The 205,628-nt window shown below is 41.8% G+C and overlaps 22 protein-coding genes across 30 annotated transcripts; 13 read left to right on the top strand and 9 right to left on the bottom strand.

The window, feature by feature from the left end:
- Positions 1–7,245: 7,245 nt before the first annotated feature.
- On the bottom strand, positions 7,246–15,533 carry LOC108243376 (histamine H3 receptor). The gene is made up of 3 exons (XM_017428752.3): positions 12,958–15,533; positions 12,410–12,576; positions 7,246–10,157 (listed from the first exon to the last, which is right to left on the bottom strand). Exons 1-3 carry the CDS (start codon positions 13,193–13,195, stop codon positions 9,300–9,302), a joined length of 1,263 nt encoding a protein of 420 aa, XP_017284241.1. The 5' UTR covers positions 13,196–15,533; the 3' UTR covers positions 7,246–9,299.
- Positions 15,534–18,533: 3,000 nt separating this feature from the next.
- On the bottom strand, positions 18,534–40,910 carry impact (impact RWD domain protein). The gene is made up of 11 exons (XM_017428728.2): positions 40,736–40,910; positions 39,210–39,338; positions 39,066–39,118; positions 38,878–38,940; positions 38,632–38,717; positions 34,139–34,264; positions 33,951–34,045; positions 31,875–31,948; positions 30,131–30,221; positions 21,325–21,459; positions 18,534–18,811 (listed from the first exon to the last, which is right to left on the bottom strand). Exons 1-11 carry the CDS (start codon positions 40,781–40,783, stop codon positions 18,752–18,754), a joined length of 960 nt encoding a protein of 319 aa, XP_017284217.1. The 5' UTR covers positions 40,784–40,910; the 3' UTR covers positions 18,534–18,751.
- A 270-nt stretch (positions 40,911–41,180) lies between these two features.
- Positions 41,181–70,602, top strand: osbpl1a (oxysterol binding protein-like 1A). Of its 3 annotated transcripts, none has more exons than XM_017428828.3 (29): positions 41,181–41,487; positions 43,291–43,420; positions 43,935–44,020; positions 44,120–44,194; positions 44,356–44,467; positions 44,618–44,703; positions 45,278–45,422; positions 45,984–46,051; positions 46,153–46,197; positions 48,395–48,468; positions 48,649–48,712; positions 48,791–48,892; positions 51,374–51,508; positions 51,653–51,734; positions 52,441–52,550; positions 57,635–57,797; positions 59,998–60,187; positions 61,434–61,509; positions 62,206–62,340; positions 62,475–62,572; positions 62,772–62,954; positions 64,070–64,177; positions 65,499–65,588; positions 66,645–66,771; positions 68,477–68,590; positions 68,679–68,802; positions 68,883–68,973; positions 69,208–69,228; positions 69,661–70,602. In XM_017428828.3, exons 2-29 carry the CDS (start codon positions 43,297–43,299, stop codon positions 69,761–69,763), a joined length of 2,931 nt encoding a protein of 976 aa, XP_017284317.1. In that variant the 5' UTR covers positions 41,181–41,487; positions 43,291–43,296; the 3' UTR covers positions 69,764–70,602. The 3 variants fall into 3 exon arrangements, with proteins under 3 accessions (XP_017284317.1, XP_017284318.1, XP_017284319.1); XM_017428829.3 differs by having other exon boundaries at positions 41,182–41,487; positions 52,444–52,550; XM_017428830.3 differs by lacking the exon at positions 69,208–69,228 and having other exon boundaries at positions 41,183–41,487.
- Positions 70,603–78,627: 8,025 nt separating this feature from the next.
- Positions 78,628–81,972, bottom strand: cts12 (cathepsin 12). The gene is made up of 8 exons (XM_017428738.2): positions 81,904–81,972; positions 80,876–81,021; positions 80,658–80,777; positions 80,386–80,550; positions 80,094–80,315; positions 79,830–79,998; positions 79,597–79,702; positions 78,628–79,522 (listed from the first exon to the last, which is right to left on the bottom strand). The coding sequence occupies exons 1-8, from the start codon at positions 81,932–81,934 to the stop codon at positions 79,423–79,425; spliced, it is 1,059 nt and encodes a 352-aa protein (XP_017284227.1). The 5' UTR covers positions 81,935–81,972; the 3' UTR covers positions 78,628–79,422.
- A 958-nt stretch (positions 81,973–82,930) lies between these two features.
- On the top strand, positions 82,931–89,278 carry ankrd29 (ankyrin repeat domain 29). 2 transcript variants are annotated; one of them, XM_017428823.2, is made up of 10 exons: positions 82,935–83,142; positions 84,111–84,221; positions 84,824–84,922; positions 85,419–85,517; positions 86,307–86,405; positions 86,737–86,835; positions 87,669–87,767; positions 88,505–88,600; positions 88,679–88,777; positions 88,863–89,278. In XM_017428823.2, exons 1-10 carry the CDS (start codon positions 83,131–83,133, stop codon positions 88,944–88,946), a joined length of 897 nt encoding a protein of 298 aa, XP_017284312.1. In that variant the 5' UTR covers positions 82,935–83,130; the 3' UTR covers positions 88,947–89,278. The 2 variants fall into 2 exon arrangements, with proteins under 2 accessions (XP_017284313.1, XP_017284312.1); XM_017428824.2 differs by lacking the exon at positions 84,111–84,221 and having other exon boundaries at positions 82,931–83,142.
- A 316-nt stretch (positions 89,279–89,594) lies between these two features.
- LOC108243410 (vacuolar protein sorting-associated protein 4B-like) lies at positions 89,595–93,762 on the top strand. The gene is made up of 11 exons (XM_017428821.3): positions 89,595–89,798; positions 90,433–90,544; positions 90,640–90,784; positions 90,952–91,010; positions 91,099–91,218; positions 91,321–91,477; positions 91,571–91,719; positions 91,966–92,047; positions 92,176–92,395; positions 92,666–92,806; positions 92,881–93,762. The coding sequence occupies exons 1-11, from the start codon at positions 89,778–89,780 to the stop codon at positions 92,980–92,982; spliced, it is 1,308 nt and encodes a 435-aa protein (XP_017284310.1). The 5' UTR covers positions 89,595–89,777; the 3' UTR covers positions 92,983–93,762.
- A 1-nt stretch (position 93,763) lies between these two features.
- plekhb2 (pleckstrin homology domain containing, family B (evectins) member 2) lies at positions 93,764–96,721 on the bottom strand. 2 transcript variants are annotated; one of them, XM_017428827.3, is made up of 8 exons: positions 96,637–96,721; positions 96,004–96,054; positions 95,747–95,899; positions 95,517–95,619; positions 95,386–95,425; positions 95,186–95,269; positions 94,806–94,920; positions 93,764–94,713 (listed from the first exon to the last, which is right to left on the bottom strand). In XM_017428827.3, exons 2-8 carry the CDS (start codon positions 96,038–96,040, stop codon positions 94,577–94,579), a joined length of 669 nt encoding a protein of 222 aa, XP_017284316.1. In that variant the 5' UTR covers positions 96,041–96,054; positions 96,637–96,721; the 3' UTR covers positions 93,764–94,576. The 2 variants fall into 2 exon arrangements, with proteins under 2 accessions (XP_017284316.1, XP_017284315.1); XM_017428826.3 differs by having other exon boundaries at positions 96,545–96,696.
- Positions 96,722–97,066: 345 nt separating this feature from the next.
- On the top strand, positions 97,067–100,825 carry ing5a (inhibitor of growth family, member 5a). Its single transcript, XM_017428843.3, has 8 exons — positions 97,067–97,214; positions 98,130–98,201; positions 98,308–98,474; positions 98,628–98,739; positions 99,127–99,226; positions 99,331–99,466; positions 99,558–99,619; positions 99,707–100,825. Exons 1-8 carry the CDS (start codon positions 97,178–97,180, stop codon positions 99,744–99,746), a joined length of 726 nt encoding a protein of 241 aa, XP_017284332.1. The 5' UTR covers positions 97,067–97,177; the 3' UTR covers positions 99,747–100,825.
- On the bottom strand, positions 100,409–102,153 carry cep19 (centrosomal protein 19). Of its 2 annotated transcripts, none has more exons than XM_017428844.3 (2): positions 101,793–102,088; positions 100,409–101,335 (listed from the first exon to the last, which is right to left on the bottom strand). In XM_017428844.3, exons 1-2 carry the CDS (start codon positions 101,920–101,922, stop codon positions 100,989–100,991), a joined length of 477 nt encoding a protein of 158 aa, XP_017284333.1. In that variant the 5' UTR covers positions 101,923–102,088; the 3' UTR covers positions 100,409–100,988. The 2 variants fall into 2 exon arrangements, with proteins under 2 accessions (XP_017284333.1, XP_037830041.1); XM_037974113.1 differs by having other exon boundaries at positions 100,568–101,335; positions 102,057–102,153.
- A 125-nt stretch (positions 102,154–102,278) lies between these two features.
- Positions 102,279–104,200, top strand: pigx (phosphatidylinositol glycan anchor biosynthesis, class X). Its single transcript, XM_017428842.3, has 6 exons — positions 102,279–102,471; positions 102,713–102,800; positions 102,870–103,005; positions 103,093–103,306; positions 103,596–103,696; positions 103,784–104,200. The coding sequence occupies exons 1-6, from the start codon at positions 102,408–102,410 to the stop codon at positions 103,919–103,921; spliced, it is 741 nt and encodes a 246-aa protein (XP_017284331.1). The 5' UTR covers positions 102,279–102,407; the 3' UTR covers positions 103,922–104,200.
- Positions 104,201–104,476: 276 nt separating this feature from the next.
- On the top strand, positions 104,477–111,977 carry pak2b (p21 protein (Cdc42/Rac)-activated kinase 2b). The gene is made up of 14 exons (XM_017428860.3): positions 104,477–104,740; positions 106,410–106,743; positions 106,862–106,968; positions 107,079–107,225; positions 107,320–107,436; positions 107,589–107,718; positions 107,843–107,906; positions 109,784–109,832; positions 109,923–110,035; positions 110,128–110,245; positions 110,341–110,440; positions 110,528–110,724; positions 110,811–110,948; positions 111,070–111,977. Exons 2-14 carry the CDS (start codon positions 106,563–106,565, stop codon positions 111,154–111,156), a joined length of 1,548 nt encoding a protein of 515 aa, XP_017284349.1. The 5' UTR covers positions 104,477–104,740; positions 106,410–106,562; the 3' UTR covers positions 111,157–111,977.
- Positions 111,978–112,175: 198 nt separating this feature from the next.
- rpp21 (ribonuclease P 21 subunit) lies at positions 112,176–115,064 on the top strand. Its single transcript, XM_017428838.3, has 5 exons — positions 112,176–112,349; positions 112,455–112,555; positions 114,279–114,361; positions 114,473–114,616; positions 114,761–115,064. Exons 1-5 carry the CDS (start codon positions 112,293–112,295, stop codon positions 114,856–114,858), a joined length of 483 nt encoding a protein of 160 aa, XP_017284327.1. The 5' UTR covers positions 112,176–112,292; the 3' UTR covers positions 114,859–115,064.
- Positions 114,908–118,908, bottom strand: aqp12 (aquaporin 12). The gene is made up of 3 exons (XM_017428836.3): positions 115,610–118,908; positions 115,332–115,448; positions 114,908–115,234 (listed from the first exon to the last, which is right to left on the bottom strand). The coding sequence occupies exons 1-3, from the start codon at positions 116,202–116,204 to the stop codon at positions 115,107–115,109; spliced, it is 840 nt and encodes a 279-aa protein (XP_017284325.1). The 5' UTR covers positions 116,205–118,908; the 3' UTR covers positions 114,908–115,106.
- On the top strand, positions 118,901–124,754 carry LOC108243418 (UDP-N-acetylglucosamine/UDP-glucose/GDP-mannose transporter). The gene is made up of 12 exons (XM_017428837.3): positions 118,901–119,010; positions 119,218–119,251; positions 119,341–119,427; positions 119,504–119,571; positions 119,673–119,744; positions 119,896–119,964; positions 120,155–120,257; positions 120,845–120,937; positions 121,835–121,902; positions 122,131–122,209; positions 122,296–122,378; positions 123,563–124,754. The coding sequence occupies exons 1-12, from the start codon at positions 118,901–118,903 to the stop codon at positions 123,666–123,668; spliced, it is 972 nt and encodes a 323-aa protein (XP_017284326.1). The 3' UTR covers positions 123,669–124,754.
- A 2,149-nt stretch (positions 124,755–126,903) lies between these two features.
- On the bottom strand, positions 126,904–129,948 carry si:ch211-121a2.4 (transmembrane protein 205). Its single transcript, XM_017428749.3, has 4 exons — positions 129,849–129,948; positions 129,001–129,178; positions 127,654–127,817; positions 126,904–127,537 (listed from the first exon to the last, which is right to left on the bottom strand). The coding sequence occupies exons 2-4, from the start codon at positions 129,098–129,100 to the stop codon at positions 127,235–127,237; spliced, it is 567 nt and encodes a 188-aa protein (XP_017284238.1). The 5' UTR covers positions 129,101–129,178; positions 129,849–129,948; the 3' UTR covers positions 126,904–127,234.
- A 626-nt stretch (positions 129,949–130,574) lies between these two features.
- dhcr24 (24-dehydrocholesterol reductase) lies at positions 130,575–139,768 on the bottom strand. The gene is made up of 9 exons (XM_017428751.3): positions 139,538–139,768; positions 139,303–139,458; positions 137,855–137,960; positions 137,289–137,407; positions 135,966–136,229; positions 135,752–135,895; positions 132,984–133,181; positions 132,729–132,907; positions 130,575–131,227 (listed from the first exon to the last, which is right to left on the bottom strand). Exons 1-9 carry the CDS (start codon positions 139,766–139,768, stop codon positions 131,074–131,076), a joined length of 1,551 nt encoding a protein of 516 aa, XP_017284240.1. The 3' UTR covers positions 130,575–131,073.
- A 2,280-nt stretch (positions 139,769–142,048) lies between these two features.
- Positions 142,049–146,738, top strand: si:dkeyp-51f12.2 (uncharacterized protein LOC100151460 homolog). Its single transcript, XM_017428756.3, has 2 exons — positions 142,049–142,783; positions 143,773–146,738. The coding sequence occupies exons 1-2, from the start codon at positions 142,398–142,400 to the stop codon at positions 144,008–144,010; spliced, it is 624 nt and encodes a 207-aa protein (XP_017284245.1). The 5' UTR covers positions 142,049–142,397; the 3' UTR covers positions 144,011–146,738.
- Positions 146,739–149,518: 2,780 nt separating this feature from the next.
- On the top strand, positions 149,519–155,308 carry si:dkeyp-51f12.3 (uncharacterized protein LOC107988041 homolog). Of its 2 annotated transcripts, XM_037974334.1 has the most exons (3): positions 149,520–149,904; positions 150,070–150,378; positions 154,436–155,308. In XM_037974334.1, the coding sequence occupies exons 2-3, from the start codon at positions 150,122–150,124 to the stop codon at positions 154,590–154,592; spliced, it is 414 nt and encodes a 137-aa protein (XP_037830262.1). In that variant the 5' UTR covers positions 149,520–149,904; positions 150,070–150,121; the 3' UTR covers positions 154,593–155,308. The 2 variants fall into 2 exon arrangements, with proteins under 2 accessions (XP_037830263.1, XP_037830262.1); XM_037974335.1 differs by having other exon boundaries at positions 149,519–150,378.
- A 1,495-nt stretch (positions 155,309–156,803) lies between these two features.
- Positions 156,804–158,763, top strand: bsnd (barttin CLCNK type accessory subunit beta). Its single transcript, XM_017428770.3, has 3 exons — positions 156,804–157,225; positions 157,296–157,372; positions 157,938–158,763. The coding sequence occupies exons 1-3, from the start codon at positions 156,935–156,937 to the stop codon at positions 158,047–158,049; spliced, it is 480 nt and encodes a 159-aa protein (XP_017284259.2). The 5' UTR covers positions 156,804–156,934; the 3' UTR covers positions 158,050–158,763.
- A 374-nt stretch (positions 158,764–159,137) lies between these two features.
- Positions 159,138–167,769, top strand: pcsk9 (proprotein convertase subtilisin/kexin type 9). The gene is made up of 13 exons (XM_017428747.3): positions 159,138–159,224; positions 159,316–159,681; positions 160,017–160,208; positions 161,697–161,829; positions 162,341–162,474; positions 162,575–162,716; positions 163,657–163,853; positions 163,995–164,178; positions 164,987–165,163; positions 165,249–165,397; positions 165,494–165,659; positions 166,712–166,878; positions 166,975–167,769. Exons 2-13 carry the CDS (start codon positions 159,505–159,507, stop codon positions 167,164–167,166), a joined length of 2,010 nt encoding a protein of 669 aa, XP_017284236.1. The 5' UTR covers positions 159,138–159,224; positions 159,316–159,504; the 3' UTR covers positions 167,167–167,769.
- Positions 167,770–170,202: 2,433 nt separating this feature from the next.
- usp24 (ubiquitin specific peptidase 24) lies at positions 170,203–198,101 on the bottom strand. Of its 3 annotated transcripts, none has more exons than XM_017428817.3 (67): positions 197,706–198,101; positions 194,982–195,150; positions 194,713–194,780; positions 193,892–194,035; positions 193,660–193,785; positions 193,284–193,319; positions 193,114–193,179; positions 192,216–192,281; positions 191,709–191,783; positions 191,248–191,406; positions 191,038–191,152; positions 190,854–190,957; positions 190,584–190,691; positions 190,383–190,478; positions 190,073–190,234; positions 188,243–188,335; positions 187,548–187,655; positions 187,313–187,462; positions 187,045–187,176; positions 186,328–186,439; positions 186,169–186,245; positions 185,941–186,081; positions 185,786–185,839; positions 185,566–185,699; positions 185,365–185,431; positions 185,117–185,227; positions 184,925–185,023; positions 184,624–184,797; positions 184,444–184,529; positions 184,144–184,252; positions 183,803–183,958; positions 183,582–183,679; positions 183,327–183,422; positions 182,609–182,831; positions 182,349–182,511; positions 182,034–182,195; positions 181,867–181,937; positions 181,617–181,777; positions 181,476–181,537; positions 181,136–181,327; positions 180,927–181,041; positions 180,678–180,822; positions 180,472–180,591; positions 180,249–180,374; positions 180,015–180,113; positions 179,836–179,918; positions 179,605–179,746; positions 179,399–179,518; positions 179,098–179,312; positions 177,679–177,803; positions 177,429–177,570; positions 177,072–177,222; positions 176,855–176,950; positions 176,528–176,631; positions 176,315–176,428; positions 175,493–175,700; positions 175,312–175,401; positions 175,076–175,178; positions 174,677–174,795; positions 174,467–174,580; positions 174,319–174,384; positions 174,170–174,236; positions 173,996–174,074; positions 173,825–173,900; positions 173,426–173,512; positions 173,180–173,290; positions 170,203–172,806 (listed from the first exon to the last, which is right to left on the bottom strand). In XM_017428817.3, exons 1-67 carry the CDS (start codon positions 197,982–197,984, stop codon positions 172,744–172,746), a joined length of 7,884 nt encoding a protein of 2,627 aa, XP_017284306.1. In that variant the 5' UTR covers positions 197,985–198,101; the 3' UTR covers positions 170,203–172,743. The 3 variants fall into 3 exon arrangements, with proteins under 3 accessions (XP_017284306.1, XP_017284307.1, XP_017284308.1); XM_017428818.3 differs by having other exon boundaries at positions 185,584–185,699; positions 197,706–197,984; XM_017428819.3 differs by lacking the exon at positions 188,243–188,335 and having other exon boundaries at positions 197,706–197,984.
- A 947-nt stretch (positions 198,102–199,048) lies between these two features.
- bloc1s2 (biogenesis of lysosomal organelles complex-1, subunit 2) lies at positions 199,049–201,304 on the top strand. Its single transcript, XM_017428759.2, has 5 exons — positions 199,049–199,248; positions 199,458–199,574; positions 199,887–200,006; positions 200,150–200,254; positions 200,714–201,304. Exons 1-5 carry the CDS (start codon positions 199,083–199,085, stop codon positions 200,743–200,745), a joined length of 540 nt encoding a protein of 179 aa, XP_017284248.1. The 5' UTR covers positions 199,049–199,082; the 3' UTR covers positions 200,746–201,304.
- Positions 201,305–205,628: the final 4,324 nt, after the last annotated feature.

Raw genomic sequence — 205,628 nt, 5'->3', positions numbered from 1 at the left:
CATCACTACTCCCAGGTTTCGGGCCTGATCACTGGTTTTTAGCTGTAATAACTGGAGCTGTGCATTGATTGTAGTTCGCTCCTCTTTAGGTCCAAAGATAATAACTTCAGTTTTGTTTCTGTTCAGCTGGAGAAAGTTTTGACACATCCACACATTTATCTGTTCTAAGCATCTATTCAGTGATTGGATGGGTTCAGAGTCACCTGGAGTCACCTGGTGACAAATGATCTGTACCTTAAGCTTTGCATCTGAGAACGTCCAAACAGAGCTGGGTTGTGGATCTCAGAGCTCTGGCCAGAGTGTAATGATGCAGAAGTTCCATCAGATAAGGTGGTGCCAGACCATTAGGACTTTTAAAAAACAAGCAGTAAAGTCTTAAACTGGATCCTGAAATGGACAGGAAGCCAGTGCCGGTGTGATGTGGTCATTCCATATATTCCTGCCAGAATACAAGCTGCCGCATTTTGTACGGTTTGTAGTGTTGACTGATTGACACTAATAGATGGTGAATTACAATAACCCAAGCAAGATGTAACAAAGCAGCAAAATACTGGATTAAACTGACCTGATGAAATGCAGGCCTTAATTTGATTGAGGAGTGATAGCAGGAAAAAGCTGATCTGTGTCTCAAAAGGCAGAGTCAAAAATCACACCAAGGTTTCTGGCGGAGAAGTGATAATGAGATTCTAATGAGATGATCGCACATTAGGTTTTCTTGTTGGATGTAACCAACAAGGAGATTAGATCGTCTGAATACAATGATTTCTGTTTTGGTTATGTTCACGTTGCGAAAGTTTATCTCCGTATTTGTTTGTACATCTCTGAACCTATTGCTGGAATAGGCAGATAAATTTGAAGATCATCTGTGAATCAGAGAAAGGAGATGCATTTCCTGAAGATGGATCCTCATTGGAAGCATATATATAAAGAGAACAGAATAGAACCTAAGATGGAGTTTTGAGGAACCCCACAATCAAGAGCTGCTGTGGTGTGTTTTAACACCAGACTGAAACATGTGTTTCTTTTGTTTCCTACAAATGACTTGCTTGTACATGTAGTGTATCATCTTCCAAACATATGTGGTTTTGTCTGAGCAGCAGCTACAATTTGTGCTCCCTGGCCGCACATCACTTTCAAGCAATCATCAAAAATAGCCTGAGGTCTGTGGATTCACACTTCAGTGCTCTATGATCTCTTCTGTGTTATACATTCACAGGATTTTGTAGTTGTTGTTTTACTAACAATTATACACGGACTCCATATTTGAATCAGAAAAATTGGAATATCAAGCAGAACGATGTGAGCTGTGTCTAATTTTCTTCCTGAAAGGCTGTGAGGATTGCTTCTCGGGGCTCTGTGCACAGAAACAACGTCAACACTTTTGCTGAGCAATTTGTTTTCTATTTGCAAGTCCACCTGCGTCTCTGCACAGGTCACCTACTATTCTCATTCTCTATTGACCTCTGATGAAATGCCTCCAAATTGACTTTGTCACCCATTTTTTGTTGATGGACTTACTTGTACTCCTCGACTAGTCCACTCCCTCCTTCCAGCTGATAAATTTTCGAGGTGCATAGGCAGTCATGTCTCCCGCGTCTTTGTTTTGCTGGGCAGTGTATTGGGAAAACATTTTCACTTTTCACACAGGTTTTCACAAGCACAAAATGTGTAACCAAGCCCTGCAAGCTCTGCATTTAAATCTTTGTTATTAAATGGGGTCAGTAGGAGAAGAACACCACCACAACATGTTTATCCTGAAGAGTTCCTGTCAAAGATGATGGTAAAAACTTTTTTTTTTCCTGCATGCTGTTTTAAATTGGAAAAAATGTTCAAAATACATATTAAAAATACTAAAGTTTAAAGGGGTATTACAGACATTTTGGAAAGGGGTCTAACTGTCAGTTTTTTATTACACAACTATTTATGGTAAATGATAAATGGACTGTACTTGTATAGTGCCTTTCTAGCCAACCAGGCTACTCAAAGTGCTTTACAACACATTTACCCATTCATACAGCACTCTATTCCATCTCTGCAGTGTAAATAAATCATTCAATATAGTGTAAGCAGTGCTTCAGATCACATAATTTTTTCTTGTTATTATGTTTTTATATTGAAAAGTGGTTATTTGCAAGCATAAATAGTGGCAGCAGCAGCTAGCTGTAGTACTTTTTGTACAGCCTAGTTCATGTGGAACAGAAATTTTATAATCCAATGTATTCCTGCTAAAATAGATGTGCAGTACAAAAAGATTCCCAAAGTTAGGGTCAAAACATTAAATGCAAAATGGTTGCTAATGGCATATTTACTCCATAATCTTTACACAATAAAAAATGCAGTCATAAGTTAAAGAAAAAGTGAAACTGTTGTTCTGGTTTTAACAATTGTGCTGAACCACTATGAAATTGTAAGGATTGGAGTTGTTTTTAAAGGACAGTCATCTGCTTTGGTGTGAAGTAGGTTCCTCTCAGACAAGCTGTGATTACCTCGTCAATACGGTCCAGTGGACCCACTTCCAAAGTGGGTTTGGCTGTCCTGAAATCTAGTCTTTAACCCTTGTTTGCCCTCAAAAGAGAGAGAACGAGAGATAGAAAGAGGTAGAAAACCCCTTGTAACTTTGGGTCAATTTGACCCGAAGGCCATGGAAGGGTTAAAAATTAATAGCCGTTCATGCAAACAGTATTGCTTAGATCAGTAGTTTCTGAATGTTTCAGCTTCTAACATAGTCGTGGGAACATGTTTCAGTTCAGTTACTATGAGCACGTGTGTGTGTGTGTGTGTGTGTGTATGTAGGTGTGTGTGGGTGTGTGTGTGTGTGTGTGTGTGTGTGTGTGTGTGTGTGTGTGTGTGTGTGTGTGTGTGTGTGTGTGTGTGTGTGTGTTGGTTTATCAGATATCCAAAAATCTTTAATATCACAATTAAGGGGACTTACAGTAAAAATATGAAGCACTAAGAAAACCTGTTTTTATTCTCTTTTTTTTTCCACAGTCACTTTTTAAACTGCATGGTTGAATACACTTTTCCCGTGGCATCAACCATGGGTCCTTTAGCACCCTCAGCGCCCCCACGTTCCATGGTCTTGGCTTCTTGACCCACAAAATCACAGCAGCAGAGGCTTGTGAACCCAGATATTGTCAATTTATATATAATACACCAGTATTTTCTTTACACTGCCATCAGTTTCCCACTGCACAGTTATTCTTACAGTAACAATATGATAATCTTGTCTGAAGCACAGGAAGAGCTAAAGCTAGCTGCTGCTGCCGCTGTTTGTGCTTGAAAATAACCTTAGAGTTCTGTGTGAATCACTGCGTAAAGAGAAAATGACACATTCCTGTTTTTGTCCAAGGAGTTTCCATTTCGGATATTAGGTTGAATCTGTTGCAAAGATCAAGGTGAGATAAAAGCCAGCACCAGCAGGATTTTTTTTTTTAACACAATGAATTGTTTCCATCCTGTGAGTCAACAATCCCTGAGGGTTTTTTTTCTCCCCTGAGCAAAATATCCCACTTAATTCCCACCAGGAAACCAACACACTGTGGTTTTCTGGCTGTCTTACAAAATCCCAAGGAGGGTTTTGCAGAGATTCTTTAGTTTCTGCCAAATCGTGACAGAAATATGAAACAAAGGTCAAAGCCCCAGAGATCTGTCCAACCTGACATCTTTCAGTCATGATAGTAGATAATAAAAGTTTCACAATGTGCTTCAGAACAAAAAAGACAACAACAAAACAGCAGTGACTTGGGCATCTTTCCTTTATGCTTGAATTCTTTGTTAGGAATATAGCATGAAGAAACAGAGGAAGGATGTTCTCCTCACGCTCAGCTTCCGTATGTCTTTTCTTATAAGAGGAAGCAGGGAATAAAAGCTTTAATCTATAATAAAAGATAAAGGAGCCTGATCTAGAAATGTGCTTGTTCAGAACTAAATGAATATAAGGACTCCACTGTGGCGTTTATGGAGTCATGTTTGGCAGCAGGTTGAATTTGTTCGACATATTTAGCCACACTGGTGCAAACAACTCGCTGTGCTGTGTCTGAAAATGTACAGATCCAAGAAAAACTCACTTATCACTTCCTGTTCCTTTTTATGTAAACTCAGTCGACCCTCTTAATTAATATCAGAGGGTTTCTTGGAAGAAAAAAAATTGGATTCACTTTATTCGTCAAACTCCCAACACCCTTTTCTTTGAATTTTGGTTCACCAGTTTACTCTTTCCTGCAGCAAAGGTGATTTTTGTTTGTTTTGCATTATGTAGGTTTGTGGTTTACCAAAGTATTAACTTTGCTTCAGAGCATTAGCCTTACTATTCCGTTGTCATGATTTTTTTTGTTCATTTTCACCTCCTGCAGCTTTGGAAAAAAACGTGCAAAATGTGCAGCTCAATTGAGACTTTTAGGAACAGTAAATTGTACGATGTGGACAAAAATGGCAAAAACGGTGAAAATTTCCCCACAGACAACAATGGATTTTGGTGAAACGTGTGAAAACCCAGCCCTTTTTGAGCTCTATAGCTCAAGCAGATCTCGTAGAAGAAACATCACTCAAAATATAAACAAGTCACAGAAAAGTAGACTTTACATGTTTGAATTTTGATATCTTTAATGGGTTTTACACAGTTGCAGATTAGGACTTTGGGAGATTTCTTCCACAGAATGATCAACTTAGAGTGTGATGAAGTCACACTAACTTTTAAATTGTCTAAAAACAAACTCTTCTTACTCCCACGACTGTTTCTGTTCATATACAAATCATACATCAAGATGTAGGCATGTTTGCCTCCTTTCACCCAGTGTCTGTTACTGACTCACTGTATGTTTTTTTTTTTCTCAGATCCCTCAGGGTGCAGAGTGCAAACTCAAGCTTTCATAGACTATTTTTTAGCTCAAAATATTCACTTCAAATCTAAAACTGAAAGGAGGTGTTTTTAACTTGTCTTATCTCCTTAATAAAACCCAGTAGAAACATAAGAATGTATATGAGTGACGATCTGAGTCTAAGCCTCGGTGTGCATACAGTTTTCACACGGAGGCTTCCTTTTCAGTCTGATTCTGTCTAACTCTCTTAGAAGTGCTGTCAGGGAGTGAGAGACACAAGGGTGTGGTTACCATGGTGACCTTAATGAGCCTAGCATGATCTTTAGTAGCTATTTTGACCTTACAGTTCAAGCACTGCAACATCTGCATCTTTTCTTAGCTTAGGCGTTCACAAAGTTAATATTAAAAATCTGAACCGTAGTCACACTGATACCCCCTTAAAATGTCTTCAGAAATATTTTAGTTGTTTTAAAAAATTCCTTCATTTTGATAAATAGTATTTTTGCAACAATCAGTGCAGATACTTAATGATATATGACTGAAAAAGCTAATTAAATGTACTTTTTGACTGTTGTATTAGGGTGATTTTTATTCCATACAGATGGTGGGTACATGAATATATTTAGCCTCTTTTCAGTTTAAAATGTAAAGCATTTAAAAAGAAAATTCAGATACATTTTGCAAATGATCCTCATTTTGTTTCTGAAAGTGTCAGAAAAGTAACTATTTTGTTTTATGACTGAGGCCAGTCAAATAAACCCATAACCAACATTCGATCTGAAGATGAAGTTGGAATAAAGTTTAGCGATTTAAGGAGTTTTCCTATAACTCTAGACTAAAAGCAAAAGATTACCGGCGGTTTTGAGGTTCTTTATTGTGCCTTCTGTGCTTCTGCATTCAAATCCGTCGACTGAGCAGAAGTTAAGCTGTAGCTGCATTGTGTGCTCGCTGGCGTTCCTGTGTTTACCTGTTTGTTTCAGCTCTGACTGAACTCAGAATCAACCTGGAAAATGTTTACTTTGTACGAGTTATGGCAACAGCTGTAGCACAAATATGCTGTCCTCGTTTGTGCTGCCTTTCAAATGTGCATCCTATTGTTTCATTCCATTTTGTTGTTTTTGCTTCCTTTTCCCAGAAATGACACGGAACTGATTTTTTTTCTCTCTCATCATAAAGAACCAGCTGTTACTATCATGTTAACTGTGTGGAGGATGTAGCTGTTATTCAAAATCAAAAGTGCATTTCCAAAACCCGAACCATTCCTGCATCACTTTTTTGTGCTCCAAATGTAACCGTTATAGTGATGCAAAGACAGCACAAGCAGTTGTCTTTTTTTATTCCTTTCATGGCTATTTACACTCACACAATTTATGACCTCGATACAAAGCATTTTAAAAATCACTTTAAGGATGTAAACAAGCTGGATGACTTATTGGCTACTGATCAGCTCCGACCATCCATGTACTTTTGATCAATTTTTCTTTTTGCTGCATAAATAGTTTTGTGATCAATCTGGCACGTGCAAAAAATACTGATTGTGATGAAAATAACAATCTGAATGTGTCCTGGAGCTTTTGTGGTATTAATAATAAATCCTTGGTCTCTGTGAAGTTTAGACATGTTTTTACACAGATGTCATCAGGAACATCAAAATGATATCTGGGGAGTTTGAAACCTTTCTCACTCGTTTCTGTGGCTCGACTGCCGTCCTGCTCAGTGAAGTGTGCTGCTGTCATGTCGCCCTGTGGGGGGTGAGACTGGTCTGCAAACATTTTTAGGTGAGTGACAAGTGTGAAAGTGTTTTTTTGTTTTGTTTTGTTTTTCTGCAAAGCATTGTGTTTCATCAAGACCAGCAGCAGTGTTGCTCCCTTTAACTGACAGTGGTCATAATGTTTTGTCTGTTTGGTGGCTGCTCTGGATCTGTGTCTGACATCAATGAGGAAGGGAGGGGGTGTCAAGATCTGCTCCTAACAGAGTTTTTGTGGAAAAGGTGGGAGATAATGTTTTTGTCGCCGTCTACATTTGTTTGTTGGTTGTGTTAGCAAAATATCTCTGGTCTGATTTTATTTAAACTCTTAGAAAGTAATCACTGAATGTCCATCTACAACATACTGACTTTTGGAGTTGACCCAATTCAAGATGGCCACTACAGTCAACTGTCTGTAATTAACATTAAAATGGCTATAAGTTATTCTTTTAGATATTGAGCTAAAACCAGGCATGGTAGTAGCTGAGCGTCATCTCCATCTCTTACTTTAGGCACTACATTATATTGTTTATTATATTAACTGATGGAGTCAAATCTGTTTGTCTGTTAGCAAAATGTCTCATGAACCACAGGACGGATTTTAATGAAACTCCCTAAAAATAATCATTGGATGTACATCTAGAGCCAATTAACTTTTGAAGTAATTCCAATTCAAGATGATCGCCACAGCTAATAAAACTCAGTAAACACTAAAAAAGCCATAACTCTGTCAGTTATAGATAATGAGCTAAAATCTGGTGTGGTAGTAGCTGAGAGTTATCCCCCATAATCTGAGAACTAACTGACCGAATACTATTTTGTTACACATTTCTTTCAACATTTGACCCAAACAGCTATAACTATCATTTACTGCCTACTTTTTAAAAAAACAAATAAACTGGGTTATATTTGGATTTAATTGGGCTTTTATATAACTAGGTTCAGTTTTAATAAATTTATTTTAATCCTGTTTTTCAAAATGATTGAAACATTTTCAGTTTCCACTGGTTTGGTCTTGAACTGAAGTTGTTTATCTTCTCTGGAAATGGTCCTAGGATGACTTCAGTGGGAAGTTTGAGCTAAAAAAAAAAAAAAAAAGCTAATTAAACTGAAGTTATTACAGGCAAGTTGTTCAAATTTGTGGGGTTCAGATCTGATCTAATAACTATGTTTGTAATAAATTTCAGTTTTTCTGAATTTATCCAAATATATATATATATTAGTGCCACTCTGTTGCATGTTATTGCTTCAGTGATTAATTGTAATCAGCAGAACCCTGCACCTGATTAGGGCCACTTCAGCAGACTGGACAGATCCACTTTTATAAATACAATTTGTCTTGAATATTATTTTAGACACTTACACATAAAATAACAGAAATTTTATTTGAGTAATAACACAGCAAAATGCAATGAGGTGGCTTTTTTTTTTCTTTTGCTGTAAAAAACAAAACAAATTTAGGGTAATTTTCAACCAATGTGAATAACAATCAGATTGATTATTTATAAAGTTACTTGTAGGTGAGAGAACTGAAAAAAATTCTCATTAGTAGCCTCATTTAAAACCAATACAATACTGTTTAATTTTCCAAACCTGCATAACAGACCAAATTTTATTTAATTTCCTTCAACATTTCTGGCACGAAGAAACCAAAGTTTTAGAAGAAATCTTCAAATCTTGAACACAATAATCCCCTGGCCTGAGATTTGACTGAACGACACCTTGACTCTTGTTTCCATTTCACAGACGACATCAACATCAACATGAGCATTTTAAATATAAACTACATGTAGGCAGCGCAAGACCATAAAATGTCAGTGTGAAAAAGCAAAACGACAGCCGGCAGTCACTTCCTCTTCTCTTGTGCTTTGAAGTTTGAGGACTCAGCATTAGTAATTCTATTGCCGCATGATGAAAAGCCTGAATTGGCTTTCTGAAGGCAGACGCAAAAGGTCTTCCTTTTCAAATTAGCAGCTCTGTTTTTGAAAGGATTTCATGGAGCTTTTTTGTGGTGCGCGTGTGTTTGCGTGTGTGTGGGGTGGAGGGGGGCTGAAAACATTAAAGGACATTAAGTCCTTATTTTATATCAGCGTCACGCAAATGGGACTTAAAAGGTTTTTCGTCACAGCGGCTTTTATAAAAAAAAAATTTTAAATCAAGAAAAGAAAAAAAAAAGCAAACTTGATGTTGGCGACATTCATTTCTCTCTGCGCTCCCATTCAGACAGACAATAATGTAGCTTTTTTCCCCCTTCTGTGCTGTACAGCAGGCCTAATACAATAACTTGGACTAAATTATGGTAATCAATGACAATTTAGCTACATAAGTCATCACCTTACAGCTTGAGCACATTAAGATCTGAAAGCCTAAACCACATCATTGTCCTACTTAAAGTAAAAGTTTACATACATTTTTAAACCAACATTTACAGCGTTTGAAGATCTGACACCAGCTCCTGGGGCCACTTTAACCAAGGCCAGTTGTTTTACTAACACTGATGCAGTGGGAGTCTGCTTCCCTACTCTATTGATATCAACATTAAAGAACATTTCCATGTTTTGCATCGTTGTATTGCTGTCGTATATGTTCGGACATTTCTCACTTAAAAACAAACATTTCTTCTATTATTTAACTCATGGAAGAACATTATGTAGATTTTTTTTTTCCTTTTTTTTACAGTGTAAGACCATTAACGTTTACTGCATTTATAAATTATGGCTGTGCAACTGAGCTGCTTAGCAGGACTGAGCCTCAATTTGAGGCTGCACCGACTGTCTTTTAGGACAGAGTATCTTTGAGAAAGCCCTTCGAAAGCTGCTGTGGCACAGCGGGTACAAGAAAGGGTTGATGGCCGAGTTCAGCCACAGGAGCCAAAAGGTGATCTCGTACCAGTAGTCCGCCACGCATTCACCACCACAGGCCGCACGGATGATCATCAGCAGAGTGTACGGAGCCCAGCATATTCCAAAGATGCAGACTATGATGGCCAAAGATTTGGCAATCTTTTTGTCTCGGGAAAGGCGGGATCCCGGAGTTCTCCGGCCGGGCGCCATGCAGGAGGCCGTGGGCTGAAACAGCCTGGAGTTCTTTCTGTGCGGAGAGAATTTCTCCCTCTGTACAAAGATCTGACTGGTGTCAGGGCAGCCGCTGGAGGAGGGTGACAGGATGTCCTCGTCCTCTATAACCGCGGAGATAGCGGCGGGCTCGCTGGACATCACCTTCCGGGTCTTGACGAAAAACACGGACCAGCCCGCTCCGTCCTTGTGCTTCTTTGACTTCCTTCTCGGCTTGAGGTCGTCCTCGGCGCACATGTTCCCGTTCTTGTTCCGCCGGTGGATGTTCAGGTAGATGCTGAGGTTAAAGAAGGCCACCGACACGAACGGGGTGAAGAACTCAAAGGTAGAAGCGCTGAGCAGGAAGTACCAAGTGAAATAAAACTCTGCATAGCATTCGTGGGCCGGGACAATGCTCTGGCCCACAATCGCCTCCCAGAAGATGATTGCCGGACCGTAGAGGAGGAAGGCCAACACCCAGACAGCCCCCATCTTCAACACAGCCTGCTGGGTGATGTTTCTTTGAGCTCTGTATTTCACCTGAAACGAAAAAGAGAGGCACAGATGAGAGCCGCGCCGGCGCTCTTTGAACATAAACCCCGTGCAGCTTCTCGAACACAACACGCTGGCATCTGCTCAGAGCCTCTCCTTCAAATGAAGCCCTCATTGTGTCGTATCAGAGCTGCAGAGGGATGCTGCGAATAAAACCCACTCATGACGCACTTACTCCACGGTGTGTCACTGAAGCCAAAAGGAGCACGGGAATGTTGGGCTGAGAGCCACATTCACTGCTGCAACATGGCTCTGAAAGAGACATCTGGTTTCCAATCGCTCTTTCTTTTTACACTCGCTGCGTTTTAACTGCACCTCCTCTCAGACTCAACTGTCACTTAGAAGGGTTCCTCCAGTTGCCGCTTTTCCTTTTGTTCTTCTTCTTATGTTCATTCTTTTTGTTAATTAAACCCTCAAACTGCCTCTTTATGGTTGCAGCAGCTGGGTATTTCACTGATGCTGCTCATGTGGGTAAAGACCAAATTAAGAAGAAGAAGAAAAACCCTGACTAACAATGATAATGACATGGCGCCTCTTTATGATAATTGGAGCTGGCCTCAATCTTGAGTGTTCGCGACAAAAGCAAAGACACTTGGGCTGTAAATGAAAGAGATAGGCTGCTCTCTGCAGATCTGAAATGAAGACTAAAGAGATAAGATTTCATCTCAGACCATTGAAAAACCGTCAGTCAAAACAAGCTCAAGAAGGCGGCACCAAGATGTTATTGCCGAGCGCATCTTAGGAAGCAGCAAAATGAAATGGTTTATCTGGAACGTAGGAGTCTAAGTCTAAAGTAAATTAAAAATAACAGATTGTGAGAGAGCAAAAAATACTCACATGGAAGAATTGCAGCTGTTTCAGACAAACATGCCAAGAAAATACTTTTTTGTGACCAAGACGCGAGGAACTTTTCTTGAATTAGAGAGCGTCTTTTTAAATGGTTTTCTGCTTCAAATCCTTTAGGCAACTCGTAAAAAGCATGGTTTTCAAAAATGCTCAAGACAAAACAAGCAGAATAAAGAGAGGAATATCTCTCAGCGCACCCTCTAGTTTGTATCAGATCCAGAAAATCTTTACTCCAACACATGCTGGCTGATTCTGACTGCTTCCTCCACGCACTCTCTAAATTCTACACCCACAAAAAAGGTTGTAAAAAAAAAAACCTTCCTAAAATGAGAATGAAAATGAGAATGAACCATGTTACATAACTATGGCATCATCTGAGTTTTTGATGGTGCAACTCACCTAAAAGATTGAAGCTCATTTTCAAGCCACATGGTTTCATTGAGCACAAAAAGTGTCCTACAATTAAAAAAATACTCATAAGCAGACATATTATTGTACTGAAAAAGGAAAAGCACTACAAACATGTTGTGAGCATCATCTAAAGTTTTATTAGACCAAAAATGGTCTAATATGTGGTAAACTTCATCAAATCTGACTTTTGGTGTCATTTTCTTGGACTTTTCCTGATCCCATACAAGTTTCCACTTCCTGTTAAATGCAGCATAACTTCCTGTTGATTCAAAGACAAAAAAACAAAACAAAAACAAAACAGCTATAGTAATTACTCTTAATGAGTAGATAAAGGTACACCAAACTGCACTGGCAAATAACATATTTTGTGCATGTTTTTGTGTGAATGTTGAACATGTGAAAATACATGATCAAATGCGAAAAACATAGTAAATTTATGTGTTCTTTTTTCCCCCTGGAAAGGAACAGAACCACGGCTCTCCTTCATGCTTTTGTTTTATGTACAGTTGTTTAAAATGCAGTCAATTTGATTATTAAGAAAATGTTAAAGATTTAGCACTTTTGTTTCAGATCTATTTAAAGAAATTACTTTGGTACATGTCCACAAGTGATTAGGAATTCTTTCACATAGCCTTTTTTCTCACTAGAAATGTCTGTGCATTCAGTTTTTGGTTGCAAATATTGACTGATGCCAAGTATCAGGAAAAAGAAAAGCCTTCTGCACAATTACTTAGTCGTCTGATAAATTAGAGGATTTTTAAAAAGCCTTTTTACACCAGAATTTTGATTCCAATGCTGAAGTTTGCATTAATAACACTTATAACCAGCAACATATTTGACCTGCATGGACATAATTAAAGCAAACAGCCTTGTGAAAGCCGAGTCAGTGACCTCTGTGCTCTTTGCAGCACTGACTGAGCTCATATGTGAATTTGGTGTGGTTGTCTGTGTAGTTAGTAGAACGCAGCCAGAGGTCCACTTACCGCCCTTGTGACTGACAGGAAGCGGTCATAACTAATGAGGACGATGTTGAAGACGGAGGCGGAGCACAGCAGGTAGTCCATGACCAGCCACACTTTGCAGAGCCCCTTCCCCAGCATCCACCTGCCTGTCAGGTTGTAGGGGATGTACACCGGGATGCAGAACGCACCTGGAACACAGAGTGCGCGTGCACGCGCACACACAAACACACCGCATGATGATTCAACACCTTCTATCATTACCATTCACACCTCCTCACAGTCTGGATGTAAGACCTGTTACATGTGACAACATTACATTGCAAAAAACACATTTCAGGACGCGTAAACACTAGTTCTTAAAAAAAGGCTCCAAGTTACCTTTATAGTAGCAGCATATCAGATGTAAAAGATGTACGCACAATACAATGAATAAAGCAAAAATATACTCTGCTCACCAAACAACACCACGGATCATTAGCGGTTTGACCGTGCGTAAAAAGCGCACGTGGATGTAAATTACAGACCCAAAAGTGCCCAATTTCACAAGGAAAGGGGGAGCACCAACTTACCCACAAGGAAATCCGAAATGGCAAGGTTCAGAAAGAAGTAGTTGCTTTGAGTTCTCAGGGTTTTATCCACGATAAAAGCCATGATGACCAGTGCGTTCCCGGCCACCACGACGATCACCAGAGTCACCATGAGCACCGACAGGATCACCACCAGGTAGCCCGGGAGCACCGCCCCAGCCTCGGACACGGCAGGCGTCAGGTTGCCGCTGGAGTTGGACTCCAGTATGTGCGCGCCCATAGTTTCCCGTTGAAGCCTAAATCATTGTAGACTCGTGTCGGAGCGCGCGCTCAAACAGCGGACAGGTCCGGCGGGCGACGCGTCCGAATATCCCGCTCCACTTTAAAGTGGAGCTGATGGAAGACCAGAGGCTGGATGAAGACACCTTTCCCATTTTTTTATCACCCGGAATATAAATTAAAATATTACTATTTTTTTTCTACCTAAACAATATTAATAATTATAACCACAGGTCCCCCTTCTGGACTGTCAGGATGAGCAGCTGCTGCTGGATGTGCGGCGCCAGCGGAGCGCACGGAGGATTTTGTCACAAGAGTCAATATGATAGGGTTAACAAGAAGGATCCGGCCCCATTTTCTAAATAAAACTCTCAATAGAAAGTTTACACCAATAAAAGACAAAAAGAAAGAAAAAAACCCGACCACATCATTTTTCTAATTGTTTAAATAGACGTTTGAATCACCACCTTTAATCTGATTTGATGAATCCAATATTCTGCTACAAGAAAATATAAAACACACACAGCCGGAATGGCTAAGATGAGCAGTCTTGCTTTATTATAATCAGTTGTTTTTAAATGAGATGAAACTCGTGAATTCTGCCCGAAAGAGCCCAAGAAGAGCGCATCTCTAAAAGACACCGTGGGGGACACATTTGGCGCTTTTATTTTGAAGGCAAAACTGATTCCGGTTTTTCTCAGCTTCTCTCTGCTCACACAAATATCTAATTAGTTATCGCCTCTCCCCGTTTTGCTCATTACTGGGTTTACTCATTGCCTACATAAACAAGCAAATCTTAAACAATATTTCGACCAAGTGTCTTAAAATTACATTTTGTAAAAGTCGGATTATAGATGCAGACTGGCTGTTAGAATCAGTCTCTTAATCCTTGGACTACACTGTTCATAGATGCTTTCTTATGAGCGTGTTCAGTATTGGATTAATAAATATAATAAATATTGTAAAGTAAGAACAGGAATAGATTGTGCCAAAAAATATCAGAATCATTCCTAACCATAAAAAAACATTAAAACGTGTTGCAGTTTAATGTTTGCCAAATGCATAATTGGTATTTTATTTTATCTTCACTCTTCAAAACGTTGGATTTTATATTGCTCAGAACCCAGGTGGCAAAACCTGATTGTTCATGTGACAGTCCTCGCCTATCATAAAGAAATAAAGAGTATATTGTTTTATTTGAGGTAGGAGTGTATAGTGACTGCTCAGTGATGTCTAAAGTCCTGCACACACCAGTACACTCAGTTAGCTGTTGGCAGATAGTTAAAAAAAATGGCAGCCATTTGTGATGTGGCTTGCAGAATGTAAAACACGGTCACCTCATCTGTGTGCCAGAATAATATCATTTACAAATCTAAAAACACAGATCACAGAGTTCATCCTTGTTGTTTGCCTCAGCTGACCAGAAGTGAGCTCGGTATGTGCATACAGTCATGGGAAAAAGAAGGTCCACCCTCTTTTAGTTCTAAGGTTTTATGTATCATCATCAGTCTGATCATTGATATAAAATCAGGAGTTTTGTCAGTTTGAAGGTGTGTGTTAACAGAATGCCAAGACGGAAAGACATCAGCAATGACCTTAAAGAATAAACTGACGCTAAATAAATCTGGAAAAGGTTAAAGGCCATCTCCAAACTCCTTGGAGTTCATAATTTCACAATGAGAAAGATTATTCATATGTGTGAATCATTTAAGACAAAAGGTAGTCTTCTCAGGAGTGGCCATCCCAGCAAAATCACCCCAAGGTCAGACAGTGTAAAGCTTAGAGAAATGGCAAAAAAAAAAAAAAGAAAACTCAACAGCTTCATGTCAAACTTTGCAGGTTAAAGACTAAAAAGGTCTGACTTATTTAGAAGGGATGCCAGGTGAGAGTAGAGGTGTTTACCCATAATGCACAGTTCAGTGATTCACAAAACCCAAACACAGCATATCAGCACAAACACTGCATACCAACTGTCAGCACGGTGGTGGAGGAGTGATGATTTGGGCTTGTTCTGCAGTCTCTGAGTCGACCATGAGCTCCTCTAGACCAAAAGATTCTGGAGTCAAATGTGAGGCCATCTGTCTGACAGCTGAAGCTTGGACCAAACTGGGTCATAAAACAGAAAAATGATCCAAAAAACACAGCAGCTGATCTACAACAGAGTGGCTAAAAAAGAGAAGAATAAAGATGTTCTAATGGTCCAGTTATAGTCCAGATCTCAGCCTGACTGAAATGCTGCAGGACCTTCAGAGAGCTGAGCAGAAACAAATGTCTGCAAACATCAATGAACTGAAGCAACGCTGGAAAGAAGAGTGGGCCGAATTACCTCCACAACCATGTGAGAGAAGCAGCAAGTGTGTATTTAGTTTTTTCACACACAGCTTTTCAATTTTGGCTTCAGTTTTGCTTAGTAAACAAAGACACTGCTGTGTTTTTGTTCACTCGAGGTTATATTTGAATAATTTTAGAACCTGGTAAAAACCAGATCATTTTGTATTCTGTCCTGATGTGTAAAACCTGAGAACTGAAATGGGGTAGACAACTCCACAAAATCCATCTTATCCTATTTAATCTTATTTGACAAAGTTTAGCAAATTCATCCTGAATCACTGGTTCATCGGCACGTTTAAGAGGCGACAAACACTAAAAAGTAAAGGATTGTCGCACACTGTGCCTCTCTGCAAGAGGGGGACATTTTACAGGAAGCGTTCTGGTTCAACAGTGACAAGGTTTTCAGGTTCCACGTTAATGTAAGGTGCTCCTACTTACCCCGCTGTCATAAATCATTAGTGAAATAAAAGAACACGTTTAATGAGGGAGATCAAGACCGTGATATAAACTCGGACTTTTGAAGAGAAAAAAAAAAGTCCATTAAAATTAAAATTCACTTCCAAAAACTTAAAACTGATATGAAAATGACAGAATAACATGTCAGAATAATAACAACAATAACAATAATAACAGTTTTAATAATCAACTCCTTTTATTTTTCTCTGTGCGTTGTACTTGTGAGGATTTGTTTTAGTTGCTATTGCCCGCTACTGAAGGCGAAAGGGCAATGATGATTTTGCCCGTGTCTCTACCGTTAACAAAGTACCTAATGAACAAGTGAACAGATTTTAATGAAACTCTTAGAAAGTAATCATTGGATGTACATCTACAGCTGATTATCTTTTGGAGTCAACTTGATTTAAGAAGGTCCCCACGACTAAGCGACTTTAGCAAACACAAAAACAGCTTTATCGCAGCCAGTTTTACAGATATTGAGCTAAAATTTGGTGTGGCATTAGCTGAGAGCCGTGTCTAATATATACGCTGAGCACAAACTGATGGCCCAAGATCTGTTCTTAAAACTTTTCCTTTAACGATTACAGTCAATTTTGTCTGTCTATTAACAAAATACCTCATGAACCACTGAACAAATTTCAATAAAACTTTCAGAAAACAATCACTGGGTGTACATCTGCAGCTGATTAACTTTCGGAGTCAGCCTAATTCAAGATGGCTGCTACAGCCAACTGACATTAGGAGACACAAAAATGCCTGTAATTCAGTTACTTTTAAAGATACTGAGCTAAAATTTGGTGTGAAAGTAGCTGAGCTTTATCTCCAATAAATACTTTGAGTGCTACACATTGCACACATCTAGCTTAAACACAGGTGTCTGTTAGCAAAACATCTCATGAACCAGTGCGCAGATTTTAGCAAAACTCTCAGAAAATAATCATTGGATATACATCTACTTATTAACATTTGGAGCTTTGGATTAATTCATTTGGATTAACAGCTAATCAGTGTTAGTCAACATAAAAATAGCTATAACTTAGTCAGATTGTCAAATTTTGAGCTAAAAGTGGTGTGGTAATAGCAGATAGTTATCCCCAATATACAGTATATTCTTAGCGCTAACACATTTCCCTACATCTAAAAATAAAACCAGATTGTGCATAATATCATTTACAATATGACCAAATTAGCTGTAACTCTTGATAGGATTTAAAACTCTGGCATGAAAGGAAGTTGATGATATGCATTTCTTTAAGGAATGCTAGGCCTTTAACTTTTTATTTAAAGGTTTTAAATGTTGGGCACAATGGTCCTCCATACTTGTACGCTTTATGTTTTAAGAACTTACTGTACATGTCCTCCCAAAGTGTGACAGTTCTGCTGCAGAAGGAAACCTAGCACTTCTCCAGGATGTCAAAGATCTCCCAATAAGTCTCACCCCAATCAGCAGCCGGAAGTGTACGGGGGAAAGTTGTCACCATAAGACGGCTAATTATTCTCTTCAGCCCAGAATATGAGCTCCTTACGAGCCAAAAAGATTATGATCAGGGGCTGAAATGATTGGCTTCAGTGTGATGACAGCTCATAAGGGAAAACAAAATATCTGCTAACTGAATTAGCTGCTATTATTTTACCAGATAATAAAAAATCTGTGGCTGCTATCTGTCACATACAGTGTCTATAAAAAGTATTCACCCCCTTGGATGTTTTATGCTTTTATAAATCAGTTGTGGTCGACATAAAGTGGCATTTTTTTCCGCAAAAAAATAAATTAAAAACCCTTCTTCAGAGTGTATACATTTTATAGGCACTGTAAATGAAATGTCTACATTAAAAAAAAAAAAATCCCCAGAATGCTGAGCACAGATTAAAGTGTTGGATTGTAGTTGTTGGGTCATTTCAGTGGACGCCCAACTGTAAAATGAAACCCCAGGTGTTTCTCAGAAAGCTGCTCGGCACTGCTTTATATGCAGGCTGAGGCTCGGCTGGAACGGAGCGTCACCAAAACGGAGAGCTGAGGCGAACAGGAGGTGAGCAGAAACCCCGAAGGAACCAAATGTGAGGCAATCGTTTCGAGGGAAAAGGCAACTGGGAAAAAAAAAAAAAAAAAAAAAACAACTCATTCTTACACGTGGACTCCTGGAAAAGAATAATTTCCTTGATATAATTTCTGAACAGCAGTAATTTTGAATTTTATGGCAGGAAAAAAAAAAAAAAAAAAAAAAAAAGTTGAACATTTAGCAGGCTTCAAGTGGACGTCAAGCGCTTTGGGGAAATTGGACATGCGAATAATGCGAGCGTGTTCGTGCGCCTGAAATCCTGTGAACTTCATTTCGTCGAGCACTGATGTGTGCGGGCGCGTTTTCCAGAGAGCGGCGGCCGAATCGTGGGTAAATTTGGTTCAAGCTCGAAGATCTGGCCGGTAGATGAATTATCAGCTGCACGGGCGAGGGACTCTGTGTGCAGAACGAGAGTGCAAACGTTTTTGTTTTGAAGTCACGGATCAATAATCCTAATGTAAGGCTGTCGGGGTGGAAAGAAACGCCACATGCTCTTAATGACAAAGTTTGCTTTAATTCAGCCGTTTTTGCATTTCACAGAAGGCTTCACAAACAAACAGCAGACAAAAGAGTTCAAGAAATTATCCAATACATGATTTTTGACTGCAGGAGATAAGTGATGCATCTAAACTGCCTAAAAAAGAAGCTTTTCAATTAATTAAACAGCGCAGACACAAGTTTAACTAAAATTATCTTTCTTCTTTTGAAGCTCATTTAGTCTTCTTGCTTTTGTTCCTTTTGGTCTTTGCGCCTGATTTAGTGGCTTCATCCTGTGAAATAAGAGGAAAGGATTAGAGAATGAACAGACTAATGATTATTTTGTCTTAGTGCTCCATTAAATGGTGCCAAAGCTTTTTTTTTCTTCCCCCCCCCTCTTGAAAAATATTTGAGTGCTGCTTTATAGCTCATGACAGACTCTTTTGCCTAACGTCCCGCTGTGTGTGCAAATGTACAAATTACAATGTACTGATTGACATGCACCATACTGTTCTAATGTATTCCAATAATTACATCAAACCAAACACCGCATTCCTGAGTACTCTTATCAAACATCCCCCGCTAGCTATTTCGCTGACAAACCAGGCTGCCAACATGTGGATGTCGGAAAGCTCTGTTACTTACGGCAAGGAGACGAATATTTTCTAAACCAAAAAAGTGCAAGTCTTTAGGATTTAAGTGCTCTGTCATAACTCGCAAACAGTTTCGACCCCTTCCTTTTGCTAAACCAATTTAGCATTGGGTGCCCTCTGGGTTTTGGCGAACAGGAAGTAGCCTTCTTACTGTTTTTAAGTCGCTCTCAAATCCTGCAAAACAGCTCGCAGCGACCTTTCGCTCCTCAGCTGTAAGACATGGCGGTTCCGCTTGTTTTCCTTTAGTTTAATTTTCCTCCAAGATCCCATCCAGGTGCAAAAGACATTTTATCCAATTTTGAATCCCACCTTTTGCCAAAGCTGTTCTCACCGTCTCCGGCAATGAGAGAGTGAAGACGAAACACTGGTAATGGGTTTTCCATCAACATCTCTTTAGAGACTTAATTGGTGTAGCTCAAAGGGTAGATCTGTGCCCCGATTTCTCTCTTTTTATAGATTTCTTGCTATACCAAAACTCTCAGTGGGCAGCATTGATTCTTTCTCTGTAACTAGTATTCTCCCAGCTACTATACGTTGCTCCAAATTGATAAATCTTGACAACTACTGGACTAGGAGCTGATGGGGTTAGATTGCAGAAACGTGTGTTCATGGCGTTTCCTCCACTTTGTCTCTCCCGTAAGCTTTTGCCATCAATTAAAAGCACGAAAGTATCAAAAACGACCACATATTGCAGAAATTGAGCGTTTAATTTTGTGTAACCATTAGCAAGGGGAAGCGGTGACACTTCTCCACATCCACTGTAAAGATTGCAATTTAAATTAGATTTATGTTTCTCTGTAGGATCATTTCTAATCACTTAAATAATCATGCAACATTTTCCACTAATGCCATCATTAAATCCCTTTTAAGTACTGCTGGGGACTAAATGCTACCAAAAACTAAAAGCACAATCTAATCAGCCTCATCTTAGATGAGATGAAAATCAGCATTGTCAGCCAGCACTTTTATAGACTCATCGTGTTAGCAAAAATAAACATGGACCTTTGAAAATTTGGCTAACTGCAGGACAAAATCCCTCAATGTTACTGTCCTCCAAATTAAAGATACTAACTACTGATAACTATCTGACAGAACATCCAGACTCCACCTTAAGTGATCTGTGCAGCTAAATGCCATTTAGAGATTATTAGTGTTGGGTGATTATCTATGACCCTGTAAGAAAAATAGGTTTAGTCGCCTGTCTTGCCAGAATAGCTGCTGTTCTTAATTATCATAAAGATCAAAAACATATTTTTCTTCCAGCCAGAAACTGAACCAAATCTACTTAAGCAAAGCCACGACAAAGTTATCAATCAAAATGTGTGATTGCGTTGTTATTATTCACCTTCAGTTTCATTGTAGCTTGGCTACGTTTTGCAATATTCATCTGCTCACACATACAGAAAAAAATTGTTATTCCATCAGCGTCTCATTCAGAAAGTGTCCTTAATGCTTTTTGCTTCTTTTATCAAGATGTGAATCTGGATAATTGAACTGCTCCGTTGACCTCTTTAGACAGTGTTAGATGGGCTTTTGGTGACAAGGGCTAGCTTTAATCAGGATTTGTATTGGATAAAAACATTCTCTTATAATAATTTATAGAGCAGTCCATGACCTGGAAACAAGTTATTCTGCACAGATTTTAAGTTCCCACCCCAGAGCCAGCGAGAGTGAAGAAAGTTGTCTCGGAGTTTGGGTTTGGTATCCAAAGGTGACGAAACCTTCGGCTGTCGGGGCGGGATTGAAGACGAGCCCTCATTTCAACAATGAGATAAAGGGGTTCTGAAAAAGGGGACTTTTTAAGAGCTGGTTTGGCTGCCAGTCAACAATCAATCATGTTATCTGTGAAATAACTTTACAAAATATAGGACTGACTTCAAAGCGATACAGAGCTATTTTCAGGCATGACTGATTTAAAAACAGCTGGAAAGATGACACCATACCAACATCTGAAATATGGCAGTGATTCAATTTTTCCTGTGGCAAACCCTCCGAAAGTTTTTGAAGTACTGTCTGACAGTACAATGTTCTGCTTTGCAACAGGCAAAAAGGCTAAATTAGAAAAAGAAAAGCTATATTTATTCTACTGTAATCGAAATTAAAGTCTGATTTGCACCAGATATGACAGTGCGTGATGCAGATATGTGTCTCACCGTGGAGGCAGTGCACCCCTCCTCCACCAGGATGTTTCTGGCGCAGTTGTTAATGTGTTTAAAGCGGTCAGGACCCAACAAAATCCCTCCGTACCACCGAGACACGACCACCATCACGTTACGCACGTCCAGAATCTGCGGTTGGAGAAAAACATGTGAAATAAGTGTGAATTTGGAGAGCTGAACAGGGGACAAATATGCTAAACTGACACATCACCTTTCCCTGGAGGCTGAATATTTCACAGTAGATGTGTTAAAGCGGATAGGTTGTAATAAAATGTTTCCGTCTCGACGGCCAATCTTAAGCTGCCGGTCTGACAGTGACTAATTTAAGGGGAGTTTCCCTGCTCTGCTGTCATAAATCACACTCACCTTTGTGGGTTTTACACAAGGCAGGATAAATATTTCTTTTAAATAAGAAAGAAATAAAATAAATCAAAAGGTTTTCATTTGTAAAATTACAAAAATGCAAATACTGTTACAAAAACACATACACCAACCTGTCACAAGCTGTAAAACCATATTGTATACTGTATGACACACACACCCCATGGATGTCACCGACGTAGCACTTTGTCACCAGGATTCCACAAATCACGACCAGAGGTAACCTGAAGTCATACCCTATAAGGCTCCCCACACCAGGATGTGAGGAGTAGGGTCGGTGTGTCTCTCCAGAACATTGGCGGGATTGATCCTTTCCTGCCGTTCGGACACGACGGTCAATCGTGGTAACGCAGATTTATCGCTCGACACGATATAACACCTCCATCATCAGACCACGCTTCCCAGTTACAACAACACTCCAAATGCAGCTGTCTCTGCTCTGGTATTTATGGCAGCCCACGAAAGAGGCAGCAGACCTGTAATCTGGCTGACACCATATGAGACATGTTGAGGGTGTTGTAAAGAGCCCAGTATCTATGTCTGGATATCAATCCCAGATGCCATAAGGTTCTCTATGCTCGATGCACACTACAACAATCCTCCCTTGGTGTGGTCTGCCTTGGCCGATCGGATCCTTCTCGACATGTGTGGGTGCCCTCATGTACCCACCGGCTCCATATCAGGCCTAGAAACATCTGAATGCTCCACATGCCAGACAGCTTCATGATGCAACCACCCCGCCTCATGCAAACCCACATTGTCTGCTGACCTTCACTCACCGTTTTGACTGATTGTCAGACACTTTGGCAACTGCATGGCAACACTATCACTCTATTCATGATGACACCACCTATGCCTTGTGGTGTCCGTTCTATCTTCCTGCAAATCAAATCACTTACATTCCCATCACTGGTCTGCACGTGGGTCAAAAATACATCGAAATCAGAACATTCGTTCTGGGTGCTTAACTTTTTTTTTGTTTTTGGTCAAGGAGTGTGTATCTAACTTGTTGAGACATGAACACCATAAGACCTCAGAGAGTGTTCTATGGTATCAGCACCACTTTCCGCCTTGTTCCTTAAGAGCAACTGTTCCTGAACGATTTTCCTCAAACTGGCAAGACGTATTATCTTGCTGAAAGAGGACACTGCCATCAGGGAACACTGCTGACATAATGGGCTGCAACAATGTTGCCCTCTGAATAGCAAACAAGCGCATTTTCCAAAATGCCAGTCTGAATTTTCCCCTAATACAAAGAGGAAATTTTGGCTCAGCTCTGCAACACACACAAACAAAAAGTGCAATCTGTGACTTCAGGGGACCCATTCGCATGTGGCTGAAAGCGTGCTTGCCTGAATCAGATCCATCTTTATTCATTACTGAACACTTCCACATTCACTGGCAGGAGGCACAAATCTAAATGAGGAAACGGGTGGAAAGATTCAAAGGAGGGAATGAGACTGTAGAAAACAAGCTTAGGGAGAGAGCTCTTCATGTAAATGGCTCAGTTGCTTGAGAGGGTGACAAGTAGAAGATTAATCAGTGTGTCGCTAAAGATGAGCGAGAAGACCTGATATTATCAGTCCGGTTACAGCAGACAGGTCAGCCACAGAAACTGGCAAGATAGTCAAGCTTTATGCATTTGACAAAGTCAGGCTGTAAATAAATCATATATAGAGCCACTTTTTTGTGAATGGTTGCTTCAAAAGCTTCAAGTTAGAGCAATAGTTCCTAACCTTTAAAGTAGGTTTCTGTGGAACTCTATTTCTCCAAACAGAGGCTTTTCAAAGAGCTATCTAGAACAGGTAAAATATTCATTGTTTATTAGCACTCCACAGAACCCCACTTTAGAAGATCTGACTTATTAGACTATTGCTAGATTGTGTTTTTTTGTTAGTTTCTTTTTTACCAGAAATGACTATATTTGGACAAACAGGTGAAGCTTTCTGATACCTGAAAGCTGACTGGACAATCATGTGTTTCAAGACATTTTCTGATTAGCACATTCAAGGGGAAAATGAGGTTCTGCATGTTTGTCTTGTCTTGTAAGAGAAATAGAAACAATAATTAAAACATTTTGTCAGCTCCTTGTAATCAGGTCCAGTTTCTTGACTGGGTGGGCACCATCCATCATTAACCATTAGGTCAGCTGGTGGTTTTTTTTTTTGTTCAGTCTTGAGAGAAGCTCTACTTTACTGGAGACCAACATTTTGGCTGTTGCAAGTCCGAGATGAATCATCAACACTTTTATTAAAAAGCAAACTTTAAAATGCCATTCTCTATACCTTAAATACTTCATACCTCCAACCCTTGTTTTGTAAATTTGTAGATGGAATGTGGCCGACGTACTCCCTACAACATATATTAGAAAAACCTAAATGGTTTAATAATTGATTGAAGAAATAAAGATTTTATGCCCAAAACATATACCTGCAATATGTGATTTTTAGTGCATTGGAGGCAGTTCAACAAAATGGACGTATCACTACATAAAGCTTATTTAGTAAATGCTTTAGGAAGCATCAGCGTCCCTCTAGACTACTTGAGTCAAACTCAAGGCCCACGGGCCAGATCCGGCAGCTGGGGTGTAAGCCAACCAACAAGTGGTCTTCAGATGTTCTTCAGAAATCAAATTATAATCAAAGATGATTGCTAATAGTGCATTTTGCTATAACTGTTAAAACAGTAGTCGTAAATGAATAAAACAAGCTGTTTGTGCTGTCATTATATCCTTGTTTGTTCAGCTGATTAGTAATGTTTGTGCACTTAACCCAGACATATTTAGGGGGCGTGAATCCCTGCTGCTTTTTTATGCGTCAGAAGAGGAAATGTCTGGGAAACCCTTTATACAGAACCACAATAATCTCCTTCTCTTTGCTTTATTTTTGGCCGTCACCAACCTGTCCTTATGATTCTTAAAACGCGCCACAGTGTTTGTTACCTCGTGTCTGACTTTGCTTGGCAACCTGCTCAGCGGCTGGCAGGAGGAAGAGTGCAGCTGGTTTTCAGAGCTTGTGTTTCATAAGCAGGCGTATGACAGAGGTGAGTGCGAAATCAAAACACTGAGTTTAAAGATGCTGAATTACTCTGTAAAACCACACGACGTGTGGGTGTATCGGTATGTGACTTTTCTAACATCCTACATTGTTCTTTGACTCATCTATTTTACAATATGCTGAACACAGCATTTGCAGCCTAATTTCTGAGCTGTGATAAAAGCATTCAAATACCAATGTACACAGTACAGAGTAATGTTTTTAATAGTCCAACACAATTCTGGAGCTTTTTTCTTTTATTAAGTTATGTAAAAGTTCATTTATAACTACTAGAGGAAGATTGGCTGGATTATTTAATAAATATATATTTTAAAAGCCTGACTGTTTTGGAAGGGAGCACTCAAACGCATCATGATTCATCTGAATTCAGTGCAGCCGATCACAGATTCTGACATGTCTGCACCAAGAATCCAATGCATTATTTCACAGGGATTTATATCTGTAACAGGCTCCCACTGGCACAGATGGCTGCCGTCACCTTATAAATGAGTATGAACTTTAACACGAGTCATGGATCTCATCTGGGGAAGCTCTGACACGACGCAGCACCTGCTGGTAATGAGTATGACAGAACTACTCCGAGTCACCGCTGAGCTCTTATTACGGCAAACTTTTTTGTTTTTGTCACAAACCTCACACTGGCTTTCATTCAAAATTACAGGGAAACAAAAAGTGTGAGGACAATTGCACATTTTAGTGTGATGTGGGTGTGTGTGTGTGAATCATTGTGCCATCTGACAGCACAGCCCTGTGACAAGTGCCTCTTTGATATCTGAAATAAAAGGATTGATAACAGAATAAAATTAGGGGGCTAAAGTTCGCTGTAGAAGAAAATTATGTAAACACTATTTCAGTTCACTAAAGAAGAACTAGTTTATTTTTAAATAAGTAGACTAATCTAAAAGAAAAAACAAACCCCATAATGCTAAAAGTTTCATTAATCTATTAAGATATAATTACATAAATCTATTTTTATTATATGTAAGATGAAGCTTTATTAACGCTTAACATCAAGGCGTAACTTAATGTTGTGGTCAGAAGTTTAAGAGTCATTGGCTTGAATGATCTAATAATTTCAGGCTTAAAATGATTTATCTGAACCATTTTTTCAGGTTGGAATGAATATACCACATGCACATTCAATGATATTCAAAAAACAAGAATTGAGAGGGAAAGTTTAAGTTTATTGTGGATTTTCTCTAATCCAGACATGGTCTACATTATACAATCAGACTCACCCATATATTCAGCTAAATGTGGTGTTGAAGGTTCTAGGACATCTCAACTTGACAAAAGCGAGGCGTCTTAATTTCTCATTAGTGATCCTGATTGACTATAGTTAGTTGTTTCGCTTTACCGGCATAAAAAGACCTTGTTTGACAGCACTCAATAGCTTGCTCGATACTCAGAACAATGGGAACTCAGTGAAAATCTTGGAAGAAGTTAGTAACGTCTTTTGAGGCCATATCTAAACAACGTCAAGTTCCAAGACACCCAGTTCAAACTACTGAATGTAGAGAAAATACAAATTATTCAGACGTGTCATCGCTTTGCCACGGTATGGAAGAAGAGCCGAACTGTTACCCTCAGATGAAACAAAATCAAGCCTTCCTCGAATTGGCAATCATCAAAACATCAGTGTGAGAGTCCACAGAGAAGTGAGTTTTACATCGCCAACGACTAGCGAATCGCACGAACACCTTCAAGCTCGATGGACAAACCAAGTGCCTTCCTCTGGAGGAAATGTTTATGGTCAGGCAAGACCTCAATGACAAGATGTTTAGAGGAGTCAAGCTCAAGTTTTTAACCTGAGAACACTGTAACAACGGTCAAGCATGGTGGTGGTACCATAATGCTGTGGTACTGGTGCACTGCACAAAGTGGATGAAATATTAATGAAGGAGGTCTAGCTCCAAATTTTTCAACCACCTCAGTGGGGAGTTCCAACAGGACAGGGACCCCAAACCCATCAAAACTGGTTTCTGATCCATAATAAATAATAATTTGTGCACCCAGTTCTTGTTTTTCATCATCGTTAAAGTTTTATGCTGCATAACCATTCCACCAAGAAAGATTTAAATAAATGATTTAACACCTGTAATTAATAAGACATTCGTGCCTGTGGTGAGCGGACGTAGATTTCTGACCGTAGCTGGAGTTTTGAAAACTATTCTCACACACACTTGCATGTTTTCTTAAATAAAAGTCATTTTTCAATTTTATGCATTTTTTAAGATTTAGGCCAGGGGCAAGAAGACCAGAAAAGGTGGGTTTTTCTGCAGCTGATGTAACATCATGCTAGCAAGATTCAAGGGCAATATATACTCTGAGAGCATTTCAAGGCATGATTGAGTATAAAAATAAAATCCCAGCTAAATTCAGTCTTCTGGTTGTAAAAATGAGAAAAGGAATTACTACTCTGTGAAAGAATACATGGGGGGGAAAAAAAGAACAATGTGTCAAAAATGATGTTCCTAAATGTGAAACTTCAAAAAATCTGGTGATTTCATCATCTTTAGTATGAAACATCATCAAACAATTCAGAATTTAAAGATTTCTCTGCATGAGAAGGAAAACCAAGACCGAATTGCTTTGATATCTGGGCCCTCGGGCAGCTCTGCTTTGTGCAATAAAATACTTTATGTACTAAAAAAAAAATGTACGAACTGAGAAAGAATAAGCCTTCCAATAGCAAGGTGCAGGTCTGCTGTAAATAGGTGTATTTTAGTCCAATTCACAGCCAATCAACAAGAGGTGATGGCAACTTAACAAGAGTGCATCAGAGTTTGCCAACGTGCTTAAACTCCTAACAATAGCAGACTTTCTTTTTAGAAAAACTTGTGAGAGCAACACATCTGAAGGGAGCACTTCAGGGTTTTTTAACACCATCATAACATTCTTACTCCAGAACATCATCAGACAGCAGAAACTCAGATGGTTCACAATAAAAGCACAAAAATTGTATATAACTACATTTTTTCTACTACAAAACTGATAAATACCTACGTTTGACTATAGAAATTCTGACATATCTATGTTTTGCTGTCACAAATCCATGTTTGACACTTTTAACATCAACCTAATGTACAAGAAGTAGATGGGTGGTGGCATTAATCTGCCGACTTTCACATACTAGACATGAGCTGGAACCTCTTACAAAACACTTCAAAAGTACAGTGCAGCCACCTTATACAACCAAAAAATATATAATACAGGATACGTGGAGCACTGGTTAGAGCTGTCGCCTCACAGCAAGAAGGTTACAGGTTTGATTTCCGGCCTGGGGCCTTTCTGAGTGAAGTTTGCATGTTCTCCCTGTGCTCCTGTGGGTTTACTCCGGGTACTCCAGTTTCCTGGAATGTTAGGTTAATTGGTAACTCTTGAATTGTCCCTAGGTATGAGTGAGAGCATGAATGGTTGTTTGTCTCTATCTGTCTTTATCTCTATGTGTCCCTGTGATGGACTGGAGACCTGTCCAGGGTGTCCCCCGCCTCTCACAGAGTCACTGCTGGAGACAGGCTCCAGCTCCCTATGACCCGGAAAGAAGTGGGTAATGAAAATGAACGGATGAATGGATGGATGGAGGATACTATTTTAAGTTCTTTGTCAAACTGAAACCTTTAATCTCATGAATAATCTACCCATCTTACACATAAAGCATGGTGCTACACAAACAACATATTTCTAATGAAATACTTTTTAATTACCCAGACCAATCCAATACATACTGTATGAACATGTCTCCATATAATCAGAGAGCTAAACTGGCCTGTCCGCAGCCTAGATCTCCTTTCCATCAGGGCTGTCACACAATCAGATGAATTTAGTTCACAATTGACACGTTTTAGTCTTTTTGTTCATTTGCTCCATCCATCGAAAAAACAAAAAGATTAATTAATTAAATACAGTATTTAATTAAATCCAAGGCCATGAATCTCAAAGAGGTGGGATGCTCCCTCTAGGTAGGGGCTGCTCAAGCAGAGTAGTTCGAGTATCTGGAAGCTTTGATGGTCGGATGGAGGCCTTGTCAACAGTAATGAAAGCATTGTTTCAGTCTGACGTGATGAAGAAGGAGCTGAGCCAAAAGGCCAAGCTCTCGATTAACTGTTCTATGTTCCAACCCTCACCAAAGATAAAGATCGTGATCGAAAGAACGAGATCCCGGATGAAAGCGGCTGAAACAACTTCCACCATAGGGTGGCCGGGCTCAGCCTTAGATATAAGGAGAGACCCTCCAAAATTCAGGGGGGGGGGACTTAAAGTAGAGCTGTTGCTCCTTCACATCGAAAGGAGTCAGCTGAGGTGGTTCTGGCATCTAATTAGGATGGCTCCTGGGTCCCCCGTGTAGACCCAGAACCCACAGGAGGTATTATATAGTCTCTCTGGCTGGGAATGCCTTAGGAACCCCAGGAGGAGAAGGAGCGTGTTTCTGGGAAGAGAAATGTCTGTGTTTTCTTCCTGGTTCTGATGCCTCTGCAACCTGACCGAGGATAGACGGCAATATGTAGAAAGCTGATGGATGGATCTGACACCACCATGTAAAACTTGTAATAGTATATTAATACACATACATCTTTTAAAAAGTGGGTGTGTTGTGTCTCTTTATAGATTAGTAGCAGGATTAACTTTACCCGCAAGTTTTTTAATGCAAAGTTGCTAACCGGCTCCTTTGTTTTTGGGGCTCTTTTTTTATTTTTTGACCTCAAACCCAAAACATGCCAATTTGTCCCTTTAGCTGTAGAATAGAGCTATGCTTTCTAAAATCAGAGGACCTGAAACTGGAGCAGCTAAATGTGATTTAGCTCTTAATAAATATAATATTTACACCTGGACCCTGTCCTGCTGTGGCATAACTACTAATGTGAAAAATGTCCTGATCTACTTTGTTGAAAAACAAACTCAGAAAACTGTTTGTAATGTAAAATTGATGCACTCTTTGTGAACTCGTGTACACAACCGCGTGTATATATATCATTGAATGGCATCATCACATGCCATGTGATGTGTCAAACGGGCAGAATAAAAAGCCAAAACCCAAAGCATTTGGTTTTATATTGTGAAGGTCTTTGGAGAGCTGCTTACCGATAACAATCCCAGAGCAAAAGTCACAGCAGATGCCAAATTATGCAGGCTGTGAAAATTAACAGGGCAGCTCAGAACAGACACCAATTAAACATGCAAAAGCCCACAGAAAGCTAAATTCGGCCAGCAGATTTAACAATGTGAATGTGATATCAATACTGAAGCAAAAAGCTTTGTGCCGTTTGCAGTGAATAATTTGTCAGCTCTTCGGGGATTTTTCTCCAAAGAACACACAGTTTAGTATGCAGCTGAAAGGGGCATCTATTCAATGAAATGATAACCTGCAGTAAATGGAGCAGCCTCCCCCCCGCGGCTGTCTCGCCGTCGTCCTCGCAGTCCTGCAGGAAGCTGTGCTTGTCCTCGCGGTAGATTCTGCAATAGACAGAGCGCCGGCAGCTCGGCATTAGGCGGCAGGGCAGCAAGACATTTCGGTCAGAGCATGACGCTGTGACACCCGGCAACCTCTTCGCAGGAAAAGTTTGTTACGCAGTCTAAATGTCAACATCCCCCCCCCATGAGTAATGACCACCCAGGCAGTGGCTCGGCAGCTCGACATTGACCTCATTAGACCGTGCTGAAAACACATGCACACAGGAACAGAAAGACGCATACTGAGGGACAAAAATTCATTCACAAAATGCCAAAAACCAGAAAAATGGCTTTCATTTTCTCTGGTCCTTTATTGACCTTTCACTGCAGTAATGCTCCCCTTTAGAAAATTTGAAGGGATCTGAACTGGTTTACTTTACTCATTTTCATCTCCACTAGTTGACCACATCATGACACAAACTCAAAGATAGCAGTCTGCTTTGCATTATAGAGTCGCAACAAATGTATATACCGTATATATATATGCAGATAGGAAGAAGTTCATTGTTGTTTCATGGTTGCCATGGGTGCACCGGTCTGCATGCAGGAGCAGCAGTGACAGAGAAAATATCGTATGATTGATAACATCAGACAGACTGTACACGAACGATATCAAAATCTGGTTTTTGCTGACAGCTTTCTGCTGTGTAAAAACCAACAAAACCTTTCTGTTAGTGCTCACATCAGTAGTTCCAACAGCTACATTAGAGGGACATTCAGTAGTTATATTGCATTCACAAGGAATAAACATATTTGGGCAGTCTACGTTGGCTTAGCTCAAATTTATTGCAACTGCTGTGTCAGTTTCTGAAGTTTTTTTTCCAGCATGGCTGTCAATAGGAGAGGGATTGGCTGACAAGATGGATTTGGGGGAAATCAGTCAACTATAAACCACCTTCACACTGGATGACGACCCCACTACGGCCTAAAAAATAAAAATTTAAAAAATCTGCCAGAATGGGGCTCCCCATTACATGTAACAATATATGACAGGTCCACAATGATTTTGAGCACGCACGAAACATCTGTAGCGAGGCTGAGGTGAGTAATCGTAGTCACAGTGTTTCAGCCTCATGCATAGGCTATGACCATGACCATTATATCGCCATGGAAGTGATGTCCGTGGCAGTAGAGTTGTGCAAGCCTGGCATGATCTTCTGGCTGCATCTTGACGCAGTCCGAGAGAGTTTTGCCAGGGCAGCACAGAGCATGGTGAAGGACAAAGAACAGCTTCTCAGGGACACAAAAAATAACAAGGAAAATCTGTTTGGCAAGTACTAAGATCATAGTGGTGCCATAATTGCCAAATAATTTGCCACAATAAGCGGCGTTCTAATGGGCGAGCGAAACGGGGTGGTCATCCAGTGTGAAGGAAGCCGAATTGATGGAAAGAAAGCTAATTATCCAATATTTTAATGGTGCTGCATTTAATATACTAAAAACTTGCAGACATTGTTAAAACTAGCTGAGAATATCAGGGAAGTACTTGTAACGTTTATGGAAGAAACTATCACTGCTCTCAATAACCTACGCAGCCAAAACAGACTTTGAGAGGCCATTATGAATGTGAAGCGAATAAAAAGATTGAGCTGCTGGCAGCTCAGTTTCATTTCACCTTTCTGTGCCTATTGTTTATGTATATTACATATCACCAACCTGTAGGCGTAAATATTATGGGTGGCACTGGCAATCTTCTTGTTTTCATAAAGTTTCTCCAGAACCGTTTTAACCTGCAACAAAAAAAAAAAAAGAAAAAACATAGACCATAAGGACTGCAGGCATACAGATGGTGCCATATGCACAGCTTTAACTGAGGTATAATGCAACAGACTAAAACCAGCAGCTGATGTTCTTGAAAACTGAACTCCAGCAGCATGTTAAAATAAATATTATGCTGCATGAATGACAAGTTCTGAGGTCAGTATGTTGTCTGACGCTGCTGACTAATGCGGATTAGTCAGCATTAGTCAAGTATTTAGAAGGCCTAATTACTTCTCCCATAAATAAAACTGAGATTTCGAGGATGGAATCTCATTTTGAATGCAACGCATGGTTCGCAAATAAACATTGATTCTTTCTTTGTAATATATCAGACTTTAGATGACACAACCGATCATCCTTAAAGTACACTATGACCCACGAGTTTCTTAAAACGGCACTGATATCTTTACGAAAATGGGTAAGGTAAATAGAGTGCATTTTTGTTTGACACTTGTCTCTGATGCATTTTATTCACATCTTTGATTAGTGCGCTCAGTGTTGTTTTACCTGTCAGTCAATATCGCACCACGCATCTCTTACGATACTTTGTTTTCTCACAGAAAGTGACGTTTCAATGTTTCCAGACAAAAAAAAAAATTAAAAATCAACTACAACATATTTTAAAGTAAGATTTCTGACTTGCAAAGTCACAAAATAAAACCTCCAACCCTGACCTGTAAAATCCAACATGGCTGTCCCACATAGATAGACGTTACGACGCTTGTAAGCACAAAATATAACAAAATGCGGTATCAACTTGTCATCAGTGAGCACAACAGCAGCTGGAGCATGGTCATTTTGGGTGTTACATCATTTATATTTCTCAGGGCTGACCTTTAAGTCAATAAAACTGATATGTGTTTGACAACTGCGACATAATTTGGCAAGTTAGCTTTAACCTCAGGACTACTGCTTTGAATAATGTAGTACGCAGACAAAGAACTGCTAAAATTATTCTATGTATGTTAGTCACAATTAACCAGAAAAACTAAAGGTGGAGATTTATGACCAGTGGCATTCATTACTTTCAAAGACAGTGAAAAGAGTCTCTTTGAGTCGTTTAGGAGAGGTTCATTTTAACAAGCTCCAGAACTACATGTTCCTTTATCAGCTGTTATAAGTCCACACATAGTATTTAATTAAACTGCTGCTTTTTCTCCCGTCATCCTTTTTTTTTTTTGTTCCCTCTTTTTTTGTGTGTCTTTACTTCAACCGTTCGAGGCAGACTCTGCCCTCTTAGAGACTGGTTCGGCCTGTTTTTGTGATAAAAAGGAGTTTGTTCAATCGATGCAACAGTCACAAAACAAAGCGAAACAAAGCCAAGTGGCTGGCTTTTCTCTGTATGTCGAGTGTCCCTGGAAGACTATTATGAACTAGTTTCAATAGAACTGAAATGAATGGAACTGAGAAAAAAGGTACTTCTTTTATCTAATACTTGAGATTTGGGGCTTTAGTGCTGTGTATAAACAGTTCATTAAGACTGCAATAAAAGGCTTAAAACTACATAAAGCACCATTTTGATTTTGCTGAAAGCACTGTTATTTTTCTTGATAACATCTTAAAGAGCAGCAGATGAAAATATTTAGTCTGCCCAGGTCTCCATCATTTCGGTTCGAGCTTTCTCTGCAGGACAGCTGCATTTGTAAATATTTTTTTGTGCAAATATCACTTCGCGGCAGGTGGAAGCTTTTAAGACGAGCCAGAGTGTGAGATTAGCATGCAGAAAGGAGCAGGGATATTTGGCTTTTTTCAAGCTGCCGCATAAATTTGCCGATTGATATCCTCCTTATCCTTCCCCTCTACGCAGCGCTCATAAAGTCATTTCTCCTAAAACTCTTATCAATCACCGTCAGGCAGTCTTATTTGTGGTTAAACAAACGGGTCACTGTTGAGTTTTAATTCAGAAATTAGAGCTTTTCTGCGCGCACTATACAGGAGAGTTCGAACAACCAAACATTTTCCATGTTGTACCTGTCTGGGAGTAACCACAGGCGCCAAATGAGCCTGGAAGGTGCTGCGTCTGTCTGTGACAGTATTTCCATGTTTGATTGGCGGGATCTCTTCATCTACAAGATCACAATGTTACACCTAATAAGACATGACTTTATGAGGCAAAAAGAAAGACAATTGAAGCAGGGGCAGATTATAACGAGCTGTACCGTTTGCCAGATCCAGGAACAGAGGCGCTTTCTCTGTGCTCCCTCTGAGAGCGATGAAATCAGGTGCGTCTTCATCATCCTCCATTTCCTCCTCGGCTGTCATGTTCACTTTGCCTGGCGGATCCACTGAAGCAGGCGAGAAGAAAAGCAAGGCAGCATTGTAAGATAAATGGCATTTTTGTTCAATCCAAGAACTGCTGCCTGCAAATGTCTATACTGCGTTCTCTGCAGAGCATACGTCAAGAGCTACACATTGCACAACATTTAAAAAAAAATAAACTGTTAGCAAAATGTTTGATGAGCCACTGGACAGATTTTAATTGAAGCATTTATAAAATAATCATTGGATGTTCATCTACAACTGATTAACTTCTCGGAGCTAATCCAATTTAAGCTGGCCGACACAGCTAATAGACCTTAGTGAACACAAAAAGTGGCTATAATTTAGTAAAATTTACCAATTTTGAGCCGAAATTCAAATTGTGGTAGCAGCTGATTCTCATCCTCAATACATTCAGTAACGCAGTATCGAATGAGACTACGCTCATCATTTACAAGAGTTGACCAAAGCTGCTAGAGCTCCATCACTTCCCTAATAAGACGATCTCAGTCTAAAAAGCGACATGCATTCCTCCAAGGAATGAAAAGTGTTTAATCATGCTTGCAACAGAAAAACAAAACCAACAATAAACTCTACTTACTTTCAAGATTATCAGAAGCTTTTAGCCTTTGACCAGCTGGTGAAAACTAAAGCATGATCCAAATATAAACTTTATTTATCGCAGAATGTATTTTTTTTAGGACTTTAAAACATAGAAACATCACTGTTCATGAGTCAATTAGACACGAGCAAAAATGTGGCTCCCTGACATATTATGAATGGTTTTTTGGAAGACAATCAAGGGCACAGAGAAGAGATGCAAAGACATTATCATAAAAAGCGTGTACCTTTCAAGAGAACTAAAACAAACAGACAAAAACAACCACAAAACTTTGCACTTGACAACAGCGGAGGTCAGAGAAGGTTGTGTTCAGTTTTGCATACATAATAGGATAAATGAAACCATTATTAGGATTTGAAAAAAAAAAAAATAAACAGAAAACACCAACATATGCCTTCATATTCACAAGTCTTTTTTTCTTCTTTCTTTTAAAATCAAAGCTGCTAGAGCTTATTTGACCACAAGAAACACAGGAAATGACAAAGCCGGAATGGAGATCTTTTATGCTGGCTTTAATAATGCAAACCTGAGTATTTCTTACACTTTTTATCCCGTGCGAGCGTGTATACACGCGCAACTCATTAGAATCACACATGCTGTCAAAGTCCATTAAAAGTAAGTGGCTTTCACATTTAGGTGAACAAATATTTGGTTTCGTAATGGGTTTCTCAGATCCTTTTCACTTCGGTGTGGTCTCATTCACTCAAACCCTTTTTTCTTTCTCCTCACTTTTTTGCCCCCCCCCCCCAAACGCCATTGCCTTCTCCCTTTTTCATTTCCTTTTTTTCTCTGTGAAATGTGCATCTTCAGCCTTATCACCTTTCCTTCCTCTCTCCCGCCACGTGGCTGTCCTTGAACGAACAAGCCGTCAGTCCCACTCCGGGTGGCTGAAGTGCCGTGACCAGTTACACTTATTACCACATGAATCGCAGAGAGGGGACTTGCGGCACACTACGATGGCGAGGACGGTTAATATTTTTTTAGGCCCGTTGCTAAAAAAAGAAAAAAAAAAAAAAAAGAGAGAGAGACAATCTTCTTTGAGAGCGCCTTGACGGATAGTGAAGCAGTGAGGCAGAGGAGACGCCGTCCCACCCTCAGACACAAATAACACCTGATGCATCACGACATTTTGAAAATTTGTAATTGAGTAAAACTTTTTTTTTTTAACTCTTCAAGAGTCTACCAAGGTAACAGGAGGCATTATAAAGATATTGATCTTAATTCAGTGCAGTCACTCACACTGAAGTATTTTTTTTAAAGCCTTTTGTGCTCATCTTATCGCAGCGTCAGATCACAGCGAACAGTTGCGCAGCTGACGGAGGAGCATCTCAGCAGAACGTGGATGGCAGATGAATTTAGATGAGGTTTCTGGCACTCTGGCGTTGGCTTTAATTTGATCCACGGTAATCATTTCAACAGCCCAGAAACGACGGGCTTTCTAATGGCCAGGATGTGGATCACAGCGTGTACTCTAAGCTGTCAGAAAGTGCAGGCCTGGGACTTTGAGGAAACCCGGACAAATGCGGCAACTGTAATTGGGCATACCGGCGCAGTTTTAGATTTATTTTCAAATTTCTAGTAAGTGTGGGAATGCCTTCAAGTGCAACATCAGTGGGAGTCGCTAGGAGCTGGATGTTAAATTCACAACTTTAATGGAAAGCAGCAAAAATAAGCACCAATTTCTCAAATGAAATGTGAGAAAAACAATCATTACCATGCCAAAAGCTCTTGTCGATCCTTCAGATCAACGTGCTGGCTGTTCTTTTAAAAATCCCGGCACAGATAAGCAGATATTAGACCTAAAAGATGGATATTTTTGGAGGTGTGAGCAGCCTGACTGGCATGTCTGGCAGGTAATGGGAGTAACTGTCAAGCTGTTTGCGGGAAACAGGCCAGGAGGTCAATTCACCAGGAAATTGGAGTGGCATATACATTGTTTTGATCCAGTTGTGACATAATGACTGTTATTTTGTTGTCTTTTGTCAGGAGAGCAGGAAATATGCATACAGCAAACAATTCTGCTGCTCTTTCTGGCTTGTTTTAAAAGGTAAATAGGTGGCATTTATATAGCACTTTTCCAACACTTCACAGCCAACGTCCCACACAGATTCCTATAGTGCTTTTATATTATACACAAAACACCCATGTTCATTCATACACCCACACAGCAATTCAGATTCAACATCTTGACCAAAACCGCTGGAGACAGGCACCAGCTGCCCCGCGACCCTGAAAAGAGAAAAATGGATAAAGAAAATGGATGGATGACTGAAACTTAACAAAAGACATCTCAATATCTGAACTAGAGAGGGCAGATTTGACCCATCAACCTGCAACATGCTGAGCACAGCCAAATCGACGACAAATCACTGCCATCATCTGTTAATAGGATTGACTCTTTGGTTAATAATTAATGTAATAATAGGAATCAAAAGGCCTAGCATTCCTTACAGGAATCATGGATTGGATTGACCCCGAAAGTTAATCAGCTGTAGCTGTGCATCCAGTAATTATTTTGAGAAAGTTTCAATAAAGTCCATCTTGTGGTTCATGTGATATTTTGCGAACGGACAGACAGGCAAACAAGCACACAATCCGCACACAGACACAGGCAATTACATGCTTGCCTGCCTTTAATGGCAGCAGCCATAATGATAATAACAGATCCTGCAGAAATTATTACTTGCTAAATAATCACTAGAACATTTTACGACATTAAGCTTTATATATTATTTAAACAAACTGTGTACAATGCTTAGTTATGCTTACGTATATGCACTGCTTTTAATAAGCCAGACATTTTGTAATCTTTTAAAGAGGTCTGAATGATACTTCTCCAGGCTTTCTGAAATTCTCTCTTAAGCTGCTGTTTCTTTCATTGTCAGACCAGCACATTACCAGTTTTAGAGGAATATCCTTGTTTTTTAGGCCACTTAACCGATCATCACTTAAGCATAAAAAGGATCCTAAACTTAAAGAATGAACCAGCATTGAGGGTGACACATTGCCCAGTCTGACCTTGGGGTGAATTTGCTGGGATGTCAGCTCTTGGGAAGACCGGCGGCTGTCTTAAATGTTTCCCACTTGTGAATAGACTTTCTCCGCGTAAAAAGATGGACTCCAAATTGTTTGAGAATTACCTTCAACCCTTCTCAGATTGATAGGCAGCAGTTGTTTTTCTGAGGTCATTGCCGATGTCTTTCCTCTTTGGAATTGTGGTAACACAGTCTGTATGCTCCAAAGCAGCAAACTGACAAGACCCCTGCTTCTATAGAGGTGTGTTCCAGTTTAATTTAGTTGAATCTAAGAATTTAGCAAACAAGGTGACTCCCAAAGAGCTATCATCTGAAAACTTGGCCTACAATAAATGATCAGCTGAAGGATGATGCATCTCTCAGGTCCTGTGTTAGATCTACTGTTCATCTGCTGCAAGCACTTTTTCTGTTGCCCTCCACTTTCCTCCTTTTATTCAAAGGCAGACTGCACAACAAGCTGGTCGGGTGCAAGAACTGGACAGATGAGTGAAAAAGCAGCCAAAGTTCAAAGAAAAAAAAAATTAAAGATTGCATGAAAGGCTGGCTCCTTGGAAGCAAAGTATAAAGACGTTAGAGGGGCTCTGAACTCTTTGCACCTGGTGGACCTTGAGAAAACCATCTACTGAAACTAATGAATGCAATGAAAATGAGGAGTAGAAAGATGAGCATCATTTCAAGTGAGCTGCTCCTGCAAGTGTGGCCTCGAGCCTGAATTTCGTTTTTTCCCGCACCTCACCTGCTTCTGAGCTGCAGGACTTCTCCACAAGAAAGTCTCGGATTTTTTCCACCCACAGGTAGAGGAGGCTCTCCCCGGCGTGCTCCCTGTTGAAAATTAAATAGCCGCATGTGAGGGCGGGAGCTCAGTGAGTCACACACTCTGCGGCGACACCGCACTGTGGAAAGAATAATGAAAGCTTTTGTTGTGGCTAATATCTCCCCGCGGCATCTCCTCGCGAAGTCAGAAATTATGAAAAGCACTCACACATAGATGTCTTCCAGGCTGTTTGCCAATTTTGCCCTCTCGGAGCCTCGCAACCACGCCGCACTACAAAAGCCGAGAACAAACACAGGGTTATTGAGTGGGACGAAGAGTGGGTTTCTGAGTGGGATGCTGTTCTTTCAAATCAGCGGACCCCCCCAATATTAAATCTGAAAGGCAAATAAACTTACTTGATCTGATAGATGGGTGGAGCTGCGCTTGGATAATCAGGTGGGAGAATTATCTGATCAATGAGGGGACAAAAAAATGATAAAGTGCTTTCCAACAAACTGAAAGGATGGGCACTTGAGATTGATTTTTTTTTTCCCCTGCACCTGCAAACATGCTGTCAGTTTTGGCTCCTCGATGTCGTTGGATATTTTGATGCAAAATATTCTGGACGCTTCATCTATCACGCACCATTCATCGCCGTAGATGGAAGACAAAGCCTCCACCTCTTCAATCTAAATGAGAAGAAAAAGACAACAAAGCAAAACCATAAATTATAAAAGTTTTTCATATTTATTATGGACAAAGTGATTACAGAAAATGGACAAACAACCGGGCTTTGAAATATCATATTTTATTTGTAAAAACACAAAGTGTAAAAAAAACAAAACAAAAAAAAGGAATATATTCATTTCACTTTACTACAAATGAGTGAATGACTCTTGCTTTTTGAGTTATTCTTTTTTTTATTTCTTAAATAAAGCCTAAGTACATAATAAACACACTCTCAGACAAGAACCAACCAGATGGAATGGTCCAATTTGGTCATAATTTGGTCCACGTGCAGACCAGACCAGACCAGCAATGAGTATGTAAATGATTCAGTTTTACAAAGAGCTGGCTGATTTAAAACTGGCACCAGAGAGCCCAAGTGGTGGCAGCACGAGTGATGTCAACATCCAGGTCTAAAATCAAGCAGATAAAAGTAAGCAATAATAATTTAAAAAAGCTGTTTTACGTTTGCTTATTTTATGTCAAAAGTAGATTAAATGAGGCCGCAGTAGATCAGTGGTTAGTGGCATGGTCTCACAATCCTGAGGCAGCAGGTTTGAGCCCAGGCTGTGTCAGGAAAGGCATCTGATGTTAAAAAAAAACAAAACCCAATTTGCCAATCTCTCGTGCGAGTTTGCTCGCTGTGGCAACCCTGCTGAGGGGGGCAGTTGCAACTGCTATGGACCAATACAACAGCTATATGACTTTGACTTTATGACTTTATCAGGGCTTGCGGGGCGTCATACCCTACTGACACAGTTATCCAGTGGATCTGATATTGTAATCCTTCCAATGCAGTCACATAATCTTTCATGGGTATTTGTAGGTATCTGAAATGTCACTTTCTCTTGGTAAGAATTTTAGTTCAGATATCCACATTGATCTGTTTGAATAGGAAGAATGTTGTGGATATGTGGTGCTGAAAGTCCCACACACAAATGAGAAAAGTGACGTAATTTGTTCAAGAAAGAATGACGTTTAAAAAAATCTGCAATGCTTTATGTGGAGAAGATGAATGGTATTTTGGATAGCTGAAAAGATCTTTTGGAACAGAAAGAATTAAATGGATACCTGCTTTGAACAGCTTAACTATTAAATGATAAATCGTCTTGCCATACAGGCTGCAGCCCTAATCATGAGCACCAAGCTTGACAGGAATGAATAAACTCAGAAACCTAACTTTCTGCTCCTTCATTTAACACTGTGCTTCAAAGCTGCCTGCTGTGCCCATTAACTTACACGCTCTCTGCAGGCCACTTCCAAATACTACAGCAAACAGGGACTGAAACGCATCTCACGTGTAAAAAAAAAAAAAAATGAAAACAAAATGTCAGAGCAAAGTTTATTTTTAAAAGCTTACCTGAGTCTGAAGATCGCCTTCATTCCCCGGATTCACAGTATCCGCCATTTAATCATCTTATTAGGTGTCGTTAATTAAAAATTCAAAACAAATAGTGTATAATAATAATAAGGCACGTTTGTAAATGAAGTACTACACGAAGACAGTCTAAGTAAAGAAAACTTGTTGACGATGGTGAAACTACTTCCGGGTCAAAGCTGATAGCGTTGTTTTTCGTCTTCCGAGTTCTAAAAATAGTATTTGAACATCGACCAATGAAAGAAAAATAAAAGCGACACGACATTTTTTTTATTAAAGATAACTTGCAGGCAACGTCTAGCTTTAATAAATTACTTTAATTTTCCGTCGTTCGACACGTCACGGACTTTTATTTTGAAAGCACAGCACCAGTTCCGCTGAGCTGAGATCAGCTGATCTGAGTGTAAACAGTCAGCAGTGACAGGGAGGGACGTGAGAGGGAGAGTCGGTGTGGGACGGAATAGTCCGTGTGTGAGTCGGCATTAAACGGGAAGTGAGTGTGAGAGAGAGAGTGTGTGAGTGTGTGAGTGTGTGTGTGTGTGTGTGTGTGTGTGTGTGTGTGTGTTTGGTGAGTCAGTGGACTGACGGCGCGGTGTTTGCGCCGCGGCCGTAGAGCAGCAGGAAGCGGCTCCGACGGGCTTCAAACATCCCATGCAGCTTCCCGTGGGACCCCTGTGAGAACCGAGCAGCTCCGACTGGACCCCCGCATCCTCACCTCGCAGAACCGGAAAGCTGTAAGTCTCACTTTTTGCGCGGTGAAGTTAGTTACAACCTCAGATAACGCTGTCCCATCTGGTCCCAGCTGTTTCACACAGTCACATTGTGCTCTATGTAGGTGAGCTGAAAATAAAATCCTCCCCTTCGAGAGCTGCCTAAAAATCAAAAGCCACTTGATCTCATCAGCCAGAAATGCAAACATCACTTTTTATAGACACCAGGCTTTCACTGCTGCAGAGTTGAAAGTACTTTCCATAAAGTTAATCAGATTAACCCAACACAGGGGGAAACCACCCCTTTACAGGGCCACAAGATCAAATTAGGGGGTTATAAGATAACTAACAAAAAAACAAAATATACATTTTCAAAGTTGGTACTGATTTGTTGATTTTAGTCATAAAAGTCAGAAAGTCTAATTAAATATGCACAAATAAATCTGCTTAAAAATGTTGCTTTATTGTTAAACTAATTTGTTCTTTACAAATAAATTTATTTTCTATCATGTGGCAGTAAGTTTGAATTTTGACACTGAAATGTAGTGGTGCTGGCTTTAAAAGTAGCACGAAATTGTAGAAAATGGGCTCCTTTAGTAGGGTAAATCCGAACCAGAGGGAATCATAGGAATAAATCTTGTGCCTCTGAATTTATTTGTTGCTGTTTGAGTTATAATGTCAGGACATAATAAAATGTCTATGCTTCAAGTTCCTGGAGCAAGGTGTGATATATTTCATGTGTTGTGTAATACTGGTTTCCATTTCTGCATAAACAACATTAATTCCTACCAAGAGCTGTGATTGCAAAGTAGCCGTGTTTGATACTTTTAAGGTGTTTTTTCCTGCTCACTGAAGAAAAACAAGTGTTCAAGCGTCACATGCTCTGCAGGTAAACCTGTTTCTGTGCCACGAGATTCCCTCCCTGTCAAACTGAAGCATCCGAATTTCTCTGTCAGTGTGATTTATCGATCCTTCCCTGCAGTCACGTCACGTGATATACCATCTTGTGAGCGTTTTTGTTTTTCTCCTCTTCTCTTCTTCTTTAAGCACCAATGATTTGATTGCAGATGCAGAATGTCTCGTGCTCGTGCTTTAAGTCTGGTTAAAGGGAAAGGAGAGGGCTCGTTTCCTTCCTGTAAGGCTGGTCTAGTGACTGTCATCTTCAAATAATCCAGATTTCCTTCTCCTTACTGTCAGCAGCTTCTCTTTTAATGTCTGGGGGAAAAAAACAACATACCCTTGTGACTTATTTTCCACACGCCTTTATGGTTAAGAAATTGTGACTTATTAAGCAATACCAACAATTTAGAAGGCCTGAGCAGTAGTTTTGAAGGTGCAGTCGGCTGATTTTACACCTGAATATTTTAATGTCATGTTAAAATCACCAGCAGTGTCTCTGCTTGCAATGAACACCATCCTTTGAAACACTGATGACTGGTTTATAATAAGCATAAATCTCAGCTGCTTGTTTTTTTTTGTTGTTGTTGTTGTTGTTTATTAACTTAATGAATCATCTCTCCCTAAGAGTGGTTGTTTGTTTGTACAGTCATGTGGCAGTGAGCTGTGCAGAAACAAATGCCTGCTGCGTTCGGTGAACCGAAGCAAAGCTAGAAGGAAGAATGAGTCAAAATTCCTCCACCAAAGCAGACAATTAAAGTGGTTCTACAAGTTACTGAACCACAGGATGGACTTAGCTCTTCACGCGCCGTTTCTGCGTTCCGGCTTCACTTTTGCCAAAATTAGTCAGGACACAGTGAAATATGCAACGTGCTGGATCAGGAATGTGAAAAATAAAAAAAAATGCTTCTTTTCTGTTTTGCCCTGCAGGGGTCGATGGAGGAGCTGAAGCCAGAGGAGCAGTTCCTGCGATGTGCTCGGAACGGAGATCTGCCTGGGGTTCAACAGCTTCTCGAATCCAAGACGAGGGCGGAGGCACAGATTGATATTAACTGCAAAGGTATGCCTTTAACTCTTAGGTAACACACCTGGGTTATATGAGTCAAAGCACTCATGGGTCCAAGTGACAGAGGTGGGACTTGGATGATCTACATCCAATCCAAGTTTAAAATAAGTTCATCAAAGCCAGCATTTCACTAATGAGAACAAAGTCCAAATTAAACATCCTGGATATTTACATCTCAAAAAAAGCACATGACCTAAAGCAGATCAAAACTTTGTCTTTGTTTGTGGCTCCAGAACCAGACTGAACATAAATGCTTATGAAAAAAAAAAAAGTACCTCCATTTTGCAAACTGTTAGATCTTCTATGAGAGCATCGGGAAGACATTTTCTGATTGAGTGTGTTAACTGTGCTAGAACTTGTCTGAATAGGAAATGAAAGAAAAAGCCTGGAAATGTCTCCCAAATGATCTGTATGGAGTTCTGTTTTGATGAGCATGGCCCTCTGGATCTAAAATGTAGAAACATGAAGTGTGCTGTTGTAATGCAGTGCAGCATGTCTGTTCTGTCAGGTAAGAGTAAGTCAAACTTGGGATGGACGCCTCTTCACCTGGCCTGCTATTTTGGTCACAAAGACGTCGTGGAAGTGCTGCTCAAGGTAGTGGGTTTTTTTTTTTGTTTTGTTTTGTTTTTTCATTAGAAAGTGGAAATCCTAACAAGAATGGGCAGGTAACGTGTGTCACCTTACATTCTGCAGGCGGGTGCAAATGTCAACTTGCCCAATAATATCGGAGATACGCCGCTGCATAAAGCTGCCTTCACGGGAAGAAAGGTGTGTTCGCATGCAAAATGCTTTCAGAATTTCAAATGTCCTTACGATCTTTACGCCTACGATGTAAGGTTTTGTTTTTTTTTGTGCATGCATTTGTTCGTCCGCTGAGTCACTAAATCAACCAACCAATCAATCAATCAATCCCATCACATATTGATCAGGAGGTTGTCATGCTGCTGCTGCACTACGATGCATGCGCTACTGTCATCAATGGGACAGCTCAAACTCCCAAAGATGTCACTCAAAACGCAGAGATCAGAAGCATGCTGGAAGGTGAGGGATCCAGCCTGTCGTCTTACAGGTTACCATGGAAACGTGGGCTCAATCAGTTCCCACGTTAATTCATTTAACATCCATTCATACAAGGTATTTATGTTATGCATATGGCAAATTATCTTTCTGTGAATGACGTCTTGATGCCAGCGGCTGAGAGAACGGAAGAGAGGAAGCTGGAGGAGAAACTTTTGGAAGCTGCACGCGAAGGAGACCTGTCAGCGCTCAGTCTGTTGGTTAGTGCCACTGCTTAATGCTTGATGTAAAGCTCCGACAGATACAAAACTGAAGTCTGAGTCCTAACGCTGGAGTACAGCCCAGTTTCAAAAGCGTTGTTGCGCTTTTAAGTACGTAAATAAATCTGAATCTCTTGATTTACCAATCATTCACACCCAATGTTTACTTTTAAATATCATGAATACATTATTCCAAAAGCTTTGACAAAATTCTCCTGGTAAAATTTCTAATAGTCTATTCTCATATTCTTGGTAAATGCTTTGTAACTGTGTGATAAAAAGGTGATTTTAATGCATATTGTGTTTACATAAAGGATACGCCTCACTGGGACCATTTTGTTTGAGTACTTTACCCTTTAATGCTTTAAAGTACATTTACATATGGACAGTGCACGTACCTTTATCCAAACAGATTTAATATCCTTTCTTCTGCCACAGTTAAATAAAAGGAACACCATAATCCTGCTTCTTTCAGGGTGTAAGAAATCAGAGTCGAGCTTCATCTCACTGCAGAATAATAAAGAAGCAAAGGCTCAGATCTCATATCTGTTCCTGTTGTGTGTGTTTGCTGTAGCTGAGCAAGAAGAAGCCTCCCGATATCAACTGCACAGATCTGCTGGGTAACACGCCGCTGCACTGTGCCGCCTATCGAGGGCAGAGACTGTGTGCCCTGAAGCTGCTCAAGAGCGGAGCCAACCCGAACGCCGAGAACAAAAACGGTGAGACGCATCACCTGCTGCTGGCAGCTATGAATGCAGGTTGGGGTTTCAGGTTTTTTAGTTTCTTTATCAGCAAATACAATGGGGGGAGAAGCAAGAACTATGAACTGACCCGAACATTTGTCTTCCCTGTGAAACAAAGTCTTTAAAATGATTTAACTACATTTTATGTCGATAGCAGAAACACAGAATCCTACCAGTGTCTCCCCTTTTAAAAGCTCCTCATCTTTCTAGCAGCAAAACATTTTTTCTTCAGGTGTTTAGTGACAGCTTTACATTCCTGCATTTGTCTCTGTATCTGCATCCAGATAATTAAAAAAAAAAACTGCTTTGGCATGCAGGGAGCATTTCTGCAAGTTTACACCTTAATTATCTTTCGCAAACACACACAGAGGCTGTTTCTGTCACTCAAACAGGATCAACATTACAAAAAGACGTCTGTGATTCCATCTGAAGCACAAGTTTCAGTGGAGTCCTTAATAAATCTAACTGCTGTCATCAACATGTATGTCTGGTTGTGATAAAACTCCCCCTGTGTTGTGTTATGTGTGTGATTCACAGGCCAGACTGTGTTTGACCTGGTCACGGATTCAGCGATGAAGCTGTGTCTTGAAGGCAACAATCATCGCGTGAGTGCTCAGCGGATAGTCGGCTTGGCAAAGTTAGAGCTGATTTGGTCTTTGATTTGTTTTGTACACTGCTGATGTTCCTTCATCTGTGGCTCCTGCAGGGTTTGACCCATCATGTCAAGAAGTTTGAAGGGCCTCTATGGAAGGTAAAAGTGTGGTCGCTGAGAGAAACCGATCCATTAAAGACTGAGAAATTACAAGTAAAATGGAGAAATTGCTCTCCAAAGTTTGAGATGTTTTTTGGGTTGTTTTTTTTTCACAGACAGCCTGCTGTTGCAGAGAGCTTAAACTGATGATTCGTATCTTTTAAAGCAGGGCTCTGTGGAAAGGCTATGAAAAATCAATACCTTACCTGTTCTAGATAGGCCTTTGAACACCCTCAGTTTGGAAAAATAAACTTTAAAGGGATAGCTTGGTCATTTTTGAAGTGATGTTCTGTCAAACAGTTCTGTCAAACAGTCAAGCAGTAATTTCAGGCGAGTATTAGTAGTTCTTGATAGGGCTTTCGTACATGGCCTTTCGCCTCTCCACAGATGTCTCTGCACATCTACCTACCAGGCATCTATATAGTGTGGAAATTAAGCCCCCGCCCCTGCTCTGGAGATTCCTCGTTCAGTTCTCCAGAAATCCGTGCTGACACAAACTAAGACGTCCATTCCCCTTTAAAATATTAAAGTGGAGTAATCACACAGCTTTCTAAACTCTGTATAAAATCCGTATATACGAAATTCCGGACAGATATAAATATGTCATTTTGCAGGGGTTGCTACTAGGTGAGCCGACTCCCACTCTGTCCAGTGATTTTTTTTTTGTGTGTGTGTGGTGCAAAATGATTTTTGAGCCTTTGTGTTGTACCTAATGAACACTGAAATAGCTATGTATTTCAAATAGGCTGAAACTGTCTCAATCCTGCATTGTTCCCAGCGGTTTGGGGGGACACAGCGTAATAGGATAAATCATTGTTCTTTTGGCTTTGTTTTTCTCCGCACACTTTTGCTACGTCTGCACCACTGTGTTAACAGCTAATTGCTGTGTTGTTAGTTGCTGCACGGCTGGTGTCTGACACACTTTGGAGTTTCCTGCTAAACAAAAAGAAGAAAAGGCGGGGGGGGATATCAAATAATGAAACTGGCATTCCTCGAGGAGACGCATGCTGCCTGCTGCCTAGGATGCCAAAGTTTAAACAAAGATCTCATGTGATCAGTTAGTGCCTGGGCTACGTGTGGGTGATGACCACCAGGTACCACCAAATGTTAGCTCCGTATCTGTAAAGCTGACTGAGTTAGAGCCATTTTTGTGTCCACTAAGTTAATTAAGAGTGGTAGCCATCTTAACTCCAGAAGTTAATTAGTTGTAGATGTACATCCAATTATTACTTTTTAATGTAATCTGTCAAGTGGTTCATGCGATATTTTTGCTAACAGACAAACAGACACACACAGGCAGTTACATAATAATTTCTTTTTCATGGCGGCAGGCGATAATAAGCCTAAACGCTCCATAGAGCTGAAGGAAACTACAGATCCACATGTTTATTCTGTCACGCCTCATTACTTGTAACAAACCTGTACACATGCAAGTCCTCATGAGAGCCAAATATATTAATTACAGCAGCTTTAGGGACACAAAACCAACAGGAAATTAATCTGGCTAACAAGATAAATGCCAACATAAATGGAGGACATCCATCTCACGTTGTTTCACAGGATGACAGACCTTCATTACTGTCAGCACAGCCCTGTTGTTTTGCTCCAGTCATTTCCATACGCGCATACCAAGTGTGTGTTATCGCACGGCTGAAAATAAGTCCCGTTCGAGTTCCCACCAAGATGCTTTTATAAAGGCTGCTGGGAGCCAACACAGTTCAAGATTATCACCACTGCCAAATGAGTGCACAACGTCCAAACATGGCTCTAATTCAGTCATTTTTACAGATATTGAGGTAAAAATTTGGTGCGGTTGTAGCTGAGAGTCATTTCCAACACATAGTCTGAGCTACTTTCAAGGTTTGATCAAAATAACGACAAAATTGGCACTTTTCAACATAAGCTATTAATCTAAAACTCGAGCATGGAAGGTGGTAGGGAATGCTAGGTCTATATTTTAGTCAGAAAAGAAATATGTATGGTATTCACTTCTTTGTGTGCCTTTCAGGTCATATTTTTTAACACTCACAGCACGTTTCCTAGTGGAGCAGTAACAGTAGCGCCTGTGTCTTTTCATTTTGATTTAAGTGTTTTGTTTTGTTTTTTTTAAGTACCCACACTGACAGATAATTTCATACAATCAATTGAAAACACAACTAATGGCACTTCTCTGATGTCCCCTTCCCCCCTTCAACAGAGCTCCAGGTTCTTTGGCTGGCGCTCCTACTGGGTCGTTCTGCAGGACGGGGTTATAAACTGGTACTCCAAACAGTAGGTGCAGCTTTGGTTGTGTGCCTTAAATGTGGTATTCAACGACGGGGAAATAGCTAGATCTGATAGAAGGTCCTCAATGTGTCAGATAGATGTGATAAGGGATTAAGCATTCTGTCTCTTCTTCTGAAAACTGTGTTCTCGTCGAAAAGAGCTCATTTGTGTCTCTGTCACATGAAGGTCGGATGCCGCTACAAACGACAGACGGCAGGGCTGTAAGTCCCTGACAAACTCTCACTGCTCGGTAAGACAGGAAACTGCACCTATTTGATGCTTTGTTGCGCTTATTTATCTATACATTTATTCTCCTACCCTTTTCCAGGTACGAGCCAAAGATAACCGCCTCTTCACCCTGAAGTGCTTCGATGACAGTGTCCATCACTTCAAAGTTTCACCGGAGCCTGACCCGGAAACAGCAAGAAAAGTGAGTTGAATTTCTCTCTTTTTTTTTTTTTTTTTTTTTATTCTAAGGGAAAATGTATCTTTCAAATACTCCTTTTTTCTGTTTTAAAAGATCCTTCGGTTATTTCCATATATATTCAGACACTTTCTAATCAACTACTGATAAGTTAATTTCTGAAAAGTTCCTCATGTGAAGGACTTCTTTCATTTTTTTCTTTACATACATCAGCATAAAACCCTGATTGTAGATTTAAAGTCTGAAAAATGAAGCAAATCCAACCAAGAAGTCAGATTGAACATCAATCTGGAAAGGTCACTCCAAGTCCTGCTTTAGCATTTCTTTTAAACAAACCCAAACATGCCACTTTTGCGATTTGCCACAAAAATAAAGATATTTAAATGCCTTGGCTTATGAACCTCCACCTTTACTTCATTCTGTGATATGCAGATGTGGCTCTGCCTTCATCTCTGCCACCCAGCTGATGAAACAGGCCTGCCTCGATGTTGTTGTTCTGCTTTAACTCCTTTTGAAATAAAACGGGATTTTGAAATAGAGAGCAAATGTCAAGAAGAGGAAGCTAAAGTAAACGGTCACTTTTAGGTGGAAATTTGAGTATATAATGAAACTAATAATATTAGGTTATTATTAAATATTCTATATTATCTTAAAATGAACTATATTCCATTTTATATTCTTTTAACTGTCAAATAAATCTGATGCCCACCAATTTATGGATTATTGTGGAAATGGTTTTCACCATCACCTCCATTTTGTTCAAATTTTAGATTTATTTTCAGTTATTTATAATTGTCATTTGAAGTGTTTTTAAGGTAACAGCAATTTCTTGTGCTTTTCTTAATGCGTTTATTTAATTAAACATTGCTTTAAATTGACTGACTGGGGGGAACAAAAGCAGAGTTTATGAAATATCTTGCAGTAGTGTTACATACTAGGCTGGTAAATGTACAATACAGTAAAAGTAAGAATTGTAAGATTCAAATTGTTTTGAATCCAGCCCATTTGTTTAAATTTAGTGCCAACTTAACATAAGCTCAACAGATGTTTTTTTAAGTTATCATCTTCAGTCATAACCTCAACAGGAAAGCTCCAAATCAGAGTGCTGCTCTTTGCAATCCGTCGTGAAACGAGCTTTTAAAGTGGGAGCTTAAAGAAAACAGCAAGCAGCGGCTAGCTGCCATTTCTGTTAGGACTCGATCATTTCCTTTCACTGGGAATCGTGTAAAGCTGCTTGAGTGTAGTTCCACGATGACAATACAAAGATGACAATGAGGATAATAAGACCCTTTTGTTTTCCCTGTGTGGGACAGTTGTGGTCCAACGTTTACACTCATCATGGACATGAATGTCAGGCTGATTTTCACAGTTTCTTTGAGCTGTGCTTTTTTTCCAGGGTGGAATGACATCATACCACCTCAGCGTTTTTTAAAAGCAAGAAATTTTCTGGATTTCACACAGAGTCAGAACCATACGTACAAGCTGAAGTCTGTTCAAAGCACCCACTAATATTTGGTGAAATGTCCTTTAACAAGCTGCACCTCAATGAATTTCTATATCCATCAACAAGCTTCTGGTATAATCCTGGCTGGATATTTGACCACTCTTCTAGGCAGAATTGGTAGAGTTTCTTTAAATTGGTTGGTTTCCTGGAATGGGCTCGGCTTTAAAGCATAATCCACAAGTTTTCTATCGGGCTGAGGCTTTGGGACGGTCAATCAGGAAGCTGATTGTCAGCCTGATATATCCGGTCAGAAACCAGTTCGGATGTGTTTCAGATCCTTGAATCCTCAGCAGTGTCCAAGTTTCACCCATATAGCTCTCCATTTAAGCTGAAGCTGAAGAATTTGGATAGTCCTCTTTCTTCATTATTCATCTTTGCTCTGTTGTTCATTCTTATGTGGCTGTTTAACACACCTTCAGGGCGGCCCTTCATTTTGATTTATTTGTTACAATGACAGTAAAAAGATATTCTATTCTGTTCTATTTCATCCACAATAAATTCAAACTTGTTGTTTTCAACAACCATAGAAGTTGTATGTTGTATAATCAATCATTCCACGCCGAAAAAGAACAAGTCAAATAAATACAGACGTGCAGACTGCAAGTCAATTTCAAATAAAAATTGTTTTATGGAAACAGTTTTGAGTTTGGCTTTGCAGAAACGCTGCAACGAGGACACATTTATTTTGCCTGCAATTAAAAGTTCGGCCATTTTAACAAAAATTTGTTGTCAGTCAAGATAATTCACACTTCTGTGAAAGATAAGTCGTCACACTTCTGCCTTTTGCTTTATAGATGAGATTGGTTTCAATTTTCTGACTATTTAAAAAAATAAAAACCAGTAACATTTGCCATGTTTCTTATTATGTGTTAAATGCATAACCTGCGTATTGATTTGTCCATTAAAAAAAAAAAAAAAATCGAACGAAAACAAAAAAAGCAATTTCAGCGTTCTGTTTTCTTTCTTTTTTTTTTTCTTCCCAGGCATGGCTGGACGCGCTGGAGGAGCACTCGGCTTACAGCACACACTACTGCTCCCCCGAGCAGGGCAGCGTGGGGGAGGAGGAGGAGGAGGAGGGGGGAGGGATGTCACTCGAGGAGCTGACTGACTCCCTGCAGGTGGCTGTAAACACACAAAAAATAAATAAAATAATAATATATACATAATGAGCATCCTGGCACAGTGGTCTGCGGTGTTGTTCTCCGTCTCAGACGCTCTTTTAGTTTCATCTGCATTTCTCTCACGTGTCTCTGAATCACCAGGCAGCGGAGGTCAGCCAGAAGAAGCTGGAGAAGGAGGTGGCAGCTTTCCTGTCCATGCTGAAAAATGATGGGCTGTCAGAACGTAAAAAAAACCTGCTATTTTACTGTCATTTAAGTTTATTTTTTCCACTGGCAGGTGACAAATTAAAGAAAAATGCTGAGTAACAGCGAGGAGAAACCCCTTCAGTGTTATGTTTGTTTTGTTTTTTTTTCTTATGTCATTAATTCTTAAAGCTTTGTTGATTAGATTAGGCATAGCTTTCGTTTTAGTGTTTTATTTGAGTGCTGCCTGAAATACCAGGCCAAACTCTTCCAGAGGTATTAAACTGTGTTAAGAGGGGTGACTGCAAAGGTCAGATCCTATAATTCCCATCATTTTTATTTTTCTGAAACCGTTCAGCGACCTCTTATGTATGGGGGCAGTTTCATTCCAGAAACGACCACTCTCTCCAGAATAAAACTGGATGCAACTCTTCGTTTCTCCACCCATTTAATCGTGTTCCTTTTTTTTTTTTTTAGTTTTTTGTGTATAAAAATAATAATAATTATAAGCCATTTAAGAGTGGTTTCAGTTTTATGCATCGCTAAACAAAATGAACATTATGAAGTACTCCTAATTAAGGCTGAGCCATCTGTTTTTGGCGTTAGAGATTTCACAACTGTGTGTAATGTTTGCAATCTTTCTGGCAGGCTGGTTTAAACAATAAAATGAAGTTTACTTTTGGCAGCTTTTTCTTTTCACTCAGTGCTGTTTTTTTTGGTTTTTTTGTGTGTGTTTTACTCGCCAGCAGGGTTTCCATTACCCGTAGTGCAGAAAATGGAGGAAATCTGTGAGCTGTCCAACGAGACCACCTCCAATCTCAGCATTTGTCTCGGCCTCTTCTCCAGACAGGAAGGGGTAAGTGTCCCAGATGAACTTTATGTGCTGGACTCCTGTGTGGGTTTTGTCTCTTCTGCAGCCTTTTAGTCTTTTTAAACCTTGGTGTTTTATATATATATATAAAAGTGGCTCACAAAAAGACACCATTACATGCTAATATCTGGACATGCTCAGCTCCGACAGAAGCAAATTGCGTTTCCTGTGACACTCTGAAAACTGTAAGGCCTCTGCAGGCCGGTAGCACCCGGGCTGAGAAGGATGACGCGTTTATTTTCTGATTTATGTGACATAAACCTTTTAAAAGAAACTGCAGACTCTGAGTGCTGCAATCCGCAGGATTATTCTTGTTTCTATGTGGTATATTTTTTTTTCTTAAGGCTGAGCTGTAAGAACATGATGTGTTTCATGAGGACCTGTCAAAACAGTTCACACCTTCTTCTGCAACGAGCTACGAGGAGTGCAGTGATTATAAACTGAGAGACACATTTTCTCGTGTGTGTGATTCAATAGTTTTGATTATAATGGCAGGATGCGGCACGTGTATTACACACACACACACACACACTGCGGGGGGGGGCATTGCCTTTAGTGCACAAGAAGTACCAACACAACTTTGTGGTGCAAATGTTGATTCGCAAGAAACGGTTTAATTCTGGTGTTTAGTTGAGGAGGTTTGTTGATTCTTCGAGATGCCTTTTACACCTCAAGCTCATGTTGCTGCGGTAAACTGAAGGCAGCGTGTTGGGAAATTACATCAGAAGCACAGAGACGAGTGCCGCTGATCCGGTTTGCTGCGCCGGGCCGTGAGCCCAGCACCAGTGAGACCCTGGCTGTTATCAGCAGACCCTCAGTGCTCAGTAAAGCTGGGCAACATTTGAAATGATTTATCACGGCACATTTATAACGTTATTGTGTAAAACTGAAATGTAATTATTAAAATTAAATTAGCTTTTCGTGACGAAATGCATATCACCCACCCCATAGCAAGTTTTAAACTAACATCTTCAGTGATCTGTCAGCGCTCAGAGTAGGTGTCGGGAATGACTCTCAGCTACTACCATACAAAATTTTAGCTAAATAGCTGCATAAATAACTTGACTTGTGGCCATTTTTGTGTTAGCTGTAGTTGATCAGCTCCAAAATTTAATCAGCTGTTGATGCACATCCAGCGATTACTTTCAGAGATTTTCACAAAAATCCATCCACTGGTTCATTAGATATTTTGCTAACAGACAGACAAGACTGACTTATTCATGGCCAGCTTGACTCATCAGATGTAGGATGTTGTTATAAACCTGTCACTGACCTGAACAGCATTCTCCTCCCGTTCTGTTTCTCTCAGCTTGTTACCATTTTTAGCCTCCCCTTTTCACTTAGAGTAGCTCTATGAAAACTTGGCCAAAAGCTGCACAAGATTAAAACAAGTTTAGACACTGCTGTAATCGTACGAGAACATCGACCTGCTCGCGTCTTTCATAACAAAGAACATGTTTACAACACTTCCTGTGTTGCCAAAAAAAAACTTAACTGTTTTTTACTTTGTGGCTTTTTAGTACACACAAAGACAAATGGTGTTGGATTTTTTTTTTTTTTCAGAAATATAAGAAACATCAAGTTTGTTTTTTGTTTTATTGGACGAGAAATGAAGTTAAAGGCGTGTCACTCTTCAGGTCTGACTATGTTAGAAGTGTTTTTGCAGCATACCGAAAAATTATCTCACATAAACAATGCAGCCAATCTGCTGGCAGCAGGCTGGATGGCATTGTCCCTCCACAGTCACAAGACATTCTCCACAGGACATTGCTCAACGTTGCTTACGCAGAACAACAAAGCAATTTAGTGTGCGTGTGTATTTGTGTATGCACATGCGTTAGTGTTGAGCAAGAGTTTGTGCTTTATATTTGTTTTAGCAAAAGGAAACACTGACATAAATACAACGTGTGGAGATTAATCAGGGAGCAATGGATTAAAAGGCAGTCTGTGCAGAAACATTGTTCACTTAGAAACAGAACGAGATTAAATCTCTGTGTTAATTTCTACCAGTGATAAGTATGATGTAAGAAATCAAAGAGCGCAGATCTGCTTCACGTTATAATTAAAATTTCGTCACTTTTGCACATTGTGAAGTTGACTTTATTATGATCTGCCAGCTCTGAAGGGCTGAGATTATTTCAGTGTTTCTTTTTTTCTCTCTCTCTCTCTCTCTCTCTCTCTCTCTACTCCGTGTTATTGCCGGTTGCAGTTCGAGATAATTTCTGGCACTTTCTGAAGCAGATCATAATCTGAACGTCTCGTCGGAATGAGAATTAGTCGCTGCTGACGCCTTTCTGATGGTGTGCTTTATTTGTGCTGCTGCTTTGGATGCACTGTAGTAATGAATGTGCTTTATGGGCTGTTGGATATTTAAACCAGAGCATACATAGATTTTATGTGAAAATGCCCGGATTTCGTCCTAAAAAGCAAAAGAAAATCTAGGGTTTTACAATTAAAATGACCAGGTCTTTGCCAGGTTTCTAAAATTATTCAAATCTAACCTCAAGTGTACAAAGCCACTTAACAGATTCTACTGTGTCATTTACTAAATAAAAACAACGCCAAAATGGAAAAACTTGTATATGAAAAACCATATCCACTCCTGCTGATTTCACAGGATTTAGGAAGGCAAGTTTCAGCCGGGAGCTGCTGATCAAATGGATCATCTGATCACCTCTATAAAAGCAGGAGTTTTGCCAGTTTGCCGCTCTGGAACAAACAGGTGTGTGTTAACACAACGTCAAGGGGGAAAGACATCAGCAATGACCTTAGAGGAACTGTTGCTGCCAGCAATCTGGGAAGGATCAAAGGTAATTTCCAAAACGATCTGACACCCATTATTCTACAATGAGAAAGATTAACACCAAGTGGAAAACATTTAGGACCGCTGCCAATCTTCCGAGGAGTAGATGGTCCAGCAAATTCACCCCAAGGTCAGACTGTGCAATACTCAGAGTCAAACAAAAGGAAAAACCCATTTGCTCCGTGTCAGACTCCACTGGCCTCAGCTAGCAGGTTAGAGGTTGAAGCTCAGTGGAGGACAATTAGAAAAAGACTGAACAAGTATGGCTTGTTTGAAAGGGTTGCAGGAGAAAATCTTTTCTCTCTAAAAACAACATGGCAGCACAACTCGGGTTTCCAAAGTTGTATTTGAACGAAGCACAGGACTTCTGGAACAATGTCCTTTAGACAGATTGGACCAAAGTAGAGATGTTTACCCACAGTGCACAGCTCATACCTAATAACCAGCTGACAGCACGGTGGTGGAGGAGTGATGATTTGGGCTTGTTCTGCAGTCTCTGAGTCGACCATGAGCTCCTCTGTAGAGCAAAAGATTCTGGAGTCAAATGTGAGGCCATCTGTCTGACAGCTGAAGCTGGGACCAAACTGGGTCATAAAACAGAACAATGATCCAAAACACAGCAGCTGATCTACAACAGAATGGCTGAAAAAGAGAAGAATAAAGATGTTCTAATGGTCCAGTTATAGTCCAGACGTCAGCCTGACTGAAATGCTGTGGGATCTTCAGAGAGCTGAGCAGAAACAAATGTCTGCAAACATCAATGAACTGAAGCGACGCTGGAAAGAAGAGTGGGCCGAATTACCTCCACAACCATGTGAAACACTGATAAATTCAGTCAGAAAATGACTACTGAGAGTCACTGCTGTGGAAGATTGTTCTGAATCATAGGGCGACACACAACTTTTATATTTTAGCCTCAGTTTTGTTTAGTAAATAATGGCACAGTGGAATACTTTGTGTGTTTTGGTCCACTAGAGGTGTGGATGTGAAGTCATATAATTAAAAGAGAGTGACCTTTCTTTTTACCCATGACTGGGTTTTGTTGTTGTTGTTGTTGTTTTTTTACATATCGTCCCAGTTGCTCTGCTAAACACGGACAAAGCCATGAAAAGCTTTATCACCATCTTCAGAAATAAGGAGGGAAAAATCACCTGCCCTTTGTCATGCGCGACTGACAGGGCTTCATCTCTAAAACACAAGATGGTTGAACTCCTGCGGCATCTTCAGAGGAGAAGCGGTGGCTGCCACGAGCCGACTGAATGCTCCGCTCAGTCAGGTCGCTGCTGCCTTTCCGAGTTTACACACGACCCCAGGCCTCCTTCGCTCAGCTGTGCTGCCTTTTGAACTCCAGCTGCAGACCGCACTACAAAAGGCCCGACAGAATCTCAGAGCTCTGCCCTCTCAATAGAGCCGATATCAGTGGAAGGAACTGAAAAACGTAGCATATAGGACAGCTTGCACATGACGGGTTACAGTCTGAAAGAAGCAGCAAGCCCCCTCCTGCAAAGGAATGACGCTGAACCACATCCGGCTCCTGCAGCTCTGCGTTTTCAGCGGTCCGGTCAGCGGACGCAAGCTCCTCTATGAAATTGAAATTCATCTGTCTGTCATTGCCTCCGACATTTGGCGGGTATTTAACCAGCATTCCTTTTGTCTCTCTGTCAGGGACCTCCAGCTGGATGAACGTGCTTCCAGTGTGTCTGTAGGGGCAGGGAAACAAGATTTATTTAGCAAAAGGTGGAGGCAAAACTAAGCTCCTATTACCAAAACTAATATTTAGTGTGAAAAAAATAAATAAAGGTTCAGCTTATGGTTTATTCAGAGTCCCATTACCCGTCATTCGATACTCTCTCCTGCACAGGAATCATGTTCTCCAGCAGAACATTTGAGACGATAAGGCAGCCGTTCTCGGTTACAGGGGGTGAAAAAAAAATAAATAAATAAAACAGAAAAAACATGGCTCGTCCAGCTCAGCTCCTTCTCAGCCTCTGTCACTGTGGGTCAGCCAAAGAACGGAGGATCAGTCAGCTCACATTCTGATTATTTGCAGAGCTGCTGCCATCCCAGAATGTCTGATAGGCATGAACATTTGTTTGCAGAATCAAATTTTGGTCACCATGAGAACGCCATATCTACAGTCCTTGGAACACAGTGTAGAACTCGTGTTGGCTTCTGTGAGTGATTAGTCTGTTCCCTTCTGTCTGTGTGTGTGTGTGTGTGTGTGTGTGTGTGTGTGTGTGTGTGTGTGTGTGTGTGGTGAGCTCAGGTGTGCAGTCTGAAATTGGAGCAGGAGGTAGACAAGAATAAGATCCTCTCCGAGGCGCTGCAGACTCTTGCCACGGAGCACCACAAACTTGAGCAATCCTTCATCAAGGGATCGTCACCGCGCAGCGCCCTCAGCGAGGATGAGTTCTACGACGCCGTCTCTGGTGAGTTGACAAGTTGTCGAGCGCCCGTGCGCCTCGGAGCATCCGTGACGGGCTCCCCTTCACGCTCGGCGCACTCTCGTTCACCTGCAGGACGCCGGGAAAGTTTCTCGAGGCCGCTCTTGGTAGGTTCGCCCCCTCCTTGAGACTCGGGCGCTGGCCCGTTTGTGTTGAGACAACCGCCTGAGCCCAGTGCCTGATGCTTGATGGAGCTTTCCAAAATGGAAACTGTGGAACGTTTGGGAGTTTGTGAAACCTGGACGCTTTGCAGATATTTAACTAAATCAGTTTTGTGGATGGGAAGGAGCATGAACACTAGTGTAAACCTGCATGGGAGATTTCTATAAACTATTGTTGAGCATGTTCATTTTTCAACCCACTGCCAATGCAAATGAAGCTGAGAACAAAAGTAAATTGATTTCTGTTGATAAATGTAGGTTTTTCCATTCACGAGGCCTGTTGTAATTACAACATAGCTGCCTGATTCTGTCACTTAAGCTGACAGCAATAATTTTCTAAAGCTCTAGCAATCCTTCACTTGTGTACCAGCAGCTGAGTGAAACTAACAGAAGTTTAACATTTTCATCAATATTTCATGACGGTTGATTAATGTTTTGCTCCGGTTGCGACGCGCTGTTTCGCTTGAGGTTGATTAGACTAACTCTTTATTATTACCAGACGTCTAATCTCTGAATTTAAACCAAATTAATTTTGATGAGCTTTATGTGCCGCATTATTGGCAAAGACTTCAGTGCCAGTCAAGAGAGCAGCGACAACATCAAAAGCAGGTACTTGAAGAGAGTGACTCAGATCTTTGTATAATTAGTAAAAAGACGGAATTCGTAAAACTAAAATCAGCTTAAAATCAACCTGAAAAGATCAAATTCCTGACCGGAAGTGGTACTGAACACATCTTGGTGCTTTTTTAACATAAACACTTAATGTAGAAGATTTATAAGAACAGTGTGACATTTATCTGTCGAAGTTGTGTGAGTAAGCTCATAAGAGCACAGTCTCCAGACAACATTTACCAGTTTTTACATTAGTGGCATTTCTTGTTCAAAGGAAAGTAGCGTTCCTTTAGGGAACGTTGATCTCCCACCGCTTTGCGAACAAAAGTTTTAAACGAAGATGTTGCACAATCTGTTAGTTCTTGGAGTATGTGTTTTAGAATGGTGTTAACAACTACCACATCAAATTTTAGCTCATTCTGTATATTCAAAAAAAAAAGTTAAAAAACAAAAACATTCTGTATAGAAATGACCGAGTTATTACCACTTTTGTGTTTGCTCAATTCAGTTAGCTGTAGCAGCCATTTTGAATTGGGTTGACTCCAAAAGGTAGTCAGTTGTAAATGTACACCCACTTGATTATTTTCTGAGAGTTTTATTAAAAGCGGTCCAGTAGTTCATGATATATTTTGCTAACAGACAGACAGAGTTGACTCCAATAGTGAACAGCAGAGTTTTAAACTCGGATCTCATGAGATCAGTGTGTGCTTTGAGTATGTGTTGGGGCTGGCTTCTGGCTACTACCACACAAAACTTAAGCTCAGTTCCTCTAAAATTGACTGAGTTATTGGCATTTTTATGTTCACTAAAGGCCTTTACTGTGGCAGCCATCTTGAATTGGCTTGACTCCAAAAGTTCATCCGTTGTAGATGTCCATCTACTGATTACTATCTGAGCTATCCAACTATTAATTCCTTTTTTCCTAAGAAACGGACAAACACAAAACACAGACACAGGCAGTTACATGATTGCCCACCTGTCATGGCGGCGGGTGATACTAAGAACCTAAATGTTGACTGATATGATCCTCGCTAGTATCGTTCTGTAAAACTGGAAGCGGTTAAGGTTGTGGTGGAAAAGCTGATTGAGGTGCGTTTGAAATTGAAAAGCAAAAATGGTTTAAAGATAAAATCTAAATTATAAATTAAATTTAAAAAAAATTCAAACTCATAAAAAGCGCAAGTTTCCTTTAATACATGGGCTATTTAATATTAAAACAGGTTTTCAAAGAGCTGCTCGTAATTTTTGAACAACTTTATTGATACAGACTTGTCAGTCAGGCTTAAAAAAAAAATCTTTCCTTTTTAATTAAAGGAGTTTCCTTTTGTGCTCTTCAGCAGCTCTCGTGTAATCAGCCTTTGAAACCGCCCTGCTAACGCACTTCATTATCTCCACGTGTTGGTCTCTGTCAGAATCAGGCTCTGAGCTCTCCCTGAGCGGCTTCGAGACGGTGGACGACCATTCCTTTGAAGAGGACGAGGAGGAGGACGAAGGCTCTGTCATGCTAAGCAGCCCTTCCAGCAGCCCCGCCAGCAGCATGCTGCAGGAGGATCACCATGGAGACGGGGACGAGACTCAACCCAACGGGATAACAAAGCATAGGTCAGCAGTGCAATATGCCCCCACAGTTTTGTAAATTGGCCTCACACCCCCCCGAGGCTTTTATCTCTGCTTTAAGGATGAACAAACTCTACAAAGGGAGCTGTGTTCCCATATCGGTCTGCCATTGTTGCAGGTATTTCGGCTGCTCGGAGAGTTTTGGTTCGTTCGGGGATCATTTATTTCCTCCCGTCCTCCCTCAGGTCTTTCCACTTCATGGTGTGAATAATTTAGAGCGAAGGCCCGCCTGGTGAAGGCATGGGAAAGGGTTGTATTGAACAGACTGAGCTCTGTGTCGCGCTGTTAAATATTGATAAGGTCACAGTGTAATGCAACAATCAGTTAGCAGCGTGAGCCCTTGTTGGCTGATGCCTCGGCAGCTTTGGAGTCCGGCGCAGCTCACGTGATTCAGGTGTATTTTAACCTCTCATTTTACACATACCTCAGGGTACTCTTATGAAAGCCCACGTTCACACTGATGTTTTCCTCTTGTCATTTTTATTTTATTTTTCCGTAAGTTCTCTGCACTCTCATTACTTGTGCAACCTTTGCCCTGTTTTAATCATTCCTCTATCAAAAGATTCAGCTCATTCATTCCTTCGTTTTATACTTTTAAAACTAATTAACTTTATTTGCAAATACTTTTCCAAAGAAAATGCATTGAAAAGTTTTCAGTTCCGCTGTTCTCTTTGAAATCTGCTTCAGCATAGATGCTATATTTTTGTCTTCTTATGCTACTGTTAAGTTTTAGCTACTGTTCTGCTACTTTAGGGCTTTAGCTAGCCTTTAGCTACTTTTAACTTCTACCTACCATTTCACTCCCTTCATATAGGCTTTGGCAACATTTAGCTTTTAGCCAGTTTTTTTGCTACTATTAATTTTTAGCAAGTATTTTGCTACTTTTAGCTTGTGTTTTGACTTTTTTTTTTAACCTTTTAGCTAGTGTTCTGCTTCTTTAAGGGTTCACAACACAGCACTATTACCTGCATTTTAGCAGGAAGTAGAATTTCTCTGAGTAGTTTCCAAACTGTGGAGCTTTCCCAGCCTGTTTGGTCAAGCGTGCTGCAGGAAATAGGTTTTGCTGCTGATGTTCGTCTGCCTGGACTTCTTGTCTAATGTGTCACCAGCTGCAGCTACTGTTTGTCTGCTACATCGGCTGTAATGAAATGTGGCTGCTTTCAGAGCACCGGCACAAAGTGACTCCATTATGCACGCCTTGCGGTGGATGTATAATTATGTGTTATTTCAGGACAAGCTTACCTGCGCCGATGTTTTCGAGGAACGACTTCAGCATTTGGAGCATCTTGAGAAACTGCATTGGGATGGTAAGAACAATGTTATTTGTTTTCTTTTTTTTTACCGGTATTGCTGTCATGTGTGGATCATTGGGACATTTTCAGCTTGAATCAGTTACCAGCATCAGATCTGTGAGGCTAAAAGATTCCTTTTCCTTAAAAGAACTATCTTCATTGGGATGCTAAAAACCTTACCAGATGAAGACCAGCTGCTCAGTTCAACACGTTCTTCCTATCAGAATTTCGCAGCTTTCCCGTCACCGCTGGCGGTAAATAGCGAATATGTATATGAAACCTGCTGAGCAGCACCATGTTAACCTTGTTTTTGAGACTTCTGGGTTGCTATGGGAGGAGAACACACTCTGTACGTCCTAACAGAGCCGCTGGCATGGCACGTGGCAGCAGCATTCTCCAATTTACTAACATTTCCTCTGACAATAAATCATGTAATGCCCAGAGACTGTGTGTACTTTTACTGTAGTAACCACAGACTAGGCTCAGAAAGAGTTCAAGGCATCATGGAATGGGGTAATGAGCTTGTACTTAAGATTGTGTTTTGATCCAGAGCGACGTGCGTATTATTGCATCGTCGACGAAATTTGACTAAAGTCTTTTAAAAGCTCTGCCTGGATATTTGACTTTCAAGGGCGTGCTTTGTGAAAGGACTCTGCTGTCTTTTTCACGATGAAACCTTGTCCTCCTCCCTCCTCCCCACGTCTCTTCCAGGAGCTTTCCAAGATTACAATGCCAGTGATTTTCAATGAGCCGCTCAGCTTCCTGCAGCGTCTGACCGAGTACATGGAGCACACGTACCTCATTCATCAGGCCAACTCGTCCACAGATTCTATTGAGAGGATGAAGGTAGGATGCATTTTAACTTCAGTGATTTAGCTTGACCAAATTACTTCAGCCGCCTTGCTGTGGGCCCAGTTTAATGGGCTTTGCTTTCGAGCTCAGCACGTTTGATTTCGTGTGTGTGTGTTTGCCTTCGGCAGTGTGTGGCTGCGTTTGCGGTGTCGGCCGTGGCCTCCCAGTGGGAGCGGACAGGTAAACCATTCAACCCTCTGCTCGGAGAAACCTACGAACTGGTCAGGTGGGTGGTTTTGACTTTGACTTTTATTGTTTGCTGAGCATATTACCGCTACTGCCAACAACGTGTTCACTTCCTTTACCTCAAAATTCAGTGTGTGTATCATAAAGCTTTGAAGTTGTCTGAACTTTAGCAAACCGTGTGGCAAACAGTCTCGAACAGTCTCACTGTTTTTGTTTTTTTTTGTTTGTTTTTCCTCCAGAGAGGATCTGGGTTTCAGGCTCATATCGGAGCAGGTGAGCCATCACCCTCCAGTCAGCGCCTTCCACGCTGAGGGCGTGAAGCAAGACTTTGTGTTTCATGGATCCATCTACCCCAAGCTCAAGTTCTGGGGAAAGAGTGTAGAGGCCGAGCCAAAAGGTGTCATCACCCTGGAGCTGGCCAAGTAAGAACCTCTGGGTGATTTAAAAAAATATATACAACCCCAATTCTGGAAAAGTTGGGACGTTGTGTAAAATGGTTTGCAAACCTCATGAACCCAAATTTTATTCACAATGGAACACAGTAAACACATCAGATGTTTAAACTAAGAAATTGGTCCATTTTTAGGCTAAAATAAGTTGACCTTGAAGTTTAGGGCAGCAACACATCTAAAAAAAAGTTGGAACAGGACCATGTTTAGCTCTTTGAAGCATCTCTTCTTCTTTTAACATCAGTCTGTAAACATCTAGCATTTGAGGAAAGCAGCTGCTGGAGGTTTTGGAGGGAATTCTGTCCCGTTCTTGTCTAATGGAGGATTCTGGCTGTTCTACAGTTCTGAGTCGTCTTTGCTGGATTTTCCATTTCAGGATGTGTCAAATGTTTTCAATTGGTGAGAGGTCTGGACTGCAGGCGGGTCAGTTCAGCTCCTGGACTCTTCTACAATGAAGCCAAGCTGCTGGAATGATGCAGACTGAGGTTTATTATTGTCTTGCTGAAATATGCAAGGCCTTCCCAGAAAAAGACATAATCTAAATGGGAGCATGTTGATCTAAATCCTGTAGATACTTTTCTTCATTGTGCCTTTCCAGATGTGAAAGCTGACCACACCATGCACACTAATAAACCCCCATACCATCAGAGAGGCAGGCTTTTCAACTGTGTGCTGATAACAAGGTGGATGGTTCCTTTCCTCTTTAGTACGGAGAATGTGGTGTTCATGGTTTCTAAAAGGAATTTCAAATTTTGATTGGTCTGACCACAGAACAGTTTCCCGCTCTGCCTCAGTCCATTTTAAATGAGCTTTGGCCCAGAGAAGATGGCAGCATTTCTGGATGCTGTTCACATCTGGCTTCTTCTTTGCATGATTGAGCGTCAAATGGTTCAGTTTCTCACTTAAAGCATTTTCTGTTTCTTATGTTCCGTTGTGAATAAAATATGAGATTTGAAGAACATTTCATTCTGGTATTTACATTTTACACAATGTCCCAACTTTGTCAGAATTGGGATTGTAAAATAAAATTTTAATAATACTAATAATAACAATGACGATTTATCTTTTTTATAATATTGTTCCTCCAGGCACAATGAAGCCTACACATGGACAAACCCGACATGTTGTGTTCACAACATCATTGTGGGTCAACTATGGATTGAGCAGTATGGAAACGTGGAGCTGATCAACCACAGGTCTGAGGGCAAAACAATCCATGTACAGTACTGTGCAAAAGTTTAAAACCACCCCATTTAGTTATTTATTATTTATTTATACACACAGATAGGTAGATGGATAGATTGTGTATTGCTTCTAAGCAGCCAGACATTCCTGCAGTCTTTTTTTTGTGGTCATGATGAATAGTTTTTTTTTTTTAGACTTTCTGAAGGTCTTTCAAAGTTTTTCTTTGAACTTTGATCATAACAGCATACTGTGTGGTGTGTGTGCTTAAAAATAAAAATAAGTGCAACAGATGAAAGGTATTTGAAAGTCATGTCTTTAAGCAACAAAAAAACCCATTAACAACCTGAGAGATGCATCGTCCTTCAGTTGATCGTCTATCCTGTGGGTTTTCAGCTAATAGCTCTTTGAAAATCAACTTCTTAGTGGTAAAATATTATTTTATGTGTCAAATCATGTTAACTTTGATGTTTTTTGAAGATTCAGCTGAAGAAATGGGAACAAATTGTGTCTTTACGACAGGCTGCTGGTAACAAAGTGCCCGAATATCCAATTTATATTTGGTTTTTCGTTAAGTTGTCTGCTTTGTGTCGACACAACAGACATTCGTCCCATGAGCTTAAGAGCCTTTTATGGCTGTCTGATTCATAAGTCAGAGCTAAGTGGCTTAACAAACCAATAAAACACTCCCCACTCCCACTGTTGCAAGACATCAGTGGGCCACATGAAATGGTTCAGGAAAAGACTTAAAGATCATGACAAACGTCTGAACTCCCCAGATGTAAAACAAGTCTAATCCACAAGCCCCATTCAGTACCAGGGAGGCGGTCGTAATGTTACGGCCGATTGGTTTATGTGCATTTACAGAGTCACAATTGGATGGAAAACAGCTTCTTGTTCTTAAGAACTGAGGGATTTTTCATTATGCCACAGCACAGTGAAATTTGAACAACAAGGTGAGGAGGGGTGTTGCATTTTTCATCACCGCCTTGCAGAGAGTTTCCAATACAATACATCCAGCCACGGTCAGTGATGTTTCAGGGGAAGCTGTACATCAGCTGCTTCTTCTGTAAGATCAAGAATTTAATAATGCTTAGTTAATTAGGAAAAAAAAACAAGTCTCCAGTCACTGTAGAAGCTTTACCATCGCTAGAGCCGTGGCAAATACATTTAATATCAAACAAAATTCCACACATGTATTTTATTTCTCTGTGACACAGTAAAGGCTGTCAATTTAGATAACTTAAATCTTTTACTAATGAACAGCTGTGCACGTTTTCTTAGACTCAGCCACAGAAAAGTGAAAGAATTACGCTCCTCCTTTTTGTTTCCCAGAACCGGTGAAAAGTGCTGTCTGAACTTCAAACCATGTGGACTTTTTGGAAAGGAGCTGCACAAAGTTGAAGGTTATATTCTCGATAAAAGGTACAGCGTGATGTTGAGAAAATGTTTTTGTTTCGCTTTTTTTTTTCTTGAATACTGGTGAAATTTAGACATGAAGGTGATGCTAAAATAACTTCAGGCACTGCAGTTTAGTCCTTTGCTTTCGATTTTTTTGAACTCATGTCACACGCTGGATTATTCATCTCTGTTTTTGTATGTTTGCAGCATATTCTGGGATGCCGTGAGTGCCAGGCAAAAATTAGTTTTGCTTCAGTATCAGATGGAATGACAGTCATTTTCAAACTGTGAATCCATCTGCCTGAGGGTTTCCAAATCATGTTCTACCAAACATTAGTGCCGATATAATTCAATAAGCTGCTTACAGCCATTTAAGCTTCATCTGTAAATCAGGACGCTCAAAGTGAAGTACCACTCATGGCCAAAAGGTCTTGTCGGGGAGTTTGAGCAAAAAGTGATCCAGATCTGCTCCAACGTTTAATCCTATAGCCATCCTTTGCATTTTCTTTAGGTTTTATAAAACGTCCACCTGGTAGTTTATTCTGTAATCTTGTCAGACAAATTAAAGCGCCGTCAGTTTAAAAAAAAAAGAGAAAAGAAAATCGTCCGCAGCTGCATTGCCTCCCTGGCAGAGGAACAATTGGCACTGTTTATAGGTTATTACGAAGAGAAAACAGCTCTCGAGGCACACATGCACTGATGCAACAAATGAAAGTCGGGATCCACAAGTGTGAGAAAGGCATGAAAGAAGCAAAAACAGCAGAGACAAAGAGGAACAGATGGTTCAGTCAAAGCGAGGGGACAAGCAGAGCTGGTGACTCAACAAAAATGACTGGACACAACTAGGTGCTCCAGCTCAAGCAAAGGCTTTAATATGCAAACACACCAGTACGGACAAACAACACAACTCTCAAAGTGAATTCTCCGGAAATTTCCCACAGATAAAAGTGCTTTTATTTTATTGAATTTTGAGGCTTTGTCAGGTAGAAGGTTTTCATTTGTTAAAGCTCAAAACCGACTGAAGTCATCACAAGCAATTGTGCCTGAGGATATATGTGTGTGTGTGTGTGTGTTTGACAGTAAAAAGAAGCTGTGTGCGCTCTATGGCAAGTGGACCGAGTGCCTGTACGTTGTTGACCCGGCTGCCTTTGAAGCACACAAGAAAAACGACAAAAAGGGGGGAGACGAGAAGAAAGCCAGCAAAGCGGTATGAATTACCCTACAGGAGTCTGCAGCAAAGTAGAGTTAGTTGCAAAGTAAAAGAGAGAGCTCCGACTTCCCACTTGCATGAGGTACAAAGAATGCAGCATGATTAGAAGTTGGAGTTTGGTACAGATAAAGATAGGGAGACTGAATACATCTACATTTTGCTAATTCTGGAGCAATCTATTGCAGATCTGAACCGCTGTTTTTTTTTTTTTCACATGTAGTCATTTCAGACACCCAAATTCATTCACTGACAAAAAATGTTACACACACAGATGGAATGGTTTAATTTGGATGTGCTTGGTCCGCATGCAGACCGGCAATGACAATGTAAATGTTTGGATTTGCAAGGTTGGCACATCTAGAATGGACACCAAAGGATCTACACCTACCAGCCTCTATATCAGATACATTTGTTCAATTGCTTGTTAACACTAAAAGCTAATCAGCCAATCACACGGCAGCAACTCAGTGACATGTAGACGTTGTGAAGACGACTTGCTGAAGCTCAAACTGGGCGTCAGAATGAGGAAGAAAGCAGACTGAAGTGGCTTTGAATGTGGCTGTGGTTATTGGTGCCAGACGGGCTGGTTTGAGTGTTTCAGAAAGGGCTGATCTCCTGGGATTTTCACACTCAATCTCTAGGGTTTATAGAGAACGGTCCAAAAAACGAGAACCTATCCAGTGAGCGGCATTTGTGTGGACAAAAAAAGCCTCGTTAATGTCAGAGGTCAGAGGAGAATGGATAGACTGGTTCAAGATGACAGAAAGGTAACGGTAGCTCAAATAACCACTGGTTCCAACAAAAGTCTACAGAAAACCATCTCTGAACACACAACATGTTCAACAAGACAACAGGACAGACCACAAGGGCTGATTATTGTATTTTACCCCAAATGTTACAGAACCCCGTAACATTTTAGCCTTCCAGCCGGACGCAGGTATTGTTCTCTGTACAACACCTTGTGTCGTCCCGCGCCATGTCTCAACAGCTGGAATCAGTCGGACTCCAAGTTCACCACCAAATGCATAGGCTGCCATTAACACCAGTGCAGCGACAGCTGCTTTTGACGTTGTGCCATAACCCAGAGATGTGAACTAATGACGAGTGAAATCCTATCAAGTTCAGTGAGGAATCTCAGTTCTGCACAGTTATTGGATGGAGAGTGGAGGGAACCAAACCTATCAACGTTCTGCAGTGACACATCAGTGTTATTCTTTGTATCGTGGTGTGGGGAGCTGGTAGTGATTTAAGGGACCCTGGTGGCACAGAGATTCTTCACGTCTGATCAGCTCGGGCGTCTATTCTGACCCAGTGCCAGTCTGCTTGCTCCTGAGTTAGAACAGCTGTGGGCTGACTTGGCGCAGGTGAAGATTCAGCTGTATGACTCTGTTCTGCTGCAAATCATCGCTTGTATCTACACTCCAAGGGCTACAGCGTCTTACCGTCTCAGGACCACCAGGTTCTAACACGGTTATCCATTTGATCTGATATTGTAACCTTTGCAATACAGTCACATGACCTCTCAAGATGTACAGTTTTCATTTCGACCATTCCATCTTCCATCTTTCTGTTTTTGTCACCAAATATATAGGCTCCCCTGCACAGTAGAAGGTATATACTATAATAGTTGTCAGGAGATGTTATCAGATCTAGGCTGCGTATGCTAAAAAGCTCAAGTGTTATATTTTTGTTGCTTGTTAAGGGTTGTACTGGGGCTCAGGAGGCGGTTCCCTCTCCAGCTGCAGACACCGTGGAGGTGATTCCTGGCAGCCAGCTGCTGTGGAAAATCGCGCCCAGACCAGCCAACTCCGTCCAGGTCTTACTGAGCCTCTCATGATCAGGCCATCAGTAGACCTAAAATAATCCTTGCATTTTTAACAAACCTTCTTACTCGTTAACATCAGATGTACAGCTTCACGTCCTTTGCAATGCAGCTGAACGAGCTGCGCAAGGAGATGGAGGGAGTCATTCCCCAGACCGACTGCAGGCTCAGACCGGACATAAGAGCCATGGAGAATGGCGACATCGGTAAGGATTGTTAGCAAGCTGATTGTTAGTAAATCACATCCACCTCGCTCCGATGCTCAACTGTGTCATGCCTCGAACAGACCACGCCAGTGAGGAGAAGAAAAGGCTTGAGGAAAAGCAGAGAGCTGCTCGAAAAAACCGCTCGAAGGCCGACGAGGAGTGGAAGACCAGGTGAAGACTCCCTAAATCTCCCAGCAGGCTTTTTTTACTGTTAGCTAATGTGTGTCGTGGTAGGTTTTTTAGTTTCCAAATGGACAGGTCTACCTTTAATACCGCAGTTTGTCACTACTATCTTTGCTTTTTCACATTTTGCTGCTCGGAGTTGTTTGAGCCTAATTCCATTTTATCTCTACTTGTTTTTGTTTGTTTGTTTTTTTTCTGCTGCATCCTTGCTTTGGTGCTAAGGAATCCTCCACTGGGCCCGAGGTTAGAGCTGCTCACTGTTTGACTGACGTGTTTTGATGTGATCACGTGACCCTCTGCGCTTTCAGACACTCCTTGCTTTCTGAATGGGAAACCTCATCTGTAACCGTGTCACATTTTCAAGAACGACTCACAGATTTTAGTCTCACAGCTGCTTAAAAAAATAAAATAATAAAAAAAAAGATCTGCTCTTTCTTTCACCAGCATGACAGCTCCCCTCACTGGCACTAAATGCAATTACTCGAGCACTACAGGTGTCTTCCCTCAGAATCCGTCCTTCCCCACTTAATCCCAGTTAATGTTAGCTCCAAGCAAACAACCAGATCAGCCGCCCGACGACTGAGATGAAGCAGGCTTTCTCTTGATTCCTCTGTTCCTCTGGTTTTGTTTGACTTTCAGCAGCTGAATGTTGATGCGCCTCCTCTCTGTTTTCAGGTGGTTCCAGCAAGGACAAAACCCTTACACTCGCTCTCAGGACTGGCTCTTCTCTGGCGGATACTGGGACAGGAAGTACAGCCAACTGCCAGATATTTATTAATACACAGAAAAGTACTATAAAGAGCATTGTTAACTTGTTTTTTTTTTATGTAGTACCTACAGTGATTAAAGCACTACAAGAAATGTGTATCTAAATAGTGTGACCTAAATCTAGATCATAACGGGAAAATTGTTGATAAAAAGATATCATTAATCAGTTGTTGTTTGACGATTCTTTGACTTGTAGCATTTGGTTTCACACTGAGAAGCTTTGTTTCTGGACCTTAGGAGCCAGTGGACTGTGGTTTTTGATTTTTACTGTATAATCTTCTTTTAAATGTTCAAAATTGTAAATTGGGTATTGGTATATATATATATATATATATATATATATATATATAATGTATGTATGTATATATCAGAATCTACAGTCTTCATTGACCAAATGATTCACCACTAATCTGGGCTTCAGTTAAAAACTAGTCTGTTTTATATAAGGCTGATGTAGATGTTTCTCTGTTTTTTTTTCTTTCCTTGTGAAGTAAAAAAAAAAAAGAAGAAGAAAATGCTTTCAAACACACTTACAACCAACACTGTATTTTTCTGTCCGTCCCGTCCTTTGTAACGAACTACGAGCTGCCCGGCAGCAGTTTCTGCTTTTCAGATCATCTCTGTTGTGCTCTGCACCCAATAAAGCAGCTAAAAAGAGCTTTGTAAAAAGGTAAAATCGGATCATATTTTTACTGAAAATTCAAATTGTGAATATTGTACAAAGAACATCAAAAGAAATGGTTAGGATTTATGAAGTTATAGAAACTATCTTTTATTTTAAGTTATTTTGCATTCATATAAAGCATTGAAAGTATTTTATTGCAATTCTAAATAAAAGATTTCAATGTATTTGTGCATGTTTTTACTTTTGATGCCACATATGAGCCCTATTGAGCAGGGAGAAAATTTATAACTCATATATTAAGAATTAGGTTGATAAAATATCTGCATATATTAGTCAGATGTCAGTAATTAACTACTTTACTCAATATAGCATGTTTTACAGTAATACTCTGTCTAGTAATTAAAACTTATCTATTATCAATTTATAGGCATATAATAGACATTAAAATGATTTAAACCAGTTTAGTTGTAGTTCACTCATTTAAGGTAATCTAAATTTTATCAATGAGGCGATAGTTTGCAATTATAATTTATTAAGCTATTGCTGTATACAAGGTGAAGTGATGAACACATTTTATATAAGAAATCTAAGACAGCATGAACTAAAATGTAAATGCAGAGACTGAAGTTGATTTGTAAGATTGAATCAGGTATATTTTCCTGTTAATGTGCAGTCATGGGTTCAATACTAGTGTTTTCAGAACATAACAAAAATGATCTGGTGTTTATCAGGTCCTAAAGTAATTCTAATCTAATCTCAAGTGTACAAAAGGACACAACAGATTCCACTATGTCATTATTTATTAAACACAAAGCCGAGAAATCTTATCTTATCATCTTATATATATCATCTTTATAAAAGCTGGAGGTTTTTTCCATTTGCTGCTCTGGTGCAGACAAGGTGTGTGTTAACACAACACCAAGAGGGAAAGACATCAGCAATGATTTTAGAGACAACTGTTGCTGCCAGCAATCTGCAGGGGATTAAAGGTCATTTCCAAACTTTAGAGTCCATTGTTTTACAAAAAAAAAAAAAACAGATTATTCACAAGTGGAAAACATTTAATATAGCAGCAAATCTTCCCAAGGTCAAAACATGCAATGCTTACTGAAAATGCAAAAAACCCAAGAGCTCCATCTCTGACTCTACAGGCCTCAGTTAGCAGGTTATAAGTTAAGGTTCATGACAGGATGATGAGAAAAAAGACTGGGGAAAAATGGGCTTTGTATGGAAGAAAAAAAAACATAGCAGCACAGCTCAGGTTTCTAAAGTTGTACCTGAATGAACCACAGGACTTCTGAAAAACTATTTCCTTTGGCTAAATGAGACCAAAGTAGAGATGTTTACCCACCGTGCACAGTACCAAGTATGGAGAAAACCAAGCACAGCATATCAGCACGGACATCTCATATCAGCTGTTAAGCACAGTAGAGGAGGGTTGATGATTTGGGCTTGTTCTGCAGTCTCTGAGTCGACCATGAGCTACTCTGTAGACCAAAGGTATCTGGAGTCAAGAGTGAGGCCATCTGTCTGACAGCTGAAGCTTGGACCAAACTGGGTCATAAAACAGAACAATGATCCAAAACACAGCAGCTGATCTACAACAGAATGGCTGAAAAAGAGAAGAATAAAGATGTTCTAATGGTCCAGTTATAGTCCAGACGTCAGCCTGACTGAAATGCTGTGGGATCTTCAGAGAGCTGAGCAGAAACAAATGTCTGCAAACATCAATGAACTGAAGCGACGCTGGAAAGAAGAGTGGGCCGAATTACCTCCACAACCATGTGAGAGACTGGTAAAGTCAGAGAGAAAACAACTGCTTAAACATATCGCTGCTACAAGGAGCATCTACAAACAAAACCTTGAAATTGAAAGTGGACATTCTGTCGTAACGTTGCACGTAATCTGGGATAAACGTGTGTGAAGTGAGGCACTCCATCTCATGGCCAAACCTGGGGCTGCAGATGGACTTTTTGCTTGTTGGAAGAGAAGAAGAATGCCCACTGCTTGTGACAGGCTGCTAATATCAGACTGATGTGTAAACCTCTGACTGCTGACTTCAACTAAAAACATATTTGTAGTATTTTGAAAATATACTACTATGCTATAATCCTATTCTGAACAAAAAGCAGCTTGACTTCTTGTGTTAATTTTCACCCACTGCCAAATAGCAGAAATAATAAGCTTCGACTGAGTGCCAACAGACTGTATGAGACCTCGCAGCGCTTTCAAGGTCTGTCCAAAACAGCTATAACTCTGTCCTTTCTCAGCATAATCAGATCTCTATCAGTCGTACAAGACTGTCTGATGATTATTTTGTGGGAGTATCAATACCTTCCGTAAAGTGGTTTAGGAGATATTTCAAAGAGCGTTAGGTTTTGACAGGATTTCAGGCATTTCCCATTCATTTCCATTGAGGCATTTTTTGGGGTTGGTTTTTGGTGAACTGCATCACTATGGTAATTCACCAATAAAAGTAATAGCACACATGTCGTGACCGATTGATGAATGGGTGCACTTTTCTGTTGGGCCGCATTAAAGTTGATGGAAGAATAAAAATAAATAGATCAATAAAATTAAGAAACTCTTTCAGAGGTGAATAACAAAAGGTGCAGCTGCTGAAAATGGCAGGGCCCTGTTAGACAAAGAGATGATAAAGCTAACCTCAACAAAACAGTAGCTTAAGGTGGCACAACTTTAGCATCCTGAGCAGTACATTGGCGACAGTGGAAAGGAAAAACGCCCTTTTGACAGGAAGACAACTCCAGCAGAACTAGAACCAGAACCAGGATGGGCGGCCATCTGCCTCAACCTGTTGGGGTTTGAGAGGACAGGAAAGTGACACAGACAAACACAAAACGATGGGTCCAGGTGGAGTTTCTGTTGGAAGAAAGACATGTTAATGATAGAAATAATTACAGCAGAGCACGTAAAGACAGCAGCAGAGAGCGGAAATGTGGTCAGCTTGTCCTCCCGCAGTCTGAGCCTATAGCAGCAGAGCTAAGGGAGAGCTCAGGAAACCCAAGCCCACCCTAACGCTCATCAGAACCCTGGCAGCAGATTTTTGGATCAGCTGAATACTTTTTAAAGAAGTTTTTGGACACCCAGATATAAAGAATTACAATAAGCCAACCTAGACGTGATAAATGCATGGACCAGTTTTTCTGCATCATTTTGAGACAAGATGTTTCTAATTTTAGTGATACTTTGTTGGTGGGGAAAGCAGACCTGTTAACATTTTTAATGTGGGGGTTAAAAGACATCCTGATCAAAAATAACACCAGAACTGGAGGCCAGATTAATGCCACCCAGAGGACGTGAATGGCTGCAAAGTTTTTCCTTAAGATGCTCAGGTACAAAATCAAGAACCTCTGTTTTGTTTGAGTTTTAAAAGCTGAAAATTAAGAGTCATCCAGGTTTTTATGACTTTAGGACATGTTTGCAGTCTAAGCAATTAATTGGATTCATCAGGTTTCACTGCTAAATAAAACTGAGTATTATCCGCATAACAATGAAAATTTATCCTATGCTGTCTAATAACTTTACCTCATGGAAGCAAATATAAAATAAAGGGTATAGGTCCAAGCACTGAACCCTGAAGAACTCTAAAATAAACTTTGGTGTATGAAGAAGATTCATTGTAAACATTTAAAAAACTGAAGGGCCAGGTGACGGTCTACAAACTCCCGAACCTCAGGGTTGGACGCACAAGGGAGGTAAAGTCGCTCTGCAGTAAAAACACCTGCAAACACACAGACGCAAACCATAAAACAAATCAATTTATCTTTTTTTAGCTGGCGTGTTTCTTTTTGTACAAATAGTGACTCGGTTCTGTCAGGGTGGCTTTGCCGAGACCCCTTAAAATAAGTTGAAATAAGATTTGAGAATGTGTGCCTGAAAAGAGGAAATAATCAGCTCTTTCTTTCAGGTGAAGAGTCTGGACGACATCATCCAGTCCGTTTCCAGCCAAAGTTGCTGTAACTGCAGTAGTTATGTTTCCCCACTAGATGGAGCTGTGGTGTTGTTAATCTCATAGAGATGTGTCAGAAAGGATTCAGCCTCTCCAAAATATTCTTTTTATACCCTTCCTCTTCCTGACTTGTAGTCAAACAACCTAATTCGTTGTAAAATGCTCCACCAGCTGTTTCTTATTAGAATAGAATAGAAATAGCCTTTATTGTCCTGTCGAGGGGAGATTCAGGTGTCACAGCAGCATCAGTACAGAGGTTCACACACTAGTTACTTTATAAACTATGGATAGTACACAAGAAAACAAAATTAACATTGACTAGCCATGATACGACGAATAATAGAAGGTGCAAAATGAATATAAGAATTGTGCGAGAATAGAAAAACAATGTTTTGTTTTAGAAACAGTAGACCATTAAAAATCCTGTCTGTCTTGTGCAGAAACACATTTTTCTATTAAAACTGTACAACTTCAACATTTATTATGTTTACTATGTCCCATTGTGAATAAAACATGGGTTTATGAGATGTGCAAATTACTGCATTCTGCTTTTACGTACATTTTTCGCAGCGTTCCAGTTTTTTTCGGAATTGGGGGCGTCATAATAATAATAATTCTTATGAGCTCGGTCTGCCTCAGTGAGCACATCATTTCTATCCACACTGATGTTGATTACGGGTGTCGTCTCCAGTTCAAGGCTGACATTACTCAACCCGCTCCTTCGCTTCCCTGACTCTGGAAGCAGCTGTTTTCACCGGCTCTGTGAGGACTTCTGTATCATCCGCGACCAGGGGGGAAAAAAAGGCTGAAGATTCAAGATATAACGTGCCTTTTGTTTGACACATTTTCCACAACCCTCTTTTGAACCATTTGATGTCGTCTCTAACAGTCGAGATTTTCCCGTTTTAATGATTTCCCCCTTTTTTTTTAAATATTCACACCATCCAGGAGTGCGTTGACCGTATTTGAACTCTCTGCTCAGGAGAGACGAAAAGGACTTTAATTCATGCCGACTGAGGCCCCACGATACGCTTGTCATAAACGATGCTTTTCACCAACGTTTTAAGTAGGCCTGAGTGCCATCGCCCTCTGCCTGGAAATGAGCCAAGCTGCCCCGCATGTCTCCGGCTCTGATGTCTCCACGTCCTAACTCAGCGTCGCAGAATCACACGAGGAATCCTCACGGACATTCAGAAATTCATCAGGAATCAGCAGCAGCACTTAGGTGACCCTTAAGGCCCGATCAGCGGCCCCTCTGGACTGATTTGCCTCCAGCTGGGCCGCCTTGATGGGCCTAACGATGCTGCTCTGAGCTCCTGAGACGTGCCTGATCCTCAGCAGCTCAGTGATGTTGGCTGTAATATGAAACACTCTGGAGTGGTGTGCTATTAGCAACAACAAACAGAACTATTGTCATCCTTTATCTAATCTGTATGAGGTCCATGATTATCGCCTGCCGCAGAACGAAGAGTGTTTTTGTCCGTGTCCGTGTTCACATGTTCGTTTTTGGCTGTCTGTTAGCAAAATATCTCATGAACGACTCCACAGATTTAAATGAAACTCTCACAAAGTAATCAATGGATGTACATCTACAACTGATTAGCTTTTGGATTCAAGCCAGTTCAAGATGGCCGTAACAGCCAACTGACCTTAGAAAACACATTATTGTCTACAACTCTGTCAACTTTACAGATATTGAGTTAAGATGTGGTGTGGTAGTAGCTGAATGTCATCTAACTAACAGCACTAACAGATTGCACAAAGTCTTTATTTAAAATTTTGCTATTAACTAATGAAGTCAAGGTTGTTTGTCTTTTTGCAAAATGTCTCATGAGCCAGAGGACGGATTTAAATGAAACGCCCAGAAATGAATTATTGGATGTACGTCTGCAACTAATTAATCTTTGTAGTCAATCTAATTTAAGATGGCTGCCACAGCTACTTCACCTTAGAAAATACAAAAATGCTTTTAACTGGGTCACTTTTAAAGACATTGGGCTAACATTTGATGAGGTGGTAGCTGAGAGTCATCCCCGACACAAAGTGTGGCTCGGGGTTCTTTTCTTTTAACAGCAGCGCAGCTACGTCTGTCAGAGAAGAGTTTGTTTCAGGACACCCTGGAGGGTTTCAGCGTTAAATGGCATCATGAGTCACTACGAGGTGGAAGGCTCAGTTTCACAAATCAAAGTTTTCTTTCTAAACTCCTGCTTTCACTTTGTTTTAATTATTGACGAGAATTTCACTCCAGCTACCTCATCGCTCTGTCGACTCAGGCTGACGAGGTCTTCGTGGCAAATGTTTTAGACTGCAGATCTGCATGAGCCCGTACCTTGATTTCAGCGACGTCAGCCCCCCAGGTGGTTCGGCCTGTGTCGCAACTTTCATCCTGCGGCTGCTGCTTCAGCCAAGCCAGGCCAACATCCGCGTCCTCCAACTCCACCAGCAGAGCGTAGCCACGGCTGTCACGTTCTGTCAGGCACACACACACACAAAGAGCATCATCTTCGTAAGGCTTCACGTCAAAATTCGGTGATACATGTTCAACACTAACTCACCGTGGCAGGGATCACAGCTGCTGTTCCCACATGTGATGCGAACTGTCAGCAGAAACAGATGTTACAGCGGGTCGAATCACATCACCTCAGCCAGTGAAAACGTTTAAATATGGAGTTAATATGGGTTTTTACCAGGCAGAACACGCTTTAGTACATTGTTGTGTTGGAAATGTATGTAAGAAGTGTTTTATTCAAGCTTGGAACCAATCGTCACTAATTCCTATCATTTCTAAAGTTGTAATTACTTAAACAGGCAAAGAAGAAATCCCCTCCCGTGTGAGCAACACAAACGTCCAAGTTAATGTCTGTACAGCTGCAGAGTTTGCAGATCGCTCAGTGCACCGACGGATTGCCGAAGTGACCAAATGAGCATCTTAAGAGAGAAGAATAAAGACTGCTGGTGTGAAGGTGCAACATTTTGCGCAGGTGTGTTTGTGAACGTCCAAAGAAACTGGGTTTGGGTGTCGCCTCAGTGCAGCCTCTTTTACACAAACGTTCAACCACTCCTGTGCCGGCGTCCAGACAGGCCAAGGCAAAACTCGAAAATGTCAAGAAATGGGTTTTTTTGAGCTCATATGAAGTGAAGGCAGGGTAAGAGATCAACCGATGCTGACTTGTTCTGCCTACAGGGACGCGGACTGGCATGGCAGGTCCCGTTGGCTGCGTTTCCATGGTAACCCTGTTTGCACCGCTCACAGTGGTCCCTGGTAGCGTTAAACTGACAGTTCTGTGGGTCAGACAGATCAAACACAACAACAGCAACATGATATTATTGTGGCTCAGTAACGTAGACAAGAAAATGCCACAGTATAGCAATCTGAAGCAAATTATGCCACTGTGTGTGTGTGTGTGTGTGTCAGAACACTGACTCTGCAGCTGCCTGTTTGTTCATCACACACACTGGAGAGTCCGTTGCAGCGATACAAGACACACTGACCCTCGTTTGGTCCTGCCCGCTCTCTGTAGAAGCCTGACCTGCACTTCTGTACAGAAACGGGGAACCAAAGAGTCAGCTTGAAGAGAATTACCACAAGCAAACACTCCAACACTGACTCTGAGCTGGTCAGAAACAGTGGCTCGTTTGTGTTAAGGGATTAGTCAGTCTGTTTTATCACAAAGCCTATATTGTACATTACATTCAAGGCGGGACAGAGAAACCCTGAGGAACACATGTACATGAACTGCACACACGATCTCATTACATGCCCTGGTTAGGACACATAGTGCTGAAATTAAAGAATATTCAGTACACATTAGTGTTCAAGGCTAATAGTAGCCTACTTAACTGATTTAATATAAACTTTGTAGACTAAAAGCCAAACACAAGAAGCTTTTTTGAGTCCTAATTTCAGAAAAGTCAGCAAATTGCGGCACCACCTGGTTGATGGTCGGCTTGTAGAACTTTTTCATGCCGTTTTCCTCCCAGTGACGTTGACCATTACAGTCATTCCAGTTTTTTGATCGACAATTTGGTGCAAAGCAGAAAAATGGGCACATCGCAATGCAAAACAAAAGCTGTATTCCACCTCCTTCAGCACTTTGTGTCCTTTTGCAGATTCAGTCCTGCAGCAGGTGAAGCTTAGAGCTATTTGTCAGGAAATACGTGCAGGCTCAAATTTCGTCGAGGTGCGGTTTACAGTTATGAGCACATATTTCTTTGAAAGCAGTGGATCATATAGAAAATATCATTTAAGGTGTTGAGACAAAATGAAGAAACACAAATATTAAGAAGAAAATGATTTATTGCCAACCGGTCAGCTGATGGAATTATTGTGGTAACTAAAAATGACCAACTTAAAAACAAATCTGAGGTACAATGTTTATTTGCAACTACATTTCAAAGAAGCATGTCATTTGCTGTTTTTCTATCAAATTCAAAATTCAGACTTTATTTGCATCCCTCTCATTTCGTGTGTTAGCAGAACAAAAATTACAGCTGTCTGGAGACGTTGCGTGAAAGGTGAAAATAAACAGTGGCGAAAATTTCTCTTTTTTTCCATTTATTTTTTTTTATTTAGCACCATTTTAAAAAAAATCTGTAGTAGTGAACAGTATATGTTTGCTAAAGCAAGACTTTGTAACTTGTTGAATTCGTCTGTTATGAACGTCCTGATTCTCTACAAGCTAAATGTTGCTTTATGATGAAACGCTGCTCAAACAGGTCAAATTTCTGGCCGAAATGGTTTTAAATGACTGGATGATCTCTATTAAACCCCTGTCAACTCATTGTTTCAACCTTGAAATGAATGATTTTAATCAGTCGTGAATGTGTCATTACCTCAATCCAAAGTTACAAAGTCTAACTTTAATGATCAAACGATGCTCAAAGTTTTACAAATATATAAAACCCTGAGCATCGACCCCTTAAAACGTGTGTGTTTTACATCCCTGAGAGAGTTCACTGTAAAAGGCTGATGCAAATCTTTGCACAAACATGTATCTACCCTGACAGATAGGTTCAGAAACTAAGATAAAAGATGACTTGCGTTGTATGAGCGCTGACTAAAAAGCTCTCAACTCTATAGGATTGGGTACAAGGCGTAGCTGGCGATCCCACAAGAGTTCCTGCCATCCCGGATCATTCTCATGTAGCCGCCTTCACCCCAGCTGCTCCCCCAGCTACGAGAAGAGAGCAGAAATTCAGAAATACACATGTTCAGCAAGGATAAAGGGTGTTTCGAGTGTTGTCTTACCTGTTTTTGATTAACCAGTAGTCCTGGCCTTCTTCTGAGCCGTAGCCAACCAGCAGCACCGCGTGGCTCAGATGGTTCGGGTTGCAGTTGGGCTCGTCGTAAATCCCTGCGGAGAAATTTCAAGGCGACACTGCGGGTCAGCAAGGTCAACATTTGACCGAACGGATCATTTTGTGCTTGAAAACGCTCGGATGGTAACATCTTGTTATCAGAGCTCGGTTCGGACGGCTAACCTGAGCTGTAGAACAGGAAGCTTGAGTGGTCTGCATCTACAGCGACGGTGATTGGGCCGATGGTTGCCACGGCATCAGCCAGCGCCTGCTCGTCTCCCTGGGGAATGAACCTGTAGTCTCTGATGTGCGCCACTGCCAGCCTGCTGTCATAAAAACAAGGCTGCGTGTCCTGGAGGGGCAGGGGGGGAAATAACAGTTACTGGCTGGCTGGGATTTAGAATCGTTCTTCCTTCATCTCGATGGCGCCTGCAGAGTCAGCCTCACCACGGAGGTGTACGGGTAGCTGTCTGTCGCCTGCAGCCCGTTGTTGACCACGTAGTCGTAGGCGTTGGCCATCCAGGCACCATTGCACCCGTGAGTACCATACGGTTTGGAGCAGTCCACCAGGTTTTGCTCACTCAAGGACACAAGCTGACCTGTTTTCTTGTACAGCTGCCCCTCTATTGCTCCTGTGGTGCTGAAAGCCCAGCATGAGCCGCAGTAACCCTGTAAACACACACCTCGTTCAAATCCACTCTGAGTTCGATCTAATCACAGGACTCTCGGGACGTCTTACCTGATCTTTAACCTCGGTGACATAACCCTGGTTCCTGTAGTCAACGGACCAAGCATCCGACTTCTTTGCATTGTAACGCAGTCTTCGAGCAGAAACTTCCCTTCCTCTTTGGACAAACTGGGCGTTGATCATGGCTCCTTGCAAAACCTGGTACTCCTGTCTTGTCTATAAGTAAAAAGCAGATTGTGCACTAGTTATTCATCATATCAGTGGTTCAACTTTGGCAAAAGTTGTGGCTGATGAATCAGTAACAGAGCAAAACCACTCCTTACAAGGTCTCCGTATTTATTCATGGCCATGGTGAATGACCTCCTGCCCATGAGAAAGCCTTGATTGTGGTCTTCAATTATCTGGTTATTGTCCTCCCAGATTGCCCTCCTCTGCATGTCGTCCTGCATTTAAAAAAAAAAGAAAACAGTGAGCCCATCAAAGGGAAAGCTCAAGTACACATGCGTTTTATGGTGCTGTTTAACTGCAGGGTCCGTCTCACTAATTCATTGTAGCTTATGCCGTGGCTGCTTTTCCAGATCTCCCACTCGGTCAGAACCACCTCGTCCGACTCTGACAGCACATGCTGCGGGCTGCACAGCAGGACAGAGAGCAGGGCCGCTCTCAGCAGAAAGCAGGCCTGCTGAGCTGCAAGAACAGGAGCATCAAAGAGCGGGCACACATTTCTAGCTTTTATTATGAAGGTTTCTAGCATTTCTCTGACCCAAGCTGTAATTTTGACAACACTTCTAGCATGTTTTGTTACGATTACCAGTAGTTACATTTCTCCCCAAATCTGTCAGGGAAGTTTTATTGCATTGGGTTTTATTGAACAAATCTATAGGTACCGTTTTTGTCATAGCCAAATCAAAACGCTTGGCTTGACTGGAAGTTTTCTTTGACTTATTTCATTTCTGTATAAACAACAATGGGGTTCTGGCTAAATCCCACTGTTTGGAACCCTCTTTGGAGCTCTAAATACTTTACAGGAGAAACATCATTTGGAGTTTAAACGGGTCTCAGGAAGTTGGATTTTACATGACTGAACTGGCTTTTTCATATTTTTAATGCTTTTGATACAACCCCAGTTTAGGTTTCAGCATTTTACTACAGCATACTCAGCTTAGAGTGTGATGATGTCACGCTGTTTGAACTTTTCCAAAATCTTTGCACAAAAACTCTTCTTACTCACACAAATTTTCCACTTCTTCTTATAGTTTGTATATCAAAACGTATGCATTTTAATCTTCTTTCACCCAGTGTGTCTCTCACTGCTTTAGGACGTATGGTTTGCTCTTGAATTTCCCCAGAATGCAGAGCTTTCACACCCAAACTCCCGTAGTTCTCCATCGTTTCTGATCTTTACATTTCTTTTTAAAACTTGAAGCGAAGAGTCTTTTTAACTTGTCGTATATTCTGCATAAAACACTGCAACCTTTAAACTTCTTATACAGTTTCTCTATCGTATTTTTCATTAAATGCACAATGACAGTAAAACCAATATAAAATAACGCATTCTTGCAAGCTTACCTGCACAGATCTGAGCCTGTTTTGTTCCCATTTTCTGAGAGCCACTCCAACAGTGACACTGTATCAGACTATCAGCCTTCCTTATAAAGCTTTCCGGTAAGTACATGTTTCAAATGTACTTTTACTCAAACCCCAAATCATCACCTTTGCCAGCACCTGAGAGGGGCATTAGTCAACAAAAATAAGTTGCTTTCCCAGCTCCAACTCTGCAATCCAGCAGTTATCTCTTAGAAACAGCTAAAGCTGCAATATCGTAAATCCTTCAAACACCGGTTTATAACTGAGCACAACACCTGACACAAACAGCCGTGACAGAAGAACTTTACTTAAGGGCCAATACATTTATGTGAAGTTATACTTTTTGTGTGTAAAATTTGGCGTTCAAAGTACCTCAGGAATCAAAAAAAATTACCACACAGCACCTGTTGTGAAAACAGCATAAACTGCTGACGCACTGATTTATAGACAACAATTCGCTGCTGTAGCCCTCAAAGTTTTATTATTTTATTTTTTGTTGCACAGTATCCTAACTTGGAGGTGGAAGTCTGTGAGAAATGTGAAAAATTGTTCAATGATTCGTCAAACGATCAAGTTTTTTTTTTTATTGTTTTTGGTGCAGAATTTGAAATCAAACTTTTTGATGTTTGATTATATAAATAAGAGGAGAATCTGACACAGCAGTTATGTTTTTCTAAAAAGGCAGAAACAAAAGAGGTAATTACCACTGCTGTTTAATAGAGGGTTGAGTTGTATGACCATATCTACTGGATTAGTATTATTATTATTACTCATTGCTTTATTTCATTTAAGCCACATGATGATTTGTATTGTTTGTTATATAATTAAAGGATATGAAAGAAGGAGAATTACAGCAGAAAAGCTCACACCTTGTAATCTACACAATACAGTCGAACAAAATAAATGAATTCCCTAAACTGGTGTCTTTCTTTGCATGAAATGAATCTAAAGTTGTGTCTGTGGGAGGATGCCGCTTTAAATGCGGGATTCTGGGGGTGACAGGGGCTCGCCTGCGCCCCCTGGTGGCCAGGAGACCTCTGTGCAGGACTCACTGCGGAGGATGAGCTCAGCCGACTCTCCAGTCTGTTATTATGAAGAGGCAACACCCAGACGGAGTGCGGCAAAAAACGGGCAAACTGCGCTCGGCTGAGCGTCTAATGACCGAGAGCGCGGGAAGGACGACGATGAGTCACGAGTGAGGTCTGCAGGATGTCTTTCAAGGTGAGCCAGCTGCTCTCCGACCATCCCGCGGCCTGACAGAGGAGGAGGAGGAGGAGGAGGAGGAGGAGGAGGAGGAGGAGGGCCCTCCGTCACCATCACGGTCGCACCTGCATCCTCCTACAGTGAGGAGCAGCTCGTGTCAGGGTCTGTCTAAAGATGCATTTAACTGTAAAAACAGAAACATCTTGTTTCTTGACTTGGGAGCTGTGCCTGTGCCTCTTCTCAAGCGGGTTAACTAATGAGCAGTTCCTATCTTACCTGTTGTAGATAAAGAGCTCTTTTGGAGAATTCGCGTTTAATTCTGACTGCACTGACCGTCCACGGGTAATAAATAAATAAAACCTAGACGTTGCGTCCCGGCCGCGAGTTTCTGCTTTACAGGAGCTGCCGCGTTGTATTTTTGGAACCAGGGTCCGTGCACTAGAGGGTGTGGGGCTTTAGGGGCCAAGACCGAAACGGATCGGTGCCTTCAAAAATTCCCACGACTTCCTGCAAACGCTGTTTTATTAGGAAGCTTTAGACATTTCATGATATTCCCGTAGGAGGTTTTCCAGGCTGCACGTGGAGTGCTACAGCTAGCTGCTGCTGATTGCACTCGCACATATCTGCAGGAATCTGTGTAAATAACCCGGTGAACTCTTGTTTCTTCAAACTGAGGTCGTTCAAAGAGCTATCTGCAGCAGGTAAGATGTTTATTACTTTCTTCGAAAACCTCACTTGGAAACAACTGAACTGTCACTTTAAAGTCCATCGAAATCATCAGATTTGAGGAAGAATAGTTTTCCTTTAACAGTGTGTAAGGTTCCCTATTGATCATGTTTACCCGAACACAACACCCTGTGTAACCTCGCCGCACACCAAGGGACACCCCGACACACTCGGCTGCTGTCGGTGTCCTCTGTCAGACCCGTGTAATGCTTTATTTGTGGCTTCAGTGTCGTCGTTTGCTCTGCGTCTCTACCCTGCAGAAAGAAACGCCTCTGGCCAACGCCGTGTTCTGGGCGGCGAGGAAGGGAAACTTGGCTCTGCTTCAGCTGCTGCTCAACAGCGGCCGAGTGGACGCAGACTGCAGGGACAATGTACGGACGCCGCATGTCCTGGCTGCTCAACTGCACGCTTTAACCCTAACCCACCTGCGGGAGGGGACATGGAGCATCACCTGTGTGAAGCATGTGTGTGTGTGTGATATTGCATGAGCAAATGATGAGAACTAGGATGAGATTGAAAATAACACAAACCAATCAAAACTCATGCAGCTTTTGCTTCCTCTCCAGTAATTTTACACTTTTTTGCGTCTTTTTTGCTTGCTCACAAGTCCCTTTAACCCCTCTCTGTGCCTTCAAAGGTATTTCTGTCACATTTTAAGGATTGCTCACCTCCTTATAGCCATTTCTCTTATTTTTAACCTCTTGACAATAGTTTTATGTCCCATCCTCAGTATTTTTTGTTTCTCCTCATATAAACTATTTTGGGGCCCAGGGGTTCGATAGGCGCGTTTAGTGCTCTGTCCGTGGCCAGCATGCGCACTTTTTACATCCATATGTTTTGCTTTTATTATAATTTCACATGCTGCAGACCAGCAGGATTTAGTGAACGCTTTTTTAAAATCTTTTAACTGCTTTTAAGAAATTCATATAATTAAAAAGGTTGCCGGTTTACTGTTGGCGTGTTTTGTTTCCAGTACGGCACAACAGCACTGATGGTGGCGTCATACAGCGGCCATTATGACTGTGTCAAAGAGCTTATTATGCAAGGAGCGGACATTAACTACCAGAGAGAGGTAAAATGGACTTTTAGAAGGGTTTGTCCTAAACAAACAGCCTGGTATAAACCCTCAAACATATTGAATATTTGTTTTAATTTTTGTTGTTGGTGTTAATTAGTGGTCTTCTTTAATATTTCTTTTTATTTCTCATGCAGCAGCATCATAGCTCTAACCCCCTTTTCCCAGCCTTAGTGCTGAGCTAAAATAAGCCCATTGTTTGCCGTTGATGTCACAAGGGAACTTGTTATCAGTCTCCAGGAAATACATGTTTATGTCGTTCTCTAACATCTCAAACTATTCCTGTAACATCAAAGCACCTCCAGTTATAGCTTCATGTCTGAAAGGTTCAGTTTTAAAGTTATTGACAAGCCTTAAAAATAATCCTAGTGAATTAAATGGTAAAAAAAAAGAAAAGAAAATCTGCTTCAGACTGTTTGTTTCTCATTTTGAATATCAAAGGTCATGTTCAGCATCGGGAAAACAGCCGTATCTATTTTTATCCCCGTTCCAGACAGGTTCGACAGCTTTGTTCTTCGCCTCGCAGCAGGGACACCATGACGTCGTGAAGCTCCTTTTTGAGTTTGGCGCCTCCACTGAATTCCGCACAAAGGTAGGGTAGCAGTGATGTTTATCTGGCACTTCAGCTGCTAGATAAGAGAACGCTCGAATGGGATCATCTCAGACCTCAGACTGCAGGAGGGACTATTTTAGACATTTTTTTTTACACCCGTCCTAAGACGGGACGTATTATGTTATGGTGCCGTCCGTCCTTGTACGAGATCTAAATTGATAACCCTTTAACACAGGGATGTCAAACAGCTGGACGCCTCATGGGTCTGGGGTGATCCCTATTGATTTCAAGGTCATGGGGTCAAAGCGCAAGTTCACAGGCGACCACTTTGGGAAAACCTTGTCCGTGCTCTAACACACCATCCGTGTAACGTAGACACGTGAAACTGCACAGCTGGACACCTCAAGGATGATGCCTGTTGATTTCAAGGTCACAGGGTCAAAGGTCAAGGTCACAGGTGACTCCCTTGTGAAAACCTTGCCCGTGTTCTAACTCCGCAGACATGTAATGCAGAAGTGTCAGACTTCACAGCTACACTCCTCATGTGTCATGGATGATCCCTGTTGATTTCAAGTCAAGGGGTCAAAGGTCAAAGTCACAGATGAACCCTTTGTGAAAGCCATGCCTGTGCTCCAACTCTACCACCTATATTCAGGGTTGTTGTGTGAGGGAATTCATGCTTTTGGGTTTTGAATACTCTGACAGTTTTCCGCCGGGCGTATTATGTACCGTTGTTAAATCGTTAAACACATCGTCTCCGCGGCTTTTGCTTCCCCCGTTTGAATACTTTACGAAAATAAATTGTACTACTGTTGGCTTTTTCGACAGGACGGTGGCACGGCTCTCACCGTCGCCGCCCAGTACGGCCGCTCCAAGGTAGTGGACGTCTTGCTGAAGAACGGAGCCAACGTTCACGACCGGCTGAATGTGAGAGCCTCTGCGTCCTGCACCCACCTGCCGCCTGCCGTTAGGCCCCGCCCTCCTCACTGTCAGGACCCCTCCATGGTTGCATGTTGAAAGCCAGGAACGTGATAGTTAGACACAAGGCAGCAGGAATCCAACCTCTCAGGTTTCTGCAGACTGCTGAGTCAGGCGTGAGTCACCTCAGGCAGGATTAGTATGTGCCTGAGGAAAACAACCTGACTGTGCAGAAGTGTGTTTATAAATAGGAGTAATATACTAATGTGTTATTAATGCATTAAACTCCAAGGTTTGCTAAAACTGCTATAACAGCACCCATTTTTCTTTAATCTCTCAGGATGGTGCCACGCCTCTTTTTCTTGCTGCCCAGGAGGGTCACGTGACCGTCATCCGTCAGCTGCTGTCATCTGGTGCCAAAGTGAACCAAGCCAGGGAGGTGATTCACCTTTTCCGTGACCTCCTCTCATTTAAAAGTGCACGTTGTTTTCTTACCCTCGCACGCCTCGTTACCCCTGACCTTCCGTTGGGCGCTGATGCCACTTCCGTACGACGTTGCTGCTGGGGTCCAGTTGTATTGCAAATTGTAGCCACATTTACGGCCAGTCGGCGCAAAATAAATAATGTTTCTGTGTTTCATCACGGTGGCGCCGGTTGTCCCGTCGATACAGCAGCAGCAAAATAAGATAGGAGGAAATAAAGTCAAATGAAAGCTTTCCAAAGAAACTGGAACCTTTGAACTATAAATATCTGTATATATCTTTTTCTTCGTACACTCCTTTTTGTACAATATCATGCATTAGCTCGACTTGTTTCTATTGCACTCCTTTTTTTTGATATGCTAATTTTGCAGCTCTTATTTTTCTGTTTTCACTGATTTTTGGTGAATTCATTGCCGAACTTGAAATTGACCTTTAAGGACACACATTTGCTCATTAGCTTCCTCCTTTACCTTCTGAATTAGAGGGATGAAACTGAAAGTTGGTTCGATCCTCGGCTTCCTCAGTCTACATTTCCAGGCCTTCTTAGAGAAAACACTGGACCCCACACTTTCCTGGGTGCATTTATTGTTGCAGAGGACTGAACGTTTCTTTGTGTGAATATAGTTTGAGGCATGAGGGTCTTCCAGCTCAACAATAGTAGATCAAAACTACAAACATTCCCCCCTCCATTTGCTTTAATGTCAAATTAGCTGATTTGGTCATAAAGGAGACTTTTCTAAATCAAGCTTTTGGTCTCTTGTCTCCGTCTCCTGGTCCGTGCGTTGTCCAGGACGCCACCGCGCCCTTGTGGATGGCAGCTCAGATGGGTCACAGCGAGGTGGTGAAGGTGCTCCTCTTACGTGGAGCGGATCGGGATGCTGACAGACAAGTAGGTCAAAGGTTCTGGACTAATAAAGTACAAAAAAACGTGCATTTGGTGGTGTTATTCGTCTTCGCCTTAAACCTTGTCGGAAAAGCTCACAAGGGGTGTGAAAGATGGTCGGAGAGGTTAAGTTGTGGCATAATTTTGAAGCGACAAACAGGATTCTATCTAATCCAATCCTATGTTGCATTTGCACGAGTTATCATATACTGTTTTTTTGTGTTAATATAATAAAATATCAAATATTACTTCATTATCTAGGCTGACAGTTCAATATAAAGGGAAAAAATGTGTAAAAAATTGAAATATGTTGTCATCACAGGTTGCTTACTCTCATTTATTGTTCTCATAGTTTATATATTTTTATTATAAGCCATTTAGTGTTTCTTTAAAAGCTGTACCTGCAGTAAATTGTGGGCGGGAATCATTTACTTTTCTTCCAGAATAGTTTATCTGTGTTTCTGCTGCTAAAGAAGATGTTAAGGAAGTCACTGAACCTCCTTTCCTGAGCGTTTAGCTCATTTAAGTGGCTCTTACTGTGGCTGTCACAATCGTTTTGGCTCATTTAGTCAATTTAGGGACCTTCATAGGCAGAAAAATATAATTTGACTGGAGCTCTTTTGTCCCCAGATTTCTTTCCCACTTTCTGTTTTGTAGCTGTCTATTCATTGAGTTGTTGTTGTCCAGCATTAACAGTGTGACGTTTAAGGTGACTGAAAGTTGACTGTCTGCTGTCTTTCGAGGACGGATCCACAGCGTTGTTCAAAGCAGCCCTGAAAGGACACAACGGCGTCATCGAGGAGCTCCTCAAATTTTCTCCTTCGCTCGGCCTTCTCAAGGTAAAATTCCCCATCCCGGCAAAATGATCTTTCAGAAATGTTGCGGCGGTGTGCTTCACGGTAGAATCTCACGTCCAGAACGGCTCCAGTGCCCTTCATGCTGCCGCGATGAGTGGAAATCTTCAAACTGTTCTGCTGCTTCTCGACGCCAGCGCAGACCCCACGCTGCCCAACGAGGTCAGGACGCTTCGATTCAATGACAAACGGGTCACACCGACCGCCTCAGCTCATGAAACCTCTCTTTCGTGTGTTGTTTTTGCAGAATAATCAACTCCCCGTCGACCTTACAAAGAGCGAACGCATTCTAAAGGTTTTACGTCCAAGATTTGTAAACGGAGACAGTTGATGACGACCCAGACTCTCCTCACCCAGCGGCTGATGACGACGTGTGGCGAGGAGAAAAGCGGCAACAACGACAGTGTCAAACTGGCTCAACTGAACCATGTAGCAACTGTACACGGTGCTTGTATTTTATTTTATTTGTTTTCTGGCTGAAATGAACATGTAATAACAATAAGAAGACTTGCACTAAATACAGAGTAACACAAACTACTTTTGCCAGTCATCAATTTCTTTATCCTTCTGATTAACGGTATAAACCATTATCTGTTTACCCCCCTCCGGTGTTGTGGAATTAATAAAGATTTTGCGCACTGTTTATTTTAATAAATATGTCAAAAGGAAGCGCCAGTGTCCAAGTTCATTGTGGTAAAACCATAGGTTTATCAATGAGCACGAGGTGAAGACAACGTCATTAATAAGCTAATTTCACATAATGTAGAGAAAAGTGTTTTATTTTGAAACTCAACTGGAATTTGTTTGACTTACTTGTAATAATTAAGAAAAAAATAATCATAAATATTAACACTCGTGCAGTAGTTGGCTATATTTAGGGATCAAATGTAAAGAAGAAAAAGAGCCGAACTAAATTTCGGCTCACACCTGTCGCCGCAGACGATAATTAGGTCACGTGACCACCGCGGAAGTGAGCTGCGGATGCGGAAGTAAAACGAGCTTTAGGATGTTTGGCGATGGAAGTTACTCGATTGTAACACTTATGCAGTGAGTAACACTAAAATTAAATTCAGAAGGCAAAACTATATACATATATATATATATATATATATATATATATATATGTATGAACTGAACCTCGGAGTTTTTAACGACACAAAAAATGTCGGGCGGTAATTTACAGGTAAGGAAATTCAGTCTATAAGTTACCTGGTTACTTGACTGAGACAACACAAACGAGCTGAAATGGTTTTAAATTATTGTAGTCAGCTAAGATAGTGATAAAACCTACCTATTTTCAATTACCTTTCTTATAAAGAACCTATCAGTGCCAATAGTAAAATAATAGTTGACTTTTTAATACTTATTAGCTTCAAATGACTTATTCACGGTTCTAAACGAGGTAGTATTTCCAGTTTTCACATCTTTTTTTAAAAAAACTACTTACAATTCATAAATTACATTGTACATAAAACATTCCTATAATTTATAATATATTTATAAATTAGAATTGTGAAGCTCTGTGGTGTATAATGTGTGCTTTTTTATGAACAAACATTTAGCACAACTTTATAAGAAGTCAGGTTGGTGTTTAAACTTTAAATAAAAAGTTAATGTAAAGCTTTGCAAATGATTCACGTCTGTAGAAAATAGTACTGATTAGAAGTAGTTTACTGTGGTGTTGTTTTTTGTCAGAATGTCCCTTAAAAAGTACTGTCAGGGCTGTCTTTACCATTGGGTTTTATCAGCTCTTCTTTAAATAACTTATTACTGTGAGTCTGGCTGTTATTATTTTCCCTCGTGTTGTTTGTCCTCAGAAAGCCATAGATCTGGCCAGCAAAGCGTCAGCGGAAGACAAAGCCAAGAACTACGAAGAGGCCCTCAGATGTTATCAGCATGCTGTCCAGTACTTCCTACATGTTGTCAAATGTGAGGAACCTGTTTGCCGGTTCACTTGTTATTACACCGGTTGTTTGGCTGTTTGAAAACACAATCTAAGTGCCGTCGCATTGTTGCCACTGCAGATGAGACACCGAACGAACTCTCGAAGCAGAGCATCAGGGCCAAGTGTGTCGTCTACCTGGACAGAGCCGAGCAGCTGAAAGAATACCTGAAGAAAAAGGAGGAGGCTCCGCCGGCCAAACCTGTCAAAGATTCCGGTGATAAAGGGTGAGAGTGGTCAATAAATCCAGAAATGGATCAATGTTGCTGTGTGCTACTTGTAATTTGGCGTTACTTTGTTTCCTGTTCGCCTACGGTTCGTTGACATTAATAATTAATCAATAAAGTTTAGTGGAAAGCACTTCCTGATTTAATTTATTTTTTTTTTATTATAGGAGTGAAAGTGATGAAAATGAAGACCAAGAGAAGAAGAAATTCAAAAACCAGCTCTCAGGTGAATCCTATTGTTCAAGGACATTATGGTGTTTTATTAAAAAGCAAAATATCCCACAGGGTGCTCATCAGACTCGTCTCTGCCGCAGGTGCCATTGTCATGGAGAAGCCAAACGTCAAGTGGAACGACGTGGCCGGACTTGAGGGAGCCAAAGAAGCCTTAAAAGAAGCCGTGATCCTGCCTATCAAATTCCCCCACCTGTTCACAGGTGTTGAAACCAGCGTGCAGATTGGGCTCCCGCTCAAACAGCTGGGAGTAGACAGGCTTTTTATTTATTTATTTAAAACAAACGCTGCATCTGTCTGCGCAGGAAAACGAACGCCGTGGCGGGGGATCCTTCTGTTCGGCCCCCCGGGAACGGGGAAATCCTACCTGGCCAAGGCCGTAGCTACAGAGGCAAATAACTCCACCTTCTTCTCCATCTCCTCCTCCGACCTGGTGTCCAAGTGGCTGGGGGAAAGTGAAAAGTGAGGGCCGGGTTCTTTTTGCAGCACGTATTATCGAGAATAGGAGAAGCTAAGCTGAATCATCTAACCATTTTACACGCACACACCCCCCAGGCTGGTGAAGAACCTGTTCGCGTTGGCTCGAGAGCACAAACCGTCCATCATCTTCATCGACGAGATTGACTCCCTCTGTGGCTCGAGGAGCGAGAACGAGAGCGAAGCAGCTCGCAGGATCAAGACCGAGTTCCTCGTCCAGATGCAGGGTGAGCAGCAGCACGTAAAACGACAACCACAGTGACAGGAGGCTGTCATTGGGTATTGATTAAGCTGCTTATCATCAGCTGATTAGCTATTAGTTATTATCATTTCCCACAGTCCTTAATCACATGTTGACAAGGAAAGGCGTCAAACTGTCACCTGAGAAAAGCAGAAAATGTTCGCTTGAAGCACATTCCTTTTTATTTGGGTCATGTAATTGTCTAATTGTCGTAGCTCTTTTCTCCTCTCAGGCGTTGGAAATGATAACGAAGGAATCCTTGTTCTGGGGGCGACAAATATTCCATGGACACTGGACTCTGCTATCAGGAGAAGGTTGGTTTACGTTGCATATAAGAAGGAGTTCTTTTTTTTCTTCAATCATTCAAAACTGGTTTTGGTCACAGCACGCGAGCTTTGACACGTCTCATTCCGGCTCCCTGAACCTTTTGTCCGTGCCTCAGGTTTGAAAAGCGAATTTACATCCCTCTGCCGGAAGGCCACGCCCGCGCCGCTATGTTCAAACTGCACCTGGGCTCCACCCCCAACGACCTGACGGAGCAGGACTTCGTTACTCTGGGCACGAAGACCGAGGGCTACTCCGGCGCGGACGTCAGCATAATCGTCAGAGACGCCCTCATGCAGCCCGTCAGGAGGGTTCAGTCAGCCACGCACTTCAAAAAGGTAAACCCTCACCTCACCTGTTCACCTCTTTGGTATTCCGGCTGGAAGATGGTGCTACTGAAGAAGAACAATCCTCATTCTTAATTAAAAACAATTAATCTGACATGTTATTATTAGTTTTTTTTATAGAGAGGGTGTGAAAATTGTCCAATCTTATGCAACAAACTGCCATTTTTTTTTAAGTTCACCCTCACTATATGCTTTATCATTTCAAAGCTTGATACTAACACATAGACATTAATCTGAGCTTTGTTATGATTCCCATCAAAGGTGCGGGGGCCGTTAATAAACAACCCGGACGTCGTGGTTGAGGACCTGCTGACGCCGTGCTCACCGGGAGACCCCAACGCCTTGGAGATGACGTGGATGGACGTCCCCGGGGACAGACTCCTAGAGCCTGTTGTGTCCATGGTAAGAAAAAAAACACAACTAAAACAAGCGTTACGGGAAGCGGGACGAGGATCTAATCCGTATCGTGTGCATAGGCCGACATGCTGAGGTCTCTGAGCAACACCAAGCCCACGGTCAACGAGCAGGACCTGGAAAAGCTGCAGAAGTTCACTGAAGATTTCGGCCAAGAAGGCTAAAAACACTCACTCTCTACTTTAACATCAGACTGCGGTCAACAGTTGTTTTCACTATCAGGCACACTTTACTGGGATTTAAAACGGCTTTACTTTAGTGTTTACCTTTTCATTTTTTGTTTACATGTCTCTTCCTGCACTACGCACATCACCATATGGAAGGCAAATTATTTTGCCCCTAAAGATACAGTTTTGTGGTGAACTTTTTTTTTAATTAAATGGGATTGACTGTTTCTGTTAACTTATTCATTTGGAGGGGGCTTTTCTACCATTACTGAAAAGAAATTGTCTATTAAAAGCTTTTTAGAAGCGCTGCTAAATTCCAAGTTTTCCCTGTGAGTTTTTACATTTGTGCACATTTTATATTTCCATGTTTTTGCTGTAGTTGAGCTGTAAATGTAGAACGGGGTTTTATAATCACACACCAGTTGGCAACTTTGGGTATAAAATATATATTGTTTTTAAATTTGCACAAATAACAGCAATAAAATGAGGTCATTTCTTGTATCTTATTGTGTTCTATGAACAAGTCTCAGGAGTTAAATAAAACAATCCAAAATAACTTTGAATATATTTATTTGTTAAAATACATATTGGTTAACATTTGTTTTTTTATTGCAGGATAAATCTGAATGGGTTCAAGAAGCAAAACAGTTTTATTTCACATCTTCATACACGTTTAATACCTTCTTAGAAAGATTACATCATTAAGCCGTTTGCGAAACTACAAACTGCTTCCATTTCCAGAATAAATAACGTTTAAAAAGAAAAAAAGGTTTCACTCTGAGAATCTCGCTGCGTTTTTTTTTTTTTTTTACCCGAGTCATAAATTTTACCTTTAAAAAATATTCACGCTTTTGAGGAGGAAACTCCAATCAAAGCTGACTGATCAGGATTTCCACATCAGGCCTAGGAAATGGAAAAACCTTGACTCAAACAAACAAACAAAAAAAAACTGATTCAACAGCTGCCGAGAAGTTAAACAAAAAGACGCAATTAATTTGAACTATAAAGGAGAAGTGACATCCCTTTACACTACAGATTTAATCTAGTCTTTCCTCGTACACTGCATGGTTTCTGGTTAAATCAGACGCTATTATCGGCGTGAATATTGCTTTAAATGTGCCTAGTTCACAACACTACTCAGCAGATTTATCCCTGAAACAAAGTAAACAAAACATACAGTACACAACAACAACAACTGTTAGACTTAACTATATGGTAAGAACTCAAAATACAAAAAGGCAAGATGTGCTGAAAGTGTCCTGAACTGCACACAAACAAAGTAGTGTCTTTTCTTGATGCTAAAACTCAGAACTGAGTAATGGTTGTTTTTTGGTTAATCCTTTTCATCTGAAGACAACAACAAAAAAAAGAATGAGGGGAGAAAACAAACAGAGCATGTTGGAAAAGTGCTAAAAGTATTTACAGCCCATCAGTCGTGTTCTGTTGACGTAATGCGACGAGAGCATTTTTAGAAAAAAAAATTGAAATCACGTGACTGCGCTTGAGAAGAGGCCGTACACAGTGTGCTGTAAATATACATCGTGTAAATACGCAGGGACTGGGAGCTGCTGAACGTACGACGGTTACGACGTTAGAAGACCGAGAAGAGGGAGCCGAGAGCCAGGCCGGTTGCCGCTCCGGCGAGCATGCCCAAGGCGACGTCTCCTCCGTTGTCGCGCTGTCGCTCCTGGATGACGACGTGGTTCACCCCAGGAGCGGCGTATCCACCTGCAAAAAACGGTTCCGCTTTTACGTCACGGGACAACGTCACACTTCCGCGCACGAGCTGAGAAATGCGAGGGGGGTGTGGGGGTACTTACCCTGGTACTGGTATGGGTAAGCGACGGTGTAAGGCTGCCCATCTGCAGAGTAAACTATCTGAGTGGCGTGAGCAGGTGGAGCACTGTAATCTCCGTACGGGCCTGGCGCATAAACCTGGGGAACAAAATGAGCGAAGAATGATTAAAAAGTTGAATTTAACAAGAACTGGTCGGTGGAGCTTGTGAGCACTGACAGATTTGATCCAGCAGGGGGCAGCAAACATGATATTTGAGCTGACATTTTCTTCTGAAGTGATGACTTTTTGAATTTTCAGGAGAATTACTGGTTTTGTTTCGCACTAAAGCAAGTCCAGTTGTAGATTTAAAGCAATGATATACATCTGTAAGGCTTTTCTGTTTTACAGCTTACACATTTTTACCTGTGGGTGAGCGTATTCGGAGTACGGAGGAGGAGCAGAAGCCACGACTTCTTGTGCGAAGCCAATCTGAGGAGCTGCAACCACCTAATTATCAAACAGCCAAACAGAGAGCAAAACAAATTACCAGGAGAAGTTAACACAGTAACTCCTCTCACTGTGCCGAGATAACAAAAGGTGGATAAAATGTAGAGAAATCTCACTGCATTAATCCTTGCGTCCTGAAGTGCCATCGTCCACGCCCTTCAACAAAAAGCAGAAACCATGTTTTAGAATTTTTTAAAAGTGCTTGTTCTGTTAAATATTAAGCGTAAGCATGTATAAGCTGTCTTACAGGGCATCATCTGCGCTGTCTGCACACAAACTGATGACCCGTCCGTCTCTGCACACTATCTGGAACAACGCATCCCGCCTCTTTGCCTCTGGTGGGTTCAGCTCTGAGAGGAACAGAGCAGCAAGACGAAAAGGAGGAGGGACGTTAAAAACTGAATAATAAAAAGAAGAAGGTGGGTGAAATTCATGAAGTGCGGTCAGTTGACATAAGCATAAGCACTTGACAGCCACCCTGACACGCTGCGGAGCTGCGAATGTTGATGCAATGGACTCTCATGTGAATGTCGTCCTCCATGTCACGCCGCTGCTGATCGTTGTAGAACACGAGCCGTCCATCAGCCCATAGGTCGAACCAGTTTCTCTTCCAGCGCCGTAGTATGGTACCTGAAAAGTAAATATTTAAAAGATAATTTGCTTCACAGTGTGGGTTTTTGATCACCCTTTTTAAAGTGCTGATCTTTAAACCACAGGGTAACGTGGCTACTCACTTTGTCTGTGGAGCCAGCCGCTCTTTACCATCGCCATCTTAGAAGAAACACCTAAAGAATAAAATGTAAATAATAGACGTTATCTGTCAAAACTGAAGGCTTGATGACTGGGAGGGGTGTATCTAACACAAAATAAATAGCCATAAAACAAAAGAAAGTTTTTCTTTTTTATTGTTTTGCAGGTGATCACTAAATTTGATTTAGCTGAAATTCAAGCTAAAGTGCCAGCACAACTGGTTCAAATTACATTTTATTTTGTAACCTTATATATTTGGTGTTAACAGTGCGCCGTTGGTAAAGTTAAAATATTAGCATCAAAATTTTTTGTTTGTTTTATGGCCACTACATTTAACACACAGTTACTTAGGATTGTCACTGAACATTAAAATGACCATGCTAGCTAGTTGTTTACAGTTAGCAGAGGATGGCTAACAACAACTAGCCGACCTACTGGTGTGAGTTTAAAAGGTAGTAAACTCTACCACTCGTCATTTTGGTCGACTGGTTTACTTAAAACCTGTCTGGGAATTGATACACTTACTTTATTTGTTATTCGTCTCAGACAAGATGTCCTTTCGCGAAGATACACTGAACGCGGAAGTAGTGATACGCACAAAAAAAGCGATGCCTTACTTGGAGCAGAAAAAAATAGAAGGCCTGTCCGTTTATCAAAGTGGACACAGCTGGTAGACTGTGGGCCGTTATTTCTTCAGTCGATGGTTCCCGTTAAACCCCGCCCAGTGAGCATCTTCACAAATGTCTAGTCTCTGGAGAGGGAGGCGTTTGTTTTGAATGACGTAACCTCTCAGCTGACAGCGATGGAAAGTGCTAGCAAAATCAGCGAGGGCGCGCTTGATTTACTCTCGCGTCTTCTTTATGCACGCACGTGATAGAAAATTGTAAAATAAGTATCTTTCTTTTGTGATTAAAAATAGAACCTAGTTCTAGTTTACGTTATAATTTACCAGTAAAAAAAAAAGAGTCACAGTGCAAAAAAGGTTTCCGAGTTGATGGGCTAGAAAGAAATTACCGAGGCAGTGACTTGCGTCTTGAAGCCGCTGACTGACCGACGGCACAGGCCGGGTTACAAAACAAACTCCCCATCTCTCCGTCAAGCTAACAGTTTGTCAGCCGAGGAGAGCAACGCACGCAGAAGCTGTGTAGATAACGCGAAATGGCGACGGCAATATATTTGGAGCATTATTTGGATAGTAAGTATCCGAGAATACGCTGTGCTGGACTCGAAACACGTCCAACAACACTAGTTCGCTCGCGGTTTAGCTTGATTTAATGTCTGCTTCACTCAGAGGACTAAGGACATGTACAGACACGTTAGCTAATACTAGCTTTCCAGCTAACTCAGTTAGCGTAAAGATGCAACTTTTTTTTTAATAGCAAAGCTACAATTTAGTGATGTTTGGTTTATTTTACAGGGAATATTTTCTCCTCTGGTTTGCGTGTGTTTAATTAAAGCAAACGGTATGCATGTGCAGCCTTTAGGAAACCGCGTTTCCCGTAACTGTTTGGGCGCCGAGGCGGGTTGTTGTCTTCAGACTGTAACATATGTGCTGAAAACAGCCTGTCTCCCTCTCTCACACACTCACACACACACACTCACACACAGCGTCTCAAATCCTACAGAAAGTTATATTCAACATGACAGACTCATTTTAGTAATCATATAATGAGCCCCAGTGTATGTCTGTGCATATATCCTGTCTGTACCTTCCACTAATTTCATATCAAATTTTATATTTTAATCATGCCTGGAAAACAGCTATAAAATAATGAATAAGCTTAAAACCCTCATGAGAACAATCTGATGGGTCACAGTTTCACACCGGCGTGTCTAAATTTCTCTTTAACAGGTAAATTGTTTTGCCTAAATCAACTTTTTTGGGCTTTTTCAATCATTTGAAACTCTGTGGGAAACAATAAGCAAGGATAAATATATTCATGTTCTTGAAAACGCCACTGGCAGGAAAGAAAAACGCAACCATTAGGCTTTGCAAAACATCGGTACCAGGCCAGCAGACGTTTTAAAGGTGGTATTGAAGAGTTACTTGGCTCAAAGGTAGTATGAACATTTGTTCAACACCAGGAATAAATGTGCTCCACTTCTTCAGGTATTGAAAACCTACCTTGTGAGCTGCAGAGGAACTTCACTTTGATGCGGGACCTGGACAACAGAACTGAAGGTGAGTGTCTCCCGCCATCCAAAGGACGTTTTGTTTTTTTTTTTAATCGGTAACTGTCCAGCCGTTGGTTCACCTCTGGCTGCAATTTTCTCGCGCTGTTGTGCAGAGAAGAAAGCGGAGATCGACAAGCTGGCCGAGGAGTACATCGCCAACGTGAAGAACCTGGCCTCAGAGCAGCGAGTGGAACACCTGCAGAAGATTCAGAACGCCTACAGCAAGTGCAAAGAGTTCAGTGACGACAAAGTCCAGCTTGCAATGCAGACGTATGAAATGGTCAGTGCTCTTCCTCTCCTGCTTAAACTTGTTTTATATCTACATATATCATGTACTGCCCTCTCATTGAAAAGATGCATTTAGGTCCCGCTTATTCGTCGTGACTTAAAGAAATGTAGTAAAATGCAGAAATTAATTTGGATTTTAATCCAGGTGGACAAACACATCCGGAGGCTGGATGCGGATCTGGCTCGGTTCGAGAATGAGCTGAAGGAGAAGCTGGAACTGAGCAGCTACGAAAGCACAGACGGAAGGGCGCTGAAAAGTAAGTTCAGGAAGGAGTCGGGCGACGAGAGTTACTGCATTACTGCACGCAGAGAACAACCGGGTCAGTCGTGCGTCATGCTCCAGGATGTAGACAGATCCCATGTGCTGACATGCTAAGACACAGAAAGCAAAAAAGATTAACAGTCACCTGCAATGTGAAGTTTCCAGATCGTAGCCAGGACTCAGAGATGAATGGTGCAGACTATTTACAGTACATTCAACAGCAGAAATGAAGTGTTTCTGTCCTTGATGGTTCTTCATCTTTAAACTTATTGTTTCCTCACCTTGTGCACAAAGTGGATTTACTCTCCAAGAAGCTTTCGCTTACAGGTGAACAGATTTTCTCCTGGTAGTAAACATATATCAAATGTTTTTTTTTCTCCAGAAAGCGATTTGCGCGGGCAGAGAGAGAAACGTGGATCCCGTGGGCGAGGAAGGAAAGGTTCTGACGAAGATTCTCCCAAAAAGAAAAAGATGAAGAACAGGTAACGTTGGAACCGGTTGTTCCGACAAACTCCGGATTTGCGTCGGCTCATCGCCGCGTCGTGTTTGTTTTCTGATCTCCCCGTGCCCTCCGTTGGTGTTTCAGTCCGGACCTGAGTGAAGCCCTCCTGCCCATGCAGCCGTCGGACGTTTTGGACATGCCCGTTGATCCCAACGAACCAACATACTGCCTGTGTCACCAGGTGTCATACGGAGAGATGATCGGCTGCGATAACCTTGATGTAAATTTTTTATTTTTTTATTTTCTCTTTTATTCTCCAAGCTTTTCCTCAAGGTGATGACTATCTTAACACTTATTTGCTTTACTTTCAGTGTCCAATCGAGTGGTTTCACTTCGCTTGCGTTGACCTCGCCACTAAACCGAAAGGAAAATGGTAAGATTTTATTAGCTCAGGAAAAAAAAATGATTGTCAACATTAATTTGGTGACTCATACTTCTTTTTTCTTTTCCAATTTGACAGGTTTTGTCCAAGATGCACTCAAGAGAGGAAGAAAAAATGAGATTTTCTTGTCAGACATGTCTAACTAGCCCATGTTGTTGGTGGTGTTAAATAATGTAGTGTACATTTGTTCTTATAATTCCTTCTTGAACAGGTGGATCATGCAGCTTTCCTACGAGGCCTAATTTGATTTTCAGCCTAAAACTCCACCTTTTTAACGTCATTATTCCTTTACTGGCTTCACTGTGTCTGTCTGTGTTTGTGCACAGCCGTCTCTGTCCGGTAGCTTTAAAACTAATCGTTTCGATATCATCTGCGTTCTGGGCCTGGTCAGAAAGCCCCCTCCTCGGAAAGTAATAAGCTGTAAATATTATCATGCCTATAAAAAGGTAGAAAGTCCCAGAATGTGGCTTTAGCATACTTGAAATGTGAGTTTTATAAAGGACTATTTTTTAAAACAAATTATAACAGCCTGCTGAGAAGTTACAATTTAAACACCTAAATCCTTACGGAGATGCTAAAAGAAATGTGTCATTTTGTTTTTCGTTACTACCTCTTTGGGGTTTACATCGGCACTGTGTCAACGACTGCAATTGATAGCGGGGTTTTTTTTAAATAAAAGAAAAGAAAGTGTTTTGATTAGCTTGAACCAAACTAGCAAAGATATGTAAACTTCTTTATAAAAAATTTAAACAGAAGCCTACGACATTTTTGAATGTATTGTGGTACTAATGGTAGATGTACCCTGTCAGCAGAATACAATATTTAGGCACTTTGAATAATTTCCCCCCTGAAGAAAGTTTGATTTTCCAGGCCAAGTTTTAAAATATCGTTTCATTTAAAACTTTGCCATGGCACGGCTAGTGTTTTTCTTCTAGAGAATAAAACACTGGAACTTCAAACCCTATATGAATATAACTATATAAATATATATTTTGTACATGACAGTATTTTGTAGACATTTTTCCAAAGAGAGATGAATTATTCATTAAATATCGGCTCAGATTTAATTCAACAGGATTTTAGCAGCTTCCTTCACATTTGACTGTATGATTTCGGTGTAAGCCGCAAATATAAAACCAAAGTCTGTGCGTTTTGTAAAATTATTTTATAACAAATAAAACTTCACTATTAATCATGCATTATTTATTTTTTTGACTGTGTCTCTACAAGCTGTTTATCCTCAAGTATTAGTCAGACGTTTAGTGTTTGCATGTTAGGTCACGCCCTGGTGGAAGTAACCTGTTATGTTCGGATGAACTTGGAAGTTTTGTCAGATATTTGTGGGGTTTTCTTTTGAGGTTTAAAATCCATCGTCTGACTCGTCATCCCAGCTGCACTTCTCCTGGGCCTTTCTGTCAAACTGCACCTCCAGGTCATAAACGAAGCCCGGGTCGTCTCTGCGCTTGCGGTTCCTCTCAAACAGCCTGTCCATTTGGCCCTTCTTGCGAGCGAGTTCCTCGTCGTCCAGTTTGTTCAGGTCTTCGTCCGGGTCCAAGCGGAACGAGGCCAGGCTGTGCTCCATGGTGTAGCCCTGCATGTGATCTCGCAGGATGACGTGGAGTTTCTCCAGCTGGCTCTGGGGCACTTGGTCCAGGTAGTCCCTGTGCCTTGGGTGGTTTTTCAGCCTCTCAGCAGCCATGCTGCAGTCTGAAAGAGAAAATATTAGGTTTCAAGCTGCACCCTGGAAGCAAATGTCTGCAGGGGAACACTGCTTTACCTGTTGGGTTTTGCATGTACTTATTTTAGGACCAACAAACTTGTCTTCATGCTGCAAATCCTACCGCTTGTTGCCAGTTTGATTAAGAAATTAACTATTTCCAAGGAAAACCATTTATTAGAGGTGTTGAGCTACCACGTCCTGCAAAGACATCACTGATGCAGCTATTATTTTTTTACAGGCTTTAGGAGTTGCTGGATTTGCAGTAGCATTTCTTAATTTAGCAATAGTATGTATTTAGTGGGATGGAACAATTATTTTAACAGTGTTGTGCCGAAAAAAAGCACCTCTTGCCATAAAAAACACACTTGAAGACCGTTTTATGCTACAACACTTCCCTGCAAATAATGTAGTGCATGTGAGAGTCGTGTTTTTATATATTCTTACCAGAATATTTCGAGAAGTTCCGAACAGGAATTATTCGTTTTCGCACCTTTTTTGTGTCCGAGTGGATATAAACTAAAATAATTGAAGGAGGGTCGAAATGCACTCCGCAACGCTTAGCCTCAAAACTCATGTTTTTTGTGCCGTAAATATAAACAAAACTAGCTTAACCTGACTTTCATTTGTGTTTCGAAATTTGAACTACGCATATGGCGTTTTATCCGCAATATAATTGATAAAATAAGGGCTTTTAAAGTGAAGCGTTACCAGGGTGTCGTACTCCAGGCGGCATTAGGTTTGTGAGAGGGTGTTCTCAGCGAAGCCTGTCTATATTTTGAAAGAAAAATAAATATTACAGAATCAATGTTTTACTTTTTAACATCTTTATCTATTTTATTAATTTACAGCGGAACCGCTGCATTAAAAAAAACTCTAATAACGATGGCATTACGATCCCAAAAAAGTTGTATTTTTAGTCAGGCACAGTTGTAGCTTCCCTAGAACTAAAAGATGATCCCTGAAGATCCTTTTCCGTAAACAGCTCAATGCAGCGAATAAAATATTGTTACTGAACAGCATTTGAAGCCTTAAAATACCCGAGTTTAGTGCTAGTTTTTGATGTATTTTCCACTGTTCATCGTTTTGACTTCTTTATCGACATATCTTTGTTTTGTTAAAGAGGGTAAGCAATATTAGCTAAGTAATCTCTTGAATTTTACTTTTAAAAAAAACTAAGCATTAAATTGAATCAAGTTTATGTTCCTTCTGTGGACACAAAGGGGTATCTAAAATAGTTGAGATTTCATAAAACGTATTTTGAATGCTTAACGGTATATGGTCTTAATAAGAACAAGAGAAAAAGCTGGTTAAATTTCCCCTGAAGGTGTCTGTTTTGATGAATTCATTGTGCACATTTTCTGCAGATGATGTTCAGGACCACTGTGACCTGCTAAAGCAGTGGCTTGAATCCTCTACAGTATCTGTTGAGCTCAACAAGTTGGGTTTTCACAGGTATTTGTTTGTCCATTTATCTAAAGTGGGACAAGGTTCGCTGTGAAATAATGCTTACTGTGCTTTTAGGGAGGTGACAGCCACTGTTGAGCTCAGGCCTGATGTGCTCAGCGGTGTCAGCGTTTTGCTGGTTTCCAGATGGCCAAGTGGCGTTTACGTAGATCCATACCAACTGGCATCGCTGAGGGATCAAAGCGACTGGCAGGTAACTATGACATATCAAGAAAACTGATGTTGTTCGTTACAGAATGCAGAGTGTTTGTGACATTATTTCTGCCCTCTTTTCTGGAAGATATTGCTAGATTCAGCCATTGATCTAGAAGCGCCAGCTCACAAGGCTTCGGGATTTCTTACCTACGTGTATACCACCAACATTGCACCGACATCTACTCTCCAAAAAGTCACGATCCCAGTACACGGACGCTATCATGAGCCCTCTTTTGCTGGGGAAACGTTTACATCTGTCTACGTCGAACCTCCAGAACTGCTGCTGCGGAGTGAAAAATGTAGGCAGACAAAGATAATTTTGTATTTGGTGTACATGAATGTATTTATTCATACATAAATCTATAGTTTGCTATCAAATCAAGACATTATTTGAATTGAAGAGCTATTGATACTTTTTTTTCCCTTCCATATGAAATTAAATGCTAGAGATGAGGTCAGGTTATTACGTGTGCTGCTGCATATAGTTTATATATAGTTAGTAAAGGTTTAGTGTATACGTGACCTTAACTGCATCTTATATTATTGAAACAATACATTTCTTGGTTCAAAACTAATTCTTTTCTCTAGGCACACACCTCAACAGACTGGAGCCTCATGCTGTAGTGGATGCCCCATGCACTGCCAGCAATTCCAGCATGTGTTCATGGGTTAAAACCCATCATCCGCAGGTACAGATCTGCTTAAACCCTTTCAGAATGCCTCCTTTTCTTTCTCATTTGGTCTCACTCCCCCTGAAAACACGTTGTGTCCTCCAGGAGCCCAGCGCCGTCAGTTTCCAGCTTCCGGTGGGCGACGGCTCGGCGGTGGCACTTGTGTGTGGCGGGACCCTTCTCGTCACAGTGATCTGCTGCGTGGCACTGTCCAAATCCACGCTGAAACATCGAATCCGTTGAAGCGGCTTGTGCCAATGAGTTTGCCATGCACCGGACTGTTTCGGGATCAGAAAAAAACATCCACACACAATTCACTCTCAGATGTCTTTACTTTGTAAATCTCTTAATTCTGTTCATGTTTTGATGCGATATGAGCTTGATATTTGAATATACTTGGGCTCAGGGGCCACAGGAAGCTGACACTTCCTTGTTGAAGCAGTTTAAAACACCTAATTGAAGAATGTATGGGACTGGCAATAATTGTATTTTAATAAACCATATTTTAAACAAATAAAAGTAGCCACTTTTCATGTCGGATGTCAGGATATGACAACTTATGTATTATTGTAACATAACAGGGGTGGCACAACTTTGTGTAACTTCATTCTGAACATGTTTTTTCCACCTGCACTGTATGAAACGCTAAAAGACATGCATGTCAACTTCACTTTCAGCTTCTGTTTTAAGGTTTTACGCGTTTTTAATCCTCGGTGCGGTCACAAACGGAGGGACTGCGCCTCGGTGTGAGTGCTGGGTCGTGACGGCGGCTCGCCTCCTCGCTCCATTCATTTGAAGCGGTTACTGAAGGGGCCAGGGTTGGGTCGGTAGTTCCGCTTCCCCCTTCGCCATAGCGGAATTATCCAAAGGCCGAAGAAAAAGACATAAAGAAACACCCTTCACTTCAAACGCGCACGGTCACGTTTCTGCTAACCTGTTTGAGCGCGCCGAGTACCGCGGAGGTCCCGGATGTGTCGGCGGACGCGCTTTTAGCGGATTTACGAGCGTTTTTTTTTCTCCACACCGTCCGGGAGCCGAGTCGAGCTGGTGTTGGGATCTCCGGTGAGCTCTCCGCCGACTCCGTTAGCCCGCAAACTGAGTACACTTGTGCGGGGCGGTTTGGCCCTTGACAAGCCCGTGTGGTGCTTAATTTACTGCTTTACGCCTGTGAAGTTTCAGTGTAAAATAAAAAACAAAACGCTGGTCTTGTCGACTGTTAGCACAGTAGCTTAAAGCCGCACCGAGAATAGCAATTGTTAATGTAGCATGTCGTGCTAGCTCTAACTTCTAGCACACTTGTTGGTCAGGGAGTTGATGCTAACGTTAGCATGCTAACCTCCCTGTTGTTGCTCATTTGAATAGCAGGGTTTGAACAAACGTGGGAAGAAATACAGATAAACTGGGAAATAGTGGACTAATAACAAAAGCGTTGAAACTTGAAATCTCGATGAAAATACGCGAATTGTCACCTTTTTTTTCTCTGCCCTGGGCAAGAATGGGGAACAGCTTCCATTATTTATGTTCTGCTGGTTAGCCTTAAACTTGAATGGAAATATCCCACGCCTTTAATTTTTTTTCCTGTTTCATCTCATAAAGAGGACTTGTTTGTGAATAGAGTGTGCTTTAGTTGAACACCTCTAGCTCTCTGTCTGCAGCTCTTTTAAGCAGTGAGAAACTAACTTTTACCTAAATGGTGAAGGTGTGAAAAGACTGACGGCATGTCAGACTGTTAGTTTTTCACCTCAGTGTTCACCAAGTGCACAGGCATAACAATAAGTCTGATCAAACACCACTTTGCTTTCACAAAGACGCTCCCCGAGGGAGCCATAGTCTTATTTCATGTTTTAACATTTTTACTTCCAAGCAGCCACACTTCCTTGTTGTCATAATCAATGTTTCTTCAAGCTGTTTGAAGGCCTATCAGTTTCCTTTTGGACTTTGACCGCATTATCTCTCTGTTTCTGTCCAGTACCTGACCATTTTGAGTGTATCGTTGTTGTTTAGGACACCTTACTCTGAATCTAACCTATGAAGACTTCAGGCAAAACAAACAACAACAACAAAAAAGGCTCTTAAACTCAAGGGGTGAACCCGAGTTGTGTCGACACACAGCATTTTGGCAAACTGCACGTTGTTACCAGCATCCTGCCACACAAATACAAACCCAAATTGTTCCTATTTTTTTAGTTGAATCTGTAAAAGACAGCAAAAATGGCGCTTTGACACCAAAAGAGCTGTTCGATGAAAACTTGACATCCAGTAGATGATGATTATCAGAAGGATGATGCATCTCTCAGGTCCTGTGTTGGGTTTTTGCTGGATTTTTTTTCTCCCTATTTTAAAAAAAAATCCCATGACCTTAAGATACTTTCATTTGCTGTACATAGTGTCATATCGCCTAATCCTTTTTTTTTTGGTCCTTCATAGATCGACTTTTCTCATTTTAAAGACGCTGTCAAAGGAAAACTTTTAAAAGACCTTTAAACGTTTACAAAAAAAAGTCTGGCTCCTTTTAAAGCAAATTATAAGGAAATAAGCCGTGGTTTAAAACGGTTACACAGTATTGTAAATATATGTATATATATATACATGTTTAATAAATGGATGACACCAATCGGATTGTTTTATTACAGAAAGTAGACCCAGAAGATCCATTTTCACATCCTGCTGTCTCTAAAAGATCATCTCACTTTTATTTCCTAGTCTAACAATAGTTTGGTATTTTGCTCAGGTCCCTGTTGGTGATTTCCGTCTTCTGTATATGAACACCGGTGCCTCACGCTGACGTGAGTGCCGCCTCGTTTCTTCGCCACCCTCTTTGTCCTCGCCCCCGCTGCGATCCGCTGCCTGCTTAGCGCCGCAAGGCTCAGAGCCACCTCCCACCATGTGCGATAACGGAGACCCAGAGGACAAGCCCCCGGCCCCTCCGGTCCGGATAAGCAGCACCATCTTCGGCGCCGGCGCCAGCAAAGATTCCTTTTCGACCAATCACAGCTCCAAACCGCTGCCGTCTGTGCCCGAGGAGAGGAAACCTCGCAAAGGCTTCTCGATCTTCTTAGAAAAAGGTGAAGCAAACAGTCTGCTGTTCACATTTAGCGAATGATTTAAAGGATTTAGTCGATTTTTGTGTTGTTATTTCAATCAGTTTCATTCTTTTTTTTTTTGTTGTCGTTTTGCTTTCAGGGGGTAGGAAGAAAGATCGAGACAAAGAGCGACCAGAGATTTCTCCGCCGTCAGATTTCGAACACACCATACACGTCGGCTTTGACGCTGTAACAGGGGAGTTCACGGTGAGTTGTCGCTATTTGGACCTCCTGACTCGTTGAACTTTTGGGCCCAAACGCTTCGTTTTTCAGGGACCGACACGCTTCTGTTCATTACTGGTTTGTCCCGTGTGCAGGGTATGCCGGAACAATGGGCCCGACTGCTCCAGAAATCGAACATCACTAAGTCGGAGCAGAAGAAGAACCCGCAGGCTGTGCTCGATGTTCTTACGTTCTTCAACTCTACGGGCAACGGGCGCCAGAAGTACATCGAACCTCCGTCTGTAAGTATTTCTAAACCTTTTTAATGTTTCATATCATTATATTTGTCCTCTATGTTCTTGAACTCACCAAACTTTTCTGTGGCTTTTAAATAAGCCTGTCAAAAAAAGCCCCGAACCCTCCTCTCCAAACATTAAAGACATCGATGACGACGACGATGATGATGAAGCTCCTCCTCCTATTGTGTTGCCGAGACCAGAAATCACCAAGAGTGTACGTCACCTTCTATAAATTGGCTTTAAATATTATCTTTATTTATTTATTTAATCAATTGTCAACTTTTTTTTTTCCCCCCATAATGCAAAACCTTTCGATGTTTTTCAGTATTTATTTGTTTCGGGTTGTTGCTTCCTTGCGTCGCACAGGTGTACACCCGCTCTGTTATCGACCCTGTCCCGGCTCCGAGCACGTGTCCTGACGGCGACACAGCGGCCAAGACCGCAGACAGACCGAAAAAGAGCAAGATGACGGACGTCGAGATCATGGACAAACTGAGTAAGCTTGTAAAAAATAGTTTGTTTTGCCTTCAGCATTATCGGGCGAACGAAGCAGTTTCTCTCTCTCTTTGCGCTTCCGCTTGCCATTCGCTTATCGCACCCGACTGTGATCTGACCCACAGGAACCATCGTCAGCATCGGGGATCCCAAGAAGAAGTACACAAGATATGAAAAGATTGGTCAGGGGTGAGTGCAGATCCGTTTACATCCAGTGTGTGTTCTCAATTATTAGTAGATTCAAAAAGGGTCATTTGAGTGTAAACATTTGGACACCTTGTTGCAGAAAAGTCCTAGGTGAAATAAATGAATGGAACATTTAAACAGAGACAATATGACTGTTATCAAGATTAATTTTGCTTTTCTTTATATGACAAGCAAGATTCTGTCCATTGTAAACAGGAAAGACCTTAAACGGTCTCGAGCACTATCTGCCAGTGGTGCTCGGGAATTTCACAGCCAACTTTTGAGTGTGGAAAATAATCACCTGGGTGATTAGCCATACCTGCAGTTTTTGTCATTTATTTCATGCCAAGGTTAAAAGGGTTGTACTTATATAGTGCCTTTCTAGCCAATCAGGCCCATTCATACACACTCTACTACATCTCTACAAAGCTAACCTGAATAAATCATTCTGTAGAAGCTAAGTAGCGGTTTAGATCACATAGCCTACATCTTATTCATTCTCTGCAACGCCTGCAATCTGTGTTAATACACACAATCTACAGAATCTCAGTGCAGGTGCATTGAAGCAGATGCTGCTTGCAGAAAAAGCACAACCTGCCTTACTTGCGTTCTTAAATAAACAAAGTAGTTATTTTAGGAGCCTAATGCCTGATTAGAGAACAGCTGCATGTTTAAATTCCTTTAAAGCTTCTGTTATTCACCACAGCCCCGAATGTCCAGGTTTAACCACAGTGACGGGAGATATTATTTAAAAAAACAAAAAGCTTCATTTCAAATGTGTACGATATAAAATTCAAATGCCAGACGATTCAGTCAAAAACAGTTGCCAAGGTTGGTAGCTTGTAAGTGGAGGTAGTGCACAGCTTAGAATGCTGTTTTTCTACCTGTTTGAAACGCAGCTGCTGCGCTCTTTGGCCACTCGGTTGCAAACGCTCAAAATTCAGCGAGACTGCAAGTGAAGGTTTGCCCATTTTCTCCCGGTCTTCTCGCAATTCTGAATCGCCAACTAGTGTCCAACATTCACAGCCAAGTGAGATGCTGGTTTTAGTTGGTCTGCTTGGGCAGAAAAGTGGAAAGCGTTCAGAACTGTTCGCACTGCGTACCAGCTGCCAAGCGTGAAGATGTTGATTTGGGCATTTTACAACCACGAGGACCTGGACCCCTTCCAGTCATCGAGTCGACCATGTTTCTGAGCAGATGTAAGGCCACCTGTGTGAAAGCTAAAAGCCTGTCTTCAGTAGTCGAAGCGCTGAGTCATGCTGCAGAACAATGATCTAAAACGCAGCAGCAAACTTACAAATATAACACAATCAAGTCATTGCAAAGTCAGGACGTCTCTCTGATTGACTGAACTGCTGCAGAGAGCTTTTATAAAGAAATGATCGCAAATCTCAATGAACAGAAGTTGTTTTATACAGTAAGGTTGGGAGATTGGACGAATTTATCAACCATCGACGATAGGCTGAGCCATTGGACGGTCGTTTTTTTTCAGAGTGGTTTATTTTATTTACCAAGTGCAGCGCTGATTTATTTACTCAAACTTATAACAGAAAGAAATAGAAAACCCATTTGTTTGAACAATAACTACAGTGGTGGGAAGGGAAACAGACACAGGCTTTTTTTAAACCAGTAGTTCTAGAGCTCAAGTTGATGCTGCTAAAGAGGGTTCTACACGTTTCATAGAGGGGGTGAATTTAGTTTTTATTTTACACAAACGCTTCTGTGTTTTGGTTTAGGCTCGCTTAAATAAATGACAGCATGTGTGTTTATATTCACCTCATTTTAAAACTTGGTAAGCAGGCGATTTTACTACGTTAAGTAAACAAAACTCTGAGTGAATCCCTTCTAACATTATGTTGATCGTCTCAAACTCTTTGCAGGGCATCAGGGACAGTATTCACAGCCATAGACGTCGCCACAGGACAGGAGGTAACGAATGAAGAAACGAGGGAACTCTGATTTGTTTGAAATGGGTCATCTTAACAAACAGACTAAAGCTCTGGTAAATCTCTCTCGCAGGTCGCCATTAAACAGATTAATCTCCAGAAGCAGCCGAAAAAGGAGCTCATCATCAACGAGATTTTAGTGATGAAAGAGCTGAAGAACCCCAACATCGTCAACTTTTTAGACAGGTGGAGGGCGGCAGCTTTGCTCATGCTGTGGTGTATTGTTTGGGTTTTTTCTCGTGTAGAATGTGAAAATAAAACGGATGTGTTTATGTCAGTTTCCTGATGGGGGAGGAGCTGTTCGTGGTGATGGAGTATCTGGCTGGAGGCTCGCTGACGGACGTGGTCACAGAGACCTGCATGGACGAGCCTCAGATAGCTGCCGTGTGCCGAGAGGTGTGCTCCACGTTCGAGTCCCATCAACATGTCAGCCTGCACATACGGCACAACACCGCAGCCTTATTCACCGCCGCGTTTTCCTTTGTCCGCAGTGTTTACAAGCATTGGATTTCCTCCACGCTAATCAGGTCATTCACAGAGATATCAAAAGTGACAATGTGCTGCTTGGGATGGATGGTTCCGTGAAGCTGAGTAAGTGCTTCGTATTTATAAATAAATCAAAATGACTTGCATCTTTTCACTGTAAATATATTTATTATTTCCTCGTTTCTTCGACAGCCGATTTTGGCTTCTGTGCCCAGATCACTCCAGAACAGAGCAAACGCAGCACCATGGTAGGCACGCCCTACTGGATGGCTCCTGAGGTGGTGACCCGAAAGGCTTACGGGCCCAAAGTAGACATTTGGTCGCTCGGTATTATGGCCATCGAGATGGTTGAAGGAGAGCCTCCTTACCTGAACGAGAACCCACTACGAGTGAGTCCCTCTTGTTTTCACACATTTTTGCCCGCCGGTCGCCCCCTCACACCCACCCTTTCCTCTCGCCTCTCCCCCGTTGGCAGGCGTTATACCTGATTGCCACAAACGGCACACCCGAGCTTCAGAATCCAGAGAAGCTGTCTCCGGCTTTCAGAGATTTCCTGAACCGCTGCCTGGAAATGGATGTAGAGAAAAGAGGCGGAGGCAAAGAGCTACTGCAGGTGCGACGTCTCGCCGTTGCTACGCTTTTCCATTTTAATAACGTCACGTTTAAGTAAAACTTGCTCTTCGGTTTATCAATTTTGCTCACGTCCTCTGCCTTTTTTTTTTTTGTCAATTCAGCACCCATTCCTGAAGGTGGCAAAGCCTCTCTCCAGTCTAACGCCTCTCATCCTGGCAGCCAAGGAGGCCATGAAGGGCAGCCGTTAGCCGATGAACCCAGCTACCCTGCCTTCCCATTGCTGTGCACACATACGTGCCAACCATTTTAGATTTTGTACCAGACAATAGGCTGAGAGTGGCTCACCACTTCTGATGTGCCGGCCTTATAAGCCCTGACAAACCTCACTGTGAAGAAGACCAAAAATCTAGAGCACATCCACACCGCTGTCCATGTGAACTCTTTCTTTTCTTCCAGATGTCAGAAGACAAGTCAAACTGAAGTGCATAGTTTCAGAGTCAGGCATAGTTAACTCTGTACATCACATCTGGTGACAAGTTAGGGTTAGGCTTGTATTTAACTTGGAATGAAGAAGACGCCTAGTTCTGATTAGTTTTTTTTTTTTTTAATCAACTGCCTTAAACAGATGCAAAATGTTGCCTAATGTATTGTTGATTGTGTCTATGTCTTCTTTCCCATGATTTTTACTACCTTTGTAATTGACCTTTTCAGCTTGTCAGTATCTTAGTTATTTTGATACTTGAATTTCATATTTGTCCCCCTTCTTGGTTTTATAATGTATCTCATTCAACAAACGTGTGCCATTTCCACTATGACCCATGTTTTATGAACATTTCGCGTCACGGTTTTATAGGAAACATTTCAGTGCATTGATCATCGTGAATGTGTGCTGTGACTGTGTTGTCATATAGGTGTCCCACCTGACAGATTTACTGTACCAGTTGTTCCCCAGTATTTTGTTTTTAGTCTCCTGATATCAGAGGCGCACCTTACAGGCAATTAAAATGTTAGATTGACAGGGTTTCTACTCTCTTCTCTGTTGCTATTAAAATGAGTATTTTATGTTGAACTCTGTCCTTCTTGTTCTTCCAGACTAAACTACCACGCTTTTCTACACATGTACATTGTGATCTTGGTAATTCATTTGAAAACAATTTTCATAATGTGCTAAATAGCAGCCTCAACTCAAGAGAAGTCTAAATAATTTAGATAAGTGATTTTTAAAGTCACTTTTGACTTAGCTTGAAGGCGAAAGGGTGTGCTTTTACTTTGAAACATCGTCCGGGAAGTTGTTTTTGATCAAAGAAGGGCGACTGCGGTCGGTGATTTTTAAGTTTGTGATTACCAACGGATTACAGTTTGTTTTCTCGGACGTCGGAGCGTAATGGCCCAGCACTTAAAAGACAAAGAAGCTTACCAAAGACTGAACTACCTTTACCAGGTTGGTAAAAGTTGAACGCGATAATTTGCCCGCAGTCACATGGCTAGCATGCTAACTAGCAAGGTATGCTGGTAAATAACGGTCTCAACCTGTTTATCTCTACAGGCTGCTCACTGTGTCCTGTCTCAGAACCCCAACAATGTGGAGTTGGCTCGTTTCTACTGCTTCACACAGAAAACTATCGCAAGACGTTTGGTTCTAAGACAGTAAGTAGCCATTTAACGAAATAGTTCGTTTTATTTTGAATCGGTCGCGATGTATTGCGTCACTTCCTAGTAGGTATATTATAGTTAAAAAGTTTTGTTTTTCTGATTTATATCGCGCTTTATTTTTGTAGTCGTTTTGTTATTTGTCAAATATGCCAAAATATGTAGATAACAGATGCATTTCAACACCCACCGTAAAAAAAAAAAATCATGAATTTACAGCTCGTAATAACTACGGTGGAGTGAGTGGGAACGGTGGTCCTCGAGGGCCACCATCCTGGATGTTTTACTTGTTTCTCTCCTCCAACACACCTGATTTGAATCAATGGCTGATTAACAGGCTTCTGCAGAACATAAAGATGTAATTTAACCTCTGAATCAGGTGTGTTGCCCACCCCTTTTGTAGAGGAAACATGCTTTTTGAGAACAAAAAACACTTTTTAATTATTGTACATTTTTTTGTTTTTGTCTTGAAACCCAGTATTTACCAAAAACCATTGAAAATGCATTAATTGCTGTTCTCATTATTACAGTAAAAAGTGAAGTGCTCATTTTATTTATATTTCTGTGGTATTTATTGAAATGTGCCACGATTAATGGAGGTGTTGAATATGAAACAAATCCATTTTTTTGTATTTGAAGCACATATTTGGGTGTCTGAAATGACCGTCAGCTCAAACCTCCCAACGAAACACAACCATGGCAGTTTGTTTCCATCCCTCAAGATTTGAAAGTATTTCATTTAACATCCTGCTCAGATTGGCAGGAAACTGGTTTGTTACAGACCCAGGTCAACGAGTGAAAATTCCACCTTTTTGACATCTTTGTCTTTGCCTGAGTTTTAAGTCATTTAAGTCCATTTTAAGTCACACCTCCAAGGATGTTTGAGCTATTTCTGTGTTGCTTTTTGTTTTGGTGTTATCAGCAAGTTGCCCTCCACGGGTGTATAGGTCCCTTAGGAAATAAACGAGTTAATAATACTCTATTATAAATACTCAGTTGTTCTTATTCTGAATTATAATATTTTCTCCTACTTGTACTGAAGGTTGGTCATAACACCCCCACCACCACCACCACCACCACCACCATCGCACACGTTTCGGCTCGATCCAGGCCCTGTCATATCATAATTACTAGTAATTTGTGGCCAAATTTTCGGCTGGACTGATACCAGGAAGCGGTGGGACTCATTTTTAAAAGCGACACAGAGAGGGACGTAGTGGAGTAGCTCGCTCCACCCTCTTCAAACCAGCTGTAAATTCACGTTTGATGTTCTTTTGCGTCGATTAAAACAGACAGCAAAACTTTTCTCGAGACCTCTGCAAACTTCTCGTGAAAAATACGGAATGTGTCAATTTTTAAAATAATAACCTTTTCATTTAACTGAAGCCACATTGTGACAAGTTAAGATTATATGCTGGTGGTCTACAGTGTAAGCATTATTACAGAGAAAAGCGAGGCTTACTGTAAGTAAATCATTTATTAAAATCTCATTACAACGGCTCAAGGGATTTAACTTCCACTCTGACTCATATGAAAATATTTCCTTGTGGGTTTAGTCACAGTTAAAACTGTCCGAGAGCATTATCTTGGTTTAACAAACAGAATTTAACTCGAAAAACAATTTTTTTAAAATTTGAGAACACGCAGGCCCAGAGCCATAAACAGGACAGTGAAGAATACTCAGAGAACGAAGCTAACATATTGATTCATTTTATTGCAGAGACCCATCAGTGAAGAGAACAATATGCAAGAAATGTTGCTTGTTGCTTATTCCAGGTGTTACAGCGACGGCGAGACAACGAAGTACGTCAGTTTTTAATTTCCACTGTTACATAAATGTACCCTGACTGTACGAAAGCTTCATAAACTGATAGTAAGACTGATAGTAGTGTTTTGGTTTCTTTGTTTCATAAGGAAAGCACAAAAAGGCTCGCTTCACCGTGCTGAGATGTCTCAGCTGCGGTCAGAGCAGGACTCTGCTGAATAATCCAGATTACTGTTTGTGGGTGGACCAACCCGAGGCACAGCTGGAGCAGCCGAAGCAGCCGAAGCAGCCAGGTGAGGCGACAGACTTCAAAACGGAGACTAGTTCCCATTCAATGCACTGCGAAGTTCACAAAATCGGCTAATCCGGCCTTTCTGGAACTGGCTTCAAAAGGAAAACAAAAACCCGGTAGTGACCGTTGTCTGTCTCTCCCACAGATCCAAGCACATCTGCAAAAAATCAGCCAAAACACACAAAGCCTGATGGGTCGCAGTGCTCTAAACTTCACAAGGCTCAGAGTTCTGCCAGCACGTAGCAGCAGCTTCTCCTTTGTTTTGGGTAATTTGTTTTTTGTATAGAACATGCTGTTTAGTTGTAGCCACTTAGTTATAATTTTTGTTATGTTTTTTAAACAGTAACCTGTTTTCTGATCATTTTGTTGATTTCGCTAAAAGTTGAAAGGTGAAAGTTTTTGTTTAAAATAGATCACACAAATCAGTCTAATAAATAGATGTCCCACAACTGTTGGCCTTTTACTGTCAAGTAGAGTAATTTTTTTGTATTTTATATTTTCTTCTTTTCTGCTTTGTCTCCTTTCGGTACTCTGAAGCGCGTCTTCTGGAAATATAGAAGGTTTTTGGCAAAGAGCCTGGGAATATGGCCCATGTACAGGAGTAGAGCCAAAATCATTCCTACAAAAAAAAAAAAGAAATGACATACATTCATTTATGTAAAAACTTAAAAAACAAGCAGCACACATACAGTCACATGTTGTCTGATACAAGTTACCTGTTAAAGAGCTCAGCCAGTATACTACTGCATACTCTGTGACGGTAAATCCAGGACAGTGGAAGGTGAGTCCGTACGCCAGAGATGGATTGATGAAAGCTGAGGTGTATCCTCTGGCTGAAACACAGAATGGAGGCGTATTTAAGAGTAAAAAGTGTCCTGTTGTTAGAAAATGTTTAGGCACGTTTTGTAATATTTGTGCCATGTTTAAAGAAGACGACAGACAGCTAAAAGAAACAGTTCGTTAGTGACCGTAAAGGATTTGTCCCATTACTCACCCGTGTGGGACAAGAATGTGAGGACGACCGCGGTCAGGGGCACCCGGATCAGAGCGGATCGGTGTCGCAGATTCAACTGAATGAGGTGAAAGACGAGGGCGCAGGCACACTCGGTCACAAAGCCCTGCAGCACAGGGACCAGCAGGGACGTGCTGCACGAAGCAGACATCAGGTTTTTGATCATGTGCATGTCCGTCAGCTCCAGCCTCCAGTAGTATCCAGCCGCAAGCAGGGCCAGGTGAGCCCCGGCGAAATGGGCTGCGACAGCCAGCACAGTGTGCAGGGTGGGGGCATCGAGCTGCAGGAACCTCTGCACAACCAGGCTGGGGTTCCCCGACGCACCGGCACAGAGGACACCATGGGTCAGCAGCAGCACAAACAGCATGGTCACAGTCACATCAGGACCCAGACCCCCGGCCCACTCGCCCACCTCCACTATGGTCTGCACCTCCAGCCGGCACGCCACCAACATGAAAGACGAGGCAAACTCCGAAACGAAGCCGAACCGTGGCCATTTCCGGAGCAGCGTTTGAAGTGAGACGGCGAAAACCACAACAGCCAGGAAGTACCCGAGAGACGCGTTAAGCCCAGACATGGCGAACGTCAGATGTCCTGCTGTCTTTCTTTCTTCTTTTTTTTTTTTTACAATGAGGAATGAAATAGAAGGTCCACTTCTGCAGCCGAGTGAGTCTCTGGCAACGTGGCACACGCACAAAACGCGTTGCTTATCAGAAACACGTCAGGTTTTTTTATCCCACAACCACCTGCCAAAATACACACGGGCCTTTTGCAAGGTCAGGTCAAGAAGCTGGTCACTTGTTATCGGACCAGAGCTTTGACTTGATGTTTCCTCCCTCAGGCCAGAGGAAAAAGAAACATAAATCTTTTTTTATGTTTTTATGCAGCCACAATTCCCAAAACTATGTGAAATAATGTGTTAATTGTCATGTAACACACCTGAACTCTTATTGCTTATGTGTTTAACTGACCTGTCATCTAATAAAAACTTTTGGCACATCATAAAAGGAAACGTAACGCAAAAGATGCCTGAAGTACTTACCTTCTTGTGTCAGTCACATTTAAGCACATTTCTTATATATATAAAGGCATCACTACATATGTAATGATCTACACTTAATAATTCCATGTTTTTGCATTCATGTTTAATATGTTGCTTTTGTATTTTGCTTCTGAACAGAACATTGAGATGAATCATATCTAATATGTCAGTGATCATGACTGTGGTCATCCATTTTAAAGCGAGTATTGCCTCCATCTTGTGGTTGACCAGTCATCATGACTTTCAGGAAACTGCTGTTGGTGGAGGCAAAATGTACACTTGACAAAGTTTTCTTTTCAACAGGTTGTTCTTCCTACTCCACGACATACGCGTGACAGTTTTTTTTTTTTTTAAAATACAGCACATTGTAAAGTATCAAGTTTTCTATCTTTGCTTTAGATTGTTTCGAAAAAAGCAGTGTGCAGTCTAGTTCATATCCCCACTGACTTCAACCAAGTAGTTCTTACCTCCTCTAAGCCTAAATCTTCCAGTTATGTACGTCATTTCAGACAGAAAAACTCAAAATTGTGCATTAGTTTGACCTAAAATTTAAAAGGCAACGAGCAAATTCTGATTTTATTGATTTGTTTTGTGTCATTTCAAAACAGAAGTCATATCCAGGCAGAGTACAGAGAAAATAAAGATGTACTTCAAATTTGTTCTTTTGTGGGGTTATAAGAAGTAGATGTAAATTACCTATTTCTGTTTAAAGGATTCTTGAGGATCTGATAGGGTGCTAACAATGGGGCCACAAAAAGAGTAAACTTTGCACTATCTAAAGTAACTTTAACCTCTAAATTTCATAGCTCTTCAAGCTATAAAATTGTGTGGAAAAAAATTGGGAAAACTCAGGTTATCCTAAAGTGCACTTAAATACATCAAAGTCCGTCTTAAAGCAGAAATATAAAAGTCACCAAGATTTTAAAGCTTTTAAAACATTCTTTTAATCTAAATAGTTCATTAGAGTTATCCAGCTTCATGAATAAGAATTGCTAAGTATTATCTAAGTGAAAACGGGTGTTTATATTGTGCTTAATAATGCGGACTAGAAGCAAATTTAAAGTAAAAACGTGTTGGTCTAAGCACAGAACCCTGGAGAACTCCACAACTAACTGTTTTATATAAAAATGTTATTGTTTGCATGGACAAACTGAAAATTATTAACTAAATAAGGCTTAAATCAGTCATTAACTCTAATATGTTCAGACCTTTGTAATATTATGTGGCTGATTATTTAAAAGGTGCCACAGGATCTAAAACAGTGGTTTCCAAATTTGGGGTCACTTTGATTGTGAAACATCAAAGTGTGGGTGATTTCCTGAAATCAGGTAAAATTAAAATAACTGATAATACCACATTTTTTCCCATTTTACAAAATGTAAATAACAATAGTCATAAAGTGTGTACAATATTTGAACAATGATTGTACTTTTGTGTTTTTATTGGCTTATAAATAATGTCTGAACACTTTACCCACCAGTAGTTGGAGTTGCAAGTCTGTTTTAAAGTTATTTAAGGTTCAGAACCTGAAACGAAAAGTTTGGGACCCATTGATCTAAAAGATATGGTCAAAAGTAAAAAAGTTGTTTTGTTTGTTTTTAGTTTGAAACTGTTTCCTCCAGATATTCCTTGAGGTCTCAGTTCATATCATTGTGAATAAGATCCAAACCTGTTTTTTAAAGCAAATCTAATTAATGTGGGTACAGTATCAAGTTTTTACATTTCTAAAACAGCAGCACAAGCTGCAGAATGTGAACAATAAACTGCTCTGTTTCAGTGTTTCTCCTCTAATTTGTGATTGGACGAAACGCGTCACGTGTCAGGTCAGAAACCAGAAAGCGCTGTTTCGTCAGTCCAAGGATGAGAGTATGGAAAGATATGAGGATGATACCATCTCCATCCTGTTTTAAGTTTCTAACAACCATTTAAAAACTGCGCTGCCTAGCCGACATGACATGTCCCTGTTTTTATCCGAGCGTTAGCCGCGGTAAATGACCGCTCTTCAGTGTTAGCTCTAGGAGCAAATTCGCCTGAATGATCCTGGGGCGGAAGTTGTTAGACGTCGAAACGAACCTGGTGCCGCTGCCGCGTGCGCGCCGGAGCTCTCTCGCTCTCTCTCTCGCGCGCGCACGTGTGCCGAGAGCGGGGCGAGCCCCTCCGAAGCGACGAGAGAGAAGCGATGGCAGGGGCAGGAGCGCCGACGCTCAGAGGGGAATGAGAAGTCGTCGGGCATGGCGGATAAACCTTCGGCGCTGTTCGCGAAGCTGTTTGCCGCCGGGTTCTACGGGCTGAGCTCGTTCCTGATCGTCGTGGTGAACAAAAGTGTCCTCACGAACTACAGGTAACGGTTTGCGCCGGAGCCTCCATGTTAGCTAGTAGTAGAGCGGCTGGAAGTTGGCTGTTGTGGCACCGCGGGGCTCGTTAGCTTTAATGAAAAAGCTTCACTTTCAGTAGCTTATTTATTTATTTATGTTTAGGAAAGCCATTCCAGTGTCGAGCACATGTTGGCTAACGACAAGACCTCACCCAACATTGTTTGTTATTTCAGGTTCCCCTCGTCAATATGTGTCGGAATAGGACAAGTAAGTTTTCCCGCTTTATAACTGGACTTATATCGCTTCTCTAAACAGATAAACGTGATATTCTCGTGTGTGTGTGTGTGTGTGTGTAGATGCTGGCCACAGTGATTGTGCTGTGGGTGGGCAAGGCTGCGAGGGTGATCACCTTCCCAGATTTTGATGAGAGCATACCTCACAAGGTAAAACACACACACACACACACACATCCACAAGTTCACCCATGAAACTATGCTCATGTTCCTTCCTATTGTCTAGACGTTTCCTCTACCTCTCTTGTACGTGGGAAATCAAATCACTGGTCTGTTTGGTACTAAAAAGCTGAAGTAAGTACTTGCCTCTACCCCACCGATGAAACTGAAACAAGCCCCGACTGTCAGGGTCACGTTCCCGCAGCTCTTTATGTCTTTCTGTCCTCCTCCACCAGTTTGCCGATGTTTACAGTCCTCAGGAGGTTCTCCATCCTGTTCACGATGCTGGCTGAGGGATTGCTGCTCAAGTAAGATTAGACACGGCAGATGACCTCTTTCTTTGTTTGGTTGTTTTTCCTCCGTCATTCACTGATCCGTCTTTCAAACGAGACACAAACCCCCTTTTTATTCGTACATCAGTCACGGCTTGAATTTCTCTGTGTTTGACCCCCGTGGCAGGAAGAAGTTCTCCCGACCGGTCCAGATGACAGTATTTACAATGATCCTCGGGGCGTTTATCGCAGCCAGGTTGGTTCTGCCGTTTCCGGGCGGATTTTTGATTCATTCCTCGTTCAGTTGATTTGACCTTCAGGGGTCATTACACCCTTGCAGAGAAATGTTATAAAAAAAGACTTCTGCTGAAACGCACATTCCTGCGCTTATTTTCTTGACATCATCTCCTGTTTTTTTTCTCCCTCTCTCGTCCTCTTGCGCCCAGTGCTGACTTGTCCTTTGACCCACAAGGCTACGTCTTCATTCTCATGAACGACGTTCTGACTGCTGCCAACGGCGCCTACGTGAAACAAAAATTAGACGCAAAGGTATGTGGCTGCAGCACCTGATGAATGGCGGTCATTGTTGGGACGGAGCTGCGATTAGCATTGGATTGATGTAACCGTAGATACCCCGAGCTGTTTTTTTTTTTAAAAGCTTCTAACTTCAAGGATATCAGTACGAATAAAACACCTAGCCAATTTGAGAGCAGGAAGGTGTGGTTTTTTTAGGTAAACTTTGTCCAACTTCAGCCTGTGCTGTGCAGTCTGTTAGCTGTTTGTCGAAGCAGAAACGTGCCGTAGCTTGTTTTGCTTTATTTTTTGTGTCACCAGGCAGCCTGGTTAACGCTCACGTTACAGCAGGAGCCCAGCTAGAGCCAGAGTTTAGTACGGTGCCATCTGCTAGATCAAGAGTTAGACTGAGGTGTGTGTGTGTGAACGATGAGGTTTAAGATGCAGCCCTGTGAGGCTTTAGGTAGTGCCGTGGCTTGGCCATGCATGACATTTGTATGTCTGCTAGTTAGGGAGGAATGCACAGGAAAAACTGATGACTAACACTCCCTACCCTGCCTTTTTTTTCCCCCTTGTATGTTCCTATTGCTCAACTCTCATCTGCTTTTCTGCTCCTTTTCCAGGAGTTAGGGAAATACGGATTACTATTCTATAATGCATTATTTATGATCATCCCCACACTGCTGTTGGCTCACATCACTGGAGACATTCAGAAGGTGAGCAGTCTGACTCTTCCGTTTGGTTGTCTTTTTTATTTTGCTTCTATCGAGCCTGTTAAGTTCCTCCTCCCTGGCCGTGCTGTGTGTTAGGAGTGTTTTTGAGTTGTAACAAAAGCGTAAAGATGTAGCAGTCGGTTTACTAAATGGTTCAACAGGAAGCGAGTGCACATAACCAGGGCTGTGTGCTGCAGATACAAACTGTCCTGTTTCTTTTTGGTAAGTCTTGGCAGTGACCTCCTGGTTGGCCCAGCTGGGGCCCAGCAGCCTGTACGGCACAAAGATGCTATTATACACTTAGCAGAGTTATTACAGCAGCGTCTGCAGCTTCCCCTGACTGAATAACCATAGCAGTGATCCAGACCTTTTCATAAAGCTAATGGAAATTCAGTGTTAGATATGCAAGTTTTTGGGCGTGTTACTGAACGCTCTGTGTTCTCAGCGCTGCCAGTTTTTTTGTTTTGTTTTGTTTTTTCCACTCTGGATGGCTAATGTGACACACCTACAATCAGTGACTCAGCCGTGACCTATCTGGATAGTTTTCCCATCCACTTTATTCTTCCGTCACAAAGATGGATCAGATTAAGGAATGGCTCCGCCCGTCTGTGGACAGTTTCCTGTCCGTGCTCCAGCTCTGCAGCCGTGTGGCGTCGGGATGTCCAACTACACAACTGGACCCCTCGTGTCAAGGATCGTCCTTGTTGATTTTAAGTTTACAGGGTCAAAGGTCAGAGTCCCCCTTTGTGAAAGCCTTGTCTGTGCTCCCAACTCTACACACCTGTATTCAGGATCGTTGTGTGAGGGAATTCATGCTGACAGGTTTCTGACTGGTGTGTCATGTTAGCAGTCCTCTGGTTTTTAATGAAAGCCATAACCCCGTGCCGTGTCTGCTTTCAGGCAGCAGAGTTCAATGGCTGGTCTGACGTGTTGTTCCTCTCCCAGTTCATCCTCTCCTGTGTCATGGGGTAAGTCACCGGCCAGCGTGTCATTCACGCGCGCGCAACATCCAACGTCTCGATGATTCTTAAATATCTGTGGTCTGCTTCGCTGATGAAATCTAATCGCCTCCCCTCCGCTTGACTGACACTCACAGTGACTCTCCGTTCTTCGGCGTTGCGTCAACATTGTGAAATCCTATTTTGCGGCGGAGCAAGCGTCGAGTTGAGCGTAACAAAGCCTTTTCCTATTTTCAGGTTTATTCTGATGTATTCCACTGTGCTGTGCACACAGTACAACTCTGCGCTGACGACGACCATTGTGGGCTGCATCAAGGTGAGTTCAGGGAACAGTTAAATGCAGGATAACGGAGCATGCTCGGCCTCATTGGTTTTTGTTTTGTTTTTTTCCCCAACTTGCAGAATGTCCTGGTGACATACATTGGGATGGTGTTCGGTGGAGACTACATTTTCTCTTGGACAAACTTTATAGGTCTAAATATCAGGTATGAAATCCCCAAATGCTCTGCTGCCGTATTACATGTTTTTATTTGTCTTTAACTAAACAGATATTTGAGCTCGTGTGTACTAAAATATCTTTTACTGTATTTTCCGGACTATAAGGCACACTTAAAAGTCTTAAATTTTCTCATAAAACGACAGTGCGCCTTATAATCCGGAGCACCTTATATATTTAAGAAGTTGTAATGTTTTAGTACGACTTTGGTTAAACTACAAAGCCGCACCGCTTGCAGCATTAAGGCTCAGTTATAGTCACGCAGGGCTCCATGCACGACTCGCTGTGGAGGCATTTACACTTGACGCTTACGTCGGTGCGGTATCCTTCCATGAGTTTAAAATCGTTTCATTATCTTTGTGATCTCTCATAGAGGGATCATATAAATACAGGCGAACCAGCGCCGCTAGAGCACCGAAATCGTCCATTTTGAACAAAGCGATGTGCCTTATAGTGCGTAAAATACAGTAATGTTTATAACGATGCTCGTTGGCTCCACGAATGGAGCCAAAGCTCGCCCTGTTGATTGCTTCTTACAGCCTGAAAATAGAAGCGAATAGAAGATATCTAACATTCAGACAATAAATGCATCCATCCAGGACTGTGGGAACAAAATATTATTATTTGATATGAAATCATTAGAAATACAGAGAGATATGTTTGGAAAAATGATGAAATAATTGAAATACTATAAATGCAAATAGAAGAGGGTGTGGTATAACTTCTCACCCTGCTGTTATTATTCTGTGTTACTGTTTGAAACACAGACCGACTCGTCACAGAGCACCGAATCGTCTGCCCGATGGAAACGACGTGCAGAACCATGCATCCGTTTTACTTTGGTGCCTCTATAGAGGGGAGCGCTGTGCTTTCAAGTGAGACGTTATTCACGTTCTCGGTATTGAGGCGGCAATAATAAGGCAGAAATTAAGACAATGCTGTTAAAATAACGAGAGAAAGCTTTTTACACCAGTGGCATATTTATCCGACACACGGATGCCAGCCTCTGTCTCACTGGATGTCCGGCCGGCCGTTTTCCTTTCCCGCCTCTCCGTACAGACTCATAGGAAGGTGGTGCTTACCTGCATGCTCCCCCTCTAAGTTATCACTAATAGGCGTGGTTTTAGTCTGTGGGAGGAGACCATCTTGAAGAGCTTTGTGTTGTTGTTGCAGCATCGCTGGCAGCCTGGTGTACTCGTACATCACCCTGACGGAGGAGCAGTCCAACAAACCGAGTGACAACAACAAGCTAGACATCAAGGGGAAGGTGGTCGTGTGACAGAGACACTGGACTCTTAGACGGGAAAACTCTATTTTTAGTACGACTTTTATTTATGGTACATTGGTGGGATTCCAGCGCGTGGCGTTCTCAAAGCCTTTATACGGAGAAACATCGACGAGACGCTTCTCCTGCTGCTGCCATGGTTACGAATCCCTCCGGAGAGATTGTAAGCCGACTTTTAGATTTAGTTTTATTTTTCTTCCTGCTGTATAGGAGTATTGAGAACAAGGGAACATGGAACAGTAATTGTATTTTTTTAGGATTTCTGAGATTTCACGGTTCGAACATTTCACCGAGCAGCCGTGGGATGACGTGTCGTTCCCAGAGCGAACAGCTGGATTTCCCAGCTGCTGTAGGCACCGGCGTGCACTGAGGGGGGTCCCAGAGGTAGCTGAAAGACTCACTTCTCCCGTTTTGCTGCTTGTGAGGCGTTTTGACTGTAGGCGCCCCCTGAGGCCGTTCACTCTTTACCCTCGGACTCGTTTTTTTTTGCCGACTCTGTTGTAAGCTTGTTGCAAACCTACAGCAACGGCGGCCATTTTGGAAAACGCTTCGAAAGGACGTGTTTTGCTTTCTTTCTTCAGTGTTATAGGACGTTTGCTGTGAACTCCTTTAAAGGTAACCGGCTCTATTTATGAAGAATCAGCGAATAATAGTTTGTTTGTTTTTACAGGGGTGTCCTTGCTTGTTTTGTGATTTATTTTTACTTTTTTGTACCCATTTCTCGCACTTTTAACTGATGTAGCGCCTGCAAAACAGCGAAAGCTACTTTTCACCTGTTGTCACACGGTATTGCTGAGACTGAGATTAATGTTCTCTCCTGAAATGTCCGTTTCAGGGGGTTTAAGTGTTACGAGCAAAACTTGTTTTTTAAGCAATAATCAGGTAATAATGTTGTCTTTCTTTTCTTTTCTTTTTTTTACATTTTTACCTGCTCATTTTGTATATTTATTTGTTTCTTTTAGACTTATTCTTTTTGTAGGTGGGGTGATATCAGTTGTTTACTGAAGATATCATCTCAAGCAGTACTTTGTAGCTGAAACATTTCATTAATGTATTTTTACATTAAAAAAAGAACCTTAACCCGTGTTTGTGGACTCATTTACTGTCCTGGTGCAGTTTTAACTTCAAGCAGTTTTGTTTGCCCTTTAGACAGAGTTGTTTTAATCTACATATTGCTCTTTTTTTCTGTGTTGGGCCACTTTAGGCTCTGACTGGTAAATAAAATCGACAGCTGAATGTAACATTTAACAAGTTTTGGTCCTGAACTAAAAACGTTTTAAAGATTAAGTCACCTTCACAAACCTTTTTGGTTTTAGCAATCATTTTTCCTTATTTATTATTTGGAGAGATGGAAAAACTATACTTAAATTGGTAAAAAGGGTAGCGTAATGGTCATTTTTTTCCTTTAAAATTGGGTTTAATTTTGTATATTTCAGCCAGTGGGAAACTTTATGGGCCGAGATCTGATATTATTATTAACAGAAGTTACTTTTTAAAATATCTGTACACAGATCTATAAAAGCCAAAGCAATAGATGCTGTAAAACCTAATTTTTTGTAAGTTTTTATAAAGATTTGATCCCGTTTGCTTCTGAAAATGATTGCTTTTATCATAATTCTCTCCAATAATACATATTGGTGAGATCTGCCCTTCCTACATCAAGCCTAACAATGATTTTATGTTGTCAAACAGACTGAAAAGGAAACAAATGTTTTTTAGAAAATTTCTTTTAATGCCACGCAAACCTAATGTTCAACCATTTGTGAGTCGAACCCACAGCGGGTCCTGCTTTTACCTGCCTGAACATTTGAGCAAACAATCAATTTACCCCAGAACCCCATTATTTAAACCCGATTACCTCATACGTCTTCAGAAAACAAACATTGACAATTTCATCTTATTCTCTTTACACAGGATTCAGATTAACGTACAGACGAGCTTGTAGTAAAGAAATACAGCGTGTAAGACACTTAAACTGTCTCAATTTTTAAATAAAACTAACATTGCATTGTTTTTTGCATGTTTTGGGCACATAAAAAAAAATCACACTTCTTCCGCTCGTACAGTCTGAACTAGCGAAATAAACTGTAGACAGAACATAATAGGAGCGAGCAATCAGTGATTTCAACGTGTGGAAAAGACAAACATGAGCTTCAACACATTGTTGACAGTAAAAATAGCATATTTTCTCCCACAGCCAGACGAGAGTGATTGACCACAGCCGCAGAGAAGTACAGTAACATCAACTGTTAAATAAAATAAACTTTCATGATCATCTAGGAACTTTAAAAATTCTTCACCAGTATGTACAAAATGTCATATCCATTATTGGCGCGCTGAGGTCGTTCTGCGGTGGGAAGTGGTTCAGGTCTTTTTACCGGACTCCTCTGGAGCCACAGAAGCATCACAGTGAGACTCAGGTTTGTTGCAATTATTTCTTTAGACCACCACAACGCCTGTGGGCGGATCCTTCGCTGCCTAAAAGTTCAGATTTGGCAGAGAGGAATCGAGAAGCGCGGCACGCACAAGAGTGCATCGCGTTCAGGCAAAGCCGGCTTGATCCGCGAGGTGACCTTTTGGCCCAGGATGGAAGAAATTGGTTTCGAGAAAGGAAGAAAAAAAAGTCACTGTGATTTTTCCGGGGCGTCTGTAGTGTTGGCGTTCCACACATTCAGTCCAAACAGACCTCTATCGCCACGAATAAGCAGAAATTTCAACCATCCCCCTTTAAGAAGTCCCCGTATTTCCTCCCTATCAGTGCATCACCTACTAAATGCTCAGATTATCAACACTGTCGAACAGAAGCGATCGTGTCCAAGCAGCAGACAGCAGCGCGCAGGAATGTCAACAATCTACCAGTCGAACAACTAAGACAAGACCGACCTGCTGCGTCGTAACAACAAACTTTACTCACGGCGCTGCTTCCAAAGACCTCGTCGAGAAACGGTGCGCGTCTACTCGACCGCCTGCCACCACCAGTGCACTGTGCCCGTTTTTTGAGTGATCTGAGCGCTTCCTTTTTTATGTACCAGTAGCAGCCGAAGGAACTAAAGCCAGTAAGGTCGGCGAACCTGCGGCGACACGAACTCCACCTTTAGCTGGGAGAGCCGCGTGGAAACGCTTCCTTCAGTTAAAAAAACAGTGTATAAATAAGAACTACTAGATCGCGTCTCAAGCTTTAAATACAAAGTGTGGGGGAGGAGAGAAAAAAAAAGAAGCACTTCACCTGTTTTGGGCATTTGTAGGGTTACCATGTTATATTTGTAAAAGGAAATTTCAAGGCAGGGACAACTGTCAGCAAAAACTAGGTGAAAGGTGAGGCATTGGTTCATCCCTAAAGCCCTCAGGGGATGACTGCAGCTGAGTTACCTTTCATTACTTCCAAAAACAACGAGGCTTGCCTGACATTTCACCTCCAACATAAAAGGCGCATACAGAAAGAATAAAAAAATAAATAAAAAAAAACAACAGTATAAATTAATTATTAGCTGCTTCCGTACAAAAGAGCTGTCATTCGGGATTTCAGGGGATGGAACAGTCCGGCTGCTGGCGCGCGAGTCTCACAGCTTCACGAGGTTCTCGGCCATGTAGCAGAGGCTGTAGAAGTTGCAGCCTATGCAGCAGAGGTTGCACAGAGACGACAGCAGCCTGTACAGCCACAGGCGACTGCTGAGGCGTCGGTACTTCACATCGGTCTCACACAGCTTGGCGTAGGCTTCGCGGTTCGACGACAGCCCGATGTCCTGACCCAGCCCGCACGCCTGCTCGACGAGGTGCATGTCCGCCATGATCTCGGACGTCATCTGGCCAAACCACTGGGCGTTGACAGCCGCCACCGTCACCGATATGAAGAAGATGAAAATCTGGTAGGCGAATAAAAAAAATAAATGAATAAATAAAGGGAGCAGAGTTTGAGTGAAAAGTGATGAAAGTGATGCATTTCCTAATCAGGTTTTATTCCCAAGTGGAACAAATGTACCTGAAAGGATTCCCTGTCATCCAGCAGCTCACTGGGATGGTACACGGCGTAGATGGTGAGGTTGAAGAAGGCGCAGGCTGAACCCAGGTGGAGGTAGATGGGAACGAGGCGACTCTGAATGAACCCATACGTGTGTCTGTTCAGGTGGTTGTCCATGACGAAGCCTGCACAGAAATGGAAACCTCACATCAGCACCAGAGAGAAGATCGGGACCCCACACAGACCCCACACAGACCTCACAGACATAGAACTGGGTTTGTAGTTAAAGCTTAACTAACGATACTCAGGGTTTCATCTTTTCAGCTAACACACAGCTGAAGGCAATGATTTACTAACATGTAACAAATGGAACAAATGTAGTCAAACACAGTAAGTTTTTAAAGTATTTTTCTCCTTTGATCCTCAGAGGAATCTGAAAGATATCCTTACTATAAAGTAAGTGCATGTAACTCTACATAAAACTCTTTCTTTACCCTTATTTACAGAAAAGATGGAGGAATTACTGTTGCATATTTGAGCACTTTGGGTGGTGGCGCAGCTGCAGGACTCCCCCCATCATGCATTTAGCACAGAGGACAGTAGAGGTGGGGGATAGAAGATAAAAAGGCAACAAATAAAGATTATCCCAACATGATAATTAGACTTATCACATGAAGTGGAAAAAAAAGATAACTGAAAGGAAAATCGGCAAGTAAATGAAATGCTGAGCCAATTCCTCCCTCGTGTGTTTACACAACCACGAAGTGACAAAACAGCAAAAGTACCTTTTAGTTTAAAGAAGCTGACCCATTTGTGTTTTTTTCTAAACTACCATTTGATAACTTCTGTTGTAAATCTTCAGCCGTCAGCGCAAACACAGCAGACTGGGAGGCAGAGCTTTTTAGCTTTCAGACCCCTCTGCTCAGGAATCAGCTTCCTGTTTGGGTTTGTGACGCAAACTTTCTTATTTAAAAAAGCATACGATGGGTATTGTATGTAGATCTGTTTTACCTTACTGCCTGTGTGTGCACGTCTTACTGTGTTTTTACTTTACAGTTCTGGTCTTATTTATACTTAGCTTGGCACTTTTGGTCTACTTATCTATTTTTTTTAACCGTTCCGTTAAGTTTATTAGTAATGTGTGTGTCTCTGTCTGTTTTCATGTCATTTTCAGCTCTTTGAGCTTCACTGGATTGAATTAGAAAGCTGAAACAGAGAATCAGGGTGTACATGTTGTTGCTATTACGTTCTTAAAAGATGATAGAGGCGTAATCTTGTGGGGAGAAGATGCACTTGGACTAAAACCTTTATCTTTGCTTCCACGCCGATGGAACTGCTACAGTCATTTCTTGTTCACTTGATACGTACTCGAAATGAAGGTGACCCAGATCTGCATTCCCCAGTAGGTGGAGAGGAGCAGCAGCTGCAGCAGCTTCACGGTGTACGTGGGCTCCTGGTCAGTGGCCATGCTTCCTTCTCTGTGCTCTGAAGTCAAAACAGCACCGTCCAGACGAACAGGTAATGCCTTTTTTTTACCTCACACCCCCTGGTCAAATGAGGAAAAAAAAAATCACTATAATTACTGATCTATAGAGTCAACCTTTCACACCTTTAGATGAGTCAAAGCAGCTTTTGCTGTGTGTAGAATCAGGTTATTTAATGAAGCGAATAAAGCCTCGGGTCAGTGTTTTCTCTGTCACTGTTCATATCTGGGCTCAGTTCGCCCTCAAGGGCTGGGAGATTTCCGCATTGTTGTCAAGGTAACCGGGCTGCTGGATTGACCTCACCCTAAAGTGTGTGTGAACCTTCACTAACCCGACCGGAAAACACACACACACACCCACCCACACACCGAAGTGAAACAACTAAACGTCGCAAGTTTGCAGGTTCATACCAAACAGTGGTGGTGACTAATTTGAACACAATTCAGATACAAGCAAACAGCTTTAACTACAATTGTGACAAAAACTGTTAAAGTCAAAGGTCAACGTTGTATATATATATATATATATATATATATATATAGCTATTTTGTGTACTTTTCTGCTGTCTCGGCTAGGAGCAGAGTAACTGCTAACAGCTCAAAACTGGCTAAAAGTTAGCCAAGCTTTGCCTAAAATCATTTAATTGTACGTTAAGTCATTGTACTCAATTAGCTTCAGGGAAAATATGATTAATATTTGAGCCTGAGTATTAAATTAAGAGCATAAACCAACCTGTGTATCATAAAATCTCCAGGGACCTCTTCACGGTGACTTCGGGGCGATAATAGTAAACTTCTGACGGTCGGAAGCGACTTCACGAGCTCTGTCACCGGCAGGAGGGGGCGGAGCTAGTAGAGTATGGCAAGCCGTTGTAACATGTAATCAAACCACTTTCTCTAATTACGCTGTAACGCACCAGTAATACAATTCCTCCTTGTCAAAATGTTATTTTTACAAGTCAGAATTTAAATTAATTATATAAAAATAACAGCTCTACTTGTAAAAATGATATTTAATGATCCTCGCAACTAAATATCTAGAAAAATTTGCTCTTTGAAAATTAACAGATGGACTGGAAATGTATGGCACATATTCAAAATTCAATTCTTTATTGGCAAAAACATTTTAGATTTCTGGAAGGGCTTTCTTCATATTAATACTTTAAAATTCTCAAACACTCTTTGTAGGATGTAAAAAAAAGCCCTTTCCTGTCCATTCATGTGTACCACATTATTCCTATCAAGAATAAACATTTAGGACAGGACAAACTCATGTTTTAGATACCTACAATATAGCGTTTTATCTAATAGTTAGTGTTAAAATGGGATTCTATCAAGTTCTTAAAACATATCCCAAATATCTTTTTAGACATTTGAATTACACCATTGCGTGCCATTACCCCAGTCACGGATGTCTAAAACAGCATTTTAACCAGTCATATAATAAACACTGTGTATCCATAATTGCATTGTTATTTTATTTTAAACCAGTTATGTCAGAAAAGAGTTTTGGTTTATTTAACTCAGACACTAAAGTATTACTCAAAATAGTACTATTTTTTTTAAATACAAAAATACTTCAAATATGCCTGGTCAGGAGTTTAAGTAGTGTTAAGGTATGTGAGAAAATAAAGAAAATGAGGAAATCTTGTGCGACACATTTTTAAAGAAGAGTAAGACATTTGGTCAGAGTCTAGAAGAATAGAAAAATTAAAATGAACACTGAAAACAGAAACATAATTAGAAAAGTCATGACCTGAAATGATCAAGAGCTCTGCTGTTGTTTCATGTTCAAACAAAGGCTGCACCCACAAATCAGACGTGTGTGTACAAAAAGAAACTGTTCCAAATTTAAAAAGCGTTTCTGTATATCCTCGTGCAAAACAGTTCTTGGTTTCGTAGAAACTTCCCCCTAACTGGCAGCTGTCACAAGTCGTACGCAGCCCCTCGGCGAGTGGTCAGTGGCGGGCAGATTTACAGATTTTGTCATAAACCTCGGGGAAAGCTTCCTTGCATCCCAACTCGTCTCTTAGTCTGTGATAAAGATGTCCGTCAAACATCTCCCAGAACTCCTCTCGATCCATGTACACATCTGCGTACAGCATCTGGAACCTGCAGGCCGAGAGAAATGCAAGTAAACACAAGAAACAAAAAGGCCCGCCGGCTTTCATGAGAGGTTTTGAGTCTAAGACTCCGTTCACACTGCAGGTGTTAACGCTCAATTCTGACTTCTTTGCTCAGAGCCACATTTTTGATCGTTCACATTAGAATTTAAATGCGACTGTCATCAGACTCTGTGGGAACCGTCTGCCGCCCTGAAGCCACCGGCACGCGCTGAAGACGTGACGTCACACGCAGCACGCTGTGTTCACAAAGGTAAATATGCTTCTTACACACGTTAGCGTGTGTGTATTGATTCTAAAATTGTTGTGCAATCAGAGCCAACTAAATTATTTAGCTCGTTTACATTCGATCTCGCCACTTCCGCCTACTCCGGCGCAGAATTTCACTTCTGGAATGGGAGCGATGTGATGGAAAACGGAGAATCAAACTCAAATATTGATCGCATCACGACCCCGACAGCAACGATGGGATCATATGTTGGTGTGGATTCTTAGTCATTCAGGATATAGCAAAGAAAAAAAAAAAATGACGGAGCAACTGGACTCCTGTTCTGTAGCTGAAGACCTGCGGAGCTCTGAGCTTTAAACTGCATGACGTTGTTACTGATATCATTATATCTGGATTCACATCTGGATCAATCCACATACCCCTACTTCAGCAATGTAAGGGTCAGAGGAAATGCAACATGACCGTTCAGACTGAGGTCAATGAAAAACACAGATTTAGTACCACTTATGAAAGTGACCTGGGTCGGATTTGTTAGGTTCAGACTGTTGTTTTAAAAAAAAACAATCAGATAAAGATTACATAAGGGCAAAATAATCAGATTTGGGCCACTTTTGTCTGCAGTATGAACGTGGCCTACGATCACCTCCTGTTCAGAAATGACTTTGGTCAAACCTTGAAAATAACATTATGGATGTCACACTCTGAGGAGGTGCTGTGAATCACTCAGCTACTACCACATCAAATTTTAGCTTATTATTTGTAACACTGAGATGGAGCTATTTTTGAGTTTTCAATGTGGCAGCCATCTTGAATTGGGCTGGGTCCAAATATTAATCAGTTGCAGATGTACATCTAATGATTATTTCCTAAAAGTTTCACTAAAATCCATGTAGTGGTTTTGCTAACAGACTAAGTTGACTTCATTAATTAATTAATTGAAAAATTTTTAAACAAAGATCTTGTGCAATCTGCTCGCGCTCAGATTATTTGCTACAACCACACCGACTTTCAGCCCAGTAGCCGTAAAACTGATCGAGTTATAGACAATATTGTGTTTTCTGAGGTCAGTTGGCTGTGGCAGCCATCTTGAATCAGATTGACTTCAACAGTTAATCAGTGGAAGAGGTACATCCAGTGATTACTTTCTGATAGTTTTATTAAAATCCATCCAGTGGGTCACGAGAGGTTTTGCCAACAGACAAGGCAAACCCACAGTCTGCGCTTCATGTGTGCCACTTGAGTTTCCACAGCTAATTTTTACCCGTGCACGCCTCTGACGAACTTCTCCAGCTGACGTGTCGACGCTCTGGCTTCGAAATGTTTGACTTTTGGCTCGCCGTAGGCCCCGATGTCCACGTACAGCTCCTCCTCCTGCCCCTTTGGGTGCACCATCCCTCGGCCCGACGGCAGCAGGAACGGACACAGCCACAGGGGGTAAACCTGAAACGGCACAGGTCACCTGAAACCCAGCGGGCAGGGCAGGGTTTATTTATAGGCACGGAGTGCGCCGTCTTACATTGATCTCCTGGTGGAAGTGAGCGATGGCGGCCTGCAGATGCCTCATGGGTATCAGCATGTCCTGCACCACGTGGTGCTGTTCGTACAGACGCCTGATGGTTTCTCCCTGCGTGAGTTTCAGCAGCGAGATCTTAGGGGGGACCATCCACCCGAACAGCCAGCGGAACAGAGAGTTGTTGCCAAATGGAATAATATCCTGGAGAAAAAGGCACAAATGTAAACAAACAGAAATTGGTTCAAAACGTCAAATAAATATTCCTGAAGGCTTCAATTCAAACTCAGGAATGTGGTTCGACAGACGCAAATCACTACCACATCTTTTGGGACTGTCTCAAACTGAGAGGTGATTGGGCCGATATCAGCAGGGGGTTAAACGACGTGTTCAAAACCCAAATAAGACCAGTATTTCTAAGTCTATATTTCGGACGGGGGATAAAGTTGGCAAATAAAGGAGATACAAAACTATTACAGGCACTTCTGGCGGCTAGTAAGAAAGTGATTTCAAGAAGGTAATTAAGTCCAACCCCCCCCCCAGCATGGACGAATAGCATCGAGTTGTTCTCGACATTTATAAAATGGAAAAAATTAGCATACTCTTTGAGAATTTAAAAAACAAAACAGACTTTGTGAAATTTGGAACGAATGAATTGCATATATTCCCCCTCTCTCAGGAGATTTTTATTGATTTCTTCAGATATACCTCTTTATTTCTATGTGGAATTTAGTAAATATTAGAAAAGGACTGCTCAAGTGCTTGAGTTTCACATGTAACAAGTAGTTTTTCTCCTCCGTTCTGTTTCGTTCTATTTCTTGATAAATTTGAGTTACTGTTTTAATGTTCTAAAAAAAAAAAGAAATGCATAAAACGGAGACAGTATGTGAAAAAGATTAAAACTGGAATGTCAATGTAACTAACTTTCTGCAAATAAAAATAAAATTAAATTTAAAAAAAAATTCACTTTATATGAACTGACTTATCTCCTTTGATTTTCCAAGGCTGATATAAACTTAGCTTTAGAGTTAGTTGTTGTTTTTTTAATCATATAACCTGACAGTCTGTAACACAAGACAGACGTCTGATTTACTGCGACCGGAGTTGAGCAATTCTCTTAAAAAACATCAAATGTTTGCATTAAAAACTCCTCGACTTCAGTGAAAGCAGCCTAAATCTTCCACATATTACCTGTATCATCTAAATTAGATGGTAGCCTGAAAACCCAATCTTAACAAAAGTGCAAGAATTGTTGCCACATAGATTACTAGAAAAAATTACAACACAATGTAATGTACTGAAGCCAAGCTGCTGGGCTCTTTCAGTTGTAGATCGAATGATCACTTTCTGAGAGTTTCATTAAAATCCATCCAGTGGTTCATGAGACATTTTTCTAACAGACATGAGACGCAGGCAAAAATGGTGCCGGGTGATAAATATCACGGATGCTTTACAGGGTGCTACATTTCTTCCTGCTTGTATGCGAGTGATTTAAAATGACTACAACTTGTGCTTCATTTTTATTTTTTTAGATTTTCTAAATAGTTTGGCGTAGTTTCGTCCCCCACCACCAAAGCTAAAACATTTCCTCCTAAATTCCACCAGAGGGCAGTCCCAAGCAGAAATAATGTTTCGCACCACCCTGCCTAATGGATGAATGATGCTCGTCACACACCGTCCTATTTCTGTCAGCCTTTTTAATGTGAACAATGACCAAAATAAAAAAAAATAAAAAAAACACCACAGCAGCTTAAAGCTCAAAGAAGGCTACTTTAGATATCTGTCAAACTGACTCTATGCATAATTTATCACTCCATTTACTGTTCCAGAAACCAAGGCTTCCCACTAATGGCTAATGGTGTGTGTGAGAGAGGGAGCATCAGAATGAGAGAAAATCAACACTTAAACCTTGAACTTGTGGAAACACGGCTTATGTGAGAGTGTGTCTGGACAATACTTTTGGGAACCAAAAGTTAACGATACGCAGGGAATTCAACTAAAGCTCAAATGTCTTTTTCGGTGTCGAGGCTTTAGTTGGAATGAGCGCTGCTGAGCCTATAAAAAGGTAAAAGCTTCCCACTGGATTCACTACGACCGAACAGCACATCTTTACCGCTCCACCTCTAGCTCTGCTCCTTCTGTGCGTCTTATTTACAAAGCATACAGCGCCAATCGCGCGCTGATGCAAACGCGACCCACGCGGTTCAGAAAGGTGGGAGCGGTTTGTTCGTTTTCTGCGAAGAACAGTGACTCTTCATCCTGTAAAACTGCTTGAAAAGTATCTCACATCCACGATGGTGTTTCTGAACCAGGAAGTGACATTTTTGGGTTCCTCCTATTTTCACTTTCAGTAAAAAAAATAAAATAAAACATGGATCCTTATAGGCCACCTCACTCTTTCTTCTTTTATTTACTCTGTCTGCTGAAAGGTTCTGCAATTATACCATTTTTATTCTAAACACAAAACAGCAATTTTATGGACTTTAGAGGTGTAACAACCTCTGGCACTCATCATTGCAGGAGAGGATGAATTATACCTCTTTTTTTTTTCCTACTTGCCTGTCCTCCTTTTGTGAAGACAAAAGTATGGCGTCCCTGAGGTTCTTCATCAGGGACGCAAATACCAACACCTCTCAAAACTAAGAAAGAAACTCACAAATGTTATCTTTGTTTAAAATATAGTTCTTAAAAGAAACACTCCAAATGTACGAGTCACGCTTGCAGGAATCACGATTAGAGCCTTAGAGCCAGTGGTAGGAGGTGTGTGTGTGTACCTGAAGCTCCCAGAAGATGCTGCGTGTGTGTCGGTGATAGTACTGCCTCAGAGGGATGTATTCCACTTCACTGTGGTCTCCTGTCAGGTAGCTCTTCACGTGCTTGAAGAACCAGGGTTTAAAGTGCAGGCCGATTCTGTTTATCTGATGTTCAAGAGAAAACAGATAAGAAACTTTAAAAAAAAACAAAGGTGTGACCCCTGCAGTCAGTTACCTTGTCAGGCTCTGCGTGGTCCGTCATGGTTCCTGTCATGATGACAGCAGAGTCCAGGCTAAACTGGATTCCCTCAACAAAAGTGTTCTCCTTGTTCTCCGACGCCTCGGCGAAGCGTCTACAGATGTCCTCCAGTCCTCTGACGGGCTCGTAGCGCAGCTTCACCCAGGCCTTGGCTGGGACTATTTTGATCTCGGCTGCGACCAGGAATCCCAGCGTTCCGCAGGACCACGGGACGGCATGGAACAGGTCCGAGTTCTCCTCCTTTTTGGGCAAACAAGAACAAACTGCATACAGGTCTGTTGTGACAGGAAGTGTAGTGCTGGGCTTCTGCACTTCTAATGTGAGAACTGTCATTTTCTCAGACCTTGTCCAGTTCCATACGACCACAAGAGGAAACAATACAACTAAATGTAAGCTGTCAACCATGACATGGTGTGGAAGTTGTCACAGACCAAGTGAGAAGATAAACTGAACTAAATAAATAAAAAATCAGCAGCTTATTCAAAGGATTTGAGTTGGGGACTGAAATGGTTATTAATTAATAATGGATCAAATCTGATAGATTACAGTTTTTCATGTTAATTATGAATCATCCTCATATGCCAGAGTTAGCCATGGGCGTCCTCAAGGTTTGGTGTTTGGACCAACATGCTTTATTTTATATATGCTTTGATAAAACTATTAGACAGCACTGCTAAATTTCCATTACTTAGATTACAAGCAAGCCTTTCACTTCCTGTGGATGGCATTAATTTGGCTTCCAATACGAGTGTGAAGTATCTCGGTGTGACTTTTTTGACCAAGACTTGTCCTCGCACTTTCACAAAAGTGATATTAGAACCTCTTTCTTCCACCTGCTCAGTTTTACTCAAATTAGGACCATCGTTTCCCAAAATGATGCAACAAAATATTAGTGCGTGGAAGAATTCCTTCCAGGATAGACCATTACAAGTCTTTGTTCTCGGGATGTTTGAGCTGGACCTGGTTGCGCTCCAGGTTTCTTGCTGAAAAGGAGTCATTTCTCTCCGCTGTCGCCCGACACTCCAAGCTTTCTCATAAGCAGCGGAACGGTCACAAAAAGGACGGACAAAACTGAAAACGGGGAAACAACAGTGTGCATGCTGACTGAGTAATCACACAACAGGGCAAAACGGATTCGAATGAAACTTTTTTAAAAGAATAGTTATAATCATCTCTTAGGATTCCCTTCATAAAACAGAAAATTGTGATTGCATTGTGATATCACACTACACCACCCTTCAGTGGCCTCTGGACTTAAATGACCAACAAGCACACACGTCTCACACACTCGGTGCTTACCTCTGTGCAGCGCACTAAACTGCCATCAGCAAGAACCAGCTCGTAGGACACACAGATGTGCTGAAAGAGGCCATAAATGTGGGAGGAGGACTCGATGCCTGTGCCCATCACCAGGCCACCTGAGAGAGCAGAGGGAATAAACCACGTTCAGCTGTAATTGGATTTCTGCCCCGAGTGAGGACACGGGGAGGCTGCAGCGTTCGCCTGCTGTGGAGCGTGCCGGACGGGGTAAATGAATGTACCGCGGCATGATGGGAAAACATTAGACTGTTGATGTGCGGTTTATGGCATCAGGAAATCCATTTTGAAACTCGATCCAGGGGGTGCTTTCAACAGTGCAGCCATTTCCTCCCGCTCTGAGCGACAACATCAGTCCTCTAACGCAGTTAGAGAAGCTGCCGAAGACTCCGAGCAGCGACGGGTGGGGGGAAGCAGGGGTGGGGGAGGTGCTGCAGACCTACCACGCCGCACAGCGATGGAGGAAGTCCACCGACACATTCATGCACAGGGCTGCTCAGAAACCAGAGGGCCCGCACACAGCTCCGTGACATTCCCAGGCGACTTACCCACAGTGAGGTCATCCAGCTCCGGCAGCACCGGCAGGGTCCAACCAATGGAGTTGAGGAGAGCCGTCACTTGACCCATGTTCGCAAGAGGCTCCACTCTCACCACCTACAAGAGGAAAAAGTCCCCCTTAAGTAAACAGAAGACCTTACCCAAATGATTTCCTCATTAGAAAGGTTAAAAAAAAAAAAAGAGTCCCCACTAAAAACAGACAAATCACATATCTCGTTTGAGCTTTTAATATTCCAGTATTTATTATGAATCCTGGTCGGAGCCAAAATGTCTGCTAACACTCGGAAAACCGTGTCTGCAGTTTGTATTCATGTGTAGGTTAACGATGTAAGAAGGCGGCACAAGTATCTGCTTTTACTCCATCTTGGGGTTTCTTGGAAAATTTTGTAAAGGCTGTCGAGCCACATATTGCACATATCACCCACTGCCATGAAAGGTCGGCGATCGTGTAATTACTCGTGTCTCTGTCCGTTAGTCTGTCTGTCAGCAAGAAACTGCATCTCATGCAGTTTCATGCATCTCACTTGGTGGATTTTAATGAAACGCTCAGATAAGTGACCAACTACAACAGATTTACTTTTGGAGTCAACCCAATTAAAGATGGCCGCCTCAGCTAATCGACACAAAATGGCTATGGTCCAGCCTATTTGACGGATAATGTCAAACCTATATTGGACTTTATGAACCATGAATATCTGTCTATATTTTTTCCGTTGCAGGAACTGTGTTATAGTTAGTGACATCTAGTGGTCAAGCTGGGAATTGTACCCCTCTTCGACGCCATCCCGGCATCAAACTACATCTACTTGTGTCAGGACGCTCTTAGTTACTTGTAAGGGGAAAAACAAGCAACTTTGGTGTCACTCCAAATACCTTTAATTACTGGCAGCACCCTTTTTGAAAAAAAAACCAGTTGTTTATTCTGATTTTCTGCTTTTGCCTTTTTAAAATCAGCTTCTTTTGTCACATTTTGCCTTTACTTATTAGTTAATTCATTCTATGCATGATGGTCCCATCTCTCAAATGTGTGCCCTCAAAAGCAACAGCTGATGGGCAATTTATTGCACATCAGAGCAACTGATCAAACTGGTTCACTACATGAACCGAACAGTCTTTAATTTAATTGGGAATCCCAATGTAGAGTGTGAAAACACAGATGCCTATTCTTTATTTGTATGCCATTCTGAGGGCAGCTATCATTTGTTTCAAGCTTTGCCATTCATTATGGGTTAGGTGCCAACTGTCTGTGTGTCTGTTAGCAGAACATCTCCTGAAGCACTGGACGGATCCTAATAAAAAGGGGGTCGGGATCTAGTTACTGGACGTGCACCTACAACTGATTACTTTCTGAAGTCAGTCTAATTCAGGACAACCTTTTGTTTCATGCTTGATGTCACACTGCCTTCAATGAAGAAAGTGCACGCGCGCTTCGCCTCACCTGCCTCTGCGTGTCCACCTCCAGGATGTCCATCATGTGCATGGTGATGTTCTTGTGGGTCTTCTTGTATTTCCCCACTCTGAGAGACATGGTTAGCCATCCTGGACGGCCTGTGCACATGAAGGTCCTCCCTCCCGCCTCCTTCCACTCACGGACCTGGAGAGGTGGGTGAAATCAGACGGGTTAGAGACCCTAAGAACAACCCCTAGAACGATGGAAGCACCGCAGCGCCCACCTGTCGCTGGATGCCTCGGACCCGCTGATCGTGCAACCTGGGCGCGGAGCACATCTTAAAAATGAGCCATCCCCGGACATGGTAATACACATCGAACAGGACGGAGAGCGGCAGCAGGAACAGGCACACAAATATCCACCTGTGGTGAACGATCACGTGGTCCAGACCTTTGACTCTGATCCACAGCAGGAAGGAGAGCGCCAACCCTGCGAAAAACAGCAGCGCATACATGATGCGAGCTGAGAGCTGGAGCCGGAGAACTGCTTCCAAAGCGGAGATTTAATTAAGTTTAACTCGTCAACCGGTTGCAAAAAGTCCCAGTAATCGCCAAACTGATCAAACCAGCCCCCTCCTCCTAAAACCCCGACTCCACGTTGCTTCCCTGGACTGCGATAGGAGAGCGGAGCTGGTCGTTTCTTTAAGCCCCGCCTCCTCCGCACGCCGATTGGGCGACATGAGCTAAGAGGCGGGGCCGGCCGCACAAGTCGGAGCTCATTGGTCAAAGAAGTGGGTGTAGGATGGAGCAAGTCTGCCGCTCGAGCAATCACACAGCACACCTGCTGTCACACCACGCACCCCGTCACAAAGGCCGAGAGACAAAATGACCACACTTAGACACTTTAAAAGAAAGAAAACTCGCTTACCAGCCACCAAACATTCGCATATGTCGTGCATAAATCTAAGCAAGAAATGAAAATATCCTCACTTCATGACTTCAAATATTACATAAAACAGCAAACCAATGAAATAATATCACTACACAGTTATATTATTGCCAAAGTTGATCATTTCTGAACACATTCTGAATTCATTGGACATCTTGAACTGTGCATGTGGTGACTGTATTTTTCATTCAGTCACATTAATTATGAAATTCATTCCTTTATTTCTTCAGGTAAAAAACACAAATTCAATGTTTTATTAAAGACCATTTCTGCTAATTAAAAAAGAGAAGTCACAGTATGTGTTTCAGTCGTAATAATGATTTGGAAAGACATAATTATGAGTTTTAATGTCATATCCATAAGAATAAAATGGTATAATAAAAAGAAATAATGTCATAGTTATGACTTTGTATCTGGTAATTCTAACTTTAAATCATGTGACACTCCTCATCATTAGTACCACTGTTAAAAACAATAATATCTTCAGTTTAGATTAAAAAAAAGTTACTCATTGCAAAGTTTTAAAAAAGGTCTTCCTGAACTACATCAGTTTACTGCAGTAGTTTTCCAGATAAACTCATCCGAAATGTGGGTCCACACTCCCCAGGCTGAATCCACCAAAGAAGCTTTTAGTCACGTGACTGACCAACATCATGGTTGGTCATAGTCTGTGTAGATAAAAAATATGGTGGAACAGAATAAGAGTGGAATCTCAGAGAAGATGATAAGGGGGAATATAAGAGTGAATCAGCTGCTAAACAAACAACAAGAACAAAAAAAAAACTGTCAAGAATAAGCATTGTGGACCAAGCGCCATACAATTAGAGCTCACATTTAAACGTGCCACTTTTGCAAAACTTTTTCCAGATCAGTAAGTTTACCGTTTCCAAGCCTAGTCTAACCCTAACACACTTTGGTCAACAAATATGAGCATAAATACAAACCAGCACATCAAAGTGGTCAGATTCTCATTCTTAGCCATTTTTATCTGACCTATTTTCAGTCACTTTGGCTATTTTCTAAACAAACTCGTGGTAGGTGGCATCCATTCACAAATTTTACTAACAAAATCCTCATTTATGGACATTTTAACCATCAATTTGAGAAAATACTGTGCGGATATTGTTCAGTTCTTTATGAATTAGAATTAGAATGTTTCAGTATGTTTCATCAGTCTTTCTGACTTTGCAATGAGAATAAATGACTAAAATCACACAAATAAAAAAAAAAACCTGATAGCTTTTCCATTAACTTTAGCCGTATTTTGTGTTTATGGCAAATGTTAGCAAGTTGTAGACATTTCAGCTGCTTTAGTTAGCATTTAGCTAAAAAAGAAAGTGTTTGTCTGAAATTTACACAAGTGGAACTTTCAAATATAGCAAAGCCCTTTATGAGACTCATGAGTTTTGAGCTTCCTGATTATTTCACATAAAGTGGGTCATTTTCTGTTGACTAATTTTATCAACACTGGCCCATCTGGACGTTACAGGAAGTGAACGGCTAAAGTTTGTTTGCAGAATATTATTTTAAAGCCTCAAATTCAGATGTTTAACATTTTGCACTCATTCATCTGTCTGAGAAGTGGCTATAAAGCTTAAGTATTTGTTTCATCTAGGGACAGTTATTCCAGTTTTCTCAGCCAAATATATATAAAAAAAAAACAGTTCAGAGAAATGACGATGACATGTACTCTTTTACTCTTGGTCCCTCTTCCTCTCGATTTCTCTCTAACACACTCACACACGTACACACACACACACAAACGTAGACTAAAGTGGTACCCTTCAGACACATTAGACAGAGGGAGGGTGGGGCGCCAGTAAAGATTTCTTAATGGGCTCTGCTGTCCTCTCGTCCATCTGCCCTGATGATAAACACACGGCTGCTCGACATTAGCCTGACACGCACCACAGCCTTCACCGTTTTATTTCTTTGCCCTTTTTTTTTGCCACAAACCATCAGTTTTAACACTTTTACCCTGGAAGTGGACCTCGAGAGAGTAAGGACTATCACGTGGACCAGATAGTCAGGAGTGCTTTAACGGTAATGGAGATGAAAATGATGGGAGCCACACATTAAGATTTAAGAAGACTTCTGTGCCAGAGGATTACTGTGACTGTGGCAGAAATTATTTGGATATCTGGTGTCTGTCAGAGTGCATGGGGCCCACTCTCCGTGTTACTGTTTACATGTGAATGACACAGTCCAGCCAGTCCCAGCCAAGCGGTAACATCGGAGACAGTTGGCAGTGCTGGAGGAGGAGGATGCCTTCCTTGCACCATGGAGCAATCTTCCTCGGAGCCTTCCTCATTGTGACTGGGGGCTCCACAGCCTTCCTGGCCTCGTACCAAAGCCGCCTGCAGGCTTTCTCCCTCTGCAGTGTGGTGCTGGGGGTGGTCATGCTTGTCCTCGGACTGTTTTGGGCTATGAACAGCAAAAGTGCTGCAAACTACAATCGCCGGGAGTTGGACCCAGACTGTCCCCATTGCCCATACAATGAGTACATCAACTACCCGAGCCAGGCTCTCTTCTCTCCTCCACTGACCCGCTTCCCAGAGTCCCAATCAGTGTTTCTTCCCAGGTGGGTGAATGACTATGTTCTCAGTGTAAATATCAGTTGCTGTCTTCAGTGCAGTCCGTCTGAGTATAACTCCTGATGATTTAATTCTGTTGACAGAAACCAGAAATCCTGATTATGGGTTTGTCTGAACTAACGCTCTCTGCTCTAAGTAAGGAAGTATTTTATTGGCACATATGTAGACACAATTGCATTTCCATGTTTTCTTCCCATTGAAGTTGAAATTTCTGTTTTAAGAAGTCATAAAATATGCCTACTGGCTGTTCTGCAGCTCACCGATACCCCTTTCAAACCACAAATAGCATCTAGTGACGTACATTAGTTCCCAAACCAATACTGGACCAAGCCGTGCACCATATTTGCATGAGTCACTGATCGGGAGGAAGCGTATACAAGACATGGACCGCCATTTTGTTGTCTGGTTTCTTGTTTTCGGGGTTTGGGTTATTTATTTGCCTTTAGCATCCTGGGTTTCTGGACACAGAAACTGCTACACAAAGACTCTGTTGACCGATTTCTGTTAGTGTGGTTAGAGTGATGTGAAAAATAAAATGTAAAAAAAGATTATTATTTTTTATTATTAAGTTAAAATATTATATAACTTCCACTTTCGAAGACCTAAAATGATAAATCAGATCTTCTGAAGTGGGTCCTGTAGAAGCATTTACAGTATTGAACCGCAATTAAATATTTGAGACGGGAGTTGTTTTAAGACAGCAGCAGTCCACTTTGTTCTTGACCCCTCTTGGACTAGCTCCTCCAAACTGAGGTTGTTCAATGAGCTATCTACAATAGGTAAGATATTTATTGTTCATAATTTTTCCTCAGAACCACACTTCAAAATTTCTTCACAATACTGGTAAGCGTAACAACTTAGAGTGGCGTCTCATTTTGCTATTTACGACTCAACAACTCCTGTTAGAGAACTAAAAATCTATATGCGTTTTCACGCACCTTTTCTCTCATCACATCTCGTTTTTGTGTGGGTGTAGGTCAACGGAACGCCAGAGGCCCGCTGGACGTGTGGAGGATTTTGACTACCCACCCATGGACTCTGGTGGATTTAGCCCAGCGCCTCACCCTCCCCCGTGGCTGGGACCCCCGCCTCCCTATGAGGTTGCCATCAAGACCACGTGCAGCTCGACGCACCTGCGGCGAGCATATTCAGACACGCACCTGGCAACAGAGCCCCTGTTTGGACAGTCGAGAGAAATCAGCTTTGAGGTGTGACTCTGAACGATAAACGACGGCGCCACGTCTTCTCTGTGTGTCACAGCAGAGGAGGAAAAAGGCACAAGACTCCACAGCAGAATTCACCTTTATCATTCTCCTGAAGCATGTTTCCGTCTTGGTTAAAGCATGCTTTCTCTCATACATATATATGATACAATTATTTCTAACTTATCTGAGCACAATTTGACTTCCAGATTGGGGTTTTGAGGTTATTTAAAGGTTAAACGATACCATTGTTTTCTTTATGAAGCAGTCAGAGTATGTTAGCTTAGCTTAGCACGAGTCCCTCCAGTGGTAAAAAAAATGAAGCTACTGGGCAGATTTTAACAAGTTAAATCGGTCAGTCCGATTGCGAGGAAGGTTGAAATTACAACCTGAACATCACCTTTGGTTTGTGAAGTCCCACTTCTGAACTTCAAGTCATAATATTTAGTGTTTTTAGAGTCAGATGTAACATTTAACAGCTCTGACTTCTAACCTATGCAACTCCTTTTATTTTGATGGAGGCCCCAAACTTACAACCCCATGGGGCCAAGGTCTCAGGCTTTATCTACGCTGTGTTTCTTTTTTAAAACAAATTCAAACAAAATCACTGAAAGCCCCATGCCACACCACTAGGTGGCAAGAAAATGTTTTTTAAAGATATCAGTTTTCCCCACTATGGACGGGAGGTGCAAATGCAACAGAATATCTACAGTTTTTTAAAAAGTATCCACAGTAGTGTGGACGGGGCCTCAATCACGTACGTTCGTGCTTTAATACAATTTAGTAAAGAGATAGATCAGATTTTATGATGTAGGTTTTGTGGGATTGTTAACAGCTGGAAGGGAGCGGTCAGGGTGATCTCAGTTTGGAGAATCAGGATGAAACCCTCATGAAAAGGCAAACTAGCAGCTTGTCAGACTCGGGCCAGTTTTAAAATGTGACAACTTAAAAGTTACCCCTCCAAACTCAAAGACTTTATGTGACTGTTTACGTCATTTCTGCCAGTATCTCACCGGGCTGCATCTGTTGTAACAAAGTTTTGTGCAACAAATTCACTCTCAAACCCTGTCCAGTTTAGTTTTCAGGAGTTAAAAAAAAACAGAAATGTGAGAACAACCCATGAAACTAGATTATGACTGATTGGAGAAAAAAAAAAGAGAAGAAATTGTGATCAAACAGAGGCATGATTAGGACAATCTGTGACTAACAACAAAAAGTGAATGTCGCAATTTATTACCATTTACTTACTCATGAAAACGTTTTAATCCAGTGTGATTCCAAGTGAAAATTTGTGCATTTTCTTGCAATTTTGTGTCTATAAGTAGTTGCCAACAGTCCCAGCTCAGTGAGATACTACTGATAACTTCAATGAACTCCACTTCAGACAATCTGAACTATACCTTTAAACTATCCTTTTAAAACCAGGGTGTTTTTTTCTGTAGTAAAGTTTTAAAAAGTTTTACAGAAAATTCAGGGATTAATGGTGATTTGAGGGAGAGCAGATTTCAATAATATTTCTTCAATTTCTTTTATTTTCAGTGCCTACAAGTCGTGTACATTATGCTCATATAATCTTTGTAGGAATTGAGTCAGCCGTTATGTAACATGACAGAATATTTGTGTGCTAATCTTGGTGTCTTTAAGCTTTTTATCCACTGTCAAGGTGACGTGGACCAAGCACATCAGATGCAGAAAATACTAAAACGATTCAAAACAGAAACCTCACAAATAAAATGTTGGATCAGCTCTTTGAGTGTAAAAAATCAACTTGACGCTGTTCATAGCGTTTGCACACGACAACTTGGCAGCAAGCATTTACCTTTTCATATCTTTTGCAAGCAAACTGCATTAAAAAGTCCTTAAGATACAAACAATCACCTATTTAGTGGTCAAGGTAGTTTCCAGGGAACACTTGTATCTGTAATTTAAACTGCCGACACAAAAACAAGCTTTTAAACACATTTGTTCCAAGTGACCACTAGTGAAATAGCAGTGAAGAAGACCAAATACTTCATATTTTCAACTATGCTGAAGTCTAATGAATGATTTTTTTTGTAATGCTGCCATGAACAACCTTTGAAACATCTTGCAAACCTTTTTATACTCGTCACATTCACCTGGAACCTGATCAAAAAGCCTGCGTTAAAATCTCGTCACTTTCCAAAAAAACATTAACCTGCTTTATTTCAGCATACTTGGCCAATCTTTTTCTTTCTTACTGGGGTTTCCTGCTGATTTAGTCCCAGTTTTTGATTTTACTTCCTAAGGAAAAGCCTCAGTTTGCAGTTTGTGTGCCTCACATGTTCTCCTGAGCATGCTGAAAGCTGGGGAACAGTCGTGTCTCCCTGAGCATGCAACATTCAGGTGCAACTCGGAATCTACAGCTTTCAGACCAAAAACATTTATATCTAGCCATTGTTTTGGGTCACAAAACCGTGGAATAAACCAATTTCACAGAGGATGAGGGTGGTCATTACTATGGTTTGTTTAAGCATTTCCTCTGAAAATGAACAAAATGATATTTTCTTCTAATTATTTTCAAACAGTTTCGCTGCAGTATTTTAGGGTAAAGGGAAAGTTGTTCTGCTTTCTTATGATCACAAATGACAAATCACCAGACTACGGACTTCATATCACTTCATATGCATGTATGTGTGGTGGATATAGTGTTATTCTTGGAAAAAAAAAAGGATGTCGGTCGCTGTGAGAGTGTTTGGAACATTCTTTAATAAAATAAAGATTAAGGACAAAGAGTCAGACGTTGGGTTGTCTAAGTACCGTTCACTCACACTGTTGTTTGGTTTTAGTCTGTTGAGTCTGTGACAGCTGACAAAATTAGCATTGAACTGAGGAGTTTATGTGAATCATAATTCTTGACAGACAAACATACAGACTGAGAGACAGAAAAAAACAACAAACCTTGTGGAAACAGCTCGTCACAGTTTGAGTCACAAACTCTTTATTTAACAAAGTTTATACACCTTAACATTTGTCTTTTGAGTTAAAAACCCTTTGAGTGTTTGTTGGAATGTATAAAATTTGGTCCATCGTGTTGATTTGTTTGTGGAAAAGTCAATACTATAAGTTTCAAAGTCATAATTATGATTTTCAGTCATTACTGTATCTTTAAAAGCCATAAGGATTTAATATAGGGTCCAATTTATGAGGTTTAAAGTCAAAATCAAGAGCTTCAGAGCCATAATTCTGAGTTTTAAAGTCTATTCTGATGACTTTTATCTTTTCAAGTCATTTCATAATACAGTGCCATAAGTACAAGTTTCAAAGTCATTATGAGACGCAAAGTCATATTTTTCAAGTTCTATGACTTTTTTAACCTTTAAAAGTCCTCTTTATGATTTTCAAAGTCATTTCACTTTAAATGTCATAATTAGGAGACACAACTGGGAGTTTAAAATTCATATTTATGAGTTTTACAGTTATTATTTGGACTTTAAAGTCATTGTTATGTCTTTAAAATTCCCAAATATAATGAGTTTGGAAAATGCCCAACTACAGTATGAAATACAAATCATAGCTGACTGGATGAGAGCTTAATAAACCATCTGGTTCCAAAATGTAATGAAAATATAAAAGCGATCAGCCTTTTGCTGTGGCTGCCCCAAACTCTAGAACAGTTCATCTATCCATTCCTCAGACTATTGACTTTTAAAATCTTGTTTAAGACCCATCTTTTTACTTAATAAGGGATTTTAATATAGTTTAAACCAGATGTTTGACGCCATGGTATAAAAAAACATTTTAATTTCTCTCTATCTGACATTATATCAGTCTAGGTCTATCCTGTTTTAGATCAGTTAGGATTCCTAGAATTATTTTTATTTGCTAAATAATGAAAGAAATAATTTTTAATAAAATTTTTATGTCTTTCTTTAAAGCCACAAGTTTAGGTACATTTTCTTAGTATTTGGGATCATTGTCTTTAAACTGTATGACTTGAGTTAAGCATTTTGGGTTTGCATCCACAAGCTTCTCACAATAGTTGGCTGAAATTTTGTCCCATTCCTCCTGACAGAACTGGTGGAACTGAGTCAGGTCTGTTGCCTTTTCAGCTCTGCCCACATATTTTCTGTGGGCCTGAGATCAGGGCTTTGTGATGGCCGCTCCTAAACACTGACTTTGTTGTCCTGAAGCCACTTTAACTAATCTGGCCGTATGTTTAGGGTCATTGTCCATTTGAAGACCTATTTATCCCCAAGCTTTCACTTCCTGGCCGATGTCTTAAAATGTTGCTTCAATATTTCCTCATAATGTTCCTCCTGGTGATGCCATTTATTTTGTAAAGTTCACCAGTCCCTCCTGCAGCAAAACACCCCCATAACATGATGCTGCTACCCCTGTGTTTCACAATTGGGATGTTCTCAGGCTTACAAACTTCTCCTTTTTTCCTCTAAATGTAACGATGGTCATTATGTCCAAACAGATCAGTTTTAGTTTCATCAGACTACAGGACATGTCTCTAAAAGTTAAGGTTAATTTTGCTTTTGGAGTAATGGCTTCTTCCTCTCTGAGAGCCTTTCAGCCCATGTTGGTTCAGGACTGATTTCTCTGTGGATAATGACACACTCTTACCAGCTTCAGCAGCATCTTCAGGTCATTCGCTTTAGTTCTGGGGGTTGATAGGTACATTTTGCACCAAAACACGTTCATCTCAGGAACACAGAACCCGTCTCCTTCCTGAGCAGCATGATGGAAGGACACCGTCATGGTGCTTGGGCATCTGAAAATTGTACCCAAGGATGAACCAGAGTTGTGGAGGTCGATAAGTCTCTTCCTGACATTTTGGCAAATATTTGTTTTTTTAGGTTTTCCCATGATGCTATGTGCCTTAAAATGCATCCACAGCTGTGCCTCCAATTAACTTAGATGTTGCCAATTAACCATTCAGTTTCAAAAGTCATGACATCATCATTTGGGCTTTCCCAAACTGTATAAAGGCAAAGTCACCTTAGTGTACATAAACTTGTAACTTTTAGATAGTAATTAATCTCTCTCTCTCTCTCGCTCTCTCTCTCTCTCTCTCTCTCTCTCTCTCTCTCTCTCTCTAACACATAAACATGTTTTTGGGAATCCTGACTGACCGAAAACAGGAACGGTTTAGTCTGATTTAACAGAAAGAGAGAAAAAAGGTTGAGTCCTGTTATAGAGCGTGTGTACACATCTCACTTCAGCAAAACCTAAACCCTAAATAGATACAGGTGACAGACTTAAATAGGAGTTAAACGGGATGAACAGACAAATGAAGAGTCCCATCTGATTTGTGTTCAGGTAGGTGTTTTCTCCAGCCTGTTTACATTTTAGTGTTGGATGATTTTGTCTCCCTCCCTCTCCAGCTCCCTTTACGCGGAAGGAAACGGTTCATCATTACCATCACTCTCTCTCTCTTTCCCTCAGTGTGTGTGTGTGTGAGGACTGTTTGTCCAAACAGAGGAAAAGTGACAATGTTGTGGACGCTCCTCCCCTCTGCTCCTCCTCACCGAAAGACCTTCCTCCTTCAACTAAATAAATAAATAAAGACATAAAGAAAGAAAGGCTCTTTCTCTGCCGCTCCTGCGGAGGCCCCCCCGCCCAGGGCACGCGGACAGACAGCAGACACGCGCCATTAGCTCCTGCCTGCCTATCTAGCCTATCTGGCAGGTTTTTCAGAGCCGTGATCTCGGTCCGAACCGGATATGAGTGTTCGGGGACGGGAGGAGGCAGTGCGGCAGCGGGGCGCCGCGCACTGAGAGGGAGGCGCGGCGCGGCGCGGCGCGGCAGGAAATCCCCCCCGCTCGGACTGAGTGCTTTCTCCCGGATTCTACCCCCAGCAGGACCTCGGACACGGCGGTGATAAGGCGGAAGAAGAGTAATGGTCACGCCTCGAGCTCCTGCGCGCGATTTCCTGCAAGGTAATGACGGAAGGGATCTGCGCACAAGACGCGCAGTGGTACATGTTGCGCGGACTTCTAACTGCGCCCCCACCCTTTCCTCCTCTCCCCCTCTCAAGTCTGCTCTGCTCGCATTTGCTTCCCCACACGTTTGCCTCATCTTGTGTCTTCCTCTGGCTGGAGCAGGAGGAGATAACCCCCCCAGAAGGCAGCAGCAGGAGGAGGAGGAGCCCCTGAGATGTCGGTCCATCATGGCACGCTGATCGGTCTGGGCATCCTGCTGCTGTCTGTCGGAGTTGTCGTGGCCTCCACTTTCGTCGGGTCGATCCCGCTGATTGTCTTCGGGATATCACTGTGCCTGGGGGCTCTAGCCTTGCTGGTCACCGGGGTCCGCATGGCCATGAGTAACGTCCAGGTGACGGTGCCAGGTCACTACCTCTTGCACCCCCGCACGGGGACGCGCTTCAACCCGCAGCAGGCCCTGGCCATCCAAAGGTACACATGGCTCCTTGTGGCATGACAGCTCCTAAGACGTTGGGATGTTGTGTGAAATGGAAATAATCATTAGCAAATCTCCGAAACCCGCATTTTGTTCGCAATGGAACAAAGCAAACACATCAAACTGAGAAAGTTGGGACAGGGTCATGTTTACTAGTGTGAGGCATCCCCCTCTGTGTGCTGCTGACAGTCTGGATGGTCCCTCTCCTCTTTAGCACAGAGGATGTGGTGTCTAAGGTTTTCAAAAAAAAAAAAAATCTAATTTCAATTTGTTTGACCACAGAACAGTGTCCCTCTCTGCCTCAGTCCATTTTAAAAGAGCTTTGGTCCTGAGAAGACGGCAGTTTTTCTGGATGGTGTTTACATCTGGCTTCTTCTTTCCATGATGGAGCTTTAACCTGTGTTTGTCAAGGGTGGTTAGAGCAGTTGTCCTGGAATGAGATAGTCGGAGGTTTGATTCCACCATTATGCCACATGTCAAAGTGTCTGCTGAACCCCTCCATTGCTGCCAATATGGCCCCTCAGTGTTTGAATGTGATCTAAAGCACTGATTAGTCTCTACAGAATGATTTATTCAGGTAAGCTCTGTAGAGTGGATGAACGTGGGTGGATGGGTGAATGAGGGTACAGATTAAGTGTCCTGGTTGACTAGAAAGGTGCTATATAAGTGGAGTCCTTTTACCATTTATTTGTGGATGGCACAGTTCACGTTTCCACGATTTTGTGTTGGGGAACATTATTCTGTAATTAGTTTTAGCCACAGGTTTTCACAGACTGGCGAATCTCTGCCCATCTTTACTTCTAAAATGTTCTGTTAATACCCAGTCCTCTTACTGACCTGTTGCCAATGAAGCTAATTACTTGCAAAATGCTCCACCAGCTGTTTCGTCTTTGCACCACTCACTGTTACAGCCCTTCGTTGCTCCTGTCCCAACTTTTTAAAGATGTGTTGCTGCCATAACATTAAAAACTACCCTATATGTTCCTAAAATGGTCCAATCTTTTAGTTTAAACATTTGATATGTTTACTTTGCTCCAATGGAAATTAAAATATGGGTTAATGAAATTTGCAAATCATTGCATTTTGTCTTTATTTACGTTTTATGCAAACATCCCAACTTTTTCAGAAGTGCGGTTGTAAATAAATTAATGTTCTGCTGCTTATGCATGAAACACTGAATGTTCTTGAAAGCCATTTATATATGCATGCAGGTAACGTGAAAGGATCCTATCGAGAGCTCAGAATTCAACAAAATAACCTTGCAAGAAGCTCATGCTGGAGTCAGCATGTTGCTTATAGTCAGCATGTATGTGGAACATGTTCCTCATCTTAAGTTACATTAGTGTGCTAAAATGCGCTCATTAGCCCTGCGACAAAATGCAGAGCTGAAGCTGCTGCATGGTTGGAAAAGCTTGACTAACTTAATGTAAAATGTAGCGATTCCCCTTTAAAATGATCATTCATCCCGAGGAAGGCATCTGTTTACCAGACATTTCTAGTGATCTCCTGAATAATACATGCAACAAACAGGACCCAAAGTGGAGAATCAGAGACGATGTTCAGCTAGGCTGTTGTTTTGAATGAGAAAATCAGTAATTATTAGCACTTTTGTTCATCTCCGAGTTATTCCACGCACATGTTATGACCATAACTGGTAGAGAGAAGACATTCAAGAGTCATCAGAGCATAGCTGGGCGGTGATGAGAGCTTATTCTTGAAATATATCATGCTCCGGAGCGCCCATAAATTCGCTGCAAAACTGTGGTGACTCAAAGTCCAGCAGGGCTGTTGTTCACGGAGCGTTTATGTGGCGAGCCAGGAGGCCTGTTTCAGATTTTACGGAACGCACTCAGCCGTTGAATAAAGATAGGCTGCCGTGTTTGTCGATCGTTTGGATCTGTGCATGTTTGGGGCGCACCCAGATGTAAACCAAACAGTCACAACATTTGCGCACTGACGGAGAGACACCAAAAATCTACAGTTAAACAAAAAATGTGGTCCCAAAAACGAGCTCGGCAAAGACCACCTTGGGCCATCGGCGTCAGGTTTCACAATGTCGCCGATGTATTTCAAGAAATAGTCACTCACCACCATGTAGCTGTGCCCTGGTGATGACTGGTGAATGTCCTCGCTACCAGTTATGCTAAAAAAGAAAATTCCTGATGTACAGTCATGATTCACTAAGATGCTGTCTCAAGCCAACTGAGGGTTGGCTCTTTACACGACGCCGTTTTTGAGTCAACCTGTAGATTTCCTTCTGCGGTTCAGCCTTTCGTGTACACGGCCACAGCGCTTGTTTCCTCTGAAACCGAAGCTTTCCGAACCCGGTGGTTCTAAGAGTGGAGATTTCTGGACACTTGCATTTCAAAGGAAGTCGCAGCGTGTGTAATTGTGCATGTGCACCGCAGACGGCCGCAGTCAGTAGCTGTTCTGCGCATGCACGAGTAGATCAACAATAATAGCAAACAGCAGAGTGACGTTCCTGTTACTCACCGTAAGTCCGAACAAATCCGTGTATTCACCGTTTTCTTTACGTGTGGCCAGATATACAATAATTACCCATTTCATAGCATATGTTTAAGGTCAAGTCCCCCTCCTTTTCTGTGCACACTTCACATACGATAGTTTGGGTCAAAATACAATAATTTTGGAGCGACTTTAAGATAGTTCATCGTTTCCTATCTGGCAATCCTGCCTGGTGTGAAAACTACAGCAGATTCAAAGAGCGCAGCCATATCCACGTAAATGCATTTTGTATGTTTTTTTCTTGTTAATTTGCATCATTAGACATTGAAAAAAGACTAAAATTTGCAGAGATTGTTCTAGGGTAAACAGGACCTGACAGGAAACCCCTGGGTACACAGAACAATGGACTCTAAATCCAATGGAGCCACTTTTCTGGCTTCCCTGAAAACCAGGCCGTGTGCAGACAAATAGCAGAACACACTGTCTGGAGGGTTTGTTGGTTAAAAATCACTACCTGACTCAGGCCAGAAGCACATCAGGAAACCCGAAAACGTGCAAAGCTGGAAAGAAACAGATTCTCTGATTATGGACCAGTCTTTTTTAGAAGTACGTCGAGGAGGAAACAAGGCAGACTCCAGGCTGCTTATTGTCCAACACTCTGATGCAGAAGCTTCATCATAGGAGCTTTTTTTGCCTCCAGACAACAACAAAATACACTGATTAGCATTTCTAAACTTAATCTAACTTGTTTATTATGACATGCATGTAGGCTGGAGAATTAAAATGTAAAGTAAGGAAAAACTAAGAAAGAAAACGTTGTTTAAACAACAGTCATGTATGTGTTGCTGATAAAAGTTAGGCTGACTGATATTTACCCTTTCGTCTTTTCATTGAACAAGTATTTTTTTTTGTTGTTGCAAAAACAAGATGGTTTTTCGAGGATTTTCTTTAAAAAAAAAAAATGGAGAAACGCTTTGCCATTAAAAGGCAGGTTGATGTTCTTGTATTAAAAAAAAAAATGTATATATTTTTTTTGTTTTGTTGGTTTTTCCACAGTTTATTTACAGTCAGTTATTCAATTTTTCACATCCCAGGGTTGAGCAACAGCGTTTCAAACAGTAGTAATAAAAATAAAATCGGAAAGCAGCTTGGTAATGTCCACTTGTGATGAGGTCAAGCATGCCTGCTTTCATCGAACCACTCGCCCACCTGTTGTGGTTTCACTAAGTCCCGTTTACCATAACTGTGTCTTCCCTAAAAATCGTTTTTCTTATTGTCTGAATTCAAACTGTTAAAGTGGCGACATAAGTTTTGACAATAACATGGTATAACGTAATGTAGTTTTGAATGAAAGGTTGGTAAGATTGGCAAATTGTGAAGGCTTTATGAAGCATTTTTCCAAAAACTTACCTCGCCCATCTGACTCGATAGCTGTTAGTAACATCTGTTGAGGAATACAGTAAATGCTGTACCAGCTGGCGTTGTAAGATGGATTAAAAGTATGCACACGAGACGCTCTGAGGAAAACTTTCAAAGAGTTGCTAGACTGTGACTACTGTTCTCACGGCCTCTCTTCCATCCAATCAGGAGGTTGGATCAGATGCGTCGCGAGATGTCGGCTGACTCGGTCACCAGGAGACCAGAGCCCGAGCCGTCCCTGCCGTCCACCCCCCCGCCATGGACCATGGAGCCGCCTCCGTCCTACGACATGGTGATGAATAGCCAGAACGGCGAGCAGCTTTAACCCCCAAACCGATGAGCATCCGACACTCACATCAGTGCCTCCAGTTGGATTGTTGAGCTTACTGCAGCAGGTCTTTTTGTGCCTTAAGACTGACGCTGTTGGGACGGAGCAAGAATCAAGACTGTGTTTCGCTCAGGCTTCCCATCTGAGGCTAAAGAAGGAGAGGACATTATTATTTCAGTCAGTACATCGGAACAATGAGAACAATGGTTTAAACTTTTTCATGTTGGTTTTATATATACTACCTCTTTTATTCATGATGCTATTGTTGGTTAAGTTTATTCTTGTGTGTGTGTGACATACTGCTGAAAACACATTTTGCTTTTGGTTACATCGGCGCTGCAACTTTGATATGTGATTAATCTGCCTTCACTCTCCAGCTGGAGGTGAAGATCACTTCATGTAGAATCATTAGTTAACCTAACATGCATGTTTTTTTTTTGTTTGTTTGTTTTGGGTTTTTTTGGACAGTTGGAAGAAAAATCCCACAGAAACGCTCACAGATGTGTTTTGAACCCGTGACCTTCTTGCTGTCAACTAAACCACCGTGCTGCCCAGGCAATTGAATATCACGTAACTATTTTCATAGTTTTATTAAAGAAAGTATTACTTGCACTTGCACTTATGGCTGAATACACAAATGCATTAAAAAAAATGAAAAAATATTGCTTCATTTTCTGTTGCAAAGAAATAAAACATTTCTTTTTGTACTTTTCCTTGATTTGTGGCATGGAATTATTTGCCTAATGTCACGAATAATTAAATAATAAAAATGTTATAAAGTTGATTGTAGAGAAACAGAAATGTTCAGTAAGTTTAGTTTATTTAAACTGTTTTGGTCAGTTTTATTCTGTAGTTTTTCTCTTTTTTTTATAACATTGCTACAGTGTTGCTGCCTATTCTGAATAGAAAGCTAGATTTTAGGTGTGGGGGGGGATTTGACTGGATTTACAAGGTAACGGTACTCTGGTACCATCTTAATCACTCTAGTCTCAAATGTTTCACAGTGGGTCGTGTGAACACCATTTTGCGAACATTTACAACATCGTTCATTTCGCTTTATCCGCTTATTTAGAGAATTCTATGATTAATTACAATTGCAAATATCTAAAGGTCTGTAAAATGGCATTTACATGAACCGCTATAAAATTCTGGAGATTGGATTTCTGCTTTGGAACAGGCAGACGAGCTAATGGCTAGTCCGAGCGGTTCAGGTGAATGCTGTATTTTAAACCTTTGCACCACCATCAATTTTGCATTATATGGTTATTATTTTACTTGATCACTTTCTGAAAGTTTTGCAAAAATCTGTTCAGTGGTTCATTCGATATTTTGCTAACAGACACACAAGGTTGACCCCAACAGTTTAATGCTACACTTTTAATCAAAGATCTCAACGAATGAGTAGCAGTTTTACCGACACTGACTTAATTTTAGGTCAGTGTCGGTAAAACTGGCTGAATTATAGCCATTTTTTTGTGATGTCTAAGGTCGGTTGACTGTGGCAGCCATCTTGAATTGCCTTGGCTTCAAAAGTCTAAAAGCTTTATTAAAAATTGTCCACAGGCTCATGAAATTTTTTGAAAAAAAAAACACGCAAACGCGTGCACACGCATGCACACGCAGCAAAACATTACTTTTCGGCGATAAAGCTTCAGAACCTTGTCTCTCGTGTGACATTTCTCCGGTGTGGATTTTGGGATGTCATAGAGCGACGTCATGCATTTAAAAGCAATAACACGCCAAAGCCAAAAACAAACGACAAATCTCCTAAACATTTGATCTTCTCTTTTAACGTTTGTCCAGATAGGACCTGGGTGTCTCTGTGTTTTTCACTTTTATAACAAAGCTCTTGGCAACATCTTGTTGTGTTGGCCTCTGGCCTCCTCTAAACACCTCATAAGGATATTTTATGTGCCTGTCTGAATTCATGGGACATCTAACAGAGGCTGCCAGGTCTTTATTTGTATTCAAAGTTTCTTCCAGTTCAAAGAGTCTGGAAGAATGCAAACAAGGCAGCATTATTTATTGCTCCCTGTTTGCAAGAGTTCCTACTGTTAGTTTTCTTGTGACATTACCATAAATAAGTAACTTTTCTGAGGCTGGTATGCTCATATAAACACTGGGTTATTTATGCGAAGAGGGGAAACTCCCCTGGGAGCTTTGGAAATTTTTACAAACGGAACAAACATGGACAGTCAGCTGAGTGCTGCTCAGAAGCTGAGTTGTACGATTTCTTTTTGCCAGCAGCCTGAAGCAAGGTGACCTATCAGACACACACACACACACACACACACACACACACACACCTGCAATTTTATACCTGACCTGAGCAGGCTGTAATGAGCAGCAGACTGGAACCAATTTCTCCACCCTCACCTTCACACACAAAAGGACACAAAATCTTTCCCTCGGTGCCTCGAGTTCACGGAAACACAGCAGAGGCTGCAGCCGTCATGGTGGAGGGGAAACCGTATCGGTATGGGCTGATCGTGGCCGGCCTGTGTGTGGGGGCAGTCGGCCTCTTCGTCATGATGCAGGAGAGGCCACACGTCTATGTCACCGCATGCTTTCTGGGCGCCACCATGGTGTGCGTGGGGACCGTGTGGAGCCTCTGCCAGTGCTACCCTAAGGTAGAGTCAGAGAGTGTGACAGACGGTGCTTGGGAAGTCGACTTGCTAACAGAAAGTGTGTGTTTATTAGGTCATTGTGACGCCTGTGCTTCTGAGGGAAAGCCTGGAGGATTTACTGTGTTCTGCAGCCGAATCTAAAGATGAAAGGTATACTCTCTCTACACACACACACACGCACACACACTCACCAGTTATTTAGGTCTTACTCATTCCCTGTGGCCTGTGTGTCTATCTCAAGACTGCTGAGTGTCCATCATCTAATCTGAACATGGTGACAGCAGCAGTGTGTGGGGGGGAGGAGAGGAACTAACTGTCGTCTTATAACCTCCAAATCTTTACTTAAAGGGAAGTGCTTCTCAAGAGCTGATTCAATGAAAAATATAAGGAGATAATGGATTAAGAGTTGTGACCGAGGAGGGTCAGATTAGCTGGTAACACGAGAGCAGGAAACTATTAACAATCTCCTGATTAAAGCACTTGAGCCCTTTTTTTTTTTGAATTGTGTAGCAGCTCAAAAAAAAAAAAAAAAGAAGAAGAAGCAGGCACTCGTTGCAGGAGCTGCTTGATTGCACGAGTGAGTGCTCAGCAGCCCGATAAAGACATGCGTGCTCAGCACAGCTCTTCTTCGGGGAGCAAAATCGTGAGAAAACGAGGACACAAACGCTGGAACCCGACTGCTATTTCTGTCCCTTCTTGTTTGATTTCATTTCAGGAACGCAGAGGCCCTGCCAGGTTTCTGCGGCCCAAAGTTGAGTAGCGGGGTGGTTGACCCTGAAGCAGTGAAGAGTCAGAGCCACAGCTGTCCCACACTGCATCTGGTCTGAGGGACCCACACCGTTATCTGAGTCAACTTCACGCCATGCTGCACTCAGGACAGCGAGGAAATCCTTTGATGCGTTTAGTTTTATAATCGTTTTTGATCGCAGTGTCACTCACATGATGCAAACTATGTGTGCCTTATTTTGATTACACATGAAACCGTTCCTAATCGTCTGATACCATGGGAAAATAAAACTGAATATATTTTACATGATACTCACAGAAGATGGTGCTATTTGCTAGTTTCTCCCATTTCTTGTCTAAATGAAAGCAAAAAAAAAAACTGGATAAAAGATTTTGCTAAAATCTTTGTAATGAAAATCTACTTCTAATGTTCTGAACAAGTTATTCTGTCTCTCTCTAAAAAAATAGAATTTGGCATTTATTTATTTTTTTTGTCGTACTAAACCCTCAAACAGAATTGTGACCTAAACGTACTGTTACCCCCCTGTTAAATACATCTGCAAAAACAATAAAAAATAAAACAAGGGTGGCAATACTACACAAACCATTCAGCCTTTGGAGACTTTATTTAAAGTTTTGATCAAAGGGGGGACAAATTATTTTTTTTTATAAATGTTACCCAGGTTTAGACGAAACCATTTGTATTAAAAGTAAAGAGGACCGGGGCCACAGCCCTGAGGAGCACCTGCGCTGATTGATTTAGAGTTGAAGAGCGTTTTATGGACCCTGACGTTTTGAGTTCTGTTTGTTACATAAAGAGGAATGCATCTTTTTGATAATAATGTAAAAAATAAAAAGATTTTCAGTGGTCTGAATTAGTTTCTGAGGCTGTGATTTAAAACGTTAAACAAAAGACTTGCCTTGGGATCTCAGGCGCTTCAGAGACATCATCTGAACTCCTCCCTCACCTAGAAGTGAAGTGAAGTGAAGTGAATTATTCTCAGTTTTCAGCAAAAGTTTAATGCAGGACTCAAATCTTATCTATAAAAAATGTTCTCCCAACATCATATTGTTCACATTAGGTGCACGTGTTCAGACAGTCCCTGACAGGAAGCTTCTCTTAGATTAGACAGACATGCAATAATCCGACTGGTTCTCTCTGTGTGTGTGTGTGTGTGTGTGTGTGTGTGTGTGTGTGTGGAGAGGGGGGGTGAAACATGACTCCTCCACAGTAAGAGGTGTTTTTAAAGGACGACAATCATTCGATACAAAAGAGGTGGCGTGAGTCGCAGAAACGTCACCAGTCCCCGCCTTCAATTATAAGAATCAATTGTTTTGATTTTTTTTTTCTTTTTTTTTTTTTACAGGATCCCTGTAGATGGTTGGAGGCTGGAGGCTGGAGGCACGCGGGGCGCACAGCAGCTGGAGACGCCAAGAACAAACCCATCCGGACAGATCTCGAGCTCCCCATCAAGCAGCGGCACCCACCTGAACAGCTCTCCGGACCGGCTGAGGACCCACAGGGGGGTGTGGGGTGGTGGTGGAGGAGCAGAACCATGCGTGCCACCTCCGCCTGGATTGGCTGGGCGCTCTGCCTGTGCGCATCTTCGGCGGCCGTGTGCGCGCAGGACGACCCCGAGGACGACGAGCTGATCCTGGATCTGATCCGCGACGACGGGACTCAGCCCGAAAGCGGAGCCGAGCCCGCCGCGGAGTTCCTGAAATGCAACAAGGTAAAAAGGCAAACCAGATTTTTTTGGTCCTCGAGCATTAAAGCGCACCCGAGTCCGTCTTAAAGTCATTCAAATCTCATTGTTATTCAGTGTGATAATTAAATAGGTGTTAATGTGTTATCATATTCTAGCAGCGCCTAATTACTTTCATTTACTCTTATTAACATCATCATGAATAGACATAAAAGCAGGCACCAAGGCGCAAATCACTGTGTGGCATTTCAATTTCACACTTCATGCAGCCCTGCGTAATTTTTGTCGTGCGCAAGGCGGCCGTGCAATGTCACCTGTAGCTCACTGTGAACTCCGTGTCTGCTCCCTGCGCTGTGCTGCAGGCGGCATGGCGCATGCCCGGCCAGTACCTGGTCATACTGCACCAGGGGACGCACGAGTCTCAGGTCCAGAGGACCACCCGGAGGCTGCGAGCCAAAGCCGCCCGGAGAGGCTACCTGGTGGAGATCCTGCAGACCTACTCCGGGGCTCTGCAGGGCTTCCTGGTCAAAATGAGTCGAGACGTCCTTCACCTGGTAAACGCACCTCAAATACAACAGTCCGAGGAGAAAGAAAATATAATTTGTCATATGGTATAACTGATTGTGTCTCAAGCGTAAACAGGGGTGTAGCTGATGTGGGAATTAGATTAAAAATCAGCTAAATGAAATAAAATGAAAAACACAGGAGCTTGGATAAAGAAGGTGGTCTTTTTTGTTGCGTATGAAGAAGCTTGTCACTTTAAAAATGGAGTGTAAATTTTAGGGATTTGGTGCTGACTGTAGTGGCAGTACTTAAGTTTTTTCTAATTCCGGTTTTGATTCATTTCTCGATATTTTTATTCTGTAACAAGTATAAGTGTCTAAACTTTACACCTCATAGTTATCGGACATGTTGGTTTCTGTAAAACGAAAATAACAACACTTTTACCTTCACGGGAAAAGAAAGGCCACCTGATTTTGATTCAAAGGGTTTTACATATCAGGACGAAATACAAAAAAAAAGACAAAAAACAGATCCGGTCTTTACCAGGTTCTAAAATGATTCAAATCTAACCTCAAGGGAAGAAAAACACACAACAGATTCCACCGGGTAATATTTAGGAGCCAAAATGTCTGAAAAACTGAGTCCACTCTTGCTCTGTCTCAGACTCTACAAGCTTAAGTTAGCAGGTTAAAGGTTAAAGTTCATGACAGGACAATTAGTAAACGATTGGACAAGTATGGCTTTGAAAGGTTTGCCAGAAAAAAAAGTGTCTTCTGCCTAAAAACAACATGGCAGCACGACCTCAGTTTGAAAAGATGCAAACTGGACCAAACTGGGTCATAAAACAGAACAATGATCCAAAACACAGCAGCTGATCTACAACAGAGTGGCTGAAAAAGAGAAGAATAAAGATGTTCTAATGGTCCAGTTATAGTCCAGACCTCAGTCTGACTGAAATGCTGTGGGACCTTCAGAGAGCTGAGCAGAAACAAATGTCTGCAAACATCAATGAACTGAAGCAACGCTGGAAAGAAGAGTGGGCCGAATTACCTCCACAACCATGTGAGAGTCAGAAAAAGTCAAACAGAAATGATTACTTCAAGTTACTGCTGCTATATGTGCCGGATTATGGGGACGACTTAGTTTTTCCACACACATCATTTTGGTATTTTGTGTACAAAATAATGGCATGGTGCAATCTGCTGTGTGTTTTTGTTCACTTGAGGTTAGATTTTATTTATTTTAGTCTCTGGAAAAAAACAGATCATCTTTATTATCTCCCATTATGTAATTACCATTTTCTCATGAATGCGTATTCAGCTGAATATTGCAGTTACTTACATCCTTCATCGGCTGATTTCTGTGAAAACCAACAAGCAAAGAAACAAAAGAAAGTCTTCTATTTTAAGGTTTAGTGTCTTTTCTTCAGTGAGTTCCATTTGTGGCTCATGTCTTCTGTGTCTGTTTTCAAAACGAGACAATCTGATGACAGATTGTCTCTGCACCTGTTCCGCTGTCTTCGGCTGTGTCTTTGACAGGCGGTGAAGCTCCCTCATGTCCACTACATTGAGGAGGACTCCTCCATCTTTGCTCAGAGCGCCCCCTGGAACCTGCAGCGGTTACTACAGCCTCACGGTGGGGTCTCTGCCAATGGAACGTACGGGCCTCCGAGTGAGTCCGCCAAAACCCAACTCTTTCAGTCTCTGAACCCGAATTACAGTTTGTGTTAACCATCAACCAGCTGCACCACGGACTCGATTAACAGACCGTTGTCACCATTTACAAAGACACGAGCGCTTCCTGTAAAGCTGTGATGTTCCCTTTTATAATATAAAATACCCACAGCAGGTACTGAAGTCCTTGGATATGTAATAACCTCAGAGTTTTAGAGGCGCCTCTCAGTTAATCCAGACTGAATGAGCCTGCTTGGCATTTATTACCACAATGGTAACCTTTACCTGCAGATTGCTTAAGAAAATGTGTTGTTAAATGTTTTACTCTTCAAAGCCCCCCCCCACAAGGATCTGATGAGCTTTAGATGAAGAAGAAATGAAGAGCGCACTTGAAACACGTATCTGTAAATTGAATTTTTAAATGTATTTTGAGCTATTTCACCCCTTTAAGGTCGTATTTTGCTCTTGTTCTGCTGCTCCTGTACACAACGCTGTGCTGCTCTCCACAGATGATGGAGGGATGGCGGAGGTGTACCTGATGGACGGCAGCGTTCAGAGCTCCCACAGGGAGGTTGAAGGACGAGTGCTCATCACAGACTTCGCCAACGTCCCCGAGGAGGATGGGGTCAGAGTTCACAGGCAGGTGGGTTAACAGCAGCTCTGCGACAAAAGCTGTCACGCCGCTCGGCCTCTCTGTGATGTTCAGCCCCTTTTGTTTTTTTTTTAAAATAATCTTTTTCCAGGCCAGCCAGTGTGACAGTCACGGCACGCACCTGGCTGGGGTGGTGACTGGATCGGACTCAGGTGTTGCTCGAGGTGCGGGGGTGAACCTGGTCCGTGTGCTGAACTGTCAGGGTAAAGGGACGGTGTCGGGAGCTCTGGCAGGTAGGATGAGGAAAAACACAACAAACTACGGGCACGCTGAGTGCTCAGTGACTGCTTAAATCTGCCAGAGGAGGCAGAACGCTAAAAGCTAAAAGTAGCAAAGCTCTAGCTAAAAGCTAAAATAAGTGTAATGCTAGCCCAAAGCCAAGTGTAGAAAAAATAATAGCTAAAAGTAGCAAAATACTAGCCAAAAGCCAAAATTTGCATATTGGAAGCTGAAGACCAAAAGAAGCAAAACACTAACTTAAAGTAGCAAAAGGTTAGCTAACAGTAGCTAAAAGATAGCAAAAAGTAGCCAAATACTAGCTAAAAGTTAAATGTAAAAAAGGCTAGCAAAAAGCAGCAAAAGGTAGCAAAAGACTAGTTACAAGCCAAAGTAGCTTAAGGGTAGCCAAAAGTAGCAAAATGCTTGCTAAAATAATTAAAATGCTAGTTATAAGCTAAAAGTAGCAAAAGGCTAGCTTAGAGCAGCAAAACACTGGCTACAAGCCAAAGTAGTAAAAAGATAGCCAAAAGTAGCAAAATGTTAGCTAAAAGTAGTAAAAGGCTAGCACAAAGCTAAAAGAAGCAGAACAGCAGCTAAAACTACACGTAGCAAAAGAAGACAAAAACAGAGTGAGTTTGCTGAAGCAGATGTAAGAAAAAAAAACAGTTTCTGAAGGAACTGAGGAGATCTCAATGTAAGAAATGTATTTGTAAATCAATTTAAATGTTTCAAAAAGTTTAAAAGTCATATAGCACCCATCTGCTGAATGACCTGAATGTGTTGATAGTGGCTACAACAGCACAAAGTATGCAGAAGAAGACTGCAAAAAAGCAGAAACACAATAAGATCTGAGAGACGTGACAAACGATTTTAGGCGGTTGGTTTGATTTTTTTTTCTGGGGACCACATGAGAACCCTGCCCCCTTACCTCTTACTTGGGTTTGTTCCCTTCAGGGATGGAGTACATCGGGGCCTCGCTCCAGGCCCGCCCGGTGGATGCTGCGGTCGTTCTGCTGCCTTTCATTGGCGGCTTCAGCCGCTCGCTGAACGCGGTGTGCAGGGACATGGTGGCTCGGGGAGCTGTGGTCATCGCCGCTGCGGGGAACCACCGAGATGACGCCTGCCTCTACTCGCCTGCCTCAGAGCCTGAGGTGAAGCGAACACAACAACACGCACACTGGAGCAGACGCTCATTGTTGTCGCCCGCCACCGGCAAAGGCGGGCGACCCTGTAGTTACTGTGTCTGTGTTTGCCTGTCCGTTTGCTGAAGGAGTGGTAGTTTTGTGCTGCAGGTCATCACAGTCGGGGCGGTGAACTCAGCAGACCGGCTCATGTCGCAGGGAGCAGGGGGCACCAACTTCGGTCGTTGTGTTGACCTGTTTGCACCCGGCGACGACATCGTCAGCGCCAGCAGTGACTGTAGCACCTGTTTCACGTCCCGCAGTGGAACCTCCCAGGCTGCTGCACATGCTGCTGGTACAACACACACACACACACACACACACACACACACACACACACACACACACACACACACCTACAATAAAAGAACTGCTGATAACCAAATGCATGCCATATGTTTATATAGTCAAAAATGGGAATAATGTTTTTGCTCGTATCTAAGTGTGTGCTCGTTTGTCTGTCCCTGTTAGCAGAATATCTCTTGAACCACTGGATGGATTTTAATAACACTCTAAACTAACCTACAACTGATGAGCTTTTGGACTCAGTCCAATCCAAGATGGCTGCCACAGCTAAGCAACCTTAGCTGATACAAAAAATGGCTATAACTCAGTCAATTTCACAGATATTGACCAAAAACTTTGTGTGGTAGTAGAAGTGAGTCATAGCCAACCTAAACACTGAGCTCTAATTGATTGCACAAGATCTCGTTATAAAACTTTGAATTTAACTATTGTAGTCGACTATGTCTGTCTGTTAGCAAAATATCTCATGAACCACTGGACACATTTCACTGAAACTTTCAGGAAAGAATCAATTGGTGAGCATGTACAACCGATTATCTTTTGAGTTTGACCCAATTCAAGATGGCTGCCGCAGCTACCTGACCTTGGGAAACACAGAAATGGCTATAACTCTGTCAAATTCTGAAATATTGAGACAGATTTTGGCGTGGTAGCAGCTGGGATTGATCCCCAACACATCCTCCAAGCACTAACTGATTGCATAAGATCTTAGTTTAAATGTCTGGCATGAAAGGCGGCGGCTGGTATGACATCCTTCAAGGATTGCTCGGCCATAAATTTGTTGTGCTGGTGCACAGGTATAGCAGCGGTCATCCTGTCCTCCAACCAGAACGCATCGCCGGTGCAGGTCCTCCAGATGATGCTGCATCACTCCATCAGCAACATGATCAACTTCCTGCCTCTGTCTGAAACGCATCGCCTCACGACTCCAAACCTGGTGGCAGCCATGCCCCCAACCCTCAACCCCACATCAAGTCAGCGACTCACACCTCTGCAAAATAATACACACGTAGAGGCATCTTTGTGACAGTGTGGGTTTATTTTTTTATTTGCGTGCAGATGAGGAGCTTCTGTGCCGCTCGGTGTGGTCGGAGAGGTCGGGGCTCTTGAACACCGACCGGGTTGCGAGCCGCTGTCGGGCAGGGGAGGAAATGATGGGCTGCAGCAGCTACGCTCCAGACGGCGCCCGCGTGGGAGAAACCATCACCGTGAGTTCATTCGGCTCTCAACTCTGATCCAAACAAACATGAGACTTGGACTAATCCTCCTTCTGTCTGTGTGTGTGTGTGTGTGTGTGTGTGCAGGTGAGCAGCGGACACATGGAGTGTGTTGCCTACAACGGTGCAGCAGGTAACGGGGTGTACGCCGTGGCTCGGTGCTGCGTGATAGCCGGTCTGCAGTGCCAGGCCCGAGCTAGTCCCGAGCCTGGGGAGGACGCTCAGTGCGCCGACCCACAGCACCTCCTCACAGGTGGGTCACCTGTCTGCGTCAATCTAGACCCAAACACATCAATCCTCAAAGCTTTCTTGGTAAGAGCTCAGAAAAAGATAACGGGAAGTTACGACCATCTGCTGGTCAGGGCACTGGGCGGAATAAAGAGGAGGTTTTGAACATTTATATTTACATTAATTTTTTATATTTTATAACTGCTGGAGATAGGCACCACCCTAAACAGGAACAAGGGGGTGGAGAATTATTGGATGGATGGATTATTTATTTACTTGTAGAAAAACCTCATAAAGCTTCCTCCCTTTATTTACTCTTCTTAAGCTAAATTACAGACAACACTATGTCTGGCTCAACACAAACACCTCTTATCAGCATAGGAGCACCATCCCCACAGTGAAGCATGGTGGCGGCAGCATCATGCTGTAGGGATGCTTGAGTTTAAGGAGGGCCGTTTAAATGTCCTGGAATGGGTCCAGGACATCCTGAAGTTGTCTATTAGTAGAGATAATATTGCTCACAGGAAAAAAAGATTTTTTATTGATTCACTAAACAACCCACTGATCTTAGGAAAATATGACGACAGAATGCGCTTTTAGAAAACAAAACATGCCTTTTATCTTGCTAATTTGCTGCATGTAGTCAGATTTCACATTGACCAGAGCCAGGCTCATCACTGTCTGTCTCTGTGCAGCTTCAGATTCAGTAGAGATGAGAACAACATGACGAGCTGTTAAACCCACCCACCACGAGCTGAACCCAGAGAAACCTGTTCCTGCAGCATACTGTATATATAAACGCCTTTGATTCGGCCGCATTTAGAACTTCTAGGTCAATTATGTTACCATGGCAATCACTCAGAAAGAAATCTGCACTCCTTGGCCAGCATAAATGCCAGCTGTGTATGAAGAGCGTGCTTTCAAATGATGAATGTTTTTTTTTATCATTATTATAATTTGCACACAATCATGGGATTGATGATGATTTGTGTGTGGAAGTTAAGAGAATGTCTAAATAAGTTACATAGATTGTTGGTCATTTTGGCGCTTGGAATCATCTGGGTCATTCTTTTCCAGGTTGTACAACTTACTCCACAGCTGAGATCTTGTCCGACTCCCGGCCTCATCACGAACACGAGAGGCGCTGCACGGCGACGGAGGGAGTCACGTCGCACGCAGTCTGCTGCCACGCTCTGTCTCTCGAGTGCCAGCTGTTGGAAGACACGTCGGGCGACGAAGACCAGGCGCGTCCTTTGGACACAGACACCGGAGACATGTAACTGTTAACGGTCCTGTCCCAGACTTAACCTCTTAACTCTTTATTGTTTTTTTTCCTGTAGGTGGAAGTGTCCTGTCCTGACGGCTGGACTCTGACGGACTGCAGTGCCGTCTCTCGGGGCTCCGCTGTCTCGGGGTCCGTTGCTAGGGGCAACAGCTGCCGCATCCAGAGCACCACAGGGGGGGCAACGGGCATCGCTGTCTGCTGCCACTTCCTGCCGCCGCTGCGTCCGCCGGCTCCAACTCCAAACTGATCCTGCCTCACAGCACGTCTCCGAGAACGGCCTGGTGGTCTTTCCTCTAACCTCCTTCGCCCCCTGAGGACATTTTAACCCACCTAATATCCACTGCGAGCACTTCTGTAAAGCTGTTTGTGTTAGTCAGGTCAAAACAAGTACCTACGTCACAACATACGTCTTGTTACGTGTCTTTAAGTCATCTCACATATCCAGGTTCGAAGCTATAGCCCAATATTTTTTGGTATCTTTGTACTGAAAAAGTGTAATAAAAGACAGCTTTCATGAACACAAGACTTGACCAGTGGTCCAGTTTTTTCCATCAGTTTGTAAGCCTTATTTAATAAGTAATCCGTTAAATTGGTTGGGATTCAGAGACAAGACTTTGTCTCAGGAGGCGTTTGAGGACAGCTCGGTCGCCACAACCTCTGTTAATCAGCTTGATTTGTCCTCCATTTATTCCAAAATTAGTAGGTTGATATGAAACAGCCTAAAAGGAAAGCTATTACTTTGTGTGTTTCGAAGGTGGCTTTCGGGGTTTTACAACTCAAATGAGTCTGTCTCATGACAAACGGGTATGTCACCTGTGTCCTGTTTATGTCCTGAAGAGACTTCAGTGTCTATAAATAAAATACACTTTCAGCTGACTTAACTTCATGACAAATGCCTCATCATTTATTTTTTAATCAAGCGAGGGTTCAAGTATGAACTTTACCTTTATTAAACGTTTCTGAAATCAAGTGCTTTAACAGATAAATGACAACCTATGTAAATATTTGCTAATTATATCTCATGTTACTGCAGCTCATATAGAGCAAACCAATGGGAATGATTTAAGCTGCAAATCAGAAAGCAACAGACAATAACTCAACAGTGCAGGATGTACCTTACTGTTCCGACTGGACTGTTTTTATACTTTTATAAAGAAGAAAACAATAAGATCTATAATGTTTAATATTTATGTCTGTGTTGTTGCATTCACAGGCAGCAACTCAAACAACAAAACAACGATGGATAAAAAATTAAACTCGAGGTTTAATGTGGTGGAGGAACCAGAGGATGACGTTACGTGACCTCGTATGTCCGTTTTCTGTATTTAATCTTAGTGAGAGGGAAGCAAAACCTCTTGTCTGAGCAATTACATTTTCAAAAATGAACTTTTAGAAAATGTAATGAAGAGTCTGGAAACATAGTCATCCGAAAAAGAAACCCCACACTTCTTCAGTTCTGGAGTTTTACTCATCAGGACATAATAAAAATGACCTGGTTTTTACCAAGTTCTAAAATATTTAAATTTAACCTCAAGTGTAAAAAAAAAACAAAAGAAAAACCCACACTCAACAGAATCCACCATGTCATGATTTATTCAACACAAAGCCAAAGTGGAAAAGCTGTGTGTGAAACCAAGTCTCAGTAGCTGTTTTCTGTTTGACTTTTTCTGACTCTCACATGGTTGTGGAGGTAATTCGGCCCACTCTTCTTTCCAGCGTCGCTTCAGTTCATTGATGTTTGCAGACATTTGTTTCTGCTCAGCTCTCTGAAGGTCCCACAGCATTTCAGTCAGACTGAGGTCTGGACTATAACTGGACCATTAGAACATCTTTATTCTTCTCTTTTTCAGCCATTCTGTTGTAGATCAGCTGCTGTGTTTTGGATCATTGTTCTGTTTTATGACCCAGTTTGGTCCAGTTTGCATCTTTTCAAACTGAGGTCGTGCTGCCATGTTGTTTTTAGGGAGAAGACGCTTTTTTTCCTGGCAAACCTTTCAAAGCCATACTTGTCCAATCGTTTACTAATTGTCCTGTCATGAACTTTAACCTTTAACCTGCTAACTTAAGCTTGTAGAGTCTGAGACAGAGCAAGAGTGGACTCAGTTTTTCAGACATTTTGGCTCCTAAATATTACCCGGTGGAATCTGTTGTGTGTTTTTCTTCCCTTGAGGTTAGATTTGAATCATTTTAGAACCTGGTAAAGACCGGATCTGTTTTTTGTCTTTTTTTTTGTATTTCGTCCTGATATGTAAAACCCTTTGAATCAAAATCAGGTGGCCTTTCTTTTCCCGTGAAGGTAAAAGTGTTGTTATTTTCGTTTTACAGAAACCAACATGTCCGATAACTATGAGGTGTAAAGTTTAGACACTTATACTTGTTACAGAATAAAAATATCGAGAAATGAATCAAAACCGGAATTAGAAAAAACTTAAGTACTGCCACTACAGTCAGCACCAAATCCCTAAAATTTACACTCCATTTTTAAAGTGACAAGCTTCTTCATACGCAACAAAAAAGACCACCTTCTTTATCCAAGCTCCTGTGTTTTTCATTTTATTTCATTTAGTTGATTTTTAATCTAATTCCCACATCAGCTACACCCCTGTTTACGCTTCAGACACAATGTCCACTGGACTGTCAACTGTCTTAAATGTTTTCCACTGGTGAATAACCTCTCTCTGTAGAATTATGGACTCCAAATACTTAGGAAATGACCTTTAACCCTTTCCACACTCATGGACAGCCACAGTTGCTTATCTAAGGTCATTGCCGATTTCGTTTCTCCTTGGCGTTGTGTTAACACACATCAACAAAACAAACGGACAAAACTCCAGCTTTTTATAGATGTGGTCAGATTTGATTTCTTTATCAATACATTTGATCAGCAGCTGATACTTTCCCTTGAAAAATTCTATGGAAGCATCAAGAGGGGACTTAGTTTTACACAGACAACTTTTTCATTTTGGATTCGATTTGATTAAATAATGATAAGTTTGCTCCTAAGTTTAGATGTAAATAATTTTAGAACTTGGCAAATATCACTTTTATTATGTCCTGCTAAATAAAACCCTAGAAAGCTATTCTTTTCCCAATGATATATATTTTTTCAAACTTGAAAAAAACTAAAAACAAATTTGGTTCATATCAAGCCTGCATGGGAACCTTGTTAGGAATACAAATGCTAATGAAGACCTGAAGTTTATCTGTCCTGAAGACATCTCATCTGTCCAGCTCAATGCCTCTGCCTTGGGTGAAGGCATGAATGAAAACAATGTTTACAAAACGCTGTGCATTCCAGTTTATTTTATATCAAATTTTCCCTTAATCAAACTCTGATGTACAAATTAAAATTGACTTTCAACATGCATTACAGATTCCTGCGACGTCAGAAGTGAAATTTGAAAATCGAAGCACAGTAAAAACCCGTATAGATGCCAATCCCGACCCGCACGCTTACTCATTCCTCCCTGCATCCCAGAATTAAAAGATTGTTTTGAAGTCCCCCCTTCGCTGCCATCTTTAAGTCGTCGTGGAGACGTAAGAAGAGGGCCGAACCTGTGGGAGACTCTCGCCTCGATGCAGCTCGTGTGTCACTTGGCACGGACTGCATGCGGCCTCCCTCCTCGAAGCGCAGAATCAGCCACGGAGAGACAGCAAGTGCTAATGATGCCAAATCACACGCAAACAACACGGGGGGTTGATTTTCTTTCTTTCTTTTTTTTTTTTTTGTTTGTTTTGTTTTGTCTTCCCCCATCACACAGAAAAAAAAAAAACCTTTGCCACTTGCTGCCACACATGCAAATGTGCTGAAGAGCACGACGTGACATTCACAGCTAATGAAACGGAGCGGAAGAAGGAGTGAGGGGTGTGTGCATGGAAGGGCTAAAGTGGAGTCTTTCCTCTCCTCGGCGGACTGATTGCGAACTGACTTGAACAGAAGAGCAGGTTGCATGATTGCCTCGTATTGTAAACATTGACCTGTTAAAGCTGAGAGCTAAGCGGCTATGCTAGTTCAAGCTCATGTCTTTGAAAAACGTGAAAGTGTGGTTTCCTTCACAGCTATGGCGAGTGAATCAAGAGTGAAAAGAAGCAGCATTTTACCATCACTGAAACCCTGTCGCCTCAACCCTGCTCGGCTGAGGACACCCCACCCTCCCACCTCGAGACAGTTACATTCACAGAATCCTTTGTCGCGGCACGCAGAGGATTTTCCCTGTATTAGTTTGCGGGGTGATGGGGGATGTACGAGCCCTGTTGCACTCCTGCAGGTGGACGATACGACCGCAGGAAAACTCTGGTTTGGTGTTACAAGTGGAGCACACGCTTGACGGCACCCCCACTGATGATGGGACGATACAGCGTCAAGAATAGGGGGGGTCCGGTCGGGGTGAGATCGGGAGATTAAGGCACTTTAAGACTCCCGACGATTTGGGGTAGGGATGATGGTAACATGGGTGTTTCTCCCCGGTGAGAACTCGAGCTACATTTGGGTTTAGCTTCCCCAGTGTGTGTGTGTGTGTAAAAAGGCAAGACCAAAGCACAAAAGGCAAAACAAAAAAGAAACCCGATCCAGCAGAGGTAAAGTGAAGTGAGGAGGACGTGTGAGATGTACACAAGAGCGAACAGAATGAGCGACACGCGCTTGCATGTGTTTCTTTTCATGTTTCAAATGTGTATTACAGAGTGTTAGTCTTTGTGAGAGTGTGTGTAACCTTGGCACCTAAAAATAAAACATGCTTCTGAGCTTCTCCTTAATCGGCACTGATGGCCTGCCTACGCTGATCTGTGAGCTTCGAGATCAGGTTTTCTTGCATAAGGCCTGAAGTCCCTAAAGATCATTTTAAGGATTAAATCCATCCAGAATCAAAAAAAAAAAAAAAATCAAATAAAAGCGACGAGAAGAATAAAACCCAGCACACGAGGCTCCCTGTCAGCAGAAAGAAAAAAAGCAGAGGGAGGCTGCTGACCTTGGCACTGCTAGTTTGAGATTCGCTGAGGGCCACGGATCTGTCCTGGTTCTGGGACAGACCCTGTCCCCGTTCCTGTGTCCCTGTGGCTACGGGTCAAAGGTCCAGTCACAGGCAGAGTGGCTCGCTGTCGTGCGACTGCGTTAAGTGGCACTGCAAACAGAAGTTGATAAAAGGAAGAAGAGGACACGAGTGCCAAGTGGCTCTGGAGGAACCGCCCCGTGCTGCTGTACATCACAATAGCCTAAAGTGCATACTTAACCCCACCCCGCCCCCTCCCCAAGTGCTCGCGTGTGGAGGTGTTTCTGTACAAACGCACACGTCTAAGTTCCTCTAGAGCAGCTAACGTTACCTCCTTCGATTTGCATGGCTGTGGAGAAAAACACAAGAGGTTTTAAAATATTATCTTACACTGAAAATTACACCTATGGAACAAATCTTAATTACAATATGAATATGTTTATGCAAATACATTGGCAAATATGAGCAGATATTCGTTAAAACACCACCCGGACCCATCCTCCACCTTGGTGTCGTTCCAAGTGAACGAGTGAATCGAAGCATGAACTGAAGTCGTCCGCGACTCGTGGAAAGTTATTTGCTCATCCCACCCCAATCAACTTCGTTGCCCTTAATGATAATGCGTCTCCATCGTCGCCTTGGCTGCTCTGAAAGGAAGTTATTCTTGATTTATTCATAGCTCCTTCGTTGCCGTAGCGACCGAGAGAAAGTGTTCTGATTGGCTTCCTGTGGAGTCCTAAGTGTCCTGACCAATCAGAGGCAAAGTGCAGCCCTTTCAGCCGGCTGCCTGGACCTGCGCTGACTCTCCGTTGGACGGTTCCCGCCAGCTGGAGGAGTTAGGAGTCGACGTCTTCTAGATCGCTCTTTGAATCGCCGAGCATCATGGGAGACTCCGACCCCTGTGGAGGAAAAAAAAAAAAGAAGTCCAGTTTTAAGAACAGAATCTAGGTCTTTAAGTAAAGCATTCCGGACGTGACGGGAGGATTATGATTTCAACACAACACGCTCATTGTTTCCAATGCTCTGCCAGAAAAACTGACGATCCTGTGTAGGCACGCTGACGAGCACAGCAAGAGTCAGAAGCTTTAAATCCACTGCTAATAACAACCGTAGGTGGTAACAAACTGCCTTCAAAGCTTTCCGCAGAAGCCAGCGAGATTATGCGTTTTGCTCCATTGTTCTTCTTTTGGCTGTGCGAGCTGCTGGAACAGCTTGAATCATTTCAGAGCCCCGCTGTTCGAAGCCGCTCGCAGGCTCGCTGTGAGCAGCTACCTGTCGGAGGCTGCGGTCTGCGTTTTCATTCGCCGGGCTGCCGTCGGAGCCGTTGCTGCTGCCAGACTGCTCCTTCTCATTTAACAGTGCTGTGGCATAGGCCAGGGTATCCTGCAGATGGTAAAACACACACACACACACGCAGATACACAGGGGTCAGCCTGACTCTGAGCAGGACAGAGAAACCAAGGAAAAGTGGAAATTCATGAGCTGATCTCCTGCTGGTGGGAAGAACCTTTTACACACCTGTGCAGAAATGGTGCGCTGGAAGGTTTTATTGGTGGATGTCTCATTGGAGACGTTGCTCTGTGGAGTCCAGTAATGTTCAGTCATCTGAGGGCAGAGATAATACAATTCACTGTAAGATGAATAAAAGTATTTTCTTCTCCAAGTCTCTAGAGAAAAAAAAAAAAAAGCTGCTTTAATGAAAAGCTAAGCCTGGGCACACTATTGTTAAAAAAAACATATATATATATATATATATATATATATATATATATATATATATATATATGTTTATGATTACATGTATTTAACAGCATTTAAATCAAAAGGGTCCAGGGTTTTAATGCGTGCAAAAACAAATAGAAAAGTCAATAGAAAGTGGTGGTTCTGATGTGTGTAATCATGAAGTATGTTACTCGCCTTTTTCTGCAGCCACTGAACAGCCCAGCTCCAGTGACCGGACAAGTCTTTGAAATAATCTTTGGCTGGAGGACATCTGAGGATAAAACGTAGAAAACACTTAACAAGTGATACAACACAGAAAGAGATCCACCCGTATATCTCTGACCCCTGACCCGGAGCTTCACTCACTTCTGAGCCAACGTGACGAGGAACTTTACACACTGGTAGCAGCGCCTGCTGTCCACGTTGTTGCTCTGATGCATCAAAGCTGCAATGAGAAGTCATTATATTAACTGAGCAAAAAGGAAAAAAAAAAGAAGCTTTAAGGGTTTCTCTTAATGACACTTTAAACTGAGGACGTACCTAACAGGCCTTTCTCTGACTCAAAGGCGTATTTGAGTCTCTGGGACTGTAGAGGGTCTTCCACTACCTGAGATTAAAGATTTATAGAAAAGATAATAACTATAAAGGTTATATGGTTATGATGTGATAGGACGAAGAAAGTGACTCACGAGAAGCTCCTGCAGCATCTGAAACACGTTCTTCAGCTCATGAGGTGGAGCCGTCTCCAGCTGACTCTGTGACACAAAGATTTCAGAGCATTCTTTAGAAAACCGTCGTCGTGTGCGATGCCCGGGAGGTGTTCTCAAGCTTTCTTACTTTGAGCAACTGCAGCACTCCCAGGGAGAAGACCTCGTTACAGTAGGAGCAGTAGGTCACCATCTCTATCAGCAGAGACAAAGGTCCCGACAGCTCACGCATGGCAAACATCACCTGCTCACAAAGACAGAGAGAATGTCAGCGAACGTCGACGCCTTTTAAAATCCAATCCAAAAAGCTAAAACAGCAAAACGCTGGTCTGTGTGTTACCTCGAGCAGATAGGGCTGTCCCTCGGGGGTGAAGAGCGATACAAGAATGTCTCCGTGGAGAGGGAGGAGAGGTGTGGACGACAGGACGGTGCTCATGTGCAACTTGATTCCTGCTGGATCTATGAAGGAAGGAAGGAAACTGAATCAAATTAAAGGCCTAGTACTGCTTAAAGAAATGCATATCGTGAGATTTCATGTGTTGGGGATGACTGTCAGCTACTGCCACAATGAGAGCTTCATTAAAATTTGTCAAATGGCTCATGGGATATGTTGGTAAGAGACAAGCACACAAACTCAGACAACAACAACATTGTTCGTCTTTGCCTTTCGACGATGGCCAATAACTAATAGCTTGACATTTAGAGGAGCGTGTGCGAGCTAAAAGCAGGAGTGACTCACCTAGCGTCTGCTGGGAGCTGAGGTCAGAGTGCAGAGTGATGAGGGCCAGGGTGCTGTGGAGGTGGAGAAACTCCCGAGCCTGAGCCGGACTCCACCTTCGATTCTGAAATAAAAGGGGGAAAAAAAAAAGTCACTTTTTAAAACCTACATACCGACTCAAACAATCCCATACACCATGGGTTTAAATTAAAACACCCTATTTTACATTTTTCAAAGTGTAAATTAAGCAGTTATACCTGGTTGTTCTGCCTATTGGGCCCCAGGAGGAAGATGAGCATCCGACGATAGGCCGAATGTTTTAACAACAGCTGACAAGAACTGCAACCCTGAGAGCGAAGAACAACCCACACAAAGCTCAGGGACTCTCTTCACTGTCGCTTAATTCAACATTTTTCTCTGTGCTGTTCTGTGATTTACCCTCTGAGCAAAGTTACTAAAGAGGCTGAAGTACTGCGCGCAGTTTTTCACATTTTCGGGAACGTCTTTGTCCAACAAGGAGAGCAGAGCGTCGGTCAAGCTGTCCAGTCCCGGGTCTCCGAAGTGCAGCGCGCTCTCCAGGGTTTTCTCCAGGACGGACGCGACCACCGTCCTCACCTCTCGTACACTGCACTCCAACAGGCAAACCCTGGGATGGAGAGAACATTCTGATCAACATTTTTAGGTTAAAGAGGAAGAACAACCCTGAAACAGAGAGCAAATCCCCCCCCCCCCCTTTTATTTTTTTGTTGTACTGCTGTGCTCGAGACACACAGCAGAGTTTGGCCCTTCGTGTTTCCTTTCCGTGAGAAGAAACATGTAATATGTGGTGTGAAAAAGGGGGCTGGAGATTTAGTGTTGCACAAAACGCCTGATGTTCAACAACCAATCATGTCTGAGGATAAACCGATCACCCCACCATTAAACGCAGAGCAGCGCAAGCCAACACAAGTCTCTAAAAACACCCATACTTCAAAAACTATCCTCTGGCTCTGAATGTTTACATTCCAGAGACTGGCCCACTGTTTCAGCCAATCAGCATCAAACGAGCGACTTACACGGACACACGTGTTTTTAATACTCCAAATATACTCCAGGGACACAGTGTTGAAGCAATTAAATCCTGTTATAAAGCACCAACAACATCAGGCTTAGAGTCAAGCTCAAGCATGTGTATTTATTAGAGAGAAAACTCAATTCTGTGATCAAATATTGAACAAAAAAAAAAAAAAAGAAGTCATTAGCAGATGAATAAATTCCGACCTGATGATTTCACGTCCCTCTGGTCCCACCAGGTAGTGCACCATCCACTGGCATGCCTCACTGCTCTTCGACAGCAGCACCTCCACGGCTGCCATCCACTCCTCTGTGTCCACCCTGCAGGGGCGACATGAAAAAAAACCCCAAAATAAATATAGATAACGTGCTCCTCGGGAAGCACGGGGTAACGCTCTGCCCGTGTGTTTATTTAGCTACCTGAGTTTCTTTTTGGTGTGCAGGAAGGTGTGGAAGAGGAAGTGAACAGCCAGTTGGAGGCTTTCTTTGGCCATGGGCTGGTAGTCTGGATGCTTCAGTTTAGTCTGTAAAAAAGGATTTTAAATACATGTTGTGTATATGAGCTAATATCACATGGAAATGTATGAATAACTCAATTCTGGGAAAATAAAATCTAAGGAGATCTCCTAAAAAGCTGATGAAAATTACATTATATTGTGAAATCTCTTATATATGAGTGCAGCTTAATATTACTTCACATCTCTAGTTTGTTTATCTGTGAAATAAGAAAGCCCATCGGACACATACTGCGTTGACTGAAGCCAGGGAGAGGATGAAGCTGAAGTAGTCGCTGTTGTAAACGTCTCTGTTCCTCATGAACCTCAGATTCTCGTCTCTCACCATCTGAGCAATGAAAACGGGAGGTTATCTTCCTCTAAAGAGTTGAAATCATCTCACCACCGCGACAAACAAAGAGTCTATATTTGCTGAAAGACAGACACGGGGAGCTTGGCGTTAAGTTTACCTGATAAATACTGGCGGGCATCTTCTCTACAAAGAGACCCTTCTTCTCCCCTTTGCGCACCAGACGGGTGAGAAGGGTCAGGCGGTCGTTGTTGGCTCTTGGCGGTCGAGGAGAGGACTGGGGGGAGACATCAGGAGAGGAAGGGGCAGACCTGGGAAACACAACACAAATGTTTGCTTGCAGGTGATGCACTGAGGCTCATCCCTAAAACGTTTTTTTGCAACCAGTGTCTGTAAAATCTCATGGTTTGTTAAACAACTTTACTTTGCAGACTGCTGCAGAAGTAAGGGAAAAGTTGACTGAGGCATTACAAACAATGCAATGAGTGTTTACATGACAGATTCAAACTTGACTCACAGTGTCAGATCCTCAGCTTCCTGCCTCATGATGCTGACTCTGCTTTTCTTTGGCAGGGCAGGAGAGTTCTGATCGCTAATCTTCTGATAAAACAGCATGTAGGCATTCCAGTACCTCCTCCGCACGTCAGGGTATGGGTTGGCTGCGCGTGCACACACCCACCCCAAAAAAACACCCAAGTTTATTCACTGATGCTCTCGCAAGACGTTTGCTGTGATGCACAGATAGAAAGCAAAAACCAGTTACTTACACTGGTCATAAACTTTGGGGCGGTACTCTCCACCAAAACACTCGTACTCCAGAGTCTCGTCGTTCATGTCGAATTCCTCCACCACGTTGTCGTTGAACTTGTACCAACGTCCACGGCCGCTCCCACTACAAGGCAAACCACAGAAGAAGAAGAGAAAAAGAAAGAAAAAATAGGGAAGGTATTGTGAAAAATTAAAAATTAACATAAATAAATTGGAAAAACAAAACTAATCTTTGCCAATAGTGAATGTAAAGATTTTCTTAAAGTGACAGCTCAGAGCGTTTAAAGTGGAGTTCTCTGGAAGGTTTATGTACAGTTATCATCTTACCTGTTGTAGACAACTCTTGAAACGACCTCAGTTTGGAGAAACAGAGTTTAATTGTGACCAGATTGATGAGCTAACAGCTAGTCTGGGACCAAAGTGAAATACCGACATCTTAAAACTCTAATTTCAGAGATTTTATGGCAGCTCACGCAAATATTATTTTATAAACCTTTGAACCACATTCAGTGTCAGAATATACTGAAAGAAATATTATTATATTCCAGTAAGACATGCCCCAGGCTGCACCCAAAGTGCTACAACTCAGTGCTGCTGCTATTTGCGCTCGCAGATAACCACAAAAACCTACGTATAAAACCGTGTAATGCAAAACTGACAGCAAGTAAACGTAAACTTATTTTTGCAAGAAACGCTATGATGTTTTTGAAATTGAAGCCAGCAAAGGTCCACTTGAACTATTCTTATCCTAATAATCTGATCAGAATTACACTATTTCTCCAAAGGGAGAGCAGTCAAAGAGCTGTCTACTACAGGTAAGATAATTGTTCTTCCACACATCAAATGGTGTTTTGAAATATAACGGTAGGTGCATTGCAACTCTCTAAAATCATATTTCTTGAAACATCTATATTTAAATGCATTACGTGTGATGTACTTTCCTTCCACTAAGAGAAAATGTCATCTAAAAGGTATAATTACACCCTGAATCAAGTTGACATGAAGAAACCCGAGTAAGAAGCAGTTGCAGAAAGTACCTCGTCACCTGTAAAAAGGTCGACAAGTGATCCTAAACAAAGATGTGATTTAGTGCCGAGTGCAGACTCCTGAGGTTTCTTTATGTTGAAGAACTACAACTGATGAGCATTCCTATTTTTCAGAGCCAAACATCTGGAGACGCTTACAAACGAAACCAGTTTCCATAAACGCTGATGCTGCATTCAGGGGCCCTAAGGAGGACTTCTTAATTCTGTTTGGAAAATTTATGTGCTCCAATTATCACCGATTTTCAGCTTATTATGTACAGCAAAAACAAGAGAAGGTCAGTTTACGGAGAACATTTGCAGCATGTAGCGCCAATGAGGAAACGGAGAGAATTATTTCTAAAATTAGGGAAAGCGAAAGGTGCATTCTCTCACCGTCTGTCTTTGATGAAGGAGTAGTAGTGTCCGGCATGTGCCTGACCACTGTGCACCACCACGCCCACCAATTCATAGTTCTCTGAAATGGTCACTTTCTTCCTGGGCGATCCTCCTGAGGTCCCATCTCCTCTTCCCTCGCCGACCTCTCCGCTGCAGTCCTGACGAGCCATTCCGGACACGGTGTAGGGCTCCATGTTCAGCACCCAGGGGAACTGTTCAACGAAAAGATTTTAAATTCATGTCAAGGACTTGCAGCGGAAGAGGAATACAATCGCAGGATACAAATTTTTCTCCGTACCCTGATCTGCTCGTCATATTTGATGGATCGTCCACTTTCCCAGTCGAATCCGAAGCGCATGAGGTGGATACAGAGCACACTGGGCAGGGATTTGATGCATGTCCTCTTCACTGTAGTTCTCTGTACAGATAACACATAAACACAAACTTTAAGTATAAATTATGCCAAGAGTAACCAAGCTAAAGCATTCGAGGCAGTATACAGACCTTCTCCTTGCATTTCTCACAGTAGTAAGCGTTGCTGCCCTCTAGCACCTCTCCTCTGACAAACTGGTCCAAAGAGATCTCTAAACTCTGACAAGACGTCACTCCAAGGTTCAACGCCATGAACGTTTCTTCCCGCTCATATCTGCGACAGAACCACCCCGCCCCACATCGTCAAACATGGAGAACCAAAACAGGGTCAGCACCTGGTAACGTGAGAGGACGGGGACTCGCCTGTGTGGGCAGTCTTTGCAAATCTTCTGGTCGGAGAAAATTCCCTGAAATGTGTTTTTGAAGATTTGCTCTCGACCCATTTTCTGGAAAGGAGAAAATTAACAAGTTCTTCAGAACCGAAACATTAAGCTGACTGCTGGTTCTGTGCCGTTTTCTTTGGGCTAAGTTGTAAGCTATACCTTGAGGTGTTCGTCAAGTTGGTCCACCAGGCTGGTAAAGAACTCATAGGCATCCTGCTGCTCTCTGACATACAGCTCCTTGTTCCACATCTTGAAGATCTGCAACAGATTTGCATATAAATGATATATAACAGTTATGGACCCCGTTAACAACACATAATTCTGCTTCTGATACATGCAGAAGCAGGAAACACTCCTCAGTTGTATCCATACTAGATGTAGACAGTCTGTTACCTTCCAAAAGTTCTCTGGCACATAGTACTGCAGTTTACTCTCCATCAAGTGGCCAAACAAAGACTGAACCTGGTAGAAGACGCTTTCTTCAGGCTGGTCGGTGTCATCCTCAATCGATAGGAAAGCCTTAAACAAAATAAAAAAAAAACGTAGTCACCATTTGAATCAAGGTCTGCACTCAAACAGCAGATTTCTTTTGATGAAAAGTTAGAAATCTGTGTACCTCAGGGAGGCCAGGCTGCATATAAAGCTGCTGGAACACAGCGTTCATGTAACACGTGGCTCCACCGTTCTTTAGTCCTACGAAACCTGACACCGACCGGCTCTCCACAGGCGGTAAATACTGACGACAGACACAGGTGTTTATATGTAAAATTCTGAAAACAGTACAGAACTAAGATACAAATACAAATCTGATAAATGCCTCACATCAAACTCCTTGGAGAGGGACGGATCCGACTGGTGGTGCATGGACAGCAGCTCTCTGGTGATGAGGCGCAGGTTGGAGAGCGAGCTGTCTGCCAGCATCACCAGAACCTCGTAGGCTGCCAGCCTGCTGCTGGCTGTGCTGCACCTGACCACACGTCAGATTTATTTACTTCTGCTGCCAGCTCTAACTAGAAACATACAGAGCTTTGTCTTCACAAACATTCAAATGAGCCTAAATGAGTCGCTTACTTGGGGTGGAAGTCGTGGCTGGGGGCTGGAGAAGGCGTAGGGTTGGAACTGTTGATGATGATACGAGAGGCTCGAAACAGGAAGTCATCCAACAACTGCTGGATGAGTGACGGACCTGGGTTGCACAACACCACATGATAACACTGTCGTTATTAAAGCTCCAAACTGGGCTGCGGGTGAGCAACATGTCCGCTTGTGTTCGCTCTCACCAAGATGTTCTTTCTCATTGCCGCAGAGCGAGAGCAAAGTCTTGATGAGTCTGAGATGTCCCGCCAGCAGGATGTTATCTGCCTCGCTGGTCTCCATCTCAGAGCTCCAGCTGGGCTCAAAGTTGTCGAGCCAGGAGATCTCATCCTCCAGCATGGTGGCAGCGCTCACTTTTAACGCCTCCATCTCTGATGCTGGAGCAGATCGGACATGAGGCACAAATAATCAGAAACTGCTATAAATGGATCTTTATTTGCCAGAATGGAAGACATCCTTTGTATTACAAGTATTCTTATGTCCGATTAAACGTTTCACACGTAAGGAGTAACAAGTGTGGCTTACTTGTTAGGTCGTCCAGAAGCTGGCATCTTAGATCAAAATACTCTGTGCACTGAGACAATAACCTGAAAAAAAATAAAAACCTTAACACAAGATGTCTGAAAGGTTTTACACCAGCCCATTTTGTCTTTCTTGCTTCAGTACCTCTGGTTGACGCCTCTCATGACAGATGTGGGGCTCCAGAGTGGCAGCTGGGCAGTGAGGATGACTGAAAGGAGGAACAAGTTGGGTTTCTGGACTTCGGGGAAGGCAGAGGTGTCAGACTGGCTCAGAGTGTACAGCTGATCACAAGCCACACGGCGGATCTGGGGAGGGGAAAAAGAAACGGGAAAGATCACTCGTGCGAGTCCAGTGAAATGTTCACAGCTCACAGTTTGCTCAGAGTGCGGTTTACCTCTGCACTGGGAGACCCCAGCAGAATATCAATAATGAAGTCATTGACGGAGGGAAGGGAGTAAAATGAAGCTGTCGAGGGAAACAAAGCAGAAGGTGTTAAATCTGTGGGAGAATGCACGCAGGAATGGATTGCAAAACGTGTCAGCGCTCTTGCAGCGGTCTTACCCAGCTGCTGACAGCGCAGCTGCAGACAGGTGACCAGCAGAGACAAAGCCTCGCGGGCGATGATGGCATCTTTGGTGGAGACATGTTGCTGTCGGACACATATCCCTGCATGCAAGGCTGTTGCCGGGGTCTCTCCCTCACTGCTGGAGCTGCAGTTACTTCCTGCAGAACATTTGTTTCACAAAATAATTAACAAGATAACTGCCATGATTGTGGAAACACTTGAGCCATAAGAACAAATTCTGCTTATAGTAACCACATGATGAGCTATTAAACAGACCAAAACTGAGAAGTTAAGTGTTTTTTCTGTCTTACCAGTACTGCTGACTCTGGTGCGGACTCCCTGTGGCAGAAGTGAACTATGGGTCTCTCTGATTGGCTGTGGGCTGCCAACCAGATCCAGTCGTCCTGCTGCAGCCGCCCAAGTCAGACGCATGAAACAGGCTACAGTGGAGGTGAAGTCGTTTACCTCCATGGTCTAGAAAAGAGACAGCAAATAATACAGAATATTTCTCAGTGCGGCAACAAAATCAATCTGAGTGATGAACAAACAGCTGATTTATCACAGAAAGTACCTGGATGGCAACACGAGCAGCAGGAATAATCTCCTCGACTCGGATGGATGAGCGCTCGGACAGAGACATCTGTCTGCAGGAGGACTTCTCTGGGGTTCCACAGAGGGACAGCTGCCGACCTGTCCGCCCCGCGTTACGAAAAGGCCGGGAAGACAATGCATCGCCGTCCCTGATGATGTCATCATCCAGCACCGAAGGCATGCTCTGACCGACGAGGAGGAATCTGCAAACATGGATTATTTAGCATGGAAATCCAGATTGCATGTGAAATGTAATACCCAAACCCATGGGACTTTGGTCATTTTTCCACATAAACACAGGAAAAAACAAAAAAAAGCCATGGAATTTAAGGTCCAGACTTTTGCTACATTTCTCCTTTTCCGCACGCTTTTTACAGTGAGAGATTTTCCGAGACAATTTTCACAGCTGGGAATACACCAGAGTGAAGCCAAAATGACAATAAAAGATTTTTTGTGTATACATGACATTGACAAGCAAGTTGAAAGCAGCACATAGACTAAATAGAAAACAGCAGAAACAACTAACATCACATTTCCTACATAAACATTTTCAAGAGCAATAAATCCTCTACTCATCCAATATCTCACTCTGTTATTGTTAAGAGCTGTTACTGGGTTTTCCCATACTAAAACATAATCTGAAACACCTAGAAAACGTAATGCATGTGTGAAAATGGCTTTTGATCCATGTCTTGCACCTGGCTAACTGAAGGCAGATTGAGTAGACTCCTTGTCTGGTCTCGTAGTCCACTTCGGACGGGATGGAATCTCTCTGCATAACATTCACCACCAGGCTGCAGAAAAGGTTGGCAGGACCAAAATAAAAATACTGTAAGGCTTTTTAAACAGCAAATGGTGTATGTGTCCTGATTTACAATGATGCTGGACTAAAATGCATATATTACACAAAAAAATAGATTTTGACAGTTCTTTCTCTCTGGGAGTGTTTTTACCTCAGGCCTCCTGCTTTGAGGAAATTCTCGCAGAAAGACTTGCTGCTTGTTTTTGCCATCTCGTCATCCGATGTTGGCATGAGCTTTGAACTCAATACCTAACACACAGAAGGAACGAAGAAGAAGGGGAAAAAAAGCAGATGTGAAGACAGTAATCTTCTTTAATGTTTGAGCACAGACGTGAAATGGTTGCTCAAGTTTGTGTTGAAATGCATGCACACCTCAAGGTTGTACAGCACTCTAAACGTAGACATGCCAGGGGCAGATGATTTAAAGAGAGACTCCAGGATGGATGCAGCACTGGGCTGATGCTGCTGCTTGGGAGTTACGGATGGAGAACGAGAGCCTGCACCCTGACCGAGGGTGAAGAGCGTCTTCTGCAGAAAAGAGTCACAGAAATCAGCTGAAATGGCAAACTGTGTGCTAAAAAACCCCTCATTTTTTAATATAACACAGCTCTTAAATGTTTTTGAAGGCCCATGTTTAAGACAGAAGCTTTCAGAAAGGGGAGAGCTTTAATAGTCAGTCAGTGGTTGATATGACGGTGACACTTTCAAGGTACCTGGTGGCTCCAGACGCTGGATTCTTTGGGGACAAAGTTGTCGAGAGCATCTTGCACTTCGGGATCTGTTGGTATCAGCAGCAGCAGCTTCCTCACACGAAGGGTGATTCTATTGGTTAGCAGAATTATAAAAAGAAGGAAGTTAAAGCTTAAATATTTATGTCAAACTATCTTTTATATTACATATTTAGAAAACAGTTTTTTTTTAAGAAAGCAAAAGGGTTTGATACAGAAAGATGGCATCACAAGAAATCAAGATGGTTCTTCATGGTGAATGCAATATAAAGAGTACCATCTCACCTGGGCTCATCTAAGTTAGCCAGCTGGTAAAGCATCTCAAACACATTGCACACCAAAGCCATCACCACCCCAGGCAGGGACTTCTCCTGAACACAGAGAAACATGGCCACAGTGCATCAGAACTAAAGCTGGCCTGGGCGCCCTGTGAGTTGAATGCACATTCACGACTTCAGGTAATACCTGCTCCAAGGCGTAGGCGGAGTTGAAGATGGCAGAGCTGGAACTGCTGGAGGCGGAGGCCGAGGACTCAGAGCTGCCGGAAGGAGTGCCAGTGCCTGAGCTCTTTACTGTCAGGCTCTGCTCATCGCTGAAGCCGAGCTGGGAGAGCAGCTTCTGGTCCCGATTCATAGTCAACTAACAGGAAGTGAAGAGTTAGAGAGAGAGCAATTTGCAGCGAATGTCCAAACAACATACAGTTCAGAAACTGTCTTACCCGAGCATCTAGTAAAACAGAAAGAGGACCACAGTCAGTAACACTTACCACACTATCATTAGCAAAAATCTGGACATTATCCACTGGACAGCTCAAATGCTCTGATATCTTCCACCGGATACTTCCGACAGTCTCATTACTGTGGGTCTGCAGGACACACAACACACACAGTCAGAGGAGAGGGGCAGTTCCTCTGCAGATGTCAACTAAGCACAAAACGCTGCTGGAAACCTGAATTACCTCGAGAGCAAACGTGTCTTTGGTTGACTCATAGGTGATGTGAAGGGTGACGGGGTGTCCATTGAACGAGGCCCCATGAGGTAGAATAGTGCGAGGAAATGAGTACATGTCCTGCACAGAAGCACAAAAAACATCAACAGTTTTATTCTCAGGAAAAAGATCTGACTAATGATACTAAAAATATGTCGCATAAATATTATCTGTGACCACTTGAGGCCTACGTATTCTTCACATTTGCTGTCAAGTACCTCTATAGTGATGACGTAGCGCTCAGCCAGTAACAGCAGTCTTTCAATTATCACCAGCTTTGTGGATCTAGAAATCAATCCATAAAACTTTCGGTAAGATTTCAGGTTGAATTGATTCTTAAAACTGTTATGAGAAACAAAATAATAAATAATTTGAGAAAAAAATATAATTATAATAAAGTTCAGTAAGTCTGTTCTTACCCAAACCCCCCTCTGTACCTGGATGGTGATTGTACAGATGTGGCCACAGTTGGCATGGCAGTAGCTGTCAGCATCTTGGTTGCCTTGGTAACGGCGTGCGTTAAAGTGGGCCCGCCAAGGGCCGAGCTCGCAGCCTGAGACAGGGGGAACAGAAATGAGCTGCTGCGGGTGGATTTTTTTTGGCGAATCGGCACAATCGGAGCAAAAATCAAATGCGTACCTCTAGGCGCTTGTAACAATCAGCTATGAACTTCTTGTGCAAAGAGACAGAATCCTGTAAGGAGGTAAAAACATCCGTGCGTGATTTTAAGTTATTAAATAAGCCCCAGTCATTTAAACAAGTTAATTCATGCATGCCCACACATATAAACAGACCTTCTTCATTTTTGGATTGAGGTTGGTGTAGCTGTATGTGATTATAAGCTGGATTGCCTCGTTGGCTATCTCTTCATCAGGGGTTTCCATGGCGATGCGCCAAATAAAATCCATCCCTGCCAGGTCAAGACGCTCCACACACTAAGCACAGCATACGATACGTTTAACGTAAATGCAAAAAGTGCTTTATATGAACAACAGTGACACAGAAACTGAGAGAGGACTGACCAGCTGAGTTCCCTGGCGCTTCAGACGATGGTCGCACAGATTGACATTCTCGAAGAAAGTCTTGAACAAACTGAAACCTGAGGCACATATTAAACACGTTACCTGCTATCTTCTGAACTGTTAGGGTAAAAACACACACGCACATATAAAAGCTCTCACCATTCATGGTGATCTCATAAGGCTCCAGTTTTAAGATTTTCTCCTTAAAGAGCTGCTGCTGGACATCGCTCTCCAGGTCATGTTGTCCTTTGGTGAACCACTCAAAACACATCTAAATACACAAAAACATCGGATGATCACGTCCAACTACAGCAACATTTCAGTTCATAACTTATGAACTATTTGCAAGTTTACAGAAAGCAGCTGCAGCAGACACTAATTTGAACAAAAGAAATAATTAACAAGGCAACCACTGGGGGTCGCACTGAGCAACTCAGCTCAAAACAGAAAAAGCTGAAAATGAATGAAATGAATGTTTCTCATTCACATATATCAATCAATACATTACAGTTTTTTATGCAGCAGATAGCACTTTGCATCAGTGTTGTAACATAAAATTATGTTACCTGAACAAAATGAAATCATTAGTTTTGCCTCTGATAATTCAAGAGAAAACCTTAATAATCTCTTCATGGAGAAGTACTTTTTCCAGTCACACCATTATCTTACTTCTAACCACTACTCTATTTCATTTAATGTTGTTAATGTTATAATATTATAATATATAATATATATTAATATTTAATGTTGTTCGCTCGGCCCCTAGCTGCATTCCACCAGGGCTGTTATTTAGAAAAATAAAAAATAAATAAAAAAGGTGTCTGCAGTGACAAACGGCCAAGGACAAGGTTTCATTTGCATCAAGTGTCTTCATACCTCACGGTCAAGTTCACAAATGTCCGGCCCGGACACCAGACACTCCCAGAGCTCCTTGGCTCTGTTCCAGACCAGGTAGAGGCTAGCCTCTTGGAGGAAGAACGCCAGGAAGCGCAGGTGGCTGTCCAGATACTGCATACAGAGCCAAGGAGACATGCTGTCAGCTCAGGAAAAATAGGTTTTACTTGTTTAATAACAAACTTCATTATTAAGTAGTTTGAGCTGCAAAATCATACCTTCAAAGCCGATCAAGCAAACATGAACTAACCTCCTGGTAGGTGTATCTCCCATCTACCAGAGTTGAGCCGGAGAGGCCATTATTGCCCGAAGCCGTCACGGCGAGTCGGTGGCAGCACACGAGAGATCCTGTGATCAGCTTGATGATCTCAAAGTTCTTCTTCAAGTCCTGGATGATGCTCTGTGGCGAAGCAGGAGACAAGTTACCGTAACGTCGCAGTTCAGAGAGCAGCCTCTTTGAGACGCTCTGTGAGTGTTTGCGGTACCTTGTCCTGTTTCTGGTAGGTCTGTTTGATAAAAGACCGAGTGATTTCGTGCAGCTGTCGGAGAGCGGGGACAACCCAGACCGCCTGAGGAATGCTCTGCTGAGAGGCCTGTCAAAACACAAAACAGGTAATATTTGTGGAATTACAATAAGAACAAAAAACACATCCACTGAAAGGCAAATTTCTATGATGAGCCTTTTAAGTCAGTTTATGACAAGGCTTCGAATCACAGGCTCAACATTTTTGAAGTAAGAGCTGTGAGAAAACAAAACAAAACCAAGTCAGAGCCAGGGATATAGAGCACCGAGGATCAAATGAACCTCTTTAAATGTTAAAGCGATTCATCAATCATGTGCTTCTTTTGGATATCCGTGGTTCTGAGCACTTCCACCAAAGCTGACCACCTTATTGGGCTGCTAAATCACTCATCAGAAAGCTCTCACCCAGATCAGATCAACCAGCAAGGTGTAATCACGAGGAAGAGCCAAAACCTTTTTAGTTAGGCAAGCAAAAGATTAGCACACACCTGGTTCGATTACCTCATGTTGCAACCATCTGTGAAATTATCAATCTGTGACCAAAGAGACCCCTTTGTGGTTGAACCCTCCTCCGTGATTGAATGGCAGGCAGGAAGCAGCGAGATCAGACGCACATCGGTCAACAGAAATACAAATTGTATGAGACTACTCTCTTACTTTAGCCAAAGAGTTAGATTTCTTCTTGCCCCAAGTGCCAATATGAAATGAGGTTTGAATGTTGCTGCCTTTATTGTCCTCCTGAGTGTGAGTCTAGAGACATACAATTGAATTGAAGGGGGAAACGTGCACACATCTGTGTTTACACCCAATAACATGAGAGGCTTGTGAAGCTGGCACGTGTGTTTTGCTTATAACATGTGGCTGTTTACTGTCTTATGATGGCAAATGTGACACAGTTAAAATCATGACTGTACACACAGTCTACTGATAATAACTACGCTCCATGCACAACTGAGAGCCGAAAGAAAAAAAAAGAAGCAAAATAAAGCATGCATTTCTCCAATCTACACCATTCTACCTACATCAATTAGCCATAACATTATGACCACTGACGTGTAGTGAAAAATGATTGATTCTGCGTGAGGGTTTTAGGAACTGACATCGTGATGACCACATGTGGGTCTTAGCATCTTCTGTGGGACGCTCCTGTTTCTGCAGTGACCAGCAACTACCAAAAGTGATTAGGGGAAGGAAAACAGGCGATCCGGCAACAGAGTCATGGGTGGTCAAGGCTCACTGGTGCATGTAGCGAAGGCTCAAATTGCTGAAAAGGGTTCTGATTGAAAGGTGTCAGAATCCACAGTGAAAGGCAGCTTTGTTGTAGCTGCAAAAGCGGTCAGGGTGCTAATCCATGTCCGCCCCTGAACTTCTACAATGAAGCACCAGAACTAACCACAGAGAAAATCAAGAATACAGCCTTCAGGGGTTTACGTTTTCTTTATGCATCACGAGGAGGACCAGGTTTGTGTACATTGTTTAACTGAAAAAATAAAATAAAATAAAGTTAGTCCAGTGGAGGCAATGTTCTGCTGGAAAACCTCAGGTCCTGCCAGCTACGCTGTTGTTGCCATGACATACAATCAAGCAAAAAAAAAAAACAAAAAAAAAAACACTGCCCACACCCCTTCAAGGTACCAGTATTCCTTAATGGCAGTGGCTTTTATCAGCAGGATAATGGACCCCAAAACACTAAATAAATGATTCAAGATCAGTTCAAGTGAGACCACCATAAATTTGTTTTCAAGATCTCAGATTGACTGAGCAACTGTGCTGGGCTCACAAGTAAGGGACGCTTTATTTCGCACTTTAAGGGACTTTAATGATTTACTGTTGACGGCTCGATGCCAGAAACAGCAGCAAATTGTCAGAGCTCTAATAAACTCCATGCTTTAAAGGTTCGGGGCTTTTTTAGCAACAAAAGATGCACAAAAGGAGGTCATAATGCTATGGCTAGTCAGTGTATATTTTACATGCAGTCTACTACATACAAATCACTTAAAACACAGTTTACCAGAACTGTTTTTTTAATTCTAGATAGAGTATTTACATCATTTTCTTGGCAGGCTTCATCTATTTAATATTTTTTTTTATATCTCAATGTTGAAATGTAATGTAGGTGTAACCTTATAAATTAAAGGAAATATTCAAATAAAACTGAATTTGGGGACTTTTCAGATCAATTTAGGTATTTATTATTGTACAACTGTTAGCATATATAGCTTTTTTTTCCCTAAAATTAACTCCTGCTAGATTACACTACTTTGAGAAAAATGAACCCACAGCAGAATAACTCGTCTTATCGAGGCACACTGATGAAGTTAAGCTAAAGTTGAAGGGTAATAATGTGAAACCAGCATGTAAGCGTTAACTTTAGATGTGTTCCCTCTGTCTTCGCTTTCCCTACGCTGCGAGTGTATCTGTGTGTAAACTAGGTAAAGATGACAGCACGCACGTACAGACTACAAGACTGTCACTCATCTGTCTCACCTTCTTAATGTCCTCAATACATTTAATGATGTAACTGCGTTTCACAGTCTCCTTGACAGCGTAGGCGTCGCTCAGAATCCCCAGGTGTTCCTCCAGCGCCTGCTGAACGAGACTGGTCGGCAGGGTGGGGAGGTGGGCCAGGTCCCACAGCACCTCCAGCACCTAAACAGTCAAACACAAAATGCTCTCCTTTTAGGGACTTAGAGAATTATTTGTTTTTCCATGTAAATGTAAAGAATTTGTTGTTTATATTTAAAAAAAAAAAAACAGATTTCAGTTCATAATGAAACAGCAAACACACCCAACGTACCTTCCCCGTTGTAGTTTCAGAGCGAGCTTCCCGGCCTATCCTCCCGATCAGACTGAGCAGCTTTTGCCTGACGCGATCGCTCTCCACCTCCCAGCTCTGAAAAAAACAAACAAAAAACACCCCACCCCAAACGAATTCTTTAAAAATGCACGCTTAAAGAACACTTTTCTGTTTAAAACGTCTAATCGATCAAAACGTCACCTTTTGAATGAGGACGAAGAGGTGGGTGAGCTGGTCAAAGTTGAATTTCACAGCAGCAGCAGCAATAATTGTATGAATGTTTTCTATCACAGTTGATGATTGGCCCGCCTGAAAAAGCCACACAAAAATCAATATGTCCACTTGGTGCCTACAGCTCTATCATTTATCACCCTTTTAGACATATTTGCACATAAAAACAACGATCTGTGTACAGATTTTTAGAGTTATAAGTGGATTAAAAAGCTAAAGATGATTAAAGAAAGCCTGTACCTGTATTCTCCAGATCTTGGTGAGTTCATCCAGTGACAGTTTACTCCCCAGCAGCTCAATGATTCCCTTAATCCTTTCACAGTACTGAGCCTGATCAATGTTACCTACAACACAAAGTATTTTATGTCTCACACAAGCATTATCAAACTGAAACGCCCCCAAAAATTACCACTTCATTTCTTACCTTCTAGCGCTATTGACAGGACCGAGTTCTCCACGAGCCAGTCGAGCAGTTTATCCGTATCGATGGCGTTTTTCACCGTTTTTGACACTGTGCTCTCTTCTATTAGTTTGGTCACCTGGCGGGAAAACGGACTCGTTTAATAAAGACCTGGCACCAGCGCACGAGTGGAAAAGAAACGGGGACACTTCAGAAGCCCACAAAAAAGCTGACCTCTTTGAGGGAGTTCATCTTGGTGGAGAAGTGGGGAGTTTTGAGCATTCGCAGCAGCGTGTCGAGCCGCAGGTCATCCACGACAGCGACCAGCTCCCTCTGGAACCTCATACACAGCAGCTTGATGGCCGACAGCAGGTCTGGGATACTCACTAGACGCTGGGGTTGAAGGACAGTCGACTAATTTATAACATCTTTGTGTCACAATTACGCTAATTTATTGCAGCATGAGCCTCATTTGTGGTACTTGACACTGTTTGTTGCCACTGTAGGCTTCCTGAAAGGCTCTGTAATTACAGTTCTTGGTATGATTTGTCTCTTGAGCAGTCACCAAGTGTAAAGTCTTCTCCTGCTATGGCATCTCTGAACATGCAGTTGTTTTTACTGTACTTTCTTCATAGTTATGTGACTTTTTCAATAAAAAAAAACAATCTGGAAAGGGGGCTAAATTGAAACTCTACCTTATCTTTAAGGTCCTTTTCCTCCAGGTTCTGCACATAGGTGATGGTCTTGTGTATGACCGGATCAAGCATGGGCTAGAGAAACAAACAAACAAACAAAAAAAACCGAACAACAACATGAAACTTTGCTCGGTCCTGTGTGTGTGGGGGGAACGGCCACTGAAGCAAAAATTGTAAGAGGATATGTCAAATAAAAATAGAACAGAAATCAGAATGGGGCACAAGGGTCATGTTAAGAAACACAGCTGAGCCGTCAAACTTCTGAACAAAACTGAATGAAACAGCAAAGTGACCATGCAGGCACAAAAACACTCTTAAAAACAGTGATAAGAATCAAAACTCAGGATCTTAAGCTACCAGTGTGTGTCTATACTCTTATGTCTACCCATGTAAACTTAGGGAATACTTTTGGGTTTGACTCAAACGTAACAGTTAAAAGTTTGAGGTTAGGAAATGTGAGTTGTGAGTGTCCTTGCCATAAAAACACGAGTGCGACTGTTGGCTCACCTGGACGAGGCTGAAGTTTAAGTACTCGGCACAGACACCAAGAGGCTGGACCATGGCTGATACACACTGTGGAAGCAGATGGAAAAAGACGGACAAAAATGACACGCATAACACAAACCAAAAACAGAAAATGTCACTTTTCACCTACAGGCTGCGGTCATCATAAAAATAAACCACATCTAATGGCAGACAACAGTACAATTGTCAGTTAACAAAAAACAAAACAGCCATGTCTTTTCTTCTTCATCATATTTCTGTGATCAGCTCCTTCTCCTCCACCATGCACTCAGTAACCCTAACCCTCCAACTTGACTTCCTGCTCAGAGCTGACAAATTAATGAGTAATCTCTGGGAGCGAGGCAGAGAAAAGGAGCTTCCTTTCCATCAGTTTTTCTCCTTTCGTTTCCAATCTCTGCCATGTTTCGGTTAGGTACCTAACAGCTGACCGCTGAGCTCTCACTGCTACCAAAAAGTGTTACATTATCCTGCGATGACTTGTTGCCTTCCTAATATGCTAATGATTTGAGAGAGAGCATGTGTGCAGTGATTCAATAGCTATGTGCCGCTGCAGTTCCGGCCAGGTTTAACTGAAGGAAGCATCAGAACAAGGATGCCTCTGAACACATAAAACAACAGAGCATTTGAAACCGTCACACACCAGGAGGATGCCAGAGTGTGTTTGGGAGTGTTACTGAGAGGCAGGGTGTGGGTAAAAAGAGACACATTCAGCATCCTGCAGCTGAAAGCAGTGGGGGTAAACATGTTGACCTTTTGCCTGCATAGGCTGCATCAAAGCCTGTCAACAGTGCCTCTCCATCCATGACAGGAACAGCAACCATTTCAAATGATCCGTCAAGACGAATGACAAAAAGCAAGAAACACGCAGGCTTCTCCTTACAGCAATCTCGATGTCCTCCGAGTTGAGTTTAGCCTGGATGGCAGTGAATCCTCCCAGCTCTCCAAACTTCATCACAAAAAAGAGAAAAAACACAAAAATCGAGCAAGTGAGGCGACGCTGATAGGATATGTTTATAGGCGTGTGCAGTAAATATCAAATTCATTACTCACTCGATTAACCAAATCAACGAGCCAACCATGAGGCTCCTGAAACAGAAAATAAATCATGTCTTCAGCAGATTTATTCAACAATGACAGCGCAAATTCTCACGGACGCAAGTTTTTTCCGACAGCTGCTGCGTGTCGGTCACGCGTGTTTTCATGAGGCCAGCAGCTCTGTCACACAGTGCTGAGGATGAAAAACTCGCTCACTTGCTCGTGAACTTCATTGTGAACCATAAACAACAACTAATAAGGAAGCGGGTATATAAATACACGTGCGGCTCTACATATTTGCAAGCGTGCCTGGCTGAACTGGCACACGGACAATACGGCAGCAGCACTTTGCGGTAAACGATGAGCCCAAGATTAAAAGGGCGTCCCTTACTTTCTGATGGGTGTTGCTAGGAGAGACAGCAAACATGTTGGCCTCGTCTCCAAAAACTTCAGCCCAGTTCCTCTGGCATGCTTTCATCCGATTCTTAAAATGGTACTCATTATCAGGGTTTAGGGCCTGTTCACAATCACAAAAGCACAGCGTAGTTCGATGAAATTGCCATTTGCGGTAAAACTAAACCTAAACCTTTAACGAACCAATGTAATGATAACGAACTACACACCATGGTCAGGACTCCCATCAGGTTTACAGGCACGGGGTCCTGCTTCACCCTCTCTGCAACCAGCTCCACCAGCAACATGAGCATGTTGTAGATGCCCTCGTGGATCTCCGTGCCCCACTTGTGCACGGCGCTGCTGGTCAACAGCTGAGACAGACACGAAGAGAGTCGGGTTATGTTTTCAAATCCACTCTAGGGTTAATACACATTTCGAAATTCCATTTAAAACTATTTTCTGCATCAAAACACATAAATTTACTGCAAACATTTGCGCAGTGATCTGCCCGTCTTAAAACAAGAGTTCATCAATACAAAGTAATAAATAAACTACAACAATCCAAACCTATGACTAATTATTTTAGTGACCTTTTCTCTTCAGTATTTCTTTTACTTATATAAAAAAATGGATGTGGAAGGATGTTTTTAAGATTAAAATTGCCATGTTTTCATTGGTTTTACAATGCATCTTGGAAGGACAAACAGTTTCCTATGACTGTAAGAACTGTCTGATGTTTTTTTTTCTAAAAAATACTGCTCATTTTGTTTCAAACTTTGGGAAAATATTACTTGTAAAAGTTGTTTTGTCCAGTCAAAATCTTGGCTATGTTATTATGTCTGCCTGTCATAAACAATACATGTGGATTTTTTTTGTTGTTTAATTTAATTTTGATCTCTTGGACAGTGCAATAGGGAGCAGTGTCTAGAAACACATTCTTATTTTTATTTTTTCTATACTCATCCACAGTTTGAAAGACACAAAAATCTGATGCCAGACTTTTCAAGACTTTGTAGAAACTGCATCACTCTGTTTCTTTATCGTTCACCTTTTTAAAGGCCTCCGGCATGCAGCGATCCATGAACCGTTTGCAGTTCTCATCGGCATCAGCGAGACCTGACCAAAAGAGAGATGATGAATTCACATATCCACCTCGAATCGAAACTTGGAAAAGGCGTTTGGCTGTCGCGTGTGGAGCCATGTGACGAAGTGTCCACAATGACAACATGTGCAAACCACTCGGTGATCCGTCCCGCCCACGTGACGGCACAGATTTTGTTTGGGATCTTCAAAACAAACAAAGCCACGGGATCTTACCGTGCCGAGCGAGGCAGGTGGAGGCGATGAGACACTTGCCCAAGGACTCCTCTCTCTTGTACGGTATGGACCAGTGGTCAGTGAAGACTCGACTCTCCAGCTCGTAAAGGTTGGTGGTGGGAAACTCCATGCTGCCTCCCGAGCAGTTCCCATTTTCATCATTGCTCCGCTGTAACAGGCAGACGTGATAAATTTATTACTGACAGTAACGCACAAGGTGACTTTATTCCACTCGGCTTTTCCTGCTGTTTTACGTCACTGTGGCTGTCCTCTGTGCAGGGCTGGGATAACACTAATGGCCTCTGGTAATGATAATGTGAAACAGGACGTCGTTTGAATCCTCTCCTCCCTCTGCGGGTGCAGCAGCAGCAGGAAGAGTGTGTCCCCTCCACTGCCATCTGCCCTTGGTTTCTGCATAAATCCCATGCCTTTTACAAATACTTGACCACCGATTGGCTCTAAAGGGTTGACATCTGTAACGCTGAGCGTGAGAACAAGAGCAGAGTTTACCGAACACCCCACTGCATGACATGACATGCACGACGCCACCGCCGTTTCCAGCTGCTGCGACTCAGCAAATAAAAGAAGGGAGGTTAAAATTAAAGTTATACAAAATTAACTTTCACATCCTCTGTATTTCTGCGTCGGCTGCCGTAAGAAATAAGAATGAGAAGTTGCAGCAAGGCCGAGTCTGGGTGAAAGCAGCAACGGACAAATGATTATTGAATTATTTACCTCATAAAGTTGCTTACATGTTCATGACGCCTGTATATTCAAGCTTAAACTGCAGCGCTCCCTCCTCTGAAGCAGCGGCACATTACAGCAAACATATTTAAGCATGTCTGACAGCAATCAACGATGTACAGTAAGTTTGCACTGTAACTGTGCTACTGAATGAAACTGCTTTGGTTTGAAAAGCCCCCCAGAATAATATCTAAATACATTATAAATGAGCAAAACTATTACTGTCCATTGTGCCTGTGGGCACTACAGGGATTAAATATTAACGCAGAACAACAAAGTTAGGTCAAGTCTCGCCACTTGGAGTACATATCCACCACATATTAGATTATGATTAATGTATTCAGAGCATGCTTTCCTGTGCTGACCGCTGATACGCGTGTGATACAAGGTGATACACTGGGCATTAGGTCTATCAAGAGGAAGACAGGAGCAGAGAGGAGAGGGGCGAAAAAAGCAGTGGGAGAAGCATCATATTTCATCTCTTCCCTTTCTAAGAAAATTAGATATGACAGGCAGATGGATGAGAGGTAGGAAAGTGGGAAGGCGGATGAGCTAATATAGACGTTAGAAAAACAGGATAGAAGAAAATCTAAAAACGATTTGAATACCTAGCACAGAAACTCCCTGATATTGGGACAGAATCAGTGTCAAAGCTGGAACGCTTCAAGAGTGCCAAGATTTAAAAGCATGTCACGAAGGTGCAGCGTGCACGTGTGTGTGGGGCTGAGCTGGATGACTGCGTAACTCTGCACCGCTCTGTTACTGTGGGCTTGAGACCCCCCTGGGAACCCCTGCAGAAACCCCCAACATACCGGTGAGTCTGGGAGACTGCAGGGCTATATTTAGGAACACAACACGGATCACAAACCAACACCGGGCGTCTTAAACATAAATACAGAAAACACAGAAGGAGAAAAAGAGAAATACAACATGTTAACCTCTGTGTTATTGCACAAACTGAATGCTTGGTTGCATGTAACCTTAGGAGGAAATTACTGCAGCTGATTTCCTGGTCTTTGCACATAAAACATGTTTTAAAGATTTAAATGAAGGTCAAACTTGCAGCTGCATATGCATTATATGACTGTAATAGCCTACTCTGAAGAAAATGACCAACAGGAAGTGGCTACAGGTTCATTTGAGCCCATTCTCTTCAGCTATAATCACATAAACTCCATCCCAATCAAAGGGACATAACAAGAACTTGAATAATCTAGGACATCTAGGAAGCTAAAAGATCACTGACTTTGAAAACAAGTATTGATTTTGGCGAGAGCAGCAGAGTTTTTGACAGAGCAACAGGTTTGAGGTCAAGCTGCTAAAGATAAGCACAGAGCCTCTAGATCTGCTCCAGGAGCCCGTCCAAGCTGCCCAAACTATATACTATATAAACAAGAACTAATGAGAGGCCGGCTCAGTTTAGAGCTTCTGGACCACATAAATAAACCTGACTGAGAGAAGTCAGGAACTAGTTGGTTAGAAATCTCGGAAACAAGACAACTCCATAATGGTAACTAGCCCAACAATGGACATCACCTGCAACGAGCCAGATAACAGGAATTAGGTTAATAAATAAACATAACAACGATAAATCAGAGTTTCCTTCGTAATATCTGCCATAGTAATCCACCAGTGGTGCTTCTGAGCTCCCACTACCGGTACGAGCTACAGGCGCGAGTCACTCTCCACTAACCTAGCTAGCCGGGTTAGCATCTAAGTTTAAAATAGCCTGTGAGGTCCATTATTTAGGCACTTAAGCTTACTGTTTAGGAGTCATTTTCGTATCAGTATGAAGCAGTGACTTTGTCTAGTAAGACAGGAGAATATTCAACATCTGGCTCTGACAGCTCACGTTAGGCTGCTGCATGTAGCCCTGTGACTGAAGCTAAGTTTTTGCTAGTTAAATGGGCGAGCCCAGTCTGTGTTGCAAGTTGAAAGTATTATTTCCCCCTCTGCTCCTGCCGAAAGGCACGTTCTTACCTCGCTATCCACCACATCGTGGTATGCCGGAGGGGGATCAAACCCGCTCGTCCCAGTCCGCCCGCTGCTCTCCCCGTCTCCACTCGAGCCCAAGCCGGAGGAAGGCCCACTCTCCATCGGCTCGTATCCGTACCCGAGTCCAGGGCTTTCGTTCGTCAGGAGCGCCACTGCCTCGTTGATGTCATTCTTAGCCAGCCGGAGCGCTTTTCGAATCACGTCAGGATCTGGGAAACCCATGCAGAGGAGCGTCGTTATGTGCTGCTCCTCTTCGGTCTCCATTTTCGGGGTGTCTGCGTCTCTCAGACTAGTAGTAACGGGGTGTTCGGCGCAGCCCTGTAGCTGTGCACGCCGCCATGTTTACAGTCCGCCGCCGCAGCTAGCCGGTCACGATTTGCTGCTCCCAGAACAGCGCCTACACTGGTGTTGTGGCGAAGTCTGAAACCTGTGAACCGCAGGCTGCCGGCGGGAGCGCGCACACCAAGATTAGCAGAAGTTGTACAGATTTTGAGGTTAAATATAATTTTTACCAGCTGTGTGTGTGCGCGCCTGTCTCTGTGTGTGTATAAACAGAGAGAGTATAGAGTAGTTGCTTAAAACACCAAGTCACAGTGGTAGAAAAAGTTATTAATGAATAAGTTTTCCCTAATAAAACAAATAATTAAAAGTCATCTAGAAACATTAATGAAACTATTAATGAAATAAATAGTATTTTTAAAAAAGTTATCTATCCTGGAAATTTGTTTTTAACCCTTCAATCTTGTTAAACTTTTTTTTTTTCCTCAGCAGGAATCTGGCATCTAATGCTGTCTGACTGATTCCCAGAACAGGTAACAATGAAACACCTGCATTTGTTTAATTAATTTAATTTGATTTTAAAGTCGGTTTATTAAACATTTTAACATTAATACTCAAACACGTGAATAATAAAAAAATGACAACCACTGGACACAATATTGATCAAATTTGAGATAAAAAATAATATTGAACTGACTTGTACAGTGTCGTATTGTTTTAATATTCCAGTTTGAACTCAGGTAAGTGAAAATGTTTTAAATTTTACCAGTTTTTAAAATAAAAATACTAATTTAAATCATAACTACAAGCTTACACAAAACCCGTGAAATACATTTGCTTTTTTAACCTTTAGCGACTCTCGCTTGTGCACACAACTCAAATGTGTATTAAAGTTTAATAACAATGCACTAAGCGTTTAAATATTAATTTTAAAAGCCTTTTTTTTAACAACGAAAGGGATTTTTTTCAAAGGGCGTGGCTTTGCGCATGCGTAGAGGCGGTGGTTGTGCTGGCGGGAGGAACTGACGGAAGTCACGTGAACGCTCGGGTCACGTGAGGAAAGACAATCCAAACAGGAACAAAATGGCTGCAATTGGTGATGAAGCCGCAGCCATGGATAGCATCTCCAGGGAACCAGCGGCCCTTTCAGCGGCTTTGAGCGCGGCAGCTAGCGGTCCTGCTCAGGCGGACGGTCCGGACGAAGCAGCGGAAAGTCCGGTGACAGCTCCCAAGAAGCCCGGGACAAACAGTTCGTTACGTTTTCTCTGCACTTCCGTAGCTTACATGCTAATTTAGTAACATGTTTTTATTTTGACGTGGGTTGCCTCATTTCCCCGAGTAGCCTTACAGTTTCAAATGTTTTTGTTTATCATTGCTGTGCGCCTGTGGCTTTGTGCAAGCTTCTGAACAGAAACAAGAAGCGGGATGAATTTATTGAATCTTGGTCTATGTTCTCAGGTGATGGAGGAGTGGAGACTGCAGAGGAGGCTGTGGAGCCTGCAGAACCTGACATCAACGACCTGTGCTCCGACATGTTTGAGAAGATGGCCGTCTTCCTGCAGGGAGAACTAACAGGTTGCATTTCCAACTTTATCGTAAACACTTGCTCATTCCTCTCATTTTGTGCAGACGTTTAATTCATATCTCCTTTCTGGCACATTTTATGTATAATCTATGGCATCGGTTAGACAGGAGGAAGGCTGCAGCTCAGCCCAAAATGGCTTTGAGAGCATCTCGTATGATCTTTTTGTCTTATGATATGGCTCGCAGTGTAGAACGGTTTAATGAGGTTATTTTGCTGCAGCCTTCATTGGAACAGCAGCAGGGTGACTTATCGTTTATTACCACAGTTTTCCCTTTGATCCTTTTTTTCTCCCCCCTCCTTAGCCACATGTGAAGACTACCGTCTATTGGAGAACATGAACAAACTCACAAGTCTGAAATACATGGAGATGAAGGACATCAGCATCAACATTAGCCGTAACCTGCAAGATCTCAACAACAAGTGTAAGATATAAATATATATATTTTAATCTTGACCTAAAGTCATCATCATAAATGCAGTGTTGTGCTTTTGTGTATTTTTATTTCTTTATTTTTGTTCACGTCACACTCTGAAGAACGCTTTATTTTATGCATGTTTTCTTCAGATGCTAGCCTACAGCCGTACTTGGACCAGATAAACAAGATTGAAGAGCAAGTATCAGCGCTGGAACAAGCTGCTTACAAACTTGATGCGTACTCCAAAAAGCTGGGTAAGTTACTCGAGGTATACATGTTAAGCTAAATCGTGACAGTACTGTTTACTGAATTAATTATTGTAAGATAAGAGAAACACTTTTCGCATTCAGAGCACACTAATTCAGCCCAGCTTACTTTTAGTTATGTTTTCTCAGTCAGAGTTTTACTTTTGTAGTGTTTGATTCATGGTTTGTCTGTTTTGTATCATTAAGAAAACAGTTTTTGCTTGATTTGGACATGCTAGCTATTGCATGTGTTAGCTATTTTGACTGTTGTGTGTGTATTTAGCACTAACTAATAATACCCAAATTAGCCACCAGCCTCTTCTAAAAGCTTTTGCAGCAGGAGAAGGTATTCAAGTATTTTTAGTCTTGCAAACTATACAGTTAGGTAAATGTTATTTGACTGAGTTTGAGTTATCTGAGTCTTATTCTAATGAATAAATAATCCTTTTTTACCCTTTGTTGTTACAGAGGCCAGATTCAAAAAACTGGAAAAGCGGTGAGGAAGAGGAGGAGGCAGACTGAGAGCTACGATGCCTTCTCGCCTTCTTTCGCCACTCCGTCCGCTCTCGCTGCCAGCAGCGTCGGGAGCTGCAGGGAGGAACTGAGACTGAAACGACAAACGCTCAGAATCACTTTGAAACGTCAAAAGTACCACGAAGGAAGCAGCTGAAGGGTCACGAATGGGCACTGCAGCGTCTGGCATATATTTGACTCCAGTATCACAGATTTTTGGTGTACAGTGTGGACCCTTGGACGTTTGCTCGTACCTTTTTTATTGCCTAATCATCAGCATTAAAGGTTACGAGAAACTATATGAAGATGTTTTAATCTAATAGGCTGACAGGTACAAGTACGAATGAAATATATAACATGGTAAACATTATAATTATGTCCTGGACTTTTAAGTCTTTTCTCTGGAATAGATTTGTAGGAATTGAACTTTGAAGCTCCACTCAGCAGCAACAACTTCAAATGTACACTTGGATGATGTTTGTTATATATTTGTAGTCCTAAAAGACATTCTACATAAATAAATTATTGTACTATGTCAATCTGAAAGCACAACAATGAAACCTTATTTTAAATTAAACGCCTAGTATTCCTTCCTTAACAGAGTTTGACGCCAAGATCATCTCTTATTGAGTTGTAGCCATTTTGTTTTAATCTTGGATAATAGTGTTATGTGCAGTCTTATGCAATATGTGTGTCAGCTACTCCCACACTAGATTTTAGCTCAATATTAGTACTGAGTTACAGCCATTTTTGTGTTTGTTAATGCCGATTAGCTGTGGTGGATGTTTTGAATTGGATTTACTCCAAAAGTTAAGATGTTCAGTGATTACTTTCTGCAGGTTTCATTACAGTCACAAGATATTTTGCTAACAGACACAAACACACACAGAGACATGGGCAAAAACATGATTGCCTCCCTTTCAGGCGATAGGGCTGCTGGGTTGTTGTAATGACCTTCTGCAGACAGCAGATGGCAGTCTTGTACCATGATTGATCCTTACACTGATTTCTTGCTAGATTATCAAATCTCATATTGTGTAGCTGTGGGAACATCTGACTTACAGTTAAAGAAGCAGGATTGAGTTACAGATTTCTCACAGTAAGGGCAAGAGTGACACCCAAGGAGGGAAGCAGAAGACATCCTTGACAATTCATGTGTGACTGTGCGTGTGTGTTGCTCTCTGCCTCTTTTGTTTCCTTCTCAACGCCCTTGGAGCAGAGCACAGAGGGCTGATAACCAGGGGCAACAGATTATCTAAACATACGGGATCTTTCTTGTGAGTGTGTGCAGGTCTCTGTGTGTTGCTTTATGCTAACAAGATTGTGTGTGTGTGTGTGTGAGAGAGCTAATCAAAAACAGGTCTCTGTCATTAGTCCAGCTGAGGCCCTGGCACAGAGGGAGCTCATTATTCATACTGTAACGTTATTTACTGTTGCTCTTCCATCTCTCCCTTCCCCTGCCTTTTCAACAGCCCCAGGGGGAAAAAAAGTGCAACTTCTCTCCCAAAGGCTCTTAAGTCGGGATTATTAAATGGTTTTTGGGTTGTTTTCTGAAAGCCGAGTGCGAGTGCCAGGAAGCAGTCAAGCGTAGCAGAGAAGGTATCGCATTAATCATAGCCAAGCATGTCTCATGTTATTCAGTTTGGGACCTGCTTCAAAACTTGACCAAACCATTTTGCAATAAAGTTTGGGTGTAGCGTGTTGCGTGTTAAATATTTGGCTGTGAGACCGGGTTGATGGAACACACGAGTGAAGCAGTCTGTGTAGTTTCCTCATTTAAAGTGAACCATCAACTCACTGCCAGTGTTTGCACTCCTGTTTTTTTTTGTTTTTTTCCAAGCACATAATGCAGTAGATCTTCAGAGATGGATGCAACCAATCTAGTTTTGGCACAATCAGAATAATTTACAACCCCAACTCTAAGGAAGCTGAGACGCTGTGTAAAATGTCAATAAAAACAGAATGCAATGATTTGCACATTTCACAGACCTGTTTTATTCACAACAAAACCTAGGAAAAGTTGAAGTTTTAAACTTGAAAACTGTAACATCTTTAGGAAAAAACAAATAAACTGTTCTGTGGTCAGACAAACCAAAATTTAAATAAAAAAGGCACCATCAATGCAAAAAAGTACACAAAGGTTTTAGAACAAAAGTTTTCATCCAGACCACTGGATGCCCTGTCTGCCTGCAGTCCAGACCTCTCACCACCTGAAATAATTCTGTGCATCATTAAATAAAAACATCAGACTCTCCTAAAATGCCTGAACTTACTTACTTATAGACGTGCACCAATAAAATGTATGTTATGTAGGTTTGTAGAAGCGTTTGTAGCAGTGACAGCATGTACGATGTTTCCTGCAGCCTCTTAAACCTGTTTGTTATTTGACCTTTTTCTGTTATCTAAATTGCAAGAGTCCATTTGTTTTGGCAGATTTCCTTTATCTTCATCAAATTTCATTGACAAGTTTGCAAGTTTAAAACCGTCCGTGATGTTTTCTTTTAAAAACCATTTGTTTAAGTGTTGGATGCAGGCTTCATGGTCGGCGTTAAAGACTGACATTCTTCTTCTTGGAATATTTTTTCTGGCGTTCAGCAACACATTTCACTATATAATCTTCTGATGTCATCATTTCTTTGCAGCACCTAATCCTTCTGCTATCAGAGGCAGCGCAGCGGCCCCACAGTTTGATAAAACCTGCAGCTAGCATGTTCTTTTCCTTGTGGCCCTCATTTGGTCAACAAGTTAATAAGTTACATTTCCAAGAGTTCTGCTTTGATTTTCCCAGACCACAGAACTTTTTCTCAGACAGATTGTGGCTTCTCTTTGAAAGTTTTTGTTGTTGTTGTTGAAAGCATTGTTTTTCCCTCCTCAATCCTGGTCTTCTCCTCATTCTTTGTACCACCACTTCAGAACGCTGAAGCTTTCTGTATGACCCGTTTGGTGGATTTAAATCTTTATAGACTTCTCAGATGTATTTTAAAGCATTTCTCCAAAGTGCCAGAGATCAGCCAGATTAAATGCATTTTGGACTTGATACAACTCTCATGTCTTACTGTAGATTATTATTAATTTTTTTTTACCATGGAGTAAAACAGACATGTGAACACTGAAAATCAAGCACAAGTGAAGTTAGTTTTGTCTAAGTGCTGTTGAAACAATTCCAGTTTATTCCAAAAGTGGCAATAATTGTGTCTAACTGTTTTATTGACCCATAAATGTTTGCTGTTGTTCAGTAATTATGACAATGGTTGAACATATTTTGATTTATAACTTGTTTGGTGTTATGTGCAGAGTCTGCATATTTGTCTCTCTCCACTTTTATTAGACACACTGAGTAAGTAGGTTGGCACCATCCCCTGTATGTGTTTTGAAAATTAACTTCTTTTAGATCAGAAGATCAAATTGTTGTGTTTATTGTTGTTGTTCCTTTGAGTCAGGTTCTGGTTCGTTACAATAATTTATTTGGCACAACACCCCATCCCTTTCTCCCGCCACATTTGGTAAGACACTGTACCATGAAATATAAACATTTCATACATTAACAACTGTCTCTGTTGTGTTACTCTTCCCCTTTATTCATTTATTGGTCCATAACACAAGTGGGGGGCTTGCCAGGGTATCTGAACCCAGGACTTCTTTGCAAAAAAATTGGTCTTTTAAACTCTGAGCAGTTCAGATAATTCAGTAACTTCTACAAAACTAACATTTCAAGTGAAACCAGAGACTGTAACAAAAAAACCCCAACCTTTCCACATTTCAAGAGTCTGTCAGTGAATCTTATCACTCAGGTTCTCAAATGTTGCGTAAACATAACCAGTGTTGCCACAATTGCATAGTAATCTAGTGTGCCATTGCTTTTCCACACAGTCGAGATCCAGTAATGACAGTTTTCCCTTAAAGACATACATAACATGTAGTTTAAAGGATCCTGCAGCATGGATGAAACAAGAGTGAGTGAATGTGTAAAGAGTTCATTTCGCTAGTCGAGAATCTGTTCTGCTCAATTGCTTCTGTATGTGTAGATATCCTGTAACACCGCAGCATATCTTACTATGCCTTAAATAAATCGTTTGACATTTTGAGGAATACTCAGCCATCAAGGGGGTTAGTGTATGTGATCATAAAGACAAGAAACAGGTGGAATCAGTTACACTGACTCTGTCCAAAGAAAACCAGATCTGATTATAGGCACTTCTCAAACACGCTAACATTCAGGCTCTTCTTGAAGTCTCCAACCCGATTTTGACACAAAGACTCAGGGATTTGACTACACAGAGCCAGAAAATTCCTCTCAACACCCAGTCTGTCGTGGCTTCTCAGATTTGAGGTGTTTCTCAGAGCACTAGAAGAAATGGAGAACTGATTTCTTTCTTTCTTTCTCTTTTTAAGACAGGCATTAAAGCTGCAATTTGCAGCTTCTGACTCAGCTGCTGGGCATTTTCAAAAAATAATTCCAAATAATTAGGTTTCTATTTGACATAGAATCAAATAGAAACCATCTTTAAAATAGCTCCATTCTAAAAAAAATAATAATAATGAAAGTTAATGCAAAGCCATTTTATAAAGCTTTCACTATGTAAATGACAGACATACTCCTCTTAGTGTTTCACATTACTTATAGCGGATAAGCCTACACTTAAAACCTGAGGTGTTGTAGGGTGGGCCTGACGTGCAAGCCACTTGTGCTCAAACTTAATTTTTCGAGTACTTACACCTAGTCATACATACAGGTGCTGGTCATAAAATTAGAATATCATGAAAAAGTAGATTGATTTCAGTAATTCCATTTAAAAAGTGAAACTTGTATATTATATTCATACATTATATACAAACTCATATATTTCAAATGTTTATTTCGTTTAATTTT

Source organism: Kryptolebias marmoratus, linkage group LG24 (assembly GCF_001649575.2).
Source record: "Kryptolebias marmoratus isolate JLee-2015 linkage group LG24, ASM164957v2, whole genome shotgun sequence".
Lineage (NCBI taxonomy): Eukaryota > Metazoa > Chordata > Actinopteri > Cyprinodontiformes > Rivulidae > Kryptolebias > Kryptolebias marmoratus.
Note: the sequence above shows the minus strand (reverse complement) of the source record. Positions and strands in the feature narration are given on the sequence as shown.

Excerpts from the sequence above, each read along its gene's own strand:
- ankrd29 (XM_017428823.2), top strand. Across the intron at positions 84,923-85,418 it reads ACATTAACTACCAGAGAGAG|ACAGGTTCGACAGCTTTGTT; the intron begins GTAAAATGGACT and ends TCCCCGTTCCAG. Across the intron at positions 87,768-88,504 it reads ATCGGGATGCTGACAGACAA|GACGGATCCACAGCGTTGTT; the intron begins GTAGGTCAAAGG and ends CTGTCTTTCGAG.
- osbpl1a (XM_017428828.3), top strand. The coding sequence starts at position 43,297 with ATGGAGGAGCTGAAGCCAGAGGAGCAGTTCCTGCGATGTGCTCGGAAC. Across the intron at positions 52,551-57,634 it reads TCTTCTCCAGACAGGAAGGG|GTGTGCAGTCTGAAATTGGA; the intron begins GTAAGTGTCCCA and ends TGGTGAGCTCAG. Across the intron at positions 57,798-59,997 it reads GTTCTACGACGCCGTCTCTG|AATCAGGCTCTGAGCTCTCC; the intron begins GTGAGTTGACAA and ends GGTCTCTGTCAG.
- si:dkeyp-51f12.2 (XM_017428756.3), top strand. The coding sequence starts at position 142,398 with ATGACACAGTCCAGCCAGTCCCAGCCAAGCGGTAACATCGGAGACAGT. Across the intron at positions 142,784-143,772 it reads CAATCAGTGTTTCTTCCCAG|GTCAACGGAACGCCAGAGGC; the intron begins GTGGGTGAATGA and ends GTGTGGGTGTAG.
- pcsk9 (XM_017428747.3), top strand. The coding sequence starts at position 159,505 with ATGCGTGCCACCTCCGCCTGGATTGGCTGGGCGCTCTGCCTGTGCGCA. Across the intron at positions 159,682-160,016 it reads AGTTCCTGAAATGCAACAAG|GCGGCATGGCGCATGCCCGG; the intron begins GTAAAAAGGCAA and ends GCTGTGCTGCAG. Across the intron at positions 164,179-164,986 it reads GGCTGCTGCACATGCTGCTG|GTATAGCAGCGGTCATCCTG; the intron begins GTACAACACACA and ends GCTGGTGCACAG.
- impact (XM_017428728.2), bottom strand. The coding sequence starts at position 40,783 with ATGGCGGATACTGTGAATCCGGGGAATGAAGGCGATCTTCAGACTCAG. Across the intron at positions 38,718-38,877 it reads AGCCTGGAAGACATCTATGT|GGAGCACGCCGGGGAGAGCC; the intron begins GTGAGTGCTTTT and ends AATTTTCAACAG. Across the intron at positions 34,046-34,138 it reads GTTCCTGGATCTGGCAAACG|ATGAAGAGATCCCGCCAATC; the intron begins GTACAGCTCGTT and ends GTGATCTTGTAG.
- LOC108243418 (XM_017428837.3), top strand. The coding sequence starts at position 118,901 with ATGGCGGATAAACCTTCGGCGCTGTTCGCGAAGCTGTTTGCCGCCGGG. Across the intron at positions 119,745-119,895 it reads GCTGAGGGATTGCTGCTCAA|GAAGAAGTTCTCCCGACCGG; the intron begins GTAAGATTAGAC and ends CCCCCGTGGCAG. Across the intron at positions 120,258-120,844 it reads AACAAAAATTAGACGCAAAG|GAGTTAGGGAAATACGGATT; the intron begins GTATGTGGCTGC and ends CTCCTTTTCCAG.
- usp24 (XM_017428817.3), bottom strand. The coding sequence starts at position 197,984 with ATGGAGACCGAAGAGGAGCAGCACATAACGACGCTCCTCTGCATGGGT. Across the intron at positions 190,235-190,382 it reads CTGAAACTACAACGGGGAAG|GTGCTGGAGGTGCTGTGGGA; the intron begins GTACGTTGGGTG and ends TTGACTGTTTAG. Across the intron at positions 174,385-174,466 it reads GAGTGCTGCAGTTGCTCAAA|AGTCAGCTGGAGACGGCTCC; the intron begins GTAAGAAAGCTT and ends TTTGTGTCACAG.
- bloc1s2 (XM_017428759.2), top strand. The coding sequence starts at position 199,083 with ATGGCTGCAATTGGTGATGAAGCCGCAGCCATGGATAGCATCTCCAGG. Across the intron at positions 199,249-199,457 it reads CAAGAAGCCCGGGACAAACA|GTGATGGAGGAGTGGAGACT; the intron begins GTTCGTTACGTT and ends CTATGTTCTCAG. Across the intron at positions 200,007-200,149 it reads GCAAGATCTCAACAACAAGT|ATGCTAGCCTACAGCCGTAC; the intron begins GTAAGATATAAA and ends TGTTTTCTTCAG.
- cep19 (XM_017428844.3), bottom strand. The coding sequence starts at position 101,922 with ATGAGTTTTGAGGCTAAGCGTTGCGGAGTGCATTTCGACCCTCCTTCA. Across the intron at positions 101,336-101,792 it reads GAACTTCTCGAAATATTCTG|ACTGCAGCATGGCTGCTGAG; the intron begins GTAAGAATATAT and ends TTTCTCTTTCAG.
- LOC108243376 (XM_017428752.3), bottom strand. The coding sequence starts at position 13,195 with ATGGGCGCGCACATACTGGAGTCCAACTCCAGCGGCAACCTGACGCCT. Across the intron at positions 12,577-12,957 it reads CATTTCGGATTTCCTTGTGG|GTGCGTTCTGCATCCCGGTG; the intron begins GTAAGTTGGTGC and ends TCTGTGTTCCAG. Across the intron at positions 10,158-12,409 it reads TCCTGTCAGTCACAAGGGCG|GTGAAATACAGAGCTCAAAG; the intron begins GTAAGTGGACCT and ends TTTTCGTTTCAG.
- si:ch211-121a2.4 (XM_017428749.3), bottom strand. The coding sequence starts at position 129,100 with ATGGCCACTGACCAGGAGCCCACGTACACCGTGAAGCTGCTGCAGCTG. Across the intron at positions 127,818-129,000 it reads CTGGGTCACCTTCATTTCGA|GCTTCGTCATGGACAACCAC; the intron begins GTACGTATCAAG and ends ATTTCTGTGCAG. Across the intron at positions 127,538-127,653 it reads ATGACAGGGAATCCTTTCAG|ATTTTCATCTTCTTCATATC; the intron begins GTACATTTGTTC and ends TTCGCCTACCAG.
- dhcr24 (XM_017428751.3), bottom strand. The coding sequence starts at position 139,768 with ATGTATGCGCTGCTGTTTTTCGCAGGGTTGGCGCTCTCCTTCCTGCTG. Across the intron at positions 137,961-139,302 it reads AGGTGGACACGCAGAGGCAG|GTGGTGAGAGTGGAGCCTCT; the intron begins GTGAGGCGAAGC and ends TTCCTCTTGTAG. Across the intron at positions 131,228-132,728 it reads TTCGTCAGAGGCGTGCACGG|GTTCCAGATGCTGTACGCAG; the intron begins GTAAAAATTAGC and ends CTCGGCCTGCAG.
- plekhb2 (XM_017428827.3), bottom strand. The coding sequence starts at position 96,040 with ATGGCGATGGTAAAGAGCGGCTGGCTCCACAGACAAA. Across the intron at positions 95,900-96,003 it reads CGGCTGGCTCCACAGACAAA|GTACCATACTACGGCGCTGG; the intron begins GTGAGTAGCCAC and ends TTTACTTTTCAG. Across the intron at positions 95,270-95,385 it reads AGGACGCAAGGATTAATGCA|GTGGTTGCAGCTCCTCAGAT; the intron begins GTGAGATTTCTC and ends TTTGATAATTAG.
- cts12 (XM_017428738.2), bottom strand. The coding sequence starts at position 81,934 with ATGGGAACAAAACAGGCTCAGATCTGTGCAG. Across the intron at positions 80,778-80,875 it reads GCATAAGCTACAATGAATTA|GACGACATGCAGAGGAGGGC; the intron begins GTGAGACGGACC and ends TTTTAAATGCAG. Across the intron at positions 79,999-80,093 it reads GCTACCCGTACACCTCCGTG|GACACGCAGCCTTGTTTTTA; the intron begins GTGAGGCTGACT and ends CTGCCCCTCCAG.
- rpp21 (XM_017428838.3), top strand. The coding sequence starts at position 112,293 with ATGGCCCAGCACTTAAAAGACAAAGAAGCTTACCAAAGACTGAACTAC. Across the intron at positions 114,362-114,472 it reads AGCGACGGCGAGACAACGAA|GAAAGCACAAAAAGGCTCGC; the intron begins GTACGTCAGTTT and ends TTGTTTCATAAG. Across the intron at positions 114,617-114,760 it reads GAAGCAGCCGAAGCAGCCAG|ATCCAAGCACATCTGCAAAA; the intron begins GTGAGGCGACAG and ends TCTCTCCCACAG.
- LOC108243410 (XM_017428821.3), top strand. The coding sequence starts at position 89,778 with ATGTCGGGCGGTAATTTACAG. Across the intron at positions 92,396-92,665 it reads CAGCCACGCACTTCAAAAAG|GTGCGGGGGCCGTTAATAAA; the intron begins GTAAACCCTCAC and ends TTCCCATCAAAG. Across the intron at positions 92,807-92,880 it reads TAGAGCCTGTTGTGTCCATG|GCCGACATGCTGAGGTCTCT; the intron begins GTAAGAAAAAAA and ends TCGTGTGCATAG.
- ing5a (XM_017428843.3), top strand. The coding sequence starts at position 97,178 with ATGGCGACGGCAATATATTTGGAGCATTATTTGGATA. Across the intron at positions 98,740-99,126 it reads AGACGGAAGGGCGCTGAAAA|AAAGCGATTTGCGCGGGCAG; the intron begins GTAAGTTCAGGA and ends TTTTTTCTCCAG. Across the intron at positions 99,227-99,330 it reads AAGAAAAAGATGAAGAACAG|TCCGGACCTGAGTGAAGCCC; the intron begins GTAACGTTGGAA and ends TTGGTGTTTCAG.
- pak2b (XM_017428860.3), top strand. The coding sequence starts at position 106,563 with ATGTGCGATAACGGAGACCCAGAGGACAAGCCCCCGGCCCCTCCGGTC. Across the intron at positions 107,719-107,842 it reads CGAGATCATGGACAAACTGA|GAACCATCGTCAGCATCGGG; the intron begins GTAAGCTTGTAA and ends TCTGACCCACAG. Across the intron at positions 110,246-110,340 it reads TAGCTGCCGTGTGCCGAGAG|TGTTTACAAGCATTGGATTT; the intron begins GTGTGCTCCACG and ends CTTTGTCCGCAG.
- aqp12 (XM_017428836.3), bottom strand. The coding sequence starts at position 116,204 with ATGTCTGGGCTTAACGCGTCTCTCGGGTACTTCCTGGCTGTTGTGGTT. Across the intron at positions 115,449-115,609 it reads CACATTCTTGTCCCACACGG|CCAGAGGATACACCTCAGCT; the intron begins GTGAGTAATGGG and ends TCTGTGTTTCAG. Across the intron at positions 115,235-115,331 it reads CTGGCTGAGCTCTTTAACAG|GAATGATTTTGGCTCTACTC; the intron begins GTAACTTGTATC and ends TTTTTTTTGTAG.
- si:dkeyp-51f12.3 (XM_037974335.1), top strand. The coding sequence starts at position 150,122 with ATGTCGGTCCATCATGGCACGCTGATCGGTCTGGGCATCCTGCTGCTG. Across the intron at positions 150,379-154,435 it reads CAGGCCCTGGCCATCCAAAG|GAGGTTGGATCAGATGCGTC; the intron begins GTACACATGGCT and ends CCATCCAATCAG.
- pigx (XM_017428842.3), top strand. The coding sequence starts at position 102,408 with ATGTATTTTCCACTGTTCATCGTTTTGACTTCTTTATCGACATATCTT. Across the intron at positions 103,006-103,092 it reads GGGATCAAAGCGACTGGCAG|ATATTGCTAGATTCAGCCAT; the intron begins GTAACTATGACA and ends CTTTTCTGGAAG. Across the intron at positions 103,697-103,783 it reads TTAAAACCCATCATCCGCAG|GAGCCCAGCGCCGTCAGTTT; the intron begins GTACAGATCTGC and ends TGTGTCCTCCAG.
- bsnd (XM_017428770.3), top strand. The coding sequence starts at position 156,935 with ATGAGCAGCAGACTGGAACCAATTTCTCCACCCTCACCTTCACACACA. Across the intron at positions 157,226-157,295 it reads TCTGCCAGTGCTACCCTAAG|GTCATTGTGACGCCTGTGCT; the intron begins GTAGAGTCAGAG and ends TGTGTTTATTAG. Across the intron at positions 157,373-157,937 it reads GCCGAATCTAAAGATGAAAG|GAACGCAGAGGCCCTGCCAG; the intron begins GTATACTCTCTC and ends ATTTCATTTCAG.